This window comes from Bos grunniens, chromosome 17 (genome assembly GCF_055505025.1).
Source record: "Bos grunniens cultivar Pamir isolate PY7600 chromosome 17, Bosgru_T2T1.0, whole genome shotgun sequence".
Lineage (NCBI taxonomy): Eukaryota > Metazoa > Chordata > Mammalia > Artiodactyla > Bovidae > Bos > Bos grunniens.
Genome location: NC_141181.1, coordinates 44,207,453 through 44,474,473, shown reverse-complemented (window position 1 = coordinate 44,474,473; position 267,021 = coordinate 44,207,453). Strand labels below are relative to the sequence as shown.

General features: G+C 40.2%; 2 protein-coding genes and 1 long non-coding RNA gene across 60 annotated transcripts; 1 reads left to right on the top strand and 2 right to left on the bottom strand.

Moving 5' to 3' along the window:
* Positions 1–36,957: 36,957 nt before the first annotated feature.
* Positions 36,958–107,862, bottom strand: LOC147355248 (uncharacterized). 19 transcript variants are annotated; one of them, XM_086347048.1, is made up of 8 exons: positions 107,755–107,862; positions 102,068–102,218; positions 101,851–101,903; positions 101,167–101,411; positions 83,485–83,611; positions 83,152–83,247; positions 79,891–81,006; positions 36,958–42,600 (listed from the first exon to the last, which is right to left on the bottom strand). In XM_086347048.1, exons 1-8 carry the CDS (start codon positions 107,756–107,758, stop codon positions 41,084–41,086), a joined length of 3,309 nt encoding a protein of 1,102 aa, XP_086203174.1. In that variant the 5' UTR covers positions 107,759–107,862; the 3' UTR covers positions 36,958–41,083. The 19 variants fall into 19 exon arrangements, with proteins under 19 accessions (XP_086203174.1, XP_086203157.1, XP_086203160.1 ...); XM_086347031.1 differs by lacking the exons at positions 79,891–81,006; positions 83,152–83,247; positions 83,485–83,611; ... (2 more) ...; positions 102,068–102,218; positions 107,755–107,862 and adding exons at positions 44,450–44,545; positions 45,811–45,937; positions 51,534–51,722; ... (2 more) ...; positions 63,083–63,195; positions 64,800–65,045 and having other exon boundaries at positions 36,958–43,056; XM_086347034.1 differs by lacking the exons at positions 79,891–81,006; positions 83,152–83,247; positions 83,485–83,611; ... (2 more) ...; positions 102,068–102,218; positions 107,755–107,862 and adding exons at positions 44,450–44,545; positions 45,811–45,937; positions 51,534–51,722; ... (2 more) ...; positions 63,083–63,137; positions 63,245–63,360 and having other exon boundaries at positions 36,958–43,056.
* A 52-nt stretch (positions 107,863–107,914) lies between these two features.
* ZNF605 (zinc finger protein 605) lies at positions 107,915–171,016 on the top strand. 39 transcript variants are annotated; one of them, XM_086347077.1, is made up of 9 exons: positions 107,915–108,203; positions 110,859–110,891; positions 112,499–112,573; positions 112,675–112,796; positions 113,578–113,813; positions 114,681–114,841; positions 131,302–131,422; positions 131,660–131,752; positions 169,434–170,436. In XM_086347077.1, exons 6-9 carry the CDS (start codon positions 114,827–114,829, stop codon positions 169,622–169,624), a joined length of 420 nt encoding a protein of 139 aa, XP_086203203.1. In that variant the 5' UTR covers positions 107,915–108,203; positions 110,859–110,891; positions 112,499–112,573; positions 112,675–112,796; positions 113,578–113,813; positions 114,681–114,826; the 3' UTR covers positions 169,625–170,436. The 39 variants fall into 39 exon arrangements, 38 of the variants coding, with proteins under 38 accessions (XP_086203203.1, XP_086203193.1, XP_086203204.1 ...); XM_086347067.1 differs by lacking the exon at positions 112,499–112,573 and having other exon boundaries at positions 113,578–114,274; positions 169,434–171,016; XM_086347078.1 differs by lacking the exon at positions 112,499–112,573 and having other exon boundaries at positions 113,578–113,601.
* A 50,377-nt stretch (positions 171,017–221,393) lies between these two features.
* On the bottom strand, positions 221,394–266,424 carry LOC147355246 (uncharacterized). 2 transcript variants are annotated; one of them, XR_015144384.1, is made up of 4 exons: positions 266,287–266,424; positions 262,148–262,267; positions 230,668–230,986; positions 221,394–222,680 (listed from the first exon to the last, which is right to left on the bottom strand). It is a non-coding gene; the product is annotated as an uncharacterized LOC147355246 (long non-coding RNA). The 2 variants fall into 2 exon arrangements; XR_015144385.1 differs by lacking the exons at positions 221,394–222,680; positions 230,668–230,986 and adding an exon at positions 254,329–254,595.
* Positions 266,425–267,021: the final 597 nt, after the last annotated feature.

Genomic DNA, 267,021 nt, shown 5'->3' with positions numbered 1-267,021 from the left:
AACTCCAGTACTTTGGCCACCCACGTGAAGAGTTGACTCATTGGAAAAGACTCTGATGCTGGGAGGGATTGGGAGCAGGAGGAGAAGGGGACGACAGAGGATGAGATGACTGGATGGCATCACTGACTCGATGGACGTGAGTCTCAGTGAACTCCGGGAGTTGGTGATGGACAGGGAAGCCTGGCGTGCTGCGATTCATGGGGTCGCAAAGAGTCGGACATGACTCAGCGACTGAACTGAACTGAACTGATCGCCAACCTTCTGTTTCTAACTGGTCTGGGGTCTAGTACTAGCGGGCACCTTACAGTTAACCTCTTCAACCTGGTGAGGGTTTCGGTATCTGCAAAACAGCTCAAAGGAAGAGGCTTATTAGCATGTTATTTATAGCCCTTGAGAAACTAAAGGTCTTTGACTTTGTTTAATGGCTAATCTATTATTTTTTCTTGCTTGACTGTTTTCCTTTCTGAATTTTCTCACTTCTCTGATTAAATTTGTTCTTTGGAACTTGAGGAAGGCCTAGGAGGCTAAAGTTTTCCTACATTTCTGAATGCATGAACAGGATGAGGGGTGGTGGGGGAAGTTATTCTGGGAAGGCCCTATAGGGTCCTGCTCTGTTAACATTTTACTGCTATTCTTGGATACTCCTCAGTCTTGAGGGGGAACAGGTGTGGAATAAGAGAGGGGATAAAGTTTAGGATTGAGAGGTTAATTTGAAACTTGGCAGAGGAGCTCAGTTTTAGTTTCCATTTCTGTTTTAATTTTCCCCAACTCTTTGAGCAAATGTGAAACAGCCACTGTGGCTATTTCCTACTAAAGTGCCCTGTAGTCCTGCCTCAATTTGGGGAAATTGGACACAAAGTTGGAAATAGTCTACTTCCCAAGCTTAGCATCAACATTTTGTATTATGAATACATTACTTCTCTCTTTGATTGTTTTGTTATAGCACCTGGACAAACATTTGACAATTAGACAATTACAATAAGGATAATGACTAAAATGCACCCTTGTAGTATTCCTGAAAAGAGCCCTCCTATTTTATATGGCAACTGGGAAAATAAGTTTTGGAGTGTTTTTCTTTTTTGCCAAAATATAATTTAAAGAAATTTTATTAATGAATACAATTCTGCCTTTTGCCGACAGGCTATAGCTTGAGCTCTTTTGCCACTACTATTTCTTAAGTAGGAGAAAGATTTCATAGTTGTGAGGAGACATTAAGACCATGAGGTTCTGATTGGCAGCTGCTAACAGATATAATAGCTTTTGATATTTTATTTCAGATATTGTGACTAAGGTCAGAAGTTATGCTAACAGGGAAACATTTCATAGGCTAGGCATTTTGTCATCCATACTCAGTTGTCACAGAAGCATTGTACATGTTCTTTCATCAGTAGACTTTAATGTTTTGATGTTTTGTTAAATGTTTTGTTTTAATGTTTTGATAAAATGGCTGATGATGTCCTTAAGTCTGATAAAGTTTAGCTAACTCAAGTTCTTAGTAATATAGGATTGTGTCTGAACCTACATCCATAATGGCCACCCAGCTCCATTTTGGATGTATGAACCACAGTTACTTCATTCTGATTTTTAAATGCATTTTTCCTTACTGGCTAAAGCAGATATTCAGTGCATGTTTAGGCCACAAATAGATGGTTTTGTTTAGCCTAAAGTTCAAATTAAATCATGTATAAGCCAGAGTCACTTTCCCATACCTCAACATGTGAAAAAATTTTCCATCATTTCCCCCTTTTGATTGCAAATCTTTCAATAGAAAGCATTGATATAATCAACATATCTATCACTCTATACCATGGTGGGTCAGCTGCCTGTCCCAGATGCTGATCGTCTCCCTTGGTGCTGTGTGTTAGTCGCTCAGGCGTGTCTGACTCTTTGCGACCCCATGGTTCCCTGTCCATCACCAGCTCCTGGAGCTTACTCAAACTCATGTCCATCGAGTTGGTAATGCCATCCAACCATCTTGTCCTCTGTCATCCCCTTCTCCTCCCACCTTCAATCTTTCCCAGCATCAGGGTCTTTTCCAGTGAGTCAGTTCTTTGAATCATGTAGCCAAAGTATTGGAGTTTCAGCTTCAGCATCAGTCCTTCCAATGAATATTCAAGACTGATTTCCTTTAGGATGGATTGGTTGGATCTCCTTGCAGTCCAAGGGACTCTCAAGAGTCTTCTCCAACACCACAGTTCAAAAGCATCAATTCTTCAGAGGTCAGCTTTCTTTATAGGGAAACAATGGGGAAACAATGTTTCGCATTGGGAAAACAATGGAAACAGTGTCAGACTTTATTTTTTGGGGCTCCAAAATCACTGCAGATGGTGACTGCAGCCATGAAATTAAAAGATGCTTGCTCCTTGAAAGAAAAGTTGTGACCAACCTAGACAGCATATTTAAAAGTAGAGACATTACTTTGCCAACAGAGGTCCATCTAGTCAAAGCTATGGTTTTTCCAGTAATTTCCACATTAGGGGAAACTAATCAGATATTGTGACTAAGGTCAGAAGTTATGCTAACAGGGAAACATTTCATAGGCTAGGCATTTTGTCATCCATACCCAGTTGTCACAGAAGCATTGTACATGTTCTTTCATCAGTAGACTTTTAATAGTGCTACACATCATGAGTAGTTATGCTCTGTGAAAACTCCATTAGGAAATCCTTTTTCTATGCTAAACATGCAGGACAACAATGTGGTTAAAAGTAAAATAATAACTTTAACCATTGATAGGGAGATAAACATTGAGTAAATATCTCAATTAAAGTAGTGTGACTGGTCTTACAGGCCTGATTTGGATTCTTGGGTCTGCTGCCTACCATTGCTGTTGTCTTTTTATCTTTGTATGAATGTTGTTTGAGGTCAGCAAGTCAGCAGTCCTTTCTGTAGACTAGTCCAATGCGGAGGCCCTTCTTAAATGGGAAATAAGAATTTGAGTTAATTCCCTTCAGTTTCTTTGTGCATGGGGTACTTAAGAATACCTGGCAAGAGTATTCTTTCATCTAGGTTGGAGACAGCCCTTTAAATAATGCTTTTTCTAGTATGCATAATCCCCTGTTTATAGGTCAGGGAGCATCTGATTTTCATCTAAAGATAGATTACAGTGATCTTCAGAAACAAGTTTAGAGTATCTTCTTAGTAACTCGACTTTTCAATAATGTAGCATAGCAACAAAGTTCTTTTTGGGAAGTAAGTTTTAAACAGTAAAAATTGACCTCAGTTAACAAAACTAGAATTTAGTATCTATTACAACATAATATTTTTCTTTCTAAATTACCTTCATTTTTACCAAATATAGCCAAATTAAGATCAATTTGCTTGCAAAATGTCTGGTTAATTATTCACAAGGCTTTTTTTTTTCTTTGTTTTTTTCTTCTCCTTTATCATTTTGTTGTTGTCAATTTTTTTTTTCAAACCCTTGTGTTGAGAGCTGACTTTGGGTAGATTGCAGCAAAGGAGCTGCTCTGATACATAGGAAAACCCTGACCCAGAAGCAGGTCGCCTAGGAAAGGTTTAGATTAGCACCAGGTTCCTCACGAACGTGCGGTGAGTGATGGGCAAGGGGGCGGTCACCTTTCCAGATGCACCCCGTTTCCCAGGACAAGGGCTCTCCTCACCCGACCTGGTCCCGACGCAAGGCGGGGTGGGCCATGCTTGGAGGGACATGGGTGGCAGCCCGCCGGCGGGGACAGCAGAAGACCGGCTATCCGAGGCCAGTGGAGGCTCTGGTGGCACTGCCATATTGTTTCACTTGGGCAGGATTCTGACTTAGAGGCCTTCAGTCATAATCCCACAGAGTAGCTTCGTCCCCTTGGCTCCTCAGTCAAGCACATACACCAAACACAAAGGCTTTTTAAAATTGACCGTGCTGTAACTTTTATTCAGAAATCTCAGACTGAATTTTTAAAAGGCCTCTCAAGGCCAGGAAAGCCACAGCAAGGCTTTGTCACAGATTCCATCTGTAGATTTAGGTGAATTCTTCTCTCTCAAGGTCCACAAAATATTTTGAGATTCTTCAGTTGTTAAGAGATTACCTTCCTTATTCATTTGATAAAGCTTCTGGGAACCTGAGAGATTCTAATTTCTGGAGGGGTCAGGTAGATATAAAAGATGTATATTTCAATTCCATTTACAATGGTATAATTTATCAAGTTGTTATAAAGTATAATCAGCTTAAAGGGAAATGTTTCCTTATATCTCAGAGACAAAGATTAAAAACCAATTGTGTCAGACAAAATAAAATCATAAAAATAGAAAAGTCATAAGAAAGGCATAACATTATATTTATCAGTTCATTCAATCCCATGTACTTCATTTTTGTCCTGCTTGAGTTCATTTTTTCCCATGAATTTTGTGTACTTTACCTAATGACCAAGGATAATAGTGACAGTGGTGATCTCAAGAAGTATGTGAGATTTTGTTAAGGCTCATATGATTTGCCCAGTTGAAGTAGGTACCTTGATCACTAGAGACTGTAGAAGCATACCCCAAGTGAAAAATGGATTTTATAACCATTTCTTTTTTCATTTTGAGTGTATCAGCCTTGCAACAAGGGAAGATTTTAACCCATCAAATAAAAAATGAGATTTGCCAGGGAGCCAGGAAGAGTCAAGGAGCTGTCTTGTGCTTCCCATAGCCCAGTTGTTTAAATTCACAACTATTGTTAACAATCTTAATTTCTCTGATTTATGAGCAGATTTTTGCCATGCTGTTAGGACATCAGGATGGCAAAAGTCTGACAATGAAGGGTTAATTTTTTTGTGGGAACAGAATAGACTTTATCTACCTGTGCCACAGGCTTTACAGATTCTGTGTTTGCCTTTACATGAAAATCCATTAGGGCATTTCCCTAATTCTCAGGTTCAGTCTTTGTGAGCTTCAATTTTGATGACAGATAATATTTTATGTCAGGATATATATGATTTCCAGGAATTTCCTATGATTTCTGGAACACTTAAAATGTACATTTTTATAGATATAAAGAAGGTTTAATGTTATGTTTTATTTTACAACACTTCTGTAATTTAATCTACCAAATAATCCTACTTAAACATTTTTCTGAGATGCCTCAGGGGCCCTTTGGAATACTGAAAGTTAGCTAGAGAAAGAAGATTACAATCTGTTATCAAAGGCAGCTCAATATATCAGGAAAATTTTGTTCTAACACAGAGAGAAAAACAAATTCCAGCTTACTGTTAATAATAAAATTCATTTTATTTAATGGAATTTAATATAATATTAATGTTGACAATGTACAAAATGATTTTCTCAAGGATCCTTTTCCACAAACTATTTTATCATTTTCTAGATCCATATTAGTTTGTCCCTTATTTTTCCATTTCATAAACAAGCAATTCTAGGACAAAATTATTCTTTTTTGCCCAACAAATGTATTTCCAGTCTTTGTATCTTCTACCACTGACAACATAAATCCTGATTTATTTACAGACTGAAATGTTTCTCTTATTATTTTAGTAGCTTTAGTTACATTGCAATTTTTAACCCTTAAAAAACCTTAATCTCTAATGAAAATCAAGAAGCAAACAATTGTGTACTGTTTATTATATCAGTATTTCCTGATTAGAAAACTTAAGAAAATATTACATAACTTCTAAAAACATACATTTTTTCATAGCATAATTTCTCTTTTTAATGTGGTGTAAGATATGTGACTAATAAGCCCAAGCATCTTAGTTTTTTTTCTAAGTATTACATTACATTAAGAAAATATTACATAACTTCTAAAAACATACATTTTTTTCATAGCATAATTTCTCTTTTTAATGTGGTGTAAGATATGTGACTAATAAGCCCAAGCATCTTAGTTTTTTTTCTCTTACCAAAAGGAAAAAATACATAAACTTAGGCTTCTAATTAAATATGACCTAGACCTCCAATGAATTTTTATCATTTAGGTTAATTTAGTGAAATTCTAACATTTGAAGTTTAGTAAGAATCTGGAAAAACTAAAATATAATTATTTCTACAGAGTTCACCTGAAAGCTCCTATACCATTTCTATTGTATTACTTGTGATAGTATCATCATACCAAGTTAATTTTCTTGTTGGCAAATTTGCAATAGATATAGTATGAATTTATTGACTTTTAGCAAATCTAGGTACAATAAAAGTACCTAGAATTTGATGATTCTAAAGACATGTCTGTATTAATCAACAAACTTAAACTAACTGTAATATCAGATTATTAATTTAATACTGAATATTTCCCAGATCAAGTGAACATGAAATTCATTTGGGTTATTCTCTATTGCATTTTAAAACATTTGATTTGTAAACATTTACTTTTCTTTAAGCCAGGTAAATAGAGCTCATTTACAAAATAACCTCAGAATATTTTCCAAAGACAAAGACACAATCATTAGACATACTTATATCCAGACACACAGAGGCCTCATAGCCTATTTTAAAACTTATTCCTGAGTCAGTTATTTAAATACAAAACATATTCATTTATAATTAAAAAATATTTATTGGCTGTGTTGGCTCTTAGTTGTGGCACTCGAATCTTTATTGCATCATGTAGGATCTTTCATTGCAGTGCACGGATTGGCTCATGGACTCCAGTCACAGCACAGGTGGGGCTCAGTAGTTGTGGAGCATGGATTTAGTTGCCCCTAGGCATGTGGGATCTTAATTCCCCCACCAGGGATTGTATTGCAAGGTACGTTCTTAAGCACTGGACCACCAGGTAAGTTCCCAATTAATTTATAATTTTTATCTTTTATCCTCTCTCTATTGTAAAACAGCTCTAATTGCACCATGGATGCATAATTTAGGGATCCATTAATGGACGACTTTGAATCTTGGGAGTATTTTAACCAAGCTGTATTACAAAGGAAAATCAACTTTTTATATTTCATTGGCTTGTAACTAAAAGTAGTTCAGTTGTGGAGAATGCACCTCAAGCGGCTGCATTCAGGAAACCAATTTGAGTTTCCCACAGCCAGCACACTTACACACAAGACAAATGCAAACATACACACAAAGAACAGAATTGCATTCCTGCAGGACAAAATCCAAAGGGTGAAGTCCAACAGTTTTTTCCTAAATTTTTCCACACGAGGATCCCTCTTTTAAACAACACAACAGGCAAGCAGAAAGACAAGGAATCATGACCTCGTATGTAATGGTAATTCACCTGGCAAATGTAAAACCAAAAATAAATTTACTTATTTGAGTTTTAAAAAGCCTCTTTTCTATCCCGCACCCTTCCCCATGCCTTTGGTTTGAAGTTCTATTAATTAACCCAAGGCTGAAGTCTCAAGCAAAGTGGGCTGTTTTTATATTTCAAATATATGATAAGAGTTAACTTCAAACTTTGTCCTAGAAGTGTGTTTGTTCTTTTGGAGCCAGAATTCTGAAAAAATATTTTATCAAGTCAGCTTTCTCTAACTTCATATATATAAACAAAAAACCAATTTGGGGATTTCAAAATAGTTTCATCTTAACTAATTTTCTCTGGAGCCTGAAGAGAGTGTTAAGTCATTCTTTTCCTTAGTCATAGGTTCATAGTGAAAGTGAAAGACATTCAGTCGTGTCCGACTCTTTGCAACCCCATGGACTGTATAGTCCATGGAATTCTCCAGGCCAGAATACTGGAGTGGGTAGCCTTTCCCTTCTCCAGGGGATCTTCCCAACCCAGGGATCGAACCTAGGTCTCCCACATTGCAGGCAGATTCTTTACTAGCTGAGCTATGAGGGAAGCCCCCATACCTATAATAAAATAGGTTCATAGCTATAATCACTGCAAAATTACTGCAGATGGTGACTGCAGCCATGAAATTAAAAGACGCTTACTCCTTGGAAGAAAAGTTATGACCAACCTAGATAGCATATTCAAAAGCAGAGACATTACTTTGCCAACAAAGGTCCATCTAATCAAGGCTATGGTTTTTTCAGTGGTCATGTATGGATGCAAGAGTTAGACTGTGAAGAAAGCTGAGTGCCAAAGAATTGATGCTTTTGAACTGTGGTGTTGGAGAAGACTCTTGAGAGTCCCTTGGACTGCAAGGAGATCCAACCAGTCCATTCTAAAGGAGATCAGCCCTGGGTGTTCTTTGGAAGGAACGATGCTAAAGCTGAAACTCCAGTACTTTGGCCATCTCATGTGAAGAGTTGACTCATTGGAAAAGACTCTGATGCTGGGAGGGATTGGGGGCAGGAGGAGGAGGGGACGACAGAGGATGAGATGGCTGGATGGCATCACCAACTTGATGACGTGAGTCTGGGTGAACTCTGGGAGTTGTTGATGGACAGGGAGGCCTGGCGTGCTGTGATTCATGGGGTTGCAAAGAGTCGGACACGACTGAGCAACTGAACTGAACTGATAGCTATAATAAAATCATTTCCCCAAAATGTACTCCAGAGGGCATTCTACCAAGACAACAAGAACCAAACACAAGTGTCACCTCCAAAGCCAAATGCTTGCATTCAAAGAAACAAAGAACCGGTTCACAAATAGAAGCCTAACAACTATTCCTGACTCCAGCAGGGTACCCCACACCAATACAAAACAAATGGGCTTATTCTGGAGAGCAAAAGCCCAGGGTGGAGAGGAAGGGAGTTTTTGGTTATATGCACCAAAGTGACTTACCCTCCTACATTAAGTCTGTCAACCACCAAATTGTCAACTGTCAATTGTCTATTAGCAGAGAGACCAAAATCAAAGCCTTGTTTCCTTCATCACAGAATTGAAGGCATCGGGAGCCAGTGACACTTGGTCTGTGGGAGGCACTTGGGGCTGTGCCTGAGACAAAGGTGCTCAGGCAGCTGGGATCCAAGAGCTTCCATCAGCCCAGGACTGATATGACACAGGGAAGATGCTCACTTGGGACTTCTGCCCCATTGTGGGTGCCAAAATTGTTACTGAAGCAAACCTGGGTCTGCTGGCCCATGACAAGTAAAGCCAATATATTGACACTGGGTTGTGGTGAAGGAAAGTACAGCATTAATTTCAGGTGGCAAGCAACGAGTACAGTGCAACTAGTGTTTAAAAGGCCTGAACATCTTGAAGGATTTTAGGGAAAGATTTTTTAAAGACAAAAACATGAGGGAGAGGTTAAATGGGGCACATGATCAGCTCATGAACATTCTTCTGATTGCTTGATGGTGAGGTAATTTGGAGTCAACATCATCAACCTTCTGGGGTTAACATACTTGGTGGGCAGCATAGGGTTAAATTCTTCTACCCGGTGAGGCTTTCACTATCTGCAAAATAGCTCATAGGACTTGGCTCAGAACAGTATCTATAACCCTCATTCAGTTCAGTTCAGTCGCTCAGTTGTGTCTGACACTTTGCGACCCTATGGACTGCAGCACGCCAGGCTTCTCTGTGCATCACCAACTCCCAGAGCTTACTCAAACTCATGTCCATTGAATCAGTGATGCCATCCAACCATCTCATTCTCTGTTATCCCCTTCTCCTCCTGCCTTCAGTCTTTCCCAGCATTAGGGTCTTTTCCAATGAGTCAGTTCTTTGCATCAGGTGGCCAAAGTATTGGAGTTTCAGCTTCAGCATCAGTCCTTCCAATGAATATTCAGGATTGATTTCCTTTAAGATTGACTGGTTTGATCTCCTTGCAGTCCAAGGGAGTCTTCCTCAAAACCACAGTTCAAGAGCATCAACTCTTCGGCCCTCAGCTTTCTTTATAGTCCAACTCTCACATCCATATACGACTACTGGAAAAACCATAGCTTTGACTAGATGGACCTTTGTTGGCAAAGTAATGTCTCTGTTTTTTAATATGCTGTCTAGGTTGGTATAGCTTTTCTTCCAAGGAGCAAGCATCTTTTAATTTCATGGCTGCAGTCACCATCTGCAGTGATTTTGGAGCCCCCCAAAATAAAGTCTGTCACTCTTTCCATTGTTTCCCCATTTATTTGCCATGAAGTGATGAGACCAGATGCCATGATCTTAGTTTTCTGAATGTTGAGCTTTAAGCTTACTTTTTGACTCTCCTCTTTCACTTTCATCAAGAGGTTCTTTAGTTCTTTGCTTTCTGCCATAAGAGTGGTGTCATCTGAATATCTGAGGTTATTGATATTTCTCCCAGCAATCTTGATTCAAGCTTGTGCTTCATCCAGCCCAGCATTTGGCATGATGTACTCTGCATGTAAGTTAAATAAGCAGGGTGACAGTATACAGCCTTCACATACTCCTTTCCTGATTTGGAACCAGTCTGTTATTCTACGTCCAGTTCTAACTGTTGCTTCTTGACCTGCACACAGATTTCTCAGGATGCAGGTCAGGTGGTCTGGTATTCCCATCTCTTGAAGAATTTTACACAGTTTGTTGTGACCTACACAGTCAAAGGCTTTGGCATAGTCAGTAAAGCAAAAGTAGATGTTTTTCTGGAACTCTCTTGCTTTTTTGATGATCCAGCAGATATTAGGGAATTGATCTCTGGTTCCTCTGCCTTTTCTAAAACCAGCTTGAACATCTGGAAGTTCACAGTTCATGTACTGTTGAAGCCTGGCTTGGAGAATTTTGTTGCATGTGAGATGAGTGCAATTGTGCGGTAGTTTGAACATTCTTTGGCATTGCCTTTCTTTAGGATTGGAATGAAAACTGGCCTTTTCCAGTCCTATGGTCACTGCTGAGTTTTCCAAACATGCTGTCATATTGACTGCCATACTTTCACAGCATCATCTTTTAGGATTTGAAAAAGCTCCACTGGAATTCCATCACTTCCACTAGCTTTGTTCATAGTGATGCTGCCTAAGGCCCACTTGACTTCCCATTCCAGGATGTCTGGCTCTATGTGAGTGATCACACCATCATGGTTATCTGGGTCATCAAGACACTTTTTGTATAGTTCTTCTGTGTATTCTTTACCACCTCTTCTTAATATCTTCTGCTTTTGTTAGGTCCATATTGTTTATGTCCTTTATTGTAACCATCTTTGCATGAAATGTTCCTTTGGTGTCTCTAATTTTCTTAAAGAGATCTCTAATCTTTCCCATTCTATTGTTTTCCTGTGTTTCTTTACACGATCACTTAGGTAGGCTTTCTTATCTCTCCTTGCTATTCTTTGGAACTCTGCATTCAAATGGGTACATCTTTCCTTTTCTCCTTTGCCTTTCATGTCTCTTCTTTTCTCAGCTATTTGTAAGGCCTCCTCAGACAGCCATTTTGTCTTTTTGCATTTATTTTTCATAGGGATGGTCTTGATCACTGCCTCCTGGACAATGTCACAAAGCTCCATCCATAGTTCTTCAGGTACTCTATCAGATCTAATCCCTTGAATCTATTTCTCACTTCCACTGTGTAATCATAAGGGATTTGATTTAGGTCATACCTGAATGGTCTAGTGGTTTTCCCTACTTTCTTCAATTTAGTCTGAATTTGACAGTAAGGAGTTCATGATCTGAGCCACAGTCAGCTCCCGGTCTTGTTTTTGCTGACTGTATAGAGCTTCTCCATCTTTGGCTGCAAAGAATATAATCAATCTGCTTTTGGTATTGACCATCTGGTGATGTCCATGTGTAGAGTCTTCTCTCATGTTGTTGGAAGAAGGTGTTTGCTATGACCAGTGCGTTCTCTTGGTAAAACTGTATTAGCCTTTGACTTGCTTAATTTTGTACTCCAAGGCCAAATTTGCCTGTTAACTCCAGGTATCTCTTGACTTCCTACTTTTGCATTGAGAAGGACCTAAAAGTCCTTGATTTTGTCTAATGGATAAGCCATTTTTTTTTCTCATTTGTTTTCCTTTCTGCATTTTCTCACCTTTCTGATTAAATTTGTTCTTTGGAACTTTGGGAAGGCCTAAGAGACTAAATTTTTTCTACAAACAAGAGGCAGGTGAAGAACATGGTAGCAGGACTATCCAGGGAGGTCCCTTAAGATTTTATTTGGTTACAGTCCAGTATAAAAACTGGAAGAGAAAAGAGGAACCAAGAAATTCACTGGCCTGTTTAAAAAAGGGCAAAGGAGAGATAGTATGAAAAGAGAAGAGACTGAAAAAGTTAATGCTTCACAAGGACATGTGAAGGAACATGCATGCTGTGAATGAGAAGACAATGAAGAGTTCTGAAGAGGCTGTTACATCCTATGTACAGTGTGATGCTGAGTATCAACAGAAAAATGTCTTGATCCAGGAACAACAATGAAGGCAATGATTCTGTATCCTGGAGATCAGGAGCTGGGGACTAAGGTAAACAGGGTCAAGAAAATATTTAAAGGAAGAACTTAAAGGACCTGGTAATGAATTGGACATGGCAGACTGGGGAGATGGAGGAAGTAGGTTTCTGACTTGGGTGAAATGTTACCAGAAGTTCATTCTTTAAAACCTCTGCTACCACTGTTATCCATTCTTGTGACTTCAACTTCCACTTATACAACTTGCTCAGGTCTTTTAATAAATCATCATATTTTACAAAGGTGATAAACACATGAAAAGAAAAATTTAGGAGAGAAGAAATAGGTTTGTTTGGGAACATGTTGAGATTGACATGTCTATGTTTAATCTCAACTACCAATCTTGTCCAAACTATTATTTCTCACCCACAACCTTGCTATATCTTCACATCCATTTCTTCCAATTTTTTTCTTCATATAGAAGTCAGCCTGATGTTTATAAAAGCAATTCCAAATATATTCCTCTGGGGACTTTCTTGCTGGTTCAGTAGTTAAAAATCCACCTTGCAATGTAAGGGATGCCGGTTTGATCCCTTGTCAAGGAACTAAGATCCCACATGCTGTGGGACAACTAAGCCTGTGCATCACAACTACTGAGACTGTGCACCACAACTAGAGAGTCCCTGTGCCACAATGAAGGTTCCCACATGCTACAACTAAGACCCAATGCAGCCAAATAAATAAAAACTTCAAAAATATATTCCTCTGTTTAATCTAATATGATGGCTTTTGCTTGCTCTAAAGATAATGGTCCTTAGCATAGTCCCCAGTTGTCTGCATGATCTTACCCCTGTCTTTTCAAGGGGACTTTTCTTAGGCCCCTCCTCTCTGAATGTGCTAACCTTCCTTCTCTATATGACATGCATTGCAGGACCTTTGAGCACGTTAATTTTCTCTATCTCTGAAAAGGTTATCCTTTCATCAGATCAGATCAGATCAGATCAGTCGCTCAGTCGTGTCCGACTCTTTGCGACCCCGTGAATCGCAGCACGCCAGGCCTCCCTGTCCACCACCAACTCCCGGAGTTCACTCAGACTCACGTCCATCGAGTCAGTGATGCCATCCAGCCATCTCATCCTCTGTCGTCCCCTTCTCCTCTTGCCCCCAATCCCTCCCAGCATCAGAGTCTTTTCCAATGAGTCAACTCTTCTCGTGAGGTGGCCAAAGTACTGGAGTTTCAGCTTTAGCATCATTCCTTCCAAAGAAATCCCAGGGCTGATCTCCTTTAGAATGGACTGGTTGGATCTCCTTGCAGTCCAAGGGACTCTCAAGAGTCTTCTCCGACACCACAGTTCAAAAGCATCAATTCTTCGGCACTCAGCCTTCTTCACAGTCCAACTCTCACATCCATACATGACCACAGGAAAAACCATAGCCTTGACTAGATGGACCTTTGTTGGCAAAGTAATGTCTCTGCTTTTGAATATGCTATCTAGGTTGGTCATAACTTTCCTTCCAAGGAGTAAGTGTCTTTTAATTTCATGGCTGCGGTCACCATCTGCAGTGATTTTGGAGCCCCCAAAAATAAAGTCTGACACTGTTTCCACTGTTTCCCCATCTATTTCCCATGAAGTGTTGGGACCAGATGCCATGATCTTTGTTTTCTGAATGTTGAGCTTTAAGCCAACTTTTTCACTCTCCTCTTTCATTTTCATCAAGAGGCTTTTGAGTTCCTCTTCACTTTCTGCCATAAGGGTGGTGTCATCTGCATATCTGAGGTTATTGATATTTCTCCCAGCAATCTTGATTCCAGCTTGTGTTTCTTCCAGTCCAGCGTTTCTCATAAGTTAATTGGTACATTTCAAGTTTATGCTTCATATTGCAGCCCAAGAAACTCTTCCTCAGAATAGGTTCCTTTGATTGTAAACTCTCCTTGGATCCTATATGTATTCTCTTTAAAATTTACAACAATTTGCAATTTTATTTGTAATTACTTGTGTGTATTTGTGATTATTTTGTTAGTAATTATCTTCCTTACTAGACTAGAAGCACTATGAGTTATACCCATAACTATAGCACATTGCTTGGCACAGAGTGAGGGCTCAGTGTGTGGCAAAAGGATATCATCAAAACTTAATACTCATATGATGAGTTAAAATAACTTGTTTTAATTTACTTTTTTGGTGAGAATAAACAACTGTTTATTGACTAGTTCTTATTTATCTTTGAAATACCCATTCATGTACTTTGCCTATTTTTCCATTAGTATCCCTGTATTTTTATTATTGATTTGCAGCTGTTCTTAGGGTTCCCCAGGTAGTGCTAGTGGTAAAGGATCCACTTGCCAATGCAGGAAACACAAAAGATGCAGGTTCAGTCCCTGAGTCCAGCAGATCTCTTGGAACAGGAAGTGCCAACCCACTCCAATATTCTTGCTTGGGAAATTACATAGCAGAGGAGCCTGGAGGGCTACAGTCCATGGGTCCAAAAAGAGTCAGACATGACTGAGCACACACAAAGGAGTTCTTAGGTGGCTAGATTTTATAACTTTCATATGTATGTTTCAGATACAGCATATTTGCATAAATCATTACTTGTATTTTCCCTTTGGGGTTGTGTGTGTGTGTGTGTGTGTGTATGTGTGTGTGTGTGTGTGTGTATACACATGCATGCTGTACACTGAAATCTTTATGCATTCAGATTTATCAGTCTTTTTCCTTCTGACTTTGAATTCCTCTCATTTATAAAGTGTTTCTGCACACCAAATTTTAAAATATACCCTACATTCTTCTAATACTAAATCCCCTTATATCTATGTCTCTTTCCTCTGTTTTGTCCTACTGATCTATTCATCTATTCTTATACATATCATACTGTTTTAATTACTATAGCTTTTGGGGGGAGCATGTCCCCCTTTACTTTCTTTCCTGATTTTTCTAGGTTAGTCTTATGAGTTTGTATCTCTGGATAAACTTTAGAATAATCTGGCCTAATTCTCTATACTAATTCACTAGAAACTCAGTTGTGACTATTCAATTTGAAGAGAGAAAAAAGTGTACTCCTTGTAGGGGAACAATTAAATAACATGGATTTCTCATCTGGAACATGGATTTCTCATCTGAAACATGGATTTCTCATCTGAAACCACAGAAACCAGAAAGAGATGGCAGAGTAATTTTCAAGTGCTGAAAAAAAAAAAAAAAAAAAAACAAACCCAAACTGTAAACTCCTAATTCTGCATCTAGCAAAAATTCTCTTTAGAAATGAAGGGGAAATAAAGACCTCTAGATAATGAAGACCTTCAGATGAAGGAAAAGGAAGAATTTGTCACCAGAAGGCCTAACCATAAAGACCAGCTAGAAGAAATTCTATAATTATAAAGGAACTGGTAAAAAGAAGAGGGTTAGAGCCTCAAAAGAAAAAAACAACAGTTTTCAGGGAATGTTTAACAGGAGTATTCCTACGTGCTCTTTCTCATAAATTCTCTGTTCCTTACCAGCTTCTGCCAGAGGCGAGTAGAACCGCATGCAGTTCTCAGGACTGAGGTCATTGTGTGATACAGGCTTGGGTCTCCTTTAGTAAACATTCTCTTTACAACAAAACTGCTTAGTCTCGCCCCCCTTTTCTTGAGATATAGATTGTCTCTTGACCTTGTGATCATTATTATGCCTTGTTCCCTTGGTAACTGTTACTGTATGTTTGGTTTTCTGATCTTTATCATTGTCAAAAAAAATTTCTTGTAGTACAGCCTATATATACTCACAGAAAAATCATTAAAGCACCTTTGCTCCATCAGAGCTCAGGTCCCTGTGTCATTTTTGTTTCTTTCTCTCCTTCTCTCTCTCTGGCTAATTCTCTGGAGTGTAGAGACACGTTGTGCTCACTTTTCTGTCCGGGCTTCTAAGACCCTCTCGAGAAGGCGCTCTGTGCCTTCACCCCCTCAAGAGGGCGCCTGGTGCCTTCGTGAGCGACACAAGCTCTGTACCAAGAGCTTTATTGATTTTCTGCATAAACCAAGAAATATCAGCCTCTTCCTCTGTTTCACTTTCTTATCGTCAACTCCGGACCACCAGGTTCTGGTTCATTAAAGGACCCCAACAAGTGGTGCCTGAACAGGGACTCTGATATACGTGACATTTCAGACAGAGTGACTCCAGGAGGTCAGGGCCTATTGAAGTTGGTAAGTACTAAGACATGGGTCAAAAGTCTGGAAAGCCCCATCATTTCTCTACTTTACTTCACCATTTGTTTAAAGTTCAGGGACTTCTGGTTTCACACCAACGAATAGAGGCTTGCCTTCAAACAGTAGTCGAACATAATCCCTGGTTCCCTGATAAAGACAGTTTTGATTTAGAAATTTGGCACTGGGTCAAAAAAAAATGTTGAATGAGCCACTGGACAAGGAAAAAATATTCCAATTGATTTCTGGCCTCTATGGGCTCTCATTAAAGCCATAATGTTGCCATTTCAAGATAATTCTAGCCCTCACGATATTCGATGACAGACAGAACACTTATTGCATAAATATGAATTAGACGATAAAACTTTACAAAAGACCCAATTAGAACAGCATAAAATATGTCACCTTTTTCCTATTAGCCCTGCCCTGGCTGCTCCAATTCCTCCTCCTCTGCCAACAGACATGAATCCAAAAGTCTCTCCTTTGTTAAAACGTAATGATTCTGACGACTCTCCTTAGACGTTTTTTGACACCAAAACTGACAATGCTCTTATAGACAATTATGATAAGTCCTTGACACAGACTCATATTTACAAAAAAGCAACACTTATTCACTCTCCTCCACAACAGAAGCTCTCTAAATTACTGGCTTTATAATCACAAGTTTCTGACGCTGATGGTTTTTCCGTCTTTCCAGTTTTAAAAAATTCTGACACTCAAAGATGCATAATACCTCAATATGACGGTATTAATCTTTTTCACATAAAACAAATAAAAAAGGCTGTAACTATGTATGGCCCACATTCGCCTTTTACTAGAAAGCTTCTAAATGTTGTGACATCTTCTACTAAAAACTTTATTCCCTATGATTGAGAAACTTTAATAAAAACTCTCCTTAAACAGAAAAAATATCTTCAATAGACAATGTGGTTTCATGATATAGCCAAAGATCATGCTAACAAAAATGCTCGAGCTGACACTCCCCAAAACCAAATTACTTATAAAATGTTAACTGGCTCCAGACAATTTGATACCATAAAAGCTCAAATACAGTGCCCTCCCTTGTTACATAAACAATTAAAAACAGTGGCCCTTAAAGCTTGAGATCAAATTAGTCCTCAAAGGGAAACCACAGGTAGTTACACTAAAATATTACAAAGACCTAATAAAAGTTATGCTGATTTTTTAGCTAGATTAGAAACTGCTATTTCCCATACTGTAATAAAAAAAGCCAAAAAACAGCTAAAAAAATTACTTGCTTATGAAAATACAAATAAAAAATGTCAAAGAGCTATCGCTTCAATTCGTGAGACTGAGACTATTATTGATTATTTAAAGGCTTGTCACAGTCTAAGATCAAAAACTCAAAAGATACAAATGCTAGTTGAGACAATGGCTGCTGACTTTAAAAAAGAAAATAAAAGATGCTTTACATGTAGAAATAAAAACCATTTAAAAAGAGACTGCCCTAAAAAGGCTAATAAAAAACCTCCAAAAATGTGCCCTCGCTGCCATAAAAAACTACATTAGGCCAAGGACTGTAAATCTAAACTTGATATTGATGAAAAAACCTATTCCAAAAAACTCCAAACAGGGGACCCCCCCACCTCAGGTCCCTTACCACAAAAACCAGAGACAAATTCTATCGTTTCCCTCAAACCCTCAACATCTGACAGTGCTGCCGTCGATATACCAGCCCTAAATGATTTTTTCCTTTACCCTCAAACAGTCCCTTCTAGAGTACCTACCAGACTTTTTGGACCCCTGCCCCCACAAACCTTCAGTTTTTTGCTTGGCCCATCTAGTTTGACTTCTAAAAAAATCACTGTTCACCCTGAAATAATTGATTCAGATTATAAAACTAAAATTCAAATTATGATGTCATCTCAGATTCTATGACAATTCAAAAAGAGAGACAAAATTGCTCCATTACTTCTTTTGCCTTACATTTCTATTAACTCCTCTAATAATGTACAGACAGACAGATTCGACAGTACAAATAAAAAACAATCCTTATGGACATTATTGGTATCTAAATATGCCCGACCAAATATAAATATCAAAATTAATGGTAAAAGATTTTCTGGTATCCTCGACACTGGATCTGATATTACTATTATTTCCAAACACTTATGGCCTAAATCCTGGCCCATACAAAAGGTCTTTTGCCAAACTGCAAAAATTTCTCAAACTAAAATACAAAAAGTCTATTAAAGTGTTCAGATATACCCATGTGAGAGACCAAAAGGCCAACCTACAACATTAAGACCTTATGTGATAAATGCCCCCCTTAATCTAATAAAAAGAGATGTATACAATGACAGACTCAGATACACATCCCACATTTTTCCTAGGGGCCACTGCTCATTTAACAAACAAAACAATTATTAAAATAACTTTAAAAAATTATGAGCCTATTTAAACAGAGTAGTGGCCCCTTACCAAAAAAAAAAAATTACAGGCTGCTAAAAAACTTATAGACACACAATTAAAATTAAAACATATTGAAAAATCTTACTCTCCTTGAAACTCTCCTATTTTTGTTATATAAAAAAAAAATCTAACAAATGGCGCCTTTTGCTGCTGCTGCTGCTAAGTCGCTTCAGTCTTGTCCGACTCTGTGCGACCCCAAAGACGGCAGCCCACCAGGCTCCCCTGTCCCTGGGATTCTCCAGGCAAGAACACTGGAGTGGGTTGCCATTTCCTTCTCCAATGCATGAAAGTGAAAAGTGAAAGAGAAGTTGCTCAGTCGTGTCCGACTCTTAGCGACCCCATGGACTGCAGCCTACCAGGCTCCTCCATCCATGGGATTTTCCAGGCAAGAGTACTGGAGTGGGGTGCCATTGCCTTCTCCGATGGCGCCTTTTAACAGACCTTAAAAAAGTTAATACATCTATAAAACCTATGGGTACATTACAACCAAAAATCCCATCACCTACTACTATTCCTCAAAATTGACATATTATTATTATTGATTTATAAGATTGCTTTTTAAATATACCTTTACACCCTTTAGACCTAGAGAGATTTGCTTTCTCTCTCCCTTTTCCTAATCACATCAGGCCTCATAAGCGATATCAATAGAATGTGCTGCCTCAAAAAATGATAAATTCTCCCACCATGTGTCAATACTACGTGGCTAAAGCCCTTGAGCCTGTGAAAAAACAATTTCCTGACTTTCTTGTTGTTCATTATGTAGATGATATATTGTTTTCGGCTCCATCTGTTTTAAAAATGCAACATACGTTTGATATAGCTCAACAATGCTTAAAAACTCTGGGTTAATCATTGCCCCTAAAAAAATTCAAACCTCTAGACCTTACCATTACTTAAGATTTATTGTTGATAGACAACATATTATTCCTCAATTAACTCAGATTCATACTGATAAATTATCAATTTTAAATAATTTTCAAAAACTCTTGGATGATATAAATTAGATTATACCCTCATTAGACATTGATAATTATCAACTAACTAATCTATTTAATACTTTAAAAAGAGATCCTAATTTAGATAGCCCTCATTCACTTTCTAAATAAACACAATAAAAACTCTATTTATACAAAATAAATTACCAAAAAGTTTCTTACTCACATGAGATTACATTTACCTCTAAAATTATTTGTACTCCCCTCTCTTCATTCTCCCACAAAACTTCTTGCCCAACAAAAACATCCAATAAAATAGATCTATACCCATTAAAAAAAAATAAAGTCACTTACACCTTACCTTGATTTAATTACTCTCATCATTATCAATAAAAAAATAAAACTAAAACTCTAATTGGCTTTGATCCTCATAAAATTGTAATACCTATCAATAAATCTCAATTTAAAAACACATTACAAACTTCCACCGATCTTCAAATAGCCTTTCTAAAATATTTTGGAGAAATTTCATTCCATTATCTGTCTAACAAACTATGAAATTTCTTCAAAAGTACTAAATTTATTATTTACCATATTGTCAGCTCACAGCCTATACCACAAGCTAAAGTTTTCTATATAGATGAGACTAAAAACGCCAAAGCCTCATTCTGGTCTCTCAAAAAATATAGTCTCTTACACTAAATTCCATTCTGCTCAACAAAATAAATTATATACTCTTATTCAAGTTATTTGCCTACATCCTCACCCCATTAATATAGTCTCTGATTCCTTATAGTCAGTTTTTGTATTAAAAAATAAAAACCTCTACTATAAACTCCAATCAACCTATTATTCAACAACTTAAAAAAATTACAATCCTCTATTAAAAACCATACTTCTCCCATTTATATTACCCATATTCAGACATATTCCTACCTTCCTGGTCCTATGACTCATGGTAATAAACAGACTGATAAACTTGTTTCTTTTGCTACTCCTAAAAAACAACATGCTCTGTTACACAACAATGCTGGCTCCCTACACCAGCTAAAAAAAATCCCATACTGCCAGGCTAAAAAAATTATTAATAATTGCTCTACTTGTAAACCCCTACATCTTCGACCCATTACACAAGATATTAATCCTCAAAGATTACAGCCTAATAAACTATGATAGATGGATGTAACTCATTGTCCTAAACTTTCTCCATCTTCCTTCCTACATGTCTGTATCGACACCAATTCTTCTTTTATATGAGCAGCACCTCTTCGTGGTAAATCTACACATCACTTTATAACTCACCTATTAGCCTGCTTTGCTATAATAAAAACTACTAGTTCTATTAAAACAGATAATGGCCCTGCCTACACTTCAAGATATTTCAAACAATTTCTACAATCCTTTTCTTTTTTTTTTTATCTTCTGAAATTTTGTTTTTATTTATTTATTTATGTTTTTAATTTTTTATTCCTTTATTTCTCATGTGTTCCCCATCCTGAACCCTCCTCCCCCCTCCCTCCCCACACCATCCCCCTGGGTCGTCCCAGTGCACCAGCCCCAAGCTTCCAGCATCGTGCATTGAACCTGGACTGGCATCTCGTTTCATACATGACATTTCACATGTTTCAATGCCATTCTCCCAAATCTTCCCACCCTCTCCCTCTCCCACAGAGTCCATTACAATCCTTTTCTATTAAACATATTACAGACATTCCTTATAATCCACAGACACAAGACATAGTCAAACGAACACACCACATACTAAAAATAAATAAAAAAACAAAAAAATACACAAAACACTGCTGTCTTCCTTATCTATAACAGACTTTACTAAATCCAACATAAGATATTTTCTAAACCTACAGCTATTGCTCAGTTCAGTTCAGTCGCTCAGTCGTGTCCGACTCCGTGCAACCCCATGAATCACAGCATGCCAGGCCTTCCCGTACATCACCAACTCCTGGAGTTCACTCAAACTAATGTCCATTGAGTCGGTGATGCCATCCAGCCATCTCATCCTCTGTCGTCCCCTTGTCCTCCTGCCCCCAATCCCTCCCAGCATCAGGGTCTTTTCCAATGAGTCAACTCTTTGCATGAGGTGGCCAAAGTACTGGAGTTTCAGCTTTAGCATCAGGCCCTCCAAAGAACACCCAGGACTGATCTCCTTTAGGATGGACTGGTTGGATCTCCTTGCAGTCCAAGGGACTCTCAAGAATCTTCTCCAACACCACAGTTCAAAAGCATCAATTCTTCAGTGCTCAGCTTTCTTTAGAGTCCAACTCTCACATCCATACATGACCACTGGAAAAACAGACGGACCTTTGTTGGCAAAGTAATGACTCTACTTTTGAATATGCTATCTAGGTTGGTCATAACTTTCCTTTCAAGGAGTAAGCATCTTTTAATTTCACGCCTGCAATCACCATCTGCAGTGATTTTGGAGCCCCCCAAAATAAAGTCTGACACTGTTTCCACATCTATATCCTATGAAGTGATGGGACCAAATACCATGATCTTAGTTTTCTGAATGTTGAACTTTAAGCCAACTTTTTCACTCTCCTCTTTCATTTTCATCAAGAGGTTTTTTAGTTCCTCTTCACTTTCTGCCATAAGGGTGGTGTCATCTGCATATCTGAGGTTATTGACATTTCTCCCGGCAATCTTGATTCCAGCTTGTGCTTCTTCCAGCCCAGAATTTCTCATGATGTACTCTGCATAGAAGTTAAATAAGCAGCCTTGACGTTCTCCTTTTCCTATTTGGAACCAGCCTGTTGTTCCATGTCCAGTTCTAACTCTTGCTTCCTGACCTGCATATAGGTTTCTCAAGAGGCAGGTCAGGTGGTCTGGTATTCCCATTTCTTTCAGAATTTTCCACAGTTTATTGTAATCCACACAGTCAAAGGCTTTGGCATAACAATAAAGCAGAAATAGATGTTTTTCTGGACCTCTCTTGCTTTTTTGATGATCCACTGGATGTTGGCAATTTGATCTCTGGTTCCTTTGCCTTTTCTAAAACCAGCTTGAACATCTGGAAGTTCGCGGTTCATGTATTGCTGAAGCCTGCCTTGGAGAATTTTGAGCATTACTTTACTAGTGTGTGCTGCTGCTGCTAAGTCGCTTCAGTTGTGTCCGACTCTGTGCGACCACAGAGACGGCAGCCCACCAGGCGCCCCCGTCTCTGGGATTCTCCAGGCAAGAACACTGGAGTGGGTTGCCATTTCCTTCTCCAGTGCGTGAAAGTGAAATGTGAAAGTGAAGTCGCTCAGTCGTGTCCAACTCTTAGCGACCCCATGGACTGCAGCATACCAGGTTCCTTCGTCCATGGGATTTGCCAGGCAAGAGTACTGAGATGAGTGCAATTGTGTGGTCGTTTGAGCATTCTCTGGGATTACCTTTCTTTGGGATTGGAATGAAAACTGACCTTTTCCAGTCCTGTGGCCACTGCTGAGTTTTCCAAATTTGCTGGCATATTGAGAGCAGCACTTTCATAGCATCATCTTTCAGGATTTGAAATAGCTCAACTGGAATTCCATCACCTCCACTAGCTTTGTTTGTAGTGATGCTTTCTAAGGCCCACCTGACTTCACATTCCAGGATGTCTGGCTCTAGGTGAGTGATCACACCATCGTGATTATCTGGGTCGTGAAGATCTTTTTTGTACAGTTCTTCTGTGTAATCTTGCCACCTCTTCTTAATACCTTCTGCTTCTGTTAGGTCCATACCATTGCTGTCCTTTAATGAGCCCATCTTTGCTTGAAATGTTCCCTTGGTATCTCTAATTTTCTTGAAGAGATCTCTAGTCTTTCCCATTCTGTTGTTTTCCGCTATTTCTTTGCATCAATCGCTGATGAAGGCTTTCTTATCTCTCCTTGCAATTCTTTGGAACTCTGCATTCAGATGCTTATATCTTTCCTTTTCTCCTTTGCTTTTTGCTTGTCTTCTTTTCACAGCTATTTGTAAGGCCTCCTCAGACAGCCATTTTGCTTTTTTGCATTTCTTTTCCATGGGGATGGTCTTGATCCTTGTTTTCTGTACAATGTCACGAACCTCTGTCGGTTCATCAGGCACTCTGTGTATCAGATCTAGTCCCTTAAATCTATTTCTCACTTCCACTGTATAATTACAAGGAATTTGATTTAGGTCATACCTGAATGGTCTAGTGGTTTTCCCCAATTTCTTCAATTTAAGTCTGAATTTTGCAATAAGGAGTTCATGATCTGAGCCACAGTCAGCTCCTGGTCTTGTTTTTGCATTAACAACTTGTTTTGTATTAACAACTATTGTTAATACAGGTTTATTTGTTTTAATTTTTTTAAACTTACCACAAGAAGATATCTTGACAAGAGCAAAAAAACATTTCAAAAAATTAAAAGACTTGTCTCCTCCTCTGCCCATTTTATGTCAAGACGGGTTAAATAAACAATGAACATCTGAAAAATTAATCTTACAGAAAAAAGGGTATGCTATATTTCCCCAGATAGATCCAACAAACTCACATGGCTTCCTCTTCAAAAGATACAACCCAAGGGGTCCCTGGCTTTTGAGATAGAGGCAAAACAACAACCCCTCCTCAAAAAAAAAAAAAAAAAAAAAAATTCCAATACGGGCCATGGTGGCTCTAAAGGTCTCCAAAAAACACCACCCTTGGTGATATCAACCTTATAATCTCCCCTCTTGGAGACAAATAAAAACCCTTACTAATCAAACTAAAAATCTGGTTTCTCAACAAAAAATGCCTCAAAGTCCTAAAAGCCTCACTATGCTCACTTTGCTTGCTTGCGCCTCCTCCGCTCAAACTGAACCGATTAATCACACTTACTGGACTTATGTACCCAACCCCCCTTTACTTCAGGTTGTAAAATAGACAGAAAAAACTCCAATCATATTAACCAATGACTCCATACATATGCCGTCAGAGCATTAAAGGGCCCTCACACTCTATTAAAAACAAAACAAAACAAAACTAATTAATATCTCTCTAAGTTATAAAGTCCTTTTTTTGTGTATGAGCCCAACAAAATTATACATAAACGTTAGCTGACAAACTTGGGCTTTCATCCTGTCTCCAAAAAAAGACTTTCAGACACTACTTAGATTATTTACTGCCCTTTCTTTGTCCATAAACCATGTTTATACTACTAAAACTTTAGAAAAAAAGTTAGAAAAAAACCCCGAAAAAAACTATACAAAAAGTTTACTAATAAAAACTTTAAATATATTCCTGTTTATTGGGACAAATGTCAGGCCAAATCAAAAAAATTAATGTTTGTGGCTAATCGTACAATTGTTGATTGGAGACCCCATGGTATGTGGTTATCTAACTGCTCAGATGATATTGACAAAACTATATATGATTATGTTACTCAAGTAACATAAAAGGTTACTAATACTACAATAAAACATTACCATGACAAAAGACTTCTTAGATGGCTTGACGGTAAAATGGCCCCCCCTCGTCCTCAAATCATTCTTGATAAACAGATTGGGCCTGAACAATGAGACATCTAAAAACTTGCTACAAACACTGAAAAACTTGAGACTTAGACCAGACATTTCACAAAAACTGCTGCTGCTGCTGTTTAAGTCGCTTCAGTAGTGTCCGACTCTGTGGGACCCCATAGACGGCAGCCCACCAAGGCCCCGCCGTCCCTGGGATTCTCCAGGCAAGAATACTGGAGTGGGTTGCCATTTCCTTCTCCAATGCATGAAAGTGAAAAGTGAAAGTGAAAGTGAAGTCGCTCAGTCGTGTCTGACTCTTAGCGACCCCATGGACTGCAGCCTACCAGGCTCCTCTGTCGATGGGATTTTCCAGGCAAGAGTACTAGTCATAGCCATAAAAATTATTTCTTTTGCTATATTCAATCATATTTTATACAAGCCTGTGTTTCACTTCCTTTTGTTATAGCTATAAAAATTTTACAATTCAATAAGACTTTATGTTCTGTAACTTACATAAATTGTAAATAATATACTTATCTTAACTACTCTATTTCCTTAAAAAATGACTCCCTTTTGATTCTTCAATCTTGACATAATCTGTTCAGTTCAGTTCAGTTCAGTTGCTCAGTCATGTCCGACTCTCTGCGACCCCATGAATTGCAGCATGCAGGCCTCCCTGTCCATCACCAACTTCCGGAATTCACTCAAACTCACGTCTGAGTTGGTGATGCCATCCATCCATCTCATCCTCTGTTGTCCCCTTCTCCTCCTGCTCCCAATCCCTCCCAGCATCAGAGTCTTTTCTAATGAGTCAACTCTTCGCATGAGGTGGCCAAAGTACTGAAGTTTCAGCTTTAGCATCATTCCTTCCAAAGAAATCCCAGGGCTGATCTCCTTCAGAATGGACTGGTTGGATCTTCTTGCAGTCCAAGGGACTCTCAAGAGTCTTCTCCAACACCACAGTTCAAAAGCATCAATTCTTTGGCTCTCAGCTTTCTTCACAGTCCAACTCTTACATCCATACATGACTACTGGAAAAACCATAGCCTTGACTAGACGGACCTTTGTTTTGGTTACCAATAAATCTCCAGCAAACCTCAATTCAAACACATAATTTTATTCAAAATTAGACTAAAAATGCTCATACTATGTGGGCCACTCAGGCTCAAATAAATAAAGATATTAAAAAAACAAAACTAAACTACAAACAGCTATCAAATGGGTTAGTAATCAATTAACAGATATACAAAAACAGGTGATGCTAAAATGTGATTAAAATTCTACTCAATTTTGTGTTACTCCTATTCATTTCAATAATAGTGCCTACAACTGAAAACAAAGCAAATTTCATTTACAAAACATACATGATAATGCCTCTCTAAATATACAATTATTACAAAAAAAATTTAAAACCTTTTCTAATAATCTGCCCTCTTCCACTAATTTAAAAACTCTAACTAAACAACTAACTGATCAATTATCAGGGCCAGACCCACACAGATGGTTTTAAAACATTACTCACAACATCAAGTCTTAATTTTAGTGATTGTCTTGACAATTATATTTCTTATCTACTGTTGCCTTCATACAAAGATTGTTAAAACTAAACAAACTCTTATAGCCAAAACTCTTTTTACAAATATTATAAATAAATTTTAAAAATGGGTAGAAATGGGTAGAAGTAAGGGTAAATATAATGGACTATTCTCATGAGTTTTAAAAATCACATTTGATGGTTGAAACAAAAAATTACACCACCATCTGATATGGAAATCCAATGTATGCACTTCACTCAAATGGGAAAATGTCAAAAACCAGTAGACTATGTTAAGTTAGGGTGTGTAATATCTAATGAAACCACTAACAAAAAAAAAAAAGAAAGCTGTAAAGAGACACTCAAAAATACTTTCAATAATTAACAATAGGATTCTAAAAAATATTCAAGTAACCCACAGAAAAGCATGAAAATTGGAAAAGAGGTATGATAAACAAGGAGCAAAAAATTTTAAAGTCCCAACTCATGTTTATGTACAAAACCAGTACACACTCATATTTAGCTATGATTATACTGTATTTTTGTTGCTATTTTTCTTCTGTTTCTCAAACATACTAAGATAATTCTTACCGATTTCTCTTTCTTCTGCCTATGACATTCTGTGGTCTCCACTCAAATTTATCTTCTCAAAAGGTTCTTTAAAACTACTCCAATCAAGAGCAGCTTCTCTCATACTCAAATTATTCTGTATCATATTGACCTGTTTTGTTTTTATCATAGCATTTATTTATACTAGATAACTTCTTCTGTTTTTAAAAATTTAATGATTATTGTCTATGTTCCTTCATTAGAATATCAGATCCTGAGAAGAGAAACCTTTTCTGTCTTATTTGGACCTTTACCTCATTGCCTAGAACTGTGGTAAATGGTATGTATAGGCTCATAAATTTTTTTGCATAATTGAATATATTCAATAAGTATATTTTTGTAAATGTGCATTCCTTCAATGTATCAATTTACTGTAAATTAGTCAAATAGACAAAAGATTTAAATGTTAAAAATAAAACCATAGTCAAGTAATAGAAGACAATTTTATAGCCTATGACATTGAATTTGTGAGGTGAAATCTATGCTTTTTAATTGATCTCCTTAATATGCTTTAAAAATCTTTTTCATCCATAATATTATAAGTATCCATATGATTGTATATGATGCTTTTGTTGTTTCTTATATTGCAATTACAAATTACACCTTTTGGAATTGATGTTTTTTAGTGTAACGTAGGGGTGCAATGGGGCTTCCCAGGTGGCTCAATGGTAAAGAATCCTCTTGCAGTGCGGGAGACATGGGTTCTGTCTCTGGGTTATGAAGATCTCCTGGAGAAGGAAATAGCAACCCACTCCAGTATTCTTGCCTGGGAAATCCCATGGACAAAGGAGCCTGGTGGGCTACAGTCCATGGAGTGCAAGGGTTGGACATGAATTAGAGACTAGATAACAACAACAGCAAGGAATGCAATGCTGTTATTTTGTCCAAAATGTTTGGCTGAAGGTCCCAACAACATATATTTAATGAAACATCCTGCTCTTAATTTTTAAATTTACTTTTTAGTTGGAAGAAAATTGCTTTACAATGTTTTGTTGGTTTCTGCCATACTATTTAAATTTAAGTGACCCAGAGATTACATAAGGACACATCAGAAGTCTTATGTTCACATGGGCTCCCAGACTCTGTCACATGAAGGTAAACTCCTGAACAGATTTTTAAGAATAAGAATGTATAGGTACACCCCCTCTGGTTTCTCCTTGTATTGACTTTTTCTTATTCTTTGACCTTCAGATCATAGTTTCAGCAACAGAGACCAGAAGCAAAGACAAAACAAACCTTCATTAAACTGATCTTATGAGCAGGGTATACAAGCTTTTATGGATATTTTCATTTCCCTTGGCCATATAGGTAAAAGGAGAATTGCTGAATCCTGTGGTCAGTTCATGTTAATCTTTTGAAGAAACTGCCAAACTGTTTTCCACAGTGGTTGCATGTTGTTTTATATCCCCACCAGCAGTGTATGAGGGTTTTGCTTTCTCACACCATTGCCAACACTTTGTCTTGGAGTCTGGCCATTCTGAGTATCATGTTGCATCTTTGGTTAATTCTTAAGAGTTGAAAACATGAAACAGTCCAAATGTCCATCGATAGGTGAATGGATGGACTAACTGGTGTAACCATAGAATGAACTACTCAGCAATAAAATAACAGGCTACTGATGCCCACAAATTTCAAAAACATTCAGCTGACACAAAGGATTACTTATTGTATAATTCCATTCATATGAAATTCTAGAAAAGATAAAAATAATCCACAGGGTTGAATGTGAGATCAATGGTTGCGGTTAGCAGTAGGAGTGAGATCTGACTGGGAAGAGGTATAGGAAACATTTTGAGTGCTGGAAAGTTGTACATCTTGGTAGCAGTGGTGGTTATATAGACTCAGACATTTATCAAAATGCATGGAACTCAGGGCTTCATGTGTTCCAGTGGTTAGGATTCCATGCTTCTACTCCACGCAAGGGGCACAGGTTTGATTCCTGGTCGAGAACTAAGATTCCACATGCTGTGTGGCGAGGTGCCTCCCCACCCCCCAAAAAGGCATGGAACTTGAACTTTATGTTAAAATAGATATATTTTATCAATAAAATTTATTTTTTAAAATGTGGTTCTGAAGAAAGAATGAAGATAGGTAGACTAAAACTTGTTAAAGGAACAATTTAAAAATTTTCGATTTATTTTTGGCTGTGCTGGGTTTTCATTGCTGTGCAGGCTTTTCTCTAGCTACAGTGAGCAGGGGCTACTCTCTAGTTGCAGTGCATGTGCTTCTCATTGCAGTGGTTCCTCTTGTTGCAAAGTAGAGGCTCTAGGGCTCTCAGCCATCAGTAGTTGGGGCTCCTGGGCTCTAGAGCACAGGCTCAATAGTTGTGGCTCAGGGGCTTAGCTGCTCCATGATATGTGGGATCTTCCTGAATCAGGGATTGAACCTGTGTCTCCTGGATTGGCAGGCAGATTCTTTACCACTGAGCCTCCAGGGAAGCCCTTAAAGGAATAATTTTTAAAATAGCAGGTCTAACTCCATTAGAAAGCAGCAATTGATCAGAGCCTGGGCCCTGTGGAGGACAGCTCTATCACTATTTTGTAAAGGGTAGCAAATACAGATGCACTGGTAACACACATATGCCCCAGAAGTATAAGGCAAACCCCACAAAGATTTAGAAGCCTGATATCAATGATGTTTTTAGAAGTTTAGTGAACTAGGAATGCTGAGACAGCCCTGTAAAGTAAGGGACAAGTTATTTAAATTCACACTTGACACCACAAAGAGGTATAACACTTAGTGGAGCTCTCTGCATTAGGAAGGCATTTTGGAACACACTTGAAAATTCTACTGTGAACAGTTTCCAATTTTGAGTGAAGCTCAGATCAAGAGCTTGGCAGCAGGCCCAGCGCAGGTGCAAGATTTCCTCCAGATGAAACTGTGAGATGCTTCAGCTCTTGCTGTTAGGACAGGAGGGAGATGGGATACTGTGTGGAGTGGACTTCAGTCTCTAATAAATTTACAAAGGCCTCAGATTTGGGAGGAAGACCTTGACTTCTGTGGCAGAGAACTATTTCACTATATCACTGGAGAAATAGATTCTGTGGCAACACACTCTAATAGAGATCAACCTTGTCACCACCATGTGGTCCTTTACCAGTGAGAGCCATCCTCAGATGGAGTATCAGGTTTGTTGACTGCTGCTACATCTCATCATATTGTGGAAATGATCTATTTGGAATTGGGCCCTGGAAAGTCCATAAAGTAAAATGGATAAATGGGGAGTCCAGAGCCCTATGTCATTCATGGGGACCTCCCTATGACCACTGGCTGAGGAGGAGACAGCTCAGGCCTGGTTCACAGATACATCAGCACCATATGAAAGGCACCACTGATACGTGGAGCCCCCATTTTGTGAAGACCTTCCTAGTGGTCAAAGCTATGAGCAAGATACTTGGAAATCTGCTTTATGTAGGAGGAGGGATGCCTGGGAACATGGATATGAATGTTTCTTGGCAGAAGTAATTCACTTGTCTGGTTGTTAGAATCCCAACAGGACACAAAACTGGGACACCAGCGACAAGAAAGTGTGAAGGAAAGGTGATGTGGTTGAACTTGGTACTTTGGTCATGGACATGAAGCGTGTGGAGTTTTGTGTTTCACACTGATGCCTAAAAGAGACAAAGAAAGCAAACAGGACAGAGAGGCTCATTTTGTGCAAATGCAACAATATATTTTAAGGCAGAGAAAGTGTAGTGATGGAATCATGATCATGGGTAAGTCCACTAGTATTAACATTTATCTGCTACCTAGAAGCAGTCAGTCTGACACACAAGAAAGAGGCCCGTTGACTGTCCCTAAATTTTACTGTATGTACTTGTGAACCAATGACAGGGTCTGTCCTCAATGACATCCAACTTCTATATTTTTGATATTACAAAGATAAGTCCTTCATAAGTTGTCCCTCTATTTTGGTCCTTAAGATCCCATAATCAATTAACCACTTCCAAAGACTTCTGTAGGTCAAGCAATTCTGATTACCACAATGACCTTGAGCCCACTGTAGTTGTAACGGATGAGGTAGGTGGACGGCCACTGGAACATGATCATTACCACAAGGCCCTTAAGGAGGGACCATTAACCCAGCAGTTAGAAGTCCTACTAGGTCAATAGTCAGACTTGCAGGGGTCCTGGGTCAGAGGGAGTTCGGTGAGAGATGGATTGGTGGCCTTCTCCCTGGGGCCCTTCAGACTTTCTGGCCTTGGGACAATGGGTGAAATGGGGAGCCCAGGGACAAGTTGGGGGCCAGCTGGGTCCTGGACACCTGGCTCCTTCAGTGATGATTGCTGGACAAAACCTGGGGACCTGACTCTAAGGGCCCTTCCAGCTGAGATCTGCCTCCTCAGTCAGGCATGGGCACTGGTGGGAGGACCCAGACTAGATGCTGGACAAAAACTCTCAATCAGGGTGACCAGTCCACACAGGGAACCCCTGTTCTTAAGCAGGGCCTGGACCTCAGAGGGTGAAAGTCAAGGCTCAGGACCTTGAACAAATAAAGTGAGGGATAATGATGCTGCTTTGCTTACAGGGTTTGCCAGTGTTAAAAGCTGCAAGGAGGAATGGAGACAGAACTAAATGCCTCCTCTTTTCTTTCTTCTTAACAGAAAATAACATTTAAAAACATATATTTATTTGTTTTTGGCTGCTCTGTCTTTGTTACTATGTGTGGGCTTTGTCTAGTTGAAGAAATCAGGGGCTACTGCCTAGTGGCAGTGTGTGGGCTTTCCATTTCAGTGGCTTCTCTTGTGGAGCACAGGCTCCATGATACATAGCCTCAGGAGTTGCAGCTCACAGGCTTTAAAGCACAAGCTCAGTAATTGTGGTGCTCCGGCTTAGTTGTCCCAAAGCATGTGGAATCTTCCCTGACAAGGGATTGAACTGGTGTCCCCTGCATTGAAAGGGAGATTCTTAACCACTAGGCCACCAGGGAGGCCCTAACATTTGTTTTGTTAGACGTTTATAGGCTCATTGTGACCTGACCATGATCTGACCATGATCTGACCTCAAGGACTCACATTTTCCTAGGATGCTGGGGATCCCATCACCCAGCAGTTTCTCAGGGCCCTGGCAGAAGTGTCTTCTAGTCCCTCTTGGAGGTCAAAATTGGGGAAATTGGTGAGTAAATTACTCATGATAAATCTACATCAACAACCATATTTCCTTCAGTATTTATATTATGGCAGGGCATTTCTGGTATCTTAGTATTGGCCTCTGCCCAGTTCAGCTTTCAGCTAATTAACTAAACAGAAACAAAGGTACCAATAGATCAACAAAATCAAAATCTTGCTCACTGTAAAAGCTAATAGACATACTTCTGCCAAGATGGAATAAGAAAACAGAATTTATTGATATTATTAATGAACAATTCAATGTAAGCACAGAGAAGATTCCAGTTAGTAAGAAAATACCTATAACTTGATGTCAATACATCATATAAATTACTAGAAAACCAGCCTACTCAAACTTCCTGGATAATCTATGAAGCAGGGGCTTCCCTTGTGGCTCAGTGGTAAAGAATCTGCCTGCCAATGAAGGAGATACAGGTTCGACCCCTGATCCCATATGCTGTGGAGCAACTAAGCCCATACACTACAACTACTGAGCCCGTGCTTAAGAGTAACTCTGAGCGTATTAGCCGAGGCTACTGAAGCCCACATGCCTAGATCCTATTCACCACGAGAGAGGCCACCTCAATGAGAAGCCTGCGCACGGTAACTAGAGTAGCCCCTGATTGCCACAACTAGAGAAAGCCCATGCAGCACTGAAGACCCAGCACAGCCAAAAATAAAACAAATGAAATTATTTTTTTTTAAATTTAACAAAAACCTATAAAGCAATGTGCAGAAATGTGAGTCCTATGGTATCTTCAGTGCTGCTACTGCTGCTAAGTCACTTCAGTCGTGTCCGACTCTGTGCGACCCCATAGATGGCAGCCCACCAGGCTCCGCCATCCCTGGGATTCTTCAGGCAAGAACACTGGAGTGGGTTGCCATTTCCTTCTCCAGTGATGTAAGTGAAAAGTGAAACCGAAGCTGCTCAGTCGTGTCCGACTCTCAGTGGACCCAGGGACTGCAGCACCAGGCTCCTCCATCCATGGGATTTTCCAGGCAAGAGTACTGGAGTGGGATGCGAGTTGCTAATCCTTTTCAGGGTGTTGCCTAGCTTCTGGAATGCATGTGGTGCATCAGGTCTCCAAGCTACTGGCAACTTCCTGCACAACTTGTTTGACTGGCATGATTTCACTGCTGCGGTGGAGCATGCTGATGTTCTGTGCATGTTCAGATAGTCTGGATCTCTTCAAGCTATATTATAACAATCCAGGAGTAAAACTGAATGTGTAGTGCTGTCTGCTCCATGGTAATGAAAAATTTTCCTTTTTCCTAAGAACGATACAAAGAATGCATTTGTGAAATCAAAGGCTGCATATTATGTATCTAAAGGCATGAAAATCTGCTTTAGAAACAATGCCACGTGTGCAAATTGGATCACTACTTGACTGAGCTTGTGTCCAGTCTATAGTCATTCTCTAGGCCTCGTTAGGCTTCTACACCATCTATGCTACCTAATTAAACAGGATTATGATAGGAATGGTCACCTTGCCAATCTTTAAGAACACACTAATCTCTGCCACCCTCCCTGCTGAGCCCTTTTCCTGGAATGCAATATATATATATATATATATATATATATATATATATATATATATATATATATATATTCATTTACTATCTTATCTGGGGAGTAAGTTTCAGAGCCATCCATCTGGCCTCCTCACCATGGTGGCCCTTAACCAAAGACCAGGGATCCAATACAGGGGTTACTCTAATGGCCAAGAATGTCAATCCTGTCCAACAGCAGTCTCTTCCACCAGGGCTGATTTGGCCACTATTGAACATCTAAAATAAGAGACGAAGACTGAGTCCCCAATATAGTACCATTACTAGGAAAGACCAACTAGCACTTGACTATTTTGGCCCTCAAAAGGCCAGTGTTTGTCCTCACAGGAAAATCTAATATTCCAGGCATGTGTTTTCTTTCCTGCCCCCAGGGCCTCAGCCAGCACCACTATCCAAAGGCTTACAAAATGTCTGGTCAGCCAGTATGCTATCCCACATACACTGCATCAGTCCAGAGGACCCACTTTGCATTAAAGAATGTGCAAGACTATGTCCAGCACAAAAGGACCCACTGCATGTACCAGAAGCTGCTTCTGCAAGAGAGCTTTGGAACAGCCTAGTGAAAGCACAGTTGAAGCCCCAGCTCAGAAGCAATATTTTGCCAGGACAGGGTGCTGCCCTTCAGAGTCCAGTCTACGAAATGGACAAAAGCCAGTGCTGTGTTCTCAGAGTGGAAGAACCCAGCAGTGAGGGTAGGCCTCACCAACCACCACTACCAAAGGCCCTCCAGGAGCCCTTGTGCTTCCTGGACACCCTACTCCAGGCTGCAGAGTTAAGAGGTCTTGAACCCCACAGGAGACATACATTTCACCAGGGACAGAGCGTTTTCCACTTAATTAATAAAGACAGAAACGACTTGAGGATTGTGCTCCTTATAACCAGGGACCAGCAGGAAAGAGGAGCTGTTGTCTATGCAGGGTGTCTGATACATCATGGGGAGAATGGGCTGCCATCATACACAGGGCAGGGAGTCTGAGTTGATGCGGGTAACACACTGAGATCCTTCTTGGAGTTTCCTTGCCCACTTGTGATGGTAACTGGAGAAACACAGCAGCTTGGGTGTGTGAAGGGCATGGTGACCAGGGCTCAGAGCCCTTAGGAATGAGGATCTGGCTCACGCTGATGTCAGCAATGGTGGTAGCTGTGAGAATCTGGAATGCATAAAAGGTGAGAGCAAACAGTTGCAACAGGAGGGCTGTAGTTCTTCCTGATTTTCCTCTTCTTAGTCTCTCTCTAGGCAAACCCAACCTTGGAAGGGATGCTCTGTGCAGTTGTGGAGCTGAACCACCCAGATCCCTCTTCCAGGAACAACCTGATGCCCAGAGGCAGGGACTTCCTCCACTTGCCAGCTTATCCAGAGTTGGTCTCAGGGGAAAAGGGCTGCTTCACCTGAGATCACTCTCTCCTCAGGGCAGCCTGCCTCTACTGACTGACAGCTCAGGATTGTAAGGGCCTGAATGTCATGGCCAAATATGTGACACTTTTACGAGTGATTCTCTTCAGAGCCTTTGCTGGTCTGGCCAAGGTCTCCACAACCTACAGTGCAGTTGTGATTTTCCTCTGACCAATCCATTCCTTTCTCTTCTCCCATTACTTCATGTTGATTCTCAAAAAACATCTTGCACCTCAAAGTTCACCTCTGCCAGGAGCCAGCGTGAGGAACTCCGCCCATGGCAAAGGTCATGAGGAAGGAGGCTTGACATACGTAAAGGCAGGATTGAGCTTCAGGAGTCCCCCTGGAAATTCTTGAGCATCTACCTCCAAAACCAGAGTCTGCCTACTTTACTGCTTTGTGCTCTTACCTCTGACTTTACGGGGGGCTATCCCCCACCACCATCTCTCTTTCTGAAAAAGAGTTAACTTACAGCTCCAGTTAATAAAGTTCCTGGGCGCGACAAGAGTGTTTTCGTTCACAAACCCTTCAGATGGCTCTCTAACTTGCCTGACAGGCTTACCCGGACTCCTACAGCTATGCATACAATTGTTTACAGTCTCCCAGCCGCGAGAGGCATGGGAAGCTTAAGATATTCAAATAGTATAGAGCCTCTCGGAGAGTTAGAAATTGTTAGAATAGAACTAGTAGAAGATTTCATTGTTGAGCCAATGCTTGCTGCCAAGCTTCCACATCCCCTGTATTGTATCCTTGGAAGTGTATTAATTAATATAGTTGGTATGTAGAAAAAATAAGTAGTGGCCTTGGTGTTAACAACTTTATACCCTTAAGGTAATAAATTCTTTCCTTTGTTGTAAACCCACTGCACATCTGCCCTGTAGGAATGCAACTTTATCTAACACCTTCGGAGGATGGCGCCAAACTTTAAAATAATTACTCTTAGAGAAAATAAGTCTTATGGTTGACAAACCTTTATCAGAGTCATAAAATGTTAACAGGCCTTCTGGCCAGAAGATGATGTAAATCACAGAAACTATTTGTATACGGTAAGTTTGCAGAAAAGAAACACTGGTTTCGATAAGGATCAAAGACTGCTGACTTTGCATGATTTCACACCCCCTATTATCCTCTATGTGCAACTTAGGGTATAAAAGCCCCTGTTGAAAATAAATCTATGAGCAAGGCCCATAGATTGGGCTTGGTCTCCCCGTGTCGTTCTTTCTTGTTTCCTTTTCCTCCTTTTCTCCTCTGTTCTTCCTTCATGCCAAAATAATTTGGAGCACGGGGGTCCTCTGCAACCACTTATTTGCCTGGGCTTCTAAGACCCACTCGAGAAGGTGTCTAAGGTGGGGCACCTTCCGCTATTTGAGAGGGCGCCTGCAGCCTCTGTGGTCAGAGCAAGTTTGGTGTCACGAACTTTATTGATTTCCCGTGTAAACAAGTTATTTATTGAGCATCTAATAAATCTCTCAGCCTTTGCTATACCTTAATCGCCAACGCCGTCATCCTGAGGGAATCCCTGGATCCAACCGGGGCTGGACCCTGGCACACCTCAGTATCTGCTTCCAGAGGCCCCAACTTATGATACAGTCTGATCTTGCTGTCAGTGAGGAGCAGCACTTGGGTTGTAATAATGAACACAACTTGAACCAGCTGAAACAAACATGGGGATTTATTATAAGGATATTTGGGATATCTCACAGAAAAAAATCCAATAAGTCCAGGCAGGAAAATGGCAGAGATGAACCCAGACTTCAAGACAAGAACCAGATCCTGGAACCCAGCCAGGATGCTCATGACTTGGCTTCCACGGTGGCTTCACACTTCTCTCATTGCAGCTATGCCTCCTCATGTGGTAGAGAACACAGCCACTGACACCACTCACATTTATGTACCAAAGCTTCAGTTGTTAAAATTATATAGACAAACAAGAGAGTCCTAGCTTTCCAGAAGCTTCCTAATGGGAAAGATAAAACATGCAACGATTTTATCACCAGTGAAATACATGTACAGGTTCACATAGGTTGAATAGGTATTTAACAAGGAACAAAGGCATTTCAGTGGCAGTAGATCGACAAAAAAGCACACACACACAAAAGCGTAAAATGAGAGACTGTAGAACTCTCAAATAGTTTAAGGACGCAAAAACAAAACAAAACCAAAACTGTAAGAGGAAAGATAAAGTATTCAGAAATTATGAACAGGTATGGTTTTGTATAAAAGTCCTCATATACCATGAGGATATTACAGCTTAAGTCCACATTGTGTGTGTGTGTGTGTGTGTGTGCATGCACGCACACACATGTGCTCAGTCATGTCCAACTCTTTGCAACCTCATGGACTGTAGCCCACCAGGATCCTCTGTCCATGGGATTTGCCAGGTAAGAATACTGGAGTGGGTTGCCATTCCTTCTCCAGGTGGATCTTCCTGATCCAGGGACCAAAGCCATGTCTCCTGTGTCTCCTGCATTGGCAGGTGGATTCTTTACTGCTCAGCCACTTGGGAAGCCAAGTCTACAATTAGCCATATGGTATTTCAATACAAGAGTGTATAGTCAGAATTGCATCTTAAAATAACTAGTATATATATAAGTGCAAAAAATGGACTGAAAGGATGAAAAGGGCAAAAAATATGCATACAGCTGCAAAAGTCATGGATGAATTAGTTAACTGGCATGCAGGCCAGCACTAGGTGCTCAGCATCTGAAAACTTGTTGGTATTATGTTTGTAGGCTAACAAACTCAATGAAATTGACAATCTGGGCACATACTGGAGTAAATGACCAAATGACTGAGATCTTGAGTGTAGAGTTCAAATATCTATGGATGTATACTTTGCTATGTAATGCAGATATTGGTAGATATGTCTGGTATTCTTTGGGTTCATTTCATCTCAGGGTTATACATGTGATCAAAATGTCAAAGGAAATCAAAATATCAGGAACATATAGACCCATACAGATAATGGTGTCTGAAAATATCAAAGCCCACAAAGAAAAACTGAACACAAGGCAATCCTGGTATAGGTCTCAGAATTCATAGATAGGACCTCCAGAAGATCCAGTACTTAGTGTAAGGAATATAATAGAAAGTATGCCCTGCAGGATTGTTTCCACACCAGGGGAGGAACCTGGGTGGTGAAAGAGGAAAGGGAAAGAGATGCTCCTCCTCTCAATTATTGAGCTTCACAAAACCATAGGTAAATCCAGCCTAACTTTAAAATTGGCTTTCTTCTTGATGCAGCATTTGTAGTAGAATCAGTGAGGAGAAACATATTTTTGTGGTTTACCAAGGTGTCTTAAAAATGTAACACTAAGAATCTCTAATTTCAGAATCAGAGGCCTCTTGTGACCCTTCAGAAGACAAAATGCCAGGTGAGTTCTACACCACACACTTGGGATGTGGAACATCAGGTATTTTGATAAACAAAAGCCCTGCTGCCAGCATCAGCCCTGGCACGGGATGACTGACATCAGACCCTTAGGATTGGGATTAGGATTAGGATTAGGATTCGCCCTTGGGATTCAATCAAAAGGCCAGTGAAGTTTCATCATCTCATAAAGGAAGTTCTAAGATTAACTGCTTAATAGTTCAAAAATAATCTAGAACAGGAGTGAGAAAAACTTGGAAGTTTTTAGACAACAGACTCCTGGACCCAATCCAAGACCCAACAAGTCAATCACTGGGCTGAGGAAAGAGACCCAGGATAGATGGAAAAGAAAAAATGGAAAACAACAACAACAACCCACAAAGTAAAACACCACACTGTAACTACTTGTTCTTTTACATAGGTCTGTTTCACCAACCTGGTAAAATGACCTTAAGGTATTAGTGAGAAAAGTCCATACATTTATGTATGAATAAAAATTTGGGAAATAGGATTTTGTTGAAATTCTGGTACAATAGTTCATGAAATTACCCTCATTTATTTAATATTCCAATTTTACAACAATGATGTAAAACTGTAGGTAAAGAAAAAAATGCTGCTAGAATCAAAGTTACCAAACACCACACTGTTAAAACGACTTGCACATGAGAGAAGACCTGATTTTTCCAAGTATGGAAACTAGACTAGACTTTTCTGATTTTCACCATCATACAAAAAACATAGTTGATTTTGTCGAACAACATTATAGAGAAATTACTACAAAAGTCTAAATAGACGTAGGCATGGGTCATGCATTTCCAGAAGGAACACCCTTATAAAATGGTAAGCACACATGGGAACTTTCTCTTGTGCATGATATGACAGTTGAAAGGCAAGTGAAACACAAATATTTCCAATGATGAAATAATAAAAAGCTTGTTTTCTGATACCTGTCTGGTAATCACAGAAATCTGCAGGAAGGCAAAATAGGCTTCCTGGGATACATAAAAAATATGGTTCTCACCACAAAATCTTCTGTCCTTTATATTCTCTGGATAGTGACTCTCAAATAACTAGTTTCTTCATCTAATTTTTACAGGATATTTTAGAAAACACCAAAAACATAATAGCAGCACACAATATTCATGACAATTCATCACAGTAAATTAAAATACAAGTTGTTCTTGGGTGACATAACACTTAAGATACACACACTAGATGCATGGAGGTACCTCGTTACACAAGGAGGGCATTCTGCTCCAAGTTAATGCCACTGAGCAGGAGTGCAGAGCCACAGTGCTCACTCCTCACAATTCACTCGTACCATTCTGCAGTTCTACACTAGAATACTTATTAACCAGGTTTTATATAAACTGTTTCTCAGAGTCTAGGATCCAAAAGACTTTATATAATGTTGGCTTTTGCTACTAAAGAGAAAGGTCACTGACAACAATAGAGCCTTTTATAAACTAACAAATCATAAGGAAATGTGTTGATATTACATGCTACTTATTGAGCAGTAAGACACGTCCTATGAGTTACCATTTTTATAGTATTATTAAAATAGAAAAACCAGTGGCACATAGTATGTCTTGATAGACATCAGAGGCACTACAAGGCATGTACATCTCATGCTCCCAATTACATTACCATCTGTAATTCCAAAATACAAAACACAACCTGTGACACAGGAAAATAAGCCATAATTATATACCATGGAGAAATTTTGTATTCCAAAGACTCAATTTATTGACGTTTTTAGAAACTTCATACTTGAGCCTTAATATAATTTAGAACCAGTTATTTTTGGTACCCATGTCTATAAAGAGTGCATGGCTTTCTATTATAGCATTATTTCAAGGGGCATGTATTTCTAATGTCTTTAAACTGTTAGGTACACCCACAGGACACAATATGGTGGGGTTACTTGCCGAAGATTGTCCTATATTTAGTATTTTCAAAGAATTCATTCCTGAGGGCATCTTCTTATGTACAATGAGCTGTTATTTCTTGATGAAAATATCACCTCACTTGCTGTATTCATGAAGTTTTCCTTAACTCACTGGAATAGGGTTCATTTTCAGTGGTAATTTTTCCAATGGCTAATGAAATTTGATCTCTGGAAAGCTTTCTGATAGTCACAGTATTCTTCTGTACTGTTAATTTTCTACTGTAAAAGGTTTGACGACAGTTTGAAAGCTTTCTGAAATCCACTGCAATTCATAGGGTCATTCTCCGTCTAAGGATTCTAATATAATAAACACATTAGTCTGCTGAAAGCTTCCCTGACATAACCTATTTAGAGTTCCTAACTTAAAAGTGTATTCAGACATATAAAGTGATGTAACTATTATCTGAAAGATTTACCATAACTGATGAAGATCTCTGTCAAAGACTAACATTAACACCATTCTTAGGATTTCTTTACTGTATGAGTTCTCCGATGATTAATGAGCTGTGACTTTTGGGAGAAGGCTTTCCCACATTCGCTGCATTGAAAAGGTTTCTCTCCTGTATGGATTCTCTGATGATTAACAAGCTGTGACTTCTGAGAGAAGGCCTTTCTACATTCACTGCAACTGTAGGGTCTCTCTCCCGTGTGTGTCCTCTGATGTGGTATGAGGTGTGACTTCCTAGAGAAGGCTTTGCCACAGTCATTGCATTCAAAGGGTTTCTCTCCTGTATGTGTCCTCTGATGATTTATGAGACTTGACCTCTCCCTGAAGGCTTTCCTACATTCACTGCATTCATAAGGTTTTTCTCCTGTATGAGTTCTCTGATGTCTAATTAGTTCTGATTTTTCAAAGAAAGCTTTTTGACAAAGACTGCATCCATACGGTTTCTCTCCTGTATGAATTCTCTGGTGAGTATTGAGCTGTGACTTCTGGGAGAAGGCTTTTTCACAGTCCCTGCATGCATAAGGTTTTTCTCCTGTATGGGTTCTCTGATGTGTTGCAAGGCTTGACTTTTCACCAAAGGCTTTCCCACATTCACTGCATTCATAGGGTTTCTCTCCTGTGTGTGTCCTCTGATGTGATATGAGATGTGACTTCTGACAAAAGGCTTTCCCACACTCACTGCACACATACGGTTTTTCTCCTGTATGAATTCTCTGGTGATTAGTGAGGCTTAATTTTTCACTGAAAGCTTTCCCACATTCACTGCACTCGTAGGGTTTTTCACCTGTATGAGTTCTCTGATGCCTGACAAGCTGGGATTTCCTACTGAAAGCCTTCCCACACTTAGTGCATACAAAGGGTTTCTCTCCTGTGTGTGTCATCTGATGTGATAAGAGGTGAGATTTCTGGGAAAAGGCTTTCCCACACTGGATGCATCCATGAGGCTTCTCTCCTGTATGGGTTCTCTGATGGTTAATTAGACTAGACCTCTCTCTGAAGGCTTTCCCACATTCACTGCATTCATAGGGTTTCTCTCCAGTATGAATTGTTTGATGTCTAATTAGCTCTGATTTCTCAAAGAAGGCTTTTCTACAATCGCTACATCCATAGGGTTTTGTTCCTGTGTGGGTCCTGTGATGTGTGACAAGCTGTGACTTCCTGCTGAAGGCTTTTCCACATTCTCTGCATTCAAAAGGTTTCTCTCCTGTATGAATCCTTTGATGATTGATGAGATTTGACTTTTCACTAAAGGCCCTCCCACATTCAGTGCATCCATAGGGCTTCTCTCCTGTGTGTGTCCTCCAATGTGATATGAGATGTGACTTCCGGGAGAAGGCTTTCCCACACTCACCACATTCATATGGTTTCTCTCCTGTATGTGTCCTCTGATGGGATGTCAGCTGTGACTTTTGGGAGAAGGCTTTCCCACACTGGCTACAATTGTAAGGTTTCTCTCCCGTATGAGTTCTATGATGTGTAATAAACTGTGACTTCTGGGGGAAAGTCTTGCCACATTTACCACAGCCATAGGCTATTTCTCTTATATGTCTGCTCTGATGTTTAATGAGACTTGATTTCTTACTGAAGCGTTTCCTACATTCACTGCATTCATAGAGCTTCTCCCCTGAACGACTTCTGTGATATATGATGATCTGTGACTTCTTATAGCTAACTTTATCACATGCATAGTATTTTAACCAAGTATCAGTTTCCTCAGTCTTGGTATGGAGAAATAATTTATCAAATATGTTTAAGTCAGCTGGTTCCATTCTTCCATAGTTTGCTTTCGGAATAAGAAAATCTAAATGATGTTTTAAAATTAATCCATCTATGTCACCTTCTTTGTTTGATTTCCTTAAAGGAATAAAGTTCATGCTCAGATTAAACTTTTTTCCAAGTACATCACATTCATGATCTTGTTTCATATTTTTAAACTTCTTGTTATCCTTGTGCCAAGTCATGTGACCATTTACTTGAAAGACTTGATCTATGAAGGAAAAAAAAAATCCCATAAGTCTTTCCATAGTCGTGTTTATTGAATAAAAACCTAGAAATACTATTTGAGGGAACTAATGCCTTTTAATGTTTAGTTTCCTAGTATGACTGCAATGTCTAACCTCTAGGTATTGAAAAACACTTTAAACACTGTAAACAAGAACAGAAAGCAGACAGTAGATTAAGTTTAAATGAAACTGACCACCAACTTGGAGCAAAGGGAGTAATTGCTGAACAGGCTACATGGGCTCACTCCACAGGTCCTCAGTGTCATCTGCCCCCCTTCAGCCACACTCAGAGGACACTGCAGCTCAGGCCAATTGTGGGGCCCAACCAGCGTGCCCACGTCGCTCCACCACGAGATGGAGAGATGGGCTGCAAGTGCATTTTTGGGCCATGTGCAGGGATGTCAGATACTCTGGAGCCCTAATATTCCCTGGGGCAATACTCAGTCACTGAGGGACAGGAGGCAGAGGGTGGTACTAGCTTTCTGGTTCCTCAGAGGGTTCCCAGAAGCACACTGTTCATGCATTCCTCTCTCACCCCATCTCACTTCCCCTTCTCCCACTAACACTGTGGAGATCACAGTCCCACTAAGTATCTCAGGGTCTGCTTTTGAGGCACCTTGAATTAAGTCAGTGTCACACAATAGGAAACGAGGAGGAGGGCCCAGCTGATCAGAGCAGTGCTGGATGCTTGGTGGTGCCACGTAACTCACAAAAGAAGGTGAGAACTGGGATCTACACTAGCTAGTAATTTGGGAAGTTCAGACTAGCCTTAGTTTTAAGTGGGAATAGAGAAGTCTTTCAAAAGATGTTTTCCAAAGGTAAAAAACTTATTAAAAAAAAAAAAGGTAGAAAAGAGGTAATTCCATATACTCCATGTCTAAGCTACAGAAAAAGCACAACAGACCTTGACCAACTAGGGGAGAAGTGGACCAACAGTTTGGGAGGAATGATAATCCACTTTCTGACATAATAAGGCTGAACAGAGAGGGTTTCACATCAGAGACACCCAAAGCGAGGAAAAATAAAGCCCTGATGGTCAAGCACAGGTGTCTTTGACCACAGAGAGAAGGGAGGACAAAAGGAGATTAACCACATCAGGAGACAGAATATCTAACAAGAAGTCAAAGTCCCAGATGTGAAAGACTGGGAATAACGTCATGGGCCAAACCAGCTGGAAACATTTCACTTCAAGCTATGAGCAAAGAAGCCACATGTAATGTGATTCACTTCAGTAGCTCATGTTAACTGTTCTGAATCACCGTTAAGGGTTTGAGATTTTGAAAAGAGCCCTCTAAGGCACATTTCAAGGATGCCAACCACCACCCCGCTGAGAATGACTTCCACCTTCTCTCCTCTGCCTGGTCTTCATACACTCACCTATTGAGTCTGAACTTGGAATTTCTCCATCTCCTGTCCATGGGTCTTCTCCTTGCTCCAATTTAAGGATGACACCAGGTTTCATAACTTCATACCCTGTTCAGGGAAAATCACAAAGACCTTGGCCCCTACTGCATGGCCTTTGAGGCCTCTGAAGAAGGAGCAAGGTTTGGAATTAGTTGACCCAGTGAAGCCACCCACATGAATACCAACAAAGTAAACAATCCTCAGAGGAATGGTAACAGTCTCCCCAGTGGATAATATGGTCTAAGAATCTTTGATTTCTATAACTCAAGTCCAAAACCATAAACCCTTCAGAGTTTCTGTAGTTGGTCTGCCCTGGCTCAAATTCAGGCTCTTTCATTTCCTATCTGTCAGGCCTTGGGAAAAATACTTAACTTTTTTCTTTGTCTCAATTTCCTCATTAGAAGAAAAAAAAAAAAAAAAAGAATGCAACACATCTGCCACACAGGATTGCTCTTATATTGAGTCAATATAAGAACAATATGTGAAATTCGGTAAATTACATGCCTCAGGAGCTTTGTTGTTGTTCAGTCACTCAGTCATGTCTGACTCTTTGTGACCACATGGACTGCAGTATGCTAGGCTTCCCTGTCCTTCACCATCTCCCAGAGCTTGCTCAAACTCATGTCCACTGAGTCAGTGATGCCATCCAACCATATTCAATCTTTCCCAGAATCAAGGTCTTTTCTAATGAGTTGGCTCTTCACATTAGGTGGCCAAAGTATTGGAGCTTCAGTTTCAGCATCGGTCCTTCCAATGAATATTCAGGATTGATTTCCTTTAGGATTGACTAGTTTGATCCTCTGGCAGTTCAAGTGACTCTCAAGAGTCTTCTCCAACATCACAGTTCAAAAGCATCAATTTTTAAACACTCAGCCTTCTTTATGGTCCAACTCTCACTCACATCTATATATGAAAACTAGAAAAACCATAGCTTTGACAATACAGACCTTTGTTGGCGAAGCCTCAGGAGCCTAACTACCACTATTACTATTAGCTTCAGAGGTGGCACAATGAAATTAAGACTTCATTATTGAAAAGTGAGGTTCAAATACTTTCCCTGGGACTGTCATAGTCCAAGAACTTTGATCTCTAAAATTTAGGTCCAAAATCATTAAAAATTTTGCAAGTCCCAGAACTCTCAGAAACTAAAAAAGAACAAGCAAGGTACTAGACACAATATGAGGTCTTCTGGGAAGTTTTTCTTTTTTTGGCCATGCCACAAAGCTCTCAGGATCGTAATTCCCTGACCAGGGACTGAACCCAGGCCCCCTGAAGTAGAAGCACAGAGTTCTAACTGCTGGACTGCCAGGGAAATCCTGGGTAGCTTTTCTTACCTAGTGACACGAGACTGCTATAATTCTCCAACATGACATCCTTGTATAAGTCCTTCTGATGGGGGTCCAGTAGCTGCCATTCCTTCTGGGTGAAGTCCACAGATAAATCTTCAAATGAGAATGACCCCTGTAAGAGCACAATCCTAGTGAATCAGAAGCAGGAATCACTAGGTGATGTAGGAAACAAGTACCAGAGCTTAAACACATCATTCTTATCACGGCAAGTTACAGAATGTCTATTGGGTCCCAACTTTTGCACTCTATTTTGTGAGATAAAAGGCAATTACGCATTCTTTCATCCTCTCATTTACATGAGAACTGAAATACATGACTTTAAATTTTCCAAACCACCAACAAAGTTTTCACTGAATGTCAAATTTGGCACCAGAAGAGGCAGTGACAAAAGAAAGATAATAAAACAATATCCTCAAAAACTTCTTAGGTTGTAGACATACACAAATATGTACACTTATAAATAAAGCAAGTTGCTTTAAGAGTTGAGGCAGAAAGGCCAGTGAGGGCATGACATGGGTCAGAGAGGGAGCCCAGCACTCCATCTATGGTCATATCAGTCTCTATTGAAGAGATGATACATGAAATAAAGTTTTAGGAAATTAGTAGTGGTTTCCAGAGAAAAGGGGGTACAAAAGCATTCTGAGTGACAGCAGATCCAAAATGGGGACCCAAACTGCTAGGGGTAACACAGTATAAACAGTTCAGTCAGACAAGGTCACAGGGTACATTGTAGTGACTGGACTGCAGGCCACAGTGGGAGCAAGGCAGATGTGGTTACCACACCTTATCACTGCTGACAATTAGCCATTAGAGCTTTTACAGGATGGAAGTGATATAACTTAATTTAGGTTACAGAAAGATATCCAGATATTTTAAAAATTAATTTTATTTATTTATTTTTATTTTTGACTGCTCTAGATCTTTGTCGCTGTGCGTGGCCTTTCGCGTGCTACAGTGCACAAGCTGCTCAGTGAGGTGGCTTCTCCTGTTGCAAAGCACAGGCTCTAGGGCATGGGCTTTTGGTAGTTGTGGCATGCAGGCTCTAGAGCAAGCAGGCTTAAGTAGTTGTGGCTCGCAGGCTCTGGAGTGTAGGCTCTGTAGCCGCATGGGCTCAGTTACCCCATGGCATGAGGAATCTTCCCAGATTGGGGATCGAACCCCTATCTCCTACATTAGCAGGCAGATTCTTAACCAATGGACCACTAGAGAAGTCGTGATATCTGGATTTTAAATCAAGATGGATTTCTGTCCCAAAGTCTTCTAAGATGACAAGAAAGCATAAACATACTCTTTTAAAAATTCAAAATACCACCAGAAAATAAGAAACCTGACTGTAAACAGCACATCACACACTTTGAGAGTGATGAAAGGGAAAAATCTACAATCAAGAATACTCTGCCTACCAAGGAATCTTGTTCAGATTTGACAGAAATCAAAAACTTTAAAGACTAAAGAAAACCTAAAAGAATTCAGCACCACCAAACCAGCTTTACAACAAATGACAAAGGAATGTCTCAAGGTGAAAAAGAAAATTAAGAAATGAGAAAGTCCACCAGTAAAGGCAAACACACAGTAAAGCTGGTGATCCACACATAAAGCTGGTAAGGTTAAAAGACAAAGCTTAAAATCATTTATCAATAAGCAGTTAAGGCATCATAAAATAGATGTAAAATATGGTAACAACAGTATTTGTGAGGGGAGGAGAACACAAATGCAGGCTTTAAAAAATGCATTTGAAATTAAAAAGATGAGCAACTTAATCACTTATATATACAGATTGCTATACAAAGACCTCATGGTAACCACAAATCAAAACATCTGTAATAGATATACACACCAGAAAAGAAAAAGGGATACAAGCCTAACATTAAAGAGAGTCATCAAATCACAAGAGAAGAGAACAAAAGACAGGAAAAAAGAGACCTACAGAAACAAATCCAGAACTTCTGTGTCACAAAAGAGGACACTATATAATAATTAACGGATGAATCCAAGAAGAAGATATAATAATTGTAAAAATGTGCACCTAACATAGCACCTCAATGTATAATGCAAATGTTAACAGACATGAAGGGAGAAACTGACAGTAACACAGTAATGTGCTGTGCTGCTGTGTTCAGTCACTTCAGTCATATCTGACTCTTTGCAACCCTATGGACTGTAGCCCACCATGCTCCTCTGTTCACTGGATTCTTTAGACAAGAATACTGGAGTGGGTTGCCATTTCGTCCTCCAGAGGATCTTCCTGACCCAGGGTTTGAACTTGCCATCTCCTGTGTCTCCTGCATTGCAGGTGGATTCTTTACTGCTGGGCCACTGGTTTTATATATTACACACACACACACAAACACATAAAATAGGGGACTTTAACACCCCACTTACATCAATGGACAGATCATGTAGACTAAAGAATCAGTAAGGGAACGCTGGCCTTAAAGAATACATTAGACTAAACTGGTTAATATAAACATAGAGAACATTACACTCAAAATCAGCAGAATATACAATCTTTTCAAGAGCATGTGGAACATTCTCCAGATCACTGCAAAACAAGCCTACATAATTTTAAGAAAACTGAAATCATATCAAGCATCTTTTGCAACCACAACATGGTTGAAGAAATCAACTGCAAGAAAAAAAAAATGCAAAAAATACAAGCACATGGAGGCTATAATATGCCAGTGATTTAATGGACCACTGAACAAATCAAGGAGGAAATAAAAAAAAAATACCTAGAGCCAAATGAAAATAAAAACATGATGACCCCAAACCTATGGGATGCAGCAAAAGCAGTTCTAAGAGAGAAGTTTATAGTGATACAAGCTTACTTCAGAAAACAAGAAAAATCTCAAATAAATAAGCCAACCTTACATGTGAAGCAACTAAAAAAAGAAAAACAAAATCCAAAGTTAGTAGGAAGAAATCATACAGATCAGAAGAGAAGTACCTGAAATAGAGATAAGGGAAGAAAAAAAAAAGGAAAAGATCAATGAAACTAAAAATTGGTTTTTTGAAGAGACAAAACTGACAAACTTTTAGCCAGACTCATCAAGAAAAAAGGGGAGAGGGCCCAAATCAATAAACTCAGAAATGAAATTACAACAAACACTACAGAAATAGAAAGGCTCACAAGAGACCACTACAAGTAACTATATGCCAATAAAATGGTCAACTTGGAAGAAATGCAAGAAAAAGACATACAGAAAGGAAAAATGGTTGTCTGAGAAGGCCTTACAGATAGCTGAGAAAAGAAGAGAAGCTAAAGGCAAAGGAGAAAAGGAAAGATATACCCATCTGAATGCAGAGTTCCAAAGAATAGCAAGGAGAGATAAGAAAGCCTTCCTCAGTGATCAGTGCAAAGAAATAGTGGAAAACAATGGACTGGGAAAGACTAGAGACCTTTTCAAGAAAATTAGAGATACCAAGGGAACACTTCATGCAAAGATGGGCTCAATAAAGGACAGAAATGCTATGGAACTAATAGAAACAGAAGATATTAAGAAGAGGTGGCAAGAATATACAGACGAATCATACAAAAAACATCTTCCTGACCCAGATAACCATGATGGTGTGATCACTCACAAAGAGCCAGACATCCTGGAATGCGAAGTCAAGCAGCCCTTAGGAAGCATCTCTACGAACAAAGCTAGGGGAGGTGATGGAATTCCAGTTGACCTATTTCAAATCCTGAAAGATGATGCTGTGAAAGTGCTGCACTCAATATGCCAGCAAATTTGGAAAACTCAGCAGTGGCCACAGGACTAGAAAAGGTCAGTTTTCATTCCAATCCCAAAAAAGGGCAATGCCAAAGAATGCTCAAAGTACTGCACAATTGCACTCATCTCACACGCTAGCAAAGTAATGTTCAAAATTCTCCAAGCCAGGCTTCAATAGTACATGAACTGTGAACTTCAAAATGTTCAAGCTGGATTTAGAAAAGGCAGAGGAGCCAGAGATCAAATTGCCAACATCGGCTGGATCATCGAAAAAGCAAGAGAGTTCCAGAAAAACATCTACTTTTGCTTTATTGACTATGCCAAAGCCTTTGACTGTGTAGATTACAACAAACTGTGCAAAATTCTTCAAGAGATGGGAATACCAGACCACCTTATCTGCCTCCTGAGAAATCTGTATGCAGGTCAAGAAGCAACAGTTAGAACCAGACATGGAACAACAGACTGGTTCCAAATTGGGAAAGGAGTATGTCAAGGCTGTATACTGTCACCCTGCTTATTTAACTTATATGCAGAGTACATCATGTGAAATGCTGGGCTGGACGAAGCACAAGCTGGAATCAAGATTGCAGAGAGAAATATCAATAACCTCAGATACGCAGATGACACCACCCTTATGGCAGAAAGTGGAGAGGAACTAAAGAGGCTCTTGATGAAAATGAACGAAGAGAGTGAACAAGTTGGCTTAAAACTCAACATTCAGAAAACTAAGATCATGGCATCTGGTCCTATCACTTCATGGCAAATAGATGGGGAAACAATGGAAACAGTGACAGACTTTATTTTGGTGGGCTACAAAATCACTGCAGATAGTGACTGCAGCCATGAAATTAAAAGATGCTTGTTCCTTGAAAAGCATCTTTTCAAGAAAAGCTATGACCAACCTAGACAGCATATTAAAAAGCAGAGACATTACTTTCCCAACAAAGGTCCATCTAGTCAAAGCTACAGTTTTTCCAGTAGTCATCTATGGATGTGAGAGTTGGACTATGAAGAAGGCTGAGCACCAAAGAATTGATGCTTCTGAACTGTGATGTTGGAGAAGACTCGTGAGTGTCCCTTGGACTGCAAGGAAATCAAGCCAGTCAATCCTAAAGGAAGTCAGTCCTGAATATTCATTGGAAGGACTGATGCTGAAGCTGAAGCTCTAGTACTTTGGCTACCTGATGCAAAGAACTGACATTAGAAAAGAGCCTGATGCTGGAAAGATTGAAGGCAGGAGGAAAAGGGGACAACAGAGGATGTGATGGTTGGATGGCATTACCAACTTGATGGACTTGAGATTGAGCAAGTTGCAGGAATTGGTGATGGACAGGGAAACCTGGCGTGCTGCTGTCCATGGGGATGCAGAGTTGGACATGACTGAGTGACTGAACTGAACTGGAAGCAATGGACAAATTCTTAGAAAAGTATAATCTCTTAAGACTGAACCAGAAAGAAATAGAAAATATGAACAGATCAATTACCAGTAATGAAATTGAATTAGTAATTTAAAAACTACCAACAATAACAGGAGCAGATGACTTCACAGGTGAATTCTACCAAACATTTAAAGAGTTAATACCTATCCTTATGAAACTATTCCAAAACTTGCAGAGGAACACTTCCAAACTCATTCATGACGCCATCATCACCCTGATACCTAAACCAGACAAAGGTATCACACACAAATAAAGAGAATTACAGGCTGATATCACTGATAAACATAGATGCAAAAATCCTCATCAAAATACTAGCAATGTGAATCCAACAATATAGTAAAGGGATGGATCATACACCATGATCAAAAGGAGTTTATCTCAGGGAGAGAAGGATTTTTCAGTATCTGCAAATCAATCAACATGACATACCACATTAACAAACAATAGAATAAAAACCATATAATCATCCTAATAGATGCAAAAAAGGCTTTTGACAAAATTTAACACCCATTTATGATAAAAACTCCACAAAGTAAGCATAGGGGGAACATACCTCAACATAATAAAGGCCATATATGACAAACCCACAGCTACCATCATATTCCATGGTGAAAAGCTGAAAGTATCCCTTCTAAGATCAGGAACAAGACAAAGATGCCCACTCTTGCCACTTTTATTCAACAGTTTTGGAAGTCCTAGCCATGGCAATCAGAGAAGAAAAAGAAATAAAAGGAGTCCAAATCTGAAAAGAAGAAGTAAAATTATCAGTTTGCAGAAGATATAATACTATACATTGTTGTTTAGTTGCTCAGTCACATCTGACTCGTTTGCAACCCCATAGACTACAGCCCACCAGGCTCCTCTGTCTGGGATCCCATGGGATTTCCCAGACAAGAATACTGGAGTGGGTTGCCATTTCCTTCTCCAGGGTATCTTCCCAACCCAGGGATTGAACACTTGTCTACTGCCAAGTCTCCTGCAGTGCAGGCAGATTCTTCACTGCTGAGCCACTGGGGAAGTCCCTGATACTATACACAGAAAGTCTTAGAGATGCCACCAGAAAACTACTAGAACTCATTAATAAATTTGGTAAAGTTTCAGGATATAAAATAAATACACCAAAATCCATTGCATTTCTATATACTAATAATGAAATATCAGAAAGAGAAATTAAGGAAACAATCCCATTTACTACTGCATCAAAAAGAATAAAATACCTAGAAATAAACTTATCTAAGGAGGCAAAAGACCTGTGCTCTGAAAACTACAAGATGCTGACGAAAAAATTAAAGGTGCTACAAATAGATGGAAAGATACACTATGTTTTCTTGCATTGGAAGAATCAATACTGTTAAAATGACCATAATACCCAATCTACAGATTCAATGCAACCCCTATGAAATTAGGGCATTTTTCACAGAACTATTAATAGAACAAATAGTATTAAAATATGTATAGAAACATAAAAGACCCCAAATAACCAGTAAAGAATCTTTAATAGAGCTGAATGAATCATAGCCTCTAACTTCAGACTATACTACAAAGGTACAGTAATCAAAACATTATGGTACTGGCACAAAAGCAGACATATACATCAATGGAACTAGATAGAAAGCCCAGAAACAAACCCACACACTAGGGTCAATTAATCTACAACAAAGTAGGGGAAAACATACAACAAAGAAAAGATAATCTTGTCAATATGCAGTGCTAAGAAAACTGGGCAGTTACACGTAAATGAATGAAAGTAGAACCTTCTCTAACACCACATACGAAAATACACTCAAAATGGATTAAAGACCTAACTGTGAGACTGGATACTACAAAACTCCTTGAGGAAAACACAGGGAGAATACTTTTTGATATAAATCTCAAAAATAGTTTTTTGGATCTGTCTCCTAGAGTAATGGAAATAAAGCAAAAATAAACAAATTGAATCTAATTAAACATAAAAGCTTTTGCACAGCAAAGGAAACCAGAAACAGCATTTAAAGACAACCTACAGAATGGAAGAAAATATTTGAAAATGATGTGACTGACAAGGTCTTAATTTCCAAAATATACAAACAGCTCATAAAGTTCAATATCAAAAAAACAAACAATCCAATCAAAAAATGGGGCAGAAGACATTAGTAGACATTTTTCCAAAGAAGACATATAGATGGTCCAAAAGCACATGAAAAGATGTCTAATTATTTTTTTTTTAAAGTGCAAATCAAAACTACAATAAGGTATCACCTCACAGCAGACAGAATGGCCATCATCAAAAAGTCTAAAATAATAAATGCTGGAGAGGGCATGGAGCAAATGGAACCCTCCTACACTGTTGGTTGGAATGTAAATTTGTGTAGCCACACTGGAAAACAGTATGGAGGCTCCTTAAGAAACTAGTAATAGTTACCACAGACTTGGCAATCTCCCTCCTGGGCATATATCCAGAAAAGATGAAAACTCTTATTTGCAAAGATACATGCACCTCTTAAGTTCACAGCAGCACTATTTACAATAGCCAAGACATGGAAGTGACCTCAATGTCCATGGAAAAATGAATGGATAAAGATGTGGTACACAGTGGAATACCAGTCACAAAAAAGAATGAAATCATGCCATTTGCAGCAACATGGATGGACCTAGAGATTATCCTGCTGAGAAGTAAGTCAGACAGAGAAGGAACAAGTATTATATGACATCACTTATAAGTGGAATCTAAAAAAGTAATACAAATGAACTTATTTATAAAACAGAAACAAACTCACAAATATAGAAAACAAACTTATGGCTACCAAAAGGGAAAGGACGGAAATGTGAAGGGATAAATTAGAAGTTTGGGATTAACATATACACACTACTATATATAAAATCCCATTGACAATCAACAAGGACCTGCACAGGGAGCTATATTCAATATCTATAATAACCCGTAAGGAAAAAGAATCTGAAAAAGAATATATATATGCATATAGATATAAACGCTATAACCTGAAAGTAACACAACATTGTAAATCACCTATACTTTGATTAATAAAATACTTATAAGTGATTGTTCATATTAGTACTACTGATAAAAATTATATTTATATAACAAATGTACCAAAAAGTATAAATATTCCAAGTGTCCATCAAGTGGTGAATGGATAAATAAAAAATGATATATTCAACATAATGGAATACTATTCAACAATAAGAATGTGTTTCTGACATATACTAAAACATAGATGAACCTCAAAAATACTATGCTAATTGAAAGAAGCTAGAAACAAAAGATTACACTTTTATAAAAATCCATTTATATGATATTTCCAAAAAGAAAACCTGTATAGACAGCAAGAAAATTAGTGGTTGCTTCAGGCTGGGGATGGGAGGAGGAACCGACTGCAAATGTCACAAAGATTCTCTTGGGATTATAGAACCCTTCTAATACTGGATTGCAATGATGGTTATACAATATAAAGTTACTAAAAAAATTACTGAGTTATACACTTGTCAGTGATGTCAGTGGATACTACTGACATAGTTCAATAAAGGTGTTAAAAAGATAACAATATTAATCAATTTATGCCAACATACATGACAACTTAGATAAAATAGATATATTTCTTGAAAGACAATGTACTCAAAAGTGACAGAAGAAAGAAGGTCTGAATTAGTCCTTTAACTATTACAGGAATTGACCCTCACAATTTAAAACCTTCCTTCAAAAAAACCACAAGTTTTAGATGGTTTCAGAGGTGAATTCTTCCCAACATTCAAGGAATAAATAAAATGATCTCATATAAATTCTTTCAGAGAATAAACAGTGCAAACTTCTCAATTCATTTTATAAGGCCAGCAGACCTCTAATCCCAAATCAGACATGAACACAACAAAAGAACATTACAAGCTCTTAGAGAATCAAAATTCCTAATAAAGTGTTAGCAAATTGAATTTAGCCATGCAGAAAAGGGGCTTCCCTGGTGGCTCAGACAGTAAAAAATCTGCCTGCAATGCAAGAGACCCGGGTCTGATCCCTGGGTTGGGAAGACCTCCTGGAGAAGGGAATGGCTATCCACTTCAGTATTCTTGCCTGGAGAATCCCATGGACAGAGGAGCCTGGAGGGCTACCATCCATGGGGTTGCAAAGAGTTGGACACGACTGAGCAACTAACACACACACATGCATAAAAAGTATAATGTGGCCTGACCAAATGAGGTTTCTTTCAATTATGTAAGATATTGATTCTGAAATCACTATTATATTAACAGAATAAAGGAGAAAAGCCATTATCATTTCAAAATGCAGAAAAGGCATATTGTGAAAATCTGTTCATTGTAAAATACTATCAACAAACTAGAAATAGAAGGAAATTTAATCTGATAATCATAATCTATAAAATATGTACAGCTAGCATCATACTTAATGGTAAAACACTGAGTGCTTGGTCTCTGAGGACTAGAACAGCACTGTCCAACAGAATTTCTTGTGATGACAGAAATGCTCATATTTATACCATCCAATAGGAGAAGGCAATGGCACCCCACTCCAGTACTCTTGCCTGGAAAATCCCATGGATGGAGGAGCCTGGTAGGCTGCAGTCCATGGGGTCGCTAAGAGTCTTACACGACTGAGCGACTTCACTTTCATTTTTTCACTTTCATGCATTGGAGAAGGAAATGGCAACCCACTCCAGTGTTCTTGCCTGGAGAATCCCAGGGACGGGGGAGCCTGGTGGGCTGACGTCTATGGGGTTGCATAGAGTTGGACACGACTGAAGTAACTTAGCAGCATACCATCCAATATAGTCACTGACAGCCACCAGTGTCTACTGAATATGTCAAAGATGACTAGAAACTGACTTTTATATTTTATTTAATTTTAATTTAACAGTATGTGAAGCTAATGGGTATAGGTTATACAACTGGTTTTTGTGCCATTTTTTTGGGATGGCAGATTTCTGTGCTATTAGTGGTGGGTCCCTCCTGAGTTTATGGAACAAGGTAACTCATGGTGGGCTGCTGGAGTCTCCAGGTGGGCACTGGCCATGCTGGAAAACCAATCATTGGATTGGAGGGTTGGGGCTTTCAGAGAGATGCTATCAGTCCAACCTCCATGGAGCAGACAGGGCTGGAGGCTGAGTTCCATCAAATGGCCAGGGATTTAATCAATCACACCTACACAGTGAACACCCAATAAAAACTCTGGATATTTCTGCCTCAGGTTAGCTTTCTGGCTGGTAATCAGACATAGGCCAGGAGGATGATGTATCCTGATTCCACAGGGAGAGGGCACAGCAGCTCTCTGTTTGGGACCCTGCCAGACCTCACTCTGTGTCTCTTCATTTGGCTGGTCCTAATTTGTGGCCTTGTAATAAAACTAGTTTTAGGTATAGCACTTTCCTAAGTCTTGTGAACTGTTCCATCGAACCTGAGGGGGTCATAGGAACCCCCCAAATTTGCAGCCAGTTGGACAGAAGTGTTGTGTGTGGCCTGAGGACTCTCGAACTTACAGCTATCAACTAAAGTGAAGGCACTCTTGTTGGGGATGGTGCTCTCACTCTGCAGAGTCTGTGCTAATTCCAGGTGGCTGGTGTCAGAAGTGAGCACCTGTGATGTGCTATGTAGTGGACAGTGCAGGCCTGGGTGTTCCTAATGAGACAAGGGTGTTCCTAATGCCACCTCTAGTCTACAAAGTACTGCAGGAGGTCAGAACAATACAATGTGAGGAACAAGTATAAATATTGAAAACAACATGTAAAACTGTCATAGATGGCATGACTGCATAAAGAAAATCCAAAAGACCCTACAACAATTAGAATTAGTTCATTGTGGACATTCTTCTTGGATATCACATCAAAACTAATCAACTGGTCTCACAAAAATGAGCTGTAATGTAGAATCTTCATTCATATTGGTAAACTTTTCACACGGTCACATTAAAATCTACTGTTTTATCTTGCTTCTTAAATGGATCATTTACTCATTTATGATTTTACAAATCATGCATTGGCCATGTGGAAAACTGGTTTTCTGAGTTTAAATCTCACAAAAAAAATGGCTTTACTAGTTAATTTTATAAACATTTAATGCTGAAGTAATTCCAATTTTGCTAAACTCTTATATAATGTGGAAGAAACTTTTGATAAACTTTTTGACACTTGCATGATCTTGATAACAAAACTCAATAGGGATACTGCTAAGAAGGGAAAAGCAAAGGCCAAGTTACACATGAACACTGATTTGAAAATCCTAAACAACATCACCAAAGTACTATACTGAACAAAATATAAAGAGGAAAATATATCAAAAATAAGCTGGAGTTTATCCCCCAAATTCAAGGTTGATTTAATATTTAAAAAATAATAATTGATATTTACTATATTAATAGATTAAGGAAAAACATATCATCATCTCAGTAGATACAGATAAAACATATCTGTAAGTGGAAGAATGTACATCACAGGAGCTACAAATAACAGAAAAATCTAACAGCTTTAAAAAAGCACATTTATGTTTTTCAAAAAGAAGGACTAGATTTCATAAGGGAGAATATAAAAGTATGAAAAAGAACAAACAGATGAAACAACACACCAAAAATTGAAAAATAATCAACATTTATTTGTTATAGAAAGTCTTAGCAAACTAGGAAGTCAGTGGAATTTCTTTTTATTAAAAAAAAAAAGTATTGCTGATATTTTTATAAACATGGAAATCTAACCAAATCTAAAGAAAAATGATTAGTTAGTTTAAATGGGCTTATGAAGTTCCTGAATACCAAGACAATATGCAAAAATCTAGTATATTTCTATGTTTTGGCCATACTTTAAAATTATAACAAAATTTTATGATAACTAAATTTTAAGCTACTAATTGTAGGGCAGAAGATGTACAAACTGAGCCTTGATGTAGTTTGTGGTACTAGAGAACAGCATTCTAGTTAGTAAATAAGAAAAATGTTACAAGGAGGGTGTTATCATTTTGCAGCTTCTAATGAAATGATCCATACAAGCAGTGATCATTTAAAGCCATAGCAAGACAAAGAGAGACCTGTGGGCATCGTGCAACTCCTGAAAGAAGTACCACAACTTCTGAAGCATTCTTGCCAAGAAGTCACACTTGAACCTGATCAAACCTCAGCGTGGAACTTGCTGTGATGATGGAAACGTTCTTTACCTGGGCTACCCAGTTCATGGCTGTCCAATCTGTGGCTACTAAGCACTTGAGAGGGGACAACTGTGACAAAAGGATTTAACTGAATTAACTTAAGTTCAGTCGTATGTGGCTGGTGGCTTCAGTACTGGACAGCACATCTCTGAATCTCCCAATTTACAGGAAACCCAGGTGACAACACACCAGTAACAGCATGGGGATGTATTACCCACCACATCACTTATTCAGAGCCTTCAGATAGTGAGAAACTACAGATCAATGGCCTGGTCTCTTCAACACATGATTTGGATAGAAAAAAATACGCAGTGTCAAGATTAAGAGACAGATTAACTGCACTGTATGAACTTTACTTGAGTCTGACGCAAACAAATGACAATTTTTATGAGACTAATGGAAACTTGATAATGGCTGGATTTGATGATATTAAGAAGCTGCCTTCAGGGACTTCCCTGATGGTCCAGTGGTTAAGAATCTGCCTTGCAATGCAGGGGACAAGGTTTGAGTCCTGGTTTGGGAACTAAGACCCTACATACTGTGCAGTAACTAAGGCCATACAACGCAACTACTGAGCCCATGTGCCACAACCAGAAAGTCTGTGCACTGCAATGAAAGATCCTGAAAAAATGCAGGAAGAACCTACATGCCACAACTAAACACCGACACAGCCAAATAGATAAACTTTTTTTTTTTAAAGCTTTGAAAAAAATAAACTGAGGAAATTGAATGTATATTTCTTGAAAAAGAAGAGGCTGTCTACATTGAAGAGCTTGCAAATGCAATGAATCTCAGAAACAAATGAAAGTGAAAGAAGCAAAACACAAATGAGCATGCACAACAGCAGACAAAACCAACTGCAGTGTTAGCGGATAAACACTTAGGAGTAAAACTAAACAGACAAGCCAGGAAATGGTTACAGAAGCTAGAGTCCTGGTTCCCTCTGTCAGGAAGAAGCTGTGATTGGGATTGAAACTGTGATTTCAATTTCTTGAAATGAAATGGTGGTTTCATGGGTATTCATTTGATAACACATTAAGCTGCACTTTAATATTTTATGAACTTTTCTCCATGTGAATTCTGCTTCACAACTAAAGAGGTAAATAAATAAATAATTATGGTGATTAAGTTCGGCTTTGGCATACTACCCTTGGGTCACATTCTGTGGAAAACCATGAAAAATGGCTACAATACTCTTGTATTTATTACAATGTTTCTCCTGAGGACATTACCACTATATCATTTATTTAAAGGCTTCCCCAGGGAGTGACCAATAAATACTTACTTTCCATGAAGAATTTTGCTTTTTCATTTAGATAATACAATGCATACGTTTATTACACTTGTCAAGAATTTGAGAAGTTTATAGCTCATTCAGTAATTATGTAGGACACTAAGGCTTATAAAAATCGAAACTTTAAGAACTTCTCAAGGCCCTATAGTTATTGCATCACTGCTTTATTTTGTCCCAGTTTGGATCTTCCATTCTGAGGGTATCTTCCCCTGACTTCTTAACAATGTAATATTTCGTTTTTCACTCTTACATACTCCTTCTAATCCCCTGGAAAAATAATGAGGAATAAACACAAACTCACCTGTAACATGGTCATTTCTGCAGCCTGTGTGAGATGGTCAGCAAGTCTGAGTTTTGTTCAGTCCTGTGGCCTCTGCTTCTACCCTGAAGCTCTGGAGTGAGGTCTTTAACACCAGGAATGAATTTCTCTGCTGGGAATGCCTTTCTTGTCTCACACGAGCAGGCTTATTTGTGGGGAACCAGGATCTGTGAACCTGGGGACCAATGCACTTCAATTGGTATATTCATAGTGCACCTAAAATCCCTTCCTTTCTTGCTGGGAAATAGGAATTGATAATCATCTAATGCCAGAGTGTCTTTTCTGTATAACTGACACAGGACTACCAGGGATAGAAATAGAATGTGATACAAGAGAATGGCAGAAGTGCATGTCTCTGCACACAGATAAAGATTACTCAGCAGAAGTAATCCTGAGATTCAGTTAATGTCCACTGAGGACACTGAGGGACAGTGCTGGGAAGGACAAGGCAGCTTTGTGTTACATAGACTTTTGGAAAGCTTATGTGATTTGTATTAAAATAGATCTAAGTTTTAATCAACTTTTTCCTTTTCCTGGCTTTGTGACTTTGGGTAAGAACAAATAGAAAACTAAGGTTTAAAATCTATAACCTTCCTAATTTATGTCTGCCAATCATATCAATTTCTAAAGGAAGTATGTTAAATTCAGATTGGCCAGTTTTTCCTTGTACTTCTGTTGATGTTTTGATTATATGCTTAAAGTTATGTTGTTTGAAGCACAGAGATTATATATTTCTGGAGAATTAATCTTTAGTTGCTATGTAATGCCATGGGGATTCTGAGGAATAAATGAGATATTAAAGGGAAAGTGACTAGTTTCTGGCAATAACAATAGCTCTCACATCTGAGTGTTTTCAGTATATAAGACAAAATACTAAACACTTTATAACAACCCTCACAGACAACCCAAAAGGCATTTGACAAAAAAGCATTAAAAATCTCCATTTTATAGAACAAAAAATGAAACTTAGAGTGTGCCAATGACTGCACAACTATTAAGTATCAGCAATGAATGCTATTCTCTTTTTTGCTATGTTCAAGGTTGTTGACATTTAGTTGCTTAGTCGTGTCTGACTCTTTTTCAAACTCCATGGACTATAGCCCTCCAGGCTCCTCTGTCCGTTGGATTTCCCAGACGAGAATACTAGAGTAGGTTGCCATTTCCTTCCCCAGGGATCTTCCTGACCCAGGGATCAAACCTGCGTCTCCTCAATTGTCAGGTGGATTCTTTTATGACTGAACCACCTGGGAAGTCCTACATTCAAGATATTTACTTCCAAAATCATACAGTTATTGTGTGTATTCATGTACAGATATGTTCACACACTCACCCTACATCTCAGAATTAGCTCTTATTTCCATGCACACATTCTGTCACCTTAGTTCCACAGAAACACAAATGAAGAACAGCCTGCTCATCCCTATGACACACTAAAGCAGCACTTCAAACACCAACCTCTTCCCTTTCATGTCTTCCTGTGATTCAGCCCTTGGTATCAACTCAGAAATACATATTGAAGTTCCTTCCAGTTACACAAGAAATGATTCCTTTATATACCCTAAATTGTGAAAATATATTCATTTTAGAACTGGAACTGGCACACATAAGAACTAAACAAAGAGAGTCATAATTATTACAGAAGTAAAATATGATGACAAAACTTAGAAATGTATATAAACTAAATAAGAAAAATTTCTTTCTTGTGACCAAACATAACCACTCTTAAGAGGTGGTATAAACAATCTGGATATTTTTAACAAAAATATAAGGTCACATTTAAAAACTGTTTTTGCTTTCTTCCCACTATGCAAACCATCTTTCCAGGTCAACAGACATAGTACTGTAATATCAACAGCCTTCTTATTTAAACAAATAAAAAGGTAGAAAAAAAAATATGTATATCAGGAAAAAATACATAAAATATAGAAATATACATGACAAGAAATGTATACAGTTCATAGGCTAAAGCAAACTAAAACCACCGATGGGGACTATAAAAATAGACTTCCTCACACACAAATTGGTCTTTCTAGGACAGAAAGACTTCATAATTCAGCCCTGAATGATTTATATTTTTAGTCAATTCCAATCACAATCTCAAAAAAAATTTTTTTAACAAGCAATTCTAAAGTTCACCTGGAAGAAAAAAAGGTACAGGAACAGCTTTGGACATTTTTGGGAAACACAAGATAATGAGTGTAAATAGGTCCATGTAATATTAACATATATTGTAAAATTATATTAAAAAAAAGTATTTCATACTGTCTCCACAAAAGATTTACAGCTAAATAAACCATAACAGCCCAAATATGTAAATCTCTCACGCAATAAATGTGGCACTTCACACCCAAAGTAAAACCAGATTACTTAATGAATAGGAGAAGTGATTAACACTTGAAAGAAAATAAAGCCAGATATCTATCTCATATATTACAACAAACTATAGTTGACCCTTGAACAATTTGAGGGTTAGGGACACTAACCCACCTCACCACCCATGCATTCAAAAATCCTCAAATAATATTATAGTCAGCCCTCTATATCCAAGGTTCATATCTGCAGATTCAACCAACCTCTGATCATACAGTACTGTGGTATTTATTGAAAAAAAACTGCATATAAGTGGACCCACGCATTTCATACCCCTATTTTTCAAGGGTCAACTGTACTTTCAGAGGGATCAGAACTTAAAATAATGAAAACCATGATAGTGCCTAAAGAAAACACAAGTGAGTATTTGTGTAGTTTGGGGGAAAATGTCCCTACACATGCTACAAAGGCAAAAGTAAAAAAATGTTACTTAAAAGCCAATAGATTTAACCATTAAAAAAAAGTAATAACCTCTGTGTGGTTCAAGAAAAGTCAATCATAATACAAACATACACACATACCCCAGACAAGGATGATACACCTCTAGTAAATAAATAGGTCATTTCCTTTGTGTTACACTTTCACCTTATTTCATGGAATAAAAATTAAGCAGGTAGCCAAATTCACAATGTGATCTTTAAATTTCCTTTGTCAGAAACTACTTGGCAAAGTTTAGTTGGGTTTCAGAGAAAATTTATCAAGAGTAGAGAGAAATGTTGAAATGAGGCATAAGAATCTGAGGTGGAAAAAGTGTGATAAGCCATCAGTGTGGTAGTTTTTAAAAATTTGATATTAACTGCTCAGCACAATAGATTCGACCTTATTTTCATTTAATTTATACAAATGTTTTTGCAGGTTGGCTCTTGAGAGAGCTCTCCCTGAGTGCTCTTCCCCTTGACTTCCATGTATTCCTTCAGCAAATGGAAGCCTACCTCCTCCGCTATAGAATTTGACCCTTTTAACTTTATGGGTTTGAGTTTACCTCAGCAGTTTCCTGCACAGCACTGCAGTTCTCCCCATGACATGCTCACGTTCACCTGCAGGAGGAAGGGGCACCTTCATCATCATCCCAAAGTTCCCACTCAGCATCAAGTCCTGTGGAATTACAAGGGAAAAAGAACAATGAAAAGTGACATTTACTCACACCTATCATGTGCCAGGCTTCCCTGGTGGCTCAGTGGTGAAGAACTTGCCTGCCAATGCAGGAGACACAGGTGGGATCCCTGGGTTGGGAAGATCCCCTAGAGAAGGAAATGGCAACCCACTCCAGTAATCTTGCCTAGGAAATCTTGAGGACAGAGAAGCCTTGCCCACCTGCAGTCCATGTGGTCCCCAAAGAGTCAGACACAATGTAGCAACTAAACAACTATGTGCCAGATGTTCTATATACCACGCTGTCTTTTTCGATGCATTCAGCATTCATTACAGAAGTAATACTGCACAAAAGTTCATGTGCCCCAAGCAGATGATATATGCACGAATGGTAGATTGGGGCCACTGGTTCCATGCAGTCTACCCCAGGGCCTGTGACCAAAGATCCACAGCAGCAGTAGAAAGAGGGATGGGCAAATGTCTTGGGCGTCCCTGTTTATATTCCCAGTATACGCATGATAGAGTCCCCTGTCCAGGGATGATGGCAGCAGGGCAGACTAAGGAGAAAAATAAGAGAAAGAAAAGATTTCAGGGGCAAGTTGAAAGAACTCCCCCAGAAAGGTCAAACTCCCCACTTGGGACAAAAAATATCCCACTTGGGACAAAAAATATCCCACTTGGGATCGTAAGGGCTTTAAGCAGGATATGCAGCATATTCCCAATTTTGTTGTTTTTTTCTTAAAGGGAACAAATAAGGTTATTAACAATATACACACATTTATTGACTAAAAGATGTACAAAACGTTAGCAGTGACTATTTTCTGTTGATGGGATCATGAATGATTTTCATTTGAATCTGTTTATCAATACTCTAAACTGACGACAGTGAACATATTTTAAAATCCTTAATCCAAGAAAACAGGCAAGCAAAGTAGTTTCAGTCCAGCACCATGTGGTTGAAATAAACAGTAAGGAATCAATAAGTAATCAATAAAATAATGTGTTTTAATGACTGCAAAAAGCTTCCAAGCTAGGGAAGAAAAGGTCATTTCTTGCCACTCCCTCGGTTTCAGATGAAAAGCCTGAGACCCAGGAACTGTGAGTTGACTGTTTCAAGTGGCAGTTGTGGGTCAAAGTCAGAGACAAGGCTTGAGGCCAACGCTGTCCTCACCGCATTAGCAACTGTCAAAGTTGTCTGGCTTTTTTGTTAGTAGAGACGCCTCGGAAAAAATCCTACTGATAAAAGCAGAGGCAAGCTGGGTGGAGCCGGGATGGAGGCGAACAATCGGGTCGCCCCGCGTACACGCCCAGGGTGCCCCCACGACTGGCCGTGTGTCCCGAAGGTCGCGCGCGGCCGGGCACGCGCGTGGGAGACACCACCTGTACGAGCCGGTCTGGAAGGAAACGTCAAGGTGCTCAGCACTGGCCGCGGCGGAGGAAGGGCCTCCCCCCACTGCTAAAGCCCACCGGTGCCTACCGCAACCCAGCCACTGAGATCCAGGCCGAAATGCGGACGCCCACTTGCAGCCCTGGCACGACCCCCAACCCGGCCCCCACGAGCCCTCTCAGCCCCCGCCGCCCGCCCCACAGGGATCCAGCCCCGGAACCTGCAAAAAATGCCTCGGACCACGGACGCGCCGGACGGGGACCTGGACCCAAGTGACCGCCCCGCCCCCGGGCTTTGCGCGACCGGGGCAGATCCGCGGGATTCCCGACGGCCTGGAGCCTAGCCGGGGAACAGCGCGCGCACGAGCACGCGGACACTTGCACAGTGGCCTCTCGCGTGGTGGCGAAGGACAAAGAGAGGGTCCAAGCCGGCTGCAGAGGGTTGCGCGTGCGCGCGGGAAAGGCCCTGCCGAACTACACTTCCCAGGAGGCCCTGGGACACGCAGCGTCAGGAGTCGCTGGAACGCGGGTCGGTCTTGGAGAAAACAGAAAAATAATTGTAACACATTTATGGAAAACATAATAAAGCACAAAAAAAGCGAAGTTAATCTATAACTCAAGTGCAGTGGGGTAGGTTATAATTTTCACTATTTTTTTTTTTAAAGAGAGTAAAAGGCAGGATGAAAAAAGAAAATGCAGAGCCACAGACACTTAAGAGATTGAGAATCCACTCTGTATTAATAAATTCTAAATTCTTTATGGTTCTCAAGGAGTAGATGTGTCAGATTTGATCCGAGAAATGAGAAAACCTGGACGTGAATAAAAATGAAGACAGTATCAGGGAATCTGTGCCGAAAAGTATCCATTATTGCGTTTCCAATGAATTCTTTCAAACATCCAGTGATCAGAGAACTCTTATATTTAAATAGTTTTAGAGGAATTAGAAGAAGGAAAAGTTTCTATTTATTAAATAGCATAAAGGTACCAAAATGGACAAATCATGATTTAAAAGGAAGCATAGACAGAACTTGATTATTGCTGCCCATGCAAAAATACTGAGAAGTTATCAACAGATAATTTTTTGTAGGATATTTTGTTAATATTTTGTAGAAATAGAAATATTTTCGTAGACTGGAAACCAAGTGGATTCTATTCTAGAAATATAAGGGTAATCAGGGTATATATTAACATAAGTAAATAAGTTAAAGGGAAAAACTGATATTACCTCCACGAGATGAAAAAAATGTTTAACTGAAAAAATACATTATAGGTTTTAAAATATAAATTAAAAAAATTGTTTCCTAATTTAGCCTAATTGAAAAAATATCCATTTCAACTATTAAACCACTATGCTGCTTAAAGGTGGAATATCATTAGGAGTTAGGAACAAGGGATCCATACTCAGGATTCAGATTTTTTTTTTAACCAGGCTAATACTGGTAATTTCCTGGTGCTCCAGTGATTAGAACTCCTTGCTTCCACTGCAGGGAGCTCGGGTTTGATCCCTGGTGGGGGAACTAACCAAGATCCCACAAGCCTGAGTGGCATTGGGAGCAACAGAGTCTTAATCACTGGACAGCCAGGGAAGTACCCCCTACCATGCTGTTCTGAAGAGAAAACTATTCGAACTAATAAATGAATTCAGTATAATTGCAGTAGAAGATTGTAGATATCCTTTATCACCTTAAAAGGAAGTTACTTTCCATTTTGAATTTGTTAAGGACTTGGTCCTGAAGAATGGCTGGAATATACTGAATATTTTTCTTTAGCTGTATAGGTAAATAAATATGTATTTTATAATAACCTATTTCTGCTTTAAGATTAATAAACTTCAATATTAAATTATCTTGTGTTGGGAGCCGCTTTAGGCATTACTGACAAAATGGAGGCACAGCCCCAACTCCCTCTCCTTGTCCCGCAGGCATGGACCCGGGATGAAGGAGTTAGGCCTTGTGATCCTGACTTGTTTTTTCCTCCCCGCAGCTGAGTTGACTGAAAAGAATATTAAGGTGCTTATTGTTCTTGAGAGGAGCATGAGAAGGCACAAAGCCTTCTGCAGCTGTGCTCAGAGAATAATTCATAAAGTTAATCTTTGACATTCGTTCAAGGACCTTTACAAAAGAGTGTTCCAGGATGAGCACGTAGGCCGCAGCTTGAGGCTATGGGAGGGATTGCTATCTGAAACCTATTTGTGAGGGAAATGTTTATGGCAAAGGAGTTTGCTGAATTTAGGGCTTAGGAATAATTAAAATAGTTAGAAGCTAAAGATTTAAGGAATGTTGTAATGTTAGCATATTTTACTATAGCTTCTAGAGATTAGGAATTTTGGAGATATTAGTGGTTAGAAGCCTTTTAGAGAAAGTGAGCTCAGGATACTAGGGGCAAACAGGATTTAGAAAGATAAGAAATAAACTGAGGAATGTGGTATGCAGCTCAGACATTAGCATGAGTTACTATGTATTCACAAGGACACATGAGAAGTAGATAAGAGAATTGCTGAGGCAGGAACTCCTTTTGAGGGGCAACAATGATTTATGGAGACAACAAATCTGGGTCAGGGGGAACTGAAAATGTCAAACCTCTGACCTAATGCTTTTGTAAAAGTATAAAAGAGAATCTTAAGCTTGAAATAAATATGCAGTCTAAGAAAACTGAGAGGCTGCTTCGTTTCTCGCCGACACCGCCCATCCCTTCAGGCCGATTCCCTGGCTGCTGGAGCTGGACTTCGGCAATCTTGAACATATTATTTACTTATAAAGTTGAACAATACTGTCCTTTTTTGTGTTGGTCCAGTTGTCGTTCAGTCGCTATGTCCAACTCTTTGTGACCCTATGGATTGCAGCATACCAGGCTCTTCTGTCCTCCCTCCAGTATCTCCTGCAGTTTGCTCAAATTCATGTCCATTGAGTCAGTGATGGCATGCAAACATGTCATCCTATGCCACCCTCTTAAATCTTTCCCATCATTAGAGCTTTTTTCCCCAGTGAATTGGCTCTTATTGGAGCTTCAGACTCAGCATCAGTCCTTCCAATGAATATTCAGGGTTGATTTCCTTTAGGATTGACTGGTTTGATCTTACTGAAGTCCAAGGGACTCTCAGGAGCCTTCTCCAGTGCCACAGTTAGAAAGCATCAATTCTTCGCTGTTCAGCCTTCTTTATGGTCCAACTCTCACATTCGTACATGACGACTGGGAAAACCATAGCTTTGACTAATGAACCTTTGTCAGGAAAGTGATGTCTTTGCTTTTTAATATGCTGTCTAGGTTTGTCATAGCTTTCCTTCCAAGGAGCAAACATCTTTTAATTTCATGGCACCTGTCACCATCCACACTGACTTTGCAGCCCAAGAAAATAAAATATGTCACTGCTTCCACTTTTTCTCCATCTATTTGCTCTGAAGTGATGGGACTGGATGCTATGATCTTAGTTTTTTGAATGTTGAGTTTCAAGCCACCTTTTTTATTCTCCTCTTTCACCAAGAGGCTCTTTAGTTTCTCTTTACTTTCTGCCATTAGAGTGGTATCATCTGCACATCTGAGGTTGTCTATACTTCTTCCAGCAATCTTGATTCCAGCTTGTGATTCATCCAGCCCAGCATTTTGCATGATGTACTCTGCATGTGTGTGTGCTCAGTCGCTCAGTTGTGTCCAACTCTTTGTGACCCCATGAACTGTAGCCTACCAGACTCCTCTGTCCATGGGATTTTCCAGGCAAGAATACTGGTTTGGGTTGCCATTTCCTTCTCCAGTGAGTACTCTGCCTCTAAGTTAAACAGGCACGGTGGCAATACACAGCCTTGTCGTACTCCTTTCCCAAACTGGCATCAGTTTTTCCATGTCTGATTCTAACTGGTCCAGTTACTCTTCTACATAATAGATCATGTCACAATTTAGTGGCTTATTATATCTCACACTTTCCCGGGTCAGAAATTCAAGATAACCTCAGCTAGGCAATTTTTGTCTTAGGATCTTTCATGTGATTGCAATTAGCTGATAGCTGGAGCTAGACCAGCAGGTGCTGTAACACTTGGGGTGGTGTAGGCATCTCTCACTCTTCCAGTAGTCTCAGGCCTCTTTAGTTCATCTCTTTGTGTGAGCTGTTTGCACCTCTTCATAGCACAGCAGCCTCAGGGCAGTTGGACTGCTTACCTGGCAGCTGAAATTCTTCATCAGGAAGAGCTTCTGTGAACAAGGTGGGAACTGCATCTCCTTTTATGACCTGGGCTTGGAAGTCTCACAGCTTCATTTCTGCTGCAATCTGCTGTCTATGAACAATTCACCAGCCCGTCTGGATTCGAGAGGCAGGGGACACAGACCTCTCCTCCCCATGGAAAAAAGTGACAAAATCATATTGTCACACTGAAAGAGGTTGCTGTGTAAGAGGTGCTCTTGTAGTCATCTTAGGAATACACAACTTACCACAGTCCTCTGGCTTTGACAGTTGATATCTGCAAACTATAACTATCTTCTGTTCCAAGACCCCAAATGTCTCATTACATTGTGGCATCAGATTGATCAATCTCATTCTAGAAATCAGGCCCTGCCTGGGGTGAGGCTCTTCAGGACTTCTCCCTTGGATACAACTCTTACGTGCTATTTCTCTCAATCAAAGTACCTGTTATCTTCATCTTACACACATGTAATGCAATAGTAAGACACTACTATTCCAAACTGGGGACAACAGGAGTCCTCATACAGCAGTTGCTGGGGATAGAGCAGCCACTGATCCATAGAAATTCCAAATCATGCTAGGTATATGTTACCAGTTCACTGCTCACGTAGAGTTCTCCATACCTCTTAGCAGCACCTTAGATCTTGGTTCTGCTGAGTCATCCTTCTTTATTCATAAAATGTGATCCATATTTGCCGTTGAGTATCTTTTTCAGCCTCCTTCCTGTCCAAAAATGATTGGGAGCCCAAAGATCTCTTTTTTATTTTGTCCAGCATTTGTCTTTTTCATTTCAAGGTAATTTGGCTGTTTTTATTTAGTTTTCATTAAAACATTTTTATTTAGTTAGTTATTGTTTTGGCTGTGCTGGGTCTTTGTTGTAGCATGGGCTTTTCTCTAGTTGTGGTGAGTGGGGACTACTCTCTAGTTGTGGTGCACAGGTTTCTCATTGCAGTGGCTTCTCTTGCTGCAGAGCATGGGCTCTAGGGTCTGGGGGCTTCATTAATTGTGGCTCCTGGGCTTTAGGACACAGGCTCAATAGTTGTGTCACTAGGGCTTAGTTTCTCCACAGCATGTGAAAACTTCCCAGACCAGGGATCGAACATGTGTCTCCTGCATTGGCAGGCTGATTTTTTACCACTGAGTCACCAGGGAAGCCCCAGTATGGCTATTTTTTAAAACTTTGTGGTGTATATGTATGTATTTATACTATCTTTCTGTTTACAATTAGCTTTCACTTGTTCCTCTTCTTGCTGGGAACCCTACAATTAGCCATTGTTGTTTAGTCTCTAAGTTGTGTCTGACTCTTTGGGACCCCATGGACTGTAGCCCACCAGATTCCTCTGTCCATGGGATTTCCATTACTTGTGGTTGGAGGCATGCTAACTAAAGGGATAAAATGAGTGTCTAATAAAGAAAAATGGTGAAATTGGAACTTGTTTGAGTAGAAAGAAAAATACAGGACAAAATTACATAAGTATGGCTAATTGTAGGGCTTCCCAGGTGGATCACTGGAAAAGAATCCACCTGCCAATGCAGGAGACACAGGTTGGATGCCTGGGTTGAGAAGATTCCCCTGGACAAGGAAATTACAACCCATTCCAGTATTCTTGCCTGGGAAATTCCAGAGGAAACTTGTGAGCTACAGTCCACTGGATCACAAAAGAATCAGACATGACTGAGTGACTGAGCAGGCATGCATATATCCTCAAAATATTATTTTAGGGATAAGACTTTGTCTTAGGGATAAGTCTTTGTTATCCCTTTCTTTGTCATGGAAGGTCTGTTTTTTTATGAGAAATTTCACAGAGGCTTTCTTGTAAGATCTTTTTTTTCCCTCTGAAGAGGTACATGAGGTACCCTCTGAGATTTTCCTGAAATCTTCCCTAAGGATCTTTTGATCCCTGAGGACCTTTCTTGCTTTAAGAATGCTTTCCTGGAATAAAAGACTGTACTGAGCCACTGATAATTCCTCATGGAGTGGTTCATTTTTCAGTTCCTCTCTCCACTCTCATATTGTTATGAAAAGTGAAAGTTTTTAGTCGTTCAGTTGTGTCTGACTCTTTGTGACCCCATGGACTGTAGCCTGCCAAGCTCTTCTGTGGAATTCTTCTGCAAGAATACTGGAGCAGGTAGCCATTCCCTTCTCCAGGGGATCTTACTGACCCAGGGATTGAACCCAGGTCTACCTGCATTGCAGACAGCATTCTTTGATGTCTGAGCCACCAGAGAAGTAGCATGAGAATAAGGCAGGTAGCACAGTAACACTGTGCATAGAAAACTCTCAGCTCTACCATTAGAGGTCATTATGTTATTGAACCGAACTTGGGTCCACTGTCTACCACCCAGCAAAGCCAAGCTACTGACACCAGGTTGTGGTGAAGGGAAGTGCAGTGTTTACAGCAGGTGCCCAATGTGGGGCCAAGCAAAGTGCATGGTTGGCTATTGCTTGATGGCTTTCAGGGAAAGTTTTTAAAGATAGGGTGAAGGAGAGGGATCACAAGGTTTGTGATCAGCCTGTGGACATTCTTCTGATTGGTTGGTGGTGAGGTAATCGGGGCTCAACATCATCAATCTTCTGGTTCCAATCTGTCTGGGGCCTGCGTCCTGGTGTTCAGCATATACTTAACTTTTCCGTCTGCTGCAGGTTTCAGTATCTGCAAAACATTTCAAAGGATATAGCTCAGAACATTATCTATAGCCCCTGAAAGAAAGAAAGAAAGTGTAGTCGCTCAGTCATTTCTGACTCTTGGTGACCCCATGGGCTTTAGCCTGCTAGGCTCTTCTGTTCATGGAATTCTCTAGGCAAGAGTACTGGAGTGGATTGCCATTTCCTTCTCCAAGGGATCTTCCTGACCCAGGGATTGAACCTGGGTCTCCAGCATTGCAGACAGATTCTTTACTGTCTGAGCTACAAGGGAAGCCCGTGAGGGGGAACTAAAGGTCTTTGACTTTAGCAGCTAAACTATTATTATTTAGTCTTGCTTGACTATTTTCCTTTCTTTCTGCATTTTCTTACTTCTCTGACTAAATTTCTTCTTTGGAACTTGGGGAAGGCCTAGGAGGCTAAGGGGCTTACCTTGTGGCTCACACAGTAAAGAATCGGTCTGCAATGTAGGAGAGCCAGGTTCAATCCCTGGGTTGGGAAGATCCCTTGGAGAAGGAAATGGCAACCCACTCCAGTATTCTTGCCTAGAGAATCCCATGGACAGAGGAGCCTGGGAGGCTACAGTCCATGGGGCCGCAAAGCGTAGGACACAACTGAGCAACTAACACACACACATACACTAAGAGGCTGAAGTTTTTGTACAGATAAGAGGCAGGGGGAGGACATGGATGGGAGTGGTGTTCTGTTTTGGGAAGACCCCATAGGGTCCTGCTTGATTCATTAAATGACAGTACTGAGAAACGTTCTGTGGCTTATAACAAAACACCTTTTCTCCCATGTTCCCATAATGCTTCCTCATATCCCTTTAAGCCTCCATCAACAACCTCCTTTAGGATCTTTAGGCTCTTCTAATATCCTTCCAAAGGGCCCTTCAGTCTTTCACTAATATTTGCCTCAGAAGTCTGCCACATTCTTCTCACCGCCCAGAGCCAAAATCAGGGGCAGATGTTTTAAGATTTTGTTTCAGTAGTATCCCACTTCAAAGAACAAATTTCTATTCCAGTCAGTACTGCTGCCTAAAGTGTCACCCCAAACTATAGCATAGATAACAACAAAGGGGTTACATCTCTTGTGATTTCTGTGGATCAGGAGTTCAGGGAGGTTTCCTCATGCATTTGCTGTCCTTACGTGGCTGGAGCTGGGGAGTGTGGTGCTGGAGGATGTGGGGGATGAATGAGCATCTTTTCCTCTCCATGGAGCCTGAGCCCAGTCTCTCTCCCAGGATTCTCTGAGGTTTCTCCATGATGGGCTGCTCACAGGGCCACATAAGCTTCAAGAACATGTGTTCCAGTGAGGAAAGCAGAAGCACTTCCTCCACACTCTTTTAGCTACAGACTAATCACCAGCCAACAAGACTCTAAGTGGGAGGACTGGCACAATCACATTGTAGAAGAAGATGCAAGATGGGACATATTGTTACAGTTAACTTTGGAAAATAAAATTTGCCACATATGTAAAAAATGGTTCATTTTTGGTAATTTCATATAGTTCAACCTAATATAGACATGAACAAATGTGTGGGGAAAGAAACAAACTCGAATTCCATTTTATTCAGAAGTTTTAAATCTATTAGGTTGTCCTCTAATTTTTTTCTATTGTGTTTATCCAAGAAACATAATTTTCTATTGTGTCTATTTTTTGGTGTGAAGGTTATGGAGGATTGTAAAATGAATTTGAGAGTAATCTATTCTTTAAAAAATTTCTAGTACTGCTTGTATAACATAATGGTGATCAAGTGTTTCAATGTTTGGTAACAGTTTACTGTTCAATAATCTAAGCTTGTTACATTTCATTGAGGGAAGTTTTTGACTGCAATTCAGTTTCCTTATTTGCTATTGATTCATTGTTTTAGTTTTCTGCTTTGTCAATTATGGTAATGTATAATTTGCAAGAAAATTGAAATTTTTAATCTAAAATTTCATATTTAGTGGCCTGTGGTTATCCTTAGTATTTCCCTATTATTTTAAAGAATCTAAATTACCTGTATTTATGTCCCTTTTTATGTAATTTTAGTTAAAAGGCCTTCTCATGAATGTTCATGAATCTATCTGAGAAACAGAAAATTACAAATTATTAATATTTGGAATCTTTGTTTGCAGTTCCTCCTTTTCAACTTACCTCTTCCTCACAAAGGCAGACACTATCCTAAATATTTTGGTTATCATTATCTTGCTTTTTAATTCATCATCTTATCACTTACACATATGTGCCTAAGTAATATATAATTCCATTTCACTTTATTGGCCTTTAACTATGGTGTTATGTTATACACAGCCATCTGAGAATGACTTTTCTCAATACTGTATATCTAGGGCATAAACATATTGTTTATTCAATTGTAGTTTATTTCATAGTTATATAATATTCCATTGACTATTTCATTGACTGTACATAATAGTTTATTCATTCTCCTTTTACATCTTTATTAGATTAATTTTGTTTTAATTGAAAATTTTATTGAGATAATTGCAAATTCACCTGCAGTGTAAAAAACACAAAGAGATCTCTTATACAATTTTCCCAGTTTACTCCAATGTTAACATTTTGCAAAACTATAGTATAATATCACAGCCAGAGTGTTGACAGTGATACAATCCACAAGACTTAACTGTTTTCCAGTTTTACTTAACACTCATTTGTGTGTGTATTAAGTTCTATTTTATCACCTGTGTGTTTAGGTAGGGTTTCACAGGTAGCATGAGTGATAAAAGAACCCACCTGCAAGATGCAGGAGATGCAGGTTTGATCTCTGAGTTGGGAAAATCCCCTGAAGTAGGAAATGTTTATGTATTAATGACTACACTTAAGATACAGAGCAGTTCCAACACTACAAAACTTATTTTGTATTTTGATACTTTTGAAAATGAATTCAGTGTATTAAATCCTATTTTATGAAAACTTTGTGGTGTGTAGAAGTATTAATAGAATTGATGTGGATAATCTGACTTGACATCCAAAGACCTTGCTAAATTCATTTTTCTCTTCCTAACTGTATCATTTACAAATAATTTCATGCTATTAAAAAGTTGAATAAATACTACAGAAACACAGAATTTAAAAAATTGTAAAGAATTCCTAAATACCTTTTATCTATATTTACACAACATTTACATTTGACCACATCTGCTTTCTCTATAAAAGAACATATTTTTCTTGAAAGGTATGAGCATGAGTTGCAGGTGTGAGTTCTCTACACTCCCCAAATCTTCAGTGAGTGTCTCCAACAAGTTCGTTCTATTATCTAATGACAGTAAAATTATAAAATTGAGGAAATTAATGCAAACACAGCACTATTATTTAGCATACAAAACTTACCCAGATTCCATCAGTTGCCCAGAAAATGTCCAAGAAACAATGTGTGTTCATTGTGCAGCTCCCTGTCCCTTTAAGTGTTTAAACTGGAGCAGCCTTTTAGCCTCTGTCTTTTACATCCTCAATATTTTAAAAATTGCATGTCATTGTCATGGTAAATGGCCCAAACTTGGTGTTTGGTATTGCCTCATAATTTAGATTCAGGTTATGCATTTTGGGCTGGAATAATATATAAATGATGTTGTGCCCTCCTCTGAGAATCAGAGCAACCAGTTCCCTGATATTTGATTGTACCAATAGTTGCAATATTAGTTTTGTTTAATTAAGGTGGTAAATGCCAGATTTCTTGTTTTCCAACTATAAGCAGTAAGCATTTTGTGGAAAGATGTTCTGAAACTAATGAAACTGTCACCTAGTTTTAGCATTCATGGATGACTCTTGCCTTAAAGAATCACTGTGCTGGCTACCAAGCTGTGAGTTTCTAATCTGTCATTTCCTTTTGTATTTATTGATAGTCAATTTTTAAAAGAGTTTTCCCTTCTTCCCTAGTTGTTTATACATATACAATTATATATCAATGCAGATATATGCATTTTTATTTTATTCTTTTGAGTTGTAACCTGTTATTATTTGGTCCCAGTTTTGACCAAAGCCTTAGAGCTGTTTGTGATACCCTTTGGGGCTTGTTCTGTGGCCTAACGTGTGATCTGTGCTGCACAATATTTCACAGTACTTGGAGAGTATGCATTCTTCTGCAGTGGAGCCGAGTGGCTCACCTGTCTGTTAGGTCCAGCTGGTTTAGAGTATTGTGCAAGTTGCCTGTTTCCCTGTCAAGTGTTATGGGTTCAGTTGTTCCACCACAAAAGAGATATGTTGGAGTCTTCACCCCCCATCTCAGAATGTGACTTTAGAGACAGGGTCTTTATAGGGATAATCAAGTTCAAATGGTCATTAGGGTGGGCCCTAAACCAATGAAACTGGTGCATGCATGTGTGTGTTCAGTTGTGTACAACTCTTTGCAACCCTGTGGGCTGTAGCTCACCAGGCTCCTCTGTTCATGGAATTTTCCAGGCAGGAACTGGAGTGGGTTGCCATTTCCTTCTCTAATATGACTGGTATCCTTATAAAAAGAAAAAATTTAAACACAAATTAGACACACATAGGAGAAAATGATGTGGAGAGACAAAGGGAAAAGATCAATATGCAGAAGTCAAAGAGAGGCTTGGAGCAGATTCTTCCCTCAATCTGCCAACTCTGTTGGCACCTTGACTTCAGATTTCTGGCCCCCAGAACTATGAAATATATGAAAAATAAATTTTTGTTGCTTAAACTACTTGTTTTGCAGTACCTTGTTACAGCAGTCTAGAAAATGTGTAAGATTTTGGTTGCAAAATAAGGTGTTGCTTTAGCAAATACGTAAAAATTTGGAAGTGGCTTTGGAATTGGCAACTGATGGAGGAGTTTTGAGGTACTTGATAGAAAAAGCCCAGATTGCTTTGAGGGCATTATTGGTAGAAATACGAGAATGTTAAGGTACTACTGGTGAGATGTCAGATAAAAATGAAGGACATGTTATTGGAAATTGGAGAAAAGTGGGAGATAACTTGACTGACATGTGTTTCAGGGACAGAGGACAGAACTTGTGAGTGACGAATTGGGATATTTAGCTGCAGAGATTTCTAAGCTAGGTGTTGAAGTCATGACTTAACTTTTCCTTGATGTTGATAGTAAAACATGGGAGGACAGAGATAAACTGAGACTGTATTGTTAAGCAAAAGGAACTAGACTGCAAAGGTTTGGAAGACTCTCAGCTTACTCATATTGCAAAAAGCAAGAAAGCAAGCTCTGGAGAGAACACCAAGCATGTGGCCAGACACTGTTTGCTCAAGAGATTATGGGTATGTGACTTATGAATCCAATCAATCATTTCGGTAAAAATGCTACCAACTTGGACTCAAAGGAATAGAAAAGTTAAAATGAAGGAACTTTGTCAAACTTCTGAGATTCTACAGGCAGGAAACAGGTTGATAGAGCTTTCTAGCTGTGGACACAGACTGAAGGTGGGGCCACTTTCTTGGTTCCAGAAGGCGAAGCCTCCTTTTCAATTCCAGAGAGCTGCCCCACTATTCAGAATTAAAGATTCAGGGCCACCATCCTACTGGGCTTAGAGGACAGAACATTTAGCCACAGAGGATTATTCTCAGACCTTAACATCTAATGGAATTTACCCTGCTAGTTTTGGGGCTTCTCTGGGACTCATAACACCCCTTATCCTGACAATTTCTTCCTTTTGAAATGGGAATGTCTATCCCATGCCTATCTGATTATTGTATTTTGGTAGCAGATGACTCTTTTGGTTTCATAGGTTCACAAATGGAGAGGAATATTGCCCCAGGATGAATCATATCCCAAATCTCACCCATATCTGATTTGGATGAGATTCTGGATTTAGAGTTGATGCTGGAGTGGATTAACATTGGGTGGGGAGGAAATGTTGGGCAGGGGTGAATGCACTTTGCATGTGAGAAGGACATGAATTTGGTGGGGTTGCGGGGCAGAAGGGCCGACTGTTATGGATTGAATTGCATCCTGTCAAAAATACATTGAATTCCTAACCCCCAGTATCTCAGAATGTGGATTAGAGACAGGGCCTCTACAGAGATAATTAAGTTAAAATTAGGTCAATAGAATGAGACCTAAGTCAATATGATCAATGTCCTTATAAAAAGAGTACATTTGGACACAGCTGGTAACTGAGACATGGGGTACTGGCAGAATAAGCTTCCTCCTACAAGGAATGATCCACTTTTTCAGGGAAGGAAGGGCCTCTACATCGGGAGTTAGCAGGTTCTGGGGTAATACTGTATCTGCCACAACCACTCAACTCTACCACTGTAGTGTATAAGCAATTTACAGCCAGGTTATGGCTGGCTGTGTTCCAATGAAACTTGAGTGATGGACACTGAAATTTTAATTAAATAATTTTGTCATTTCATAGTTTGGAAAAATTTTAAACCATTTAAAAATGTAAAAGCTTCTTAGCTTGCCATCCATAAAAGTATCATCAATCTGTATTTGGACCATGGTCTGCAGTTTGCAAACTTCTAGGCTGTATCCCCGAGTGACAAGCATGCAAAGTGTATCATGAGTTTGCTAGGTTGAGTCCTCAGATTCTTCACAGGATCCTCTACTCAAATGATCGATTATCAAGAGACACTTTTTCTAACATGTATACATAAGGGATTGGTGCACTTAAGGTAGATGACTCTGTACCTCAGCAACTGTGTCTTTGATTTCCATCATCTCAACCCTACAACTCTTGAGTAAGCAATTATTTCCACAATGTCAGAGAACTGCTGACAACACTCTGCGCTGAGATGAGATTTAGGCCTTCAAGTCTGGCCTTGTGTTTAAGAGCTGATGGAACCAGAACTAGCCATTTCATCTGATGTTCCAAATTTCCTCATAAATTTAAAAGTTTTCTAGGACAATAGCTCCTGAGTGTTGCCAGAATCTTACCAACAGAGTCCATGAGGTTCTTGGTGTACATAAGCAACAACACTATTTCATACTATGAGCTAAAAAATCCACTTTGGAATATAAGAAGAAATCTGAAAGATTTTATTCTTGTCTTAGGAATAAACCTAAACCACAAACCCCACTTTTCTTTAACAGTTTACTATCCAACAGTTTACTAACAGTTTATTCCAGTGACACTATTTACCAATTAAAGCCTTTCAGTTACAAGAAATAGAACTCATTCTTCTTAACATTAGCAGAAAATAATATTTTTATTGCAAATATGAGGAAGCGCACAGAACACCAGAAAATTAGGTTCAGAATATCCAAAGTTATCCTGAGAAATTGAAATAGCAGGAACTATTTGATGGTCTTAAAACTGTGGTACAAGAATGAATTCTGATATTTCCCTTCTGGTTCATGTGAGACTGAATTAGAGACTCAAACTCCTGGAAAAGATGTTATCATGACTCAACCGAGGCAGAATGCTCACCTATGGCTGGTGGGAAGGACACCCTGAGAGATACACCACAAGGATGTGCACAACATAGGAGGAGTATCTCTCCAGAGAATTCTAAGCCACTCTTATCAATAAATAGGGAGCAGACACCGAATTGCTAAATACAATCAATCTTCATTACCATGAGTGCTCTTGGAAAGCAGCCCTGTTAAAATGGATAGACCCACTTATTGAATAAGTAAAATCATTTGGAGTAAGATAAAATCCTTTCATTTATTAAAATTCAAACTATTTTAGTTATATTGCTAAGAAATAAAGAGACAATACTGATACTTAGCATTTAATATAAAGAATATTGGAAGATGTTATTCCACAAATTATCAAATATAACAAGTTACATTTAAAAATAAAATACCAAAATTAAAAAAAATGCTATGCAGTATTACTCAGGAAAGTCACACTCCATGCCCCTGAACCTTCAAAATATGTTCTTTGCTATTTTCCTATTAGTTACATATTAAAAAATAAAACAAAACTACTTTATCCTCCACCAAGGACTTTCTTCACTCAAAAACAGCATCAAATCTGGAACATGACTCCCCATGTAACACATCTTCTATGGAAAAGTGCTTTCCTGATTTATTAAATTCATATGGACTTAATATGCATTTCCCAAATTAAATCTTCATAATTATGCTACTGTATATGATACCATTACTGCTCTTTATTCCTTCAACCATTCTCCTGTGTATAAAGATTTGCATGACTTATTTCTGAAAGCTTTTGCATATTCATTCCAAATATGATTGGTCTCTCTCCCACATGACTAATTTGATTAGAATGTACTTTTAGGTGTTCCTACTTATATATCCTGCTTCTATTATCATCTGAATTCTCTTGAGGATCAACTTCTGTGAGTATGCATCCAAATTTATTCTGTTCTGATTTCTCACTTGTGAGTTTTTCGATGTATACGAAGCCCTGAATTCCAACAGAAGGATTTCCCACACTCAGAGCATTTCCATGGTTTCTCTCCTGTATGAACTCTTTGGTGTTCACTGAGAGATGACTTTTGAGTAAATGCTTTCCCGCACTCACTGCATTTAAACGGTTTTTCTCCTGAATGAGTTTTCTGGTGTATCTGAAGTGATGCCTTTCTGGGATAGGCTTTTTCACATTCGCTACATTCATAGGGCTTCTCTGTTGAGTGAGTTCTTTGATGTATAATCAGCTGTGACTTCCCACAAAAGGCTCTCTCACAGAAACTACATTCATAGGGTCTCTCTCCTGTGTGTGTTCGCCTGTGTATAACGAGGTATGATTTGCTGCTGAAAGCCTTCCCGCACTCACTGCATCCATAAGGTTTCTCTCCTGCATGAGCTCTCAGATGTGCAGTGAGCTGTTCCTTCCTGCCAAAGGCTTTCCCACACTCACTGCATTGATAAGGATTATTTCCTGTATGAATTCCCTGATGCACAACAAGTTGTGTCTTCATATTGAAAGCTTTGCCACAGTCACTGCATTGATAGGGTTTTTCTCCTGTGTGCATCCTAATGTGAACAAGGAGGTATGACTTACTCCTAAAGGCTTTCCCACATTCACTGCATTTATGGGGTTTCACTCCTGTATGAGTTCTCTGGTGCACAACAAATGGTGACTTCAAACTAAAGGCTTTCCCACATTCACTGCATTCATATGGTTTCACTCCTGTATGGCTTCTCTGGTGTAAAATCAGTTGTGATTTCCAGCTGTAGGCTTTCCCACATTCACTGCACCCGTAAGGTTTCCCTCCTGTGTGAATTTCCTGGTGGACAATAAGTTGTGACCTGAAAGAGAAGACTTTCCCACATTCGATGCAAGAGTAGGGCTTTTCTCCTGTGTGGACTCTTTGATGAGCATTGAGGTTTGACTTGGCACTGAAGGCTCTTTCACATTTAGTGCACTCATATGGTCTCTCTCCTGTATGAATTCTGAGATGTACAATGAGCTGTGATTTACAACGAAAAGCTTTCCCACATTCGTTACATACACAGTTTTTTTCTATACTATGAGTTCTTTGATGCTTAATAAAATATGATTCTTTATACCCATGAAATTGATCAGTATTCTTTCTTAGACAGCTTGTGGCTGAAGCTAAGTTTTGTGTCAAACTTTTTCCATGTGTTTTATATTTAAGGAGTCTTTGTCTTGAAGAAATGTGGGTTTTGCTCAGATGAAGTTTTCCAAATGCATTACAAGCATAGCTTCTCTGAACACTTTCAAATTCATTATGATTTTTCTGGTACCATTCTTCCCAACCGTCTAAGAAAAAAAAAACAACATTGTAATTTAAAAATCATAAATAAACCTGATTAGAATTAAAACACTTTAGAACTGCTATTTAATGAGTGTTTTTCTTCTGGTCCAGGCCTCTGACAATGGTTCAAAAGAAATAATGGCCAAGTGCACACACACACCATATAACCAAGTGTGGGGGCAAGGGGAAGTGAATCAAACCACAATAAATCCCTCTACAGAAATGGGTAGCTGATAAGCAGTGATGAGAAGTATTTTTTATATAGAAGTTTAAAAAATTTAGCCTGCACTTACTGATAAAATCCATTGCCAACTATTTATGCCAATTTTATCATTTCAGGAGTTTACTCAAATGGTGAATCAACAGGGTACATAATAGCTAGGTACAACGTTTAAGATGGTACAATGAGATATTAAAACAGGGATTGAGCCATAAGAAAATTAAGGTAAAAACATTTTAGACAGAAGCAAGAGAAACTCCTAGATTTGAGACTTGAGAAGCAGGAGGTACTGCTCTTTGAGACTGAAAACACTGGGAGAGAGACATGTTTGGAGAAAGACAAAGGACTTTGTTTTGGATCTTATTATACTGGAGATCTTCATTAAATATTCAAACATAGAAGCAGGTAGGCAGTTACACCTAAGTTCTGCTGCTGTTGCTGCTGCTAAGTCGCTTCAGTCTTGTCTGACTTTGTGCGACCCCACAGATGGCAGCCCACCAGGCTCCGCCGTCCCTGGGATTCTCCAGGCAAGAACACTGGAGTGGGTTGCCATTTCTTTCTCCAATGCATGAAAGTGAAAAGTGAAAGTGAAGTCGCTCAGTCATGCCCAACTCTTAGCTACCCCATGGACTGGAGCCTACCAGGCTCCTCCGTCCATGGGATTTTCCAGGCAAGAGTACTGGAGTGGGGTGCCATTGCTTTCTCTGCACTTAAGTTCAGTGCTCAGTAAAAATTAGGCATCAACAACACATACAAGGTATTGAATGACATGAGGGAAAGAGCCCTGGAGAAGGTCACATTTAAGGTTGGACAAGAGATGTAGAGAAAATGGGAAAGTCTATCTGTGAAGCCTGAACACTGTGATGATGAGAGTTATAGAAAGGCAAGGTTAAAGGAAAGCAGCAAGAACAGGGCAAGGTCTCGACAGCAGCCATCAGACACAAGCCTCAGTCACCCTAGGACATGACTGCTGTACTGGGGACCTCAGAAGCTGTCCTGTTTCCTCAGGACTGCTTGCTAAACATTTTCTTCCCCAAAAAAGAAAATGGTGGGAAAACTGAAGAGGAAGAGCAATTTCAGAAGTGTCTTCCAATTTCTGCCACTGAGAATGCAGAATGGGAGATCAAGAGCTCTGTCCTAAAGCATATAAAGCTGGAACCAGAGTGCAGGAAGAAGAGAGGAGGGGATGACAGCTCTGCTGTTACAACACTGGGCAAAAAAAGTTCAATTTTCAGGATGGAAGAGTCCTTCCAGAGTTACGATATAGAGGAGAAGCCCAAACTTGGACAACTTGAAAGGGAAGAGAAAGAGTAATCAGGGAAACAAATATAAGGTGATAAAAACCACTTAAGGCTAGGTTTCAGAATTCTTTTCAGAAAAGTGCCCAAGGGACTTCCCCAGTGTCTGGTGCTTAAGACTCCATGTTTCCACTGCAGGGGGTATGAGTTCTATCCCTGGTCAAGGAACTAAGATCCTGCAAGCCATGAGGTGTGGCAAAAAAGAAAAAGAAAGAAAAGTGCTCAAGAAGGTAAGAGTTGTAATTTCCAAATGACTAGTGTGAGAAGAGTGAAGGAAGCAATGAAACCTCCTAAGATGGTCAAGAGGAGAGAAGGAGAAGACTGCAGGTAAAGTTGAGGGGATTAACTGCAGAGGCAAAAGGGAAAATAAGGCCCATGACCACAGTAAGGAATGTGCTTGAGGGAAGGAAACTAACCCAGAAAGCAACCTTTGAGCAGTGTGTACAGAACAGCCCACCAGCCTCTTGGAGTCATGGGAGGAAAGTGATAGCCCTCACCTGAGGACTCTTGGGCTCATCTTGAGCTGCTCCAATGGTACAAGAGGTTAGAGAACAGTTCCCACACATGACACTGCCTGAATGCCAACATGGTTTACTCCCCACCTCCCATCTTCATGGTATCTGCTCACCCACCTGGACAGCTCTGATGGGAAACCTCGAAGTTTATGATCCATGGCTCTTCTCCTTGCTCCAACTTGAAGATTAAATCAGGTTTGGTACCATGATACCCTGTTAAGGGAAAGTCATAGAGAATGTAGTCAGACTGCTGAGGACTAAGAGGTCAGGAGGGAGGAAAGAAAGCAGCTTGTTTGCACTTGGGGAAGATGACAGTGAGGAGCTGAGGGTTCAGTTGAAGCTAAAAACATGTGACCTCCAGAGGCTTCAGGGTAGATCAACAAAAGAAAAGCCAATGGTGACTTATGACTCATGATCTGGGCTTGTACAGGCTCATGAAGCTGTACTTACCTACAGACACCAGGTTACTATAGTTTTCCAGAGTCACATCCCGGTACAGGTGTTTCTGCACAGAATCAAGCAGCTGCCACTCTTCCCAGCTGAACTCCATAGATATATCCGTGAATGACAACAACTCCTGTAACAACACACACATTACTCAATAGGCTGCAATTACAGTTGGAGACATGGAGAAGCTGTAGAGGACCCAGGAAAGGAGAATATCCTCCACAGTCTGCCTCCTGTGCCCAGGCCACCACTTCTTTTGAGAGGGAATTAAAAATACTACTAATAATTGAGCCTCCATGTGCCACATAATCTTTTGGGTTCTGAAGATTTCAGGATGAGTGAAACCCATTCTGGTCTCAAGAAGGTTTTACTCTTGTAGAGGGAAACAAACATCTATGCTGGGGCTGGGGTGGGGGTGGGGGAAGCAGTCAACCAGGAGCCCTATTTTAAGCCTTTTACTATTTTTAAGCTTGATAAAAATAAAATACAAAAGAACTACTAAAATTTTTTTAATGGGACAAGCATAATCAAGAAATAAGGATAAGAAAATTATTATGACCAAGACTATGTGCATAAAATCTAGGATATAGAAGCGATTTTAAAGTTTGCAAGCAATCACTATACAAAGGCAGTTCTGCTATAATGTGGTATGTATTTACAAAAAAAAAAAAAAAAACCACTATGAAAGTCTCAGGCTTATGGGAAGAACAGGGCTGGGGTGTAACACCTTTATCACCACACATGAAAAAAAGAAAATAAAAAATCTTAATAAAAACAGTAGAGTTTTATACATATTTAATGGTTAAGAAATATATAAATACCACCACGAATATGGCACTGTACCTTATAAAAGACCCGATGTTTGTGTCAGAAGCACTGTAGTTTATTATAAAATGGTGAAAATAGGCTTGCCTGAAATCAGAAAGCTCACAGCATTCCCTAACATATTGAAACAAATTTACATTTTTAAAGCAAACATGACAGCAGAGTTGACTGTATTTATACATTTGTTCCAATAAATATGAAAACTTAGAAGAGATAGAAACTTTCCTAGAAAATCAAAGTAGTCAAAATTTTCCCAGAAAGAATTAGGAAGACCAGACTGATTAGTCCATGATCATAAAATACACTGAAATAGTAATCAGAGGTATAGCCTCTCCATAAAGTAAACAGCCCCACACTATCTATAAAAGTAAGTTTTATCAATATCCAAGAAACAGAAAATTTCTCCCATAGATGTAGAGCCAGGAAATGATGGTAAACTCATTATATAAACTTGTATAATCTCACAGAGAAGGCAAGACAGCACAACTTGCACAATTTCACTTGTTAAAAATACTTAGGGCTTCTCTAGGCGTCCAATGGTTAAGACTCTGCCTCCCTATGCAGTAGACACAAGTTCAATCCCTGGTCTGGGAAGATTGACATGCCACAGGGGAACTAAGCCCACGATCAATAACTACCGAACCCACACTCTAGAGCCTGTGCTCTGCAACAAGAGAAGCCGCCTCAGGGAGAAGCCCAAGCACTGCAACTAGAGAATAGTCCCCAATTACCACAACTAGAGAAAGCCCGAGAGTGGCAATGAAGACCTAGCACAGCCAAAAATAAATGAATAAATAAATCCTAAAATAAAAACCCAAAACCTAACAGGGACTTCCCTGGCGACCTAGTGGTTAAGATTGCACTCCCAATACAGGGGGCCTTGGTTCAACTCCTGTTCAGGGAACTAGATCCCAGTGGTGCAGGAGTTCAGAGAACAGTTCCCACACATGACACTGTCTGAGTGCCAGTGCAGTCAAATAAGTAAAATGAATATTTTTTAAAAACCTAGATAAAAATACTAACAAATATTTAGATAAAAACATTAAAATGAATCCTATACGTGCATAAACAATAGTTTACGAAAGAAATTATTCCAAAAAATTAAAGGACAGTCCAAACTTTACAAAAAAACAAAACTGTAACAAAAAAATAAGTAACATTAGTACATTAATGGAAAACAATTATCTCAATAGAGAAACAAAGTACTATGATGAAACTTAACACCTTCAAAAATCAGAATTCAGTTCAGTACAGGTAAAAGTAATTTCCCTAAGCCTATAAAAAATATCATACTTTGTGTGAAACATTAGAAGTGTTCCCTCTAAAATCAGGAACAATTTGAAATTGTTCTTCAGAAACAAGTTGAAATCTTCATATCAACTCTACTAGTCAGTGCTGTCCAAGAAGACCTGGCACAGTGGGCACAAAGCAAAATACCAGTGATAAACATTAAGCAAGGAGGAAAAACTACTCTCATTGTCTAAAAACATGATTTTCTGACTAAAAAACCTAAGAGAAACAGCTGGCATAACGTGAAAATCAAGAAGACACATCAAGAGGGCAGCAATTTTTTAACAAAATCAACATGCAATAGCTATTTGATACATCAACAGTAACCAACTTGAAAATGTAATAAGAAAAACCACAACACAAATTGACATAAAGTATTCAGGAATAAAACTTAAAAATAGAGAAAAACATAACCAAAAATACATGTGATAAAATACATAAATGTAGAGAAAAAGAAAACACAATAGGGAACAAGATGGTGGAGGAGTAGGTGGATGTGGAATACATCTATTTTCACGGATACATCAGGAATACACCTTCAGACACAGAAGTGCTTGCAGAACACGAGCTGACAGCAGACAGGAGTACCTGACCACTGGAAAAGAATATAGAGAACCACGCAAAACTTCGTAGGATGAAGGAACTAGGGGGAGAAACAGGTGTATTATTAGGACTGGACCTGCCCTCAGAGGGTGGGGGAACTGAAGCAGGGGTCCGATCTCCACATTGGGGCAACTGTCTGGGTCAGAGGAGAAACATTTAAGGCCGAGAGTGAAACAGCTGATCTGTGGCAGCTTAAATGGAATGAAAATCAGACAGTCCTTGCCACAGCCATATGTACCCTGGACAGGGACACAGGTCCCCTAGAAGGCACAGTGGCTGGGAGCTGGTGCATAGGATTGTGGAGCAATCCCAGGGCCGAGGGCTGCTGTTGACTGCAGAGAAATGGACCGAGGGGATGTGAGGAAGGAGACTGTGGTGGGAAATGCCTGTGGAGGAAAGCCAGGCAGACATGGAAGCAAGGCGATACTGCTGAGTCATGTGTAGTGAGTGAAGCCATCGCCATAGCCTCTATCTCCCTACATGCTAGCATTGGCAGCTGAACCCATCAAGCGCCTGACACACTGAACTACAGAGTAGGACCCCACCCAGGGTGCTCCTTTAAGTGACTCACGTGCCAAACTACAGAGTAGGACCCTAGCCAGGGGGACCCCTCTATGTGCCTGACGTGCCCAACAACAGAGAAGGACCCTAGACAAGGGAGCCCTGTAAATGCGTGAACAGGTGGAGCTATAGAGAAAGACTAGCGAAAAGGCCTTCTGATCACCAGCTATCAAGGTCTTGAAAAAGACTCTGATAGGGCCAATAACTCCTATGGCTGAGGCAGTCCGTGTCCCTGCACACTTGGCACCACCAGGGTACCCACTATCCAAACAGCTGCACCACCTTCACATTCAACCCTCACTGGGGCAGAGCTGCCACAAGAGAAAAAGTCTTGAGTCTATGCGCGTGAGGTCACTTCAGCCATGTCCAACTATTTACGACCCTGTGGACTGTGGCCTGCCAGGATTCTCTGTCAGTGGGATTCTTCAGGCAAGAATCAGATCAGATCAGTCGCTCAGTCGTGCCCGACTCTTTGCGACCCCATGAATCGCAGCACGCCAGGCTTCCCTGTCCATCACCAACTCCCAGAGTTCACTCAGACTCATGTCCATCGAGTCAGTGATGCCATCCAGCCATCTCGTCCTCTGTCGTCCCCTTCTCTTCTTGCATCCAATCCCTCCCAGCATCAGAGTCTTTTCCAATGAGTCAACTCTTCACATGAGGTGGCCAAAGTACTGAAGTTTCAGCCTCAGCATCATTCCTTCCAAAAAAATCCCAGGGCGGATCTCCTTCAGAATGGACTGATTGGATCTCCTTGCAGTCCAAGGGACTCTCAAGAGTCTTCTCTAACACCACAGTTCAAAAGCATCAATTCTTCGGCGCTCAGCCTTCTTCACAGTCCAACTCTCACATCCATACATGACCACAGGAAAAACCATAGCCTTGACTAGACGGACCTTTGTTGGCAAAGTAATGTCTCTGCTTTTGAATATGCTATCTAGGTTGGTCATAACTTTCCTTCCAAGGAGTAAGCGCCTTTTAATTTTATGGCTGCAGTCACCATCTGCAGTGATTTTGGAGCCCAGAAAAATAAAGTCTGACACTGTTTCTACTGTTTCCCCATCTATTTCCCATGAAGTGATGGGACCGGATGCCATGATCTTTGTTTTCTGAATGTTGAGCTTTAAGCCAACTTTTACACTCTCCACTTTCACTTTCATCAAGAGGCTTTTTAGTTCCTCTTCACTTTCTGTCGTAAGGGTGGTGTCATCTGCATATGTGAGGTTATTGATATTTGTCCCGGCAATCTTGTTTCCAGCTTGTGTTTCTTCCAGTCCTGCGTTTTTCATGATGTACTCTGCATATAAGTTAAATAAACAGGGTGAAAATACACAGCCTCGACGAACTCCTTTTCCTATCTGGAACCAGTCTGTTGTTCCATGTCCAGTTCTAACTGTTGCTTCTTGACCTGCATACAAATTTCTCAAGAGGCAGATCAGGTGGTCTGGTATTCCCATCTCTTTCAGAATTTTCCAGTTTATTGTGATCCACAAAGTCAAAGGCTTTGGCATAGTCAATAAAGCAGAAATAGATGCTTTTTTGGAACTCTCTTGCTTTTTCCATGATCCAGTGGATGTTGGCAATTTGATCTCTGGTTCCTCTGCCTTTTCTAAAACCAGCTTGAACATCAGGAAGTTCGCGGTTCACATATTGCTGAAGCCTGGCTTGGAGAATTTTGAGCGTTACTTTACTAGCGTGTGAGATGAGTGCAATTGTGTGGTAGTTTGAGCATTCTTTGGCATTGCCTTTCTTTGGGATTGGAATGAAAACTGACCTTTTCCAGTCCTGTGGCCACTGCTGAGTTTTCCAAATGTGCTGGCATATTGAGTGCAGCACTTTCACAGCATCATCTTTCAGGATTTGGAATAGCTCAATTGGAATTCCATCACCTCCACTAGCTTTGTTCATAGTGATCCTTTCTAAGGCCCACTTGACTTCACATTCCAGGATGTCTGGCTCTAGGTGAGTGATCGCACCATCGTGATTATCTGGGTCGTGAAGATCTTTTTTGTACAGTTCTTCTGTGTATTCTTGCCATCTCTTCTTAATATCTTCTGCTTCTGTTAGGTCCATACCATTTCTGTCCTTTATCGAGCCCATCTTTGTGTGAAATGTTCCTTTGGTATCTCTGATTTTTTGAAGAGATCTCTAGTCTTTCCCATTCTGTTGTTTTCCTCTATTTCTTTGCATTGATCGCTGAAGAAGGCTTTCTTATCTCTTCTTGCTATTTTTTGGAACTCAGCATTCAGATGTTTATATCTTTCCTTTTCTCCTTTGCTTTTCACTTCTCTTCTTTTCACAGCTATTCGTAAGGCCTCCCCAGACAGCCATTTTGCTTTTTAGCATTTCCTTTCCATGGGAATGGTCTTGATCCCTGTCTCCTGTACAATGTCACAAACCTCAGTCCATAGTTCATCAGGCACTCTATCAGATCTAGTCTCTTAAATCTATTTCTCACTTCAACTGTATAATCATAAGGGATTTGATTTAGGTCATACCTGAATGGTCTAGTGGTTTTCCCTACTTTCTTCAATTTCAGTCTGAATTTCGCAATAAGGAGTTCATGGTCTGAGCCACAGTCAGCTCCTGGTCTTGTTTTTGCTGACTCTATAGAGCTTCTCCATCTTTGGCTACAAACAATATAATCAATCTGATTTTGGTGTTGACCATCTGGTGATGTCCATGTGTAGAGTCGTCTCTTGTGTTGTTGGAAGAGGGTGTTTGTTATGAGCAGTGCATTTTCTTGGCAAAACTCTATTAGTCTTTGCCCTGCTTCATTCCGTATTCCAAGGCCAAATTTCCCTGTTACTGCAGATGTTTCTTGACTTCCTACTTTTGCATTCCAGTCCCCTATAATGAAAAGGACATCTTTTTTGAGTGTTAGTTCTAAAAGGTCTTGTAGGTCTTCACAGAACCGTTCAACTTCAGGCAAGAATGATGGAGTGTATTGGCCAATACTGGTTGCAGTCCCTTTCTAGAGCACTATATTTCCTGCTGCCCTAGCTGCCAACCCCCCTGAGTACCTGATGCTTACAAAACCCCTGTGACTCAAGCAGCTGCACTACTTCCACACCTGGCCCTCACTGGGGCAGACCCAAGTCCTCCAAGGCAGACTCAGGAGCAAACCCCAGTGGACAACCCACATGCAGAGGTGGAAGTAAAACCACAAATGAAACCCAGGAGCAGTGTGGCTAAGGAAGAGGACCCAAAACCTTCCCACCAGCTGTACCAGCTGCAGATTAAATTCACATGATCAGCTAGGCAGACTCTGTATCTATGGTATATATAAAAGGACATTGAGAGCTCCCACAAAAGAAAACACACTAGTTCTGATAGTTGTGGACACTGGAGACAATAACACAGAGGAATAGGACCAGATTAGAGTCTGAGCTGCCCCCCACATCAGGTCCAGAAACCAGTGCAGTGTTGGAAGGCACCCTAGTGGGGCAAGGTGGACTGTGACTCCCAGCAAGGGAAAGAATGCTGACAGCACTGATTCAAGAAAAATATTTACTATTCTTATATTTTTACTTATTTGGTAGTTTCTTTTGGATTTCTTTCTTTTTTCCCTCTGTTGTAGTTGCCAATTTTACTAGCCCTATGGAATCTAATTAAGCTTTTGAGATTTTTTTTTCAGTCACACTTTTTATTGTTGTTACAAAACTCTGCCTCCATGTTGGCCTTTTGCGGTTCTGTGGAGTTTTGCTTTTATTCTCTTTTTCTCTCTCTTTTTTTAGTTTTAATTAAAAAAATTAAGCCTATTATTATTTTTTCTACATTTACTCACTGTTTGCCTTCCCTATTGTTCTTTTCCCCTTACAATTAATCTTTAATGTACATAAATCTTCTTTATCTACCTCTGCTTAACTTTACATATCTATTTTTTCTTTTCTTCCCTCTTTTCATATTTGTTAGTTTTGGTTTCACTGCTTTATTTCCCACTTGCACCTTGCATTAGTTTCATTTTCCAGTTTTTGGTTTAGTTAAGTTGTGTTAACTGGTAGATATCATTTTTGTTTTCTTTTGTTCACTAGGTCAATCTACTGTACTTTATTTTTGTTGGACTGTTTTGACTGTGCTTATAGGTGTGTTTGTATATTCCATTATTTTAATTATTATTTGCCTGATTTTGTAACTGCCATTTGTCTGGGGTTCATCTTTGGTTTCTTGTTTTCGGGTATTTGTTTTAATCTCACTTAATGCCATAACAAACCACCTATGGGATCTTCATTCCTGGCCAGAGATCAAACCCTAAGCCTTTGGAGTGGGAGCACTGACTCCAAGATCCTAGACTACCAGAGAACTCCTAACTCTAGGGAGTATCAAATAGTGAGGACTCACACAAAGGAAACCACTTGAATACAAGACCTGGCATCACCCAAACACCAGTAGCACCCCATGCAGGATGCCTCATCCAAACAAACAAGACAAAAATACAAACCCAATCATCAGCAGACAGGAGTACCACCTCACTCGCCCTCTGCACAAATCTCAACCTACACAAAGCTTACACAAACCACTGGACCAAACTTAGGAGGGCAGAAACCAAAAGGAAGAAAGAATTCAACCTTGAAGCCTGGAAAAAGGAGACCTCAAACACAATAAGTTTAAAAAAAAAAAAAAACACAATGAAAAGGCAGAGAAGTACTACACAAATAAAGGAACAAACTAGAAACACAGAAGTTCAAATAAATGAAGAGGAAATAGGAAAACTACCTGAAAAAGAATTTGGAATAATGATAGTAAAGATTATCAAAACCCTCGAAAACAGAATTGAGAAAATGCAAGAAACAATTAACAAAGACCTAGAAGAATTAAAGAATAAACATACAGAGAAAAACAACACAATTACGGTAATTAAAACTACTCTAGAAGGAATCAATAGCAGAATATCTGAAGCAGAAGAATGAATCAGTGAGCTGGAAGATAAAATGGTGGAAATAACTTCTGAAGAGCAGAATAAAGTAGAAAGAATGTAAAGAGTTGAAGACAGTCTCAGAGATCTCTGGGACAATATCATACACACCAACATTTGAATTATAGGGCTCCCAGAAGAAGAGAAAAAGAAAATGCGTGAGAAAATTTTTAAAGAAATTATAGCTGAAAATTTCTCCAAGATGGAAAAGGAAACAGTCAATCAAATCTAAGAGGTGCAAAGAGTTCCATACAGAACACACCCAAGGAGAAACATGCCAAGACACATACTAATCAAACTAACAAAGATTAAACACAAAGAAAGAATATTAAAAGCAGCAAGGGAAAAGCAACAAGTAACATACAAAGGAAACCCCATACGTTTAACAGCTGATCTTTCAGCAGAAACTCTGCCAGCCAGAAGGGAATGGCAGCATATATTTAACGTACTGAAAAGGAAAAGTCTACAACCAAGATTACTCTACCTGGCAAGTATCTCATTCAAAATTGATGGAGAAATCAAAAGCTTTTCAGACAAGCAAAAGTTAAAGAGAATTCAGGGCCACCAAACCAGCTTTACAACAAATGTTAAATGGACTTATACAGTCAAGAAATACAACAGAAGAAAAAAGATCTACAAAATCAACCCCTAACAATTAGAAAATGGAAGTAGTAACATATATATCAGTAATTACTTTAAACATTAATGGATTAAATGCTCCAACAAAAGACAGACTAGCTGAATGGATACAAAAACAAAATCCATATATATGCTGCCTACAAGAAACCCACTTCAGACCTCAAAACACATACAGACTGAAAGTGAGAGGATGGAAAAATATATTCCATGCAAATGGGAAGCAAAAGAAAGCTGGAGTAGCAATCCTCATATCAGACAAAGTAGACCTTAAAATAAAGAAGATTACAAGAGATAAGGAAGGTCACTATATAATAATCAAAGGATCAATCCAAGAGGAAGACATAACAATTGTAAATATCTATGTACCCAACATAGGAGCACCTCAATACATAAGACAAACACTAACAGACATAAAAGGAGAAATTGACAGTAACACAATAATAGTAGGAGACTTTAACACCAATGGACAGATCATCAAAACAGAATATTAATAAGGAAACACAAGTCTTAAAATGATACATTAGATGAGATGGATCTCATTATCTTCAGGACATTCCATCCAAATGCAGAAAAATACACCTTCTTTTCAAGTGCACGTGGAACATTCTCCAGGATAGACCACACCTTGGGTCACAAATCAAACCTCAGTAAATTTAAGAAAATTGAAATCATATCAAACATCTTTTCTGGCCACAATGCTATGAGACTAGATATCAATTACAAGAAAAAAACTGTAAAAAACACAAGCACATGGAGATTAAACAATATGCTTCTAATTAATGAACAGGTTACTGAAGAAATCTAAGAGCAAATAAAAAAATTCCTAGAAACAAATGACAATGAAAACATGACAACTTAAAACCTATGGGATGCAGCAAAGGCAGTTCTAAGAGGGAAGTTTATATCAATACAATCCAACCTCAAGAAACAAGAAAAACATTGAATAGACAACCTAACTTTATACCTAAAACAACTGGAAAAAGAACAAAAAAACCCCCAAAAATCAGTAGAAGGAAAGAAATCATTAAGATCCAAGCAGAAATAAATGAAAAAGAAGTGAAAGAAACAATAGTAAAGATTAATAAAACTAAAAGCTGGCTCTTTGAGAAGATAAACAAAATTGACAAACCCTTAGCCAGACTTATCTAGAAAAAAAAGAGAGAAGAATCAAATCAACAAAATTAGAAATGAAAAAGGAGAGGTTACAATAGACAACGGAAAAATACAAAAGATTATAAGAGACTATTATGAACAACTTTATGGCAATAAAATGGATAACCTGGAAGAAATGGACAGATTCTTAGAAACGTTCAATCTTCCAACACTGAACCAGGAAGAAACAGAAATTATGAACAACTCAATTACAAGCACTGAAATCGAAACTGCAATAAAAAATCTCCCAAAAAACAAAAGCCCACAGGAGATGGCTTCACAGGAGAATTCTATCAAACATTTAGAGTAGAGCTAATGCCAGTCCTTCTGAAACTCTTTCAAAAAATTGCAGAGGAAGGAACACTTCCAAACTCATTCAACAAGGCCATCACCCTGATACCAAAACCAAACAAAGACAACACAAAAAAAGAAAACTACAGGCCAATATCACTGATGAACACATGAAAAATCCTCAACAAAATTTTAGCAAACAGAATTCAACAACACATTAAAAAGCTCACACACCATGATCAAGCTGGGTTTATTCCAGGGATGCAAGAATTCTTCAATACATGCATACCAATCAATGTGATACACCACATTAACAAACTGAAGGATAAAAACCATACAATAATTTCAACAGATGTAAAAAAAGCCTTTAACAAAATTCAGCACCCATTGATGATTAAAACTCTCCAAAACAATGGGCACAGAAAGAACTTACCTCAACATAGTAAAGTCCAAATATGATAAGCTCACAGCAGACATTATTTTAAATGGTGAAAAACTGAAAGCATTCACCCTAAGATCAGGAGCAAGACATGGGTGTCTACTTTCACTGCTATTATTCAACATAGTTTTGGAAGTCCTAGCTACAGCAGTCAAAGAAGAAAAAGAAATAAAAGAAATCTAGATCGGAAAAGAAGAAGTAAAGCTTTCACTGTTTGCAGATGACACGATACTGTACATAGAAAACCTGAGAGAGACTATCAGAAAACTACTAGAGCTATTCAGTGAATTTAGCAAAGTTGTAGGATACAAAATCAATACAGATAAATCATTTGCATTCCTATACTAACAATGAAAAATCAGAAAGAGAAATTGAGGACTCAATCCCATTCACCACTGCAACAAAAATAATTAAATATCTAAGAATAAACTTACCTAAGGAGACAAAAGAACTGTACACAGAAAATTATAAGACACTAATGAAAGAAAGCAAGAAAGATGACATAAACAGAAAACAGATGGAGAGATATTCTGGGTAGGAAAAATCAATATTGTGAAAATGACTATACTACCGAATGCAATCTACAGATTCAATGAGATCTCTATCAAATCACCAACGGTATTTTTCACAGAACTAGAACAAAAAGGGAGAAGGCAATGGCACCCCACTCCAGTACTGTTGCCCGGAAAATCCCATGGATGGAGGAGCCTGGTAGGCTGCAGTCCATGGGGTTGCTAAGAGTCAGACAGGACTGAGCGACTTCACTTTCACTTTCCACTTTCATGCACTGGAGAAGGAAATGGCAACCCACTCCAGTGTTCTTGCCTGGAGAATCCCATGGACGGAGAAGCCTGGTAGGCTGCAGTCCATGGGGTCCCACAGAGTCGGACACGACTGAAGCGACTTAGCAGCAGCAGCAGCAGCACAAAAAATGTCACAATTCATTTGGAAATACAAAAGGCCCTGAATAGCCAAAGCAGTCTTGAGAAAGAAGAATGGAGGTGGAGAAATCAAGCTTCCTGACTTCACACTATACTACAAAGCTATAGTCATCAAGACAGTAAGGTACTGCCACAAAAACAGAAATATAGACCAATGGAACAAGATAGAAAGCCCAGAAATAAACCCTTGCACCTATGGGTACCTTATTTTTGACAAAGGAGGCAAGAATATACAATGGGGCAAAGATAGCCTCTTCAATAAAAGGTGCTTGGAAAACTGGACAGTTACATGTAAAAGAATGAAATTAGAACACTTCTTAACACCATACACAAAGATAAACTCAAAATGGATTAAAGACCTAAATGTAAGACCAGAAAATATAAAACTCTTAGAGGAAAACATAGACAGAACACTTGATGACATAAATCAAGACAAGATCTTCTATGACCTGCCTCTTAGAGTAATGGAAATAAAAACAAAAGTAAACAAGTGGGACCTGATTAAACTTAAAAGCTTTTGCACAGCAAAAGAAACTCTAAGCAAGGTGAAAAGGCAACCCTCACAATGGGAGACAATAATAGTAAATGAAACAACTGACAAAGGATTAATTTCCAAAATACATAAGCAGCTCGTACAACTCAATGCCAGAAAAACAACCCAATCAAAAAGTGGGGAAAAGACCTAAACAGATATTTCTCCAAAGAAGATATGCAGATGCTTAACAAACACATGAAAAGATGCTCAACATCGCTCATCATCAGAGAAGTGCAAATCAAAACTACAATGAGATATCATCTCACCCTGGTCAGAATGGCCCTCATTAGAAAGTCTACAAACAACAAATGCTGGAGAGGGTGTGGGGTAAAGGGAACCATTCTGCACTGTTGGTGGTAATGTAAATTGATACAGCCATTACGGAAGATGGTATGGAGATTTCTCAGAAAACTAAGAATAAAACCACCATATGACCCAGCAATCCCACTCCTAGGCATATACCCTGAGGAAACCAAAATTGAAAAGGACACTTGTATCCCATGGTTCACTGCAGCACTATTTATAATAGCTAGAACATGGAAGCAACTTAGATGTCCATTGACAGATGAATGGATGAAGTTGTGGTACAAAAACACAATGGAATATTACTTGGCCATAAAAAGGAATGTGTTTGAATCAGTTCTAATGAGGTGGATGAACATAGAGCCTATTGTACAGACTGAAGTAAGTCAGAAAGAGAAAGATAAATATCATATACTAATGCATAAATATGGAATCTAGAAAGATGGTACCCCACTCCAGTACTCTTGCCTGGAAAATCCCATGGATGGAGGAGCCTGGTAGGCTCCAGTCCATGGGGTCGCTAAGAGTCAGACACGACTGAGCGACTTCACTTTCACTTTTCACTTTCATGCGTTGGAGAAGGAAATGGCAACCCACTCCAGTATTCTTGCCTGGAGAATCCCAGGGACAGAGGAGCCTAGTGGACTGCCGTCTATGGGGTCGCACAGAGTCGGACATGACTGAAGCAACTTAGCAGCAGCAGCAGAAAGATGGTACTGAAGAGTTTATTTGTAGGGCAGCAATGGAGAAACAGACATAGAAAACAGACTTATGGACATGGGGAGAGGTAAGGAGAGGGTGTGTATGGAGACAGTAACATGGAAACTTACATCACCATATATAAAATAGATAGCCAACAGGAATTTGCTATATGTCTCAGGAAACTCAAACAGAGGCTCTGTATCAATCTAGAATGGTGGGATGGGGAGGGAAATGGGAGGGTGGTTCAAGAGGCAGGGGGTTGATTTATGTTGAGGTTTGACAGAAAACGACAAAATTCTGTAAAGCAATTATCCATCAATTAAAAAATAAAAAAAGAAAACACAATAGCCCAGATACAGGAAGCAATGTATCTACTGACAGATGAATAGATAAACATACAACACACAGACACACACACATACTAGAATATTACTCATCCATTAAAAGAAAACCCATAATCTTGCCATCTGTAACAACATGGCTAGAACTAGAAGGTATTATGCTAAGTGAAATAAATCAGACAGAAATACAAATACCATATGACCTTACATGTGGAATCTAAAAGATTAAATGAACAAATAAACAGAACAAAACCAGACACATAAATACAGATACCAAAAAGGTGGTCGCCAGAGGTGGAAGGATAGTGAAACAGGTGAAGGGGATTAAGAGGTACAAATCTCTAGTTATAGAACAAATTAGCCATGGGGATTCAGCATAAAGAATATGGTCAATATATCATATGGGGACAGATTACTAGACTTGGGGCGGAGATCATTTCATAATGTATGCAAATGTCAAATCACTATGTAGTACATCTGAAAATACCATAATATGGTGTATCAACTATATTTCAAATATATTCATATTTTTTTAAAAAAGAAAAAAGAAACCTGAGTTTACAAGGACCTGAGTAACTGAGTAACATTTATGATATATAGATTCAATATGGTATAAATATCTCAACAAATTAATTTATAATTTCAATGTATTATCAAAATACGAAGATATTGCATTTTATTTCATCTAATGGTAAGTATTTTCTAATACTCATTCACGATAAATAAAATTATACATTTGGACTATAGCTGCTACAACTAGAAAATTAATGGTAAATTACAATCCATGAACATCGAGACCCACGGATGAAAGGAGAACTAAATGAGCCAAATTCCAAAGAGGGGAGAGCTCTTCCGAGATAAGCTAAGAGTGCTCTGGCTGTTTACTTCGCTGAGGGCATTTGTCCAGCCTGAGAATAGGCAGGGTGGGCTCAGCTGAGACAGAGGATGACACCAAGAGAAAAAGAAACCAGTAGACCCTGCGGTGCCCACCCTGGACAGCAGGCTCTTCCCACCAAGTGTTTGCTGAGCGTGGTCAGTGCAGGAACTGAGCAGGAAAGGCAGACTGATTCTCCCATGGTTTCGAGGCACCAAGGGCACAAAGTACGCGAGGAAGGAGCCTGCGATCAGCACACCCTTGAAAACAAGGTGATCCAAGTTCAACTAAAGCAGCAATCCAGTCCCAAACCAGCTTGATGCCTGTTTAGATGAAATGATCAGTCACTCCCCATCTGTACAACAAAGCAAAGGGGAAACCCACTCTGGTAGAAAGTAACATTGAACTTCAGTCTCTGTGGTTCTTTTTATATCAATTCACATACACAAACACACTCATACACAAGTAAAGAAAGAATAACAGAGCTAACTTGGCAAAATAACAATGGGGGAATCTGGGTGAAGAGTGTTTTTTTTTTTTTAATATAATACAGGAGGTTATTTTATTCTACTTTTGCCACTTCTCTAGTTTTGAAATCATTTCAAAATAAAACATAAAATACAATAAACTCCTTGGGCTCTCCAGATGATCGTTTGCACACTTAAAGGGCCCTTCACAAGCTAGCCCTGCTCTCACATGCTCCCCATTCTGGCCATATGCCTTCTTTCCACTACACAATGCATCTGCTGGTTCTCACGGCAAGGCCACCAACTTAGCTGCCTCCAAAGCCTGGAATGCGTCATGTTCTGTGCCTTCATCTGCCCATGATCATCAAGTTGTCAATCAGATTCTGCTTAAATGCTGCCCCAAGACAAGTAGCCACCCAGCCACTCTCATGTGCACAAACACCCACAGTTTTGTTCATGATGTTCCTCTGATATGTCTTACCACCTCCCACACCCTCCATGGGGTTATGGGCCCTGTTAATCTTGTTCATCCCTACACACCCTAGAAAATTACCTGGCATAAGAGTCAATAAATGTTTGCTAAATACATGCACTCAAAAATAAGGAAATACAGTTTACATTTGTCAAAGTCTCTTAGGTCCTAAGGGCAATAAGAGCACTGACTCTGAAGACACTCTGCGTGGGTCTGCATCTTAGCTCTGCCACCCTCGTCTCATTTCCCTTACTAGTTTGGGACTGTGGGCAGCCTCACCAGTTTCCTCAGCTGTACAATGGGGACATACTTGCCTCAAAGGGCCCTGAGACTTTAATGACGTCACACACACAAAGTGCCTAGGCCAAGAGTGGTGTCTATTAATGTTATTCAATAATTGTAAAGTCTTCTTTATTAATAGGTCCTGTACACTTATAATGGAGAAGGCAATGGCAACCTACTCCAGTACTCTTGCCTGGAAAATCCCATGGACGGAGGAGCCTGGTAGGCTGCAGTCCATGGGGTCGCTAGGAGTCGGACACGACTGAGCGACTTCACTTTCACTTTTCACTTTCATGCATTGGAGAAAGAAATGGCAACCCACTCCAGTGTTCTTGCCTGGAGAATCCCAAGGAAGGCGGAGCCTGGTGGGCTGCCGTCTATGGGGTCGCACAGAGCTGGACATGACTGAAGCGACTTAGCAGCAGCAGTACACTTATAATGTTCATTTATTTTATATTTCTTAATTGCTATCGAAAATACATTCTCTCATTGTACTTTCTGTATAATTATTGTTTAAAGACAAAAAGTTAATTGGTTTTTGAGGTTAACTGTATCCCTCAGGCCACCTTAATGAAATCCTTTCCCCCTGACACCAAAACCCTTCCTGTCATACTTGATCACCTAAAAAAAATACTATTACTGTACTATTACTAATTGCTTCTTTACATCCTGCTGTCCATGTGCTAAGTCGCTTCAGTCATGTCTGACTCATTCTGACCCCATGGTCTCTGGCCCACCAGGCTCCTGTCCATGGGATTTTCCAGGCAAGAATACTGGCAAGGGTTGCCATTTCCTTTTCCAGGGGATCTTCCAGACCCAGGGATCAAACCTGCATCTCTTTTGTCTCTTGCATTGGCACTCAGGTTCTTTACCATTAGTGCCACCTACACTCCTAAAGGAAATCAACCCTGCATATTCACTGGAAAGACTGACTGATGCTGAAGCTGAAGCTCCAATTGTTTGGCCACCTGATATGAAAAGCTGACTCACTGGAAAAGACCCTGATGCTGGGAAAGACTGAGGGCAGGAGAAGGGGGTGACAGAGGATGAGATGGTCGGATGGCATCACGGACTCCACGGACATGAATTTGAGCAAATTCTGGGAGATAGTGAAGGACAGGGAAGCTTCGTGTGCTGTAATTCATGGGGTCGCAAACAGTCAGAAATGACTGAGTGACTGAACAACCACCACCACCTATACTATTACTAATCACTTCTTTACATCCTGCTGTCCACAGCCTAATGCAATTCCTTCACCTCTTAGGAGGTGAATATCTGTAGCACACCCGGTATTCTGTTTGCTCTGGAAAAAGTGCTTTAGACCTGTAAATTCTGAAATCCAAGAAGCACCTTTTGGCCTTATGAAATACTTTCAAGGAATTTCACATCATGGCTTCTAAGAAGTTCTCTTTTCTCAAGTTTGTAGGGGAAAAACCACTCTCCAAATGTTCTCTCACCTCTCCTGCACCCCAGCCCCTCTTTAATGCAGCCCTTGTCATTGTCCTGAGGCCTCTATTTGGTCCTTTTTGGTGCTCTACTCCTATACCTATAACTCCTATTGTTAAAGGCACTAACATAGGTGCCTTTAATCGGTACATGTTAGTTGAAAACTCCCACCTGAGACTCAACTGTAGGCACCACATATTAAAATACCTACAAAGCTACACTCTGAGGTCTAGTGGTAAAGAATCCACCTGCCACTGTAGAGGACATGGGTTTGATTCCTGGTCCAGGAAGATCCCACATGCCTCGGGGCAACTAATCCCTTGCACCTCAACTACTGAGCCCCTGCTCTAGAGACCAGGGACCATAACTATTAAGCGCACATGTTGCAACTACTGAAGCCCGCTTGCCCCAGAGCCTGTGCACCACAAGAGAAGTCACCGCAATGAGAAGCCCAGACGCTGCAACTAGAGAGTAGCCCCCACTCACTGCAACTAGAGAAAGCCGGAGCAGCAAGGAAGACCTACCCCCGCCACCACCACCCCCAGCCACAGGCAAAGATAAATAAATCTTAAAAGAAGGAAAGGGAAAAATAAAAAAAGCTACATACACTCTGTCCCTGGATACTTCTTCCAACAGTGTTCTCAAGACCGGACACATCACCGGTGTACCAACAGCTCAGGATTTCAGCATTCGCTGTTAAGTCTCCCTCTGGTTCAGTCCTCCAACCACCTGCACGGTCCAGAGGGTCCACTGGCTCTCTCCTCTCACAACACTGCTCCTTCCCGCTTTGAATCCTTAAACTCCTTCCCCGCCATCCTGCCCAACGACTCTGTGCGCCAGACCACAGCTCCTCTAAAACAAGAAACGTACGTGATTTCTTTGCACTGCCAGCATCAATCTCTGGATCCAGCTCACGAGGGTACTCAGTATACAAACATCTGAACAAGCTAATGAACAAAAAGGAGATAATTTCCCTGCTGATGCCCTGAAATCTGGACGCGAAGACAACTCTATACTTGTGTGTGGAAAACCTGAAACGATAGAGGATCATTTCCTTCACAAGGGCCCTCACTGCCCTCAGAATTCAGGGTCCGCTGTAGACAACAAAGCAGAGTAACTGCCCACGGACAGGGCACCGGACACCAAGTGCCAGAAGACAAGGAACGTTTCTGGAGACTCAGGGGGATGGCGGGGAATATGTGAGTTCAGGCCCTGGTGTGACCATGAAGGGATGAAGAGGTCCGCCCTCACGGCCGAGTCAGCTTTCTTAAGTGAAAAAGTCCCTACTTACCGAACACGAAGCTGTCGGGAACCTGGTGGCCATCCCGGGCTGTTTCGTGCAGGCTGCGGAGGAGAGAACCGAACTTTGAGGATATCCCTGCTGGTCCCACCCCGCCCACCAAGAGGGGGTCCGCGGGCACCAGGCACCTGCCCCTCCGGGGCTGAGTCCCTCTTAGGGAAGGGGCTTCCGGGCCCGGGCAGAGGGAACTTGGACAATGAGTTTGTACCGCTCTGTAGCCCTGATGCGGGAGGGACCGAGGCCGGGCTGGCTGCTTCTACGCCGGGATCGACCGTGGGGGCTCAGCTGGTCAAGATCCTGTTTCGCACAGGACGTTTCTGGGCCAGGGTAACTTCGCGTCTCAGCTAGCTCCGCAGTCTCTGAAACAGAACGCCCCCGCCCCGCCCCTGAGCACAGAAGCCCTGACGGATACAGCCTGTTAGGCGCGTACTCCTTCACAGCCGCAGGGCGGCGCAGGCGGAAGTACGTCACGTGACGACCAGCGCCGGGCAGAAAACTACATCTCCCAGAATCCTCTGTGCAGGAAGAGGACCTGGATAGACGGGCGAGGCCTCATGGGAAAGGCGGGCGGGCTCTAAGAGAGTCGGTATAGGTCGTTTCCTCCGCTGTTCAGAGAAGAGCTAGCGTCTGGACAGTGGCCGGTGGTTCGGTCTTGAGGCCAAACCAGGTAGAGTTCGTAGAGGAAGGCACAGCAGAGAACGACACCGTGTGAGACTATGAGGCGCAGTGCACAGGGTTATAAAATAGTATATCAGTGTTATACTGAATATCAGTGCACGAAATAATAGTTACCAACTTTATAGAGGAGAAAGTATAGTAGATGAGAAGTAGAAGTACATCAATATTGGGACACACAAACGTGCGGTTGTCCAAGACAGAGCAAACAATAGTCAACTGGAAAAAAATGCACAACCTGAAAGTTAGTGTTCTGTTTGATTCTGTGGGCAAAACTGAGGACTTAAGCCTGGGACACAGCAGCTCAGATAACTCTGAGAGGGGACTGCTCTGAAGAGGCAAGGGGAAGTCAGGATAGGTAGGAGTTTTTGCAACAAAGATCTAGTCGTTGGAACATCAAAAGATTATTGATTAAAGAAAACTAGATAGCTCAAGTTAAGGGATTTACTGCTTTTCCATCTATGGGAAGATACAATAGTCTGTGCTCACTGAAATCATTCCTTTGATATGTACCTCAGCTATCTGGGGCCAGTAGTCTGTGTTTTCTCATCCTGAGACCCCCTCAAGGCTCACAGTCAGGTAGCTGTAATGTGATGGCTTGAAGGCTGCAATATCCTTTGTTTACTGATATGCTAGGCAATATTAACTATAAATTGAAAGCATAATTTAAAAAGGTCTTTCTGTCTGAAAAAAAATTGTTTTTAAAAAGTCTTATCTTCAACTGACAGCAAATAGGGAAATACAAAACTGTAGACAACACTATGCATTAATTTGTGGGAGAAACTACGAGCAATGATGACAGGAAATTTCATAATCTTAAGTAATTATATGGAGTAGGAAATGGCAATCCACTCCAGTATTCTTGCCTAGAGAATCCCATGGCCAGAGGAGTCTGGTGGATTATGGTCTATGGGATTGCAAAGAGTTGGACACAACTGAGCGACTAAGCATAGCATAGCATAAGTAATTATAGTAGTTATAACAGTAAAAACAAAACAATAAGAATTGAATTCTCAAAAAGCTAAAGAACAAAGTAAGCCTAGGGCTTCCCTAGTGGTCCAGTGGTTAAGAATCTGCCTTGCAATGCAGGGGACATAGGTTAGATCCCTGGTTTCAGGAAGAGCCCACATCCCTCGGGGCAACTAAGCCCAGGTGCCAGAACTATTGAGCCTGCACGCCAAAGGAGGTGAGCAGCAACTCCTGCCACCACTTGGGGAAACTACTGAAGCCCAGGCACCTACAGCCCGTGCTCTGCAACAAGAGAAGCTAGTGTAATGAGAAACCTGTGAACCACAACTAGAGAAAGCCCCACACAACAATGAAAACCTAGAGCAGGCAAAATAAATAAATATATATATTAAAAAAAACCCCAAACAAGGTAAACCTAAAAAAGGCAAAGCAGAGGAAATAGTAAAGATAAAAGAAAAAAAATTATCCAAAATTAGCAAGGACAGAAAAAACGTGAAATAATACTGTGAATCCACTCAAAGTAACTGACATATATAGAACACTGTAACTAAAGATATTAAATATACATAACTTTTACATGCACATGGGGCATTCTCCAAGATAGTCCTATGTTGGATCACAAAATAAATCTCAATAAATTTGAAAAGACTGCACCCATTAAAAGTATATTTTCTGACAATGGTAGAACTAAATTAGAAATAAACCCTAGAAAAATGTAGGAAGTCTCCAGGTTTTTGGAAATTAAAAAACACAGTTTCAAGTAATTGCTAACTCAAAGAAGAAATCACAGGAAAATTAGAAAATACTTTGAACTGAATTGAAGTGAAAATGCAATGTACTGTAAATGTCTACATCACTAGAAATCCAAATCCTGAGCTCTTTCTTTTATTCCACTTACCTTCAATTTAATCTTCCCTTTCTATCTGAACCCAGAACTGCTCAGTCGCTATTATGATCTCATAAAATTCCCAAACAAACTGTATTCTTAACAAATCCCTAACGCTCTATGCCCTGTTCTCTGATGGAAGGAAACTCAGCACTTAAGATCTTTCTTAGGCTGTTCTCCCATTTGAATTGTCATTTTATGTCATTTAAGTAAATTTAAATGAATAATCCCTAATCCTACTGTCTTTTGAGATCTTACCATATTAGACCTTAGTCTAATTCTAAGGGGAATTGGATTAATTCCCCTTATTCATAATTCTGAACCTTTTGTTATAATATAAAACTGCTACTGCCTTAAAACAGTGCAGAACTATTTTTAGGGACGAGGTCCTAGGATTGATATTGGTTTATAATGAAATGGCAGGAAGTCTTGGGAAAGTGTGTGACAGAAATAGATAGCTGTAAGAATAATTAATGACAGTGTATAGCAAAGAGGAAACTAAGGAGAACATTAGAGTGTGTAAGGTATGATAGAATACAACACAGAGATAACCATTCTATTCATAGAAGATTAGGGACAGTGATCGGGGCAACTGCATGCAAAAAGGAAGTAAAGCTACAACAATGAATAAATGCATACCTATTTGTTTCTGTATTTTTCAGCGATTTAGCTTAGGTTTTTGTTGTCATTTGTTTTAATTGGCATGGGAATTGATGCTGGAAATGAAGTAGAAGGTAGATGGGCTACAGGGCTGAGCAATTGGAATTTGTCAAGATGAGTAAATTGAAGTTTTGTTTTCCTTGACACTAAAAAGGAAACAGTTTAAGGCAGGAGCCGAACTCTGCTGAAGAAAATAGATACGACGACCACGTCTATCACTTTTGAGATCAAGGAGACCTGCCCTGACCGCTCATGCACAGAAAGGCTCCTCTGGGGTCAAAAAGGAAGGGGGTGCTATCCCATAATAGGCCAAAAGATGTACATGCAAATTGGGGAGAGCTCTGGTCCAGGTCAGATGGGGAGAAGGAAGCGAGATAATTGGCCAGAGAAAAACAAAGACCCAGAAGAACTACCCTCGGATGGCACACTCCTTGTTAAGCAGGATGCCCGCCCTCTTCTCTGGGTGCATGTTTCTGCCCTGTTTTTGTCTTAAATAAATAAAATGCTTCTCTGTGTGCTCTCTCACATGTTATGCTGTGTCCCTAATAATAAATTTTGTGCCTGTTTTCAAGTTTTTGTCTCCCTGAAACACTTGTTTTCAACAGGGACAAGAGCCAGAGAAGCTTCAAATCTAGCCTCTAGCCTCTCTGGTGGTTAGAATTCCTGGTTTTCACCCCAGCTACCCCAGGTTCATTTCTTGAACTGGGAACTAAGGGAAGCAGGGAACTAAGATTCTGGTTCAAACCACTACTCACTGTTGTCTCTGTGAGATCAGAAAAACCATGCTTAATTAATGCATTAAAATTTTTAAGATTCGTTTGGATGCAAATGCCAGAAATATAGCTCAGATTAGCTTAAACTAATAGAGAAAATGTATTAGCTCTCATATATAAATGTATATATATAATATATAAACGTATATGTAATGTATATAAATGTACTTTCTTTCCCCCTCACCACCTGGGAAGATATCATAAATGTATATAACATAGGTATTATATATCGCTCAGTCGGATCTGACTCTCTGCGACCCCATGGACTGTAACCCACCAGACTCCTCTGTCCATGGGATTTTCCAGGCAAGATACTGGAGTGGGTTGCCATTTCCTTCTCCAATATAATGTGTAAATTATAAAATAAATTATAGCTCTTATAATAACTGAAAGGAACAGGCAGTAGGCTTCAGGAATGACTTGACTCAAAACTTCAATCAGCATTACACTACTTTCTCCCTTTCTCCATTCTTTCTGGTTGGCCTCATTTTCAGTCAAACTTTCCTCATGAAGTAGCAGAGGAAAACTGACACTTCTTTCATAATAGTTCTGGAAAATATATGGGGATTGACTCTCACAGAGTCAGTCTCCTTTCCCTGAACAAGAGTCACAATGACCAATGATCTAGCCCTTGGCTTATTGTATAAAACCAATACTTCATTGTCTGGAGCTCCACTGAAACCACATAGATCAAGCATAGGAGAAAGCTTGTTTCCTAAAGAGAAATTGAGATAAATTATCAGAAGAAAAGGAATGGATGTAAGGAAGGCAAAAATAAAATTTCTTAGGTCCTCTATTTCTAGAATTACTGATTCCCCTGATACATGAATTCATCCTGGGACAGTCACAGCATGAGAAAGCACTGTGTGACATTTTCAATGCTCAAGTCATATTGCAAAGCCTCAAAATTCATTCTTGTCTGTCCCAGTGAATTTTGATCTCACCATATTTATGAACTGCAGTAGGACTTGTAATCTGAACCATGTAAATTATTCTTATGGCCTTTATAGCACGTCATTCTTTGTTTCCTCCTTGCATGTCTAATTTTTTTTTTTCTACTTAAGTTCTAAGCTTTGGGTAAAAAAGTACTCCTATTTATTTTATTCCCAATCTTGGAAACAGATTATTTTAGATATTGAATTTGTTCATTGATTTATATGGAATATGCTTAGAAAAATTATTTCTCCATTTAAAAATTGTCTTTTTTATAACAATTTCTTCTCAGTCTCAGCTTCCCTGATCTTCCATTCTCTTTCTGTGGTTTTGAAATGGAACAGGACCCTAGAGTCCTTACCCACCATGTCCTCTGCCTGCCTTTTGTCTGTGGAAAACTTTAGTCAAAGAATAAGTTTAATTGGAGAAATGAGAAATGCAGAAACAAAGGAAAACAGTCAAAGGAGATCAAATAATAATAATATAGTCATTAAGCATAGTCAAGGACCTTCAGTTCTTTCTCAAGGGCTATAGATAATATTCTGAATCATATCCCGGGAGCAGTCTTATAGATACGAAAAACACCAGGGTGAAAAAGTTAACTACATGATGAACAGACTGTACCCACAACATAATGGGTCCTGTTGCCACAGTGCTGAGAATTGGCCTCAAAGAAATGGGAACAAATGTACCCTGGAACTGAAGATTAACTGTACCTAAAGCAACCAATGGAGAAGGCAATGGCAACCCACTCCAGTACTCTTGCCTGGAAAATCCCATGGACGGAGGAGCCTGGTAGGCTGTGGTCCATGGGGTCGCCAAGAGCCGGACACAACTGAGCGACTTCACTTTCCCTTTTCACTTTCATGCATTGGAGAAAGAAATGGCAACCCACTCCAGTGTTCTTGCCTGGAGAATTCCATGGACGAAGGAGCCCGGTAGGCTAAAGACCATGGGGTCACAAAGAGTCAGACATGACTGAAGCGTCTTAACACTTACGCATGATCAAAAATGAAAAGGACTGTGTGCAGATTATGAAGGAAGCGCCCCCTGTACCTTACAGCTCAGCCACAAAGCGTTTTGCAACAGGAAAGAGCACACCTGTCCCTCAGGGGGGCGCGCCGCAAGCCCCTCTGGGAAATGTAGTTCTAAAGCGAGTGGGACTCTGGGAAATGTAGTTCTGCGTGGACACTGCAGCGGCCCAGCCGCGTCCGCCTCGGTTTTGTAGACCAGAGGGGTAAGGTTGTGGGGGGCTGGGGCTGGGGCGGGGACGGGGCTGTGGGCTGCTTGTGGCCTCTGCGTCCGACTGGGGCCGTGTGATGACCCCGGCGCGGACCGGCTTGGGGCGACGCCGGCGTGTGTACGAACCAGCTCCGGAGCCGGGAGCTGGGGGAGGCTCGGAAGGATTTTCCTGCTGCGCAGGCTTCGATTCCGGTGCAGGTGCGGGGGTACGTTGCGGGTGAGGCTGTGGGGGAGGGGCATAGGGCGGCATAGGGGGCGGGGCGGCGCGGGGTAAGGGCTAGAGGTGGCAGAGCAGAGCGGAGCGGGAGGGAGCGGGATGAGGGGCAAGGTTTGGAGGATTGGGGTCTGTAGGGTTGGGTGTAAGTGTCGGTGGTGTGGGAGTCTGGAGGGAGATTTGGGGGTCCGGGAGAGGCCTCCGGTGGTGGTGGGCGATGAAGGGACTGTGAAGCAGACCGTGAAGCTGATTAATTTGGGGGTCACTTGAGGGTTGAGATATTGGAATGTCTGTGGAAATCAATAATTTGGGGTTAGGGAGGGATGAATTGTTGTGAAACCAGTGGAGGGAAGGATTTTTTTTTTTTTGGAGGCGGGGAGCGGGGGCGGCGACAGCAGGCGCTGGGAGAGAGGGAGCCCAGAGGTCACCCTCTGGAGTGAATGAAGGGCTGCTTGGTGTCACTGTGCACTGGGGAAGTGGATTGAGGGTTTGTAGGAATAGTTAAGGCTCTAGTGATCCATGATTTGGGTGCCTTGGATTGGGGACTGGACCCAAAGGGATGAATGATAAGGCCCTTGAGGGGAGTCTGTTTGGGCAGCGTTGAGAGGGCTCCGAGTGGTTGAACTGAGGATTTCGTTGACAGGCCTTTTGGTTGCTGCAGTGTTAGACTTTGTTCCCTGTGCTCCTGGAAAACAGGAAGGTTAAGAAGTCTTCCCCTTTCCAGGGTTCAAGGAAACACCTTCTTGCAAAGAATCCTGTTCCCCTCACAGGACTCTCTTGTTTACCTGTGACAAGGCCATGGATAAATATGATACCAACTCCTCTCATCCTTTACCTCATCAATGATTAGCTGAACTGTTTGTCCTCACACATCAAAGCAGTTATTAACCAAACTTCTTTGGTTCAGCTTCTCTTCTTCCTACAGTTTCCTGAACTTTGGTGCACTGCAGCTTGAGCAGCCTTACAGCCCTGACACCCCGCCCCACCACCCCCGGCCGCCCGCCCATTGAGAAATGGCCAGCCTCTGGTGAAATGTCCTGTCATCTGCCATCTGGTCACCCTGCCCTTTGATCCGGCATCCTGACACCTTGCCGAGATGCTTCTACCTCTTAGGGCCACAGCGTTTTCCCTACTTCAGCACCCTGCACCACCCATGATAATAAATTCTTGGAGTGAAATATTTCTTTGCCAAGTCTGCATTTTTTAAAAGATTCACTTATTTATTTTGGCTGTGCTGGGTCTTCGTTGCTGCATGCAGGCTTTCTCTAGTTGTGGCAAGTGGGAGCTGCTCTTCAGTTGTGCTCAGGCTTTTCCTTGTGGTGGCTTGTCTTGTTGTGGAGCCTGGGCTCTAGAGTACATGCTTCATTAGTTGTGGTGTGTGGGCTTAGTTGCCCTGAGGCATGTGGGATCTTCCCTGACCAGGCATTGAGCTGGTGTCCCCTAAATTGCAAGGCAGACTCTTTAACGACTGGACCCCCAGGGAAGCCCTGTATTTGTTTTGGCCTGACAGTTTAGTGGTAGCTTTTTTAGTGGAGGGGAGTGACTAGGGTGGCCCGGGCTGGTGAGTGGTCTGGGTCTGTGTTTGGGGATCTGGTGACCGAGATGTCAGGTTGGGGGCTGTGTATCAGTGTTGGGGGTCTGCGCTTAAGTTGATAGGTGGCCTGTTGGGGGTTATGAGTGAGTGGAAAACGGGGATGGTATTTGGCATTGTTGGAGGGGCTGGGGGTGTTGGTGTTTGTATGGCTCTGGAGGCCCTTGCAGAGTGATGAGCTGTGGGGATATCAGCAAGTGGTGGGTGAGCACAGGGTGGACTAGAGAGTGGATATCAAGGAGGTGAGTGGCTGGCAACCCTATGTGATGAGGGGCTGGGGACCACTGGGGGGGTTAGTGACGGGGGCTAGTTTAGGTGGTAGGTGGTGATGGGATTTAGCAAGCCTGCACCTGTGAAGGTGAGTGGGTGGGTACCCATAGAAGGGAGTGATGGGAGGTCTGCAGGTGTCCTTTGGGACTCAGCATGTGAGATTCCAGTGACAGTTTCTAGTCAACGAGGAGCCTGGAGATTTTTGAGTGGGATTTGGAGGAGCCAGTGATGGGGTTTCTTGGTGACATTGAGAAACCTGTGGGAATCAGAGGTAAGGGGCTCTGGGATTGTAGTCAACTAAGGGGTCTGTTGGGATACCTGTGGCTATGCGCAGGGCTGAGTGAGGGAGAGCCTGCTGTGACCAGGAGCAAACAGTTCTGTACTGTCTGATTGGGGATTAAGCTGTGGTGAGAGACTTTGGGATTCATTGATTCACATACTTCTGTGGATTGGTTTTGTCACTGGTTGTTGGTGATTGGGAGCTTTGCAAGAAGAGTGTTGGGGACCCACAGTGTGTCTAACTGATGGCCCAGACACCCTGGAGGGATGGTGGACACGTGAGGGTCAGTGGTTTGTGTTCAGTTATTGGGGCTGGGGAATTCTCAGGTGGTCAGTTAGTGTGATTGAGGTGGTCTTTGGAACGTGTGTTTTAGGGGCTGTGGGTGTTGGTGATTGCAGGGCCTGTGAGCGTGGTGTTTTGGGGTTTGGATGGATCATGTGTGGGCTCAGGCAAGACTCTCAGGTTGTGACCTCTGTTCAATAACTATGTTGTCTTTTGTTCTTTAGCCCCTCTCATCCAGCACCTGTGTGGCCTTGTTGGTGAGTGATGGCTCCTTTTACTTGAATGTTTTCTTAAGAATTCTCAGTGACCCCATTGACTCTGAATCCTCCCACTTGTGTCTGATGCACCTACATGGGTGTGGTTGGCCTATGGCCTTCCAAAGGGGGCTCCACCTCCTCAGGGCTCAGCTAAGAGTCATCTCCAAGGAGTATCCTCCATGTACCCACTTGTCTGTCACATTTGAAGTTTCTTCTGAGCTCTCTGACAGTCAGAAATTTTTTTGATGTTTGTATCCCACCTGAGAGGGCAGGGATCATCTGTCTTATTTTGTGGTCTCTCCCATGTGTCCAGAGCAGGGCCCAGTAGTAAGAGACCCTTAACAAATTGTTGCTTTCCTGAGCCATAAATGAGACTGTGAGTGTGTGTGTATGCACTGGGGTGTGTGTGTGTGTGTGAGAGAGAGAGTGTGAGCATGATTGTGTGAGTGAGAGAGATCTGATGTGGATGTGAGAACAGAGTGCAGGAGTATGTTGGATCCTGAGGGAGAAACAGAGTGACTGTTTTGTGTGTTAGTACAGTCAGCACGTCCCCTTTTCCAGAGAAGCTGCAGGAGGGCTCCTGTGCATCAACCCAAAAGGGGTCCAGATGAGATAGATGCTTCCAGGGCAGGTGGGCCTGCATCTCAAGGAGCCCAGGTTTGGAAAGCATTGACTCTGGAGTCTCTTCCCTCAGCCTCCTAGACCACTGGGACATTCCCTTGCCCAGGAGCCCCAAAGAGCTCCCTGCATGTCCCAGGAGGAGGTGCTTTTCCCTTGGGTGTCACTCTCTGCTCTCAAAGGAAGTTTTTCTTGAGAGACCTGTTCTCAAGCACCACGCTTTTCACACTGGACTGAGGAGAGTCCAGTCTCATTGGGGGACATTGATCTTTGTGTCCGCTGCACCCACATGTGGGCAGAACCCATGGCATTACTCTCCCTTCCCACCAGTAGGAGTTCTTCCTGCCCTGGATGCCCTTGTTCTGCCCTCTACCACTGTTTCAGTCAAAATTCAAAATCCAGTCTGTCTTTCCAGCCTCGCTGGTTCTTGACTCACTGCAGGTCCTCTCTGTACCTGGTCCACACTGGGACCTGCCCTCCCTCCCTGGCCTGTGTCTTCTCTTGATCTCTCAAGGCCCTCGATCGACGATGCTGGGAGCTGGTTTGTGGTCTGGCTGGCATTGAGCAGTGTTCCTGGGTTTCCTTTCTCTTTCCCTTGCCGACTGAGCAGTTTGGGGCTCCTAAGCAGGTGGTGATGAAAGCAGACTTCCTTTGTCTGATTCCAGCCCTCAGCCCAACCCTGAGGGTGGCAGGAAGGACCTCAAAGGGGCCAATGTTCTTTCCACTCTTGTTAGTGGCCCTGGAGCAAAACCTGGCAGTGTGCTGACACCCAGGCATAACTTTCTGCCCTCACTTGTGAAGGATGAGTCCACACATCTCTCTCTCTTCAACTGGGACACTCAGGATGCCTCCTTCCCCTTCCCGCCATTCTTAATAGAACAACAGGCTCCTGCTCTGGATCTCCTGTAGGAATTATGTTCTCTTCTTTCTCAGTTTACTTTCTGGAAAAGTGTCCATTGATTGTCCATCACATCTGGTCTTCCTTGCAGCCTGTTAGCCTGTGGGGACCAAGCCAGGAACACGAACATCTCAGGGGGCGCCCAGCAGTCACTCCCAGACCACAGGTTTGGACCACAGCACTGGACAGATCTCAGTAAGGAGACAGAGTTTGTCCCTCGTGTCCCCAGGTTTACCAGGAACTGTGTTTTTGGACACTTCCTTTCAGGTGTACCCTCATGAAGGAAATCACATCCCTGTGTGACCCCGCCCCTGTGGCGTCCTTGGCTCTGATCCGGTGTCTGGCTGATGTCAGTGACCTGGCTTATGAGTGGTGGAGAAATTGAAAGTGTAAGTATTTGTGTGCATGAAGATGTAGTATTTTATTTGTGATCATGCTGATCTTAACTGTTGGTCCATCTATTCCGATAATTCTGCCTAAGGTGATCTCTGTTTTACAGTTTGTGATCTTTTAAAAAGTTTTTAAAGTAGTAGTTGTGTTTATTTATGTGGTTATTTGATTCTTTGTGGATACAGTTTAACAAACCAATCCAGAAAACTTCTCCACAAAAATAGAAGAGAAAGAATAGTTTTATTATTGAATAAAAATTAAACCAGAATGTGATGTCCACTTTAGACAATCTGCTAAAAATATTGCAAGAGACAGGAAGAGATGGTGTTCTTTTCTGTAGCCATGCAGGTACAACCTGCTAGACAGACCTGCAACACAGTCTTAAGGGATCATCTGTCACACACAGTTCATCCTAAACTTACCTGATAGTTGGAATGGCTACTGTTTTAGCTACTTGCTTTCACCCAAAGGAAAAATACACTTCTCATGTCTTTATGATGGGAGTTAATTTTCCAGCTTGGACCTGGGTGCCACAGTCAGGCCAGTCAGGCTGCTATCCTCCCAGAGACCAGGAGATAGGGATGTGTCTACCTGGATGATTTCAGAGACACCTCCTAGGTCCATAAGAAAGACACTGATGAGTTATTAAACTTAGTTTTAGAAAAGATTTACGTACATCCCAAAGGGGCAGAGAAAGATTTTGTAATTACATGTTTTCTACAGTAAATGCTCTTGAAATAGGGATCTGAGGGGTCTTTTTCTTTTTGTTCACCCTCACAGGCTCTGAGTTGGATCACCCTAAAGGTGTTATCTGTCTACTCTCCTGCTCCAGTAATTGTATTAGAGAAGGGCTGAGACCAGGCCTTGGAAGCAGAGGGGAGGGAAGGGGCCCCAGGGCCAGCAGTGTTGACCTCAGAACCATTGGATAGCCCCATATCACCCCCTCTGCAAGCAGCTCTTCTGAGCAGGGACCAGAGACCTTAGAAAGAAGCAGGCTGTGGAGCATTTTCTCTAGGGTACATGGGAAGGTGGGAGATGCAAATGTGCCTGAAGGCAGCTGGGAGCCTTGCCAGTTCTGTGATGCCTAAACTCAGCAGAGATTTTGATCTGTCTCCTGTCACCCCTTGGGAGCCCATGGCCTGGGCTGTTGTGCTGGTTTCTGAGGGAGGAGCAGGCAGTGTTTGCCCGAGCGTGAGGTCAGAAAGAAAGGATGGTAAAGGTTCCTTTAGGCCTCTCTTGTGGTGTCTACTCTGGGTTGTAACCCTGTGGATCAGCTGCAAACCCACACCCAAGTGTCAGCTTCCCCAAGGCCTGTCTCCCCTGAGGTCTCATACCTTCTTTTGGCCATTTCTTTTAGTTCCTCTGATCTATGCTTTCCTTTGGTTCCAAGACTGATTTTGGAGTAGAGGGCCAGCACCCCAGGATGCTTCTCCATCTTGATCTAAAAGCTCTTTCCTGTCCCCTATCTTGCCTGGAAGTGAGTTGCATTTTATTCTGTAGCACCAGTGCCAGGCATTTCATTTAAGTGCCCTCGGGAAAAGATGCTGCAGGGTCAGTGAGCCAGGACTGTCTTTCCAGACTTTATTGCTGCCCCTGCAGAATGGTTTCAAGTGTTAGGCTCCCCTGGAGCCTTTGGTTGAACCAACAAGGCAGGTGGCTCCCGTCAGGCATTCCCAGGTGGGAGCTGGGCTGCAGAGCACAAAGTGTGCTGCAGGCCTGGCCTGGCTGTGGTTGGCTCGATTGACATGTGCCAGTAGCTCACTCTCCATCTTGTTCCTTAGCGCTAGCAAATAGCCCATCTGAGTTCCCAGTTATAGAGAACCAAGATTGAGGTCCCCAAATGAATGACATCATCTCAAATAAGATTCCCATTGCAACTCTAGGCCATGGGTCTCAGGATCAAGACTTGTGTGAGATAAGAAAGAAGAGGCCTCAGGACTTGGGGTGCATTCCTATCTTTGACCAGAGGTTCAGAGTATCAGGACAGAGAGAAGTCACAGAGAGAGCAGATTTTCCAGAACTGGGGAAGATGATGAAGTCACAGGTAAGTTGTTTGTCCTCCAGTCGTTTTACCTGTGGGTGGATGAGGCTTCCAGGCATTTCTTTTTTTTTAAATTTTTTTTATTTTTAAACTTTACAATATTGTATTGGTTTGCCAAATATTGAAATGAATCCTCCACAGGTATACATGTGTTCCCCATCCTGAACCCTCCTCCCTCCTCCCTCCCCATACCATCCCTCTGGGTCGTCCCAGTGCACCAGCCCCAAGCATCCAGTATCGTGCATTGAACCTGGACTGGCAACTCATTTCATACATGATATTATACATGTTTCAATGTCATTCTCCCAAATCTTCCCACCCTCTCCCTCTCCCATAGAGTCCATAAGACTCTTCTATACATCAGTGTCTCTTTTGCTGTCTCGTATACAAGGTTATTGTTACCATCTTTCTAAATTCCATATATATGCGTTAGTATACTGTATTGGTGTTTTTCTTTCTGGCTTACTTCACTCTGTATAATAGGCTCCAGTTTCATCCACCTCATTAGAACGGATTCAAATGTATTCTTTTTAATGGCTGAGTAATACTCCATTGTGTATATGTACCACAGCTTTCTTATCCATTCATCTGCTGATGGACATCTAGGTTGCTTCCATGTCCTGGCGATTATAAACAGTGCTGCGATGAACATTGGGGTACACGTGTCTCTTTCCCTTCTGGTTTCTTCAGTGTGTATGCCCAGCAGTGGGATTGCTGGATCATAAGGCAGTTCTATTTCCAGTTTTTTAAGGAATCTCCACACTGTTCTCCATAGTGGCTATACTAGTTTGCATTCCCACCAACAGTGTAAGAGGGTTCCCTTTTCTCCACACCCTCTCCAGCATTTATTGCTTGTAGACTTTTGGATCACAGCCATTCTGACTGGCATGAAATGGTATCTCATTGTGATTTTGATTTGCATTTCTCTGATAATGAGTGATGTTGAGCATCTTTTCATGTGTTTGTTAGCCATCTGTATGTCTTCTTTGGAGAACTGTCTATTTAGTTCTTTGGCCCATTTTTTGATTGGGTCATTTATTTTTCTGGAATTGAGCTGTAGGAGTTGCTTGTATATTTTTGAGATTAGTTGTTTGTCAGTTGCTTCATTTGCTATTATTTTCTCCCATTCTGAAGGCTGTCTTTTCACCTTGCTAATAGTTTCCTTTGTTGTGCAGAAGCTTTTAAGTTTAATTAGATCCCATTTGTTTATTTTTGCTTTTATTTCCAATATTCTGGGAGGTGGGTCATAGAGGATCCTGCTGTGATGTATGTCAGAGAGTGTTTTGCCTATGTTCTCCTCTAGGAGTTTTATAGTTTCTGGTCTTACGTTTAGATCTTTAATCCATTTTGAGTTTATTTTTGTGCATGGTGTTAGAAAGTGTTCTAGTTTCATTCTTTTACAAGTGGTTGACCAGTTTTTGACCAGTTTTCCCAGCACCACTTGTTAAAGAGATTGTCTTTAATCCATTGTATATTCTTGCCTCCTTTGTCAAAGATAAGGTGTCCATATGTGTGTGGATTTATCTCTGGGCTTTCTATTTTGCTCCATGGATCTATATTTCTGTCTTTGTGCCAGTACCATACTGTCTTGATGACTGTGGCTTTGTAGTAGAGCCTGAAGTCAGGTAGGTTGATTCCTCCAGTTCCATTCTTCTTTCTCAAGATAGCTTTGGCTATTCGAGGTTTTTTGTATTTCCATACAAATTGTGAAATTATTTGTTCTAGCTCTGTGAAGAATATTGTTGGTAGCTTGATAGGGATTGCATTGAATCTCTAGATTGCTTTGGGTAGTATACTCATTTTCACTATATTGATTCTTCCAATCCATAAACATGGTATATTGCTCCATCTATTAGTGTCCTCTTTGGTTTCTTTCACCAGTGTTTTATAGTTTTCTATATATAGGTCTTTAGTTTCTTTAGGTAGATATATTCCTAAGTATTTTATTCTTTCCATTGCAATGGTGAATGGAATTGTTTCCTTAATTTCTCTTTCTGTTTTCTCATTATTAGTGTATAGGAATGCAAGGGATTTCTGTGTGTTGATTTTATATCCTGCAACTTTACTATAATCATTGATTAGTATTGACTAATCATTGATTAGTTCTAGTAATTTTCTGGTGGAGTCTTTAGGGTTTTCTGTGTAGAGGATCATGTCATCTGCAAATAGTGAGAGTTTTACTTCTTCTTTTCCAATTTGGATTCCTTTTATTTCTTTTTCTTCTCTGATTGCTGTGGCCAAAACTTCCAAAACTATGTTGAATAGTAATGGTGAAAGTGGGCACCCTTGTCTTGTTCCTGACTTTAGAGGAAAGGCTTTCAATTTTTCACCATTGAGGATAATGTTTGCTGTGGGTTTGTCATATATAGCTTTTATTATGTTGAGGTATGTTCCTTCTATTCCTGCTTTCTGGAGAGTTTTTATCATAAATGGATGTTGAATTTTGTCAAAGGCTTTCTCTGCATCTATTGAGATAATCATATGGTTTTTATTTTCCAATTTGTTAATGTGGTATATTACATTGATTGATTTGCAGATACTGAAGAATCCTTGCATCCCTGGGATAAAGCCCACTTGGTCATGGTGTATGATCTTTTTAATGTGTTGTTGGATTCTGATTGCTAGAATTTTGTTATTGATTTTTACATCTATGTTCATCAGTGGTATTGGCCTGTAGTTTTCTTTTTTTGTGGGATCTTTGTCAGGTTTTGGTATTAGGGTGATGGTGGCCTCATAGAATGAGTTTGGAAGTTTACCTTCCTCTGCAATTTTCTGGAAGTGTTTGAGTAGGATAGGTGTTAGCTCTTCTCTAAATTTTTGGTAGAATTCAGCTGTGAAGCCATCTGGACCTGGGCTTTTGTTTGCTGGAAGATTTTTGATTACAGTTTCAATTTCCGTGCTTGTGATGGGTCTGTTAAGATTTTCTGTTTCTTCCTGGTCCAGTTTTGGAAAGTTGTACTTTTCTAAGAATTTGTCCATTTTTTTCACGTTGTCCATTTTGTTGGCATATAATTGTTGATAGTAGTCTCTTATGATTCTTTGTATCTGTGTTGTCTGTTGTGATCTCTCCATTTTCATTTCTAATTTTATTGATTTGATTTTTCTCCCTTTGTTTCTTGATGAGTCTGGCTAATGGTTTGTCAATTTTATTTATCCTTTCAAAGAACCAGCTTTTGGCTTTGTTGATTTTTGCTATGGTCTCTTTTATTTCTTTTGCATTTATTTCTGCTCTTAATTTTAAAGATTTCTTTCCTTCTACTAACCCTGGGGTTCTTCAATTCTTCCTTTTCTAGTTGCTTTAGGTGTAGAGTTAGGTTATTTATTTGACTTTTTTCTTGTTTCTTGAGGTATGCCTGTATTGCTATGAACTTTCCCCTTAGGACTGCTTTTACAGTGTCCCACAGGTTTCGGGTTGTTGTGTTTTCATTTTCATTCATTTCTATGCAAATTTTGATTTCTTTTTTGATTTCTTCTGTGATTTGTTGGTTATTCAGCAGCGTGTTGTTCAGCCTCCATATGTTGGAATTTTTAATAGTTTTTCTTCTGTAATTGAGATCTAATCTTACTGCATTGTGGTCAGAGAAAATGCTTAGAATGATTTCAAATCTTTTGAATTTACCAAGGTTAGATTTATGGCCCAGGATGTGATCTATCCTGGAGAAGATTCCATGTGCACTTGAGAAAAAGGTGAAATTCATTGTTTTGGGATGAAATGTCCTATAGATATCAATTAGGTCTAAGTGGTCTGTTGTATCGTTCGAAGTTTGTGTTTCCTTGTTAATTTTCTGTTTAGTTGATCTATCCATAGGTGTGAGTGGGGTATTAAAGTCTCCCACTGTTATTGTGTTATTGTTAATTTCTCCTTTCATACTTGTTAGCATTTGTCTTACATATTGGGGTGCTCCCGTGTTGGGTGCATATATATTTATAATTGTTATATCTTCGTCTTGGATTGATTCTTTGATCATTATATAGTGACCGTCTTTGTCTCTTTTCACAGCCTTTGTTTTAAAGTCTATTTTATCTGATATGAGTATTGCTACTCCTGCTTTCTTTTGGTCCCTATTTGCATGGAAAATCTTTTTCCAGCCCTTCACTTTCAGTCTGTATGTGTCCCCTGTTTTGAGGTGGGTCTCTTGTAGACAACATATGTAGGGGTCTTGTTTTTGTATCCATTCAGCCAGTCTTTGTCTTTTGGTTGGGGCATTCAACCCATTTACGTTTAAGGTAATTACTGATAAGTATGATCCCGTTGCCATTTACTTTATTGTTTTGGGTTCAAATTTATACACCGTTTTTGTGTTTCCTGTCTAGAGAATATCCTTTAGTATTTGTTGGAGAGCTGGTTTGGTGGTGCTGAATTCTCTCAGCTTTTGCTTGTCTGTAAAGCTTTTGATTTCTCCTTCGTATTTGAATGAGATCCTTGCTGGGTACAATAATCTGGGCTGTAGGTTATTTTCTTTCATCACTTTAAGTATGTCTTGCCATTCCCTCCTGGCTTGAAGAGTTTCTATTGAAAGATCAGCTGTTATCCTTATGGGAATTCCCTTGTGTGTTATTTGTTGTTTTTCCCTTGCTGCTTTTAGTATTTGTTCTTTGTGTTTGATCTTTGTTAATTTGATTAATATGTGTCTTGGGATGTTTTGCCTTGGATTTATCCTGTTTGGGACTCTCTGGGTTTCTTGGACTTGAGTGATTATTTCCTTCCCCATTTTAGGGAAGTTTTCAACTATTATCTCCTCAAGTATTTTCTCATGGTCTTTCTTTTTGTCTTCTTCTGGGACCCCTATGATTCGAATGTTGTAGCGTTTAATATTGTCCTGGAGGTCTCTGAGATTGTCCTCATTTCTTTTAATTCTTTTTTCTTTTTTCCTCTCTGATTCATTTATTTCTGCCATTCTATCTTGTAATTCACTAATCCTATCTTCTGCCTCTGTTATTCTACTATTTGTTGCCTCCAGAGTGTTTTTAATTTCATTTATTGCATTATTCATTATATATTGACTCTTTTTTATTTCTTCTAGGTCCTTGTTAAACCTTTCTTGCATCTTCTCAATCCTTGTCTCCAGGCTATTTATCTGTGATTCCATTTTGATTTCAAGATTTTGGATCAATTTCACTATCATTATTTGGAATTCTTTATCAGGTAGATTCCTTATCTCTTCCTCTTTTGTTTGGTTTGGTGGGCATTTATCCTGTTCCTTTATCTGCTGGGTATTCCTCTGTCTCTTCATCTTGTTTAAATTGCTGAGTTTGGGGTATCCTTTCTGTATTCTGGCAGTTTGTGGAGTTCTCTTTATTGTGGCGTTTCCTTGCTGTGTGTGGGTTTGTACAGGTGGCTTGTCAAGGTTTCTTGGTTAGGGAAGCTTGTGTCGGTGTTCTGGTGGGTGGAGCTGTATTTCTTCTCTCTGGAGTGCAATGAAGTGTCCAGTAATAAGTTATGAGATGTCTATGGTTTTGGAGTGACTTTGGGCAGCCTGTATCTTGGATCTCAGGGCTGTGTTCCTTTGTTGCTGGAGAATTTGCTTGGTATGTCTTGCCTTGGAACTTGTTGGCCCTTGTGTGGTGCTTGGTTTCAGTGTAGGTATGGAGGCGTTTGATGAGCTCCTGTCAATTAATGTTCCTTGGAGTCAGGAGTTCCCTGGAGTCAGGGTTTGGACTTAAGCCTCCTGCTTCCAGTTATCGGTCCTATTTTTACAGTTGTTTCAAAACTTCTCCTTCTATACAGCACCACTGATAAAACATCTACGTTAAATGTTAAAAAAAACGTTAAAAAATCTACGTTAAATGACCACCGTGAGGGTCACCCAGAGAGGTTCACAGTGTTACATGGAGAAGAGAAGAGGGAGGAGGGAATTAGAGGTGACCCGAATGAGATGAGGTGGAATCAATAGTGGAGAGGGTGGGCTAGCCAGTAATCACTTTCTTATGTGCACTCCACAACTGGACCACTCAGAGATGTTCACGGAGTTATACAGAGAAGAGAAGAAGGAGGAAGGAGACAGAGATGGCCAGGAGGATAAAAGGGGGGAATGAAAAGGAGGGAGACAGATCCAGCCAGTAATCAGTTCCCTAAGTGTTCTCCACCGTCTGGAACACACAGAAGTTCACAGAGTTGGGTAGAGTAGAGAGGGGTTAGGGAGGAGACACAGGCAACCTGGTGGAGAAAAAGGAGAGTCCAGAGGGAGAGAGAGCAGTCAAGCCAGTAATCTTGCTCCTTAGTGAAAAATGAGTACTGAAGATTGGGTTCTTAAAGGTACAAAAATTGGTAACAAATACATAAAAGCAGAAATTAAAAATCTAGAGTAGAGTGTGGAATTTCAAAAATACAATGTTAAAGAAAAGAAGAAGGAAAAGAGAGAAAAAAAACAAAAACAAAGTCACAAAAATTATAAAGAAAGTATAGGTACAAAATTGATAACAAATACCAAAAAGCATAAATTAAAAATCTAGAGTAGAGTTTGGAATTTTAGATATACAATGTTATATAAAAGAAGAGAAAGAAAAAGAGGAAAAAAAAAGTCAAAAAAGTTATATAAAAAATATAGGTACAAAATTGATAACAAATACAAAAAAGCTAAAATTAAAAATCTAGAGTAGAGTTTGGAATTTCAAAAACGCAATGTTAAAAAAAAGAAGAAAAAAAAGTCAAAAAAATTATAAAAAAATATATAAATGAAGTTTGCTTTAAAAAAAATAGGGTCTTTTTTTTTTTTTTTTGCTAAGTAATAGTAAGTTATAAAAGTGAAAATTAAAGGAATAATAGAGGACTTAAAATTCTTTTAAAAAAAGAAAGAATGATTGTAAAAATAGTAAAAATATATCTAGGACTTTCTCTAGTTTTGTTGTGGGTATTGTGGGTTCAGTTCACTTTCGGCTAGTTCCTTGGTCCGACTTATATTTCTCAAGATCTATAGGCCCCTTCCTACATAGTCGGTACTAACCACAGAGTTTTAATCTTTGCCTGTAGCTTCCAAGGCGGTTCCCTCTGTTATAGATTCTTCTGTTTGCTGGTCTCTTCAGTGTCTGGTTTCTGCCCTGACACAAAGGGGATGGTGGAGGACATTTTTTTTTTTTTTTTTAGGCTCACTTGTTCAGTCGCGCTGTGGGGAGGGAGGGATGCTGCAAACAAATAACACTGGCATGTGCTTGCAGTGCCTCAGCCACACTGGGTCTGCCCCCGCTCACGGCGCGTGTAGCCTCCCTGCCCACACTGCTCAGGCTCTAGGCTGCTCCGCCGGGAACCATCTGTGGCAGGCTCTGGGCTGCTTGCACCTCCCAGGTCCAAGCCGCTGAGGTTCGGGCACTCGGGTAGTCCTCAGAGGCGCAGACTCGGTTGGGCCTGCGTTTTGTGCCTTTCCCAGGTCCGAGCAGCTCAGGTGACGAGGTGTTTGGCGAGCGTGATTGCTGTGACTTATCGCCTCCCCACAGCTCAGTTATCTAGGTGTACAACCGGCGCACCTTCTCAGACAGATGTTGACCATCCAGACCCCCAAGAAGTTTTAGTTAGCAAAGAAGCCTGCTTACAGTTTTATAGATAATGTCTCTCTGGGGCTGCGAATGCCTCCTTCCGGCTCTGGCTGCCTGTCACAGGAGGGGGATGGTCTGTAGCCGGCTATCTCTGTTCAGTCCTTTGTTCCGTGTGCGGGCCTGGCAGTGTCTTAGGTTAGGGCTGGCTTTTTGCATGGTAGATATCCCACAGTCTGGTTTGCCAGCCCAAATTATTTCACTCAGATAGCGCTCGGGGTGTTCAGGCCAGGTCCTTACACTAAGCGATGCAGCCCACGCCGTGCCTCCCTGCCCAGCCCCCGCTTGCTAGTGGCGTGTGCACGCGTCTGCGCTGCTTCTCCGCTGAGAGAGTTACCGTAGGGCTCGTAATCTGCGGTTTTTAATTGTTTATTTATTTTCGCTCCCTGTTATGTTGCCCTCTGCACTTTCAAGGCTCAGCACAGATTCGGCAGTGAGAAGGTTTCCTGGTGTTTGGAAACTTCTCTCTTTTTAAGACTCCCTTCCCAGGATGGAACTCCATCCCTCCCTCTTTTGTCTCTTTTTTTGTCTTTTCTATTTTTCCCTTCCTCCTTTCGAAGACTTGGGTTGGTTTTCTGGGTGCCTGATGTCCTCTGCCGGCATTCAGAAGTTGTTTTGGGGAATTTACTCGGCGTTTAAATGTTCTTTTGATGAATTTGTGGGGGAGAAAGTGTTCTCCCCGTCCTACTCCTCCGCCATCTTCCTTCCAGGCATTTCTACAACCAACAGGAAAGGTTTAAATACATTTAAATTAAAGCCAGAGAAAACGTAAACTTGGAAAGGAAGGTGGTCAAAAGAAATACAAGGTGGACCATAGAATCATACAAAAATCTTGAAGTTGGGACACAGACATATGAGAAGTAAGGCCCTGCACTGTTGGAATTGAGCCGCAAGCTTCCTTAGGTGTCCCCAGAAGCTGCCATAGAAAGAGAAACAGGAATAGCTGCATGGTTTTCTCTGTCAGAAAGCAGACTATTACTGACTTAGCAGAAGCAAACATTTCCTGATGATTACATGTAAAGAAAATGCTTGGATAACTGTTTATGTAGATGGCGTGGTGAATGACGTCCTGGAATGGGTGAACATATTTCCGAGGGCTATTCCTTGCGGGGATCCTCAGTGTAGGTGGAGGACATGGGAGTGGACAGCAGGCCTGGGCCCACACCCTACTTCTGTTCTGCTTTTAGGGAAGAAAACCTGAATCATCTTGCAGAATTGGTTGTTACAAAACCTTAAAACGGCCTCCATAAATATTCTCTCAGTTGGAATTTCAATACATTTTTTAAAAAAATTTATTTATTTATTTTGGCCTGTGCTGGGTTTTCATTGCTGCACAGGCTTTTCTCTAGTTGCGAAGAGTGGGGGCTGCTCTCTAGTTGTGATGCACAGGTCTCTCATTGCAGTAGCTTCTTTCATTGAGGAGAAGTGGAGTGGCTACTGTATTAGCTTTTTGCCTTCACCCAAAGGAAAAATACACTTCTCATATCTTTATGATGGGAGGTAATTTTCCAGCTTGGAACCAGATGCCCCAGTCAGGCCAGTCAGGCTGCTGTTCTCCCAGAGAACAGGAGACAGGGATGTGTCTTCCTGGCTGATTTCAGAGACACCTCCCAGGTCTATAAGAAAGACATTCTTGAGTTATTAAACTTCGTTTTAGAAAAGATTTGGTTGTTAACAAGAAAAAAAGATCTGGGGCATGCGGGCTTCAGGAGTTGTGGCACATGGACTCAGTAGTTGTGGCTCCCAGGCTCTAGAGCACAGGCTCAGTAGTTGGGGCATATGGACTTAGCTGCTTCGCAGCATGTGGGATTTTTCCTGATCAGGGATCAAACCGATGTCTCTTGCATTGGCAGGTGGATTCTTTACCACTGGGCCACCAGGGAATCCTTCAGTACACTTTAGCTAGGAGTTTTTTGGCTTCTGTTGGCAAAAGCTGGACAGGAAGATGTCTGCTTTTAGCTCCTTTTCCTGACTTTTTTTTTATCTGTGTATAGGTGATTTACAGTGTTGTGTTAGTTTCTTCTGTACACCAACGTGAGTCAGTTACACATTTATATGTATGTGTGTGTATATGTGTATGTATGTATGTGTGCTAAGTCGCTTCAGTTGTGTCTGATTCTTTGTGACCCTGTGGACAATTGCTTGCCAGTCTCCTTTGTCCATGGGATTCTCCAGGCAAGAATACTGGAATGGGTTGCCATGCCCTCCTCCAGGGGATCTTCCTGATGCAGGGATCGAAACTGTGTCTCTTACACCTCCTGCATTGGCACGTGGACACTTTACCACCAGTGCCACCTGGGAAGTGCATACACACATGCGCACACACACACACATATTTTTCATATTCTTTTCCGTTATGGTTTATCACAGGATATTGAATATAGTTTTCTGTGCTATTCAGTAGGGCCTTGTGGTTTATCTATCCTATATATATGTGTATGTTATAGCTTGCATTTGCTAACCCCAAACTCTCAATTCATCCCTCCCCAACCCCTCTTCCTGACTTTGTTGACTCAAGAAACAGGACTGCAGTGTCTCTTCAAAGCGATTCCTATCCACCTAGCTAACCTCCATGCTCTTTGCCTCCCTCCCTTTCTTTTCTTCTTTTAAAAATTCTGTTGTTTAAACTACTGTAGGCCTTTCCCTGTTCCTGCTGTGTTCTGAGTCAGGAGTTCAACAGAGCTGAGAGGGCTGAGGTGCTGATAACTGCAGCATCAGGGTGATGGTATCAAAGCCTCTAATTGCTGTGATGGCACAGGTGAGAACCAGATGCTGATGAAGGTGCTAACTTCCCATTACCTTTTCCTGAGGAGTGAATGGTGCCTTGACCTTGTGTGGATAGCTCAGCACGGTTGTAGAGGTGTCTTGTCCTCACTGCCTGGGAGCCGTGAACAAAAGGTTCCGGCAGGTTTATGGACTTGGGGGTTAGAAGGAGGGGAAGAGGAGGTGGGAGTGGAAAGTACAGGATACTGGGTCAGAGTAGGGACAGTGTCTTCAGGTTCCCTGCCTGCCATCCCACTCTGCCCTGCCACCACAAGGGGATTTTAGCGAGGTACCCAAGAAAGGCCTGTGCCAGAAGCTCCAGGTAGACATAGTACACCCCTCACCCCTCGAGTCTTGGGGAGAGCACAGGTTGTGCTTCAGGTCTGGGGGTGGAGGTGGGGGCAGCATCACCCAGGAGGCCTGGAGATAACCCCTTGTGACTTGTGGTGAGACCTGAGGATTCACATGTAGGTTTTTAACCAGGAGCCAGACTCCTCTGTTCCACCGCTTAATTTTTTCAGGACCTGAGTGAGAAACAGGCTCCCCCATCATGAACCTGAGCAGGTCAGACTTGGAGGGACTGAGACAGGAACCAGGGAATTAACCTGGGGCAGCAGCAGACAGGGCCCTGAGGAAGACCCTGGAGCAGGATGATGAGGACTGCCTCCCAGGTGGTCTTAGCTGTTTCTGAATCAGGAAGGCTTGTCTCAGTCCATCAGGAGGCTTCTGGAGTTGCTTTGTGAGTCTTTTGTGATCTGGCACAGGACAGTGGTTCACTTAGCACAGCCCTGGAAGCAGGTAGAAGCTGGCTGGAATGCCTACCTGCCGGGGCTGAGACAGTGGGGTTCCCATAGCTGGGGGTACACACTAGGAGTGCAATCCCAGAGTCCCCAAGCAGGATACATTTTCATCAGGCAGTGAGGTTAAACAGGGCCTTTCTGTGGGCCTCCCAGGACATCAGCCTGGTCTGAATAATTTAGTTCAGTCCTTGGTTTGTGAGGGACTGCCTGGGGTGCTTAGTTCCAAACTGTTTGTCCAGGACCTCCCACCTCATGGGGTGGCAACAGCACCCAGGCGGTGGTGTCTGGGAAGTGCACGGGCCAAGGCCACCCTGTGCTTCTGGCCAGCAGCCCCATCAGGACAGGAAGGCCAGAAAGGTGTCAGTCTGCATCCAGACAGAGCAACACAGGAGTCGTTTCTTTTGTTTCTTGTTTTTTTTTTTTTTTCCCTAGGAGAAAGGGAAAGCTCTAGGAGCAAGTCTGAAAAACAAAGATCATTTATATACTTCTCCTTCCCCTGTGCCTCTCCTGGTGCTGGGCTTTATTTTCTTTTTTCTGTTATCATCAGTGTGTCTCATTTGATAATCAAAACTTTGAAAGAAATCACCTTCTGTTTTTATCCAGACTCTATCTGGAAAGACTCTTTGTCCCTACACAGAGGGACAGATATTTTTATGTAATTTAAGTGGAGCGATCATGTTTAAGAATTGGTTAGCAGAAACTCCTGAGATTTTAAAAGATTTAAAAATGGTTTTACATGGGCACTTCCCTGGCAGTCCAGGGGTTAAGAAGTCATGTTCCCAATGTAGGGGGCACAGGTTTGATGCCTGGTCAGGGAACTACTAAGATCCCACATACTGCACAGCATGGCGTAAATTTCTTAAATAATGTAAAATTAAAAAAAATTAAATAAAATGGTTTTACATGATCTCCCACTTGTTGAGTCTTCAGGACGGCGTGGCAGGGAGTGGAAGGCTCTCACAGTGGCTCCCACAGAGTCTGAGGTATCAGCGACTGTGAAAGGAGGACTGTGATTGCAGACAGCCTTTCCAGGCATCCAGCATAGTGAGAAGGGCCCTCATGGGAGCTGCTGCACTGGGTCCCAGGCTGCCTTTCTGAGCTCTGTGCTCCAGACTGGGGTTACCTTGACCTCTCATCAGCCCCTTATGTCTCTCCTTAAACTGTTAATTAAGACACTCACTGAACCCCACAGCAAATCTGGGGCTGTGATCAGATGCAGTGAATTCAAAACCCAAAAAGGAAGTAAATGTGGTCAGGTGGAGCCTGAGAGTGTGATTTGCATTGGGGGAACCCACAAGGATGGCCAGAGCAGACCCCAGGAAAGTGTCAGGGTCCAGTGAAACCCTTTGGATGGGATGAAAAGCCCAGCGAGGTCCACCTGTGGAGTACATCCTGGCACAGGAGCCTGTCCTGGGGCAGTGTTTTCCGTCTTGTCCAGCATCTGGAAGGTGGGACAGCTTTCCTCAATGTTTTGGCCCGTTCTGAAACATGGCAGCACATGCATGTGGGCCCAGCCTGGGACAGTGTCCGTCTCCACAGCATCCTGTCCTGGATCCAGAAGGGGTTGAACATGTCTCTTGCTTTGGACGGGAGCAGTTCCAGACTCTCTTTGGTGAGCATCCACACAGCTGACATCAGTCTTGTTAGGAACAGAACTTGGTTTCGTCCAAATGTGTCACCCCCATGGGGGGCTTGTTTTATGTGGGTTTGAAGCTTGCTGTGGGGTCAGCTGTAGCTCATGAGGCGAGAGACTCAGCGTCCCCAACATGCCTCTGTGTTCCAACCCTGACCATGGCAGTCTCCACAGTCTCCATCACGGCTGGGGGTGGAGGCCAGCAGGGGCACACAGATACTACATCAGTGCCAGTTGCACACTCAGTAATGGGGCCCAGTATAGTTATCTTTGGAGCTGGTGGCGCCCTTAAGGCTGGGTGTCGGGTTTGGGGTGGGAGGGCAACTTCCTGCCCTACAACCTGTCGGGTAGAGCCTTTGTAATTGCTTGTAGTTAAGCCTGAAAAATTCTGAGCCGGAATTCTCATGTGAGTTTTAAAACATGTATAAATTCATGTAATTAACCTCACAGTCAGGACTCAGAATAGTTCTCTCTCTCCCAGAATTCCTGGGTGTCACCTTCTTGCATCCCTAACCTCTGGCAATAACTGATTTGTTCTCTGTCTCCATAGTCATGCCTTTGCCAGAATGTTAGATAATGTAACCATGAGTGTATAACCTTTCATACTGACTTTTTTTGCTCATTCTTCAGTAGTTTATCCCTTTTTCAAAAGATGCAAACTCCCTGATGGATTTCAGGGAAGAGTTCTTTTTTTTTCTTTTAGCTGTGCTGGGTCTTCATTGCTGCAAGGCTTTTCTCTAGTTGTGGAAAGTGGGGGCTACTCTCTAGTTGCAGTGCAAAGACTTCTTATTGTGGTGGCTTCTCTTGTTGCAGAGCACAGGCTCTAGGCACACAGGCTTCAGCAGTTGCAGCTTCCAGGCTCTAGAGCACAGGCTCTATAGTTGTGGTGCACGGACTTAATTGCTTCTTGGCATATGGGATCTTCCTGGATCAGGGATCGAACCTGTGTCTCCTGCATTAGCAGGAGGATTCCTTACTATTGATCCACCAGGGAAGCCCCAGTTTGTCCCCTTTCATTTGCTGAATGGCTTCATACAGTAGGTCCTATATGTGGAGACACTGGTTTGCTTCTCTGTTTGCTGGTGCAGGACGTCCTGGTTGCCTCCAGTTCTTAATAGGCTGTGTTTATCTGCATATAGGTTTGAACATAAGTTTTTGGGTGAGCATAAGTTTTTAGTTTATTTGGGTAAATACCTACAAATGGTCTTGCTGGGTAGGTGTATGTTCAACTTTATGAGAAGCTATGAAAGTGTCCAGAGTCCCTGCCCTGTGTTCCCACAGCATGAACGGGAGTTGCTGTAGCTCTGCGTCCTCACTGTCATTTGTCAGTTCTGTTCTGTTACTTTTTCATTTTAGCCATTCTGATAGGGATGTAGTAGCAACTCAATATTGTTTTAATTTGCATTTCCCTATTGACAGATGATATTGAGCATTTTTTCATATATTTTCAATCTTACATCTTTTTTGGTGAAGCATATGGTAAGATCTTTTGCCCATTTTTTAAATGATGTTATAGTTTTAGTGTTGTTAAGTCCCGTTAACATGCTTTCTCAGATAAGTGATTTGCAACTATTTCCACCTAGTATGTGCCTTGTCTTTTCTTTCTCTTAATGGTGCCTTTCATAGAGAAAAAAAATACTAATTTTGAAACAGTTCAGTTTTATTAATTATTTCTTAAATGGACCATGTGTATTCAGTGTTGTATCTAAAAACTCATTGCAAAATCCAGTCACGCAGGTTGTCTCTTGTTTTCTTCTAGAAATTTCATTGTTTTGTGTTTCATATTTAGGTCTGTGTTCCTTTTTTTTAAAAAATCTGTTTATTTGTTTTGGGCTGTGCTGGGTCTTTGTTGCTGTGTGGGCTTTTTTCTAATTGTGGTAAGTCGGGGCTACTCTGTAGTTATGGTGCATGGGCCTGTCATTGCGGCGGCTTCTCTTATGACTGAGCACAAGCCCTAGGGCTTGTAGGCTTCAGTAGTCTCAGTACGTGGGCTCAGTAGTTTCAGCTCCTGGGATCTAGAGTACAGGCTTCATATTTGTGTTACACAGGCTTAGCTGCCCCATGGCATGTGGAATCTTCCTGGATCAGGGATTGAACCTGTGTCTCCTGCATTGGCAGGCAGATTCTTTATCACTGAGCCACCAGGGAAGCCCTGTGATTCTTTTTGAGTTGATTTTTTGGTAAGGTGTAATGTGTATCAAGGTTTGTTCTTTTGCTTGTGGGTATCCAGTTACTTTAGCTCATGTGCTGAAAACTCCCTGCTCCGAGGAATTGTATGTGCACCTCTCAAAAGCCAGGGAGCTTACCTGTGGGGGTCCACTTCTGGGCTTTCTGTTCTTTTCTGGTCACCAACATCTGTAACCTCTCACTGATACCACCTTGTTATCATGTGCATTTATAGGAAGTCCTGAAACCAGGTAATGTGAGTCCTGCAATGTTGCTGTTCTGTTTCCAAATTGTTTTGGATATTCTGGTTCCTTTGCCTTTTATCCCCATACCCTGAATGTACTTGTATCATGGCCTCTGAAATGCCTTATTGCCTCTGGCCAGAAAAGACTGAAAAGTATAGGAGAATATGATGTTTTTCTACTCATCTTTATATTTCTAGCACCTGGCATAGTTGCAGACCCCTTAATTGCTGGAAAAAACATGCGTTCTAAAGGATAGCTAGTTCCTACTTCAGACCAGTACTGCTCAAAGGGAGGAGAGTGTTCTAGAAAGGTAGATGTGGTTTTAGTTCTGACAGTGACTAAGAACCATTCCTGTCCCTTAGGCCTTGCACCGCATGGGGCAAATGTGCCCAGCTAAGTGGTTTAGTCGCTCAGTCTTCTCCAACTCTTTGTGACCCATGGACTGTAGCCCACCAGGCTTCTCTGTCCACTGGAGTTGCCATTTCCTTCTCTAGGTAATCTTCTCGACCCAGGGATTGAACCACATCTCCTGTGTCTCCTGCATTGCAGGTAGATTCTTTACCCACTGAGCTCTCAGGGAAGCCCTTGCCCAGCTAAGAATTATTCCCAAATCCCAGTGGCACCTTCTTTGAGAAACACTGCTTGTTTAAAGACAGCCTATTCCAACTTCTTATCCTATGGGTAGATGGGTGGATAAGTGTATGAATTCATAATGATGAATATTTTAATAACTCTTTTGTTTTTCTCTCAAAGTATAATAGTGCAAGATTAGGATATCATTTTACTGTGTAGAGAAAATTATCCCAAACCTCAGTGGCTGAAGTTTAAACATTTATCTCAGTTTCTGTGAGTTAGGAATCTGCCAGTGGCTCACCCATTTGGTTCTAGTGGAGAATCTCACACGACCCTGTCTTCAAAATGTTGAGAATTGCTGTGGTATGAAGGTCACACACTTCAAGCTTACTCACATGGGTGTTGGCAGACCTCTGGTCCTTGCCACGTAGGCTTGTACACAGAGCTGCCTCACCATGTGGCCCTTGGACTTCCCCAAAGAGAGCAGGAGAGGGTTCCCAAGGTAGAAGTCATGTCCTCTTATAACCTGGTCTTGGAAGGGAGATCCCTTACTTCTACCCTATTCCATTCAGTGGAAGTGACTTGATAAATCCAGCCCATATTCAGGACGTGGGGCAGTGAGGGTTAAACAAAAGCACATTTCCAGGAGTTGGAGATCATGGGTCCAGCTTTCAGGCCACTTGTTGCTGTAGAAAAGGAAGCCTACATTCAGCAAAGAGAATGACTTCAGATTTAACAGGGATTATACTTTTTTAGATATCGTTTGAAGATGTGGCTGTGAATTTCACATTGGAGGAGTGGCAGCTGCTTAATCCTACTCAGAAGACCTTGTACAGAGACGTGATGTTGGAGAACTATAGCAATCTAGTTTTATTGGGTAAGAACATTCTCATGTAGTACAGTGCATACCCGGTAACTGGATATGCACATACCTCTAAGATATTACTGACTTTGGATTTAAGTTTCACATGTCAAAGAGTCTTTGATTTTGACACCCAAGTGAAAAGTTTTTATTTGCTTTCTTTGTTTTATAGCCTCTGAGGTGAAATAGTCTTCATATTTAAGAGTCCCCTCAGCCCAAGCAATTGGGACTCTCTGTGTTTCCAATTGACAGGTTATCAAGTTATCAAACCTGAGATGATCTTCAAGCTGGAGCAAGAAAACCCATGGTTATTAGATGAAGAAATCCTAAGTCAAAACTTCTCAGGTGAGAAATAATCAGTTTAGTGGCAGACAGTGAAAGTTAAATCTCAGGTTTTTGATGATAGATTGGTACTTTTGAAATGTTATTTGTAAATAACTCTGGTTAAAGCTTCTCCATCTTTGGAGTTGACTCAGGACTCTGTGTCCTGATCTCCACATTGGGATGTGTCCCCTTTGGAGCTGGTAATGAAATGTGCCTCTAGTGGCACAGTCATTCAGGACCTTGCATTCTTGATCAGACCCTTCTTTGAGTTTCCCCAGTTGACTTTTTCTTCTCTCCTGCCCCAGTCCCACCTGCAGAGGTAGGCTTCTTTTCTCCTCTTTAAGAATTCATAATTTTTTCCTGTTTTAGGTGATGCTGTTACCTTTGAATTTCCTTTATTATTTTGCTTTTCTCTCCCTAATTTATCAAATTTCTGTTTCAAACTCACATAGAGTAGACTGTGAGTCCATGGACAGAGAATAGAAGTCTAATGCCTAAAAGCATTCTTCCTGCCTCCTTGCAGATAAGAACTTCAGGGTCAGCATCCAGGCCATCTTTCTGGTGCCTTTGATGTTTAGCTTCTAAAGCTTCTTGTTTATCCCTTCAAATGGTCTGCGGGGGTTTAAGACTTGCTGTGTGATATATTTAACTCCATTTGAGTTGAGGACCCTCACAGTATGGCAGCATCTTATCTGTGAAGTTTTTTCCTGTGCCCAGAGGTCACAGTTGACTCCAGTTGAAGTAATTCCTTCCTTGTGTCTTTCACATGTTTCTCTGCATGTGGGCTTTTGTGCACACTTTTTCAATTAGATACCCTCCCCCTCTTTAAGCTCTATTTTTTCACTTCCACAGTGTTTCTTGACTCCCAGCCTTTTCTGAAATCTCTACCTACTGAGCAGTATTGTAGGAACTTGGGTCTGATCACACACTATCTATAATTATCTATAATTTCTTAACTAATTAGGTCTTGAGGTTTTTTCCCTACATAGAAAGATGGTAACTAACTTATTATTCTCTGTTCTTTATGACATTTATGCTGTGTAATTACTAAATATTTCATTAATTGGTTGTTGTGAGGCCAGGTAAAGCAGGATCTGTCTTATTTTTCAAATAATTTCTTTAGTACAAAGGTTTTCATCTAAGTAAGTGTTTCATCTTATTTGGGAAAATACTTCAAATTACAGATGTCGGCACCATTCACATGGATGATTAGGACTGGGTATGCGTAGTTTGGAAAAGCTGTCAAGATAGACTTTATGTTCCTCCATTAATTTAGAACCACTGCTATTTTGTGAAATGAGAGGAGTTGAGATAAAGTATGAGTCATGAAATAACATTGCAGGACCAGGGAATTATAATTTAGAAGATAATATAAAATAATTCAGTTTGAACATAATACATTTGTGTCAAAATGCAAAGTTAATTATCAGGATTAACTATATAGAAAGGAATTGCTTTAGAAGTTTAATGATAAGTGAATAGGGTTGTATTGAGGGCTTGTATGTACTATGTAGTGGGAGTACATCAGTGAAAAACTCAAACCTGTTCCCTACCTTCATTACATTCCAGTGGGAGAGACAGAAGTAAGGTGATTACCTATCTGATAAGTGCTATGAAGAGAATAAACAGGGTGTTTGTTAGTGTGCCCTTAAAATGATATGAAATAGGCATACTGGAAGCTGGGCAGGGAGAGGCTTTTGGGGTCACTGGGGGCAGGGAGGAGCCCAGTGTTGTGAGAGGAAGTTGAGGGCTGGAAGGAGCCAGGCATGCAGGGGTGTGTATGCTGTGTTAAAAGCCCAGATTTATCAAAGGTTTTTAAACAAGAGGTTTAAGCAAAAGGTTAGAGTACATTTTATAAAGATTGATGTGTGGAGACTAGAATTGGGAGGGCATGAGCCTGGAAGTGGGAATATCAAATGAAAAATAGGATGAAATGAAGGCTGAATGAATCAGAGTGTAACGGAAACAGAGATGTGGGGAAACAGACCTGTACCCCTACCAAGGATGATACTAGTAAAACATGGTCTATGTGTTTGCCAAAGTGCCAAGATTTTTTTAAAATTTCTTTAATAATTTTTTTGGTACAGTTTAACCTCAGTATGGTTTTATATCATTTAATTTATTAGTTTGGATATATATCTTAATCTTATTCCTTGATTTGAATTAAAATTTATTTTTCTTTACTCTTACATTTCATGAGACAATTTTTTATAAACTCTTAAAGAGTATCTCACACTTATATGTCTGTAGGACATGTAAGTGTCTCACACTTATATGAGAAGCTTATATAAATGGTATCTAACTTCCCTCTCTAGTCTTTAAAATGCCCATGAACAGTGTTATCATCTTTTACTCACTGAAGCTCAAAACGTTGAATCTTTTTTTTTTCTCCTCCATATCCACAGCTCTAGTTAGCTCTTCCTCTGAAATTCTGATATATCTGAGGGTTGTTAGATGAGGCTATTTCCCTCCCCAGATAAATTATCCTACAAAAAAAGAGTGATTGCTTTATATTTGAGATCTTGCTGTATTTTTTTCATCTTGGGAGTATTATCTCACATTCCTAGTAAAGAATATCATAAAGTAAACAAGCTTAAAAGATCATTAAGGGAGATCACAGATAACTGTACTTACAGGGTAAAAAAGAAAACTGTCCTAATATTATGCAAAGTATACTTGTGGTTTTGAGTAATTTACATCATATACAGATTCAGTATATAGATGATGATTCAATTAAAGTATCAGAAACCTTAATAAAGGTGTTGATGCTGAGCTCTGGAGAACTCTTAGATAATTCCAAAAAAGTATTTCTCATGATGGTGAAATTGCAGATATCAGTGATTTGGGTGATGATTTTGAATGAGGATGCTTTTTGAATGTACTGATAGTACAGAAAACTAACATATCTCACCTTTCAGACATGAAAGTTGATATCCTGTGTTTGCTGTCATTGTATTCAGTGTTTCTTCCTGTGTGACATTCAGCACTGTGTATTAATCTTGCTGTTCTCTGCACTTTGATACTCAGTACATCTGATACTGTGATACTCAGAAGTACTAGTCTTCCCTCATGGGAGTACCTACTTGCCCTTTTCTGATTTCTGTTAATAATGTCTGGGCATATAGAAGATAATCAGTAGGTTATTGTGGAATGAGCACAGTGCTTGATTAGAAATTGCTTGTCTTTTTTATCTCATCATGATCACTTGAATATATTTCATTTTTCCTTATTTTAAAGTTTGTGTTTATAAACATTTGTAATTTCAAAATCTGTTTTCATTTCTATTAAAAAGTTCAAAGCCTAATAAGTAGATATTGTATGTGGGAGATTTTTTTTTTTTTTAATGGACTGGGCTCATGCTCCATTTCCGAAGATTTGTTCAATAAGCTTAATGATTAGGGAAATTTACACAGTATGGTTCATTTTTTCCTTTTTAGAAAAAGTCTGGCTAGATAATAATCTCAAAATGTGGCATCAGGATAATCAAGACAAGCTTAAAAGTTTGGAGAGAGGCCATGAATATGACATCTTTGAGAGAATGTTTCATTTAGGCATTAACTTTGATCATTTAGGAATGAGATCCCATAAATGTGGCACAGGTGAAAAAAGTCTGAAGGATCCTTTTGATTTTCTTATTCCAAAATGTAACTGTGAAAGAAAGAAACTTGATGAGCTTAATAGGAAATTATTATTTTGTATTAAACCTGCCAGAACTTATGGTGGAATAAAATACTCTGATGGCAATACATGTAGAAAAGTCAGCAGTAAAGAGCCAGGACTCATTATGAGCCATATACCACACACAGGAGTCTGTTTGTGCATGGAATGTGGCAAGGTTTTTAATAAAAAGTCACAGCTCATTATACATCAAAGAACTCATACAGGAGAGAAGCCCTATGGATGCCGGGACTGTGGGAAAGCTTTCTCCCAGAAGTCATTGCTCACTATTCATCAAAGGACTCATTCAGGAGAAAAACCATATGGGTGTGGGGAATGTCAGAAAGCTTTCAGTAGGAAATCACTGCTCATTTTACATCAGAGAACTCACACAGGAGAGAAGCCCTATGGCTGCAGTGACTGTGGGAAAGCCTTCAGCAGGAAGTCACAGCTTAAAAGACATCAGATAACCCATACGATAGAGAAGCCCTATGGCTGCAGTGACTGTGGGAAAGTCTTCTCCCAGAAATTAAAGCTCATTACACATCAGAGGACACACACAGGCGAGAAGCCCTACAGATGTAGTGATTGTGGAAAAGCCTTCTTTTGGAAGTCACAGCTTATAACTCATCAGAGGGTTCATACAGGGAAGAAGCCGTATGCCTGTAGTGAATGTAAAAAAGCCTTCAGCAGGAACTCACTCCTCATTAGGCATCAGAGGATCCATACAGGAGAGAAACCCTATGAATGCAGTGAATGTGGTGAAGCCTTCATCAGAAAACCACAACTTGTTAAACATCAAATGACTCATACGGGAGAGAAGAACTATCAGTGCAGTAATTGTGAGGAAGCCTTCTTTAAGAAGTCAGAACTAATTAAACATCAAAAGGTTCATTTAGGAGAAAGACCCTATGGATGTGTTGAATGTGGAAAAACCTTCTTTGGAAAGTCACAGCTCCTGACACATCAAAGAACTCACACTGGAGAGAAACCTTATGAATGTAGTGCCTGTGGGAAAGCCTTCACCCAGAAGTCCAGCCTGGTGTCCCATCAGAGGACACATACAGGGGAGAAACCTTATGAATGCAGTGAATGTGGGAAAACCTTCAGTGAGAAGTCAAGTCTCATTCACCATCAGAGAACCCATACTGGAGAAAAACCCTTCGAATGTGGTGAGTGTAGGAAAGCTTTTGCCTGGAAGCCACAGCTTCTTAGGCACCAGAGAATTCATACAGGGGAGAAACCCTATGGATGCAGTGAATGTGGAAAGGCATTTGTTCAGAAAGTACAGCTCATTAAACATCAGAGAAATCATACAGGAGAGAAGACCTATGGATGCAATGACTGTGCAAAAGCTTTCTTTGAGAAGGCACAGCTCATTATACATCAGAGAATTCATACAGGAGAGAGACCCTATAAATGTGAGGAATGTGGGAAGTCTTTCACTAGGAAGTCACACCTTATGAGGCATCAGAGGATCCATACAGGGGATAAGTACTATGGATGCAGTGAATGTGGGACTGTCTTCCACAGGAAGGCGCAGCTCCTGATTCATCAGAGAAGTCATATGCTGTAGACATGGGGTGAATGTGGTGAGTGTGGGGAGTCTGCCATCAGATGTCAGGTCCCTGACATTCCAAGGACATGTATGGGAGAGAAACTCTGTCACTGCAGTGACTGTTTTACCACATAGAATTTAGAAAGAGAACCTTTTTTTGTTGTTGTTGTTAAGTAGACGATATAGGAAAGTCTTCTCCCAGGAAACACAACTTGTGGCATATTGATGGCTCCTCAGTGTGGAAGTCTTATCAGTATTGTGTTAAGTATAGACCTTTCAGTCAAAAGTGCCAGGCTATTAAATTTTAGAAGACCTAAACAGGAGAAAAAATCAATTGTTGTAACAAGTGAGTGAAAATTTCATTGGGAAATTGTAGCCCAGAGTACACTAGATAATACATACACAAAGGAAGTAACTGAGTATTATATACTATAGGTCTCATGCAGAGGAGTAGTCTTAGTACATTGAAGAATTTGATAAGCATGATCCCTGTTGAAATAATTCTTTAAGAAGGTTATGTTTATTGTATATAAATTTTTGTAAGAAAATAGGCATTTTTAAAGTGGTAGCTGTGTTTGAGGTGTGAAGACTTCTTTCTGCTTTCTGTTAGGGTGGTATAATAAGAACCACATAAACTCTCCTGCTTTAAACAGCTAGAAACTCCATTTATGAAATAGTGGTTTTTAGACATATGTCAAGTGCAGGTTTATGATCCCTGGCAGGAGGTGGACAAAATAAGGACAGCCCCACGACTGCCCAGCCTACTACCTGGGGGCCACTGTCAAGGCTGCAGGTCAGGGAGTTGAATGAACATGGTCTTGCTGAACTGAAGAGGGTTTCTGAGTTGGCATTTGAGGAACCTCGGTAGCTAGAATTTGCAGGTGAAGGGTGCTGGGTAAGAAGGAGCTCCCCAGAGAGGAGGCTGTATAAATCCTCAGTGAGTCCCTCTTTGAGTATTTGGCTTTAGTCCTTATTTGCATGTGTGTGGAAGAAAACTGAGACTCTGAGAGGAGCTGGGTAGCAGGGAGCTGAACAAGCCCTGGAGCTTAGCACAGGCTGAGACAGTTTGTGTTCCCACCAGCCACTTGGAGGCAGCTTTTTGCACAGGGGCATCAAGGGGAGTTTCCAGAACAGAGTTGTCTTGGGGACGGTGGAGAATCACTTAACCTAGATTAAAAGCTACTCTGGACCCACAGTGTTTGACATCCAGAAACTTACCTGGCACACCAAGAGGCAGGAACATATGACTTGTAACTACAAGAAAAATCAGTCAATAGAAAGAGGAAAGACTGAATTGATGGAAAGTAGTAGACAAGTATATTCAAATAGCTACTGTAAGTATAAAGTAGAAGAAAACATAAATTTGATGAAACCTGGAGTGTAAGATACACTTTTAAAAGCTCAAATGGAACTTCTCAGGTTGAGAACAACTCTGAAAAATAAAAAATAAAAAAACCCAACTGGAATTAAGAACATATTAGACATAGAAGAAGGAAAGAAATCAATGAATCTGAAGAGTAAGAATGAAAATTATCAAATGATATACCCAGAGAAAAACACTGTGGGTGGGGGGAAAGGAGGACAGGAAATTAGTTAAAAGTGGTGTAATATACATGTAATGGAAGGTCTAGAGGAGAGAGGTGAGAGGCGGCAGAAAAGGGATTTGAATAAATGATGGCTGAAAAATACCCATATATGATGAAAAGTATAAACGCACATATTCAAGAAGTTCAAAGAACCCAACACAGAAGAAACATAAAGATGCCAACGGACATCACAGTCAGTTGATGAAAACTGGAGTTAAAGAGAACAATTGTTGGGAATTCCCTGGTGGCCAAGTGGCTGGGAGTCTACCTTCCAATTCAAGGAGTGAAGGTTCAGTCCCTTGTGGGAAACAGATCCCCCATGATGTGTGGCCCAGTCAAAAAAAATTTTTTTTGAATTGAGCAATTGTAAAATGCCTGGAGAAAAAAGGACAGGACACACCCACAGAGCAAAAAATTACAATATACTTCTGGTCAGAAACTATTCAAACTATAGGACAGCAGAATGACGCTGTTAAGTTACAAAAGAAAATAAAGAGCCTCCCCTGCCCCACAGCCTGGAGTTCAATTGCCTGTCAAAAACGAAACCAAAAAGGACTTCAAAAAAGCAAAATCAGAGAGAGTTCCTGCCTTCAGGAAACATTGAAGTTTGGGGACTGCAGGAAAACACCACTCTGGAAATGAAAGGTTCTGGAAATGGTGAATGCATGGGTGAATATGAAAGATTTTTGTCTTTATTTTAAAATTCCTTAAAAAGGTAATGAACTGCTTTAAACCAAACTAATGACAGCATACCTTGGGTTAAGATCTACTTAGAAGTAAAGTGCTACAGTAGTACTTAAGTATGAATCTATAAAAATAGTTGAAGAGACTTGTGTTGTCTGAGTCAGAGATGTGGGATGACTTGTATCTTTAGCAGCTATATGATGAAAAGTGTCTGTGTTATGGATCTGTACATGTGCTCATGTTCTCTGAGTGTTCTCCATGTCCACACCATTTTCCTCCTTTCTTTGTACGCCCAGAGGGAGTGCACTGCTTCCTAGGATTTCTGCTTAGGTTTGGAGAGGCGAGGTGTGTGTCACCGCTGCTTCTCTCCTGCTGGCACACATCTGGGGGTGTCTGTCCATGTGGCTGAAGCTCCTATGTTCACCACAGACCCTCCCCCTGCTCATCAGACATAAGGGTGTTGTTAATTGCTTCTGGGGACTTCACCATCCCTGGTTGATTTTCTTAATTCTAGACACACTTCTGTAAATAGTTTGTTTATTAAATATTCTTGAGTTAATAATTTTAAGTATAACGTTTGTTACAAATGATGAACGTTTGACCAAATTTTGAGTATCAGTTACTGGTCCATGGGGCATAGGCTGACATCTTTTGAGATTTCTCACACTCAAGATCAGTATTTTCTCTTTGTGTTTTAATAATTCAGTAAAAAATTATAAATTCTTTGTGTGTTTTGTTTTGCTGCAAACATAAATGACTCTGGAGATTGTTACCATCTGCTCCATATGCCGGTGGTCTCACAGCAATAGACTGAACATCATGAGGTCTTTGTGCTACCTCTGGGTTGGTTGACCTTACAAGAAAGCATTATTATTTTTGTTAAATATGTATGGGCAAGAAAAAGGTAACTCATTACTGAGTGAAGAAAGAAAGGAATAATGTACTGTACTTCCCTGTACTCTTATTTTAAAAACTTGTGCTGTGCAATTAAAATACTCTTATTCCATATTTGGCTTTTTTTAATTCTGTATAATTCACAGTCTGTCATCTATACACATGATTTCCCATTTCAGGATTCAGAATCACCCCCAGAGAACCTCTTTAAAGGCTCCATACTAGATTCCATCACAGACACCATGCCAAATTGAAAATCAACTTTCCTAAGATTAAAACAGAGGTTCTTAAGGTATAGATTCATGTGTGTGTGTGACTCTTTGTGACCCCATGGACTGTAGCCTCTCCAGGCTCCTCTGTTTATGGGATTTCCCAGGCAATAAAACTGGAGTGGGTTGCCATTTTCTTTTCCAGAGGATCTTACCAACCCAGGGATTGAACCGGCATCTCCTGCATAGGCAGATGGATTCTTTATCACTGAGCCGCTTGGTAAGCCCTACGTGAAGCATAATAAGTTAGGCTGAAGTAGACTGTTAAAGAGGCCAGCATAGATCCAGTGTAGCACGCTCCCTGTCATTTATCGGGTATCCTTTTGCACCCGGTCATTTTCTGCTACTGCACACAAACGGCCTGTCTGTAATAGTGCTCTGTGATCTGTTTATGATAGTGAAATGGTTTACCCCATTGAGATTCTCCCCTGACCCTTATTGGCCACATAGTGAAGGGAAAAGCCCTTCTCACTCTGATTATCTTAGAAAATTCTGTTTGTGTCCTGATATCTGTCTATAACTTAGAAGCAGGCAGTGTGACCTTGATATGTCATGATTAGCTCAAAAGAATGAAATGCAAGTTAAAGTATGCTTTTCTTCCACATGGGATAGATTCCTCTCAACACTGCAAGCTCAATCTCCATATCAAGTCACCTTGGTAAGTAGTGGATTTGTTCCAGGGCCAAGTCTTCAGACTTGGTGATGCTATATGATTACTCTTTATTTTCTCTGTGGGCTCTTTGTAGCTTTTTTTCACAATTACTACACAATTCATCCAGGCAGTCTTGACATCTTGTTATCAAGACTTTTAAAATGCTAAGATGAAGTACACTAGGAACAAATTTATTTAATGCCTGAATACCTACATCATTATATTTAGATATTTGTGCATGTGTGCTCAATTGCTCCTTCGTATCCGACTCTTTGTGACCCCATGGACTGTAGCCCTCCAGGCTCTTCTATTCATGGGATTATCCAGGCAAGAATACTGGAGTATGTTTCCATTTCCTCCTCCAGGGCATCTTCCTGACACAGGGATAAAACCAGTGTCTCCTGCATTGGCAGGTGGACTCTTTACCCCTGAGCCACCTGGGAAGCCCCCAAATCATTAAAGGTGCCCAGCAAAGATAATGTAGCTGTGAAGCAGTTACTGGTGAGATGAAAAGGAGAGAAACACAAATAAGGTGACGTTTGTAAATTGAGGGTCTCAATTAAAGCACTACTCTCATTTAAATTGTTCATTAAAAAACACATCAAGCTCAGACTCACAAAAAGATGTGCAAAGTGCATTAACTTTCACTTACTTGTTAGAGACCATGTGAAGGAAACAATGAAACCAGAGATGAGATGCTGGTACTGCAGCCATCCAAAGTGGTATGGATGTGTCCCCAAACCATGACATCACCAGACAGCTATGAGCACAAAAGCAAATCATATATTTTTGTCCTCTTGGGTATAACATTAATAGAAAGCAGAGTGCATCCAGTGATGGCGATGTCTAGTCAGGACCATGTGCTCCCGTGTGAGGGTGGGGTCAGTGGTTGATGATGAAGCCAGGCTGCTGCCCCTTGTTGAGGATCAGGTTCTGCCCTGACTTGGGGCATCCAGAGATCAGAACATGGTGGTGTCAAATCACGCCTGCTGCTGCTACTTCCTCAGTGCTGCATTTGAAAGGAAAACATCTGTACCCATCTATATATACTGAGTAAACAGTTTAATGAATTCATATGTGTGAGTGTGATCATTAGGAACAGTAAACTAGTTTCCTTGCCAACGAGGTATTCCAAACAGTCTGAACTCACACCACTTTCCAACCTGTCATGATGCAGATACACTTGTCACAGAGAAAAAGCAGTTGGTAGTGGTGGTATGAGTTCATACTCTGCCCAGAACTTAGCTCACCTGCGTGGGTCCTGGGGTCTGTACAGAGAAAAATAGTCTGTTTCTTTTACAAACTAATCTGGGGACTCCTCTAATCCTCTTGAGTTTTAAAAGAGAAGGATAGGGCTTCCCTGGTTTCTTAGTGATAAAGAATCTGCCTGCCAATGCAGGAAACATGGGTTTGATCCCTGATCCTGGAAGATTCCATCTGCCACGCATCAAAACCTGTGTGTCACAACTACTGAGCCTGTGTTAAACACCCTGAGAACCATAACAAGAGAAGTGACTGAAATGAGAAGCCCACACATCACAACTAGAAAGTAGCCCCCACTTGCTGCAACTAGATAAAAGTTCAAGCAATAACAAAGATGCAGCCCAGCCAGAAATAAATAATTTTTTAAACAAGCATAGGATACTTAGAGATTAGCCATACCAAGAGCATAACTTTCAAGAAAAAAGAGATGAGACATATATAAGAAGGTTCACCCACACCTACCCTCCACCTTCTGAAGAGGAGGGTCTGGGTAGGGCCATAGACAATTCAAGCTGGAAACCCATCAGATGCTGAATCCACATCCCCACTGAATATAGGGTAGTCTTACCAGAGATGTCACAGCTAGGCCCAGATCCCACATCACACGTCTGGTGCTGTCCTGTCTTAATTTCCTTGCTAAATGAAAAAAGGCAAAATGGTTGTCTGAGGAGACCTTACAAATAGCTGAGAAAAGAGAAGTGAAGGGCAAAGGAGAAAAGGAAAGATATGTCCCTCTGAATGCAGAGTTCCAAAAAATAGCAAGAAGAGATGAGAAGCCTTCCTAAGTGATCAATGCAAAGAAATAGAGGGAAACAATAGAATGGGAATGACTAGAGATCTCTTCAAGAAAATTAGAGATACCAAGGGAACATTTCATGCAAAGATGGGCACAATAAAGGACAGAAACAGTATGGACCTAACAGAAGCAGAAGATATTAGGAAGAGGTGGCAAGAGCACACAGAAGAGCTATACAAAAAAGATCTTAATGACCCAGATAACCATGATGGTGTGATCACACACCTGTAGCCAGACATCCTGGAGTGCGAAGTTAAGTGGGCCTTAGGAAGCATCGCTCTGAACAAAGCTAGTGGAGGTGATGGAATTCCAGTTGATCTATTTCAAATCCTAAAAGATGATGCTGTGAGAGTGCTGCACTCAATATGCCAGCAAATTTGGAAAACTCAGCAGTGGCCACAGGACTGGAAAGGGTCAGTTTTCATTCTAATCCCAAGGAAGGGCAATGCCAAAGAATGTTCAAATGACCACACAATTGCAGTCATCTCACATGCTAGCAAAGTAATGCTCAATATTCTCAAAGACAGGCTTCAGTATGTGAACCATGAACTTCCACATGTTCAAGCTGGATTTAGAAAAGGCAGAGGAACCAGAGATCAAATTGCCAACAGAAAAAGCAAGAGAATTTTGGAAAAACATCTGCTTCATTGACTACGCTAAAGCCTTTGTATGGATCACACAAAGTGTGGAAAATTTTAAAGAGATGAGAATACCAGACCACTTTACTTGCCTCCTGAGAAACCTGTATGCAAGTCAAGAAGCAACTGTTAGAATTGGACATGGAACAGCAGACTGGTTCCAGATTGGGAAAGGAGTACGTCAAGGGTGTAAGCAGGTCACCCTTGCTTATAACTTATATGCAGAGTACATCATGCGAAATGCCAGGCTAGATGAAGCACAAGCTGGAATCAAGATTGCTGGGGTAAATATCAGTAAACTCAAATATGCAGGTAACACCATCTTTATGGCAGAAAGTGTAGGCGAACTAAAGAGCCTGTTGATGAAAGGGAAGGAGGAGAGTGAAAAAGCTGGCTTAAAACTCAACATTCAAAAAACTAACATCATGGCATCTGATCTCATCACTTCATGGCAAATAGATGGGGAAACAGTGGAAACTGCGACAGACTATTTTCTTGGGCTCCAAAATCACTGCAGATGGTGACTGCAGCCATGAAATTAAAAGACGCTTGCTCCTTGGAAGAAAAGCTATGACCAACCTAGACAGCAGAGATATTAAAAAAGCATCAGAGACATTACTTTGCCAACAATGGTCCGTATAGTCAAAGCTATGGTTTTTCTAGTAGTCTTGTATGGATGTGAGAATTGGACCATAAAGAAAGCTGAGCATCAAAGATGTGAGAATTGGACCATAAAGAAAGCTGAGCATCGAAGAATTGATAAGCTGAGCATCGAAGAATTGATGCTTTTGAACTATAGTGTTGGAGAAGATTCTTGAGAGTCCCTTGGACTGCAAGGGGATCAAACCAGTCCATCCTAAAGGAAATCTGTCCTGAATATTCTATCGAAGGACTGATGCTGAAGCTGAAGCTCCAATACTTTGGCCACCTGATACGAAGAACTGACTCATTGAAAAAGAGACTGATACTGGGAAAGATTGAAGACAGGAGGAAAAGGGGATGATAGAGGATGAGATGGTTGGATGACATCACCGACTCGATGGACATGAGTTTGAGCAAGCTCCTGGAGTTGGTGATGGACAGGGAAGCCTGGTGTGCTGCAGTCCATGGGGTCACAAAGGCTAGGACACAACTAAGAGACTGAACTGAACTGAACTGAACATCAGGTCCCATCTTTGACTCATGCCTAAGTATGGGTGTTATATGTCACTCATTTGCCTTGTTGAGAGCTTTCCTTATGGAAGCAATGAGAAACCACCTGCTCTGGCGCAGTCAGTGCTGTGCTGGTGACAGGTGAGCTGTGTCTGGTGCCTCCCTTGTTTCTCCTACATTTGTCTATTTAGTGTGCTGCTCCACACTCGCTGTAAGCTATTTTGATACCACAGTCCCACCAGGTGGCAGGATTGGGCGTGAACTCCTCCATCTCCCTAGACATGAAGTGCTCTCTGTTATACTACTGTTAATTATGCTATTTTCATCCCTGTATAAGTCAGCTAATTTATTCGGATACCTCAAAGTCCTTACTGGCATTTGTCACAAACTAAAGCTGGAAAGGTTGAGGGTCTGAAAAAATTAAGATCACAAAAGGCATATCTCATTTGGATTATTAGCCATTTTACTATTGCATAGTTTTTGACAAATTAAACTTTTTTGAGCTCTAGTTTCCTATCTGTAAATTAAAATGGGGTTGTGGAGTCTTGCAGTGTATGTCCAGTCCTTTCATCCTGTTTTGGGGCCTGGAATCCTGGCACACTCTACTTACTTTTGGGCAGCACTCTGGCCTGCCTAGCTGCAGCTGTATTCTATCCCAGTGGCGAGTGACTGCCCAGGTTTTGGGCAGGTGACTCAAGAAGTGTATTTACCAAAACCATATAAACAGGTGCTGAGAAGTGACCTCACTCTGAGTGCAGAGCTGCTCTTACCCATCCCCTCTCCTTGCAGGGAGAACCCAGCCATCAGCCAGGATGGAGAGTTGTAAGACTTAAAATGAAGTAGAGGGCTTCCCTGGTGTCTTAGTGCTAAAGAATCTGCCTGCCAATGCAGGAAACATGGGTTAGATCCCTGATCTGGGAAGATCCCACATGTCATGGAGCACCTAAGCCCATGTGGCACAACTATTGAGCCTGTGCTCTAGAGCTTGTGAGCCACAAGATAAGTTACTGCAGTAAGAAGCCCACACACTGAAACTAGAGAGTAGCCCCCACTCACCGCAGCTAGAGAAAAACCCACGCAGGAACGAAAACCCAGCAAAGTCAAATAAATAAGTAAAATCATTACCAAGAATCAAGCAGACATGTGACTCTAAGGAAAGTCCCTAGTGTCATTTGAGGTCTGGACCCACTTTCCCCTGAGGTAGCTACACTCAAATTCTCTGTTTCCTAAGTTTCTTTTCTGCTTTAGTTGCATTTTGTCTCTTGCAATCAAGAGAGTTTTGACTAAAATAGGTATTACGCCTGCTTTCACTGTTTCCAAGGTTCTTCATAAGACTGAGGTAAAAAATAGTGCATAGGCCTCTTACTTTTTTATGTGCAAAAATGTGCTAACATACATATAATATAAAATGCACCACCCTAACTATTTTAAGTCTGAAAACAGCAGAAGAGTTGATGCTTCCAAATTGTGATGCTGGTGAAGACTCTTGAGAGTCTTTTGGACTGCAAGGAGATCACACCAATCAATCCTAAAGGAAATCAATTCTGAATATTCATTGGAAAGACTGATGCTTAAGCTGAAGCTCCAATACTTTGGTCACTTGATGCGAAGAGCCGACTCACTGGAAAAGACCCTGAAGCTGGTCAAGACTGAGGGCAGGAAGAGAAGGGGGTGACAGAGGATGAGATGGTTAGATAGCATCATTGACTCAATGGACGTGAATTTTAGCAAACTCCAGGAGGTAGTGGAGGACAGGGAAGCCTTGCATGCTGCAGTCCATGGGGTTGCAAAGAGTCGGACATGACTTAGTGATGGAACAACAACAATTCCAGTGTGTTATATTCATAATATTTTGAATATATTACCACCATCCATCTCAATAGCTCTTATCATCTTGCAAAACTAAACTTCTGTACCCATTAAATGTCCCAAGGCCCCTTCCACCAGCCTCTGGTTACCTCCTCTCTACTTTCTACATTAGATAACATTCAAGTGAAATGGTAAAGTATTTGTCCTTATGTGACTGCCTTATTTCACTGAACAGTGTCCTCAAGGTTTATCCATGTTGTAGCAAATGTCAGAATTTCCTTTAAGTCTGGATAATATTTAATTGTATATATACATCCCATATTGCTAACCCATTCATCCATTGATGGACACTTGAGCTGTTTACCCATTTTAGCTGTTGTGAATGATGTCAGTGTTAACATTGGGTGTACAGATGTTGCTTTCAGGCCCTGATTTTATTTATTTATTTTTTCGCTGTGCTGGGTCTTTGTTGCTGCATGGGCTTTTCTTTAGTTGTGGCAAATGAGGACTACTTTCTAGTTGTGGTGCATGGGCTTCTCATTATGGAGGCTTTTCTTGTTGTGGAACACAGACTTTAGGGCACATGGGCTTCAGTGGTTGAAGCTCATAGGCTCTAGAGCACAGGCTTAGTAGTTGTGATGCACAGGTTTAGCTTCTCTGAGGCATGTGGCATACTCCTGGATCAAGGATTGAACCGGTGTCTCCTGCATTAGCAGGTGGATTCTTTACCACTGAGCCACTAGGGAAGCCTCTTGAATGTTGAGTTTTAAGCCAGCTTTTTCACCCTTGTCTTTCGCCCTCATCAAGAGATTCTTTAGTTCCTCTTCACCTTCTGCCATTAGAGTGATATCATCTGCATATCTGAGGTTGTTGATGTTTCTCCAGGCAATCTTGGTTCCAGCTTGTAATTCATCCAGCCCAGCATTTTGAATGGTATACTCTATGTAGCAGTTAAATAATCAGGGTGACAATATACAGCATTGTCATACTTCTTTCCCGATTTTGAACCAGTCTGTTGTTCCATGTCCAGTTCTAACTGTTGCTTCTTGACCTGTGTACAGGTTTCTCAGGAGACAGGTAAGGTGGTCTGGTATTCCTGTCTCTTTAAGAATTTTCCACAGTGTGTTGTGATCCACACAGTCAAAGGCTTTCATGTAGTCAGTGAAGCAGAAGTAGATGTTTTTTTTTTAAATTTTATTTTATTTTTAAACTTTACATAATTGTATTAGTTTTGCCAAATATCAAAATGAATCCGCCACAGGTATACATGTGTTCCTCATCCTGAACCCTCCTCCCTCCTCCCTCCCCATAGATGTTTTTCTAAAATTCCCTTGCTTTATCTGTGATCCAGTGTAGGTTGACAATTTGATCTCTGGTTCCTCTGCATTTTCTGAACCCAAATTGTACATCTGGAAATTCTCAGTTCATTTAGTGCTGAAGCCTTGCTTGGAGAATTTTGAGCATAGTCTTGCTAATATGTGAAATGTGTGCAATTATATGGTAGTTTGAACATTCTTTGGCATTGCCCTACTTTGGGATTGTAATGAAAACTGAACTTTTCCAGTCCTGTGGCCACTGCTAAGTTTTCCAAATTTGCTGGCATATTAAGTGCAGCACTTTAACAGCATCATCTTTTAGGATTTGAAATAGCTCAACTGGAATTCCATCACCTCCACTAGCTTTGTTCATAGCAATGCTTCCTAAGGCCCAATTAACTTCACACTCCAGGATGTCTGGCTCTAGGTGAGTGATCACACTATCATGGCTATCTGGGTCATTCAGACTTTTTTTTGTATAGTTCTTCTGTGTATTGTTGCCACCTCTTCTTAATATTTTCTGTTTCTGTTAGGTCCTTACTGTTTCTGCCCTTTATCATTCCCATCCTTACATGAGATGTTTCCTTGATATCTCTAATTTTCTTTCTTTTTTTTTTTTAATTTTATTGTATTTTTAAACTTTACATAATGGTATTAGTTTTGCCAAACATCAAAATGAATCCATTACAGGTATACATGTGCTCCCCCTCCTGAACCCTCCTCCCTCCTCCCTCCCCATACCATCCCTCCAGGTCGTCCCAGTGCACCAGCCCCAAGCATCCAGTATTGTGCATTGAACCTGGACTGGCATCTCGTTTCAAGATTTCTAGTCTTTCCCATTCTGTTTTTTCTCCTCTATTTCTTTGCATTGTTCACTTAAGAAGGCTGTCTTATCGCTCCTTGCTATTGTCTAGAACTCTGCATTCAGTTGGGTATATCTTTCCCTTTCTCCCTTGCTTTTTGTTTCTCTTTTTTCTCAGCTATTTGTAAAGCCTCCTCAGATAACCACTTTGCCTTCTTGCATTTTTCCCCCCCTTTGGGATAGTTTTGGTCACCACCTCCTGTGCAGTGTTACAAACTCTGTCCATAGGTTTTCAGGCACTGTGTCTACCAGATTTAATCCATTGAATCTATTTGTCACCTCCACTGCATAATTATAAGGGATTTGATTTAAGACATACCTCAATGGCCTACTGGTTTTCCCTCCTTTCTTCAACTTAAGCCTGCAAAAAAAAGAAAAAAGAAAAAATTAAGTCTGAATTTTGCAATAGGGAATGGTGGGCTTCAATAATAGTAATAATAAATATATCAATATTAGTGCATCAAAGGTAACAAATATACCACAGTAATTGTTGACTGTTGTTGTGTGTTGTTTAGTCACTAAGGCGTGTCTGATTCTGAACGACCACATGAACTGTAATCTGCCAGACTGTTCTGTCCATGGGATTTCCCAGGCAAGAATACTGGAGTGGGGTGCCTTTCCTTTTCCAGGGGATCTTCTCTACCCAGGGATTGAACCCGTATCTCTTACATCTCTTGCATTGGCAGGCAGACTCTTACCCGTGAGCCACCAGGGGAGCCCTATACTTCAGTTATATAAAAGTGTATATATGTGTATATAAGTGTATATATAAAAGCTATATATGACAAACCCACAGCAAACATTATCCTCAATGGTGAAAAATTGAAAGCATTTCCCCTAAAGTCAGGAACAAGACAAGGATGCCCACTTTCACCACTAATATTCAACATAGTTTTGGAAGTTTTGGCCACAGCAATCAGAGAAGAAAAAGAAATAAAAGGAATCCAAATTGGAAAATAAGAAGTAAAACTCTCACTGTTTGCAGATGACATGATCCTCTACATAGAAAACCCTAAAGACTCCACCAGAAAATTACTAGAGCTAATCAATGAATATAGTGAAGTTGCAGGATATAAAATCAACACACAGAAATCCCTTGCATTCCTATACACTAATAATGAGAAAATAGAGAAATCAAGGAAACAATTCCATTCACCATTACAATGAAAAGAATAAAATACTTAGTAATATATCTACCTAAAGAAACTAAAGACCTATATATAGAAAACTATAAAACACTGGTAAAAGTAATCAAAGAGGACACTAATAGATGGAGAAATATACCATGTTCATGGATCGGAAGAATCAATATAGTGAAAATGAGTATACTACCCAAAGCAATCTATAGATTCAATGCAATCCTATCAAGCTACCAATGGTATTTTTCACAGAGCTAGAACAAACAATTTCACAATTTGTATGGAAATACAAAAACCTCAAATAGCCAAAGCTATCTTGAGAAAGAAGAATGGAACTGGAGGAATCAACCTGCCTGACTTCAGGCTCTACTACAAAGCCACAGTCATCAAGACAGTATGGTACTGGTGCAAAGACAGAAATATAGATCAATGGAACAAAATAGAAAGCCCAGAAATAAATCCACGCAACTATGGACACCTTATCTTTGACAAAGGAGGCAAGAATATACAATGGATTAAAGACAATCTCTTTAACAAATGGTGCTGGGAAAACTGGTCAACCACTTGTAAAAGAATGAAATTAGAACACTTTCTAACACCATACACAAAAATAAAATGGATTAAAGATCTAAATGTAAGACCAGAAACTATAAAATTCCTAGAGGAGAACATAGGCAAAACACTCTCTGACATAAATCATAGCAGGATCCTCTATGACCCACCTCCCAGAATATTGGAAATAAAAGCAAAAATAAATGGGATCTAATTAAACTTAAAAGCTTCTGCACAACAAAGGAAACTATTAGCAAGGTGAAAAGACAGCCTTCAGAATGGGAGAAAATAATAGCAAATGAAGCAACTGACAAACAATTTTGTAATCTCAAAAATATACAAACAACTTCTGCAGCTCATCAATTCCAGAAAAATAAATGACCCAATCAAAAAATGGGCCAAAGAACTAAATAGACAGTTCTCCAAAGAAGACATATAGATGGCTAACAAACACATAAAAAGATGCTCAACATCACTCATTATCAGAGAAATGCAAATCAAAACCACAATGAGATACCATTTCACACCAGTCAGAATGGCTGTGATCCAAAAGTCTACAAGCAATCAATGCTGGAGAGGGTGTGGAGAAAAGGGAACCCTCTTACACTGTTGGTGGGAATGCAAACTAGTACAGCCACTATGGAGAACAGTGTGGAGATTCCTTAAAAAACTGGAAATAGAACTGCCTTATGACCCAACAATCCCACTGCTGGGCATACACACCGAGGAAACCAGAAATGAAAGAGACACATGTACCCCAATGTTCATCGCAGCACTGTTTATAATCGCCAGGACATGGAAGCAACCTAGATGTCCATCAGCAGAAGAATGGATAAGAAAGCTGTGGTACATATACACAATGGAGTATTACTCAGCCATTAAAAAGAATACATTTGAATCCGTTCTAATGAGGTGGATGAAACTGGAGCCTATTATACAGAGTGAAGTAAGCCAGAAAGAAAAACACCAATACAGTATACTAACGCATATATAGGGAATTTAGAAAGATGGTAACGACAACCCTGTATGCGACCGCAAAAGAGACACAGATGTATAGAACAGTCTTTTGGACTTTGTGGGAGAGGGTGAGGGTTGGATGATTTGGGAGAATGGCATTGAAACACGTATAATATCATATATATATATATATATAAAAAGTGTAAATATAGGGGACACTGAAGATAGGGGATGGAGGATATAAAGGAACTCTTTGTACTTTGCAATCAATTTTTATGTAAAACTGACACTGCTCTAAAAAATTATCTAGTGATAAAAAAAATACTACACATGGGCCTTAAAAAAAGAAGTTTACAAGTTTGTCTTTGTCATAGATACAGATTTTTAAATCCTCAAAATGTGAACAGAAATTGATCAGGCAATACACATGTGATTTTATATGTACACAATAGACATTTTTATGTATTTGAATACTGCTAAGTCACTTCAGTCATGTCTGACTCTGTGCGACCCCATAGATGGCAGCCCACAGGCTCCCCCGTCCCTGGGATTCTCCAGGCAAGAACACTGGAGTGGGTTGCCATTTCCTTCTCTAATGCATGAAAGTGAAAAGTGAAAGGGAAGTTGCTCAGTTGTGTCCGACTCTTCGCGACCCCATGGACTGCAGCCCACCAGGCTCCTCTGTTCATGGGATTTTCCAGGCAAGAGTACTGGAGTGGGGTGCCATTGCCTTCATATATTAAATAAATAACATATAAATAAAGACTTTCTGAAAACCTATAAGCAAAAGTTCTTCACAGAACGTGTGAACATTGGACTAATGGGAGCTCTTATCCATTGCTGGTGAATATACATCTTTATTTAATATATTTAATATTAATATCCCTGGATACTAATTCTGTGTGATTATTGTAAACTCCTTCTGATGTGTTGCTAGTCTTTCCATTTTGCTTGTGATTTTTTGCTGGTGAATACACATTCATGGACTTGCCTGGTGGCTCAGATGGTTAAAGAACCTTCCTGCAATGCAGGAGACCAGGGTTCAATCCCTGGAGCAGGAAGATCCACTGGAGAAGGGAATGGCTACCCACTCCAATATTCTTGCCTGGAGAATTCCATGGACACAGCCTGGAGGGCTACAGTCTATGGGTTGCAAAGAATCAGACACAACTGAGTGATTAACGCACACACACAGACACACATCTACAGGAGGACAAGGAAATGTGTAAGATTGTTCCTGGAAACAGTGTTGAATCAGTTGCAAAAGTAAAATTTAGAACAAGGTGGCAGAGGAGTAGGTGGATGTGGAATACATCTCTCTCCATGGATACATCAGGAATACACCTTCAGACACAGACGTGCATGCAGAACACCAGCTGAGAGTGGACAGGAGTACCTGACCAGTGGAAAAGAATATATGGAACCACGCTAAACTCGGTAGAACAAAGGAACTAGGTGGAAAAACAGGAGTGTTAATAGGACTGGATCTACCCTTGGCGGGTGGGGGAACTGAAGCAGGGGTCTGATCCCCACAGCAGGGCAGTTTGAGTCAGAGGAGAAACGTTTAAGGCTGAGAGTGAAACAACTGATCTGTGGCAGCCTAAATGGAGTCAGACGGTCCTTGCTAAAGCCACACATATGCCAGGCAGGAACACGGGCACTGGAAGGGACAATGGCTGGGAGCTGTAGTTTGGGATTGTGGTTCAGTCCCAGGGTGAGGGCTGCTGTTGTCTGCAGAAAGACAGATTGAGAGGATGTGAGGGAAGAGATTGTGGTGGGAAATGCCTGTGGAGGAAAGCCAGGCAGCCATGGAAGCAAGGTGATACTCCTGAGTCACATGTAGAGGATGGAGCCATCACCATAGCCTCTCTCCACATGCCAGCATCGGCAGCTGAACAATAGAGAGGCTGGCCCATCAAATGCCTGATGCACTGAACTACAGAGTAGGACCCCACCCAGGGTGCCCCTCTAAGTGTCTGATGCACTGATCTACAGAGTAGGACCCCAGTCAGGGGAGCCCGTCTATGTGCCTGATGCACTGAACAACAGAGAGGTTCCCCAGGCAAGGGATCCCTCTAAGTGCCTGAGCAGGCAGAGCTATGGAGAAAGACTGGCCAGAGAGGCCTTCTGATGGCCAGCTACTAGAGGCTCACAAAAAGACTGGTAGGGCCATAATTCCTTCTACAAAGGCAGTCTGTGTCCCTGCACATTTGGCACCACCAGGGTCCCTGCAAGCCAAGCAGCTGCGCCACCTTCATGCTCAACTCTCACTGGGGCAGAGCTGCCACAGGCCAAAAAAAAAAAAAAAAAAAAAAAGGTCTTGTATTTATGCGTGCAGTGTCACTTTTGTCTTGCCCAACTGTTTGTGACCCTGTAGACTGTGGCCTGCCAGGCTTCTCTGTCAGAGGGCGTTCTCCAGGCAAGAATACTGGAGTGTATTGGCCAATACTGGTTGTTGTGCCCTTCTAGAACACTATATTTCCTACTACCCTAGCCGCCAATCCTCCTGAGTACCTGATGCTGCCAGAACCCCTGCAACCCAAGCAGTTGTACCACTTCCACACCTGGCCCTCACAGACAAACCGAAGCCCTCCAGGGAAGCTTCAGGAGCTAAACCCCAGTGGACGACCAACATGTAGAGGTGGAAATAAAACCACAAATTGAATCCCAGGGGCAGTGTGGCTACGGAAGAAGACCCAAAACCTTCCCACCAGCTGACAAGGTGCAGATTAAATCTACATGATCAACTAAGCAGACTCTGTGTTTATGGAATATATAAAGGGCCATTGAGAGCTCCCACAAAAGAAAACATACTAGCTCTGATAGCTGTGGACATTGGAGGCAAGAACACAGAGAAATAGAACCAGATTAGAACCTGCCCCCACAGCAGGTCCAGAGATCAGAACAGTGTTGGAGGGCATCCTAGGGAGGTAAGGTGGACTGTGAGTCCCAGCATGGGAAAGGATTCTGACAGCAGTGACTCAAGAAAAACATTTATTATTCTTATTTTTTGACTTGTTATGTAGATTCTTTTGGATTTTTTTTTTCTTTTTCTTTTCCCCCCTCTGTTGTAGTTGTTGATTTTTTTGGCACTAAGAAATCCAATTAAGCTTTTGAGCTTTTTTTTTTTTCCTTCTTCCTCAGTTACATATTTTATTGTTGTCATAAACCTCTGCCTTGACGTTGGGCCTTTGCAGTTCTGTGGAGTTTTCCTCTTTTTTCTTTTCTGTTTTTATAATTTTAATTTTTTAAACCTATTATTTTTTGTACATCTATTGCTTTGTTTGCTTTTCCTACTGTTCTTTCCCCCTTGCAGTTAATCTTTAATGTATATAAATCTTGTTTATCTACTTCTATTTAACTTTGCATATATATTCTTTCTTTTCTTTATCTCCTTTCCTCTCAACATATTTGGTAGTTTTCTTTTCATTGCTTTATTCCCCAGTTGGCACTTTGCATTAGTTTTGTATTCCAGTTTGTGTTTTATTTAGTTTTGTTCTGGTAGATATAATTTTTGGTTTCGTTTGCTGGGTCAATCTATTGTACTTAATTTTTGTTGGACTGTTTTGATTTTGCTTATGGGTGTATATGTATATGTGTATATCCAGTCACAGTTTCTATTGTTATAACCCTCTGCCTCTACATTGGGCTTTTGCAGTTCTGTGGAGTTTTCCTTTTTTCTTTCTTCTTCTGTTTTTTCCTCTTTTCTCTTTTTTATTTTAATTTTTAAAAACCTATTATTTTTTCTACATTCATTCCTTTGTTTGCCTTTCCTACTGTTCTTTTCCCCTTGCAGTTAATCTTTAATGTACATAAATCTTCTTCATCTACCTCTGTTTAACTTTGCATGTCTATTCTTTCTTTCCTTTCCTCTCAACATGTTTGTTAGTTTTGTTTTCATTGCTTTATTCCCCCACTTGGCACCTTGCTTTAGTTTTGTTTTCCAGTTTGTGATTAAGTTAGTTTTGTTCTTAACTGCTAAATATAATTTTTGATTTCCTTTGTTCACCAGATCAATCTACTGTACTTTATTTTTGTTGGACTATTTTCACTTTGCTCATGGGTACATATGTATATGTGTATATTCCATTATTTTATTATTATTTGCCTGATTCTGTAACTGCCATTTTTCTGGGGTTCATCTTTGGTTTCTTGTTTTTGGATATTTGTTTTACTCTTCCTTAATGCCGTAGCAAACCACTTGTGGAATCTTCATTCCTGACCAGAGATCAAACTCTGAGCCTTTGGAGTGGGAGCACTGACGACAAGACCCTAGACTACCGGAGAACTAACCCTAGGGGATATCAAATAGTGAGAACTCACACAAAGGAAGCCCCGTGAATACAAGACCTGGCATTACCCAACCACCAGTAGCACCCTGTGCAGGATGCCTCATCTAAACAATAAACAAAACAAAAATACAAAGCCAATCATCAGCAGACAGGAGTACCACTTCACTCAGCCTTGCCCATCAGAGGAAAAACAAACAAACAAACAAAAACTCAGTACAAATCTTACCCTATACGAAACTCATCTAAAACCACTGGACCAACCTTAGGAGGGCAGAAATCAAAATGAAGAAAGAATTCAACATTCTTCAAGGAAAGAATTCAACTTTCCTTGAAGCCTGGGGAAAGGTGACCTCAAACACAGTAACATTAAAAAAAAAAAAAAAGGCAGAGAATTATTGCACAAATGAAGGAACAAAGTAGAAACACAGAAGTCCAAATAGATGAAGAGGAAATAGGAAAATTACCTGAAAAAGAATTCAGCATAATGATAATCAAGATGATCAGAAACCTTGAAAACAAAATGGAGAAAATGAATCAATGGAGAAAACAAGAATCAATTAACAAAGACCTGAAAGAATTAAAGAATAAGCACACAGAGACAAACCACACAATTACTGAAATTAAAAATACTCTAGAAGGAATCAATAGCAGAATATCTGAAACAGAAGAACGAATCAGTGAGCTGGAAGATAAAATGGTGGAAATAACTTCTGAAGAGCAGAATAAAGTAAAAAGAATGAAAAGAGCTGATGATAGTCTCAGAGACCTCTGGGACTATATCTAATGCACCAACATTCAAATTACACATCTCCCAGAAGAAGAAGAGAAATAGAAAGGGTAAGAGAAATTTTTGAAGAGATTATAGTTAAAAATTTCCCCAATGTGGAAAAGGAAATAGCCAATCAAGTCCAAGAGGTGCAAAGAGTCCCATACAGGGTAAATCAAGGAGAAACATTCCAAGACACATACTAATCAAACTAACAAAGATTAAACACAAAGAATATTAAAAGCAGCAAGGGAGAAGCAACAAGTAACATAGAAGGGAAACCCCATACGCTTAACAGCTGATCTTTCAGCTGAAACTCTGCCAGCCAGAAGGAAATGGTAGGATATATTTGAAGTAATGAAAGGGGAAAATCTACAATGAAGATTACTGTACCCAGCAAGGATCTCATTCAAAATTGATGGAGAAATAAAAAGCTTTTCAGACAAGCACAAGTTAATAGAATTAAGCACCACCAAACTAGCTTTACAACAAATACTAAACGGACTTATATAGTCAAGAAATACAACAGAAGAAAAAAGATCTGCAGAATCAATCCCAAACAATTAGAAAATGGCAGTAAGAACATATATATCAATAATTACTTTAAATGTAAATGGATTAAATGCTCCAAACAAAAGACACAGACTGGCTGAATGGATACAAAAACAAGACCCATTTATATACTGTCTAAAAGAAACCCACTTCAGACCTCAAGACACATATAGACTAAAAGTGAGAGGATGGAAAATATATTCCATGCAAATGGGACGCGAAAGAAAGCTGGAGTAGCACTCCTCATATCAGACAAAATAGACCTTCAAATAAAGAAGATTACAAGAGATAAGGAAGGACACTATGTAATGATCAAGGGGTCAATCCAAGAGGAGGCCATAACAATTGTAAATATCTTTGCACCCAACATAGGAGCACCTTAATACATAAGATGAACACTAACAGACATAAAAGGAGAAATTGACAGTAACACAATAATAGTAGGAGACTTTAACACTCCACTGACACCAATGGACAGATCATCAAAACAGAAAATTAATAAGGAAACACAAGTCTTAAAATGATACATTAGATGAGATGGTTCTCATTGATATCTTCAGGATGTTCCATCCAAATGCAGAAGAATACACCTTCTTTTCAAGTGCACATGTAACATTCTCCAGGATAGACCACATCTTGGGTCACAAATCGAACTTCAGTAAATTTAAGAAAATTGAAATCATATAAAGCATCTTTTCTGACCACAATGCCATGATAGCAGATATCAATTACAAGAAAAAAAACTAAAAAACACAGGGGACGTGGAGATTAAACAATATGTTTCTAAATAATGAAAAGGTTGCTGCAGAAATCAAAGGGGAAATTAAAAAATTTCTAGAAACAAATGACAATGAAAACATGAAAACTCAAAACCTATGGGATGCAGCAAAAGCAGTTCTAAGAGGGAAGTTTATAGCAGTACAATCCGACCTAAAAAAACAAGAAAAACATCGAATAGACAACCTAACTATAATACCTAAAACAACTGGAAAAAGAAGAAAAACAACAACAACAACAAAACCCTCCAAAATTAGCAGAAGGAAAGAAATCATAAAGAACAGAGCAGAAATAATTGAAAAAGAAATGAAAGAAACAATAGTAAAGATTAATAAAACTAAAAGCTGGTTCTTTGAGAAGGTAAGCAAGATTGACAAACCTTTAGCCAGACTCATTAAGAAAAAAGAGAGATGAATCAAATCAACAAAATTAGAAATGAAAAAGGAGAGGTTATAATAGACAATGCAGAAATACAAATGATTATAAGAGACTATTATGAACAACTGTATGGCAATAAAATAGATAACCTGGAAGAAATGGACATATTCTTAGAAAAGTTCAATCTTCCAACACTAAACCAGGAAGAAATAGAAATTAGGAACAACCCAATTACAAGCACTGAAATTGAAGCTGTGACCAAAAATCTCCCCAAAAGCAAAAGCCCAGGACCAGAGGGCTTCACAGGAGAATTCTGTTATTTAGAGAAGAGCTAATGCCCATCCTTCTAAAACTCTTTCAAAAAATTGCAGAGGAAGGAACACTTCCAAATTCATTCTATGAGGCCACCATCACCCTGATACCAAAACCGGACAAAGACGACACAAAAAAAGAAAACTTCAGGCCAATATCACTGATGAACATAGATGCAAAAATCCTCAACAAAATTTTAGCAAACAGAATTCAGCAACATATCAAAAAGCTCATACACCATGATCAAGTTGGGTTTATTCTAGGGATGCAAGGATTCTTCTGTATACAGAAATCAATCAATGTGATATACCATATTAACAAATTGAAAGATAAGAACCATATCATCTCAATAGATGTAGAAAAAGCCTTTGACAAAATTCACCTGCTGCTGCTGCTGCGTTGCTTCAGTCGTGTCCGACTCTGTGTGACCCCATAGACAGCAGCCAACCAGGCTTCCCCTCCCTGGGATTCTCCAGGCAAGAACACTGGACTGGGTTGCCATTTCCTTCTCCAATGCATGAAAGTGAAAAGTGAAAGTGAAGTCGCTCAGTCGTGTCCAACTCTAGCGACCCCATGAACTGCAGCCTACCAGGCTCCTCCGTCCATGGGATTTTCTAGGCAAAAGTACTGGAGTGGGGTGCCATTGCCTTCTCCGCAAAATTCATCTAGTTATGATTAAAACTTCAAAAAATGGGCATAGAAGGAACCTATCTCAACATAGTAAAGGTCACATGTGATAAGCTCAAATAAAGGTCACATATGATAAGCTCACAGCAAACATTATTCTCAATGGTGCAAAACTGAAAGCATTCCCCCTAAGATCAGGAACAAGACAAAAGTGTCCACTTTCACCACTGTTATTCAACATAGTTCTGGAAGTCCTAGCTATAGCAATCAGAGAAGAAAAAGAAAAGGAATTCAGATCAGAAAAGAAGTTGAGCTCTCACTGTTTGGAGATGACATGATACTGTACGTAGAAAACCCTAAAGATAGTATCAGAAAATTACTAGAGCTAATCAGTCAATTTAGCAAAGTTTCAGGATACAAAATCAATACACAGAAATCACTTGCATTCCTATATATTTACAATGAAAAGTCAGAAAGAAATTAAGGAATCAATCCCATTCACCGTTGCAACAAAAATAATTAAGTATCTAGGAATAAACTTAGCTAAGGAGATGAAAGAACTGTACACAGAAAATTATAAGACACTAATGAAGGAAATCAAAGATGACATAAATAACTGGAGAGATATTCCATATTCCTGGGTAGGAAGAATCAATATTGTGAAAATGACTATACTACCAAATGCAATCTACAGATTTGATGCAATCCCTATCAAATTACCAATGGCATTTTTCACAGAACTAGAACAAAAAATTTCACAATTCATATGGAAATACAAAAGACCCTGAATAGCCAAAGCAGTCTTGAGAAAGAAGAAGGGAGCTGGAGGAATCAAGCTTCCTGACTTCACATTATACTATGAAGCTACAGTCATCAAGACAGTATGGTACTGGCACAAAAACAGAAACATAGACCAATGGAACAAGATAGAAAGCCCAGAAATAAACCCATGCACCTATGGGTACCTTATTTTTGACAAAGGAGGCAAGAATATACAATGGGGCAAAGATAGCCTCTTCAATAAAAGGTGCTGGGAAAACTGGACAGCTACATGTAAAAGGATGAAATTAGAACACTTGCTAACGCCATACACAAAGATAAACTCAAAATGGATTAAAGACCTCAATGTAAGACCAGAAACTATAAAACTCTTAGAGGAGAACATAGGCAGAACACTCGATGACATAAATGAAAGCAAGACCCTCTATGACCCACCTCCTAGAGTAATGGAAATAAAAACAAAGGTAAACAAGTGGGACCTGATTAAACTTAAAAGTTTTTGCACAGCAAAGGAAACTATAAGCAAGGTGAAAAGACAGCCCTCAGAGAGGGATAAAATAATAGCAAATGAAACAACTGACAAAGAATTAATTTCCAAAATATACAAGCAGCTCATACAACTCAATGCCAGAAAAACAAACAACCCAATCAAAAAGTGGGAAAAAGACCTAAACAGACATTTCTCCAAAGAAGACATACAGATGGCTAACAAACACATGAAAAGATGTTCAACATTGCTCATTATTAAAAATCAAAACTACAATAAGATATCACCACACACTGGTCAGAATGGCCTTCATCAAAAAGTCTACAAACAATAAATACTGGAGAGGGTGTGGAGAAAAGGGAACACTCTTGCACTGTTGGTGGGAATGTAAATTGATACAGCCACTATGGAAGATGGTATGGAGATTCCTTAAAAAACTAAAAATAAAATAACTGTATGACCCAGCAATCTCACTCCTAGGCATATACCCTGAGGAAACCAAAATTGAAAGAGACACATGTATCCTATTGTTCATTGCAGCACTATTTACAATAGCTAGAACATGGAAGCAACCTAGATGTCCATTGATAGATGAATGGTAAAGAAGTTGTGGTACATATATACAATGGAATATTACTCAGCCATAAAAAAGAAATGCATTTGAGTCAGTTCTAATGAGGTGGATGAACCTAGAACCTATTATACAGAGTGAAGTGAGCAAGAAAGAGAAAGATAAATACCAGATTCTAACACATACATACGGAATCTAGAAAACTGGTACTGAAGAATTTATTTACAGGGCAAATTTATTTATTTCTCTTTACAATGGAGAAGCAGACATAGAGAACAGACTTATGGACATGGGGAGGTGGGAGGAGAGGGTGAGATGTATGGACAGAGTAACATGGAAACTGACATTACCATATGTAAAATAGATAGCCAACGGGAACTTGCTGTATGGCTCAGCAAACTCTAACAGGGGTTCTGTATTAACCTAGAGGGGTGGGATGGGGGAGGGAGATGGAGGGAGTTTCAAAAGGGAAGGGATATATGTATACCGTGGCTCAGAGGTTAAAGCGTCTGCCTCCAATGTGGGTTCAGTCCCTGGGTTGGGAAGATCCCCTGGAGAAGGAAATGGCAACGGACTCCAGTACTCTTGCCTGGAGAATCCCATGGAGAGAGGAGCCTGGTAGGCTACAGTCCACGGGGTCGCAAAGAGTCCAACATGACTGGTTGACTTCACTTTCACTTTCATGGCTGATTCATGTTGAGGTTTGACAGAAAACACCAAAATTCTGTAAAGCAATTATCCTTCAATAAAAAGTAAGTTAATTAAAAAAACTAAAAAAAAGTAAAAATTACTTTGGGACTTCTGTGGTGTCTCAGTGGAAAAGAATTTGTCTGCCAATCCAAGAGATGGGTTTGATCCCTGATCAGGAAGACCCCACATGCTGTGGAGCAACAAAAAGCCCATGTGAGTCACAACTATTGAGCCTGTGCTCTAGAGCCCTTGAGCTGCATCTGGTGAACCTAGGAGTTCACATTAATATTTTTTTACAATGCTGGTTTATCTTGCTAGTCATAGGATTTTATTAAATCCCAGGGTGGCTGGCCAGACCTCCTCCAGGAGCTCAGGAATCCCAAGACCCACTCCCTATCTTATCTATTTTGACTCTTGGCTTGCACTCCTAGCTTATATGCAGTCAGGGCAGAGTCCAGGCAGGTCAGAAGGAAGATTAGAGGCCTTCTCTGCTTTCCTGTCCTGTAGACTGAACACGATTGCTTCCGCTTAATTTCCCTTACAGTGGCCCTCAATTTGTGTGCATGCTGGCCCTTTTCTGCCCAGATGACTGCTCACAGTACTGATAGGATTTAAATAACTTCAGCCTGTGTGTCATCCCCAGCTGTCATGGTTGAAAGATCCCTCAGATTGAGAGCTCTTGGACCCATTGCAGGTTCAGCAGGAAGTATGTGTGGGAGTATCCCTCTGCTAGAGCCATGTTACAGTGAGACCTGGTGTTGTGCCCTGGTATCTGACTTGGATCCATGTTTTGTTGACAGTCCCACACCCCTTGTAGCAGCATTCAATCCATTTCCTCTACTGCTTTTCCAGTGCCTATCCTCTTTCCCAGCCTTATCACCTCTCTCTATCCATCAGGTCTGCTAACTTCAGTGCCATGCCCTTCAATGCCTTGTTTCCTGGGCCCACCAAGACCCCCCTCCATGTCCATTGCTGCCTCCAGACTGCTGGAAGCATTGTGTGAGAGATGGACTGCCCACCCTTGACTTGCCTGGCTCTGGTGAGGTCTCCTGTGTGTGAGTTCAAGATGGGTTCCAGCCAGTTTGTGATTGGTCACACTGCCCACTGTCCACACAAGAGCAGTTGATATGCTGGCTAGACTTGAGGAGATGGCCTGGTGCCCCAGTCCCACTCCCATGCCATAAAGGGGCTGAGCCTGGGGATGCCACTAAGGGATTCTTCTTTTCTTCTGGGTGGTTAGCCATCCTTGCCCTGGGCAGGGTATTTATTTGGTCGGGCCACAATGTTTCCCTTCCTCCTCTCTCACCTTGAGGTGAGTGCTGCCACCCACTGCTGCATTCCCAATGGCCTGTGTTCCATATGCCTGGGATGTTTTTGAGCTGATTCTCTGGGTCCTTGCAATGCACACGACCTGGTTGTTTCTGCTGTTAGTGTATACTATTCTCAAAGATTAAAGCATGTATAAGTATGCATGGGACTAAAACAGTGTATGTCTCACTAAATCAATTATGATTCTTTTGGTCACTCACTTGTCTCCTACTTGAATAATAGGCAATGCTAGAGTTCACTACATGCCAATGAGTGATGACTACTTTCACACCAGAGTAATACATGCATTTATCAGCTCCAACAACACTCTTCCCATGGCCATGACTGGGGGATGTGTACCACTGGCTGTGGTGATTCATTCAAATGTTTGCCTAATCAGCCTTTGATGGTAGTTCTCATACCTACTTATGAGTGATGGGGAATCAGGGTTTGAGTCAGGAGAGGGAGCCTGATTAATGGCTCCCACATTCAAGGAAGGCAACAGGTATGCAAGTGACAGATACCTGGCCCAGAAAAGTAGTGATGAAAGGACCCTCTTTGATTTTCCAAGTCCTATGAATGACTGCTTTAAATCATTCCACAAAAAAAGATAGATAAATTCCACAAGAATCCACTGTAGGGCAGTCAGGAATTCCATCTACAATAGGGCATATTAGAGATGTTGCAGTTAAAACACATCTGGCATGATTTTGGGAGTGGGTGGCTAGTCCGTCATGAAACAGAGTCATTGCCCATCCCTGCCTCTTGGTACTCCTCAAACTGTTAGCCAAATGTCTGTGGGTCCAGAAGCATTTGCATTGAAAAAGCTAGGGTGTTCAAAGCAGGTCTGAGCCATTGGGATATCACAGCTAGGAATAATGGAATACAACAGTGGTCCTATTTTGTCCATTTTCAAAACAGGCCACAGTTAAGAGATACTGGAGTATTCTTATTACACACTGTAGGTGAAATTCTTGAACTGGTGCAAGATGGACCAGAGAGCTGTGCCAAGAATGTTTTTATTGATCATGAATGAAAGTTGGAGGTTCAAAGATCAGACACCATCATGATTCTGACCATAGCTGATGGTGACTGACAATGTGGCTGTGTTGTTCTTCCATATCCTGCTGGACAGCTGAAGGGAAATGAAACTTTTTGGTTTCTTGGGGGGTATGGTTGCAAAGCTGCAACTTTAAAGAATTGGTGGAAGGGCATCACCAGGAGTGGAGTGGAGCTGGAGTTAATGTCTTAACTTGACTCAAAAGAGGAAATCTGACATGGACAGTATTGTCAGATAGCTCTTTAGTGATTTTGTGGGTGGTGCTGCATGGCCACTGGTTGAGTGATTTCTCTGTTTAATTCCAATAATGAAAGGTACTCTGGTATGCCAATTCATTATATGATCCCTGAGCAGTGTCTTCTAAAGTTCTTAGAGATACAGGTGGCATTTAGCCACCCCAAATTGAAGAAAAACAGGTCTGTGATGGTTTTAGATTGCTAGGGCTACACACATGACACACTGAATGGCTGAAGATGTGCCTACACTCTATCAGCAGGTGGAGGTAACCCACTGAACCCTTCTTGTGATGGAGATCACAGTTATTCATGATTGATGAGTTCCAGGCCCACACTGCTGAGTTCTCTAAGTGCAGGTTTTAAGCTTATGTTGAGTCCCTGTTTTCTGGTTCTTACCACCCATCACTACTACTGATAAGAATGTTTTGGTGAGGCCCTCCAAGTGGCTTCTCTGGGGTTGACCAATGGTCCTGATGTAGTGCCAGGTGGTGATAGTTGAACTTTAGAGGAAGTAAAAATAACAAGGTTCCCATAGCTTGTTTCCACAGGTCAACCCGTGAAAGGATCATTAGCAAGAGCATAGCAGTATCAGTGCTATCTTGGGCCACTGGGGAGCCTCCACCAGTGTTGCATGGAAAGGAGGGAATAATGTGTGGAGACTGTCCTTCCACCTTTGTGGTGGTGTTAAGGGCAGGAAGAAATGGGATGGTGAGGAAGGGACTGGTGGAGGGAGGCTTCTTGCCGTCTCCCTACTGGTTTCCTCAATGTTCCTCCTCGATTCCCATCTTAGATGTTCAGGGCAACCATGTCCATGAGGCCTTTGGTATGTCTTCTGCCAGGTCACCCCACCTACTGGGAGGTGGGTTGAGGGTTTGGGGACTGTGTCTCCTGTACCTTTGTTTCTGGCCTGGTCACCCCTGATTTTTGACTGCCCACATGTTGACTTTGGGCTTCTTAGGTGATGCTAGTGGTAAAGAACCTGCTTGCCAATGCAGGAGACCTAAGAGACCTAGGTTTGATACCTGGGTCCAGGTTTCCTTCCTGCAGGAGGAAATGGCAATCTACTCCATTATTCTTGCCTGGAAAATCCCATGGACAGAAGAGCCTGGTGGGCTATAGTCCATGGGGTCGCAAAGAGTCAGATACAACCGAAGTGACTTAGAACAAGCAGCACCAGCATGTTGACTTCAGTACTTCTTTGGATGTGTGGTACAATCCCAGAGGGCTTTGACATTCATGTGGCTACTACTGCCTGCTGCTGTCTACCTTATACTGGTTCTCTGGTCATCAGCTCTAATGCTGCCACCCTTACATTTCTCCTCACCCTCTAAACTTCAATACTGACCCTGTCTGACTGTATTTCCCATTGTGCTCTGCGGACTTGTGACCCACTTCCTGTTCCAGTCCCCACTCTCTGTTGCAAGACTTGGGGTAGGTACAGGGAGAGCTGAGAGTTAAGTGTGAAAGATCATAGGGGCGCTTGCATTTTGGGGTAGCACTGGACAGCAGCAGGACTGAGAATGTAGTGTGATGGTGCCTCTTGGGCCCCAGTCAGAGGCCCAAAGTGCTGAGGTCCGCTTCCCTTGGGTGGCCACAGAAGCAGTGTGGTTGTCAGTGGTGAGACAGAGGTTGTGGGGTGTTCCATACCTGCCTTTCCTGACTTACTCTTTCTAATTACCTGGGACTACACAGGTGTGGAGGTTTAAAGTCTCATGAGAGTTACCCTCCTTGGGTGTCAGGGAAGTTTCGCCAAAGGGCAGTGGGGAGGCCTGTCCCTGTTCCCACAGCCCATGTGCCCAGGCTGGAGCACCACACTGTACCATGGCCACACTGTGTGCACACATGCTCTCTATCTGGGGAGATGGGCCCCCGTGGAGTTTGTGGGGCATCTGAGGTTTACCTGTGTGAGCAGTCCTTGTTCAGTTACCACTTACATTGTGTGCCTTCATGGGGTTGTGGATTTGGTGGTGACTTTGCAGGGCCCATGGGCCCTCAGTCTGCATAAGTGCAGATATGGTGCCCCAAAGCACAGCACACCAAATTTTCCTTTGACTACTGCTTGCTTGAGGTACTTTTGGCAGGGAAAGCAGTGGTGCTGCTTTCAATAAGAGAACAGTCACACACACTGTCAGCCATGATCAGGGCTTTCTGTGCATCCAGGGTCCCTTACTTGACCCCACCTGGGTGAGTAATGTTTGGGCAGGAGGTTTGCTGCTATGTGAATGGCTGTGCCCCAGGGCTCTGTGCCTAGCAGTGAGATGTGAGATAAACCTGTTTTTCACCATACCATACTTTTTGCGTGCCAGTTTGCGGCTGGGAGTAATTGGTGTCCATCGCTCGCTGGGATCTCTCAAATGGCAAAGAAGAAATGTAGGAGGGTTTGTGGTGAAGGAGGCCTGGCAATTGTGGTCTACCCAATGGAGGTTTCTCAACGTGCTGCAGTCAGGAAAATGTAGCATCATCTGACCCCCCTCCACCCGTCTCCTACGGCCAGAGTCTAGGGCCTAGCTTTCCTTGTGTTCATTTCCCACGTACCTACAGCATTTCTTTAATGGGGGTTTGAGTTCCAGAGAATTCACATACTAAGCTGGACTGCTGATCCAGGGTCTCCCTGGAGTCCACAAGCATTCAGGATTTTTTCTGGTGCAACCTCAAACCCACCCCCTGCCTCCCTCGTCCTTGCTCCGTCCCTCCCCCTCCCTCCTGAAAGTCCGTGGGCATGGGGAAGCCCCCGGATCTCGCTTGTGCCTTTCTGGGCAGCCCGTGACAGCCGCATCGGGTCTTGCTGGCGTTTCCTTGGACTTTTCCCCCACTCAGGAATTGCATGGGGAGTGTATCTCCTTCGTGGCAGGCTCCTGGTGATATCTTCCCAGCCCTCCCCTACCTCCCTCCCAGCCCCCTCCGTGGCATCGCGCAGTACTATATTGTACCTAGCCGAGCCATGGGTAGCTCAGAGGAGGGCTCCCTGAAAGACTCAGCATTTAAAAGGCCCGCACTGCTGAGTTCTCCGCGGCCTTCCGGCCATGGGATTCTTCCTCAGGACGGTTTGCACCTGTTGTCGGGCGCCATCTAGCGGCCACTTTATATCTGCTCTTCCCTCTGGAGTGGAGCAATTTTTCTGAGATCCTAAAAGATGATGCTGTTAAAGTGCTGCACTCAATATGCCAGCAAATTTGGAAAACTCAACAGTGGCCACAGGACTGGAAAAGGTCAGTTTTCATTCCAATCTCAAAAAAACGGAATGCCGAAGAATGTTCAAACTACCGCACAATTGCACTCATCTCACATGCTAGCAAAGTAATGCTCAAAATTCTCCAAGTGAGGCTTCAACAGTATGTGAACCAAGAACTTCCATGTTCAAGCTGGATTTAGAAAAGGCAGAGAAACAAGAGATCAAATTGCCAACATCCGTTGGATCATAGGCAAAGCAAGAGAGTTCCAGAAAAACATCTATTTCTGCTTTATTGATTATGCCAAAGCCTTTGACTGTGTGGATCACAATCAACTATGGAAAGTTTTAAAGAGATAAGACTACTAGATCACCTTACCTGCCTCCTGAGAAACTGTATGCAGGTCAAGAAGCAACTGTTAGAACTGGACATGGAACAATAGACTGCTTCCAGATTGGGAAAGGAGTACATCAGGGCTGTATATCGTCATCCTGCTTCTTTAACTTATATGCAGAGGAAATCATGAGAAATGCCAGGCTAGATGAAGCACAAGCTGGAATCAAGATTGCCAGGAGAAATATCAATAACCTGAGATATGCAGATAACACCACCCTTGTGGCAGAAAGCGAAAAACAACTGAAGAGCCTTTTGATGAAAGTGAAAGAAGAGAATGAAAGGCTGGCTTAAAACTCAACATTCAAAAAACTAAGATCATGGCATCCGATCCCATCAGTTCAGTTCAGTTGCTCAGTTGTGTCTGACTCTTTGCAACCCCATGAACTGCAGCACGCCAGGCCTCCCTGTCCATCACCAACTCCCGGAGTCCACCCAAACCCATGTCCATTGAGTCGGTGATGCCCTCCAACCATCTCATCCTCTGTCATCCCCTTCTTCTGCCCTCAATCTTTCCCAGCATCAGGGTCTTTTCAAATGAGTCAGCTCTTCGCATCAGGTAGCCAAAGGATTGGAGTTTCAGCTTCAGCATCAGTCCTTCCAATGAATATTCAGGACTGATTTCCTTTAGGATGGACTGGTTGGATCTCCTTGCAGTCCAAGAGACTGTCAAGAGTCTTCTCCAACACCACAGTTCAAAAGCATCAATTCTTTGGCACTCGGCTTTCTTTATAGTCAAATCAATATAATTAATATTGTCACGATCTCATTTATCATTTATCAGATTCAAATTTATCCTGTTTATTATTCTATTTGAAATGTCTTATTTTATAAATTAAGTGTGTATATATATATATATATATATAAAGTCCACCTCTTAAGAACATCTAAGTTAATCAACAACTCTTATACAGTTTCAGGTTTTCATTCTTTCATTCTTTCGTTTATTTTTGGCTGCATCTGGTCTTAGTTGCAGCGTGCAGGCTGTTAGTTGTGGTGCACGGGCTTCTCTCTAGTTGTGGTGCACTGCTTTCTAAGCATGTGGACTGTGTAGTTGTAGTGTGTAGGCTTAGTTGGCCCATGGCATTCAGGATCTTAGTTCCCCAACCAGGGATTGAACCCATGTATCCTGTATTGGAAGGTGGATTCTTAACCACTGAACCTCAGGAAAGCCCCTGCAGTTTCAGTTTTTACATTTGTGTTTCAAATCATGCTGATGCCAAGTGATTTCTTGAAGTAATACCCAGTAACTTAAATTTTAGGATTTCATAATCTAAGTCTGGCATGGCCTGTCAAATGTACCTGGGAAAGATGATGCCCCCTTATTTCAGAGCTTTATGTAGTTAGTACAGCAGTCTTCCACTTAACAACTAAGTTGTGCTTTACTTGTAGTCCTAGAAATTTCTGAAACAGTGAAAGCAAGACCCTGGTTTTATTTAATACCTGTAGAAACTAGAAACCAACCTGTGATTCCAGCAGCACCCAGGCTTGTAAAGTGATGTTCTGATTTCTGTTCCAGGGCTCAACTCTGGACCACACTATCCAGGGGGTGGCAGCTGCTGTGACTACCTGCCACTTCACAAACCATGCAGGAAAGGCCTTCTGCTTTCACCCTTCATGCCTCCATCACATCCTTCAATCCCTGCTGTCACAGTAAATACAAAATTGCCTTTCTACTCTATCATTGGCTTGCAGATGTACTTCCTGTGATGTGATTTGGATCATCACAATTCTATTGACATCCCAAAGGAGCCCACACAGCCACAGCATTGTTAAATGTTTCAATTTGTCATTCTGTTACCCAAGATCCCTTTTACCACAGGCCTCAAATAACTGTGATCCAGGCATCTCTAACAAGATAAAATGGTGAGCAGGAATCTTGATGGACATCAAGATATTTTGCCATATGAAACAAATCTTGCCCCGAAGCAGGTGAACTTATTAAGAGAGAAATATATAAAACCAAAGACTGAAAAATAATCTTTTATCTGAAGATAACATCTTTCATTTGGAAATATCTCAAGTTGCTTTTCTCAAGTATAGGAATTCCAAATTACTGCCTTAAAAGTAAAATATGGGAATAGAATGATTAATTTCCCTGTAACTGAAGTATGTATTTCTTTCAGAACAACTTTAAAAAATTTCCTGCTCCTTTAGGGTAATTTCACCCTCCATGTCTCATGGCCCATATTTTCTTCTTTATGATGGCTTGCATGAAGTCCATATGACCAGTTGGAAATATATGGCCATCAATCTACCACCCATGTTATTTTGTTTATAAAGAGTAGAAACTCTCAAGTTCCCAAATGGGTGGATTGCTTTAAGAACAGATAGAAAGCATCAAGGAGATGGTCATGTTCCTCAAAGCCTTGGGGAGAATCCAGAACAGAGCAGAGTCTATATATAAGTGTATATAAATATTTATATGTATATAGATATTTGCATCTGTATGTGTAGAGATATTTATGTCTGTATGTATAGAAACATTTATACCTACATATAAAGAGATGTTTGTATCTATATGTATGCATATGTGTGTGTTAGGTCAGTCATGTCCAACTCTTTGCCACCCTATGGACTGTAGCCTGCCAGGCTCCCCTGTCCATAGGATTCTCCTGGCAAGAATACTGGAGTGGGTTGCCATGCCCTACTCCAGGGAATCTTCCTGAAACAGGGATGGAATCTGCATCTCTTAGGTCTCCTACATTGGTAGGCAGGCTCTTTAGCACCATGTGGGAAGCCCATACCTGTATATATAGAGATAGTTACATCTATATATGAATAGAGATGATCATATCTGCATATAGAGAGATATTCATAATTATATGCACATAGATTTGGGGGATGAGGAATAACTTAAGAGGTTGGGATTTATAGATCATCCACCAGAGCCTACTGTATACAATGGAGGACCATATTCTACACTCTGAAATAACCTATGGGGCAAAGCCTTCTGAAGAAGACTAGATATTGGTCTATATCTATAGGTCTATAATCTTGTTTCTGTACACCTACAATGAACACAGCATTGGAAATGAACAAGACTCTAATATAAAATAACCATTAAACTGAGAAATAAAATAAAATGCCTACTATATTCCCCTCAGACCTCTGTCACCTTGGCTGGGATCACATTGTTGGAGCCTCAACAATCTTGAGACCCAAGGGTAGACTGTCCTCGGGCTGAGGGAGCTAAGGATGTGCAGCAAATGAGCCCTCATTGGGCCTGTCTTGTTTATCCCCTCTGTATGAAACCACAATCCCCAGACCAGGACTGGCCCTCCACAGCTAAACCAAAACTAATGCCCCCAAGGGATGCTGGAACCTTTGGGCTAAAAGAACTTCAAAAATTCATCTGGTCTGCACATCTCCTTTAGTTGGGTTTCCCAACTCCAGCCTCCTTCCTTAGAGTTGCCCCAATTTTAGACCATAACAACCACAGTAGGTCTGTATGCAGGTCAGGAAGCAACAGTTAGAACTGGACATGGAACAACAGACTGGTTCCAAATAGGAAAAGGAGTACATCAAGGCTGTATATTGTCACCCTGCTTATTTAACTTATATGCAGAGTACATCATGAGAAATGCTGGACTGAATGAAGTACAAGCTGGAATCAAGATTGCTGGGAGAAATATCAATAATCTCAGATAAACAGATGACACCACCCTTATGGCAGAAAGTGAAGAAGAACTAAAGAGCTTCTTGATGAAAGTGAAAGAAGAGTGTGAAAAAGTTGGCCTAAAACTCAACATTCAAAAAACTAAAATCATGGCATTTGGTCCCATCACTTCATGGGAAGTAGATGGGAAAACAATGGAAACAGTGACAGATTTTATTTTGGGGGCTTCAAAAATCACAGCAGATGGTGACTGCAGCTATGAAATTAAAAGATGCTTGCTCCTTGGAAGAAAAATTATGACCAACCTAAACAGCATATTAAAAAGCAGAGACACTACTTTGCCAATAAAGGTCCATCTAGTAAAAGCTATCGTTTTTCCAGTAGTCATATATGGATGTGAGAGTTGGACTATAAAGAAAGCTGAGTGCTGAAGAATTGATGCTTTTGAACTGTGGTGTTGGAGAAGACTCTTGAGAGTCCCTTGGACAGCAAGGAGATCCAACATCCATCCTAAAGGAAATCAGTCCTGAATATTCATTGGAAGGACTGATGCTGAAGCTGAATCTCCAATCCTTTGGCCACCTGATGCGAACTGACTCACTAGAAAAGACCCTAATGCTGGGAAAGATCGAAGGTGGGAGGAGAAGGGGGCGACAGAGGATGAGATGATTGGATGGCATCACCGACTCAATGGACATGGGTTTGAATAAGCTCTGGGAGTTGGTAATGGACAAGGAGGCCTGGCGTGCTGCAATCCAGGGGGAGGCTGTGAATTAGAGTGGAATGTACTAGATAGCATATTCAAAAGCAGAGACATTACTTTGCCAACAAAGATTCGTCTAGTCAAGGCTATGGTTTTTCCTGTGTTCATGTATGGATGTGAGAGTTGGACTGTGAAGAAGGCTGAGCTCTGAAGAATTGATGCCTTTGAACTGTGGTGTTGGAGAAGACTCTTGAGAGTCCCTTGGACTGCAAGGAGATCCAATCAGTCCATTCTGAAGGAGATCAGCCCTGGGATTTCTTTGGAAGGAATGATGCTAAAGCTGAAACTCCAGTACTTTGGCCACCTCATGCAAAGAGTTGATTCATTGGAAAAGACTCTGATGCTGGGAGGGATTGGGGGCCAGAGGAGAAGGGGACGACAGAGGATGAGATGGCTGGATGGCATCACTGACTCGATGGACATGAGTCTGGGTGAACTCCGGGAGTTGGTGATGGACAGGGAGGCCTGGCGTGCTGTGATTCATGGGGTCGCAAAGAGTCGGACACGACTGAGCGACTGATCTGATCTGATCATTGATATACAATGTGGTGCAGGTTATAGGGAAACAGAATGTGTTTTCAGTTTTATATGCTCTTCTCCATGGTAGCTGTTACTAATTTACAGTCCCACCAGTGGTATAGGAAGGTTTCCTTTTTCCCAGGTCTTCTCTAGCACTTATTGTTTGTAGATTTTTGATGGTGGCCATTCTGACCTGTGGGAGGTGATGGTATGTGGGTGTTTAGTTATACAGCTGTGTCCAACTCTTTGTGACCCCATGGACTGTAGCCCACCAGGCGCCTCTGTCCGTGAAATTTTTCAGGCAGGAACAGTGAAGTGGGTTGCCATTTCCTACTCTAGGGGATCTTCCTGAGTCAGGGATCATACCTGCATTTCCTGCATCTTCTGCATTTGCAGGTGGATTCTTCACCACTGCACCACCTGGGAAGTGTGGGAAAAGTCCTTGTATCTTTGATTTGGACTTCTCAAATATTGAGTGATATTGAGGAGTTCAATATTCACAAAACTAAGATATGGCATCTGGTTCCACTTCATGGGAAATAGATGGCGAAACAATGGAAACAGTGTCAGACTTTATTTTTTGGGGCTCCAAAATCACTGCAGATGGTGATTGCAGCCATGAAATCAAAAGATGCTTACTCCTTGGAAGGAAAGTTATGACCAACCTAGATAGCATATTCAATAGCAGAGACATTACTTTGCCAACAAAGGTCCATCTAGTCAAGGCTATGGTTTTTCCTGTGGTCATGTATGGATGTGAGAGTTGGACTGTGAAGAAAGCTGAGCACTGAAGAATTGATGCTTTTGAACTGTGGTGTTGGAGAAGACTCTTGAGAGTCCCTTGGACTGCAAGGAGATCCAACCAGTCCCTTCTGAAGGAGATCAGCCCTGGGATTTCTTTGGAAGGAATGATGCTGAGGCTGAAACTCCAGTACTTTGGCCACCTCATGCAAAGAGTTGACTCATTTGGAAAGACCCTGATGCTGGGAGGGATTGGGGGCAGGAGGAGAAGGGGACGACAGAGGATGAGATGGCTGGATGGCATCACCGACTCGATGGACATGAGTTTGAGTAAACTCTGGGAGTTAGTGATGGACAGGTGCTGGGGACCAGCCCCAGCTGATCCAGGGTATTCGAAGGAGAGACGGCCTAGGCGACTATTTATATGCTAATTAGAGATATAGGGAACAATAGAATGAGGATAGCTCAGTAGGAAAATTCAGTGGAGAAAAGAAGCTGAGTAGCTTGGTTTACGCGGGAGACCAATAAAACTTCAAGACAAGAAGTTTGCACCACTTACGTAGGCCGCAGGCGCCCTCTCGAATAGCGGAAGGTGTCTCACCCTAGACTCCTTCTCGAGTGGGTCTTAGAAGCCCAGGCATAATTAGTAAGCGTGGTGGGTTCCGCGCTCCAGATGGAGACTCAGCTGGAGGTTAGAGGGAAGAATGACATGGGGAGACCAAGCGCTGGTGAACAAGGCCCGTAGCTTTATTTTCAACAGGGGCTTTTATACCCTAAGTTACACATAGAGGATAATAGGGGATGCAAAGTCAGCAGTCTTTGATTCTTATCAAAAACCAAGGTTTCTTTCCTGCAAATGTATCGTATACAAATGGTTTAGGTGATTTACATCATCTTCTGGCCAGAAGGCCTACTAACATTTTATGACTCTTGACAAGGACTTATCAACAAAGACTTACTTTCTCTAAGAGTAATTATTTCAAGGTTTGGCACCATCTTCCAAAGATAAAATTGCATTCCTATAGGGCGGATGTGTAATGGGTTTACAACAAAGAAAGAATTTATTACCTTAAGGGTCTAAAGTTACTAACACCAAGGCCACTACTTATTTTTTCTACATACCCACTATTAATTGATACATATTCAAGGATACAATTCAGGGGATGTGAAAACTTGGCAACAAGCATTGACTCATCAATGAAATCCTTTACTAGTTTATTCTGACAGTTTTTAACTCTCTGAGAGGCTCTAAGCTATTTGAATATCTTAAGCTTCCCATGCCCCTCGAGGCTGGGAGACTGTAAACAATCGTATGCATAGCTGCAGGAGTCCGGGTAAACTTGTCAGGTGAGTTAGAGAGCCATCAGAGGGGTTTGGATTTAAACACTCCTAATTGCCCAGGAACTTTATTAATTGGAGCTGTAAGTTAACTCTTTGACAGAGAGAGCGAGATGGTGGTAGGGGACAGCCCCCAGTAAAGTCAGAGGTGAGAGCACAAAGCAATAAAGTAGGCAGACTCTGGTTTTTTGGGGGAAAATGCTCGAGAATATCCGGGGGGACTCCTGAGGCTCGATCCCGCCTTTGCGTATGCCGAGCCTCCTTCCTCATGACCTTTGTCACGAGTGGAATGCCTCACCGGCTCCCCGCAGACAGGGAGGCCTGGCGTGCTGCGATTCATGGGGTTGCAAAGAGTTGGACACCATTTAGCGACTGAACTGAACTGAAGTGAGGAGCCCTACATGTGTGGGTTTTTTTTAAAAAAAATTTAAGCAGTGTGAGTAAAATGTACGCATTAACATTGGCTTCTTGAGAGCCTGCCTTGTTTTGAATTCTCATGCAGTTACCCACCTCAGGCCATTTCTTGAAGGCAGGAGTATTGACAGGCCTGCAGACCTTGTGAGTATTAAGTTCCCATCAGCACCAGTTGTAAAGGTGGTGTTAAAAGAAACGACCACAAGGCGGCAAGATTTCGCCATTCTCCATTGAAACACAAGAGCTTTAGAGAACGTTGTATTTCTGGCTTCAAATTAGAGTGGAATATGCCACAGCACACACCCAAGGATTAGTGCCTCATTACTTGTGCCCCATTAGTTTCTCCCAACACGCAGGACAAATTCCAACCCCTTATATCTACTCTGCTGTGGGTCAGTTCAGTTCAGTTCAGTCGCTCAGTTGCATCTAGCAAGCCAAGCCTTCCTGTCTATCACCAACTCCCAGAGCTTACTCAAACTCATGTCCATTGAGTCGGTGATGCCATCCAACCATCTCATCCTCTGTTGTCCCCTTCTCCTCCTGCCTTCAATCTTTCCCAGCATCAGGGTCTTTTCAAATGAGTCAGTTCTTTACATCAGGTGGCCAAAGGATTGGAGTTTCAGCTTCAGCATCAGTCCTTCCAATGAATATTCAGGACTGATTTCCTTTGGGATGGACTGGTTGGATCTCCTTGCTGAAAGGCAAGGAGAGTGAAAGGCTATCGTGAAAAACCTATGAAGAAATAATTGCAGAAAAGACAACAAAAGGCAATTGGAATTACCTTCAGAAAGTAAAAATAGAGCTGCTAGGACATCATGCAGACTCAGTCTGAAGAATATCGGCAGAGAAAACCAGATTTTGTAAAGGTACATGTTGCAAAGTGTGCACTGGACTATTTACAATAGCCCATAAATAGAAGAAACCAAATGTTTATGGAGAGATGAAGTATAAAGAAGTGATACTTGGACCAATGCACTATGACTCAGGTATTGAAAAGAATGAAATAGTGATATTTTCAGGAACATAGATAAAATTAGGTAATCAAGTTAAGAGTGTCAGAATCTGAAAGATAAATATAAGATATTACTTACAGGTGGAATTTAAAACTAGACACCAATGAAGTAATTGACAAAACATAAACACACACAGAGACTTAAGTAACAAACTTAAGGTTACCAAAGAAGAAAGAAGGGGGCAAAGAACAAATTGAAAGTTTAGATTTAACAATTACAAACATTACCTAAAAAGAGATAATCAACAAGAACCTATGTATCCCAACAGAAGTCTATCAATACTCTGTAGTTAACCTATATGGGAAAAAAATCCTTAAATGAATAAACACATGTATATGTATATAACTATTCAACCCACCCCAGTATTTTTGCCTGGGAAATCGCATGGATAGAGGAGCCCAGCCGGGCTACAGTCCATGGGGTCACAAAGAGTTGGACACGACTGAGAGACCAAGCACATACACCCACAAAACCCAGAACCTTGTCTATCAATGTTACTATAATAAGAAATAAATGTTAATTTTTTAATTAAAAAAAGAGGGAACGAAGTCAAGAATTTAGCTGTGTATTCTGGTATACTGCTAAGTCACTTCAGTCATGTCCGACTCTGTGCGATCCCATAGACGGCAGTCCACCAGGCTCCCCCGTCCCTGGGACTCTCCAGGCAAGAACACTGGAGTGGGTTGCCATTTCCTTCTCCAATGCATTAAAGTGAAAAGTGAAAGTGAGGTCGCTCAGTCCTATCCGACTCTTCGCGACCCCATGGACTGCAGCCTACCAGGCTCCTCCATCCATGGGATTTTCCAGGCAAGAGTACTGGAGTGGGGTGCCATTGCCTTCTCCGATATTCTGGTATATTCCTCTCTAATTTACATACCCAAACTAGGACCTGCATTAAGGCTTTCATTGTCCGAGTAGCCAGTTTGGTAAGAGGAAACACTGCCACCATGTGGATATTTCCCAGAACAGCAATTTAAAAACTATTGCTTGCTGCTCCTACTGCTAAGTTGATTCAGTCATGCCGGACTGTGTGCGACCCCATAGACGGCAGCCCACCAGGCTCCTCTGTCCCTGGGATTCTCCAGGCAAGAATACTGGAGTGTGTTGCCATTTCCTTCTCCAATGCATGTGTGCATGCTAAGTCGCTTCAGTCGTGTCTGACTCTGTGCGACCCTATGGACAGCAGCCCACCAGGCCCCTCTGTCCACGGGATTCTCTAGTCGCTTAAGGGCGCTTAATATTCAGAACAACTGCTGGGCTGTGTGAGTCAGTTCAGTTCAGTTCAGTCGCGGCAGACTCTGCGAACCCATGGGCTGCAGCACCCCAGGCTTCCCTGTCCATCACCAACTTCCGGAGCTTATGCAAACTCATGTCCATTAAGTCGGTAATGCCATCCAATCATCTCATCCTCTGTCGCTCCTTTCTTTTCCTGCCTTCAGTCTTTCCCAGCATTAGGGTTTTTTCCAGTGAGTCAGCTCTTTGCATCATGTGGCCAAACTATTGAAGCGTCAGCTTCAGCATCAGTCCTTCCAATGAATATTCAGGACTGATTTCTTTTAGGATGGACTGGTTTGATCTCCTTGCTGTCCAAGGGACTGTCAAGAGTCTTCTCCAACAACACAGTACAAAAACATCAATTATTTGGCATTTAGCTTTCTTAATAATCCAACTCTCACATCCATACATGACTACTGGAAAAACCATAGCTTTGACTGGATGGACCTTTGTTGGCAAAGTAGTGTCTCTGCTTTTTAATACGCTGTCTACGTTGGTCACAGCTTTTCTTCCAAGGAGCAAGGGCCTTTTAATTTCATGGCTGCAGTTACCATCTGCAGTGATTCTGGAGCCCAAGAAAATAAAGTCTGTCACTGTTTCCATTGTTTCCCTAACTATCTGCCATGAAGTGATGGGACTGGATGCCATGATTTAAATTTTTTGAATGTTGAGTTTTAAGCCAGCTTTTTCACTCTCCTCTTTCACTTTCATCAAGAGGCTCTTCAGTTCCTCTTTGGTTTCTTCCATAAGGGTGGTGTCATCTGTTTATCTGAGGTTATTGATATTTCTCCCAGCATTCTTGATTCACCTTGTGCTTCACCCAGCTGGGCATATTGCATAATGTACTCTGCATATCTGTTAAATAATCAGGGTGACAATATATCGCCTTGATGTACTCTTTTCCCAATTTGTAATCAGTCTGTTTTTCCATGTCCAGTTCTAATTGTTGCTTCTTGCCCTGCATACAGATTTCTCAGAAGGAAAGTAAGGTGGTCTGGTATTCCCATCTCTTTAAGAATTTTCCACAGTTTGTTGTGATCCACACAGTCAAAGGCTTTGGCATAGTCAATAAAGCAGATGTAGATGTTTTCTGGTATTCTCTTGCTTTTTTGATGATCCAGCGGATGTTGGCAATTTGATCTCTGGTTCCTCTGCCTTTTCTAAATCTAACTTGAACGTCTGGAAGTTCTCAGTTCACGTACTGTTGAAGCCTCACTTGGAGAATTTTGAGTATTACTTTGCTAGCATGTGAGATGAGTGCAATTGTATGGTAGTTTGAACATTCTTTGGCATTGCCTTTCTTTGGGATTGGAATGAAAACTGACCTTTTCCAGTCCTGTGGCCACTGCTGACTTTTCCGAATTTGCTGGCATATTGAGTGCAGCACTTTAACAGCATCTTCTTTTAGGACTTGAAATAGCTCAACTGAAATTCTATTACCTCCATTAACTTTGTTCATAGTGATGCTTCATAAGGCCCACCTTGACTTCGCCTTCCAGGATGTCTGGCTCTAGGTGAGTGATCACACCATCGTGATTATCGGGGTCATGAAGATCTTTTTTGTACAGTTCTTCTGTGTATTCTTGCCGCCTCTTCTTAATATCTTCTGCTTCTGTTAGGTCCATACCATTGCTGTCCTTTATTATGCCCATCTTTGCATGAAATATTCCCTTGGTATCTCTAATTTTCTTAAAGAGATCTCTAGTCTTTCGCATTCTATTATTTTCTTCTATTTCTTTGCATTGATCACTGAGGAAGTCTTTCTTATCTCTCCTTTCTATTCTTTGTAATTCTGCATTCAAATGGGTATATCTTTCTTTTTCTCCTTTGCCTTTAGCTTCTCGTCTTTTCTAAGTTACTTGTAAGGTCTCCTCAGACAACCATTTGGCATTTTTGCACTTGTTTTTCTTAGAGATGGTCTTGATCACTGACTCCTGTACAGTGTCACAAACCTCCATCCATAGTTCTTCAGGCCCTCTTTCTGTAAGATCTAATCCCTTGAATCTATTTGTCTCTTCCACTGTGTAATCGTAAGGGATTTGGTTTAGGTCATACCTGTATGATCTAGTGGTTTTCCCTACCTTCTTCAATTTAAGTCTCAATTTTGCAATAAGGAGTTCATGATCTGAGCCACAGTCAGCTCCTGGTCTTGTTTTTGCTGACTCTATAGAGCTTCTGCATCTTCAGCGCAAAGAATACAATCAATCTTATTTCAGTATTGACCATCTGGTGATGTCCATGTGTAGAATCATCTCTTGTGTTATTGGAAGTGGGTGTTTGGTATAATCAGTGCGTTCTCTTGAAAAACTCTGTTAGTCTTTGCCCTGCTTCTTTTTGTACTCATTTTGTGTATGATACCTGCCCTCAAAGTTTTTAGGGGTAAGTAAATTCAATTTAAAATGTTTAATTAAAGCTCTACATGAAATATTGCTAGATATGTTGAATTGTTAGCAATATGAAAATAAAAACTACAATGAGTTATTACCTCAGAAAAGACAATTAGGCCACTAACAAAAAATCTAGAGACAAGAAACACTAGAGTGGGGTTAAAAAAGGAGACCCTTTAATGATGTTTGTGGGATGTAATTGGTAACAGTCATTATAAGGACCACTAAAGAAGAGCCTTTTAAAAGTAAATGTAGAGTTACCATATCATCTGGGAGTTCCATTCCTAGGAATATATACAGAGAAAACCTGATTTTGAAAAAGACACGCACCCAAGTATGCACTGCAGCAGCATTTAAAACAGCCAAGACATGAAAATAAACAAATTGTACCTGGACAGATAAGTGGACATAGAAAAAGTGATGCAGGTATAAATGGACTATTTCTCAGCAATGAAAAAATGAAATAATGTCATTTTCAAAGACATAGATAAATCTAGAGATAATCATAGCATGTGAAGTAAGTCAGAAAAACAAACACCATATAGTACCACTTATAGGTGAGATGGAAAAAAATTCATACCAATGAGTTAACTTACAATAGACAGATAATCTTAGAAAACAAACATGGTTCCCCCAAAAGAATGATGTGTAAAAGGGGTGAATTAGGAGGTTGGGATTAATTTATACCCACAAATATCTATAGAATACCTAATCATAACTGGTGATATACTAAGCACTATGTAATAATTGATATGTGAAATAAAACCAAGATGATTAGATATATGTATGGGTAAAACTGAAAAAAGTTTCTGTACACACACAAAAAACACAATATTGTAAGTCAACTTTGCCTCAATAAAAATAAACATTAATGTAAATTAACACAAAAACAAAAGAAATAATAAAACACAAGTTTTAGTGGCTTTTTGCGCCATATTCCACACTACTGTACAATCAGAAACTAGGACCAAACTTAAAACTCCGGTTACCATAGTAACAAGAGAAGTACATGAAGCAACTCTGCCACCTTGTGGCCATTTGTACCAACAGCAACCTTAAAACTATTATCAAATACAACCGTTTTATGGTCACAAGGAATGCTGCACTCTAAATGATTTCACACCAATACGGTATACTAACGCATATATATGGAATTTAGAAAGATGGTAACAATAACCCTGTGTACGAGACAGCAAAAGAGACACTGATGTATAGAACAGTCTTATGGACTCTGTTGGAGAAGGAGAGAGTGGGAAGATTTGGGAGAATGGCATTGAAACATGTATAATATCGTGTATGAAACGAGTTGCCAGTCCAGGTTCGATGCACGATACTGGATGCTTGGGGCTGGTGCACTGGGACGACCCACAGGGATGGTATGGGGAGGGAGAAGGGAGGACGGTTCAGGATGGGGAACACATGTATACCTGTGGTGGATTCATTTCGATAATTGGCAAAACTAATACAATATTGTAAAGTTTAAACATAAAATTAAAAAAAAATTTCCAAGGATAACTAAATAGAAAAAAATTAAAAACTGGATAGAAAAGAAAAAAAATCAACAGTAACTTTTACTCATACAGTTTGAAAAAAAAAAAAAACCCATGGAAACATGCTGAATATTGTGAATTATTGGAAATATGCAAGCAAAACTACCATGAGAGATCACTCAAAACTATAATGAGAGATCACTCTGCACCAGTGTGAAAGGCCATTTTCAAAACTCTATAAAGAATAAATCATAGAAAGGGCATGGCAGACAGAGAATTCATTTATGATACTTGAGGCATATAAATGGTGAAAGTCACTAAAGACAGTAGTATGGAACTGCCCTAAAATGTAAAAATAAAGCTACAATGAGATCCTGCAAATCCACTCCGAAGAGCACAGGAAGAGAAAACCTGATTTTGAAAAGACATATACAGCCATGTGCCCACTGGACTATAGTTTACAATAGTCAAACATGGAAGCAAAGAAAATATTTATAGTGAGATGAATGGACAAAGAAGTGATACATGTAAACAAAGCTATATGACTCAGCAATGAAAAAGACTGAAATAATGCTATTTTCAGCAATCTAGATAAGCTTGAGATAATCAGACTAAGTTTAAACAAATATCATAAGATACCACTTACAGATGGAATCTAAAAATATACACCAAGGAATGAAATGAGAATACATAAAGTCTCAGAGACATAAAAAACACACTTATGGTTATCCAAGAGAGAGAAGGGGGCAGGTTAAAGTTGGAGGTTGAAATTAACATATACCAACTATTACATATAAAATAGACAATCAACAAAAACATATTTATTTCAAGTGAGGCCTATCAACACTCTGTAATAAGCTATATATATATATGAAAATTCCAAAGATGAAAAGACATATGTATATGTATAAGTGGAAAACCATTCTATATTCCAGTAACACAGGACCATGTATATCAATATTGCTACAATAAGAAATACAAGTATATTCAATTTTAAAAGGGAGAATGAGACACAAACTTCCAGGTGTTACTTCTGGCACATTCCACTCTAAATCACAGCACCAAATCAGCACTTTCACTAAAGCTCTGGTTGCCCTATAAGCAGAGCTGGCAGGAGGAAATCCTGGCACCTTGTAACCATCTCCTATATCAACTTTTACACCAGAGCTGAGTGGCACTTAATCTTCACAAGGCCTGCAGGGCTCTACATGAAACCTGACCTCAAGAAATGCCATGGGGTAAATCATAGATAAAAAAATTTTAACAGAACTGATGTTCAAGAAGTCAGTTGCAAGAAGTATATTTTACTCACATTTTATAAAATATAAACACATGGAAAGATACTAAACATCACTAATTATTAAAGAAATGCTCATCAAAATTACAATGAAATACCACCTCCACTGGTCAGAATGCATAGTCAACAGAAATCTACAAAGAATAAATGCTAGACAGGGTGTGTGGACAGAATCCTCCATTGTTGATGGCGATGTAATTTGGTGCAGCCACCATGAAAAATAGTATGAAGGTTTCTTAAAATCTAAACATAGAGCAACCCTATGATCAGCCAGTGCCACTTCTGGGCTGAGATCCAAAGACAATAAAAATTCAAAAAATTCAAAGGAACCACCCTGTTTTCAGGGTGGCAATATTTATAATCACTAAGATATACAATCAACCAAAATGTCCACGGACAGAAAAAATGATGACAAAGTGGTACATCTATACAATGTAATTCTACTCAGCCATAACACAGAATGAGATAACACCATTGGCAGTAGCATGCAGGGTCAGAGAGGTCTCATAAGGTGCAGAGTAAGTCAGAAACATATGTTAAGAAATCACTTGCAGGTGGAATGTATAAATTCATACAAATGAACTAATGTACAAAATAGAAACAGACTCGCAAACTTAGAGAAACAACTTATTCTTCTGAAGAAAATCTTAGGGAAGAGGGATAAATTAAGATTTTGGAATTAACATATTCACACAATATATATCAAATGGAAAATCAAAAAGTAACTATTGAATAGCAAAGGGACCTCTACTGGACAGACTCTAATTATCTATATAGGAAAAAAGCATGAAAAAAATGCATATATGTTTTTTATGTATACTGAATCAAGCACCTTTGCACATTAATCAATTCCAACTCCACCCCAATATGAAATACAAATGAAACTGCCAAAAAAAAAAAAAAAAAAAGGTATGTCTAAAGCCTTTGACTGTGTGGATCATGACTAATTGTGGAAAGCTCTTAGAGAGATGAGAATACCAGACCATCTTACCTGTCTCTTGAGAAACCTGTATGTGGGTCAAGAAGCAACAGTTAAAACCCTATATGGAACAACTGATTGGTTCAAGATCAAAAAAGAAGTATGACAGGGCTGTCTTCTGTCACTCTATTTGTTTAACCTATATGCTGAGTACATCATGAGAAATGCCAGGCTGGATGAATTACAAGCTGGAATCAAGATAGGCAGGAGAAACATAAAAAACCTCAGGTATGTGGATGATACCACCGTAATGGCAGAAAGTGAAGAACTAAGGAGCCTCTTGATGAGGGTGAAGGAGGAGAGTGAAGGAGCCAGCTTAAGACTAAATTTTAAAAAAGACTAAGATCATGGCATCTGGTCCCATTACTTCATGGCAAATAGAAGGGGAAAAGGTGGAAGTAGTGACAGATTTTCTTTTCTTGGGCTCCAAAATCACTGCAGACATGAAATCAGAAGACGATTGCTTCTTGGCAGGAAAGCAATGACAAACCTAGACAGTATTTGAAAAGTAGAGAGATTACTCTGCTGACATAGGTCCATATAATCAAGGCTATGGAATTCCCAGTGGTCATGTACAGTTGTGAGAGTTGAACCATAAAGAAGGCAGAACACCAAAGAATTGATGTCTTCAAATTGTGTTGCTTGAGAAGACTCCTGAAAGTCCCTTGGACAGCAAGGAGATCAAACCAATCAATCTTAAGGGAAATCAACAGTGAATATTCACTGGAAGGACTGATGCTGAAGCTGAAGCTCCAGTATTTTGGTCATCTGGTATACAAACTAACGACTCATTGCAAAAACTGAGGGCAGAAGGAGAAGAGGGCGTCAGAGGATAAGATGGATGGATGGCACCACTGATGCAATGAACATGAACCTGGGCAAACTCCGGGAGATGGTGAGGGACAAGAAGGCTTGGCATGCTGTAGTCCGTGGGGTTGCAAAGAGCTGGACATGACTGGGCAACTGAACAACAATGGCACATGAAGCAATGCTGCCACCATGTGGCTATTTCCCATAAAAACAACTTCAAAAGCTGTACAGATAGGCTGTTAATATTCACAAGGCCTGTGGGACTGTAAGAAAAAGAAAATCACCTGCACTCAATAAATGCCCATGGGGTGGTCATCAAAAAGACATTCCAAACAGGGCAGACTTCAAGAAGCCAATTTCAAGAGGTAAGTTTGACTCACACCTTTGACAAAAAAATCACATGAAAAGATGTCATATTTGCTAATTATTAGAGAAATGCAGAGCAAAACTACAACAAGGAATCACCACACACCTGTTATAATGGCCATTGTCAAAAACTTGACAAACAAAAAGTAGTTAAGATGGTGTGCAGAAAAGAGAACCCTCCTCCACCAATGCTGGGAATGACAGTTGGAAGTAGCCATTAAAGAGGACAGTGTGAAGGTTCCTGAAACAATGAAAACGAGAATGAAATTAGAATACTCTCTAACAATATGCACACCAAAAAACCCTCTAAATACTTTAAAGACCTAAATGTAAGGGCAGATACTATAAAACTCTTGAGGAAAATATAGACAGAACACGCTCTGACATAAATCACAGCAATTAAAAAAAATACATCTCTTAGAATCATGAAATGTAAGCCAAAAAGAAACAAATGGGACATAATAAACCTTAAAAGCATGTGCACAGCAAAGAACACCAAAGAAGAAAGAAAAGGACAACCCTAAGAATGGGTAAAAAATATTTGTAAATGAAGATAAACACCAGGAATTCATCTGCAAAACATACAAACAGCTCATATAGTTCACTATATAAAAAAGTGCAATAAAAAAATGGGCCAAAGACCTAATTGGATATTTCTCTGAAGAAGGCATACAGATGGGCATTAAGCACATGAGAAGATGCATTACTAACTATAAGAGAAAAGCAAATAAAAAGCCCAATGAGGTACCACCCCATGCTTTTCAGAGTGGTCATCTCAAAAAATCTCCAACAGTCTATACTGCAAAGGTTGTGGAGGGAAGAAAACCCTCCTGCACTCTTATTGGGAATTTAAATCAGTTCATGCACTAAGGAGAATAGTATAAAGGGCTTTTAAACAACAGATCATAGAAATAAATGGGACCCAGCACCCTCATATCTAGGCATAGATCTGGAGAAAACCAAAAATTTTAAAGACACTTGCACCCTTACCATCACGGTGGCACTAGGTACCATAACTGAGACATGGCAGCAGTCTATTTGTAGGAGGACAGATGAATGGATAAAGAAGATGGGGTACATATACACAACGAAATATTACTCAGTCATGAAGAATGAAAAAAAATGCCATGTCCAGCCACAGGGAAGAAAGTAGGCATAATTGTACTAAGGGAAGCAAGGGAGACAGGGAAAGAAAAGTATCATGTGATACCACTTCTATGTGGACTCTACAGATGGATCCATATAAACTTCTTTACCAAAGAGAGATAGCTTTATAGATTTAGAAATTTATGGTTACCAAATAAGAAAGGTGAAGGAAGGGACAAATGAGCTGGTTCAGATATCATAAACACACTGCTATTTACAAAACAATCCACAAGGACCCACTGTATAGCACCAGGAACCCTATTTAACACTCTGTAATAATCTATATGGGAAGAGAACATGAAGATCAACATATATACCTCTATGTATGTATAAATCCAGTTGCTGTATTTGGAAAAGAAAAAAAAAAACACAATATTTTAAGGCATCTATGTACTCTAGTTTAGATTATACTACTGAAAAAAAAAATGCTGACTCCATTTTTGCTTTGTGGGTTAGGCTGCTGTCTCATCCCTGGAGCCTCATCAGGCTTGGGTCCCAAGTGTGGAGTGTCGAGGGGCTGGTGAGGATGTGTTAGCCAATGTGCTCCCAGCCCCAACAGACCTGGACTGCCTGCTCCCTTCTGCATGAGCTCACAACCTCCAGATCCAGGCCAACCCTCCTGCAGTGAAAACAAGCCTAGGGCACCCAAAGAATGGTTGAGCTTCTGGGCTGGAATTGCTTTGAAAACCCCCCTGGGTTGTATGTCTTTTGGTGATGGGGTTCTGCCTCAGGCTCTTTTCTTAAGGTCACATCACCTACAGATGAGGGCATGTTCCCCAAGTGGTGTTGCAGGAACTGGGATGTGTCCCAGGAATAAAGTGGTAGAGGGAAGAGGTGATGAGACACAAGCCTTTGGTGTTTCTTCTGGCACATTCCACTCTAATTGACACTAGTTGACTGAGAAACCAGAGTAGGACATGAAGAAATGTTCTGGTGTTTCCTGTAATGAAAACTAAAAGTGGTGCTGATAGGGTCTTAATATTCACAAGGTCTGTGGGGCTATAAGTAATAAACACCTGCACTCAAGTAGTGTCCTGGGGTAGATCTTTGAAAAAGAATTCAAAACAGGGGGCTGACTTTCAAGAAGCCAATTTCAAGAGGTACATGGTACTCACACTATGTAAGATCAAATAGCTCCTGGAAAGACACTCCACCTCACTCAATATTAAATCAGTGTGAATCAAAACTACAATGAGGAATCACCTCACACAGGTCAGAATGGCCATCATTTGAAAGATCTTTGAAAAATGAAACTGCAGATGCTGTACAGAAAAGGGAATCCAACTACATTCTGGTGGGAATATAAACAGGTGCAGCCACTTTGGGAAACAACATGGATGTTCCTTAATTAACTAAACATAAGGGACTATGCTGCTGCTGCTAAGTCACTTCAGTCGTGTCCGACTCTGTGCGACCCCATAGATGGCAGCCCACCAGGCTCCCCCGTCCCTGGGATTCTCCAGGCAAGAACACTGGAGTGGGTTGCCGTTTCCTTCTCCAGTGCATGAAAGTGAAAAGTGAAAGTGAAGTCGCTCAGTTGTGGCCGACTCTTAGCGACCCCATGGACTGCAGCCTACCAGGCGCCTCCACCCAGGGGATTTTCCAGGCAAGAGTACTGGAGTGGGGTGCCAATCTGTGAAATCCACTTCTGGGCTTATATCTGGAGAAAATCATAATTCAAAATGGTATGTGCACCCCTGTTTCCAGGGCAGCATTTTTTTTTTTTTTTACAGTAGCTGAGGCATGCAATCAACCAAAATGTCCAGAAAATGATGACTAAATGGTCCATCTATACACTCAGCCATAACACAGAATGAAGCAATGCCATTGCCAGCAGCATGCATGGACAGAGAAATTATCGTAAGGTGTGAAGTCAGAAAGAGAAAAACAAATATCTTAAGATACCACTTGCAGGTGGAATGCAAAAATTCATACAAATGAACTAATTTACAAAGCAGAAACAGACTCACAAAATTAGAAAAGCAACTTATGCTCATCCAAAGAAATGTTAGGGGGTAGGGATAAATTAAGATTTTGGAAATAACATTCACATTAATATATATCAAATAGGTAATTAAAGAGAACAGTACAGGGACCTCTACTGAACGATCTGTAGTAATCTATGTTGGGGGGGGGGACCCAAAAAAGAATAGGTGTATGTTTATATATCCCCACTCCAGTCCTCTTGCCTGGAAAATCCCCTGGATGGAGGAGCCTGGTAGGCTGCAGTCCATGGGGTCGCTAAGAGTCAGACACGACTGAGCGACTTCACTTTCACTTTTCACTTTCACACATCGGAGAAGGAAATGGCAACCCACTCCAGTGTTCTTGCCTGGAGAATCCCAGGGACGGGGGAGCCTGGTGGGCTGCCGTCTATGGCGTCGCACAGAGTCGGACACGACTGAAGCGACTTAGCAGCAGCAGCATGTTTATATATGCTGAATCAAGCACCTGCACACTTTTAAAAACGCCCCCACAACATTGGAAATCAACTCTATTCCAATATGAAATAAAAATGAAATTGCAAAAAAAAAAAAAAAGTGGAGCATGAAGAAATGACTTTTCCATAACAACTTCAAAAGCTGTATTGATGGGAACTTAATATTCACAAGGCCTGCCAGGCTGTACGTAAAGATCACCTGCCCTCAAGAAATGTCCTGGGGTGGTCATTGAAAAAGCATTCAAAACAGGACAGACATTCGAGAAGCTGATTTCAAGAGTTAAGTTTAACTCAGTCCTTTGAAAAAAATCACATGAAAACATGGCAACATCAATAATTATTAGAGAAGAGGAAAGCAAAACTACAACAAAGTATAATCATGCACTGGTCAGAATGGCCACTGTCAAAACCTCCACGAACAACATGTGCTATGGAGGATATGCAGAAAAGAGAACCCTTCTCCACTGATTCTGGGAATGACAATTGGGTACAGCCACTGTGGAGGACAGTGTGCAGGTTCCTGAAACAATGAAAAAGATTATGAAATTAGAATACTCCCTAACACCATACACAAAGTAAACTGCAAACAGTTTAAAGATCTAAATGTAAGGATGGATACTGTAAACCTCTTGAAAATAGAGGCAGATCACGCTCCGACATAAATCACAATTTTTTTTTAATCCACCTCTTAGAATCATTAAAAACAAACCAAAAAGAAACATATGGGACAGAGTTAACTTTAAAAGAAAGTGCACAGTAGAGGAACCCTAAATGGAAGAAAAGGGGAACACTCAGAATGGGTAAAAGGTATTTGCAAATGAAGTTAGCCACAAGGAAATCATCTTTAAAACATAAAAGTAGCTTGTGCAGTTCAATACCAAAAAATCCAAACAACTCAATATAAAAAATGGGCCAAAGACCTAAATGGACATTTCTCTGAAGAAGGCATACTGATGGTCATTAAGCAAATGGAAAGATGCTCAGCATCACTAATTATTAGAGAAAGACAAATCAAAAGACCAATGAGATTTCACCTCACACCAGTCAGAATGGCCGTCCCCCCAAATTTCCAACAATCAATGCTGGAGAGGGTGTAGAGAGAAGAAAACACTCCTGCACTCTTGTTGGGAATGTGAATCAGTACATGCACTAGAGACAACAGTATGGAGGTCCTTTAAACAATGAGTCAGAAAAATAAATGGGAGCCAGCAATTTCATACCTGGGCATAGATCTGGAGAAATCAACACTTTAAAAGACAGTTGCACCCTACGATCACAGCGGCACTAGGGATCATAGCCAAGACGTGGAAGCAACCTATGTGTAAGAGGATGCATGAATGGATAAAGAAGACGGGTTATATACACACAATGCAATATTACTCAGCCATAAAGAAGGAGAAAATAATACCAGGTCCGGCCACAGGAAAGAAAGTAGAGATTATCATACAAAGGGAAGTAAGTGAGACAGGGAAAGACAAATATGATATCTCTTCTAGGTGGCTTCTGCAAATGGGTACACATGAACTTCTTTACCAAAGAAAAATAGCCTCCTAGAAAAGAGGCTTGATGTTATCCAGGTCAGCCTTCAGGATTTGTTGAGAAATAAAGTAGAATTTCTACTTTTTTGCTGGATGTGGGTGTTTGCTTCTCTGTGCTACTTCTGAAGCCTCTTCACAGAAAGACAGTGTCTACTTACTAAAGCTTTTAGCCTAAAGGGACATAAAATTACCAATGAAAAATTTCAGTTGGCTCAAACTCAGATTTGATACTTAAAGCATCTAACATTAGGAGAAGGCAATGGCAACCCACTCCAGTACTCTTGCCTGGAAAATCCCATGGATGGAGAAGCCTGGTAGGCTGCAGTCCATGGGGTCACTAGGAGTTGGACACAACTGAGTGACTTCACTTTCACTTTTCACTTTAATGCATTGGAGAAGGACATGGCAACCCACTCCAGTGTTCTTGCCTGGAGAATCCCAGGGACGGGGGAGCCTGGTGGGCTGCCATCTATGGGGTCGCACAGAGTTGGACACGACTGAAGAGACTTAGCAGCAGCAGCAGCAGCATCTAACATTAGAACAAAGACAAAACCTAGATCCAGATAGATTTCATGGTGTCCTAAATTTTGCATAACCCCAAACTAAGCACTAACTGTGAGATTTTCTTGGGCTAGTTGGTTATTGCTGAAATTTGATTCCAAAATTCTCTCTTATGACTAAATTCTATATGTTTTACTCAACAATAACAACCCCAACTCCATTTTATAAGAACAAAGTGACTTAGCTTTCAAGCACTTAAAAGAGAGTTTGATGAACATATCTGTCCTTGGGAATCCCAAGGATTAGATTTCCTTTTCTTTTTTGTATGTGAAAAGCAAGTAATTTGCCCTTGGGACACTCACCGAAAAACACAGGGACCGGCATCAACCCACAAGTCATGATAGCCAGCAGCTGGATCCTGTAGCACAGAGCTACTCTCCTTGCCTTAGAGCCATTATGGGCACTGCCCTTTTGGCTAGAGCCACAAAGAAAATTTTTGTGGGATATGTTTTAACCATTTTATACTTCTTTCAGTAAAATCTCTCCTGAGTTCTCATCATACTCAAGATTTCTCAGCCAGCCACCTCACCTCTTATGAAATCCTCTTAACTGTCTCTAACATAATTCTTTTACATCATAATAAACTTAACCCAGATACTTTGCTCCACACCATCACCAACAAAGTTTTATATGACTGTTTACTGCTGATGGACCATCTCCTCACTCCTTGTAATGATCTACAGGAAATTCCATTGGGTAACAATGACTTCTCATAGTTCACTGATGGTTCTTATTTAAAAGGTGACAGTGGCAAATATTGTGCTGGCTATGCTATTACAGCTCCTTTTGATGTGTTAAGGCCGCATTTTAACCTATGACTGCTTCAGTCCACTGTGCTAAATTAAATGCTATTACATGGATTTGTACTTTAGTCAAGGACAAAACTGCCAATATTATTCTGATAGCAGATATACTTTCAGAGTAGCTCATGATTTTGGAATGTTGTGGAAACAGGGCTTGCTTACTTTTTGTGGAAATAAAATTTATCTCTAAGTTCAGAAATTATTAAATATGTTACTTTTACCTTTCACTTTAGCTATTAAGATTTCTGGGCATTCTATGGATTTCTAATTTATATTCACTCAAAACTTTGATATAGTTCCACATATTTTGGCATCTAGTATTACTTGTAAAAGTTTAAAAATTGTATTATTTTAGTGATCCTTAAACATTTTTTAAAATGAGACTTGAAACTTCTAATCCAATCTTGGGAATATAAAGAAATAGCTACACTGTTAAAAAAAGAAACCAGAAAATTAACATGTGATACAGTATTATTAACTAAAATACAGATATTGTTTAAATTTCACAAAATTTTATGCTAGTGTCCATTATTTGTTTTCATACCTTATTCAAGACTCCACATTGTATTTAACTGCACTGAGCAGCTTTAGCTGCATGGAACAATTTCTGGTAAATTCTCTTTTCATTTTTATTCTATTACAAATATTTTCTATTTCCACATATGGCTTAGTAGCTACCCCATCATTTAAAAGTAGACATTTAATTTCCAAATTCATGGGGTTTTAAAAATATCTCTGATGTTAATTTCTCATTTTGATAGTAATTTCTTATTTAAATGCTTTCTTCTCTCCAATTATCCTCTCTGTTTTTTTCAGTCTTCTAACTTTACTGAAGCTTTCAATGGCTAAAGTCAAAGATCTCTCTTGGTAGATACCACATTGCACCTGAAAATATGTGGGTTACTTTCAAACATCTTTTGATATTGATCTTTAACATAATTCCAAAGTGATAAGAAAACAGACTGTATGATTTCAGTATCTTAAATCATCAAATTTTTGTGCCTGGTCTTATGTCCCTGGATATGTTCCAGTGTCTCCTAGTTTATAGTTTATGGGAACTTGAATAGAATTTGTATCCTACAGTTGTGTGAAAAATTGTTTAAATCTTAATTATGCTGAATTGGTTCATAGTGCTTTTCAGGTCTACTATATTTTTCTACTTCTCTGTCTATTCGTTCTATTAACTGTTGAGAGTTTGATATTGAAACTCCAAATAAAAATCTTAATTCCTCTACTTAAAAGTTGTAATATATATTGGAACTGTATGTAACCTTGTTCTGTATTTTTAAGTTTCCTGTGTGTTACTATATTTTCATAATTAAAAAAAGATTAAAAGATTTCAAGGCATTCTAAACTAGACTCTCTGGAAGCTAAGGAAAATCATCTTGCTGATATTTTTACAGGGAATCATGCCTTTAAAGAAACCAATAGCAGTAAAATCTCTGTCATGGTCCAAAGGGATATGTCCCCAAATGGTAATTTAGAAAGACTGCATAGGGAGGCCCAAAAATTGTCCTCAGAAAAGAAAAACAAGATTGAAAATTCAACAATTGTTGGGTTGATAAAAAGCTCTAGTTTCTCTGGAGTTCTACTAGAGACTCTGAAATTCCCACTCCTCTCCTCACCACTGTACGTGTACTAAACCACTTGTCTACTGAAAAACAATGGTAGCATTCACAAATCTATACTGGTGGGGGAATAAAACAAGGCTGCAGAAAGTCCCTCACCTTTCCCACTTTTCCAAAATACAACCCAGGGAAGCCTAATCATTCTGGACATTTTAAACTGTCTAAGGCTATGGTTTTTCCAGTGGTCGTGTATGGATGTGAGAGTTAGACTATAAAGAAAGCTGAGTGCCAAAGAATTGATGCTTTTGAACTGTGGTGTTGGAGAAGACTCTTGAGAGTCCCTTGGACTGCAAGGAGATCCAACCAGTCCATTGTGAAGGAGATCAGCCCTGGGATTTCTTTGGAAGGAATGATGCTAAAGCTGAAACTCCAGTATTTTGGCCACATATGCAAATAGTTGACTCATTGGAAAAGACTCTGATGCTGGGAGGGTTTGAGGGCAGGAGGAGAAGGGGACGACAGAGGATGAGATGGCTGGATGGCATCACTGACTCGATGGACGTGAGTCTCAGTGAACTCCGAGAGTTGGTGATGGACAGGGAGGCCTGGCGTGCTGCAATTCATGGGGTCACAAAGAGTCGGACACGACTGAGCGACTGAACTGAACTGAACTGAACTGAATGGACTATTCAAGATTTAGAAATGAATTCCATACACAGTCCTCTATCTAATGAATAAAAATATGTTTTAGTCATGATCTGTATGTTTTCATGCTGAACTGAACTTATCTTATAGAGAGGTTACTGCCTATCCTGAGGCTAAAGTCCTTTTGGAAAAGATTATCCCTATTTGAGGAATTCCTCTCAAAGTTCATAGCAATCGAGGAACCTGTTTAACTGACCAGGTGCTTTAACAAGTCTGTGCTGTTGGCCAGTTTTACAACACTTTAACTGTGCTTACCACTAGCAGCATCAAGACTCAGAATTTGTAGAGGCCCTCCAAATACCTTGGCCAAGAGCATTGCTGTTTGTTCTTAAAAACTTCATATTCACTCCCTTTTGGAACTCAGAAATTCTCACCTTTAGTCAGAATGCCCAATGAACTTGTCTCCTGCTTCTTTTGACTGCAGTTGATAAAAGGAGAGAAACTTCAATATTGCAAATGCCTAATTCCTTCTATTAAAATTGCCTTGTTTGGTAGACAACAAAGATCTTAAGCATCACACCGTGCTACCTAGAAACTTTGTCTTTTGGAAAAGAACTCCCTGAAGTATTCTCTCCAGCTTTACTGGAAAGGCCGCTATTAAGTACTGTTAACCAACTCCTATGCTACCAAATTCCAAGGAATAGGTTCTTGGATTCATGTGACACTCTTAAAGAAAACACTAAACCCTTACTGGACCAGCACTGCCATGTGGTGCCTGAAAAAAAGATTTCTCAGAATCAAAGCATATGTCACGAGGAGACAGTTTTCCCAGGGTATTTGGACCAGGCTTGCTGGAAGTTTGTTGTCAAACTTTGACAATGACATAAAGCTTCAGATGATCTTCAGTGTCTATAATCTTGATAATATATGAAGTTTAGATAAAAAATGCCTGAGAGTTCTCCTTCCTTGTTACTTGAATGACCCTATTAGGTTCCCTATTTGTGCACTTCCCTCCCACATGAGACCCTAGAAGCAAGGGAAGGTACTCCTGATATTGTGGGACAAAAAGCCACTGAAACTAGAAAACCTAACTCTTGATCAGTGGTGCTTTCAGAGAAAGATCTTGATCAAAAGGGGGAAATGTAAAAAATTGGTAAACATAAATCCCAGTTGAGTGGAGTTTGGAGCTCAGAGGGGGAGCTCTGATGCTTTGCAATGATAGCTGAGACCAAGAGGAGAATGAATCCTCTCCTTTTCTGGCAAGGACTCAGTCAGTGAACAATCCATGGATTGTTTACTAAAGCCCTTTCACCTTCCTTTTTCTCTCTAAGAAAGCATTCTCCTTCCCTTGCTATTAGGGGACTTGCATGCGGCTCACCATGGTTGCAGATCTTGAATTGCAATTAACAACTGATCCCAGAAAAAAATCCATCTTTCCTATAGATATATCTGTTAGTCTATTTGTTTAACATCAGCACAAGTACTGGGGTCAAAATTTTTCCATCAAATGAACTTAAAAAAAAAAATGGACAAGGCCCATTGTGTTCTGGAAATGTTTCTCCCCCATTAGGATTTAGAGCAAATTAAACTGAATTATGGTGGAGAGGTCTGAGAGAATGTGGTCCACTGGAGAAGGGAATGGCAAACCACTTCAGTATTCTTGCCTTGAGAACCCCATGAACAGACGAAAAGGCAAAATGATAGGATACTTAAAGAGGAACTCCCCAAATTGGTAAGGGCCCAATATGCTACTGGAGATCAGTGGAGAAATAACTCCAGAAAGAATGAAGGGATGGAGCCAAAGCAAAAATAACACCCAGTTGTGGATGTGCCTGGTGATAGAAACAAGGTCCAATGCTGTAAAGAGCAATATTGCATAGGAACCTGAAATGTTAGGTCCATAAATCAAGGCAAATTGGAAGTGGTCAAACAGGAGATGGCAAGAATGAACATCAACATTCTAGGAATCAGCAAACTAAAATGGACTGGAATGGGTGAATTTAACTCAGATGACCATTATATCTACTACTGCGGGCAGGAATCCCTTAGGAGAAATGGAATAGCCATCATGGTCAACAAAAGAGTCTGAAATGCAGTACTTGGATGCAATCTCAAAAACGACAGAATGACCTATGTTTGTTTCCAAGGCAAACCATTCAATATCATGGTAATCCAAGTCTATGCCCCAACCAGTAATGCTGAAGAAGCTGAAGTTGAACGGTTCTATGAAGACCTACAAAACCTTTTAGAAATAACACCACAAAAAGATGTCCTTTTCATTATAGGGGACTGGACTGCAAAAGTAGGAAGTCAAGAGATACCTGGAGTTAATAGGCAAATTTGGCTTTGGAGTACAAAATGAAGCAAGTCAAAGGCTAATAGAGTTTTGGCAAGAGAACACACTGGTCATAGCAAACACCCTCTTCCAACAACACAAGAGAAGACTCTACACATGGACATCACCAGATGATCAACACCAAAATCAGATTGATTATATTCTTTGCAGCCAAAGATGGAGAAGCTCTATACAGTCAGCAAAAACAAGACCAGGAGCTGACTGTGGCTCAGATCATGAATTCCTTATTGCCAAATTCAGACCTAAATTGAAGAAAGTAGGGAAAACCACTAGACCATTCAGGTATGACCTAAATCAAATCCCTTATGATTATACAGTGGAAGTGAGAAATAGATTTAAGGGACTAGATCTGATAGGCAGAGTGCCTGATGAACTATGGACTGAGGTTCGTGACATTGTACAGGAGACAGGGATCAAGACCATCCCCATGGAAAGAAATGCCAAAAAGCAAAATGGCTGTCTGAGAAGGCCTTACAAATAGCTGTGGAAAGAAGAGAAGTGAAAAGCAAAGGAGAAAAGGAAAGATATAAGCATCTGAATGCAGAGTTCCAAAGAATAGCAAGGAGAGATAAGAAAGCCTTCCTCAGTGATCAATGCAAAGAAATAGAGGAAAACAACAGAATGGAAAAGACTAGAGATCGCTTCGAGAAAATTAGAGATACCAAGGGAACATTTCATGCAAAGATGGGCTCGATAAAGGACAGAAATGGTATGGACCTAACAGAAGCAGAAGATATTAAGAAGAAGTGGCAAGAATACACAGAAGAACAGTACAAAAAAGATCTTCACGACCCAGATAATCACGATGGTGTGATCACTCACCTAGAGCCAGACATCCTGGAATGTGAAGTCAAGTGGGCCTTAGAAAGCATACTATGAACAAAGTTAGTGGAGGTGATGGAATCCCAGTTGAGCTCTTTCAAATCCTGGAAGATGATGCTGTGAAAGTGCTGCACTCAATATGCCAGCAAATTTGGAAAACTCAGCAGTGGCCACAGGACTGGAAAAGGTCCGTTTTCATTACAATCCCAAAGAAAGGCAATGCCAAAGAATGCTCAAACTACTGCAAAGTTGCACTCATCTCACACGCTAGTAAAGTAATGCTCAAAATTCTCCAAGCCAGGCTTCAGCAATATGTGAACTGTAAACTTCCAGATGTTCAAGCTGGTTTTAGAAAAGGCAGAGGAACCAGAGATCAAATTGCCAACATCCGCTGGATCATCGAAAAAGCGAGAGTTCCAGAAAAACCTCTATTTCTGCTTTATTGACTATGCCAAAGCCTTTGATGGTGTAGATCACAATAAACTGTGGAAAATTCTGAAAGAGATGGGAATACCAGACCACCTGACCTGCCTCTTGAGAAACCTGTATGCAGGTCAGGAAGCAACCGTTAGAACTGGACACGGAACAACAGACTTGTTCCAAATAGGGAAAGGAGTACATCAAGGCTGTATATTGTCACCCTGTTTATTTAACTTCTGTGCAGAGTACATCATGAGAAATGCTGGGCTAGAAGAAGCACAAGCTGGAATCAAGATTCCAGGAGAAATATCAGTAACCTCAGATATGCAGATGACACCACCCTTATGGCAGAAAGTGAAGAGGAACTCAAAAGCCTCTTGATGAAAGTGAAAGAGGAGAGTGAAAAAGTTGGCTTAAAGCTCAACATTCAGAAAACTAAGATCATGGCATCTGGTCCCATCACTTCATGGGAAATAGATGGGGAAACAGTGTCAGACTTTTTTTTGTTGGGGGCTCCAAAATCACTGCAGATGTTGATTGCAGCCATGAAATTAAAAGACGCTTCCTCCGTGGAAGGAAAGTTATGACCAACCTAGATAGCATATTCAAAAGCAGAGACATTTTTTGTCAACAAAGGTCCGTCTAGTCAAGGCTATGGTTTTTCCAGTGGTCATGTATGGATGTGAGAGTTGGACTGTGAAGAAAGCTGAGCGCTGAAGAATTGATGGTTTTGAACTGTGGTGTTGGAGAAGACTCTTGAGAGTCCCTTGGACTGCAAGGAGATCCAACCTGTCCATTCTAAAGGAGATCAGTCCTGGGTGTTCATTGGAAGGACTGATGCTGAAGCTGAATCTCCAATACTTTGACCACTTCATGCAAAGAGTTGACTCATTGGAAAAGACTCTGATGCTGGGAGGGATTGGGGGCAGGAGGAGAAGGGGATGACAGAGGATGAGATGGCTGGATGGGATCACCGACTTGATGGACATGAGTCTGGGTGAACTCCAGGAGTTGGTGATGGACAGGGAGGCCTAGCGTGCTGCGATTCATGGGGTCGCAAAGAGTCAGACACGACTGAGTGACTGAACTTAACTGAAACTGAATTTTTTTTTAATTATCAGATTAGCTACTTGAAATCTTAAAAGTGACACCTATAAGCTGAGTTGGACCTATTAAATATACAAATTAAGGACCTTTAAAGATATTAAGCCTGAGACGCCATGAAAAACTCCAATTTACTGTTCATTTTGTTCTATTTCAAACATCTATATCTGAACATCAAATAAAATCAGGCATTTTAGGGAAGAAAGTTTTTCTTGAGTTGTTATGGATCTGAAAATAAATCTCTTTAAAACTATGTTTAAAGATACAATGAAATCTGTGTATTCAATCAAAATGACTTTATAAATAAAAATACTAATTAATTTGTGAACTTTCTTCTTAAAAACTTAATCACTTTTTTTGTGGGAAGACCGCTAAGAAAAGTTTTTGTAATATAATACAATTTCTTGGTAACTTAAGTAATTTTTCAGAAAAGCACTGTGGAAAATGTATTAGTAAAATCTCTTTCAGTTTATTAAAAAATATGAGTGTGTTTTCCATCAAAGTTTCCCACTTTCACCAATATTCATTTGTAAATCTTGTTTCTCTGTACTTTTACCTATGAAAATATAACAGTGCAATAAGTTTAATGAGAATTGAAAATATCAAAACAAGCAACTGACTCAAATTTGTAACTCATCTGTTTTCTGATTTGAGTAAAAATAAAGCATTGAATATTAATGTTTCTTTTTATAATTATCATTGCTCTGTGTCTAGATTTTTCTGAAATTTTAGATAGCATTAAAGAACAAGTTTTTTGACTATTTGTTGCTAAGTCGCTTCAGTTGTGTCCGACTCTGTGCGACCCCATAGACGGCAGCCCACCAGGCTCCCCCGTCCCTGGGATTCTCCAAGGCAAGAACACTGGAGTGGGTTGCCATTTCCTTCTCCAATGCATGGAAGTGAAAAGCGAAAGTGAAGTTGCTCAGTCATGTCTGACTCTTAGCGACCCCATGGACTGCAGCCTACTAGGCTCCTCCGCCCATGGGATTTTCCAGGCAAGAGTACTGGAGTGGGGTGCCATTTTTGACTATACTAAGGTATTATTTTTAAAATAAGAGGGACTTCCTTGGTGGTCCAGTGGTTAAGACTTATCTTCCAAAGCAAGGGGTATGTATTTGATCCCTAATTGGGGAGAAAAGATCCCATATGCCTCGTGGCCATAAAACCAAAACATAAAACAGAAGCAATATTGTTGCAAATTCAATAAAAACTTAAAAAATAGTCCATATAAAAAATCTTTTAAAAAAGTGAAAAATAAAATGATGTAAAAAAGTATCACTTTTGAACTCAAATTCTTCATGCTTCACTTGCTACTGAGAATAAAGTTATTTACAACAGAATCCCAAATCTGGAGATGCTCTAAGCCACTGTACACTTGGCATGCAGAAAATTTTGTGTTTCTTTTTTGGAGCCCTCTCCATTACTCAGGATTCATTCTACCTGCATTTCCTGAGAGGGGATAAGCATGAGAATCTGCCTGAAGATCTTTACTTCCTCTGTTTTGATATCCATGGCTTTTGCTACTCTCCTGGGGTGATCCCCTGGAGAAGGAAATGGCAACCCACTCCAGTATTCATGCTTGGAAAATCCCATGGACCGAGGAGCCTGGTGGGCTACAGTCTATGGGGTCACAAAGAGTTGGACATGACTAAGCGACTTTGTGTGTGGGGTGACCCCCAACTCCTCTGGCTTCCTGCCCTCTTGCTGTGTCCTCCAGCAACTTTCTCTCAGTCTTGTAGCTCCTGCTTTTCTTCCATCAGCTGTTAGGTATGTTTCTTACAGCAGAGCTGGCGGACACAGCTCTTTCCTTCAAAATACAGTCATCATAGCGCTGCCTTCGAGAGCGCAGATCCGGCGTTCCACCAAAATACAGTCATCTCCTTCCCAGAGCATGCAGAGCTGGTGGGACTGGGGTAAGACAGGATGAGTTGAGACAGGGCCACTGAGGGAGCAGGCTGCACAGGATGTTGGAAGCACAGTCCAGCTTGGTACCAGAAATGAATCCCCTTCTTCCCCTGCCCTCACAATATTTCTGTCTTGTGTCTCACACCGGCCACTTCATACTGTAATTTTCCCTTCCTTCCTTCCATCTGTTTTTCCGTCCTTCAATATATTCTAAGCACTTATGTGCCAGGCATTATGCAGAACCTTTCACAGATAAATAAAAATGCTATTACAGTAAATTGTTCTCAATCTAAACATAGCTGCATCCCAGTTAGAATAGATTTCATGCTCTTTTCCATAAGATTTCTGTGTCATACAGAAGTATTAAACACACTGTGAATTTTGGGAAGAGGAAGCCTCTTATTCTCTCAACAAATAGCAGCAAATTCCCTTTTCAGTCCCAATGGAATTGGAAAACAAGGACACAAACCTTTCAAATGGAGGGATGTGTCTCAGAAAATCTTCCAATATATTTGAAACACACACAGAACCTTTTATTTCAGGGAACCAGCCCATACTAAAGGAAATAAGTCCTGAATATTCATTGGAAGGACTGATGCTGAAGCTGAAACTCCAATACTTTGGCCACCAGATGCGAAGAACTGACTCATTTGAAAAGACCCTGATGCTGGGGAAGGTTGAAGAAGGGAGGAGAAGGGGACGACAGAGGATGAGATGATTGGATGCCATCACTGACTCAATGGACATGCGTTTGAATAAGCTCCGGGAACTGTTGATGGATAGGGAAGCCTGGTGTGCTGCAGTCCATGGGGTCACAAAGAGTGGGACATGACTGAGCTACTGAACTGAACTGAACTGAACCCATTCGTGCTGTGCCCACCAAAGATCTCTAGGGGGCAGTGTTGTCCAATGCTGCAGCTCTCAGGGATGTTACACATTCAAACCCTCAGGATGATTTTTATGGATTGGTTTCTCTCGATTTGGCTAATGAACCGTTTCTAGGGAAAAGGTCACCAGAGGAGAAAGCAAGTTGTGTCATTTTATCATTCCCTCTTTGTCCCGCTTTTCTGGCAGATGATAAATGGAAAGAGAGACTTCGGGACACAGAGTTCTACTTACTTCGGGGAGTGGAGGGAGAGGAGCATTTAGGACTGATGGCAGAGTATTGAATTCAGAGATTTTTTTTTCTTTTTTCTTTTTTTTTGCTGTTGTTGTCAAGTCTCCTTGGGGATGCCAGAGGAGGAGGGTCAGCATTTCTGATGTTGGTTGAGAGAATGGCTGGCTTCTCTTTCCTAGTTTTTAGGGTGAGTTTAGAGCATTTCTTGACTTAGAAAGGTGCTTAGGTGTCTGTGTTTCCCATGAGGTATCCGTGAGTCCACTCTGAGGAAAAGGGACCAGTTAGAGGGAATGAGGGTCCTGAGCAGAACCATACCAGGTTCACTGCTGAGACCCTGCACAGAAAAACCTGACCCCTGTGGTGATCTCTGTGGCAGTTCAAACACAATGGGGCATCATCAGACCATTATTATAATATGGATGTTGTAGATGACAAAAACTTGGTTGATACTGTATTATTTAAGAACTCCTAGAAGTTTTTGGAAACAAAGTATGGGCAACTTATGGACTCATAAGTCAAGAGTTTTCATTCAGTTTATTTAACTAAATAAATATTGGATTGTGTTGGCATTTGCGTGCTAAGTGGCTTCAGATGATTCCACTCTTTGCGATCCTGTGGACTCTTTGTGATCCAGCCTCCTTTGTCCATGGGATTCTCCAAGCAAGAATACTGGAGTGAGTTGCCATTTCCTAGTCCGGGGCATCTTCCTGGTCCAGGGATTGAACCTGGGTCTGCTTCATTGCAGGCAGATTCTTTACTGTCTGAGCCACCAGGGAAGCCCATGTTGGCTTTAAAATAGCTGTGCAAATATAAGGATAGATTGTGTATATGATGAAGTTATCTCAAAGAGAATGGCCATTTAGAACACACAGAAAACCTGCTGGTTAGCAAAGAAAGTGATTTCCAAAGTGAATGTGGAAGTTTCTAAAATAACTGTAATGCTTAATATGTAGAATTTTTTGAGGGTGAAATTAAATGAAATAATGTATGAAGATATCCTTTGCTAATTATAAAGCACTATTAGAAATACAAGGAGCTCATTGCTATTTTTAAGTACTATTCTAACTTTTTAAATTGGTGTATAGTTGATTTACACTATTGTTTTAGCTTCAGATGTACAGCACAGTGATTCAGCCATACATTTACATATATGTGCATATATATGTACATATATATATATTCTTTTCCAGATTCTTTTCCATTATAGTTTATTACAGGATATTTGAGCAGAGTTTCCTGTGCTATGCAGTAGATTTTTTTGTGCATCTATTTTATACATAGTAGTGTATACAGATATTCATTCCAAGCTCCTAATTTATTCCTCTCCCCTCCTAAAATTTTCTTTATGAACTCCTAACCTAAACAGCACATAGTGGCTGTTCAAAAATGTATTTATTTGAATACGTCTATGTAACTTGAGATTTTTGTTTGCAGCAATAGCCTCTAATAATTATAACCATCAATGGAAAATATGATTTGATATATATTTACTTTACATTTGACTTTACATAAAGGAGCAAGTACTTAATAGCAGAACAAATTCATGACTGAAAGCTATGTTTACTCTTGAGGTGTAAAGTACTTCATGTCTCTCAAGTCCTTTTTTTCCCCTTTAAAACTTTTCATTAAAATCAGACAATCAAGGATTTCCCTGGTGGTCCAGTAGCTAAGTCTCCATGTTCCCAATTCAAGGAACCTGGGTTCAATCCCTGGTCCGGGAAGTAGATCTCACGTGCAGCAACTAAAGATCCTCCACATGGCAGCTAAGACCTGGTGCAGCCAAATAAACATTACAAAAAAAAAAATCAGAGAATCAGTTTTACAAATTATTCTGGTTATCATTTTCACTGGTGCAAATTTTCTACTAGATAAAAATAATCCTTAAATGTGTTTATTACTACAGTTTGGAAGAATGTTAAAAAAACATAAAAAATGGGCAACAACTTGAAATTTTAAATAATAAATCATCAGATATTCAAGGCAGCAGATACAAGAAGCAGCTTAATAAATAAAAAAATTGTACTAAGAATTATATATAAATAGAATCTAACAGTATGCTATATTATATATATATATTATATATATAATATATATATATATTAAGAGACTTTGGTTATATATGTCAATCACAAGTTATTTGTTGGTTAAGTTGCTAATATATGATCATTGTCATTTATGCTTGATTAATAACCCCTGAACCTCTTTCTTTTTAGCTGATTTTATCTGTAGCTTCAGATTCTCTTCTGCAAAATACAAATATTAACTCAAAAGCAGTGGTTGCTTTATTTTTGAGGGGAAGGGCTCAGGAAATTTATTAGGTAAATTACCACATGGATTTTTCAAGCGCTCAGATACGTTAGGAAGCTATGTGTGTTATTCTAATCTTATCTTGAAAATACCAGATCTGTTTTTTAAAATTTTAATTTATTACTTATTTTTGGCTGAGCTGGCGTTTTGTTGTTGCACACAGGCTTTTCTCTGGTTGCAGCAAGCCGGGGCTGTTCGTTGCGGTACATGGACCTGTCACTGTGGGGCTTCTCTTGTGCAGCGTGGACTCTAGGGCTGGTCGGCTGCAGTAGTTGTGGTGCACCAGCTTAGTTGCCCCGTGGCATGTGGTATCTTCCTGGACTAGACATTGAAACCTCACCCCCTGCATTGAAGTATATTTACAGCATAGTTCAGAAACTACTGCATCATTTATATGAAAGTAAATAGGGGTTTAAGGAAGTATTTTTAAGAGATAAAAACTGACATGAAAGATTGCAAAAGCAAATTCTCTACGAGGTCAAGGAGGTGGTGGGAAAGTCATTAAATAACAAAAGTCGCTAGAAATAAGATATGTAATAAAGGACAAAATGATAAGTGCAAATAAAGCTGCTACACAAACAGCGAGAAACCAGTTTGGGATGTGGTGGCTGAGGGTGGGCTTGTGCTGGCTTTGACACACAAGTACGGAGAAGAGGGACACAAAGATTATGCATTAAGGCTCAAAAAAGGAAAAGAAATGCTAAAAAACAGGCACTCATTATTTTTAATAGTAAGTGAAAGATTCCTCTTCTGTGAAGCAGTGAAAAGTGTGTGGTATGTAAACTGAATCAGGCTTGCATGCCTGACAGAACAAAAATTCCTATTCCTTAAAAAATATGAAGCTGCACTTCTTCTAGAGGGACGAAGTAAACATGTTTTTCCTGATTTCTCCCATTAAGTAAAACTAAACCCTGTTCATTTATATGTAAGACAAACCTCAGAAGACTTTGAAAGGTGGAGAGAGGAAGGTAGCCCAGCTAAGAACCTCAGGATGCCGGAACAGCAGGGCCATAAGTGGCTCGTGCTTGCTTTTTGCCTCATTAACCCAGACTGGTCATAGCAAACACCCTAGCAAACACTGTCTTGCAACAACACAAGAGAAGACGGTACACATGGACATCACCAGATGGTCAACAATGAAATCAAATTGATTATATTCTTTGCAGCCAAAGATGGAGAAGCTCTATACAGTCAGCAAAAACAAGACCAGGAGCTGACTGTGACTCAGATCATGAACTCCTTATTGCCAAATTCAGACTGAAATTGAAGAAAGTAGGGAAAACCACTAGACCACTCAGGTATGACCTAAATCAAATCCCTTATGATTATACAGTGGAAGTGAGAAATAGATTTAAGGGACTAGATCTGATAGAGTGCCTGATGAACTATGGAATGAGGTTCGTGACATTGTACAGGACACAGGGATCAAGACCATCCCCATGGAAAAGAAATGCCAAAAAGCAAAATGGCTGTCTGAGGAGGCCTTACAAATAGCTGTGGAAAGGAGAGAAATGAAAAGCAAAGGAGAAAAGGAAAGATATAAGCATCTGAATGCAGAGTTCCAAAGAAGAGCAAGGAGACATAAGAAAGCCTTCCTCAGTGATCAATGCAAAGAAATAGAGGAAAACAACAGAATGGGAAAGACTAGAGATCTCTTCAAGAAAATTAGAGATACCAAGGGAGCATGCAAAGTTGGGCTCGATAAAGGACAGAAATGGTATGGACCTAACAGAAGCAGAAGATATTAAGAAGAGGTGGAAAGAATACACGGAAGAACTGTACAGAAAAGAGCTTCACGACCCAGATAATCATGATGGTGTGATCACTCACCTAGAGCCAGACATCCTGGAATGTGAAGTCAAGTGGGCCTTAGAAAGCATACTATGAACAAAGCTAGTGGAGGTGATGGAATTCCAGTTGAGCTCTTTCAAATCCTGAAAGATGATGCTGTGAAAGTGCTGCACTCAATATGCCAGCAAATTTGGAAAACTCAACAGTGGCCACAGGACTGGAAAAGGTCATTTTTCATTCCAATCCCAAAGAAAGGCAATGCCAAAGAATGCTCAAACTACCGCACAATTGCACTCATCTCACACGCTAGTGAAGTAATGCTCAAAATTCTCCAAGCCAGGCTTCAGCAATACGTGAACCATGAACTTTCTGATGTTCAAGCTGGTTTTAGAAAAGGCAGAGGAACCAGAGATCAAATTGCCAACATCCTCTGGATCATCAAAAAAGCAAGAGAGTTCCAGAAAAATATCTATTTCTGCTTTACTGACTATGCCAAAGCCTTGACTGTGTTGGATCACAATAAACTGTGGCAAATTCTGAAAGAGATGGGAATACCAGACCATCTGACCTGCCTCTTGAGAAATTTGTATGCACATCAGGAAGCAACCATTAGAACTGGACATGAAACAACAGACTGGTTCCAAATAGGAAAAGGAGTACGTCAAGGCTGTATATTGGCACCCTGCTTATTTAACTTCTATGCAGAGTACATCATGAGAAACGCTGGGTTGGAAGAAGCTCAAGCTGGAATCAAGATTGCCCGGAGAAATATCAATACCCTCAGATATGCAGATGACACCACCCTTATGGCAGAAAGTAAAGAGGAACTAAAAAGCCTTTGATGAAAGTGAGAGTGTAAAAGTTGGCTTAAAACTCAACATTCAGAAAACAAAGATCATGGCATCCGGTCCCATCACTTCATGGGAAATAAATGGGGGAACAGTGTCAGACTTTATTTTTTTGGGCTCCAAAATCACTGCAGATGGTGACTGCAGCCATGAAAGTAAAAGACACTTACTCCTTGGAAGGAAAGTTATGACCAACCTAGATAACATATTGAAAAGCAGAGACATTACTTTGCCAACAAAGGTCCGTCTAGTGAAGGCTATGGTTTTTCCAGTGGTCATGTATGGATGTGAGAGTTGGACTGTGAAGAAAGCTGAGTGCCGAAGAATTGATGGTTTTGAACTGTGGTGTTGGAGAAGACTCTTGAGAGTCCCTTGGACTGCAAGGAGATCCAGCCAGTCATTGGAAAGGAGCCTGATGCTGGGAGGGATTGGGAGCAGGAGGAAAAGGGGATGACAGAGGATGAGATGGCTGGATGACATCACCGACTCGATGGACGTGAGTTTGAGTGAATTCCGGGAGTTGGTGATGGACAGGGAGGCCTGGCGTGTTGCAATTCATGGGGTCCAGAGTCTGACACGACTGAGCGACTGAATTGAACTGAACTGAACTGAACCCAGGCTTAAAGCTGAGTAAACCAGCCCCAGAAACACCAACAGACAAATGAATAAATAGATAAACCTCCATAGAGAAGCTTGCTCTCTCCAGCCAGAAGACCAGGAAAGGAGAAGTTTTGAAGACAGAAAACGTTCAGCCAATCACACACAGGAAAGGTATGACTCCACCCTCATTCACACCCATACAGGCCAAGTGGGAAGCCCAACTGTCTACCCCAGCCAGACCTTGAGGAAGAGCCTATCTACCTCCCAGGGTAACGTCAGAGAGCTTGGGAAGGACCTGGGGCTTTGATCTCACTGGGTGGTAAGGGGTCCACATGGTGCTGGCAGTGTTGATGTTAGTGGTGCTAGTGGAGTTGTTAGCAGAGGGCAAACAGGAGCCATAGCAGAGCCCTCTTATCAGTCCCATCCGAGTCGCACTGGAAACCCAGTGAGTGGGAAGCAGGCCCTCAACCCTGCCTTGCAGTCTAGGACCCTTCTCCAACTTGACAGCCAATGGGGCCTGCAGGAAAACCTGGATTCTGGGCCATTTATCCCAGAGCAGTGAAGATATGTAGTCACCCCAAAACCTTTACACAAATATTTCTAGTGGCTTTATTTAAAGTAGCTAATAAACTGGAAACAATCCAGGTGAGTGGCTAAACAAAGTAGTACATCCATATGTTAGAATATTATCCTGCAGTAAAAACCAAAGAACTGTTGATACATGGAGCAGCCTGGATGAATCTCCAGAGGTTTACTTTGAGTGAAAAGTAGCAAATCCCAAAAGGACTGGTTGTATTCTCATTTAAATCTCACACTTGTCACCTGTATTCTCATTTAAATCTCACTCTTGAAATGACAAAACTACATAAATGGAGAACAAATGAGTGGTTATCAGATGTTAGGGAGAGTGTATTTTGCTACTAAGGGCAACATGAGAGATCCCCCTGGTGAGTACCTTGACTGAATCAACAGCAATATGCTGTTAGTGATATGGCTTTGCTTTGTATTTTTGCATTACCATAGTTTTCCTGTTAGTGGACATTTGATGAAGGCCACATGGGATTTCTCTGAATTATTTCTTGCAATTCCATGTGAGTCTACAACTATTTCAAAATTAACATAGTTTTAAAAATGTGTGAGATTAACAGATACAAACTGTTATATATAGAATGGATAAACAAGAAAGTCCTATGTGTAGCACAGGAAACTATATTCAATATCCTGGGATAAACCATAATGGAAAAGAATATGAATATATATATATATATATTTTTTTTTTCACCTTACTGTACAGCAGAAATTAGCATTGTAAATAAACTATATTTCAATAAAATCTTTTAAAAAACAGGGACTTCCCTGACTGTCCAGTGGTTGAGACTTCCAATGCAGGGGGTGCAAGTATGATCCCTGGTTGGGGAACTTAGATCCCACATGCCTCATGGCTGAAAAACAAAAACATAAAAAACAGAAGCAATATTGTAACAAATTCAACAAAGATTTAAAAATGGTCCATATTAAAAAAATCTTAAAAAAAATGTGGAGCTAATTAGGTGATTTTTCTGTTTTTCAAAAAGTGAAATGAAGTTGCTCAGTCGTGTCTGACTCTTTGTGACCCCATGGACTTTACAGTCCATGGAATTCTCCAGGCCAGAATACTGGAGTGGATAGCCTTTCCCTTCTACAGGGGATCTTCCCAACCCAGGTATCGAACACAGGTCTCCTGCATTGCAGGAGGATTATTTACCAGCTGAGCCACAAAAAGTAGCAACATAAAAATGGATTAGAAGCAAAAACCTGAAGGAAGAGGACCAAATAGGAGACCAAAATTAATTTATCAACAATTAGTCCCTTCTCCTGGAGGAAAACAACTCATTATACATATTTCAGTATTGATGGCATCACCATCATAGTGTTTCATAAGAAGAGTTGATGGTGTTAGTGACACAGGGTTGCAGCTACTACATCCCAAGCTACCTCTGTCCTTTACCAAAAAGAGCTCAATCTCCTAAATAGTCTTGTGCTCCGTGATGCTCAAAGGCCAGAGGAATGGGAACACTGGTTAAAACACACAGACCATATTTAGCTCTAGGTCCTTTTATTTATTGTAGCAAGGGCAGATATGGAATAGTCATTAGATTTTACCATAAATATATCCTTTTTAACCAATAGGAAGTATATATGAAGTATCAGTATGTCCAGTGACACAAAAGTACTTTAAGCATTATAGTCTTCATCTAATCTTAAAATGTGCCAAGATGGTTGATGTTTGGCTAGTTATCTGTGAATTAAAGGAAGAGATAGGGAAGATGTGAGAAAGGTTTGTGATACTTCTGTTACATAGTATATTTCAGGTATACATGTATAATTTATATTTGAAAGACAAGTTGGTTTGCTGTTTGCCTGTGTTAGCAACATTCTTATAGTGTGTGACATGTGACTCATTGACCCAAAGGATTGGCGTACATGAAGGTTTAATAATACCAGGTTACATATATTTTATTTGGACATAATACCTGCACATGAGAATAATGTAGTTTTCAATTTTACTTAATGGTACTGAGTGGAACATGCAGCATCGAATGCAGGAGATGCGCCATTTCATCGCTGATGTTCAGAAGTTCTCAAGGAGACCAAGTAGAGAATAGAGAAACAAAAATAAATAAAATAAAGTACTGTTAGCCCTGGTAACTTAAGAAAAACACTATCAAACTTCTGCATTCTTCCTTCTCCAATCCCTTTTCAAGTGCAAATATTTTTGGTTTATTTTAAAAATCAATTTATTTTTATTTGCATTACAAATTGATGACACATTTCGTACAGCATTGAATTTTTTTTTCATATGACATTTTGTGGCATATCCAATCCCATCTTCCTTATCCATGCTCATGTTATTTCTGTGCAGAGAGCTGACTGTGGAGTCCAGTTGTGCTTGTTGAGATGTGAGGAGAGGTTACTGGAGACTGTGGGGAAGACATACTCTGATTCTGTGCTCAGAGTCAAGCACAAAGGAAGAAAATCTTTTGCCAAGCTTACTGTCTTCCCTTCTGCATTGGCACTTGATTTTGATGCCTATAGCATATTCAAAAGCAGAGACATTACTTTGCCAACAAAGGTTCGTCTAGTCAAGGCTATGGTTTTTCCTGTGGTCATGTATGGATATGAGAGTTGGACTGTGAAGAAGGCTGAGCGCCGAAGAATTGATGCCTTTGAACTGTGGTGTTGGAGAAGACTCTTGAGAGTCCCTTGGACTGCAAGGAGATCCAACCAGTCCATTGTGAAGGAGATCAGCCCTGGGATTTCTTTGGAAGGAATGATGCTAAAGCTGAAACTCCAGTACTTTGGCCACATCACGCGAAGAGTTGACTCGTTGGAAAAGACTCTGATGCTGGGAGGGATTGAGGGCAGGAGGAGAAGGGGACGACAGAGGATGAGATGGCTGGATGGCATCACTGACTCGATGGACGTGAGTCTGGGTGAACTCCGGGAGTTGGTGATGGACAGGGAGACCTGGCGTGCTGCGATTCATGGGGTTGCAAAGAGTCTGACATGACTGAGCGACTGAACTGAACTGAACTGTAGAAGCCAAATTGGGATCATAAGGTGATAAGTCAGAAAACGAACAGTCAATGGGATGTATGTAACAGAGCATAAAAACAGAGAGCCTGGCTTCTGGATGTCTTTACTGAGCAGCTGAACCAGAGCCAGCCAGCAGCCACCTACCTTGGACAACTCATTACGTGGCAAAAGTAAATCACAATCTGTTGAAGTCACTAGTAATAAGGTATCCGTTATGTATTAGGTATCTACACACTTGAAGCAAGTGTGACCTGAGTATGATTATCCACATTACTGGATAATTTTCACATAGGTAAGCTTAAATGGTATGGAATATTTCAGAGCAGATTCACCACAGCTTTTTTTTGTTTGTTTGTTTTTGGTTTATCTGCTTTTAGTGTACTGGAGGTCTTTATATTTTATAGAAAAGAGGGAACACCTCTGTGCATTACTGGTTTCCTGGCCTTAAATCTTTAGGTAACATCACTGACCGCACAATTGCACTCATCTCACACGCTAGTAAAGTAATGCTCAAAATTCTCCAAGCCAGGCTTCAGCAATACGTGAACTGTGAACTTCCTGATGTTCAAGCTGGTTTTAGAAAAGGCAGAGGAACCAGAGATCAAATTGCCAACATCCTCTGGATCATGAAAAAAGCAAGAGAGTTCCAGAAAAACATCTATTTCTGCTTTATTGACTATGCCAAAGCCTTTGACTATGTGGATCATAATAAACTGTGGAAAATTCTGAAAGAGATGGGAATACCAGACCACCTGACCTGCCTCTTGAGAAATTTGTATGCAGGTCAGGAAGCAACAGTTAGAACTGGACATGGAACAACAGACTGGTTGCAAACAGAAAAAGGAGTATGTCAAGGCTGTATATTGTCACCCTGCTTATTTAACTTCTATGCAGAGTATATCATGAGAAACGCTGGGCTGGAAGAAGCTCAAGCTGGAATCAAGATTGCCGGGAGAAATATCAATAACCTCAGATATGCAGATGACACCACCCTTATGGCAGAAAGTGAAGAGGAACTCAAAAGCCTCTTGATGAAAGTGAAAGAGGAGAGTGAAAAAGTTGGCTTAAAGCTCAACATTCAGAAAACGAAGATAATGGCATCGGGTCCCATCACTTCATGGGAAATAGATGGGGAAACGGTGGAAACAGTGTCAGACTTTATTTTTCTGGGCTCCAGAATCACTGCAGATGGTGACTGCAGCCATGGAAGTAAAAGACACTTACTCCTTGGAAGGAAAGTTATGACCGACCTAGATAGCATATTGAAAAACAGAGACATTACTTTGCCAACAAAGGTTCGTCTAGTCAAGGCTATGGTTTTTTCCTGTGGTCATGTATGGATGTGAGAGTTGGACTGTGAAGAAAGCTGAACTCTGAAGAACTGATGGTTTTGAATGGTGGTGTTGGAGAAGACTCTTGAGAGTCCCTTGGACTGCAAGGAGATCCAACCAGTCCATTCTGAAGGAGATCAGTCCTGGGATTTCTTTGGAAGGAATGATGCTAAAGCTGAAACTTCAGTACTTTGAACACCTCATGTGAAGAGTTGACTCATTGGAAAAGACTCTGATGCTGGGAGGGACTGGGGGCAGGAGGAGAAGGGGACGACAGAGGATGAGATGGCTGGATGGCATCACTGACTTGATGAACGTGAGTCTAAGTGAGCTTCGGGAGATGGTGATGGACAGGGAGGCCTGGCGTGCTGTGATTCATGGGGTCACAAAGAGTCGGACATGACTGAATGACTGAACTGAACTGACTGAACATCACTGAATTTGCTAGTGTAAGAATTTGTGGTGTAATTTGCTAGTGTAGGGCTTTCCATACATTTAAGGTAGATAGTTTTATTCAGTATTACTGAAGAAAAAATAAACACTTTCAGGGTTATTAAATAATTTGCTTAAGTCCACAAAGAATATCCAGGACTTAAAGCCAAGCTTTCAGGTTCTGATTGTTTCATCTTTCCATAACATGTACCCCTCTACAGTAAGTCCTAGGGAGTAGCTCATGGAGACACTCAGCTACAGGAGATGTTAAACATGAAATGCTCTTAAAACTTTCCACTTTTCTGTAACTGTGTTTCTCTTTTGCTTATCTCTTAGCCTCCATCTGTCAAACATTTTCTGCTAAGGTCTCCAGGGGGTCCAGCCAAGACCTCACTGCTCAGGGTCATCTGATAGATTGCATCTCTTAGAGTATTCATCTTTGGCAGTAGTTAAACTCTGACCACAGAACTCTAGACCACAGGTCTCTGAAATCATTTGAAGGGATCCATGAGATCAAAACTATTTCTATAGCTTATTTGCCTTTTTCACTATGGTTTATCTACAGTGATGGTGTAAAAGCAGTGATAGGTAAACTGACATCTTAGTACAAAGCAAAGCATTGACACCAACATATATTAGTATTCACTGTACATTTTAGTGCCACAAGTTAACTGTTTTTTTTAGAAAAGGTCAGCTTCATTTAAGAGTGTCCTTGATGAAGCAATAAACATTTGATTAAATTTCAGTCCTCGAGGGCAAGTTTTTTTTTTTTTTTTTTCCTAACATTCTGGATGACAAAATGGCAAGGTCCCATAAAAAACTGCCTGCATACCAAAGTAGAATGATTTTCTTTAGAAAAAGCCCTTGTGTGATTAAGTTGTAAGCTGAACTAGCTGCTTCTTTATTAGTAACACATTTTTACCTGGCAGAATACCTGTCAGAATAACTGACAAACTCTGGCTATTCACACTTGGGTGTTTGACAGATATTTTTGTGAAAATGAGTCAAGTGAACTAAACAGTATTGTTGTCAATGATAAAATTAAAGATTTTAAGCAAAAACTAGAGTTTTTGAAAACTCAGAACCTGAGAGCTTGGCATCCTCTTAATTGTTAAAGACTTTTCTGATGAGATTGATGATGATATTAGTGACCATGATGTTCTGATATTGTATATTGAATTTGGAAGATCCTTATAAGTTAGCAACCAGTGTTTTTCAAATGATCAGTGTATATATTGAATTATGAAATAAAGCAAAAGAGAAGATCCATTCAAATTACAACATAAAACAATGGATTTTAATGGATCAGAATACAAAAGTTACTAATATGACAAACTCCATATTGCAGTGGCCTTTAAAAAATGCAGGTTGCTAAGTTTTGGCATAGTATCAAAAAGAATATCCACAATTACCTGAAAGGACTATTAAAATACTCTGTTTCTTTCCAACTAAACCTGAGAGAGGTCAGATTCTCTTCAAGTGCTTCAACTAAACAGCACATTAAAATAGATGGAGTACAGAAGTAAATATGAGAACACGGCTATAATCAGATCAGTCAGACACTGAAGACATTTATGAAATGTAAAGCAATTCCACACTTCTCAGCAATGTTTTGTTTGGAAAATGTATTTTTCATAAAATATGTTATTTGTCAATACTTACCATGTTTGTTATTATTTAAAACACATTAAGAAATATTTTTCATGGCTGGCTGCATGAAATTAAAAGATGCTTGCTCCTTGGAAGAAAAGTTATGATCAACCTAGACAGCATATTAAAAGGCAGAGACATTACTTTGCCAACAAAGGTCCGTCTAATCAACGCTATGTTTTTTCCAGTAGTCACGTATGGATGTGAGAGTTGGACTATAAAGAAAGCTGAGCACTGAAGAATTGATGTTTTTGAACTGTGGTGTTAGGGAAGACTCTTGAGAGTCCCTGGACTACAAGGAGATCCAACCAGTCCATCCCAAAGGAAATCAGTCCTGAATATTCATTGGAAGGACTGATGCTGAAGTTGAAACTCCAGTACTTTGGCCACCTGATGCGAAGTACTGACTCATTTGAAAAGATCCTGATGCTGAAAAAGATTGATTGCAGGAGGAGAAGGGGATGACAGGATGAGATGGTTGGATGGCATCACTGACTCAATGGACATGAGTTTGAGTAAATTCTGGGAGTTGGCAATGGACAGGGAGGCCTGGCATGCTGCAGTCCATGGGATCTCAAAGAGTCAGACATGGCTGAGCGACTAAACTGAACTAAACTGAAGAAATATTTTTAAATTACCTCATTTTTAATTTCTAACATTGTCTCTGTGTATACCCTACATAAACAAAAGTCTTTGGGTTTCTCAAAATTTTTTAAGAGTATAAAAGATTTCTGAGATCAAAATCTTAAACAACTTGGTCTAGTATATTTGTTCTCCAGGTAACTTGTGTTTTTACTGCCTCCTTTTACTTTTTTTAATCCAAAGTAGAGAATTTTAGCAGTCTTTCAAATATGACTGTGAACACAAGGGAAGTAGTTTTTATTAAAGAATGTTTTAATGCCTCACTGAAGCATCTTTTTCTGCAGAAGCATAAAATCATCCTTTGGAACAGGGCCTTCCTCATCCTCCACTTTTGAACTAAACCTCAGATGAGTAAAGAATCTGACAGGATTGGCCTGTTTCTCTTATAACTTCCAAAAAAGAGATAATAGAAAAGCTAGAGCTGGACTTATATCTACAAATAGAAAGAGACTTAGAGAACTCAGTCCCATTCATTTGCTTTGTAAATACAGTATTCGAAGCCCAAAAGTGCTGTGTGACTCCTACAAAGATACACGGCAGTTTGGCACATCGCAAACTAGAGCCCAGGTTCCTTGACACTGTGTCTCTTTCTATTGTAATTCATATTTGCAAAATGACTTTTAAAAAAATTGTATTTTTGCTTTTCTACATTATGATGGGGTTGACCTTAATCTCATCTCAATTTGATGATTTCACCCTTCACATGATTTCTTGTGGGTAGGATACGACACAATTACTGGTAGTACAGCATACATTCCAGAGCTATTGTTAACTTGAAGTGATGAGTAAGTACAGGATGACCTTTGCTAATCAAATATAGAAACAGAAGACGCTCCTAGATTGTGGGAGTATTTACGCACATCTACATGCCTACAGGTCTGCACAAGCTTTGGGAGTCCCCATGAGTCCACATCAGTGCTTAACTCGAGGAACTTGTGGCTTGACTTAACTTTTCTGTGTCCTTCCTTATTTCTGCCCCATGACGTGGTTGAGACTAAAACGTATTTTCTCTACAGAAGCTATGTCACATGCAGAAAGCTATGTTCCATATTACATGTTTGGAAGTCATACAATCTTTATCACTGAGAATATTTAAGGTGCTGAAGAGCAAACTAATTTAATTAAAATAAGAATAATCACACCAACTGGATTTCTTCATAAATAGGTTTATTTTTGCTGTCTTGTGACCATATATTAAGCCCATAACTTGGAACAAATTCTCACAGAAGCATGTAATTGATCATAAAGTAAATAAACAAGAAAGTGTGAACAGAAATAAAGTATATATAAAGCCACAAATGAGGAAAAACAACTCAGAAGTGTATGTTCCAGTATTTATGAGGCCCTAGCAGCAGCCACGGAGAAGGCGATGGCACCCCACTCCAGTACTCTTGCCTGGAAAATCCCACGGATGGAGGAGCCTAGTAGGCTGCAGTCCATGGGGTCACTAAGAGTCAGACACGACTGAGTGACTTCCCTTTCACTTTTCACTTTCATGCATTGGAGAAGGAAATGGCAACCCACTCCAGTGTTCTTGCCTGGAGAATCCCAGGGACAGGGGAGCCTGGTGGGCTTCCGTCTATGGGGTCACACAGAGTCGGACACGACTGAAGCGATTTAGCAGCAGCAGCAGCCATGCACACATGCAGCTGAATATAACCACCAAGGAATGGAGTATGCAGCACTATGTGATGTGAAGTTTAGACAACCACCTTTTTAGTTTTATTGGTCTGGACTATCCAATAGTTTAATTCAGAGACAGATTTGCTTTGAAAATCAAAAATACCAGTATCTGGTGTGTGTGTGGGTGAGGTGGTAGTGGGGTGTGTGGTATGTACACTAGAAAATAGCCAGCATGTCACCATATGGTCTCACAACTCAGTTATTTTGAAGAGTTGGGAAAAAAAATCTTGGAACATTCAGGTAGTCAAATGATCTTCTTACACTGCATCTGATAAATTACTTGATGCTATTGTGGGCTTAACCATATAAAAATAACTGGTGCCCCTTCTGCCTTTACTTGCCAACACACAAATACCCATAGAAACTCAATATTATCCTAGGATGAAAACCAACACATTTTCTCTAAGATTATTTATATTACTTATATGGCCAAATTTTTTTTTTTTGATAAATATCCTTGGTTATTTTTAGTGATCGGCAAGCTCATTCTGTTCTCTGAAAGAATATTTTCTTCAGAGCTCTGCTATCTCTGTTCGATGGATTCCTCATACATTGGAAAGAGGCAATAACATTTTTTCCCCAAGGTAGAGTTTAATAAAGTTAGTATGTCTGGACTCTATTGTAAAGGTATCAATTATCCAAAAGATGAATGAGTTTTTTTTATAAGGCAGTCTCCTCTACAGCTAAAGATAGAATTATAGAAAGGCTTTGAGTATAAGTTGTTAATGTTTCTTTTAAAAATAAAAATTTTAAAGCCATGAGAATCTTTTTTTTTTAATTCAATTTAATTTTTTTACTTTACAATATTGTATTGGTTTTGCCATACATCAACATGCATCCACCACGGGTGTACACGTGTTCCCAATCCTGAACCCCTCCTCCCACCTCCCTCTGCATACCATCCCTCTGGGTCATCCCAGTGCACCAGCCCCAAGCTTCCTGTATCCTGCATCGAACCTGGACTGGCTATCTTAATGAACACATGTTTTAATTATTTAGGACAAAGATGATAAATAGAAAAGCCTACTCTGATGATATGTTCTTTCCATGCTCATTTATCTGAACACCTCAGCAGAACTGCCAATAATTATATATGTCTATATTTAATATTAATTAAGATGTCTGACCTTTGGGCCAGAAAATGAAAAGAGCTGCTCCATTAGGCTGCTGCTTCAAAGGCTATGTTCTTTCAACCTATGATAGCATTGTTTTGGGTCTTTAAAACTCTCCAACACTTCAATAAACTTGAAGGTAAAAACAATGTTAAAATGAACTATAAAATTTTTATCCTTTGTCACTCACTCATTTGAGCATTTATTGTCCACTTACAGTGTGATAATTACTCTTTTAAGCATTGACATTGATATTTATTTATTGGCTGAGCTGCTAAGCAGGTGGGATCTTGGTTCCACAACCAGGGATCAAACCCAGATCCTGGCAGTGAAAGCCCTGAGTCCTAACCACTGGACCACCAGGGAATTCCCTGATACCTATATATGTATTTTTAAAAAGGTATGGCCTCTGCCTTCGAGAGGCTTACAGTCCAGTAAAATTCAGAAGCCTCAGTGGCTAGGGAATTAGCTCCTCAGATGGCTTTGTCAGTGTCTGTGTGTGTGGTATTGTGAATTCTGCCTGGAATGTGTCTAGGGTCAGTTGGGAAGAGCAGGTTGAAGGAAGGTAAAGAGGACTGAACGCAATGCATTTATTTCAGTTTTACAAGGTCTGGCCCTCACAATGGTCTCCCCACTGTCTTTGCCCTAAAGTTGGTTAGAAGAAGCCAAAAAGCAGGGAATAAAAGTACATTAAAAAAAATAGCTACAAGAAAGAAATGCATAGCATAATTGCAGGAAGAGGCATTGTCAGGGCACAATTTGAGAAAATATAATTTCAGTCCTGAAGTGATTGCCTTCAGAAGAGCAAGACAACCTACCCATTAAAGATCTTTGACATGAGAAAAACTGAAGTCCTCTGAGGAGAGTTGAATGGTATCTGATATTTTGATTTACTGTTTGAAAGCCGTTTTAACCATAGGAAACAGGTCCCAGAGTAGGCCTACCAAGGACTGGAGTATGACGATTACTAAATGGGAGAGTTGTGTGAATACTGGTCACTGATGTCATCTTGCTCTGAGCCCCTGCTGCATGGTAGCTTCCAGAACCTGGTGTATGTTTCTTCCTCCCAGCCCCCACCCTGGCCACCCCTTCCTTTGTCTTGTCAGTCATCCTTTATGCAATTGTTTAGGTAAAATGAGCTGCTTGGACACTCTCTCAAAGGATTCTGGATGTGGTAAGAACTCTGCTTGGATGATCGATCCTTATATGCTAAAATCCATATATGATTCATATATGATCAATCACATATATGCTAAAATCTCGGTGCAGTGACATCATAGGGCAAGAAACAGATAAACATGAAGATCCCCACTAAACTTCCAGTCCTTGCCTAAAATTAAGAGGATAGTGATAGCAGTGGTGGTGGCCAAGGAGAAGAGAAAATGGGAAACAATGTTTTAAAAAGAAGAAAACGTTTCTTGGAGAACACATGTTTATTCAAGGGAAGCTCAGTTTTCAGTTTGGATTCCAAGCAAAAAATTTCTCATTCCCCTGATGATTATGGAATAATCCTCAACACTCTGCCCTCATACAGCATTGCAACACAGAAGCCGTGTTCTTAGGGGCCTGGGGAGTCTGTGATCTGGGATCCCCATCTGCTGGGCTTTGGGGAATACAGAACTCTCTGAAATGTGAATTTTGTGTGTGTAATGTATATTTTGTACTGAAAAGGTTTATAGCTTTTATTAACAGCTCAAGAGACTCTCTGACTCCAAAAAGTTTAAAGTCGCTGTTGCTTATGAAGCACTCTTCATCAAAAAATACAGATACAAAGCAAAGATTCATTACAGCTAAAGACTGTTGCAATACCCCCCAACTAGACATTTTCAGAATACAATTTCTACAGAAATGTCTGGATTAAGAGAAGCTGCTCACAAGGTGACTTTTAAACAATACATGAGCAACTCCTTAGATTCATGAGCTCCTAAGCAGGAATTATTCATAGTTACCCACCAGCAACACACATGAGGGGCTTCCCAGGTGGCGCAGTGGTAAAGAATCCACCTGCCAGTGCAGGAGATGCAAGAGATGTGCGCTTGATCCCTGGGTTGGGAAGATCCCCTGGAGAAGGACATGGCAGCCCACTCCAGTATTCTTGCCTGGGAAATTCCATGGACAGGGGAGCCTGGCGGGCTACAGTCCATGTGGTCACAAAGAGTTGGACACAACTTCTATCTGGGTGCTATTTCTCATTTATGTAAGGGACAAGAAAACCAGGTAAAATTCTACAAAATTCTTGCCCTAAATAATTATACCTAGAAAATATTTCTGTCATTTTAACCGAAAATATCATCCTTTGTATGCATGGCTGTTTTGCGGGAAATTACTTTCAATGAACTGGTTTAAAAATTAAAATATTAATGTGATATATTAAGGGAAAATATGTCAATATTTTAGTTGTGGATAGTATTATAGAAGTATAGTTTGTCACAGAAACTATCCACTTCCATCAAAATAGTCTAAGGAAACAGGTGTAGAATAGATTATATTCCATTTAAAACATTGCTTGCTTTATTGTTTTTAAATAGGCTTATGTGAAACTGTGCCTGCTGGGAAAAAATGAAATCCGAATGAATCATACACCCAAAGGTCATTGATCTAAAAATATAGGTCCTGTGAAATGGATAAACATATTCTACTTAGTGGAAGTCATCGAGTGAGAGGATTTTAGAATCCTTCCAAACCATTTAAGTCTCTGAGGTTGTTAATTAATTTATTAGGAACGGAGAAGACAGCCACTGTCTAGGGCAGTGTGTCCATGGGGAGCAGAGCAGATGAAAAGTGATCCTACTGAGGGGGGACAGAGATCAAGGGGCTTCCCTTCTCACAGAAGGAAGGGAGAAGCATCTGTGCAAAGGCACGGGAGAGCCAAGCCTTGCTACCTGGGGTTCTCTGTGAAGGTGGACTTGGCAGGTGATCAGGAAATGCTGTGGATGATGTGCTGGGAGGATGCACTTTTGGAGCAGAAAACCAACTGGTGGAAGTAGGCCAGCATGTGTTGCCATCAGGACAGCAAACATGGTCTCTAATGGGAATGAGAGAGTTGAGTGTTCCTCCTGTAGATGCTTCTACAGTTATTATGGACAAGGATGCTGCTGCTGAAGGAATGGGGGCTTCTTGTGCGGAGGGAGGTAACAAGAATGTGCCAGTTTGTCTTTTAAAAATTTTTACTTTGTAACTGAGCCCTAAGCAGGAGATGTTCTCTGATAAATATCAGAGCAAATACTAGGTATGTATTTCAGAGTTTGGATGGCTGCCTTGCTGTGGACGCTAGCAGGGTAAATCTCTTTTACAGGGATGCTTCATTGTGAGAAAACTGTCTTTGGATAATACCGCTTATTGGTGAATAAGTACACATAATAACGTGGAGTTACTTCCTCAGGATTGGTTCCAAAACTCCTGTGGATACCAGAATACAAGACCTTTATGTAAAATGACCCCTGATATCTGGGGTTCCATATATGCGGATTCAACCAACCAAGGACTGTGAAAATGGAGGGCCGATAGTATATGTGTGGGTTTGCACACACACACTCGCGTACAAAGACCCACATGGAGATCTCACTTCACTGAGAAGTTTATTCACATTAAAATTGGGAAAATGACCTTCTCAAGTTCAAGCATGACCTGGTCCAGGGCTCAACACTAGTCTGACAAAAAATCCTATCATGTCATTGAAAAGATAACTGTGAAATATATATTTAAAATGTTATTATTTCTTTTGTAATAGAGTCTTTCCACAGGGTTGATATCTTAAGTCTATGAGGTAAATCTCCAATTAGTAGATGAGAATGTTATGTATTATAGTAACTAATTTTCCCAATGTCATACAGTTAGTAAACTGCAGGGTAGGAAATTTAATTCAAGTCTTCTGAATCTAATAGTTTACTATGAGTATAACAAAATACTGATTTAGTAAAGTTTTATTTTTATAAATTCAGCAATTTTTAAGTAAAATTTTATCATCTCAAGTTAATATAAGTAAACTTGTATTTAGGTATTTAAACTTATATATAGGTATTTAAAATTCACCTCATTTTCTTAGGCACATAGAACAAAGGAAAACAACTATTTTAAAATTGATTTTATTTAAATTCTAGCCAAAGTTTTCTTTGCAAGACATGTGAGGTCTATGAAATTGCAGATGCCCAAAATAGCTTTTCATTTATGAAGACATAAATATAAAATATTTACAGTCACAAGTGTATATGTTCTCGCAGGTGTAATTGTGTTTATGAGTGTATGTTTCTGCTCCCTATGATACACTTAATCAGTCAATAGCACATCATCTCTGAGTTGTTAATATTACAGAACTTGTAATGAGTAGAATTCAAGAAATGCATTCTAACTGAGACTACCAGAGGATAATATCTGAAATACCTAATTAACAAATACAAATCTCTAAAATGCTCAGTAATAGGAAATTTGTCTTCAATGTTGAATTCTTTTAGTCTAAAAATGAGTCTAATTTAATTAGTTTTAGAATAAGCATCAGAGCAGATCAGATCAGTCGCTCAGTCGTGTCCGACTCTTTGCGACCCCATGAATCGCAGCACGCCAGGCCTCCCTGTCCATCACCAACTCCCGGAGTTCACTGAGACTCACGTCCATTGAGTCAGTGATGCCATCCAGCCATCTCATCCTCTGTCGTCCCCTTCTCCTCCTGCCCCCAATCCCCTCCAGCATCAGAGTCTTTTCCAATGAGTCAACTCTTCGCATGAGGTGGCCAAAGTACTGGAGTTTCAGCTTTAGCATCATTCCTTCCAAAGAAATCCCAGGGCTGATCTCCTTCAGAATGGACTGGTTGGATCTCCTTGCAGTCCAAGGGACTCTCAAGAGTCTTCTCCAACACCACAGTTTAAAAGCATCAATTTTTCAGTGCTCAGCCTTCTTCACAGTCCAACTCTCACATCCATACATGACCACAGGAAAAAACCATAGCCTTGACTAGACGAACCTTTGTTGGCAAAGTAATGTCTCTGTTTTTCAATATGCTATCTAGGTTGATCATAACTTTCCTTCCAAGGAGTAAGTGTATTTTAATTTCATGGCTGCAGTCACCATCTGCAGTGATTTTTGAGCCCAGAAAAATAAAGTCTGACACTGTTTCCACTGTTTCCCCATCTATTTCCCATGAAGTGATGGGACCGGATGCCATGATCTTCGTTTTCTGAACGTTGAGCTTTAAGCCAACATTTTCACTCTCCTCTTTTACTTTCATCAAGAGGCTTTTGAGTTCCTCTTCACTTTCTGCCATAAGGGTGGTGTCATCTGCATATCTGAGGTTATTGATATTTCTCCCGGCAATCTTGATTCCAGCTTGTGTTTCTTCCAGTCCAGCGTTTCTCATGATGTACTCTGCATATAAAAATAAGCATAGAGATAACTTTGAATGTATTAAAGGAAACATTGCTTACATAATCATTGCTGTGAGTGGACTCCTTCAAGGTATACAGTCAATGGGAAAAGTGGACAAGTAAACCTGAATCTACTTATCTTTTGGTTCAGTGCTCTGTGAAGAGCCTTGGCAGCATGGGGGAAAGACATTCACACCCAATCAGCTGTCATGAAAAGTTGTCTGATCTGGGTTGTGAAGTTGAGGGTTTCCTTCCTAGAGGAAAGAAAAAGGAGGGAAAAAGCTGTGACTGAGGCAGAGGGAAATATCATAGCTATCATGAAGGCATCATGGAGCCTGGTGAGTCTGGGGAAAACAAGTTGGTTATGGTCATATCATCGGTTGATCAATGAGGAGGAGCAGATGCTAGGTGATGTGGAAAGTAGACAGATCTAGTGTGCTAGGAGAAGGAATTTGAATTTATTTTCTATTTATGGGGAAGTAAGACAAAAGCTGATAATTCTCATCCAAAATCTCTTTCTTTTGGGGTCATTCCCTCTCTCAGAACAGAGTGAGGCCATGTGACTGAGTTCTAGTGAATGGAAAGAGCAGAGATGGATGTCTGTCCTCTGGATGTGTCCAATCTCTCTTCTTGTAGAAGTGTTGGACATTATGTGTTGAAGGTGTGAAGACCTCTGTCAGCCTAATTGCTATCATTAGCACTTGATCTAAGCTATTATGTTACCAGTGCTTGGTCACTACAACGAGTTCTAGATATTACAGAAGTTTGGACAACCCTAAATAAACTGAGTACACTGGAATATTTCAATTTTGGAACTATAACTTTGGCCACAAGGGGAGGGAATCATTTAGGAGACTACTATAATAGACTTGAGAACCTGGACTCAAAAAGACAAAGTGTTTATCTGATGGACAAAAAGTTTCCCACCCCAGCTGCTATCTCTTCCACCTGTCCCTTCCTCCTTCACTTCTTTTTAAATCTGGGAGATATGATGATATATAAATGCCACACAAAAAGTCAATGGCAGTTAAGATAAATGGAAAACTCACAAACTCAAGATCTTTAGCAGGTAAATTTGTAAGAGCTTGTGATCAATTTGATACGGTAGATGAATTACACAAAGACAGCTAGAATGAGGGTTTCCCTGGTGGTCCAGTGGTTAAAAACCTGTCTGCCAATGCAGGGGACATGGGTTTGATCCCTGGTCTGGGAAGATCTCACATGCCTCAGGGCAACTAAATTCATGCTCTGCAACAAGAGAAGCTACTGCAATGAGAGGCCTGTGCACCTCAGTGAAGAGTAGCCCCTGTTCACTGTGGGTAGAGAAAGCCCAAGTGAAGCAATGAAGACCCAGAGTAGTCAAAAATAAATAAATGAAAGAAAGAAAGAAAGAAATCTATATGACCCACAAGTATAGCTCATGTAAGTGATTAGATACCATGTAGGAAATTTAGAAAAGGAACATGACTAAGGAACAGTAAATAAATATTAAGCACATTGACTTTGATTTGGCTGTAAACCACTGAATAACTGAGGAAGACATGTCTAAAAGGTAAGTCAGTTTGGAGTTTAGCCAAGAGGTCTGGGCTGTTGGTAACTTTGCATGGTCACATTTGTGTGAAGCAATGAAAACTGGGTGAGGGAATGGCACAAGCCCTCGAGCTGGTGATGGGAAATTTTGATTTAAAGATGGACAGAAGGAAAACAGATGCCCTCAGGGAGTAAAAGGAGTGGTCAGAGGGATGGGATAAAAAACAAAATAGCAGGGGATGAATCACCAAATCTAAAGCAAAAGAGCATTTCAAGTTCCAAAATTCCAAAAGCAATTCGGATAAGGACAAAAAATAGTTCATTAGATAATGCATCAAGAAGGTCATTGTTGACTTTACAAAGAGCAGTTGGCAAGAAATGCTGGTGACAGAAGTCTGATCCCAGTAGACTAGGCCACGGCTGGATGAAGGACAGCACAGGACAGACAGCGCCCCCCTCCCCCCGAAAAGCTGATGACTGGATGATAACCATAGAGGGAGGTCAAGTCAAGACAGAGATTAGTGTTTTTTCACTTTGAATGGAGAAGCCTTTATCATATTTACACTGCAAAAGATAAGAACAGTTTTGCAGATCTGGAAGGAGAGATGACACATGATTGAAGTCTCTAAGGCCAGGCCGGAGAAAGTATGTAGCTTTGACTTGGGCGGAAGTGTTCCTTCTCCATCTACTGAGGGGAGGAAAAGTAAGAACTGAAGTTTATGCACATTATGTAGCAAGACTTTCAAGAGGGGCCTCATTTGAAGGTATCTCTGGGATAAAATAAAATGAATAAAGTGAAAATTAAATGATACAGAAAAGGAAACTGTGAGAGAGAAGTGATGGGGTGGTAGGTCTGGACATTCTGGTCATAATTTGAGAGAACATTCTGGTCATAATTTGAAAGAAAGCACACTGGCAAGGGCATAATGGAATTTGCTGGGTTGCCCTGAGGACTCCGATGCGGCTGGACACCATGGCTTTGTAAGGGCACCTACTCTTGTGTGATTTTCTCCAGGCAGCAGGATAGCTGGAGACATACTACTGAACACCCAAGGTAATAGTTTCAATCCAGAGTGAGGTTTCCAGGGCTTTTTAGATGAATAAACAAGGCAGCAGAAGAGGCAAGTAATGGTGAGTGGAATCTCTGCTAAAATGTCGTGTCCAACTCTTTGCCACCCCACTGACTATAGCCTGCAAGCCCCCTCTGTTCAAGGGATTTCTCAGGCAAGAATACTGGAATGGGCTGCCATTTCTTTCTCTAGGGGACTTTCCTAACCCAGGGACCGAATCTGCATCTTCTGTGTCTCCTGCATTGGCAGACAAATTCTTTACCACTGGAAAGCCTTGTAGTTTATAATGTTGGCTAGTAATTTGCTTTAGATTGTGTTACACATAGTGTGGACATAATGGGTTGGCACACAGTGTGGAAATGCAGTACCAGAGGGACAAAATAAAAGCTTGTTTTAATCACTGACTTTTAGTCCATAAAATTTTATTTGAAGCATAAAGGATTTGCCAATGTATTTTATTGCAGCAGTCTTTAAGTGGGCATTTGGTACTGCCCTAAACTCAGAGTTATGTGTCTAACAACTTCTCCAAAGATGACAGTAATTCCATCCTGATGTGCTGGTTTGCCTTCCTATAAAAACAGCCTAAGTTCCTGAACTTGAAATGGTGATAACATATTTTTGCTTTTCACATGTCATGGGTTTTATTTAGCTTCATCTTGCTCTCAGGAAAGGACAGAGTACCCAAGGGAATACATATCTTTTTGAAAAATTTTCTCTTGGCTTTCTTAGCTGACCTACTGCTCATGATGCAAAATCATTCTATCTGATATAAAATTGTCAGAGTGTAAAATGTCATGATAGAAAGGAGCATGGTGCTAAATTTAAACTGGAAAAGGACTTTATCATCGAAGAGAGATTCTATTTTGTGCTCTTAGTAATAATGGGGAGTGACACGTCTTTGCCACTAGCTGGCTTTTCTGTGTTGCTTCTGTTGCCAATAGCCACACTGCTCTATGGTGATCTTAATGGATGGTGACACATATTGTTGATTATGTTGACATAAATTCTTCTAACGCCCCTTCTTTATGAATAGAAGATGGGGTGGGGATGTTTCTTGTTGTTTTAACTATGTGCCAAACCAAATATCACTTATATTCTTAATGATTTATGTTAGAGTCTATTCACTTGCATGGTATGACTGTTTAGTGTTTCGTGTGTTTATAAATCTCTTAGTTGGATATACCTATGTGTATATGTACATCGGTTTGTGTTCTTTGCAGCTAAAGTCCTAACATTAACTAATTATTTACCACAGTCAATAAAAATAACTGAGCAGTTATTGAGCACTGCTGGACCAGTTGCATCACTAAGTCAGATGCATACGATAGAAACACATTTAAACTTTATTGACATGGAAGCTAAGGCTCGGTCACCTCTCAAAGTAGGTATATTAGGTTCAGAGCTGACCCTAAAATCCACGTTTTAAACATGTACTCAATTATTCTTCTTAAATTGTTCTCAAACTAGCTGGTAGGATTGACTGCAGATAATTGAGCAAAGAAAATGACTCCCTTTCCCCAAGTTGTATATATTTGAATTTTGTAATCTGTGATATTAGGTAACAAAACTTGGTTAACACTTGCCTGCACCAAATTATACAGTTAACCTTGCCTTGGGGAAAATAGCTGTAAGTGCAAGTATAATTTAAAGCTATGTTCTTCTCATTTTTATTTACTTATTATTTCTTGTTGGCTGCCCTGGGTCTTGGTTGCTGCGTGAGGACTTTCTTTATTGCAGCGAGCGGGGTCCGCTCCCTAGTTGTGGTATGTGGTCTTCTCACCGTGGGGCTTCCTTGTTGCAGAGCCCAGCCTCCGTAGCCATGGTGCCTGGCCTTAGTCGCCCTGTTGCATGTGGAGTCTTCCAGATCAGGAATCAAAACTATGTTCTCTGCATTGGCAGGTGGATTCTTTACTACTGGACCGCCAAGGAAGTCCTCTCATTTTTAAATAGATTATTTAATTTAGTTATATGCATCATCTTCATTTGCCTTTTATTTATGATGCATGGTCAAAGATTAAAGAATTTACATGAGAATCAAAAGTCAACAATAATTTAATATTGTCTAGTCAGTTTAACTGTTATGTTGAAGGCTATTGTGTGGGGTTTTAAGATCTTCAAGAGAAGTTACTTTCTAAAAGGGAAATAACGGTAAGAGATAATGCCTACGCTATCAGGTTGATAAAGGGAAATGTTCCCCAGTATACTATGATTTTAAACTATATACTAATTAAGATTTGGAAATGTAGAAAAATAAGGTGATTTAGTTTATAGCCTTCTGACTGGAATGTCTAGGGACATCAGTCAGAAACAATGTTCTGCAAAAAAGAAGAAAAACACTTTTTTCATATGAGGCACTGGACATGTTTGGGTTTTGTTGTTGATTTCATAATCTCAAAGTTCTGTGAACAAGATATTATTGCTCCCATTTTAGGTGAGGAAATTGAGGTTTGAAAAGATTTTGTTCAAGATTACAGAGCAATAACATAATTTGACTCTAAGGTCATGTTTTCAATCCCATGTCCATGCTACCTTCCATGGATTATATAAAAATTAAAAAAAAAACATTTATTGAAATATAGTTGACTTACAATGTTATGTTAGTTTCCAGTGCATAGCAAAGTGATTCCATTATACATATATATATATATTTATTATTTTTCAGTCTTTTCTTCCATGTAAGTTATTATAGAATATTGAATAGAGTTTCCTGTGCTATTCAATAGGTCCCTGTCATTTATTTATTTTACATACAGTAGTTAGTGTATGTATGTTACTCCCAAGCTCCTAATTTTATCCTAAAATTTACCTTGTTATCATGGATTTGAGAAGTCATGAAAGAGCTTTGATTACCAAGCTCATCAAAATCTATATCAGTAAGGATTTTTATTGTGCTTTCAGAGCTGTCCATCAAAAAGTGTTTTAGTTTGTTTAGTAGTCGTACCCTTGTCACCTTAAAAGTGTTTGCATATATTTTGATGAACCTGATAAAAATTGCTCTTTCATAATTCCATGGTAACAAAGTAATTTTTGATAATTTCATTATCTACTCTCCTTATTAGATGAAGGATGCATGAATCATTTATAAGAGTAAGAATTGGGACTGGATTTATCTAACAATGTTTTATGAATGTGGATCAAACACGTTGGTTTTTCTTTGCCTATTGCCCCTTTGTTAGACAACAATATGTTTCTTTACCGCAAAGCTAAACACCACCTTCTAAACCACCGTGACCATCAAGGATCGCACTGCCCTGTAAGGCTAACTTGCACTGGTCCTTCGACCTTTAACTTCTCTGTCTTTTTAACTCAACGGGTCACATAAATAAATATTGAAAATAGGTTATCATTCATTTTTGTTGGTCAAAAACCAGCTTGAAGGTGTGTGAGAAAGAAGAGTGTGGAGAATTATGCTTGAAGTCAGAGGAACAGGAATCAAACTGTGCCGGACGTGGGTCTCTTCAGATTCAGTTATTTTAGTCATCAGCTCCTCTGAACCAGAATGTCCCAGGACACTGTGAGAAGTTCTTGCTTCTCCACCTAAACGTGTTATTATAGGAACTGAGTATCCTTTAAAAATTGTCATTGAATTTCCTGTTGAAAGTTGACAAATTCCATAAAAAGTATTAAATGCTCTTGCTTATCAAAGTGCCCATTCCTCTGCTAGACAAAATAAGTCTCCAACTCAAATAAAGTTTGAGATGACATTGAAGAGAACTTTTCTAAAATGACCTTAATGATGTGTGGCATTGATTTACTTTCATTCTCCAATTATAAATAAATTGCAAATTTTTTCTCGATAATGGAAGGAAAATAGTAAAGAAAAACAACTGAGTTATACATGCTGGTCCATTTTTATTTCATTTAAGCTGCTGCTGCTAAGTCACTTTAGTTGTGTCTGACTCTGTGCGACCCCATAGATGGCAGCCCACCAAGCTTCCCCGTCCCTGGGATTCTCCAGGCAAGAATACTGGAATGGGTCGCCATTTCCTTTTCCAATGCATGAAAGTGAAAAGTGAAAGTGAAGTCGCTCAGTCGTGTCCGACTCTTATCTACCCCATGGACTGCAGCCCAACATGTTCCTCCATCCATGGGATTTTCCAGGCAAAAGTACTGGAGTGGGGTGCCATTGCCTTCTCCATTTAATGAAGGGCAAATTGGATGGAAAGCAGAGTAAGTTTCTTAAGAATTATCATCCCTAAAGTGACAAGACAGAGTATTTTCACTCTGATCATCATTATGGTCTCTGCTGCAGGGAAGGCTGCAGTGCATCCTGGTGAGAACTCACCAGCTCCCGCACATGCTCACTGTATCATCCTGGCTAAGTTTCTTTTAACATCTCTATGCCTCACTCTCCTTGTCTGTCAGCAAGAAAAATACCAGAGATGCGATTTTTATATGAGTAAACGTTACGGGTTAAATGTTTGTGTTATTGATATATTGGACCCCATTCCCCCTAAGTGAATGTCTTAGGGTATGGGGCTGTTGGGAGGTGATTAGGGTTAGGTGAGGTCTTGAGGATGAAGCTCTCAGGAATGGCATCAGTGCCTTTCTGTTAGGACAGACGAAGAGAGTTGAATTCTTCACTTTCTGCCGTGGGAGGTTAGGAGGAGTCCATCTGTGATCTGGAAGAGGGTCCTCACACAACTCAACCACACTGGCTCTCTGACTGCGGTTTATAAGGCACACAGCTATGCACTTTGTTACAGCGAGCCAGAACTTAACTAAGACAAATGTTTTAGTGTCCTGAATGTGCTCAGGACAGCGCTTGGCACAGAAGGACTGTGCACTGAGTGTGAGATTTTAGCAGCTTTGTTGTTGTTGTTTTTTTCTTAGTAGCTAAGTTGTGTCTGACTCCTTCTGCGATCTCACGGACTGTAGCCCACCAAGTTCCTCTGTCCAGGAAATTCTCCAGGCAAGAATACTGGAATGGGTAGCCATTCCCTTCTTCAGGGGATCTTCCCAGCCAGGGCTCGAACCAGAGTCTCCTGCACTGGCAGATGGATTCTTTACCACCGAGCCACCAGGAAAGTCCATTAATAACTTTTTATCAATAGCAGCTTTACTTCACTGGGAAAAGTACAGAATTTGCCTTTCATTTCCACTTGTCTAGTCATACCATTTTCCTGGAATCAAGTGAGATAAGATGAGCTTTTGTTGTGGCTCCATTTTGCTCAAATCATCTCCTCTGCTGGCCACACCCTCTCTAGCCTCAAGGGCCCCCCTCCCCTCTACTTCCCTGTGAGGCTGTTACCTCACTTTTCCAAAGACCACTTCAAACACACCTCCTCTGTGTCATTCTCACTATTGCTTATTGCAAGGTTGTGTTAATTTCTGTGTTGCTGTAACAAATTGCTAGGAAGTTGGTGGCTTAAGACAACAGAAATTTACCTTCTCACAGTTCTGCAGGCCAGAAGTTCAAAATCAAGGTGTCAGGAAAACTGTGCTCCTTCCAGAAGCTCCAGGGAGAACAAGTCCCTGGTTCAAGAGCTTCTGGTGGTCCTGGTGTTCTGAGGGTCATAGCAGCATGTCTCGAGTCTTCAAGACCAGTATCTTCAAGTCTCTCTCTGTTGGTCATCACATTAGCTCTCTCTTCCTCTGTGTAATCTCCCTCTGGTTCTCACTTGTGATGGTTGAAGACCCACTCAGTTCAAGATAATCTCCCCAAATCGAGATTGTTGGCTTAATCACTTCTGCAAGGCCCTTCTTCCTGGTAAGGCAAGGTTTACACATTCCATTGATCAGTATCTGGTATTTTTATTTTGGGTGGCCATTTTTTGGACTACTGCACAGTGATCCCTTCTTTGAATATGCAAATGTGTTGATATTTTTCTAATAGCACTAATATCATTAAGAAATAATTATATGTCTCACATGTGTAGTTACCTGTTGCCTTGTTTTTGATGTATTCTAAATCTGCTTTTATTATATTCAAGTGCTAGGCCTTAGGTTTGCCAAACCAAGAAGACCAGATTCTTACATGCAAAGAGCTTGTAGCCTAGTTGGAGAGATGGACAAGTGAAGAAATAATTGCAAACAAATGTGAGGGTGCTAAATACGCAGAAAAATCAGAGAGCGGCAGTCCCCTGGGGTCATGTACCTGTTCAGAGCACGTGGGCCTAAAATTGCTTCGAATATAGAGGTTATATCCAATTCATATATTTCTGAACACTAATTACTAGAATCTTGATTGAGGACTTTCAATATTACTAACCTGAAATGTGCACGATATGTAATTAAAAACCTTTTAGTGACTGTGACCCTAATTCTTTGAGGTATTATGCAGAATAAAGGCCTCTACACTGTCTCCTTTTCTTTAAAAACATAATTCCATTTGACTACAATTTCTTGTTCTTTGCTAAGATGATAGGGAAGCATCTTATATCTTGGTCTATTGACTTATTTATCTCCCTCCATTTTGAAATAATTGCATCCTCAAAGGAAAGTAGGATTGTCTTACAATCTTTGCTCAACCTTCTGAACTAACCCTTAAGCTAATATCTAAGTGGCATGAAAGAGCTTTGATCTCTTCATTCTGATCCTCTGGTGATTGGCCCTCTGATGTGGAGGAATAAGTGTAGTTGCTCCTCTCATGATCCACCTTTTAGGATTTTTTTCCTCCAAGGGCCTCAAGGACATTGACTTTAGGTCAGAAGTGTTGCAGAGTTATGAAAGTTACAGTCTGGTTACAACTACATGTTCACTTATGACAATTTTTTCTTCCAATAATTTATTCCCACCTGTGTAAACAACAAGGATGATCTTTTTATTTGTGTGGTTTAGTCTTAATAGAATTATTACATCCTGATTTTCATTACATTTTATAATACTTCTACTCCCTTCACTCAAAAGCATCTTCTGTTCTGTGTGTCTCCCTGATAAAAAATTCTCACTTTAGCCTAGATAACCATAACTACAGTAAACTGGCTTGTTTGAACATACAGAAAAATTTTCTATGACATTTAGTAAAGAGAGTAAAGAAGACTTTATTCAAGAGGGGCTCCTGAACTAGACAGCAGGCTCAGCTTCTGAATAAATAAAAGTAGGAATTCATAGCCAGGAAACAGGGTGAGGGGTAATGAGCAGAAAATCACTAAAAGGAAGCAGGAAATTCTGGGGGGATGAACCAGCCTGAAAGGATTCCTGCTGAAGGTGGGTTAGAGTAATCAGCTGTCCAAGGTGGGGATGAGGAATTTGATCTGACATGTAGGGTGGTCAGATATCAACAGTGGATGATTCTGGCTGAACTGACCTAGTGGGATCCTTGCTAAAATTGGACCCTACAAGGATGGAGACAGGAGCCCCAGGGAGACTTTGGGTGAGCAGACATCTCAGAGGGGTAAGATGAGAATTTGATCCAAAAGACATTGTCTTTTCTGAACATTCATGAGGACATTAAAAATATATGAGAAAATCTTTCACCATCCCATCCTGGAAGGTAACTTATGCCTGCAGATACTATGTGTTTCATGCACTGCAGCCAGCAGTTATTGCCATTCTTGAGTTAGATATAAGGACACTGAGGTTCATATTTGTAATTTATAAATATATGACATCATTAGGGCTTCCCCAGTGGCTCAACAGTAAAGAATCCACCTGCAATGCTGGAGATGCAGGAGACATGGGTTCAATGTCTGGGTGGGGAAGATTCCCTGGAGGAGGGCATGGCAACCCACTCCAGTATTTCTGCCTGAAGAATCCCATGGACAGAGCAGCCTAGTGGGCTACAGTCCACAGGGTCATGAAGAGTTGGACACGATAGAAGTGACTGAGTACAGCATGTGACATCATTACTTTCTGGTAAATATATGTAAAGTAACATTTAAGTGAAACAACAACAACAAAAAAGAACACTGGGGCTCAGAAAAGCTAGGTAGACTTTCCAAGACCCAACAGCTAGGCAGTGCTGAAATGAACTAGTTTAGGATGACCTGGGATCACAGTGCATAATTACAATGGAGAAACTGGGAGTTGGAGAAGGTAACCACATGGAGCAGGTCATCTGCTGTGATGGAAGGGACCTGGGGCTACAGTGGTCTGGCTCCACCCTCTTCCTGCCCCCAGCTTCCTACAACAACTTCCACTGGCCTAATCCATCAGGAAGGTAGGGGACAAAGGAGCTTTTCGATGCAGTCCACATGGGACATGGCCCAGAGTGGAGAAGAGGGAGCTGATATAGGGGAGCAAACAGGAGTTATCCATTTGAGGGGTGACAAAGTTAGGGTAACCTGTGTTCTGGGTTCAGTGTTTGTATGTTAAAGCCCTCATATCCAGTAGCTCAGGATGTGGCCATATTGGGAGACAGATGTTTAAAGAGGCAAAGTACTTTTAAGAATGTGGCGATTAGGTTGGACCTAATCTAATTTGACTGGTATCCTCAGAAGAACTTTGAACACAGATAAGAATAGAGGGATTATGACATGAAGATTCAGGGGGAAGATAGCCATTTGCACACTGTGGAGAGAGGCCTGGAGCAGGTCTTTCCCTGATGGCCCAAGGTAGGAGCCAACTGCGATGCCTCAATCTCAGACTCCAGGCTGTGATAAAGGGAAGTTATTCTGTTTACTTCACTCAGGCTGTGGTACTTTGCTGTATCAGTCCTCAGTTCAGTTCAATTCAGTTCAGTCACTCAGTCACGTCCAACTCTTTGCGACCCCATGATTCACAGCACGCCAGGCCTCCCTGTCCATCACCAACTCCCAGAGTTCACACAGACTCATGTTCATCAAGTCAGTGATGCCATCAAGCCATCTCATCCTCTGCCATCCCCTTCTGCTCTTGCCCCCAATCCCTCCCAGCATCAGAGTCTGTTCCAATGAGTCAACTATTTGCATGAGGTGGCCAAAGTACTGGAGTTTCAGCTTTAGCATCATTCCTTCCAAAGAAATCCCAGGGCTGATCTCCTTCAGAATGGACTGGTTGGATCTCCTTGCAGTCCAAGGGACTCTCAAGAGTCTTCTCCAACACCACAGTTCAAAAGCATCAATTCTTTGGCACTCAGCCTTCTTCACAGTCCAACTCTCACATCCATACATGACCACTGGAAAAACCATAGCCTTGACTAGACAGACCTTTGTTGACAAAGTAATGTCTCTGCTTTTGAATATGCTGTCCAGGTTGGCCATAACTTTCCTTCCAAGGAGTAAGCGTCTTTTAACTTCATGGCTGCAGTCACCATCTGCAGTGATTTTGGAGCCCCCCAAAATAAAGTCTGACACTGTTTCTACTGTTTCCCCATCTATTTCCCATGAAGTGATGGGACCGGATGCCATGATCTTCATTTTCTAAATGTTGAGTTTTAAGCCAACTTTTTCACTCTCCTCTTTCACTTTCACCAAGAGGCTTTTTAGTTCCTCTTCACTTTCTGCCATAAGGGTGGTGTCATCTGCATATCTGAGGTTATTGATATTTCTCCTGGCAATCTTGATTCCAGCTTGTGCTTCTTCCAGCCCAGCGTTTCTCATAATGTACTCTGCATAGAAGTTAAATAAGCAGGGTGATAATATACAGCCTTGATATACTCCTTTTCCTATTTGGAACCAGTCTGTTGTTCCATGTCCAGTTCTAACTATTGCTTCCTGACCTGCATATAGGTTTCTCAAGAGGCAGGTCAGGTGGTCTGGTATTCCCATCTCTTTCAGAATTTTCCACAGTTTATTGTGATCCACACAGTCAGTCAACAACACAAGAGAAGACTCTACACATGGACATCACCAGATGGTCAACACCGAAATCAGATTGATAATATTCTTTGCAGCCAAAGATGGAGAAGCTCTATACAGTCAGCAAAAACAAGACCAGGAGTTAACTGTGGCTCAGATTGTGAACTCCTTATTGCCAAATTCAGACTTAAATTGAAGAAAGTAGGGAAAACCACTAGACCACTCAGGTATGACCTAAATCAAATCCCTTATGATAACACAGTGGAAGTGAGAAATAGATTTAAGGGACTAGATCTGATAGATAGAGTGCCTGATGAACTGTGGATGGAGGTTCATGACATTGTACAGGAGACAGGGATCAAGACCATCCCCATGGAAAAGAAATGCAAAAAAAGCAAAATGGCTGTTTGGGGAGGCCTTACAAATAGCTGTGAAAAGAAGAGAAGTGAAAAGCAAAGGAGAAAAGGAAAGATATAAGCATCTGAATGCAGAGTTCCAAAGAATAGCAAGAAGAGATTAGAAAGCCTTTTTCAGCGATCAATGCAAAGAAATAGAGGAAAACAACAGAATGGGAAAGACTAGAGAGCTCTTCAAGGAAATTAGAGATACCAAGGGAACATTTCATGCAAAGATGGGCTCGATAAAGGACAGAAATGGTATGGACCTAACAGAAGCAGAAGATATTAAGAAGAGATGGCAAGAATACACAGAAGAACTGTACAAAAAAGATCTTCATGGCCCAGATAATCACGATGATGTGGTCACTCACCTAGAGCCAGACATCCTGGAATATGAAGTCAAGTGGGCCTTAGAAAGCATCCCTACGAACAAAGCTAGTGGAGGTGATGGAATTCCAGTTGAGCCCTTTCAAATCCTGAAAGAGGATGCTGTGAAAGTGCTGCACTCAATATGGCAGCAAATTTGGAAAACTCAGCAGTGGCCACAGGACTGGAAAAGGTCAGTTTTCATTCCAATCCTAAAGAAAGGCAAATGCCAATGAATGCTCAAACTACTGCACAATTGCACTCATCTCACACGCCAGTAAAGTAATGCTCAAAATTCTCCAAGTCAGGCTTCAGCAATACATGAACTGTGAACTTCCAGATGTACATGCTGGTTTTAGAAAAGGCAGAGGAACCAGAGATCAAATTGCCAACATCCGCTGGATCATCAAAAAAGCAAGAGAGTTCCCGAAAAACACCTATTTCTGCTTTATTGACTATGCCAATCAGAATGGCCACCATTAAAAAAATCTACAAACAGTAAATGCTGGGGAGGATGTGGAGAAATGGGAACCTTCTTTCACAGTTGGTGGGAATATAAATTGATACAGGTGCTATGGAGAATAGAAAGGATATTCCTTAAAAAAATAGGACTAGAACTACCATATGACACAGCAATCCTACTACTGGGCATATACCCTGAGAAAACCATAATTGAAAAAGACACATGTACCCCAAGTTTCATAGCAGCACTATTTACAATAGCTAGGACATGGAAGCAACTTAGATGTCCACAAATAGATAAATGGTTAAAGAAGATGTGGTACATATATACAATGGAATACTGCGTGTGTGCTAAGTTGCTTCAGTTGTGTTTGACTCTTTATCATCCTTATGGATTGTAGCCTGCTATGCTCCTCTGTCCATGGGATTCTCCAGGTAAGAATAATGGAGTGGGTTGCTATGCCCTCCTCTAGGGGATCTTCCCAACTCAGGGTCTGAACCTTCTCTTCTTATGTCTCCTGCATTGGCAAGCAGGTTCTTTATTGCTTGTCCCACCTGGGAAATCCACAATGGAATATTACTCTGCCATAAAAAAGAACAAATCTGAGTCAGTTCTACTGAAGTGGATGAACCTAGAGCCTATACAAGCTGAAGTAACCTATACAGAGTGAAGTAAGTCAGAAAAACAAATAATGTATATTAATGCATATATATGGAATCTAGAAAACTGTTATTGATGAACCTATTTGCAGGGAAGGATGGAGACTCAGATGTACAGAATTGACCTGTGGATGCAGTGGGGAAGGAGAGAGGGGGATGAGTGGAGAAAGCAGCATCGGCATATATACACTACCATATGTAAAATAGATAGCTTGTGAGAAGTTGCTGTATAACACAGAGAGCCCAGCCTAACACTCTGCGATGCTCTAGAGGGGTGGGAGTGGGGAAAGGAAGGGAGACTCAACAGGGAGGTGATATATGTTTAACTATGGCTGATTTCCATTGTGGTACATCAGAAATCAACACAACATTGTAACGCAATTTTCCCCAATTAAAAGTAACTTAAAAAAATAAGTGAAAGTTGCCCAGTCATGTCCACCCATTTGCGACCCTATGGACTATACAGTCAGTAGAATTCTTCAGTCCAGAACACTGGAGTGGGTAGCCTTTCCCTTCTCTAGGGGATCTTCCCAACCCAGGGATTGAACCCAGGTCTCCTGCATTGCAGGTGGGTTCTTTACCAGCTGAGCCACAAGGGAAGCCTAAAATTAAGAATTAAAAAAAAAAAAAAAAAAAAGGAAAGAAAAAGAAAAATGCTAAATCCCTTAACTTGGGATATCTGTGTTTTTTTTTTAATTTACAATAATTTTTTGATATTCAGACTACCTGCCTTTTGTTGCAAAACTTCTATATAACCTGGCTCCTCCCCTCCCCTCCTCAGAGCAGTTCTCTCAGGGTTGCTTGAGGTGCTGTCTCCTGGACTTGAAGTCTCAAACATTCCCATTGAATAAAATGTAACCCTCAACTTTAAGATTGTGAGTATTTTTAAGTCCACATCTCTTTGCCTTCAAACAACGATTTATTAGCTCTAGAAACACCACTGTCATCACTCTCCTCTTCTGTCTCTCACCATGCTTATTGATAGTCCTTAGTGAAAGCTCTAATCAGCTTTTGTATGCACCTCCTACAGGTAAAGGTAAACTTTCAAAGGCAAGTGGTCTATTCAAATATGTTACTATAATTAATTTCTTCCACCATGAACTGGCCACCTGAACCATAGTTTATTAAACACTAAATAGTTCAACACAATATAATTGAATATTTTTAATATAGGAATAATAAAAATGATGTATCCCTCTTACTGGCAAATCCTTGGTTTAATAAACATAAAGACAAAGGAGAGCACAATTTTGAGAGCTTGTATCTAGCATTTAATATTTTGTTTATATGAATGAACTTCTTTATAAATTTGTCTTTCCTTGAAGTTCAGCTCCATATTTAGAGTTAAGGAAGTAAACTGAGATAGGTGTTATGACTGGAAACTAGATGACTTACAATTTTACTATTTAGAAATGCTCTCTGTTCTAAACTAATTTTTAATATGATGCTTTATGAAGATGAAAATAAGAGTGGTACTCAGGTAGATATGCCCCAAAGCAGAGCTGTGTAAACATTTCCCTGATGTTGGCTCTGGGAGCATTGACTTTATTCTAAACATTCAAGTTTGGCGTTACTGAGGATGGCTGGAAAGGCTAGAAGTTCTCAGAATGTGGTTTCAGATTTCACTTCTCATTTATCTCAAAGTGAAACCAAACATTGCAGAACATGCTCTCACAAATAGACCTTTTAACATTTTGAATTAAAAACGTGCAACCTGAGGCTAGAAACTGGTTTTGAAATACTTGTCCCAGAAAAATCAATTGCTTATTTTCAGTTAAAATCTAGAAACAGTTTAAAGTGGAAAAGTTTAAGCTCCATTACAAGAATCAGAGTTTTCTTTGTAATTAATTGTCAATCTTTACTGTTACATTAATGAAATCATTTCCCTAAAGTATAAGGAAGTATAAAGACTTCTATCTATGGATGCCAAGAATAGACCTGTATGGTCCAAAATAAAAAATAAATACAATTATCATTTAATGCATCAGTCCCTTTCAAACTTGTCATTTTCATTTGTGGTATCAAAGATAGAATACTCATAGTTTTTTTTTTTTTTTTTTTTTAATCTACCTATATAACAATCACAATGTAATCAGCCTGGTAATTCAGAAATTGCTATCAATGTTACAATAGCTTTTTCAACATTTAATCATGCTTTTGAACTTTACACAGGTGACTTCAAATTGTTTTAAAAATTAAAACCTTTTTTTGTTTGTTTGTTTGTTTAAAAGAAAAATTCAGGAAGCAAATGGTAGACATACAATACAAATGACCTTTTGGGAAGTTTTAGCTCAAATGGAGAAATAGTAAAATGACTGCTGGTTGGTGGAGAAAGTGGGATCAAAATAAGATTTTACTTTTTTTTTTTTTTGAAGATGAGAGAAGTAATACGTGCTTGTATGCTCTTGGAAATACTTCAATAGAGGGAGAAAATTTGGGGAAGCAGAAAATAGCAGGAAGATTGCTGGTGAATAAACTTAGTACACACATGGAGGAATGAAATTTAGATAAAAACACTGGTAGTTCAGTGAAGGCAAAGCTTATAGGACAGTGCTGGTGAGTGGAAGATATGAAAAGGGACTCTGGAGATTCTTTTCTGATGGCTTCGGTTTTGTCAGTAACAGAGAATGAAGGTTCCGGACTGGGAGTGATGAAGAAGGAAGTGTGGGAAGTCTGAAGAAAGGAAGTAGGGAGGGTCCTTAAGGGAGCAGCAGAGGGAATACCTCCAGCTTACTCTCCCGTGGGGTCCATGGGCACATGATTTCCTGTTTTCCATCAACCACATTCAAATGCTTTGCTGTAGGTGTGTAATGGGTGGAGAGTTGGATTAACTGCTGTTGTGATTTGCCAAGTGAGAGAAAGAGAGCTGAGGATGATTTCATGGGAGTGATTAATGACAGTGGAATTTAAGCTGAATAAGGAGCTTTAAAAAGGAAATGAAGAAGATGAAAGTTAGTGAAAAAAGGTAGGATCATGGGATTAGACATTGCAGCAGGTTTTTAAATCAGAGAACTACTGAGAATGTGCGGGAAGAAAAGGAAAGGAGATGGTGGTAAAAAGAGTTGAGTGAGGGGAACAGAGATCACAGGAGGGCTGTGTTTATTAGTGTTGACAAGGCCAGGGTGGTTGAGAAATGTGGAAGAGGAGAGCTACAGAAGAGAGAAGTTTAGGAATTGGGAGCCCAGGGACTTGGAAGAATCTATGTGTAAGTTGATAACCAAGAACTCAGACAAGATACAGAATCAGGAGCAAATATTGGAGATACGTGGGCTTGAGAAACCATTTCTACAGATGACAGCCTCAGTGAGGAATGAGATTTAAAAGTGCAGGATTGTCCACAGAAGGGAGGAGGTTTGATCTGAAAGCCACATCAGGAACAAGTAGAACACCTGTTCCAGTTCCAAGAAGATGATGGTTAGGGGGCTGCAACGGGTAAACAAAACACAAGCCATCATGCTTGGAGAGGGCTGTAAGGACATGGTTTCTCAAGGGATAACACTGAAGAGCAAAAACAAAGTTATGATCTTTAATGAAACTGTTAACTCATTAATTTTGACAAGGTTCATAGCATGTAGCACAGTGCATTGTGCCTAGTAGGAAGTCTTTGTTGAATGTTTTATCTTTGTCTTTAATTTTTGTCATTTTTATCCCTATGCATCTTATGTCTCGGTGTGTTCCTCCTAGGGTTTATGCTCCCTGGGATCCTCTGGGATCCTTCCTGGACTTAGTTAGCTATTTTTTCCCCCCATGTTAGGGAAGTTTTCAGCTATTATCTCTTCAAATATTTTCTCAGGTCCTTTTTCTTGCTCTTCTCCTTCTGGGAGCCCTATAATGTGAATGTTGGTGCATTTAATGTTATCCCAGAAGTCTCTTAGGCTGTCTTCATTTCCTTTCATTCTTTTTTCTATACTCTATGTTGAGGCAGTGATTTCCACCATTCTGTCCTCCAGGTTATTTATCTGTTCGTCCACCTCAGTTATTCTGCTATTGATTCATTCTAGTGTATTATTCCTCTCTGTTTGTTTGTTTTTTAGTTCTTCAGGGTCTTTGGTAAACATTTTTTGCATTCCTCCATTGTTTTCCTGAGATCCTGAATCATCTTCACCGCTATTATTCTGAGTTCTTTTTCTGGAATATTGCCTATCTCCACTTCATTTAGATGTTTCTCCATGACTTTAGGAACCTGGAATGTTAGGTCCATGAATCAAGGCAAATTGGAAGTGGTAAAACAGGAGATGGAAAGAGTGACATTTTAAGAATGTTGACATTTTAGGAATCAGCGAACTAAAATGGCCTGGAATGGGTGAATTTAACTCAGATGACCATTATATCCACTACTGTGGGCAAGAATTCCTTAGAAGAAATGGAGTAGCCATCATAGTCAGTAAAAGAGTCCGAAATGCAGTACTTGGATGCAGTCTCAAAAACCACAGAATGATCTCTGTTCGTTTCCAAGGCAAACCATTCAATATCACGGTAATCCAAGTCTATGCCCCAACCAGTAATGCTGGAAGTTGAACGGTTCTGTGAAGACCTACAAGACCTTTTAGAAATAACACCCAAAAAAGATGTCCTTTTCATTATAGGGGACTGGACTGCAAAAGTAGGAAGTCGAGAAACACCTGGAGTAACAGGCAAATTTGGCCTTGGAGTACAGAATGAAGCAGGGCAAAGGCTAATAGAGTTTTGCCAAGAGAACGCACTGGTCATAGCAAACACCCTCTTCCAACAACACAAGAGAAGACTGTACACATGGACATCACCAGATGGTCAACACCGAAATCAGATTGATTATATTCTTTGCAGCCAAAGATGGAGAAGCTCTATACAGTCAGCAAAAACAAGACCAGGAGTTAACTGTGGCTCAGATTGTGAACTCCTTATTGCCAAATTCAGACTTAAATTGAAGAAAGTAGGGAAAACCACTAGACCACTCAGGTATGACCTAAATCAAATCCCTTATGATAACACAGTGGAAGTGAGAAATAGATTTAAGGGACTAGATCTGATAGATAGAGTGCCTGATGAACTGTGGATGGAGGTTCATGACATTGTACAGGAGACAGGGATCAAGACCATCCCCATGGAAAAGAAATGCAAAAAAAGCAAAATGGCTGTTTGGGGAGGCCTTACAAATAGCTGTGAAAAGAAGAGAAGTGAAAAGCAAAGGAGAAAAGGAAAGATATAAGCATCTGAATGCAGAGTTCCAAAGAATAGCAAGAAGAGATTAGAAAGCCTTTTTCAGCGATCAATGCAAAGAAATAGAGGAAAACAACAGAATGGGAAAGACTAGAGAGCTCTTCAAGGAAATTAGAGATACCAAGGGAACATTTCATGCAAAGATGGGCTCGATAAAGGACAGAAATGGTATGGACCTAACAGAAGCAGAAGATATTAAGAAGAGATGGCAAGAATACACAGAAGAACTGTACAAAAAAGATCTTCATGGCCCAGATAATCACGATGATGTGGTCACTCACCTAGAGCCAGACATCCTGGAATATGAAGTCAAGTGGGCCTTAGAAAGCATCCCTACGAACAAAGCTAGTGGAGGTGATGGAATTCCAGTTGAGCCCTTTCAAATCCTGAAAGAGGATGCTGTGAAAGTGCTGCACTCAATATGGCAGCAAATTTGGAAAACTCAGCAGTGGCCACAGGACTGGAAAAGGTCAGTTTTCATTCCAATCCTAAAGAAAGGCAAATGCCAATGAATGCTCAAACTACTGCACAATTGCACTCATCTCACACGCCAGTAAAGTAATGCTCAAAATTCTCCAAGTCAGGCTTCAGCAATACATGAACTGTGAACTTCCAGATGTACATGCTGGTTTTAGAAAAGGCAGAGGAACCAGAGATCAAATTGCCAACATCCGCTGGATCATCAAAAAAGCAAGAGAGTTCCCGAAAAACACCTATTTCTGCTTTATTGACTATGCCAATCAGAATGGCCACCATTAAAAAAATCTACAAACAGTAAATGCTGGGGAGGATGTGGAGAAATGGGAACCTTCTTTCACAGTTGGTGGGAATATAAATTGATACAGGTGCTATGGAGAATAGAAAGGATATTCCTTAAAAAAATAGGACTAGAACTACCATATGACACAGCAATCCTACTACTGGGCATATACCCTGAGAAAACCATAATTGAAAAAGACACATGTACCCCAAGTTTCATAGCAGCACTATTTACAATAGCTAGGACATGGAAGCAACTTAGATGTCCACAAATAGATAAATGGTTAAAGAAGATGTGGTACATATATACAATGGAATACTGCGTGTGTGCTAAGTTGCTTCAGTTGTGTTTGACTCTTTATCATCCTTATGGATTGTAGCCTGCTATGCTCCTCTGTCCATGGGATTCTCCAGGTAAGAATAATGGAGTGGGTTGCTATGCCCTCCTCTAGGGGATCTTCCCAACTCAGGGTCTGAACCTTCTCTTCTTATGTCTCCTGCATTGGCAAGCAGGTTCTTTATTGCTTGTCCCACCTGGGAAATCCACAATGGAATATTACTCTGCCATAAAAAAGAACAAATCTGAGTCAGTTCTACTGAAGTGGATGAACCTAGAGCCTATACAAGCTGAAGTAACCTATACAGAGTGAAGTAAGTCAGAAAAACAAATAATGTATATTAATGCATATATATGGAATCTAGAAAACTGTTATTGATGAACCTATTTGCAGGGAAGGATGGAGACTCAGATGTACAGAATTGACCTGTGGATGCAGTGGGGAAGGAGAGAGGGGGATGAGTGGAGAAAGCAGCATCGGCATATATACACTACCATATGTAAAATAGATAGCTTGTGAGAAGTTGCTGTATAACACAGAGAGCCCAGCCTAACACTCTGCGATGCTCTAGAGGGGTGGGAGTGGGGAAAGGAAGGGAGACTCAACAGGGAGGTGATATATGTTTAACTATGGCTGATTTCCATTGTGGTACATCAGAAATCAACACAACATTGTAACGCAATTTTCCCCAATTAAAAGTAACTTAAAAAAATAAGTGAAAGTTGCCCAGTCATGTCCACCCATTTGCGACCCTATGGACTATACAGTCAGTAGAATTCTTCAGTCCAGAACACTGGAGTGGGTAGCCTTTCCCTTCTCTAGGGGATCTTCCCAACCCAGGGATTGAACCCAGGTCTCCTGCATTGCAGGTGGGTTCTTTACCAGCTGAGCCACAAGGGAAGCCTAAAATTAAGAATTAAAAAAAAAAAAAAAAAAAAGGAAAGAAAAAGAAAAATGCTAAATCCCTTAACTTGGGATATCTGTGTTTTTTTTTTAATTTACAATAATTTTTTGATATTCAGACTACCTGCCTTTTGTTGCAAAACTTCTATATAACCTGGCTCCTCCCCTCCCCTCCTCAGAGCAGTTCTCTCAGGGTTGCTTGAGGTGCTGTCTCCTGGACTTGAAGTCTCAAACATTCCCATTGAATAAAATGTAACCCTCAACTTTAAGATTGTGAGTATTTTTAAGTCCACATCTCTTTGCCTTCAAACAACGATTTATTAGCTCTAGAAACACCACTGTCATCACTCTCCTCTTCTGTCTCTCACCATGCTTATTGATAGTCCTTAGTGAAAGCTCTAATCAGCTTTTGTATGCACCTCCTACAGGTAAAGGTAAACTTTCAAAGGCAAGTGGTCTATTCAAATATGTTACTATAATTAATTTCTTCCACCATGAACTGGCCACCTGAACCATAGTTTATTAAACACTAAATAGTTCAACACAATATAATTGAATATTTTTAATATAGGAATAATAAAAATGATGTATCCCTCTTACTGGCAAATCCTTGGTTTAATAAACATAAAGACAAAGGAGAGCACAATTTTGAGAGCTTGTATCTAGCATTTAATATTTTGTTTATATGAATGAACTTCTTTATAAATTTGTCTTTCCTTGAAGTTCAGCTCCATATTTAGAGTTAAGGAAGTAAACTGAGATAGGTGTTATGACTGGAAACTAGATGACTTACAATTTTACTATTTAGAAATGCTCTCTGTTCTAAACTAATTTTTAATATGATGCTTTATGAAGATGAAAATAAGAGTGGTACTCAGGTAGATATGCCCCAAAGCAGAGCTGTGTAAACATTTCCCTGATGTTGGCTCTGGGAGCATTGACTTTATTCTAAACATTCAAGTTTGGCGTTACTGAGGATGGCTGGAAAGGCTAGAAGTTCTCAGAATGTGGTTTCAGATTTCACTTCTCATTTATCTCAAAGTGAAACCAAACATTGCAGAACATGCTCTCACAAATAGACCTTTTAACATTTTGAATTAAAAACGTGCAACCTGAGGCTAGAAACTGGTTTTGAAATACTTGTCCCAGAAAAATCAATTGCTTATTTTCAGTTAAAATCTAGAAACAGTTTAAAGTGGAAAAGTTTAAGCTCCATTACAAGAATCAGAGTTTTCTTTGTAATTAATTGTCAATCTTTACTGTTACATTAATGAAATCATTTCCCTAAAGTATAAGGAAGTATAAAGACTTCTATCTATGGATGCCAAGAATAGACCTGTATGGTCCAAAATAAAAAATAAATACAATTATCATTTAATGCATCAGTCCCTTTCAAACTTGTCATTTTCATTTGTGGTATCAAAGATAGAATACTCATAGTTTTTTTTTTTTTTTTTTTTTTAATCTACCTATATAACAATCACAATGTAATCAGCCTGGTAATTCAGAAATTGCTATCAATGTTACAATAGCTTTTTCAACATTTAATCATGCTTTTGAACTTTACACAGGTGACTTCAAATTGTTTTAAAAATTAAAACCTTTTTTTGTTTGTTTGTTTGTTTAAAAGAAAAATTCAGGAAGCAAATGGTAGACATACAATACAAATGACCTTTTGGGAAGTTTTAGCTCAAATGGAGAAATAGTAAAATGACTGCTGGTTGGTGGAGAAAGTGGGATCAAAATAAGATTTTACTTTTTTTTTTTTTTGAAGATGAGAGAAGTAATACGTGCTTGTATGCTCTTGGAAATACTTCAATAGAGGGAGAAAATTTGGGGAAGCAGAAAATAGCAGGAAGATTGCTGGTGAATAAACTTAGTACACACATGGAGGAATGAAATTTAGATAAAAACACTGGTAGTTCAGTGAAGGCAAAGCTTATAGGACAGTGCTGGTGAGTGGAAGATATGAAAAGGGACTCTGGAGATTCTTTTCTGATGGCTTCGGTTTTGTCAGTAACAGAGAATGAAGGTTCCGGACTGGGAGTGATGAAGAAGGAAGTGTGGGAAGTCTGAAGAAAGGAAGTAGGGAGGGTCCTTAAGGGAGCAGCAGAGGGAATACCTCCAGCTTACTCTCCCGTGGGGTCCATGGGCACATGATTTCCTGTTTTCCATCAACCACATTCAAATGCTTTGCTGTAGGTGTGTAATGGGTGGAGAGTTGGATTAACTGCTGTTGTGATTTGCCAAGTGAGAGAAAGAGAGCTGAGGATGATTTCATGGGAGTGATTAATGACAGTGGAATTTAAGCTGAATAAGGAGCTTTAAAAAGGAAATGAAGAAGATGAAAGTTAGTGAAAAAAGGTAGGATCATGGGATTAGACATTGCAGCAGGTTTTTAAATCAGAGAACTACTGAGAATGTGCGGGAAGAAAAGGAAAGGAGATGGTGGTAAAAAGAGTTGAGTGAGGGGAACAGAGATCACAGGAGGGCTGTGTTTATTAGTGTTGACAAGGCCAGGGTGGTTGAGAAATGTGGAAGAGGAGAGCTACAGAAGAGAGAAGTTTAGGAATTGGGAGCCCAGGGACTTGGAAGAATCTATGTGTAAGTTGATAACCAAGAACTCAGACAAGATACAGAATCAGGAGCAAATATTGGAGATACGTGGGCTTGAGAAACCATTTCTACAGATGACAGCCTCAGTGAGGAATGAGATTTAAAAGTGCAGGATTGTCCACAGAAGGGAGGAGGTTTGATCTGAAAGCCACATCAGGAACAAGTAGAACACCTGTTCCAGTTCCAAGAAGATGATGGTTAGGGGGCTGCAACGGGTAAACAAAACACAAGCCATCATGCTTGGAGAGGGCTGTAAGGACATGGTTTCTCAAGGGATAACACTGAAGAGCAAAAACAAAGTTATGATCTTTAATGAAACTGTTAACTCATTAATTTTGACAAGGTTCATAGCATGTAGCACAGTGCATTGTGCCTAGTAGGAAGTCTTTGTTGAATGTTTTATCTTTGTCTTTAATTTTTGTCATTTTTATCCCTATGCATCTTATGTCTCGGTGTGTTCCTCCTAGGGTTTATGCTCCCTGGGATCCTCTGGGATCCTTCCTGGACTTAGTTAGCTATTTTTTCCCCCCATGTTAGGGAAGTTTTCAGCTATTATCTCTTCAAATATTTTCTCAGGTCCTTTTTCTTGCTCTTCTCCTTCTGGGAGCCCTATAATGTGAATGTTGGTGCATTTAATGTTATCCCAGAAGTCTCTTAGGCTGTCTTCATTTCCTTTCATTCTTTTTTCTATACTCTATGTTGAGGCAGTGATTTCCACCATTCTGTCCTCCAGGTTATTTATCTGTTCGTCCACCTCAGTTATTCTGCTATTGATTCATTCTAGTGTATTATTCCTCTCTGTTTGTTTGTTTTTTAGTTCTTCAGGGTCTTTGGTAAACATTTTTTGCATTCCTCCATTGTTTTCCTGAGATCCTGAATCATCTTCACCGCTATTATTCTGAGTTCTTTTTCTGGAATATTGCCTATCTCCACTTCATTTAGATGTTTCTCCATGACTTTAGGAACCTGGAATGTTAGGTCCATGAATCAAGGCAAATTGGAAGTGGTAAAACAGGAGATGGAAAGAGTGACATTTTAAGAATGTTGACATTTTAGGAATCAGCGAACTAAAATGGCCTGGAATGGGTGAATTTAACTCAGATGACCATTATATCCACTACTGTGGGCAAGAATTCCTTAGAAGAAATGGAGTAGCCATCATAGTCAGTAAAAGAGTCCGAAATGCAGTACTTGGATGCAGTCTCAAAAACCACAGAATGATCTCTGTTCGTTTCCAAGGCAAACCATTCAATATCACGGTAATCCAAGTCTATGCCCCAACCAGTAATGCTGGAAGTTGAACGGTTCTGTGAAGACCTACAAGACCTTTTAGAAATAACACCCAAAAAAGATGTCCTTTTCATTATAGGGGACTGGACTGCAAAAGTAGGAAGTCGAGAAACACCTGGAGTAACAGGCAAATTTGGCCTTGGAGTACAGAATGAAGCAGGGCAAAGGCTAATAGAGTTTTGCCAAGAGAACGCACTGGTCATAGCAAACACCCTCTTCCAACAACACAAGAGAAGACTGTACACATGGACATCACCAGATGGTCAACACCGAAATCAGATTGATTATATTCTTTGCAGCCAAAGATGGAGAAGCTCTATACAGTCAGCAAAAATAAGACCGGGAGTTGACTGTGGCTCAGACCGTGAACTCCTTATTGCCAAATTCAGACTTAAATTGAAGAAAGTAGGGAAAACCATTAGACCATTCATGTATGACCTAAATCAAATCCCTTATGATAACACAGTGGAGGTGAGAAATAGATTTAAGGGACTAGATCTGATAGACAGAGTGTCTGATGAACTATGCACGGAGGTTCATGACATTGTTCAGGAGACAGGGATCAAGACCATCCCCAAGAAAAACATGCAAAATGGCTGTCTGAGGAGGCCTTACAAATAGCTGTGAAAAGAAGAGAAGCCAAAAACAAAGGAGAAAAGGAAAGATATACCCATTTGAATGAGAGTTCCAAAGAATAGCAAGGAGAGATTAAAAAGCCTTCCTCAGTGATCAGTGAAAAGAAACAGAGGAAAATAATAGAATGGGAAAGACTAGGGATCTCTTCAAGAAAATTAGAAATACCAAGGGAACATTTCATGCAAAGATGGGCTCAATAAAGGACAGAAATGGTATGGACCTAACAAAAGAAGAAGATAATAAGGAGAGGTGGCAAGAATACACAGAAGAACTGTACAAAAAAGATCTTTACAACCCAGATAATCACAATGGTGTGATCATTCACCTAGAGCCAGACATCCTGCAATGTGAAGTCAAGTGGGCCTTAGGAAGCATCACTATGAACATAGCTAGTGTAAGTGATGGAATTCAAGTTGAGCTCTTTCAAATCCTGAAAGATGATGCTGTGAAAGTGCTGCACTCAGTATGCCAGCAAATTTGGAAAACTCAGCAGTGGTCACAGGACTGGAAAAGGTCAGTTTTCATTCCAATCCCAAAGAAAGGCAATGCCAAAGAATGCTCAAACTACCACACAATTGTTCTCATCTCACACGCTAGTGAAGTGATGTTCAAAATTCTCCAAGCCAGGTTTCAGCAATACGTGAACCATGAACTTCCAGATGTTCAAGCTGGTTTTAGAAAAGGCAGAGGAACCAGAGATCAAATTGCCAACATCCGTGGATCATGGAAAAGGCAAGAGAGTTCCAGAAAAACATCAATTTCTGCTTTATTGACTATGCCAAAGCCTTTGACTGTGTGGATCACAGTAAACTGTGGAAAATTCTGAAAGAGATGGGAATACCAGACCACCTGATTTGCCTCTTGAGAAACCTGTATGCAGGTCAGGAAGCAACAGTTAGAAGTGTACATGGAACAACAGACTGGTTGCAAACAGAAAAAGAAGTACATCAAGGCTGTATATTGTCACTCTGTTTATTTAACTTATATGCAGAGTACATCATGAGAAACGCTGGGCTGGAAGAAGCACAAGCTGGAATCAAGATTGCCAGGAGAAATATCAATAACCTCAGATATGCAGATGACACCACCCTTATGGCAGAAAGTGAAGAAGATCTAAAGAGCCTCTTGATGAAGTGAAAGAGGAGAGTGAAAAAGTTGGCTTAAAGCTCAACATTCAGAAAACTAAGATCATGGCATCTGGTCCTGTCACTTCATGGCAAATAGATGGGGAAAAAGTGGAAACAGTGGCTGACTTTATTTTTCTGGGTTCCAAAATCAATGCAGATGGTGACTGTAGCCATGAAATTAAAAGATGCTTACTCCTTGGAAGGAAAGTTATGACCAACCTAGATATATTAAAAAGCAGAGACATTACTTTGTCAACAAAGGTCCATCTCGTGAAGGCTATGGTTTTTCCAGTGGTCATGTATGGATGTGAGAGTTAGACTATAAAGAAAGCTGAGCACCGAAGAACTGATGGTTTTGAACGGTGGTGTTGGAGAAGACTCTTGATATTCCCTTGGACTGCAAGGAGATCCAACCAGTCCATCCTAAAGGAAATCAGTCCTGGGTGTTCACTGGAAGGGCTGATGTGAAGCTGAAACTCCAATCCTTTTGCCACCTGATGCGAAGAGCTAACTCATTTGAAAAGACCCTGATGCTGGGAAAGATTGAGAGCAGGAGGAAAAGGGGACAACAGAGGATGAGATGGTTGGATAGCATCACTGAATCAATGGACATGGGTTTGGGTGGACTCTGGGGTTTGGTGATGGACAGGGAAGCCTGGTTTGCTGCGGTTCATGGGGTCGCCAAGAGTTGGACACGACTGAGTGACTGAACTGAACTGAACAGAGGGATCAGAGTGTCCAACTTATTGTTCCCATACAAATTGCTAAGCTATTTTAAATAGCTTTTTAAAATATTTTCAATAGGAACAGATGTGTCACTTAGAAAGAGAATTTTACTATTAATCAGTTTGCCTTTATAATCTATTTTCTACAGTAGATTTGCATGCAAACATCATACCAGGAAATCCTAGAAGATACTAAAGCTAATTAATTGCCAAGTCTTTGGGCAGGTGATATCTGTCTAAGCTTAGAAGTGACAGTGATCACAAAAGAAAAGGACAGATTGGACTCTTTAAAAATGGAAAAATTTTGTCTGTCATAAATTATGCCATAAACCCATAATCAAACATATCCTAAAGCAAAATGAAAACAAAAGAACTAAATAGACATTTCTCCAAAGAAGACATACAGATGGCTGACAAACACATGAAAAGATGCTTAACATCACTCATTATCAGAGAAATGCAAATCAAAACCACTATGAGGTACCATTTCACACCAGTCAGAATGGCTGCGATCCAAAAGTCTACAAATAATAAATGCTGGAGAGGGTGTGGAGAAAAGGGAACCCTCTTACACTGTTGGTGGGAATGCAAACTAGTACAGCCACTATGGAGAACAGTGTGGAGATTCCTTAAAAACCTGGAAATAGAACTGCCTTATGATCCAGCAATCCCACTGCTGGGCATACACACTGAAGAAACCAGAAGGGAAAGAGACACATGTACCCCAATGTTCATCGCAGCACTGTTTATAGTAGCCAGGACACGGAAGCAACCTAGATGTCCATCAGCAGATGAATGGATAAGACAGCTGTGGTACATATACACAATGGAGTATTACTCAGCCATTAAAAAGAATGCATTTGAATGAGTTCTAATGAGGTGGATGAAACTGGAGCCTATTATACAGAGTGAAGTAAGCCAGAAGGAAAAATACCAATACAGTATACTAACGCATATATATGGAATTTAGAAAGATGGTAACAATAACCCTGTGTATGAGACAGCAAAAGAGACACTGATGTATAAAACAGTCTTATGAACTCTGTGGGAGAGGGAGAGGGTGGGAAGATTTGGGAGAATGGCATTGAAACATGTAAAATATCATGTATGAAAAGAGATGCCAGTCCAGGTTTGATGCACAATACTGGATGCTTGGGGCTAGTGCACTGGGACGACCCAGAGGGATGGTATGGGGAGGGAGGAAGGAGGAGGGTTCAGGATGGGGAACACATGTATACCTGTGGTGGATTCATTTTGATATTTGGCAAAACTAATACAATTATGTAAAGTTTAAAAATAAAATAAAATTAAAAAAAAAGAATGATAAAAATCATACAATGAATAGTTAATTTACTCAAAATATAAAAATAGAGAAGAAAAAATTTAAGTATGAACAATCATGTTTGAACATTCATTAACGATACATAAAACTATTAAAGAAACATTATTTGCTAGTACCATACTAGTCAAAAAAGACATACAAATTAAAGCATAAATGTGGGAGCATTTTCACCAATTAAATTAGCCAGGCATATCAATAAAAAAATAACCAATGCTAATCATTAGTGATAGCTATATTTTCATACCAAGGGAACATTTCATGCAAAGATGGGCTCGATAAAGGACAGAAATGGTATGGACCTAACAGAAGCAGAAGCTATTAAGAAGAGATGGCAGGAATACAAAGAAGAACTGTACAAAAAAGATCTTCATGACCCAGATAATCACGATGGTGTAATCACTGACCTAGAGCCAGACATCCTGGAATGTGAAGTCAAGTGGGCCTTAGAAAGCATCCCTACGAACAAAGCTAGTGGAGGTGAGGGAATTCCAGTTGAGCTCTTTCAAATCCTGAAAGAGGATGCTGTGAAAGTGCTGCACTCAATATGGCAGCACATTTGGAAAACTCAGCAGTGGCCACAGGACTGGAAAAGGTCAGTTTTCATTCCAATCCCAAAGAAAGGCAATGCCAAAGAATGCTCAAACTACCACACAGTTGCACTCATCTCACACACTAGTGAAGTAATGCTCAAAATTCTCCAAGCCAGGCTTCAGCAATACGTGAACCGTGAACTTCCTGATGTTCAAGCGGGTTTTAGAAAAGGCAGAGGAACCAGAGATCAAATTGCCAACATCCGTGGATCATGGAAAAGGCAAGAGAGTTCCAGAAAAACATCTATTTCTGCCTTATTGACTATGCCAAAGCCTTTGACTGTGTTGGATCACAATAAACTGTGGAAAATTCTGAAAGAGATGGGAATACAAGACCACCTGATTTGCCTCTTGAGAAATTTGTATGCAGGTCAGGAAGCAACAGTTAGAACTGGACATGGAACAACAGACTGTTTCCAAATAGGAAAAGGAGTACGTCAAGGCTGTATATTGTCACCCTGCTTATTTAACTTCTATGCAGAATACATCATGAGAAACACTGGACTGGGAGAAACACTGGACTGGAAAAACACAAGCTGGAATCAAGATTTCTGGGAGAAATATCAATAACCTCAGATATGCAGATGACACCACCTTTATGGCAGAAAGTGAAGAGGAACTAAAAAGCCTCTTGATGAAAGTGAAAGTGGAGAATGAAAAAGTTGGCTTAAAGCTCAACATTCAGAAAACGAAGATCATGGCATCCGATCTCATCACTTCATGGGAAATAGATGGGGAAACAGTGTCAGACTTTATTTTTCTGGGCTCCAAAACCACTGCAGATGGCAACTGCAGCCATGAAATTAAAAGACACTTACTCCTTGGAAGGAAAGTTATGACCAACCTAGATAGCATATTCAAAAGCAGAGACATTACTTTCCCAACAAAGATCCGTCTTGTCAAGGCTATGGTTTTTCCTGTGGTCATGTATGGATGTGAGAGTTGGACTGTGAAGAAGGCTGAGTGCCAAAGAATTGATGCTTTTGAACTGTGGTGTTGGAGAAGACTCTTGAGAGTCCCTTGGACTGCAAGGAGATCCAACCAGTCCATTCTGAAGGAGATCAGCCCTGGGATTTCTTTGGAAGGACTGATGCTAAAGCTGAAACTCCAGTACTTTGGCCACCTCATGCGAAGAGTTGACTCACTGGAAAAGACTCTAATGCTGGGAGGGAGCAGGAGGAGAAGGGGACGACAAAGAATGAGATGGCTGGATGGCATCACTGACTCGATGGACGTGAGTCTGAGTGAACTCCGGGAGTTGGTGATGGACAGGGAGGCCTGGCGTGCTGTGATTCATGGGTTTGCAAAGAGTCGGACACGACTGAGCGACTGAACTGAACTGAACTGAACTGAGTTGGTATAGCACTGCTTAGAAATCAACATTATAATATTAACAGCAATAAAAAAGACATACTTGACATAGCCATATCATTTCTGGAAATCTTTTCTAGGAAAGTAATTACAAATAAGGAAAGTTAGGTCCACAAAATGCTCATTTTGCATCCTTGACCTACTGTAAAGTGTACATGTGTGCATGCACTTATGTGTATGTGTATGTATATGTGTGCCTGTGTGCACAAAAAAGACAGTGTATAATAGAAAAAGAAGAGGGATAAATGAAAGGTATTCAAAAGACAAATTTGCTCTTTACCTAATGGGCTAAATTAGGTAAAATATGTATTCTATGAAAAAATCTATATGATTTGTTATATTTAAGTGGAAATAAGGAACGATAATTTAAGTGTTTTGCCAGAATACAAAATAATATATTAACATTGGAAATCCCAAATGTCAGATTCCTTATTTGGATAATTATGTAAATTATGATAAAGCACAGAATAGAAATGTAACTTTTAAGTATTATAAGTAACATATTTGTGAATGAAATATGAAAAAATTGATAAGATAAAAGGCTTATATGGATAGTATAGTGAGTATATATTTTGTAGAATCAGAACCAATGGAATCAAGGGGATTAATAAGTTTTATATTTTTTATTTATTTTAAAAATTAATTAATTAAACATATATATATTTTTTCTGTGCTGGGTCTTCACTGCTGCATGTGGGCTTTCTCAGACGGTCGGCTGTCAGTCTGTGGCGCACGGGCTGCCACTGCAGTGGCCTCTCTTATTGCAGAGCATGGTCTTCCACAGTTGTGGCATGCGGGCTCCGTGGTGGTGGCGTGGGCCTAGCTGCCCTGCAGCATGTGGGATCTTTTTGGACCAGGGATGTAACAGGTGTCCCCTGCATTGCAAGGCGGATTCTTAATCATTGGACCACCAGTTGAGAAACACTAATCAGATTTTCAAGTGGTATAAGAAGGCAGAGGCTGTCAGTATTCTTTTTAAGTGTTTGTATATTAAGGACTAAAAAATGTGACCAAATCCAGATTTGGTAAAACAGATTAGAATGAAAGATATATAAAGCTCCATTGGTTGGAGTGTGGTGAAACTAGGACTCTTCTGCTGGTAACAGTAACTTTGGGGGCAATCTGCCAAAACTGTATTAAAATCTACATACTCTTCAATGTAACAAGTTCAGTTTTAGAAGTTCATTCTAGTGTTATATGCCAACCAATGTGTAGAATTTATATATAAGGATACTGTTTTTTGGTGCATTGTAAATAGTTTAATTTCAAAATCTGGTGCATCTATTACCTTAAATATTTTACATTATTTTAAAAATTCATAGAACCGTAGAGAATAGTGTATCCATGTGTATGTTGGTGGGTTTTATTTTTTCATTTTATAGCTTTATTGAAAACAGTTCATGCACCATGCACGTGTGCTCAGTCCATAAATCCACTTATTTAAAGTTCACAGCTCTGAACGTTCTGGTATATTTACACAGTTGTTCATCCATCACCATGGTCTAATTTTAGAACATTTCCAGCACTCACCTAAAACATCCTGTACGCATTAACTGTCTTTCCCCAGGCCCCCAACATCCCTCCCCCAGGCCAGAGCCCAAGCAATCACCAAATTCTATCTCTGTGGATTCACCTATTCTGATTATTTCATATAATTGAAATCATAGACTACATGGCCCTTTATCACTGGCTCCTTTCATTGAGCATAATATTTGTAAGATTTATTCATGCTCTAGCATGTATCATGACTTCATTCTTTTTTATTGATACATAGTATTCATTATATGCGCTTCCCTGGTGGCTCAGACAGTAAAGAATCCACCTGCAATGCAGGATACATGGGTTGGATCCCTGGGTTGGGAAGATCCGAGGGCGTGGTAACCCACTCCAGTATTCTTGCCTGGAGAATCCCTATGGACAGAGGAGCCTGGATGGCTACAGTCAATGGGATCACAAAGAGCTGAATACGACTAAGTGAGTAAGCACAGCACAGCACATTCATTATACAGATATACTGTATTCTGTTTATTAGTTTTGCTGAATTTTAGCATGTGGTGATAGTCATTCAGTCATGTCCGACTCTTTGCACCCCGATGGACTGTAGCCTGCCAGGCTCCTTTGTTCATGGTATTCTCCAGGCAAGAATACTGGAGTGGGTTGCCATTTCCTTCTCCGTTTAGCATGTAACAGCATACATAATAGGTTGTTTTCTGCTAATTTAAATAAGATCATTTTTATCTATCCTACTTACATGTGAAAAGAGCATATTTTAGAAAAATGCTTTAAAATAAACAGTTCCCAGAATTTTCTAAAGCTGTGAGCTTTTATGAAATCAATGAGAATAATTCATGATGACTGGGAAGAAGAAAAACTAAGGGATATGTTGGTAAGAAAAAGAAACAAAGAAATTATTTGCTCTTATATTCTGTGAAATTTTCCTTTAAATTAATTCTGGGGTTTATTGTGTTAGAAGTTTACATTTTAATGAAACTAGGGAGCTTTCCTGTCTCCATTATTTCTTTAAGATAACAAAGGAAAAATTGAACATAAATGACATTTTCCTAATAATCCCTAAATGTCTTGGGACACATTTTAATTTCCTTCACTGTGGCTAACGAGTTAATTTCTAGTCTCCTCCCCAGCTTACTTTTTAGAAGAGAGTTTTATGAACAGTGTAAAAGTCAAATTATAGTGGAGCTTATGTGCAAAATGTAAGGAACATTCATTTCAAAAGGAGTCATGTACTTGAATATATTCCTCTTTCAAGTCTCATTTAATTTTGGTAATCTAGTGAATAAATCTAGAGTATACCATATTATCGACAACTAATTTTTAGTTGGAAACAATATACTGCATTGTACTTATATTTAGGTAGTAGTATCTGAAGTTCTGTACCCAGTGGGGAGAGTTTTTCCCACATCACCAAGCAATCCTCTGACACCAGTCCCACAGGACTCCCCCCATCCCTCTTCAGATGCCAATCACAAGCCCAGGTTGTCACATGTGCTTCTGACTAGCTGGCTATAGACTGGAGATTTGATTTACTAAAGCAGCTCACAGAACTCAGAGAAACATTTTACTTTCAAAATGACTGATTTCCTATTTAAAAAAAAAAATATGACTCAGGAACAGCTGGATGGAAGAGAGAGATGCACAGGGCAGGTGTGGGGGAAAGGTGTGGAGTGTCTTGGTCCCTCTTCTAGCATACTACCCTTCCCAAATCAGCATGTGCTCACCTACCTCACACTTTTTGGGTTTTAAGAAGACTTTATTACAAAGGGAAATTGATTAAGTTATTGTCCATTAGCAATCAATTCAATCTGTAGCTCCTCTCCCACCCCTGAAGTCAGGGGATGGGGCTGCAAGTTTCCATTCTCTGATCATATGGTTGGTGTTCTTGGTAACCAGCCCCCATCCATAGGTGAGGTCCAAACCACCCCACTAACAAAGCAGGACACTTTTGTCAATTTCACCTCTTAGTAAAAATTCCAATGGTTTTAGGTGTTCTGTTTCAGAATCAAAAAGACAGTATATTTCTTAGTATAAATGACATTACTACAGTACTTCATTTTAAAGTACTTCATTTAAAAGTCTCTCATAATAGTTCTACTACGTCTACTTTTCAATGAGAATATATCAGAGCAATACCAAGACATGTAAAAATCATTCTATAAATTAATTCATAATTAGAGTATTAATCTATCATAGGTTAATAAATAAGATAAAAGAGAAACAAATAATTATGAAAGATAAAGGAAACAATGCGGATGAATAATTTGTAGTCAAAAGTGTCCAGAACCACAAAACACTTACTTTTAAAAAATTTTGAAACATCATCATCAACAACAAAACTATCAGGTCATGGACCATGTTTATAGACTTGCTCAGTATTTGCCAGTTCTCAAATGCTGTGTCTAATGTGGTAGAATTTATATTATTCTTCCTTTATGACACACACTACTTCATATGCATTGGAAAATCTCTTCATATGGCTTCCTCTTCCTATTATATATGTCTATGACCAACCTAGACAGAATATTAAAAAGCAGAGACATTACTTTGTCAACAAAGGTCCATCTAGTCAAGGCTATGGTTTTTCCAGTAGTCAGGTATAGATGTGAGAGTTGGACTATAAAGAAAGCTGAGTGCTGAAGAATTGATGGTTTTGAACTGTGGTGCTGAGAAGACTCTTGAGAGTCCCTTGGACTGCAAGGAGATCCAACCAGTCCATCCCAAAGGAGATCAGTCCTGGGTGTTCATTGGTAGGACTGATTTTGAAGCTGAAACTCCAATGCTTTGGCCACCTGATGCGAAGAGCTGACTCATTTGAAAAGACCCTGATGCTGGGAAAGATTGAGGGCAGGAGGAGAAGGGGACAACAGAGGATGAGATGGTTGGATGGCATCACTGACTCAATGGACATGGGTTTGGGTGAACTCCGGGAGTTGGTGATGGATAGGGAGGCCTGGCGTGCTGTGGCTCATGTGGTTGCAAAGAGTTGGACACGACTGAGTGACTGAACTGATGGGTGAAGATTCATCTTTAGAGCCCTAGCCATCAACGTGCCACCCATATTTTAGGCAGTCAATAAGGGATTACAGAATAGAATGTTGTGTGGGAAGAACTCTGAATAAGTCCTCAAGAGATTCAAGTTTCAGTGTGAAATTTTGAATTTGTGTCTGTGTTTCTTCACATCATTTATTTCATTCCATATCTGAAAAATAGAAAAGTGCACTGAAGAATTTAAAGATACCTTCAGGTTCTAAATTTGAAGCCCTTTTTCTACACTGTTTACATTCTTTTGGAAGCCTTTCTGGACAGACTGTTTCTCTTGCTAGCTTTACTATTGCTTTGAGTACACATATCTTTAAACAAAGAGATGGATTCTGTGTATATATTTTTTATCATTTGTAATTGTCTGTGTTTAGTCTCTCGTGTGGGGACCTGGTACCAAAATTATAAGCTTTCATTCTCAGCCTAGTATTTATGCAACCTGTAAGTATGAGTAAATGTCAGTTGCCTTGAAAATCTAGTTTGTTAGTTACCTCTTTATTTTTTTCCACTAAGGGAAGGTTTCTCTAACTTGTTCCCAGGAGAATTTAGTATTTCAGATGGCAACTTTCTGAGAGCAGCTCCTCTTCTTTATCACAGACTTCACTTTGGAAAACCAACATTTTCAGAGCCTGTTCTAATACTCAAATTGATAGGGAGAAGCCTGATGCTCCCTGATCTAGTGTTTCTATCTGGCATTGTGATGATCTGTGTAGTGGACCTGTATAACCAGAGTATGCTAAGAGCTGGAAACTGCCAGTGGGGTTTTTTTTCCACTGATGAAAAAATAAACAATGTTCTCCTTGGTGAAAGCAAAAATTTTTTGCACACACAGTATTCTCTAACTAATTTTCATTCCACTTTCAGTTATAAAGTGTGTCAAACCATTAGCTTACATCTTAAAAATATAATCACTTAGAATTATACAAAGGATTATATATATATATATATAATATATACACACACATACATACACATATATATGTGTATACACACAACACACAAACACACACATGTGTATTTTTTTTATCTTCTCCAGGACTTTTGAATGTATTGGGGAGAAAAAATTTCCTCTACTCTTCTAGATCCTTCCGGATGATTATTAAATTGACATGAAACAGATTAATGGGAGAAAATAGAATTTTAATTTCATAAGTACTAGAGTTTACAGAAATATGAGACTCAAAGGAGTGACCAAAGCACACAGATTTTAGACCTTTTAGATAAAGGAATAATAAATTTGAGAAGAACTGAGAAGACAGACAAACTTAAGCTTGGGTATTAATTAGTGAAGAACTAAGCAGAGTTTGTTTATGTAGCCTTCTTGGCCCTGAATTCCTGATCTCCAGCAATAAGGCTGCTTGTTTACCTCCTGGTGGGAGGAGGATATCTTTCACTGGAAGATGTATTTCATACTTCCAGGGGGAACAGACAAGATGGTCAGAATATCCTTCTTGCTTTTGCTTAAGTAATTTTATTCAAAATAATGAATCTGCCAAGAGGCACGTTTTGAGCTGGGCTTTTCATTTTCTTTTTTAAAATTTATTTTTAATTGGAGGATGATTGCTTTACAATGTTGTGTTGGTTTCTGTCATACATCAACATGAATCAGCCATAGGTATATATATGCCCTTTCCCTCTTGAACCTCCCTCCTACCCCATCTGATCCCTCTAGGTTGTCACAGAGTGCTGGGTTGAGCTCCTTGTGTCATACAGTAAATTCCTACTGGGGAGTATACATTAAATATGTAACATTGTACAGAAGGAAGTGACCAAACCATCCCAAAGAAAAAGAAAGGCAAGAAGGCAAAGTAGTTGTCTGAGGAGGCTTTACAAATAGCCAAGGAAAGAACAGAAGCAAAAGTCAAGGTAGAAAGGGAAAGACATACTCAACTGAGTGTTGAGTTTCAGAGAATAGCAAGGAGAGATAAGAAGGTCTTCCTAAGTGAACAATGAGAAGAAATAGAGGAAAACAATAGAATGGGAAAGACTACAGATTTTTTTTTCAAGAAAATTAGAGATACCAAGGAAACAGTTCATGTAGAATTGGCATGATAAAGGACAGAAATGGTAAGGACCTAGCAGAAGTAAAAGATATTAAGAAAAAGTGGCAAGAATATACAGAAGAACTATACAAAAAAGGTCTTAATGACCCAGACAACCATGATGGTGTGATCAGTCACCTAGAGCCAGACATCCTGGAGTGTGAAGTCAAGTAGGTCTTAGGAAGTATTACTGTGAACAGTGGAGGTGACAGAGTTCCAGCTGAGCTATTTGAAACCCTAAAAGCTGATGCGATTAAAGTGTTTCATTCAATATGTCAGCAAATTTGAAAAACTCAGCAATGGCCACTGGACTGGAAAGAGTCCAGTATTCATTCCAATCCCAAAGAAGGGCAATGCCAAAAAATGTTCAACTACTGTACTATTGCACTCACTTCACATACTAGCAAGGTAATGCTCAAAATCCTTCAAGCCAGACTTTAGCAGCAAGTGAACCGAGAACTTCCAGATGTACGAACTGGGTTTAGAAAAGGCAGAGGAACCAGAGATCAAATTGCCAACATTAGTTGGCTCATAGAGAAAGCAAAGGAATTCCAGAAAAACATCTACTTCCACTTCGTTGACTATGTAAAGCTTTTGACTGTATGGATCACAACAAACTGGAAAATTCTGAAAGAGATGGGAATATCAGACCACCTTGCCTGCCCCCTGAGAAACCTATATGCAGGTCAAGAAGCAACAGTTAGAATCAGACATGGAACAACTGACTGGTTCCAAATTAGGAAAGGAGTATGACAAGGCTGTATATTGCCACTCTGCTTATTTAACTTATATGCAGAGTACATCATGTGAAATGTCAGGCTGGATGAATCACAAACTGGTATCAATGTTGTTGGGAGACATATCAACAACCTCAGATATGCAGATGATACTACTCTAATGGCAGAAAGTGAAGAGGAACTAAAGAGCCTTTTGATGAAGGTGAAGAGGAGAGTGAAAAAGCTGACTTAAAACTCAACATTCAGAAAACTAAGATCATGGTATCTGGTCCCTTCACTTTATGGAAAATAGAAGGGGAAAAAGTGGAAGCAGTGGCAGATTTCTTAATCTCCAAAATCACTTTGGATGATGAATGTAGCCATGAAATTAAGATGCTTGCTCCTTGGAAGGAAAGCTATGACAAGTCTAGATAGTATATTAAAAAGCAGAGACATCACTTTGCCTTCAAAGGTCTGTATAATCAAAGCTATGACTTTTCCAGTAGTCATGTATGAATGTGAGAGTTGGACCACAGAGAAGGCTGAGTGCCAAAGAATTGACACTTTTGAATTGTGCCAGAGAAGACTCTTGGGAGTCTTTTGGACTGCAAGGAGATCAAACCAGTCAATCCTAAAGGAAATAAACCCTGAATATTCATTGGGAGGACTGATGCTGAAGCTGAAGTTCCAATACTTTGGCCACCTGATGCAAAGAGCTGACTCATTAGAAAAGATCCTGATGCTGGGAAAGATTGAAGGCAAAAAGAGAAGGGGACAGCAGAGGATGAGATGGTTAGAGAGCATCACTGACTCAATATTGGGATAAGAATTTGAGCAAACTCTGGGAAATGGTGGAGGACAGGGAAACCTGGTGTGTTGCAGTTCATGGGGTTGCAAAGAGTTTGGACATGATTTAGCGAGCAAAAAACAACAATAAATGTTGTATATGTTTCAATGCTGATTTTTCAGTTCATCCCACCCTTTGTCCACAGGAGATCCCTGCCTTTGTCCACAAGTTTGTTCTCTATTGCTGCCCTGCAAATAAGTTTGAGCTAGCCTCTTCTGAACCTCATCAGTTTCCTCTTCTGAAACTTCCCTGAAAGTTTCATACTTACAAGTTGAGCTGGTAGCTGTGAAGCAAGAATTAGGCTAGTAGCTGAGTTATTGATTGTTCCATGCTTCTTTTTTTCCATAGATTGTTCCATGGTTCCATGCTTTAAACCAAAAATTCAGTCCTGAGAATAGATTAGTTCAGTTAAACAGTTGTGATTCATAACACGGGGCACATTTTAAGACAGTATTATATAACACCAATAACCCAATCTCACTGCCATGTTTGAGGACCTCAAGAGCCAAAATTGCAGCAAAAATAATCTTAAGGGACAAGAGATTCAACTTTAAATTTGTACTTGATATAAATTTACCAACTGCTTAGATGGAAGTTGAGGCAACTGAGTGAAAAGAGCAGACCAGTCCAAATAAAATTTTTTTTTTTTTTTTAGCAAATGAAAAAAAAAATTAAGGTACAGTTTTATGTAAAAATACTATTGACATTAAAGCTTATTTTCAAAAGCCTTATAATAAATTTATTCAATTGTATTCACCTTGAACATACGTAAAATTACTTTCCCAAGATTTCTTTTTCACAAACCTATAAATTTTCATGTCCACTTTGGTTTGTCCTTGATTTTTTCAGCCTCTTCAGAAATAATAAGCTTTACTTTAAGAAAAATTACTTTCTGTTTCCTCAGAAAAATGTATCTCCATTCTTCATACCCTTTCTTAACAAAAAACATATGGTCTACTTTTTTTTTCCAAACACACATTTGTTTCCTTCATTAGTTCTAGTAATTATAATCAGATAACTCATTAGGATTTTTTAATCTTAAATACATGAACTTCCAGTGATATCTAAGAAGTAAGCAAATGTGAACTGTCAATTTTTTCTATACCAGCAGTCTTTATATTGGCAGATTTATGTGTTTATGTGCTTCCTGTAAGTACAGTTTTTCAGTGTGGCATAAGTTATGTTTCCTAAGAAACCCAAGCATCTTTAGTCTCTCTAATAAGAGGTCAAAAGTTGTTAAACTTAGATGTGTTTAGCATTTAAGATTTCATTATCTTATCTTACTTAAAATAATCTGGACTTTCAATGAATCTCCATCATTTAATTAACTTAGGAAACGTCTAAGGTTGGAAGTGACCAAAGAGATTTGGGAAACTATGTAAGGAGATAGATCATAAAACAGTCATTGCTAAAAATCTACCTTAAAACTCTCATCTTGCTTATATCTATTTAATTCATCTGTTTTTAACAATTATGCTCATGAACACTTGATAAGATATTAAAGCAGTTAGCCATCCTTTTATATTATTTTTCTTGCTGACAAATTTTGTAACAGAATTAGCATGAGCTTATTTGACTTTTAGTGAACCTATGGTAGGATAAAAGTATTATTCTTCATGTTGATTACTCTAAAGCCATACCTGTATTACTTAAATCAACAAACTACTTTCTATTTACTGAAAATTATTCTACAAAACATGAACTTCGAAAACATTTAAGTTGATTTCTATTATATCTCTGAAATTTAGAAATACTTAATTCATAAGCATTTATTTTTAAGCCAAATAGAGCCCTTTCTCAAATTAATATTGGTAATACCGTCCAGAGGTAGAGAAGTACCATAACTCTAATGTGTATACATAGATGTACATACAAACACAAAGCTCTTATAGCTTTTGTTGTAAAATTTTAGCCATGAACCAAGTATAACAATATAAAACTCATGAGTCTGTAAATAACAGTTGAAATAAGTTGTTTATCTATTCATCTGATTGAAGCTTTCCTCTATTTGCGGAGGATGTTTTTAAGAATCATATTTGTCTTTGATATCAATCATATTGGTAATTACCAGTCATACTGGTAATATTAAGGAAGCTGTGAACTGGATTTTGAAAAAAGACCTTTCCAGCAGTTTGTATTTTAAAAGGCTAGATTTCCTCTTCTTCTTTTCTTTTTTCCCTTCAGACTTTACTGACTGAGCTAGCCAGACTCAGTTGCAGGCAACTGTGAGAAGGAGTGTTTATATTTAAAAACATGGTACAAGTTATAATTTTAAGGGACAGTGGAAGAATGAATTTTTCTGAGCTCCCTAAATCTGGTAAAAATCCCCTGAAGTGAAGGTAAAAGGGTTTTATAATTTAAAGAGTCTGCTGCTGTCCAGGGATGTAAATTCTTTGGGGGTCTAAGACTTATTCACAAAAGATACTGCATAGGAAAGTCTGAAGCTGGCAGGACCTGATTATAGAATCCAGGAAAACAGATCTTATGGTTGAGACTTAATGCTTGTTCTGAATGTTTCTGTTAAATTTATTTCCTGACTGGTAATATTTACATGAATGACCTGTATATCCTAGGTCTAGACTTTAGGCTGTTGTGTTCTCTGTAAATCCTGTAGTGAAGCGAAGTTAAAATAGCAGCTGGGTGTTTATTGTTTTTTTCTAGGGAAAATTTAGGAGTTTGGGGAGTTAAGGGAATTTGCTAATGAGATGTGTTCGGATTTCAACAAAAGGAATTTATATTGAATGGGGACTTTAATTTTGTTCCAAGTTTTATTTTCTGTTTTTGTTTTTGTTTTTTTTCCACGTTGTTAAGAGAGTTCCTAAGGCTAGCTTTTACATTTCTTTGTGTCCTCTTTCTAATTTGGCCATCCCATTTGTACCAATAAGACAATTTTTGAGAACAAGAGCTTTCCTTTTCAAAAAATATTTATTTATTTGACATCTTAGTGTCAGCATGCAGGGTCTTTAGTTGCGGCATGAGAACTCTTAGTTGTGGCATGTGGGATCTTGTCTCTGACTAGGAATGGAACCCAGGTCCCCTTGCATTGGGAACATGGAGTCTTAGCCACTGGACCACCAGGGAAATCCCAGGTGTGTGTGTGTGTGTGTGTGTGTGAGTCACTCAGTCGTGTCCAACGTTTGCGACCCCATTGACGACAGCTCGCCAGGCTCCTCTGGATGAGAGCTTTCTAAAAATGTTTTCTTTCTTTCTTAAATATAATCAATTCAAAGAATCTATCATCTGGCCATTGACAAGTCAGATCTTTTAATCTCAATAGTGACTCAAACTGATAAGACTTTTTATGGCTTAACTAAGGGCACAAGACAGAGAAGGCAATGGCACCCCACTCCAGTACTCTTGCCTGGAAAATCCCATGGATGGAGGAGCCTGGTAGGCTGTAGTCCATGGGTTCGCTAAGGGTCAGGCTTGACTGAGCGACTTCCCTTTCACTTTTCACTTTCATGCATTGGAGAAGGAAATGGCAACCCACTCCAGTATTCTTGCCTGGAGAATCCCAGGGACGGGGGAGCCTGGTGGGCTGCCGTCTATGGGGTCGCACAGTGTCAGACACGACTGAAGCGACTCAGCAGCAGCAGCAGCAGCAGCAAGGGTTCAAGAGGAGTCTGGGCTTCCCAGGTGGCTCAGTGGTAAAGAATCTGCTTACTTTGCAGGAGACATCGGTTCGATTTCTGGGTCAGGAAGATCCTCTGGAGAAGGAAATGGCACCCACTCCAATATTCTTGCCTGGGAAACCCCATGGACAGAGGAGCCTATTGGGTTACAGTCCATGGGCCTCACAAGGGTCGGACACATATTAGTGACTAAACCACCACCACCCAAGAGGGGTCCACTATAAAATGCAAGAGCTATACCCTTCACAAGATCCATTCATTTCACTCCCAAAGATAGCCTAAGAAATCACAGGCTTTGTCATACAGGTGGTAAGGATGCTGTAGAGAAAACAATGTCTTCAGCCCCACATAGGAAGTTGTAAAGCCTCCAGTTACAGGCCTGCTAATCTCTAACTGGGGCAGATGCTACTGGAGTGGGGATTTTTCTAGCCTCAGGAAACGAAGGTTGAGACTATAAAGGTCTCTTATGGACCTGATGTTCTCACAGGTCACAAAGCCAAACTCTTAAGACAAAAAACAAAGCAAAAGGAAAACTTCATCTTATAGTTTTCCTCCTTATGACAAATGACACAACAGACAACAAAACGCATGGAAAATGGTCAATAGAAAACAAAAATTCTCAATTTTTTACCAGAAGCCAAATTAGCTAGTTGGACAAATATTTTCTCCTGCTAATCTAAATTTAGCAAAAGGAAAGAAAAGAATTCTCACCATTCTCATTTCCATGGGGCCCTGCAGGCAGAGATTTAGGAGACCGAAAGGTGTGAATCCTTACCTTCAGCCTGGGCTCCTCAGAAGTCCCAGGTTTCTCGGCTGCAGTAGCCTCAGGGCAAACAGCATTCAGCTAGTGAAGTTTATCCTGCTGACTGTTTATCCAGCTGTTGGGGAAGAAAATTTTTTCTCTACACTTCCGAGTTCTTCTGGCTGGTCTAACAATTAAATTCACATGAGACAGATTACAGAGGAAAATCAAATTTTAATTTTGTACTCTCAGTTGTTTATAGAAATATGGGACTCAGAGAAATGATCAAATCAAGCAGCTTGCATACAGTTGACCCTTGAACAACACACATGTTTTAACTATATGGGTCCACTTACACACCAATTTGTTTCAATAAAAATTTGAAACAAATTTTTTGTTGGCCGTCTTTTTTCAAATTCGTGGGTTTTGCATACATAGATTCAACCAACCACAGACCAAAATTTCAAGCCATGGTTGGAAGAATTCATGGGTGAGAAATCTACAGATATGGAAGGCTGTCCCATTTTATACAAGAGACTTGAGCACTCATGGATTTTGGTACACACAGTGACTCCTGGAACCAATTCCAATGGGAATATCAAGAGACTACTGTAACCTTTTAAACAAAGTAGAAATTAAATTTTGAAGAACTGACAAGACGAAGAAATTCAGGCCTGAGTACTAGTTAGTAAAAAAGCTGAGCAGAGTTTGTTCATGTAGCCTTCTTGGCCCTGAACTTCTGATCTCTGGCAGTAACGATGTCTATTT

What these genes read in the sequence shown, in the direction of transcription:
- LOC147355248 (XM_086347048.1), bottom strand. An exon ending in TAGTAACCTGGTGTCTGTAG is followed by an intron (nt 83,248 to 83,484) that starts GTAAGTACAGCT and finishes TTCCCTTAACAG; the next exon opens with GGTATCATGGTACCAAACCT. An exon ending in AACAGAGAAGCCCTATGAAT is followed by an intron (nt 42,601 to 79,890) that starts GTAGCGAATGTG and finishes TAAGAGAAATAG; the next exon opens with CCTATGGCTGTGGTAAATGT.
- ZNF605 (XM_086347049.1), top strand. Translation starts at nt 114,638, where the DNA reads ATGAATGACATCATCTCAAATAAGATTCCCATTGCAACTCTAGGCCAT. An exon ending in GGAAGATGATGAAGTCACAG is followed by an intron (nt 114,842 to 131,301) that starts GTAAGTTGTTTG and finishes ATACTTTTTTAG; the next exon opens with ATATCGTTTGAAGATGTGGC. An exon ending in CCTAAGTCAAAACTTCTCAG is followed by an intron (nt 131,753 to 135,168) that starts GTGAGAAATAAT and finishes TTTCCTTTTTAG; the next exon opens with AAAAAGTCTGGCTAGATAAT.